Below are 288358 nucleotides of genomic sequence, written 5' to 3'. Positions count from 1 at the left end.
GTAAAAGTTTAGATAACCTTGTGAAATAAAGACAGGCAAGACACAACAATACAGCAGGGTTGAGCATTATTGCAATATATTTTACATATTTACAAATAGTTTTAACAATCAAACTGTAAAATATATTGTTATAATATAGTGATAATGCTCAACCCTGTTGTATTGTTGTGTCTTGCCTGTCTTTGGTAGGCTACAAGAACGCAAACTCTCTCCCGAAACTGTATTGTGCCATAACGTGAACAAAAGACATTCAATTCAGTTGGTTTTGTTATAGAAGCATGGCAGCTAGCATGGTCTTCGGATAGGTTTTCTGTGTCTTAATTTTTTACCTGGAGTAGCCTGGTCAGGCAGTATTTATTGTATAAAGAGTTTCAGTTATTTTTAAGGTTGACTTGTTTCAGGGGGTGCAGCAGGTGCATTCTGGTGAATTTTTTGGCTAATACGATGGTAATGTGATTTGAAGTAGCCCTCCTGTCTACTGAACGGAAAGTTTGACTGTGGGCCTGGCCTATAGCTAGGGTAGGCATGCCCGAGTTATATGCCATGAAAAATGTCACATGTTGAAGTAAAGAATTACTTTGAAACATTTTTTTTAAATATGCAGAGATTCTTATTAACCACTGCGCGTCGGCGTTTTCGCTAACCTACGCAGCGGCGTTTTTTTTGGGGGGAAAATCTTTGCCGGCTTTTGGGCTGTACCAAGGTCTTGTAAACCGATATAAAACTACTTCAAATGGCAGATATTGTTCTTCAAACAGTAAATCAGCCTCTTTTACATAGATTCAACGTATTCAGGCCTTCAATCAACGTAAAATGACTTGTTTAAAACCAGTTGTGAACAAACAAGCTTTCTTCAATTTTGAGACTCCTCAAAAGCATGTGAACTCATGTGAAACGATTTCCGCTGATTAATCTAGCCGTCGTGGAGTAATCAGCATTTTTTACATGGATTCAACGTGTCCAGGCCTTGAATCAATGTGAAAAGGCTCATTGAATGTGAATAGCCAGTTTGAACAGACTTTTCTCGAAACTGCTTGTAAGCAGACCTGCTTTTCGCTGAGAAAACAGAATCATAACGATGATTTATTGAAGCCAAACTATTTCTGATATAGATAACAGAAGCTTCAGGGAATTCACCAAATCATACAAGCTGTATACGACCAATAACGCTGTTCCAACGTTAAGCAACAAAAAGTTGCGTCGTGCTTACCGTACTGAAAACGCGCCTCGTCGATCAGCGCTTGCGGGGGCAAAGTGGTTGATATAAGCATTGAAATGAAAGAGAAATAAATTGCCAGCGATCATGCTACGATACACATAGAAGCATACAAACTGGTATGGTAACCTAGTGGCAAGGGCGGACTGGAACTTCAAATTGGCCCTGCACTAAAAAGAAAAACCGAGTTAAATAATTTTATCGGCCAACATTGCGAAAGCAACTGCCCACAATTGTGATTAAGCGGCACATTTTGGCCAATAAGCACCCATTTCAGCATTTTACTAATTGGATGTCATTTTACTCACTGGTGGCATCCAGTTTAGATTAGGTGCTCCGACACAACTGATAGGATTAAGTTTTTCCATGTGACTTTCAGGGTCTGAAAGACACATATGAACAATTTTACATATAATAATTAGTAGTAGGCCTATGTACATTTTATTTCTTTCAGGCTAATACTTTACTGCAAGTAAAATTTCATATTCTACTTTGAAAACAATACCTTCCTTCTGAGACTATGGGGTTTAAATGTTATGTGCCTGGTTGCAAGGCTGGTTACTTCTCTACTATGAAAGTTGATACCACTAAAACAACATTATTTGGATTTACCAAAGATGCAGCATTACGAGAAAGTTGGGTTAAAGCTATTCCTCGTAAGGATTGGATTGTGTCAGATACACATAAAATGTGTGCAAAACATTTCACGAAGAGGATTTTATACCGGTTTCTTCAGATATTCGCAAGAATAGACGTCTTGCCAGAGACACGCAAGAGTTAAAGCGCTTACGCATAAAGTCCACTGCTGTTTCAAAAGTATTTCCAGAATTGCCAGGATACCTTTCGAAACCATCTTCTTCAGCCCGTGCTACTTTTGTTAGTACTGCGCCAGCAAGGCGATATGTGGAAAATGAAAGAATCCGGCAGCAAAATCAGCGCTTGCTTCAGCAAGACGTTTTTGATAACTTTGCATCACTTACAGCCAAACTGAAAGATGCGCATCTTCATCTACCTTCTGGATTTGTAACTGTTTTTAAAGAAACCACAGTTGTCTTTCATTATGTAAAATATGCTGAGGATTTTGCAAGTGCCCCCAGCTGCTTGGATCTGTTATAGTGACTGAGAGCTTGAAAGTTGCTGCGTTTGTTTCTTTGGCTGTAGTGCCACCACATTTGTATAGGCATTTGCTGCAGTCTCAATCATTGAAAACCACCTCTAAATTGGCGAATATTCTAGCTTTCTGCAAATCTATTATGGATAAACAAGGTTCTAAAAATACCAGCAATCGTATAAATTTTGTCAGCATTGCTGTATCTGCATTACAAAACTATCTATCAGCGGAGACACTGCCTGACTGCGGAGATAATGGCCATTCAGATGCATCACTAATTCTGTTTATATGTGAACAGCTTAACCTGCTTCTAATGGCAAAACAAGGACGCCGTTACTCCAGCAACTTAATAACTGTGTCTTACATGTGGCAGCTGACGAGCACTTCTTTGTACAAGATATTAAAGAATTTTTTTATTTTGCCTTCTATAAGACGACTTCAACAGCTTTCTGTTTCAAACACTGTGAATGGTGGACAAATTGATGTGCAGTACATAAAGCAACGCACTGCTTCCCTACGGAACGAAGAGCGAATTGTCACTTTGATGATAGATGAGGTTTATACAGTGCAAAGAATAGAGTACAGTAATGGAGCCTTTGTTGGACTTACTGAAGATGGGACTTCTGCAAAGACGGTTCTCACATTGATGGTGCAGTCAAAATGTGGAAAATATAAGGATGTCATCTGCTTGATACCTGTCAACAAATTGGACACTAAGTTGCAGCGCTTCTGGTTCAACAAGATAATGGTGGCACTGCATGACATTTTGGTCGTGATAGCTGTATCTGTTGACAATCATGTTTGTAATAGGTATGTAAATTAATTAGGCCTACTGTATATATAATAGTTAATAATATAATAGGTACATTAACTTTGTTGGTTGAACTACAATGCATGTGAATTAAGCAGACTAGACCAGTGGACAACATTAAAATATTATCAAATATCCTCTATGGTATGAACTTTTGAACGGGTAATTCCATCTTTGATTTAGATTTTTTTTTAATTTGACATTAAATATGTGCCATAATTGTTTGATTTTTTGAACAAGGAAAAAAATTAAGATTTCTATTGTATGGTTTTTGCGGATGCTAAATTGTTGCGGCAGTTTTATTTTTTCTACAACTTCCTCAATTGTTATGTACCGTATAGTAGCCTATAGTACCAATATAACCGTAATAGTTGTGCTTTGCTGCTATTTTACAGTATATTATTTGTTTGAACAATCTGTCATGGGTTGTATTAGACTGTCACAATTTACTAGTGCTGTTGATAAAGTACCGTTACTAAATGGAAAATGGTAGGAGGGTGCACATTTTAAAGATACATGTAATGTAACATCTAACCATCAGTGGTTGGATGCATCCGTCGTCGCATGGTGTATACCTTGACTGGTAAGAAACAGTGGTTGTGGAGCACTAATTGCAATTCATTTGTTTTAGGAAGATGTTCATGGACTTGTGTGGAGGCAAACTTTCACACAGTATTGTCCACCCAACAAAGCCGGACGAACGCCTCTTTCTACTTTTTGATTTTACCCACAATTTCAAAAACATATTCAACAATTTTGTCAACAAAAATCGCATGCATATTCCTACTGCTGGTCATGAGAACATTCTTGGAGAAATCTGCACACCACTGTTTGATCACGTGAAAAGATTGTATTCTATAGAAGAGCACAAAACATTAAAGATTGCTCACACACTGAAAAAAGCATCTTTAAATCCAAGCAATCTTGCAAAGATGCGCCTGCCACACTGTCAAGTAACCGTAAAATTCGCAAATTGACAGGAAAAGGTTCTGTTGGAAAAGAATCTTTGTAATGCCTTTTGTTGTTTTCTGTTTTATTTTTGTATGTTGGAAGAATTTTTGGCTGTAGCGCCTGTTTTGAAAGTTATAAGCTTTCGATTTCTTGCAGTAAGTTGTCTACTGCTGGTCTACTTATGCTGTTTATTGACAAGAGGTTCATCCTCTGATGTTTCTACATACTTTACTTTTGTCGCGTCTTACCCCTACCTGGTATTTTTTGAACATTTTTTTGTCTAAATATTCCCCGATAAACTTCAAACAAAGTCAGAAGATATCAGCTTCTTGCATGAACCGTTTTTACGTGGTAAAACATTTATCGCAAAAGGAGGGCCAGTATGCGCGCCGGGTGGGTAGCCTATGTATTAACCTCCGATGAACCTTTTATGTTTTACGAATTTACAACGTCCAGGCTGCTATTATTATGCGTTTAATATACTTTTGTGTTGCTTTGTGAAGCACCATAGAGCTACCATAAATGCTGTGTTTTCCACTGTGTAGATCTGGTTGCAATACTGCATGACATCATTGACTTAGGATCTATGCTGTGATATCCATTTGTTTAGTCACGGTTATTGTCCTACTACTATGCTTAGTACTGGCATGATTTACCTATACCAGTATCAAGTTATTGATGCCTTTTGTTTTTGGTGTATAAAACGTCTTAGTTTTTGTTTACCATACTGTCACTTGTCAGGTTTGGTAGTTTATCAAGCATGAATCTTGCTTTGTTGGGTTTAATGTTGTTAAGAAACTGATCTTTTTAAGATCTTCTTACGTTGATTTAACGTTTAGTGACATTGGATTGATGGGAAATATGACGATTAGCTGTTAGGTTTGTATAGCGTACACTTCTGAAACATAGATCAAGCTTTACTGCAAGCTATACTGTACATGGATTTCATTGTACATATTAAATTTTACGTTGAAATTACGAAAATAAACGTTTAATTAACGTTGATATAAGGCTAATTTGTATTCACCTGGTGACCATTATGCTCAAAACCAGGTGTAGAAGAAAGAATTGTTTTGGTTTTACTCAAATACTATTTTGACTAAGTAGGACTACTAATGACAGGGCAAAGAAAGCTTTCGCGTCCGCATACTCTATTGGTCTGTGGCTCAGCCCTTGTTGTATTGTTGTGTCTTATTCATATTTAACCTGTAAGCAAAAGGTATAACTTATTAAATGGAAAACATACAAAAACTTCATTTTTTGTGGCGGGTTTGGGGGGGGGGCTTGATCCCCCTTAGCCCCATGCTGGGTGCGCTACTGGTGGTACAGAGGAACAGACAGCAGACCACATCCTTTGCCACCGCCCGACGTTTACTCCACCAAGGGCAGTTCGTCTGCCAACGCTGGAGGACTCTACAATCAAGTGGCTGCTCGAAGAATGCCGGAACATTTGACTCCAATGAAACGTAGCCTACCGTAGTACAAAAACCAACCTCTCATACGAAAGAAGAAAAACAATGCAAGAAATGCATAAATTCAATTTGTAGCATTCTACGTAGTGGTAGGCCGAAATATTTCTAACCTGCCAAGTCCAAGTCCCAACCTAGCTTTACTGAGGCATACAAGAAGCAAACAGCCCACAGCGAAAAAAGATGTGTAGGCTAGTGTTGCCAGATCCCAGCAAGTGGATGTCACTTCAAAAAATTCCCTGTCATACACCTACTTCTGCAGCCGTTATCTCAGGAGTGTTTTTGAAAAAAAAAGAAAAAAAAACGGTCTTAATGATTTGGTTTAGTCGAAATGATTTTTTTTTTCTTCAGCTGGTGTTTCCTGCTTTTGTTTACGACCACTGTTGCTGAGCCAGAACTGTCTAATTCTCTCAATCATATTGTTTTCTCCATCGTCTCAAAACTTTTCCCACATTGGAGACAGAATTCTACATCCGTCTGCAACATTGTGCAGGTCAAATCAGTTGCAGAAAGTAGAAGTGGCAGGATAAATTTAAACTAACTATTTTCATCAAAAATATTGTGCTATCGCCTATCAAGGCAGAACAACATTTTCAAAAGAATACTAGAATAGGCTGCTGTAGGCCGACCCAACGAAACTTGGACGACTCAATATGAAGAAATGAATCTGCTGTTCGATAGAATTGGGATAGGCCTAACTGCATTTTTTTCTGCAAAAATTGGTAATATAAAGTCTCTAATTTTATGAACACTTTCTGATATAATTCGTAATATAAATTTAATAACACAGGCTATGTAGTATTTTATAAGTATTATATGGAGTCAGATAGCTAAATTACACAAAACTTCATTAGGCAGTCAGATAAATTAATTTCATCATCATCATCAGCCGGTCATGCCACTGCTGGCAGATGGCCTCCACCAGTGGCATAACCAAGGGGGGGGTTTTGGGGGTTACAACCCCCCCCTTTGGCACGCGTGTGACGTCACGATATTGACAATGATGCTTTCAGTCTAAAACAAATTGCCTAATTTTAAACAAAACTGCATTAAAAGAGCGAGTTTTGCCAATACCAAACATCTCAGCCAGGAATTAGCAACAAGAAAAGACAGAGACTTAGCTTTATTTCCGAAAAATGCCGAAAAAAACATGATCTTATCCTTTTGCTATGCCATCGGACAGCACCATTTTACAGGAATATTCATACCCACATTTTTGTTGAAAACGCTCTCAGAATGCACCAAATTCAAAGTAATTTTTCAAAATTTTCTGGGGGAGGCCCCCCGGACCCCCCGACGCTGGGTTATCAAAACCCCCCTTTTCAAAATTCCTGGCTACGCTACTGGCCTCCACATATGTTTCCACACCATTCTGTCTTTTGCTGTTCTCATCCAGGTGATGCCAATCTTTTCATCTATGTCATCTCGCCATCTTCATTTTGGTCTCCCTCTAGTTCTTCTTGCATAGGCTATCTTGGTGTCCATTTTGTGATGGTTATCTTGGCCCATCTGTTGTCTGTCATTCTTGGTACTTGTCCCACCCATTGCCACTTTAGGTTTGTTGCTGTTTCTATGACATCTTTGATACAGGTTTTGTTTCTGATGACTTCATTTCTAATCTTGTCTTTTCTATTTATGTTTAATGTTATTCTTTCCATGTTCTTTTGCGCTGCTGCCAGTTTTCTTGTTTGTTGTTTTCTGAGTGACCATGTTTCTGCTCCGTATGTTAATGTTGGCAATATTACTGTGTCCATGATTTTTCGTTTTAGGCTATAATTGGAATGTTCTTGCTCTTTAAAAAGTGCTATATTGACCATTTAATTTAATTAATTTACTTTCATTAAAATATAAACCATCATTGATTGATTGATTGATTGAATTTTTATCCTCGGACTGGGAAAGCTTCTTGCAGAGCTTAATCCTGGCAGTTTCGCATACTTGTAGAGGCTTTGAATCACTGACGCAGGCCCGGTCACCGAGATTGACAGAGTGAAGTTTCCGATTGTTGAAGTCTTGTTGCCGGGGAACTATTCCATCCATATCCATTAGATGCCGCTGAATGGAGAGCAGTCCTTAACGTGCGTTGCTCAAGCGCACACCCCGAGAGTCGAACCAGCGCCGCTTGATCTCGAAGCTTCTTCGTTCCAGAAGTGACGCGCTATATCATCATAATGGTTTATATTTTATTGTCGGCAGCAGTGGCAGCATTGTCGGCAGCAGTGTCGGCAGCAGTGGCCGAGTGGTTAGCGCGTTGGGCTCGCAGTCGAGAGCCTGCATGTTCGACTTCAGCCATCAGCACTTGCTGTTGTTTCTCTGGGCAAGAAACTTTACGATAATTGTCTATACCCAGTGATCGATTTCGAGTAATGGGTAGTACCAAATTTAAGTCATAAGTAGAGTAGACAACCGGAAACAGACATTGCCGTCGGCTGCAGCGTGGGTCAGGTGTACGTCGGAAGGCGTACACCGATGCATAGCGCTCAAGTCCGCTTTCCCGCAATGCAGGATAAAAAGATAAACAAACAAACAACAATCATGTCGTACCTGAAATAAATGTTACTATACCTGTACCTCTCTGGCACACAGCATCAGCAGTGGCATAAAAATGAGAAATTCCAAGAGAATAAACTGTCTTCACTCTCGGTGTAATTTATACAAGTACAATATCACTACAAAACTATTTGCATTCTGTCAAAAATTCTCTAGGCGTTCCAACCACTTTGCTCTTAAGTTGATTGTTTTGTCAGTATTGCGGGGAACTTTCAATTTTATGCTTGAGTTGGTACAGATGATGCTCTTTTCCACGTGTGTACTGACGTTGCATTGTTTTATTGGTTAAAGTTGCCGAAGTCACCGATCACCGCCTTCTCTTGTTCATAGTGTTTTTCTGTTGCCCGGCATAAGTACTCACATTCATTGATGGAGAGGATAAGAAAGATTGGTCAGGAGGCCTTTGACTAGTTAGTGTCTTGTCAGACAGAGGTTTAACAACTTGACCAGTTTTGGTGTTTCGACAGGTAACTCCATTCGAAATGCAAAGTGTTTGTTAACTTATCAATTAATCAATAGTTTATTTTTAAGAACAATAGGCCTACAAAAGATGACATAAGGCAAGAATACACACAATGTTTAAGTTTTATTTTTGATAGAAAGGTTCAAATTTATTAACAAAATAAATTATATTATGAGTGAACTACTTCATCCTGCTTTAACAACTTTTAAAAAGCAATCATAATGAAGCTAGATGATACTGCCTTTTTTAAATGTTTGGCCAGAGGGTGATTGCTATGTTGACAATAAATGCTTGACAGCTCCAACACTGGACCAAGAGCATGCTTTTCAATGGGTATTGGTTACTCAGTAGTGATCAGCAATGATGTTGAAAATAAATCAATTTCCCGAAAGTGGACACTGACCATTTAGCATCACAGACCACAGTAAATAAGTTCAGGCTATGGCAGTTTTCAAAGATCATAAAAAACTGGCAGTGGCTATTTGACCGGCTCCGGTCTTTGATTGAATCTGAAACACTATTTGACCGGTCATGACGTCACTATACATGCACTTTTTTCTTTTTCTCTTTCAAACTAAAAGAAGAGAAGAAAAAAGTCCCTACATAAGTTCTAAATTCGACAACCATATTCAACTCTGTTAGTGGCGCGTACGATAGTACTTGGACTAGTGTTCCAGAGGGAATGAGTTTGATACAAAAGGTTTGATGTTCAATGATAAAAAAGTTTTCGATACAAAAGGTTTGATGTTCGATACAAAAGGCGGAAATGCGGAAACACGGAAATAAGCCGGGCGTGAAATGACGTATTGTCCGCAGAAGTAGCGCTTTAACACCGATGTAAAAAACGCGGAAATACGATCTTGGCGTCCATATTGTTTAACATAGCGATAACTCCATCATGAAACAATGAAATGTTGCAACATTTGCATTTTGCTTCTAAAAAATAAGAATGCCGTCCTAAATGACAATTTTGTGAATATACTTTATGACAAAAAGCAAATATAAGAGATTTCGTAATTGTATATCATATATATTTTTATCTGGTTGAGTTTTTTGCTTACTCAAAAGCCAACCTAATGTGACGCATTTGAAAGTGTTGTTTCTCATAATAAATTAAAGTCGTTGTTTAACTTAGTATTTGTACTTTACTATCGTTTCAACTTTACAAAATGTCTTCTCTTGAGCTGTTGGCAGTTTACCGCGTTTCCTCATTTCCGCCTTTTAGTGTTGCCCCGTATAGTGACGTCATGACCGGTCAAATAGTGTTTCAGATTCAAAGACCGGAGCCAGTCAAATAGCCACTGCCTAAAAAACTCAAATTTGTTATAAAAATTTTTGGTGGAGTAAGCATCAGCCTAGGTCAATTATTTTGCATAACAGGTATTCAGTTTGTTTGCATTGAAGCTGTCAAGAAACTTTCAATGCTTGCTAGTAGTTATTGGCTTTCTGTTTACCACAGTCATAAAATTTCAAGACAAAAGTGTATTTTTTGCTATCTGTTGTGTAGTAGGCTATAGTTAGCTCTGAGGCTATCGATTACTTTGAATAGCCTACGATATGCAATGCAAGATAAATATTTTTTGATTGTTTCTAAAGTTGCTGATGTTTTGTAGGAATAAATACTAGGATACCACGGAATGGCCCGTTTCGGTGAGTCCGATTCGTCGAGTCCGATCCCTTAACGGTGGATTTTTTCATTTTTTTTAGTTATTGGGTACCGTAGCCTAATTATCATTGCCGTTTTAGGGTTAGGAGTTAGACGTTAGGAACTCACCGAATAGTAGCAGACCCAGGAATCAGGATACTAATCCTACTATTTTTCTAAGTTTTATAATTTGCAGGAATTGTTAAGGAGTGGTGGGATATTGCAGTAGTGTATAGACTTAGTTTTAATAATTCAACAATGTTAAAAAAATATTTGCATATTTTTTGTTTTCTTTTTTTGTTGGTCAGCATCAGAGCTAATGATGATGTAGAAGGTGAGTCAAAAGCTATTGTTGGCAATGAAAAGATAATTACCATATGATTGGCTAATCCAATTTTGCGTTTGTTTAACATTTAAGCAATCATTGCTTGAGGTAATTTGGTGTGTTTATAGCAGGGGTTCTTAACCTTTTTTGTCTTGTTTACCCCTTGCCGAATGAAAAAAGTAAAATTTACCCCCACCGTTTTGGTGGCCCCTTGTGATGTCCGTGTCCAGATTTCGAGGTCATAAATCTCGTTGCGACTTCTACTGACTTTTCAATCATCAATTGTTGGAAAATTTGTGTAAATTTATTTTTGTACTCTTCTACTCCACAGATCTAATTTTGTCTAAAAGCCTTGAATTTTATCATGTAGGCCTACATCTATAATGGTATCATCACTTTTTCCTTGAGTTTGCATATTGAGCTGGTTCAAACTTGAAAAAATGTCTCAAGTAAACCAATGCACCAATAAATTTGTGGTCGCCAAAGTGCTTATACTGATTGGGGATTTGCGTTCTCGATTTAAATCTCGATTTCACCATATAGTTCGAAAACTCGAGACAAAACAATACCCCTAAAGAGCCACCGAACTTTGGTGTGATAAAGGAGAACAGAGTGTTGTGATCTCATCTGCTCACAAACCACTTTGAAAAGACGATGTTTAAGAGCACGTGCCCTGATAAAATTCACACATTCAACCACATGCTTCAATACTGCTTTCAAATATTCTGGAAAGGCTTTACTTGCCAGTGCATGTTGATGAAGGGCACAGTGAGTAGAAATGATGTTCGGTGCGGGTTTTTTCACCAGAGTTGTAAAGCCAGACTTAGCATTGAGCATAGAAGGGGCACCGTCTGTGCAAAGTGAACCCACATGTTTCCAGGATATATTATTTTGAAAGAAACTATCATTTTTTTCCAGAACATTAACCGCTTTGGTAGTTGTCTCTAAACTTTCGCACATCAAGAATTCCTCTTTCATCTCACCAGCATGCACATATCGACAGTAAACCAACAAATATGCACAGTTCGACACGTCAGTGACTCGTCTAGCTGAAGACTAATTCTTGCCTTACTAGCTCGAATTTCGTCTTTGTGGTCGAAGTTCTAATTAGGTTGTGTACTGTGAAAATGTAGCACACATACCCTGCTGAAATGAAACTGGTAGTCTACTTGCGTGGAGATAAAAGAAAAAGAAGAAAACTTACAGCATAAATTTGAATCAAAATCGAATGCAACACTATCAGTTTTTTAATAACTTAAAAAATGAAGTTTGCTTTAATTTATGATTCAGTAAATTTACCCCTTCGGTAGGTGAAATTTACCCCCAGGGGGTAAATTTACCCCCGGTTAAGAACCCCTGGTTTATAGGTACAACTCACCTTGTTTTTACGTACCGGTAACTGTTCTAATAGAAAGTTATTCCCATTGTTATCGTGCATATTAAAATTTTTATATTGTATAAAATTATTGTAACAAAATAATATTTAATCACATACATTCAGGGCAGTATTTTTATTGACATTAACTTGACTAGGCCTATATATTTCTACATTTCTTAGCTGTGTAGTGTGTAGGCTACTATGCTGCAATAAATTTTGATGTTAGATTTCAATAATCTTGCATTAGGTTACTGTACTAATACTAAAATTAATAATGTCGCCATTTTTTTGTATCTGCTAGCTTCTAATCTTTAATAGCTTTGTAAGTTAAATTTTAATAACTGCTGCATTTCAAAAATTTAATTTCAATCAATAGTTAATTCTTTTCTGCTTTGTTCAATCTATTTTCAATTTTCTGCTGTATTGATTCATTGTTTTTTTTATAGCCAATATGTGATTGTGAATGGACTTAATGATGTAATTATATGTTGACTATTAATAAATCATGGATGTTAACTTAAAAACATAGTGTATTCTACTGACGCCTGTTCAAGTTGATAGTTGTTGACGTTATTTTTAATTTTCAGATTCGGATGAAGAAGCGACAGATGAAACCAGTGATTTAGAACCCACCAAAGAAAATGGGGTTTATATCTTAACAGATGATAACTTTGATGCCTTTGTAGAAGATAAAGAAGTTGTGTTATTAGAATTCTATGCACCATGGTGTGGGCATTGTAAATCATTTGTTCCAACTTATGAAAAAATTGCCCAGGCATGTAAACATTGTTTTTGTTTTTTGTGGATGTTTTATTTTAGATTGTTTTGAGTGTGAGTGAGCAAATAATGCATAACATGTCGATATTGTTGTGTGTATTTTAAGAATTATTCTATCCAAGTCAAAAATATGACAAATCCAGCGGTGGTTAACATTTTTGCTTGTTGGCATCACCTTGAAATAACCAACCAATTCTCACACTCTCTTCCGGAATAGCTGAAAAATGATAAACTAATCATCTATATTCAGAATTTTTGTTAACAGCTTGGTACAAAGCGTAGCTTATGTCATTTTCTAAATAACCCTAGTGATTAAGCATCCACACACTCTATATTGCTGTTTTATTGAAGTGTACACTTTTCTATCAGAAATGTTTCTTGATAAATAAGCTAATAAAAGTTTATATGATTTCAGACACTTGAAGGAAAGGCACCTGTTGCAAAGATTGATGCAACTGCCAACAAGGACCTTGGTTCCCGTTATGAAATTCAAGGATACCCCTCAATCAAAATCTTGAAAGATGGCAATGCAATTACTTATGATGGTTCACGTTCAGAAGATGGTTAGTTGCATGCAGAAATAATTGTTGCAGCAGCAGCAGCATTGCTTTTGTATTGGTAATAGCCTTTGAGTGGTTTCTTAATTTCAATATATATATTAAAATAAATACTTTTACATGTAGTGTAGATGCGAATGTTCAATAAGTCTCAATTCACAATGATCAGGTATTTAATTTTTAAGAACATTGCCTCATGATCTATGAAGCTACCCAGCCAGAGAATATTGCAAAAGGATATTTTGCTTTATAATTTTGATCAATATGCTTTCATCAACTTGGTAAATTATACTTGGTAGTTGCTTACAAACTTAAACAACTGAACGAAATTGATTTACTCTTGCACAGTTTGTATACAATTCCGATTAGTAATTACGTCTTAAATATTTCAAGATTTTGAAATGTTGAACAAATTGATGATATTGCTCACGTGCTACATAAACAAATGGTCAACAATAGTTTGATAGTTATTCATGTGTAATGATTCGAAATTCATATTCGCTTGTATAAAATTTAATTTAATAGCACATTTCAATTTTGGTCTCTGTTGGCAGCTATCGTACAGAAAGTCTTGGAGCTTTCTGACCCAAATTGGAAGCCTCCACCAGAAGCAGTGTTGACTTTGACTGAGGATAACTTTGATGCAACAGTGGACAACGCAGACATCATACTTGTTGAGTTTTATGCTCCTTGGTGTGGCCATTGTAAGAAATTAGCTCCACAATATGAATCTGCTGCACAAGAATTAAAAAAACATGACCCACCAATTCCACTGGCAAAGGTGAGACGACGTTTGATGCTTTTATTTGGCTTGTGTCTTCAGTTTTTGCAAATACAACGATTTCCTTGTCTGTACTTTTCTCACTGGACTCGCTATCAAGCTTGAAAGATAGCAAATATTTTCCATTTACAACATCATGCCTTGACGGAAAATCTTGTTGTTGCAACAATCTCAGGACAAATACAAGACATCCTAGAGTGGTATATTTTTTTTAGATTATATATTTACTTTATTCAACTGTAAACAGACAAAACTTACCAACAACACGGCATTTTAGGGAGCAAGTCTTTCAGGCGCAGACAGTTAGGCGTCGGTCAAATAGGCGCGCACATTGTGGCGTCAGGCTATTTATGTGCGGAGCACTGTGGCTTCCGTTCATTTAGGTGCTATTCCTAGTAAAGTCTGCAGATTGTATCAGCTTGGCGGGTCTGCTACTATTCGGCTAGTCCGATTCGGCTAGTCCGATTCGGCTGGTCCGATCCGGCTAGTCCGATTCGGCTGCAGTCTTTTTCGGCTGGGTTGTTAGATTTACGGAAAGGATTGACAAGGCCTGGATGCATAGCCGAAAACGTTTGCTATTTTGTTTTTATCATAAATGCCGTGTTGTTGAGTTTTGTCTGTATGTTTAAGTATGGCAGCACCAAAACTAATCTAGTTTATCCTCCTGGACAGGTGGATGCAACAGCTGAGACTAATCTTGGAACTAGATTCGATGTATCTGGTTATCCCACATTGAAGCTCTTCAGACGAGGAAAAGCTTACGATTATGATGGAGGACGTGACACAAGTGGTACGCTAAAGAAATGTTCAAGCTGCACTGTTGTATTTTGTTAGATTGAAAAAGCCTCAACAACTGAATTTAGCTTAAAATTTCGCTTAGGTCGTTTTGAAATCGATGTTCACCCATCTGTCAAGTCAGAATACTACGGTAATCTAACTAGTCAAGTGCAGTTCTTCTACTTTTCGACAGGTATCGTCAGCTATATGCTGGAACAAAGCAAACCCCCATCAACGCCTGTCACGACTGTCAAGGCCATGCGTAACCTCTTACATCATGCCTCTGACGTCACTATCATCGGCTGTTTCCCCGAAGGCGAGAGCAATGCTCTGGAAGTCTTTCAAACTACAGGTTTTAAATTGCACGCTATGATTCATTTGTTAATTTACAAGTGTTGCTTAGCTTCATTTTTCTTAGTGAGCCAGAGTGTCGTCTTTTTGCCATACCAGTGCGAAGCTGTGAATCCGGGCACAAGAGGCATGCTCCTTACCATACTCTCTTTAATTTTGCTTAGTTGTAAGTGTGGGTGCCACTTAGTGATGACCCTGGGCCCACGCAGTCAACTGCATGCGTGATAGATGTTAAAGATTGGTAGATTTTTTGTTTTATGAAAAACTGAAATGAGTCCACATCCAGTTTTTGGTTGTTTAAATGCTTCCAGTTGACTGCAAACCGTGGTGTAAACTGAAAGTTGACTTTGCGAGTGACAGCTTAACACATGCGCTTGCTTAAGTTTGATATAGTGTTAAAATAAAAATTATGCAAAAAACTCTCTTCCAGGGAATCGCTTGCGAGCGGATTACAAGTTTCATCACACTTTCCTGGAGGATGTGATGAAGAGCATCGGATGTGCTGTTGATCAAATCATACTTTTCCATCCGGAAAGATTCCATTCAAAGTTCGAAAAGAAAAGCTACTCATTCAAGATTACTGTAAGTAAAGGCTACTTTATTAACTAGATACCCGAATAAGACTGAATGAGTACGTTTGTCGTATCATGGCTTTTGCCCGGGTGGTTGAAAATTTAGATTGTGGACAGGAAAGCAAGGAAGCCAATCTTAATGTCCGCCTTCAGACATCCCATTACGGTCGATTGAGTTGAATTTATTCGATACCTCTAGTCCATGGCGACTATACAAAGGCCATGACCTTGTGCAGCTTAAAATTTGACGGAAGACCGATCTGTTAGTAACCAAAATCGCTAGTATAAGTTGTTAATTTGAGTATTAATTAATAAATTTCCTCTTTACGTATATTTTGTGTGATTTTGAGTTAACTCTGTGCTGTAGTTACTATTCAAATAGCTGGAAATTCAAAAAAGCGCCTAGCAACAATGGCACTTAAGAAAAATTTGTCTTTTTTTAACGTAATAAGATTTTGCAGTGTTTTTGGGATTCAGTACTCACACTTTCGCAATTTGAATTCTCAAAACTATCATTTCAAAGTGACATTAAGCAACTTTAGCTTAGATATCAAAATTACATCGACCTTCAGTCAGGCCTCCAGTACGCACGCTGTCAAGGCCTGTGTATATAGATCGCTATGCTCTACTGTAGTCTAAGACCTCTGCAATTGCTCTTTAATTTCAAAATGGACTTAAACAAGGTTTCTCTAATCTTATGTTTTTTGTGATTTATGCTAAGAATTCCGTCTTTGCCGTTCTCTTTAGCATTCAGATTGATGTTCGTCATTCAATTCTTTGTGCAACCTATGTCTCCTATCCCGTTAATCTTTTTGCAGGAGGAAACGACATCATCCGACTTGGAAAAGTTCTACAATGACCACTCCGTTCCATTGGTCGGCCAACGCACCCGGGATAATATGGAAAAACGTTACTCAAAGCGACCCCTAGTTGTAGTCTATTATGGCGTTGACTTCAGCTTCGATTACAGGTTGGTACCAATTTCATGCTAGGTTTCTGGCGTTTTTTTGGCTCGAATCTATCTTTATCTACTACTCTGTGCGTGAGGGATGTTGAGCAAGCGAATACGCACGAAGTGTATCTAAGAAGTGATATTGACTTTAGTCATATTTTTATGGAATAATATTGTTTCAACATCATTGAGTTTCTCTTCTACGCACAGGAAGGCAACGCAAGTTTGGAGAAGCAAGATTTTAAACGTCGCCAATGAGATGAAAGATGTCACTTTTGCTATTGCCAGTGAAGATGACTTTGGAGGTGAGAGTGTACCACTGTACCTTACCTTCAAAGTAACCGAATCAACTTTTGTACAGCTTTAAATAGCGCACCGTTCAGCTGCTGACCTTGATCTGATTTTCACTCCAAGCTACCAACACTGCTGCTTTTTTATGGGAACAAGTTTAGATATTGAACAAGTCATGCCTTCCAATAAAAACTTTCCAGCTCTAGCCTAAAAGCATTTTTTGGCTTTGGCACTAAGTAGCCTTGTATGTATGCGAACTGAAAATGAGCAAATCACCAATAAAAGACTAGAAAAAGATGAAAAATGTTGTCAAAGGCCAGATCCTTGCGAATATTGCATTAGCGCACTCGTGAGCTAACCTGGATTCAATTGTACAAAGCATTGTTGAACTTTTTACATTTTCTAACTTTTTTTGCAGAGGAATTAAAGAAAGTTGGTTTGGAAGACTCTCCTGAAGAAATCAACGTGATCGGTTACGATGACAAGGAGAGAAAATACCCTATGCCCCCCAATGATGAGTTCGACGAAGAAGTGTTAAGCGAATTTGTTCAAGATTTTCTCTCTGGTAAGTTGGTTAGATTTAAAAGCAATGCTCAATGCTTGCCCACGATATGATTTGCCACTTCCAAAGACACGTATGACTTACGAGTTGTGGAAAGTAGACACTGTCAAATTGCACTAGCGTGTGAGAATGCATCTAAACTAGCAGACAGTTTACCCAGTCAGCAAAAGCTTTGTTACATGGTTTCAACGTCTGCCGACGTTAAAACGTTGTTATAAACGGCGATTTTTGCTGACTGGCCGCATATTCGATCATTTTCCGTCTCAGGCAAAGTGCAGCCCAAGTTTAAATCGGCACCGAAACCGAAGAAGAACAAAGGGCCTGTCAAGGTTGTAGTTGCCGACACCTTCGATGAGATCGTGATGGGTGATGATACCAACGTCCTGGTGGAATTCTACGCTCCCTGGTGCGGCCACTGCAAAAAATTAGAACCGATTTACAAGAAGCTTGGTAAAAAGTACAAGGTATCTATTGTCAGATTGTTTATTTGCCACTGATCTTTGAGCTTGTACAATGTACAGGTTCAAAGAGTTTTTCGTTTTGACTTTTCGATCTCCAGCATTATTTCACACTTTTATTGTATGGAAGATTTATAACAAAGCGAACTGCTGATCGTTAAATACACTTTTAAACGTAAATAGCGAACATTAGTAGGGAAATACGAAGTGTGATAATTTTTTACAAACTTAAAATTAATTATTGTAATCTATGAAAAATGTAATGTTTATCAAACGTTATCAGATTATGCTTTTTTCTAGGTTTTAAGTCGCACAATCTTTTTTTTTCCAGTCATTTCTTTCCTTTGTGTCGAGTTGTGTTAAAAAACTTGCATTGTAATCTTAGGATGACAAGTCGATTGTAATCGCCAAAATGGATGCCACCGCAAACGATATTCCGCACAGCGCCTACAAAGCGGAAGGTTTCCCCACGCTTTATTGGGCAAAAGCGGGCGCTAAAGAGTCACCGGTGATGTACGAGGGCGGGCGTGAGTTGGATGACTTGGTCGAATACATCGAGAAAGAATCGAAATCCAGTGCCGGAAAAGAAGAGCTTTAATGCCGCTTATTTTTTTATTTTTTTTATGCCTTTAATTGCCCGTACCTCCTGGCGATGTTTCAGAATTACCAAAGCTACACAACAAATTCCTCTCATTTCACTTATGTGCGCTTTTTTGTTTATTTTTTAACACAGAACTTCTGCTTTTTTTCAATCACCCGCATTCAAAATTGCCAAGAAAATAGCAAAACATAAATTCAAGGTTGGACTTTGTCTTCGGAACTAACCATGATCACATATCAGCCGTGCAATAATAAAAATATGACTTACGAAATTAATTTTTTGCGTCAAATCGATGTTCAAACACGTCAAATGCTCGCAAAACAGACAAGCAGTCAAGTGAACTTACATTCTTCCTGTTTTATCGTTCACCAGCACTTGCACATGGTTTAAAGTAACTTTACAATGAGGCAATGTGTCCCATTGTCGAACTTTCTAGAATCTCTATCATGAAGCATCTTAACAAATCGTGTTTAATTCCAAATGAAGCAAAAGTTTATTTTAAGATTTTATTTTGTTTGATTTTAAGTTGAAAATAGTCTTGTATCATGATACCAGTACACTCACTGCAAGTGTTAGTTCAATTGTCTTTGTTTCTTCCGATGGAATTGATAGATCTTGAATAAATGTAAGGTTTGTTTTCTCAATGCGGTAAACTAAAAACATTGTTAGATAAAAAAATTCCGTTAATGTGAGTCTTTTGCAATATTTGTACATCAATCCGTGACGTTCGTGAATATATCAACCAGTTTCAATAACTTACTTTTGGTTTGGTTTGTTTTGAATCTTTATCTTCGGACTGACAAAGCCTTGATAGGTTATTCCTGGTAGTTTCGCATACTTGTGGAGGCTTTTGACGCAGGCCCGGTTACCGAGATTGGCAGAGTGAAGTTTTCCGATTGTTGAAGTGTTGTTGCCGAGGAATTATTCCATTCACTAGGTGCCGCTGAATGGAGAGCAGTCCTGAAATGCGTTGCTCAAGCGCACGCCCGGAAAGTCGAACCAGCGCCGCGTGATCTTGAGTCGGACGCGTAAACACTGCGCTAACGGGGCGTAGATTGGTTTGTATTTATGCCCCAACAGTTTCTGGTTGCAGTGCCGGTCTTTGGGGTGTGCAAACCGTGCGATCGCACAGGGCCCGCAATTTACTAAGAAAATTCAGTAATTTTGTCATTTCCGATAGAAAAATGCAACAAGAAAACAGAGACTTGACGGGTGCAACCTATTTCGTCCCCTGAAAAGATCGAGAAAAAACTACAGCCGAAGTTGCTGATCGGAGTTGCCGAAAACATTTCAAATTTCTCTCGATCTTTTCAGGGGACGAAATTTGATTTTGTTACTCCGATTTCGGGGTACGAATTTTTCAGGGGACAAAATAAGTTGCATCCAGACTCAACATAGCTTTATTTCCGAAAAATGCCAAAGAGTGCATGATCTTATCCGTTTGCTATGCCACCGGACAGCACCATTTTACAGTAATATTCATACCCACATTTTGAACATGCTCTCAGAGTGCCCCAAATTCAAAGTAATTTTTCAAAATTTTCTGGGGAGGTCCCCCTGCCGCTGGGTGTCGCCTTCGGCGATCACGCCGACAAGCTTCGTCTGCCGACGGTCACACCACCCCCTCCCATTTCAAAATACCTAGCTATGCTACTGAATTGGATCATTGGGGCCCGCAAAGCATATTCCGCACAGGGCCAGAAATACCCTAAGACCGGCACTGCTGGTTGGATTGGCTTATAAGAGTCATCCAGCAGACCTTGTACAGCCACCGCTTAGTGCTGAAGATTTGGATTATATTGATGTGAAGACGAGGAAATGTTTATATGTCCGCATACGAGGATGTAGAAAATTCGTCGCCTTTCTTATATTCTTTTTATAACAATGAAATGTTGATATGGGGACAATCAATATTGCGAATTTATTTGACTTCGAACAACATCGGTTTAACAGTTGGGTGTATCTTTTTCCACTTGTAACCATGACGCTTTGACAGTAAACGCGAGTTAAGACTGGTTGCTCTCTTGCAGCTTTATGGGTTTAGTCCAGGAGGCATCGCCAAACTGTGGAGTCTACCCCAAAAACTCAAGCAAAGATATTGCGCAAGAGGTCACTTTGGCATTCTGTTTGTAATTCTGTTGGCATTCTGCTTGTAAGTATTACCTATTGGCTTTCATTGCCAGAAATAACTGAATCTAGCTTCTAATGGTCGGTCTACTTCAATTAAAAGCGGAGGAAACTTCACAGCATTTGACACAAACAAACGTGTTCGAAATAAGCGCAATGTCGATGAGGCAGGTTGGGCAAAACAGCGCCGTTACCGTTTCATTTTTTTTTTTACAGTGGATTGCAAATAGTAATAACCTACGCAAATTTGTGTAACATTTTTGAAATTGTACCAGACAGACAAAACAAAGTAACTTTAGCGGGTCTAACATGTTTTATTGCAAAGAGATATAACATAATTAACAATCAACTCAAACGTTTTCGTCACGTACGTGTGTCATTACAAATTACTGAAATCTGCAACGCACATAACATGAAAATTATAAGATAAATCTGACTAACGACACTCTGGACTGAAAAGCACAAACTGAGAAAATAATTGCAAGTAAATTATACGGCGGGAATCAGATCATATGAAGTGTAAAGTACAGGCATGGGACGAACGATTAGAACACACACAAAAGCAACGAATTTATTTTATACTTTTCATTTTATGTAGGCCTACATTGCAGATTTAAGTAATTCCTGGTGAGGGCACACGTACCGTACGTGTCGAGAATGTTTGAGTTGATTTTTTAATTATGTTATATCGCTTTGTAATAAAACATGATTGACCCGCTAAAGTTATTTTGTTTTGTTTGTCTATGGTTCAACAAAGCAAACTCTCTACTAAAGCTTTGTCATTTTTTAAATTGAACAACAGAAGGGAGAAGGACTCATTCTCTAAATCTGTAATGAATGATTCGAAACAAGGTGTTCAATAATAATCGTTTCGCCGTGTGGTTTTGAGCAAAAGAAGTATATGTATTTCAACTCAGCCTGAACCCTCTTTCTACAAACTGTTAATTTTAGAGCGCACATAAAACAGAACTTATGGGTCACTGAAGATTTGTTTCTGTCAACGTCATAAAATAAAACACAAAAATAGCCTTCAGTGTTTCAGTTTCCTTAAATTTAAAGCTTTATTTACATCAGTCATCAAATGGCGTGAGAACAGCTTCTTGTCAGTTTATCAGAAATTTAACCCCGTTGTTGTGCCTGTCGATGGACTATCGGAAAGCAGTGACGTGCGGTGAGGTTCCTAGATGGTGAGGCACTACTTTTTTCAAGTCACTTTTACAATAAAATTTTTTAACAACAAAAACGGTGTCATAACTTACTAATCAAAAAAATTAGCAGCATGCTTTCACATTTAATAAAAATAAAATCCATGCGCCTATCCTTTTGGACTAAAACATCTGTGACTTTGTTGTAGAGACCCTTCTTTACTCCAAACATTATCACTAGATATTGAAAATAAGAGACGGGAAAGCAGAAAAGGCAATTTTTAAAGCATAGCCACACAGCCACTTCTTTTTTGAGTACCAATCTCTTTGAAAGTTGCAAGTTATTTTTTTTTGTTCAGTCGTCTGATGCAAACCTTATAAATTTGGAACAGGTCTTCCTTTATTTATGACTTCAACTTTGAATTGAAAGTTTAGATTTTAAAAATCTCTCAGATTTGATACTAAATCTTCCTCCATTTTATTTACATTTTATAAGAAACAATCCTTTACGCTGCAAGAAGTCACATACCACGTAGGCTCGCGGGCACTCCAGCTTGACGAAAAAGGTTTCATAGCTGTGACGTCACATTTGAGGCGTGCCTCAAATCGTAGCTAAATCGTTCATGATGATTTCTGGCGACTTTGCGAAAGAAAAAGGCACGCATAGTGCAGTGTATGGAAGTTTTCTGATCTGAAGTGAGGCAAAGCTGGCGTTGCCTCTCCTTGCGTATTTCAACGATTTTGACCACATGAACGCTCGATAGGAATATCGCCACAGAAACAAATTAAAGCACAGTTTGGGTGTAGAAACGTAAAATTTGGGGGAAAGGGGGCACATCTACAGCAATTCACACAAACTAAAGCACCTAAAAACGTGCAATATTTACTACTTTTCAACAAAAAATATTTATTCTGTGATAACCATTTCTTTGATATAACTTTTGCTTTGCCAGATGTTGGCAGGTGAGGCACTGCCTCACCTGCCTCCCCTGACTGCACGTCCCTGTCGGAAAGTGTGTGTGGTTATAACCAAATTAGATTAAACGGAAAACAAGCTTGTGTGCGTTCTACTAAGATCATTAATATGATGTGGCTTTCTCTGTGTGACGCTTGGTGCGAAGAAATCACCAATTATCGAAGCCATTCTGTAGTTTCAATTACCGATATTTCAGTAATTCTCAAAACATTTTGTTTACTGGTCCTTTTACCAGCAGTTAGCATTGAAAGTTATTTTGCATCAGGTCTGTTGTTTGTTTTTCTGAATAAAAGAAAATAGGCATATCACAGAGTAGGAAATCGTAAAAAACGAATCTTGAAACTTTTACCAAAGGCATATTGGGCTGTATAAATGTAATATGTTTTGAGTGACTTTTTTAAAGAATTTCGCTTTGAAATTGGTTTTCATTTATCCAGATTAGAATAAAGATTAGCTCAAGTGTTAGCCAATAAATGAAATTTAGGCTAATTCTCTTTTTCATGAACAGTGTTCGAGTTTAAAGATAGACAAATGGATTTTAAAACTCTAGTTTATCTTGTAGGCCTATTGCTCGGCATCGTTTCTTGCTTTACTACCACTCAAGGTGAGTTAAATGCGGAAAGTTTTGTAAAGAATACATTAAAGGCATGTTGAATATCATATGGCCATCTTGCAAGGGGGCTATCTGCACCTTCATATCGTGTCGAAAAATCAACAAAAACATTGCCTAAAAGATTCCAGAGTAGCTGCTATTTGCTCTACTTGAAGGTTTTTGATAAGATAGTAGGCATATTTCGATTTGGTAATGACGTTAAATAAAGTTAAGATATACAATAAAAGTCGCTCAGGCACTCAATCATAAATACATCCATAAATCTAGCACAATGGAACGGATGCTTAACAAATTGGAGGCCTTTTCAAAGTCGTTGCTATTTTGCTTCTTCCACTGAGATGACACCTTGGAATAAAGCCGAAGAAGCTTGCAAAAAGATGGGTGGAAACTTAGCAGAAATACCCTCTAGCCATGTTGAAGGTAAATTAATTGTTGTTTCATGTTGCCACATACGTCAGAACATCAGGTTTGTTTTTCTATAAATCCTTGTTTTTTGACTAATCTTACAGTCAAAGTAATAATGTTATGGTTTTATTTATTGTCGCTCTGCAACAGCTAAGGTCTTTTAGCGAAAGGGCTCATTTTTAATATTATATCAGGTTTACGATGTGATTACATTATCACTGCGTTATGCAAGAAAGAACACAATCGGTACCTTTTTTAAAGTCTTCGGTTTGACCCGACCTGGAATCGATCCACCGCCATCAGAGACGAAGACAAAGCCACTCGACCACTGAGCTGGTTTATTTAGAGTCGAAGTGCTTTGCTTGATATCACTTTTAAGCAGTGGTGTTAACAATTACTCGGGCTAGACAGTGGCGTAGCCAGAAAATTTTTTTGGGGGGGGGCCAAATATTTGATGAATTGAAAAGGACGACAAAGTGTTTGATTTAAGCCATCGCCACCTGATGTGCAGTGACGTATCTCAGAGCGTGTTAAAGACACGCGTATTCTAGGGGGGTCCGGGGCATGGTCCCCCGGAAAATTTTTGCAAAATTACACTCAAATAATGGATTATAGCACTTTCTGGAAACACTTTTAGGGTAATATTTGTATGAAATTTATTTGCAGATAAACAGCTACTAACTTATTAAAGGTAGCTCTTACACACGAATGGGCAAAAACTGCGGCTAAAATTAGAGAACACCAAAACTCAGCTACACAAAAACTCAACAAAGTAAGCCATTCTGAAATTGCTTCCACAAATTAGTTAAAAGAAACGTAAATCGCGTAAATTTTATGCGAATTTTGATATGCAAAATTTATTGGTGTCTTTTTGTGTGTCTAAAACAAGTCCTTGGTGGTGTAAATAGCCAGATGTCTTGGAAAACGTTGTAAATTTCTACAAATTTTATTATATTTTCAACAAAGGTCTCAACTTCGGAATCCAAAGTTTGAAATTTCGAGGGGGGAGGGGGGGGGGGCATGGCCCCTTTCGCCCCCCCCCTGGCTACGCCTATGGGGCTAGATACCAACACAAGTGCTGAACACTGAACAGCCATTTTAAGCAATTTTTGCAAAATACATGCTCAGTTTGAACCCAACAATGAATCTTGACACATCAGCCGCCAAGATAGCTCAATTGGTTCGCGCGTGAATTCTGGAACGAAGAAGCTTAAAGATTAAGCAGCGCTGGTTCGACTCTCGGGGTGTGTGCTTGAGCAAAGCACGTTAAGGGCTGCTCTCCATTCAGCGGCATCTAATGGATGGAATAATTCCTCGGCAGCAAGACTTCAACAATCAGAAACTTCACTCTGTCAATCTCGGTGACCGGGCCTGCGTCAGTGATTCAAAGCCTCTACAAGTATGCGAAACTGCCAGGATTAAGCTCTGCAAGAAGCTTTCCCAGTCCGAGGATAAAGATTCAATCAATCAATCAATTGGAGACCAGAAAGTCTCATTGGTAGCTACCGGCCTAACTTACCCTCTCAACGGTTAAACCGTTTAAAGAAGATACGTTTTTATTGAACTAACAAATTCCTACAGGTGGACTTTTTATTGCTGTCGTTATGCAGTTTTATGTGACTTGTGGAGATTACATTTCAATTTAATTTATTTTCAAGATTTTCTTGCAAGAGAGTTGATCTTCAATGGCTCTTTTTGGATAGGACTAAAAAGCACACAAAAAGGTTTAAATTTCACGTGGCTAAGTGGAAGGAATGTGGCCTACTCAAACTGGGGATCTGGTAAGTTTTTCAGTATAATTAACTTATTGTTGAAGTTAAAAATCTTATTACGGTACTCGGTACTAGACTACTATAAGTTGGTGATTTACTATATTTTGATTCCCAAATCGCTGATGTGTTGTCTGAGAATAATATTTAATTTAGGCTACTCTGCGCGTCGAAGTGTTGCCAGTAACTGCTTTATTTACAATGTTTCGATGATAGACTATACTAAGTATTCCATTTTTGTGCAAAGTTTCAAAAAATATTTTGGTATACACGTATCAAAAGTTGAACAAAAAATAGATGTTTCGACTTCTACATTTTGTCATAAGGCAACGTTATGCTGTAAATCTGGTGCACAAGAAGAGGAATGCATGGTGACATTAACAGTAGCTTAGCATATCATATTTTTTTGAAGGTGAACCTAATGGATATATCAACAAGAGGTGTGCTGGGCTGATTGTATATAAAAACGCCACCAGAGTTGCTTGGAATGACTTGCCATGCAATTCATCTCTTGGATTTATTTGTTCTAAGGCAAAATGTGAGTTGAATGTGATCATTATCTTGTTAGGGCGAATTCATAGCGTTAACAACCAGCAAAAGACGCAATTTTACAACCTTTCGACGTCTATCGATTTTGACACTATAACATAGACTCCTTAAGTAACTTACTCAAGGAGTCTATGCACTCCTTAAGTAACTTACTTAAGGAGTCTATGCACTCCTTAAGTAACTTACTTAAGGAGTCTATGCACTATAATTAGCCTATTTCACTCAACTGGTGTGAAATAAATTATTATCATTATTATAATAGCCTTGGTTTGGCACAGAAGCCAACAAAATACTTTTGATTATGAAAAAGAAGTGATTGTATCGTTTAACAACTAAAACGTTTCAAGGTGATGAATGCATGGTGGCTAAAAAAACAAGACAAGCACTGACGTAATACAAAAGCTGAATTGAAACAAGACCGACTAAAAGTAGATTGTCGATTAGGCTACTAAGCCTATGTGTTTGCGATGAAAGCATAAAAATGACATGTTTCACATTGAGTATTTTGTTAATTTGTTTCCCTTTCTTGTTACTTCTATGGCACAAGTTAGTCTATTCTACGTATTTTTCTACTAATCAAGAGGTATCCTTTTCATTCGCATACATATGTTGCAGTATATACGCAATACGAAGCAACATTCCATGAGAATGTATCCACGTATGCAGAAGCTGTTCAGAAGTGTGCGTCCAAGCAATCAGATCTTTTGGAGATTCAGAGCGAAGCTGGAGCCAACGCTTTGGCTTTGGAGATAGCCATGAAACGTAGGATATCCGGATCTTCTTTGCCTTGGACAGAGAGTATTTGGATTAAAAATGACAATATATCTTGGTCTGAAAACGAAAGTGCTTTGACTTCAGGATCTGATGCTTTTCTGATGGTTGTTGATGGTCTGAACGCAAGCAACTGCTATCAACTGAATTTTAACATAACTCATACTACCCAGTGGATTAAAACAAACAGCAGTGAAAGGCACAATTTTGCTTGTCAAACATGTGAGTACAAATAGCACTGTGCTATCAAATTTACCGAAATAAAAGCACCCAGTTTACGCTTTTTGAAACGACATTTGTTTTACTGAGATTATTACAATATTATAGCAGTTTTCTTGAATATCAAACGCAAAGCGTTGATAGCTAAGCATATAGCTTTTACGGTAGCCTATACATGTTGCCATATTTTTTTAGAAGTGGAAAGATGTATTTCATTTGGACAATACTGTTGATTTGGCTATCACAGGATAGCCTCCCCACAGACAAGTGATTCGTCACTCAGCACTTCCAATAACAATTGGTCACAACTTAAGTTGTAGGCTACTGTTTGTTTTTTCATTATATTTCATACCGAGATTACAGTTTTCCAATTTATTTCTACACCACTTTGCAATTTTACTTTTTGTGCTACCTGCTGATATGACAATGTGTAATGATTAATTTGAACCACTCAGCATAGGCTAGGCTATAGCGGTATAGCCTATATTGCATCTCTAAACCATGGCCACCTAAAGATATGGCCTGATTTGTCACATTTTGCAGAAATTTCCAAGTTTTTCTAACTTTGGGCGAACGTTTAAATAATTTTTTCTAAAAATTAGATTTTTACGCTTTCTTTATTCTTTTCCCCAGATGACACAATTGGCTTTAACATCCTCACATGTTAAAAAACAAAGAAAATTTGATTTTGTAGATTTTAGTCAGACTGTTAATTTTCAATAACAGTCTGATTTTGCGTTTTTCAACTTACTTTTTCTCATTTGCTACTGCTTCCCCAAGGCAACAAAAAAGTTTTTTGTCATTAGGAAACCGCAAAAAGTAAAAACATCTCAAAAATGTCAGTCAAGCACTAGCAGTAGCTGTAATCAAAATCTGCAAAATGTGACAAATCAGGCCACATCTCCAGGTGGCCATGTCTAAACCAATATTTCAAGAGCAACAACAACTTCGATTAAAGAAAATACATTAGCTTACTAATAGTATTTGGCATTGAATAACTCTGGTATCTTGTACAGTGAGCAAGTATACTCCAAATTCGATTTGCAACTCTGAGTCGCTCGCATCAACAGTTTCACCTTCCATTACGACTAGCAATGGTAGGTAATAATATAATCTGTTTTGATATAGGGCTGCATCCATCGCATATATACACTATTATACAGCAGTGTTGACAGGGTGATACTTTTTCACCGGCTCTGGGAAAAATTTAGGGTACCTTAACGTTGACAAAAACCGGGAAAACTGAAAAAAAATATATCACGCATTCTTTGGATATATACTGGTTTTTGTTAGAAGTGTCTTAGTTTGGGGCCAGAAGATCTCATTGGAACCGGGTCCAGCTTATCCTCTCATCGACCCTGCATATATACGTTGATCTCAGCTCTTATAAAAAGTTATAGAAAATCTAGCCTGCTCCTGAAACGATTTGCAAAGCGTAGCCTATAGTTTTATGGTTTGGCTCCAGGAAAGGTTTAACAATATCATGTTACCGCCGACTGTTCAAGAAAAGCGAATAAGCAAAATAACTTTCCTAACTTCAGTTGCAACAGAATAGTTCAGTTGTGCATCAAGACGTAAAGTTTTATATGAATTCATTTATTGTTACACAAACGGTGTAAAATTATCAAACGGTGTTCTTCATGATTTCTTCAATTTACTTGTTGTTTTTGGTTGTCACCTTCATTATAATATATGCAGTGCATACTTTCCTATCAATTAATAGGTGCCATTCGCACACATATGTTCCAGGGTTTCCCGATAGGCAATACGAAGTAACATTTCACGAGATTGTATCCACGTATGCAGAAGCTGTTCGAAAGTGTACTAGCGAACAATCCGATCTTTTGGATATTCAGAACGAAACTGCAGCCAGCACTTTGGCTTTGGAGATAGTTATCAAACACTGGAATTTCCAAACTTCTCTGCCGTGGACAGAGAGTATTTGGGTTAAAAATGACAAGATATTTTGGTCTGAAAACGAAAGTGCTTTGACTCCAGAATCTGATGCTTTTCTGATGATTGTTTCTGCTCGCAACACAAGCGACGAAAATCAAACGAATTTTAACATAACTTATACTACCCAGTGGATTAAAACAAACCGCACTGAAAAGTACAATTTTGCTTGTCAAAAACGTGAGTAGGCTACAAGTATATATATTATAGTAAACTACAACTACAAGTGCAACAGACTAATGTTCTTCCGTTGTTGTAAATTTTCCGGAGGTTATCGAGTCTTTGTTGAAGCTGACTAAAGTTTTCTTCAAGTTTAACACCAAAGCTTTGTAGCTGACCATGTCACCGACGTCCGACGGTATGGGCTACATCTTGTTTTAGAAGTAGATGTGTGTACTTTATTTTTGCAAAATATCTATTTGGTTATCACAGCATAGCCTACTTACATCAGTTACATGCTATTAGACACAAAGCGCACAACTTAAAATTGCAACCCTCCACATTCGCAATATTGCACTATCTTTTTTACATTATTACATTATACCTTGATTACAATGTTTTATTGAATTCGTTGATCACTTTTTCAATTTCAAAATTTGGTGTAGGCTACAAACTCAATCATGCGTGACCTACTGGTGTGTAAATGCTTAATTTCTTCCATACGCTTCTAAATTAAGCCCTAGACTCTTACGACAGGCTAGCTATCAATTTCAATTAAAAAAAACAAAAAAACAGATGGACTTGCGCGTTGAAACATTATTTAACAATCTGAATAACATTGAATTCATTTCGGGCAGTGAGCAACTATTCTGGTAATTCTACCTGCAATTCACACTCGGTCCTTTCAACAGCTTTACCGACCATCGCGTCCAGCAATGGTAAGTAATAAAAATTTGCAAATACTGTAACATAAGTACACCCAATCATCCATTCTATTGCATGCAGGCTACTTAAGTAATAGTTTGTTCATCTTACCATGTGTCTTTCCAAATTGGACTTACAGTCAAGAAACTTAACAATATCACCAGTGCAAAAAATGATGTAGCCTACATTTCCCTCAAGATCATAGGGATGATACAAGTAAACATTGGAATTATTGAGATGTTGATCTATTGAAAAGGTTTTGTGTTGTATAAGTGAAACTGATTTATGTTAATCTTGTAAATTTCTATGTAGGCTGCGTCCAATGACCTTTGCCAAATTGCCATTCACAAACATCGTCTTTCGAGCTTACTGACTGCGGGCTGAAAAATATGCTTGCGGCATGACCATAGGTTTGAGACCAAATTTAACTCTAAACATAAAGTCCTTTAACAACTCCAGAATAGCTCATGAATAAAATTTCCCAGGATGACAATTGGTGCAATACCTTGCGTAATTGTTGTTCGCAATAAGATGCTGATGACATGGTTGCAAACACACCAGAGCATAGCCGACCGTAGCTTTGAAAGCGAAACGAAAAGTTTAGGATCAAAACCGTTTGGAATGTCTAGATCACATTTCGAAACTACAACAGGGAATTTCTCGATATGGAATGTTTGAAACATTGGCTTTCGTTTTCTCACCAGAAGGGATAATTTAATCCTGTTTTGAATGATTGTGGGAATCATTATAATCAAAAAAGCCAGTTGTAAATTTAAACACCAAACCAAAGGTTAATAGTACAGTTGGCTGTACAAGAAGCGTCATACCTTCTATAAAGTGTCCGTAAATTTACGGGAACTTTTTTTTACAAAAGCAACAGCACAAGCCAAGCGATCAGCTGTGACGTAGTTGCGCAATATATGACGAGGATAAAAGTTCAATATCTTGCATGCTTGCAACTAATTTTCTGTGGTGCATGGACGCAGCCACGAGGGGCAACGTCCCCGGAGCAATGCCCCCCCCAAAAAATTTATCTGCCTCCAAAAAATATGTTTTAACACTATTAAAAAGTTTTAATAACATTGTATTACATGTTAAATAACGTTTTAAACAAAATCTTTTGTCTAAATAAAGTTTTTGCCCCTCCAAAAGTTGTTTTTGCCCCCTGAAATTGTCTTTCTATCTGCGTCATTGCTGTAGTGTAAAAGTAAGCCGTTTTCAAGGCAAGGAAGGTTCTGCTGTAAACGTGCAATGAAGGCATTCAATTTGTTACTCGCAGAGAACCTTCAGGGAAAATCACAGGATGTTAGCTGTGTTGAAAACTTGTCTATTATACCAAATATAACATTTTGATATTTTATATGAATTTGCAGATACATGTTCGCAAAACTCATGCCCGCCTAACAAGAAGTGCTTCAGCCATTTGACTGGACACAACTGCGTCGAAGGCAAGAAACATTATTAAGCTTATGCTGCAACTGGAAAAGAAACATTTGTATATTTATTATTTATGTAAATCAGGGGTTCCCAACCTATTTTGCTGTTCGTACCCCTTTGTCAGGTCAGAGCATTCTTCGTACCCCAAAAAAACTCTGATTGAAATTTTCAGGTATATATTGCTAAATTAAATTGCTTTTATAGCCCAATTAAACGTTAAACCGATATTTCACACAAAAATGCACAAATTACCAAACTAAATAAAATGTCCGTTATTTTGTTAGTCACTTCTCAGTGAGATATTTGTTGCTGCTTCATTGATAAAGTTCGTTCAAACGATGATTCGAAATTACTCAAGGCAACATGTAAATCATCTTCCAGTTGCAGACGATTTCTGTGTCACATATTCTTGATATACTTACAGGGGTCACCAACTGGCGGCCCGCGGGCCGCATGCGGCCCACCACGCTGTATCGGTGCGGCCCGCGGAAGATATCAGCGTACAAGTATAACCAAAATACTTTTCTTAAGGAGTTAAAGAGCACGAAGGCAAAAATACTTTCCGGGAAGCATATTTTCGCTTTACATACGATTCCACCGACCGACCAATCAGATTATAGTTCTAGGTGGGGGTTGCTTAAAGCTATTCCAATGCGATGTCCAGCCATACTGTCCCAGTGGTTGATTAAAATGTCTGTTTTTGAATTTCGAAAATGTCTGTGAGCATAGGGTTGCCTATTTTAAGTTTGCAAATGTCATGTAAACATTAGTGTGCGTTTCATCGTTATTGTGTTTCACGAGCAGTGTTCTCTTTATGCAAGTTTTTGTTGGCAAAATAGATCGGTGTGCCAACTCAATTTATAATAAATTGGCAAAATATTATATATAAATTTAAAGACTTTTTCTGATTGTATTATGAAAATATTTAGCTTAGTACTGCAAAATCCTTTTTTTTTTAAGAAATATGAAACGCTTTACGATTTTGCGTGTCATCCTTGCGCAGGGACCATGTTAATCTTCTCTGTATCGTTCCAATTTTAGTATTGCCGAATCATGTACTGCCGAAGCATATACTGCCGAAGCAAGTATTGCAAAATGTTGTTAATCAACAAATTCTTGCCACGCTAATAAGCATCACAAGTGACAGTTGTCTATAATAAAAGAAAGACGGTTTTATAGACTCTCACAAAAAGGATGAAAAACCAACTCATAGCTTTTTTAGAGGGAAGACTGTTCAAGTGTTCATGAATTACGATAGAATTACGATTTTTCGGTGATTTCTACAAGCGTTTGTTTCATGGTGCCTGGTTTCTTTCTCCTTGTTACTGGAGCCTATTTTTCGCTGATATGTTTACAGGTCACTATTGTTGACTGTATTGCGATGTGTCAAACATTTCCTTATTTACTGAAATTGTTAATTGCAAAATATCTTTTGTGAAGCGAAGTGACAACACCACTCTTGCTTGGCGATGAATATTCTGATGAAACCGCTCGCCTCGCTATAAGTGCGCAAAACAAGTGGCCTCGCTTATTAGGCATTGTTAAAAAAGTCAAAAGTGTTGTAAAAGGAGCTTGGCCTGGCAGTAGCGTTGTTCGATTAATTTTGTTGCTGCGGTATTCTAACATAAATATGAACAACATGTAACGCTGGATACTGGGTACGAAATGTGTTCTTTTCTAGCATAAGAATCAACCTACATACAATTTTATTAGTGCAGCCCGCCACAGCTCTCCTTAGTGCCAAAGTGGCCCGCATGCAAAAAAGGTTGGTGACCCCTGAACATCATGGTCGAAAAGCCACTTTCACAGTAATAATAAGTTGTTGGGAAGAGAATTAACACTTTCATGGTTTCCATAGCAAGATTTAGGAAAGCTTCATAGCAACACACCAAAAATCTTCTAACTTTGATTTGTCAAATAGCAATTTCAATTTTTGGCAGCTTTTCATTTCGATGATGTTCTTCTTCAAATTATCACCATCCGACATTTTTGTTAAATCAAAAAGAAAAGGATTTATAATCCAATGCTAGAAATAATTCAATTCACCAGAAAAAAAGTAACCATCGAAAGAATCAACCAGCATCTTTAAATGGGAAATAATTTCATTTTTGACATTTTGCAGCAAAGAGTTATTTGCAATTTGATCAAGACAAGGAAAATCAGCAAAGTTTCCATTTTTATTTTCAGCGGCAACAAGTAAAAAACACATTGTTATGAGACAATGAGGCTTCTTGTAGCCTACTAAATAACAACAATTATTGATAGATATTTGGGTTTTTTTCAAAGCAAAGGCTGTAATGGTATAATGCCATTTACAATTCCACAATAAAACTGTACTGTGAAATGTGTTTGAAAAGCTGCTGTGTGGCCGAATGATCTTCGTACCCCTTGATGTTTAATCTCGTATCCCCGGTTGGGAACCCCTGATGTAAATGGTGTTACAAGCTTACTGTAAACAAACGATAGATTATTATGTAAATAATGCGATCAATGTTCAGGGCTATGGTTAAATCAAAAGTTCATAGATTGCAAAAAGAGTAGGCTCCTATATTTATTACTGCAAATGGTAGGCTAATACTTGATAAAATGCTGTGATAATCTTTTACGACAACGATCATAACGCTGTAAAAATACTACAGTACAGTATAATGTTTTTCGGCAGTAGATTGTAGCAAGAATTGACAGCGATAGACACTGGTCGCGGTACCTATCGCTGTCAATTCTTCCTGCAATAGGCTGCCGAAAAACATTGGAAGTCTTCATGGCTAGCATGGAAGCTACACCGCGATGGTGAGCGAACAGCAAATTGGTCGCTGCTCGAGCGAGTACAGCCTTGTGCTGACTGCCAAGAAAAACACCTCTTTCTACACTGAAAAAATACTGTCACATCCGCCTACCATCTATGTAACTAACTTGAAAAACTTAAAACCATTCATTATTCAAAGTCATGCAATCACGAGGATTAGGATGCATTGGAAGACACAAGCAGACTATATGGATTCTTAGTCTAAGGATGGCTAACGTTCATATCCCTGCGGTACACCTTGGTACCCGATGTGCTTTACTTTCCCAGGCTAATGACGACAAAACCGATCTAGTGTATGTTACTGTTACAGCAACATAGCAGCAGAAAATATAACACATTACTTTTAAGTTATTTTGGCATGAAGAAAGGCAAGTGGCAAGTTTCTTCACAGGCAAGTTTCTTCACATAACCCACCCCAGGCACCTGCTGGTTTTGTTGGCTCTTTCTTTCCACAAAGATAAGAGTTAAACTGACTGGTAAAGCGGCGGTCGATTACTCAAGTGGCAAGAATACGGTGCGATACTGATGAGCCCAGCCTCATGGGCGAAACACGTGTCTATCGCTGTCTATTCGATGCTACAATCGGCTGCCAAAATAACTTAAACGTTTAATTGGAGGTCTTTATGGCTAGCGTGGAAGCTACACCGTTCTGGTTAGCGAAGCGTTACTGCTGCTCGCTGTGCTAGTGAGTAATCAGCCTTGTGCTGATAGCCGGGAAGAACGCCTTTCTTCACATTACTTTTATTTATGTTAAAGCTTCTTGAAAGCACCAAAAAAACATGCGATCATCCAAGTCAAGGTGTCCTAGCAAAATATATTTTATTGTGAAGGCCTCATTTATCAAACAATAAGCATGGAACGACAAAACAAGAAAACAAACTAAAGTATCTATAATAAAAATCATAGCATAGGTATCAAAAAATAAAAATAACTACACATTAATGAATCAATTCGGTATAGGCGCATCATTGCAGGAATTGAACGTTTAGAAAACCCAGCCGGTAATAGTGGCTGGCGGTTACGATTGCTTCGGTGTTTCCATATTTAATTGCAACAACACAACAAATAAAGTATTGAAAAATAACCTTTTATTCAAAACTGTTTAAAATGGACTCTTTGTTTTAGAAATGTGTTCTAATTCCGTTTTTCGCACCCATGAGTTTCCTTCCACTCGAGTCAACACCATTGCTCATTCGCTTGGCAAATGTGACCAAGGTATGGTGCTTTTTACGCAATCATTTTGAAGAGCAAGGTTTTTTTAAAAGACTAGTAAAATCACTATTGTTTAAAGTTTTAATCAGCAGTCGTCTGGCTTGTTTAAAGATTGAGGAAAATCATAGTTACGATAGCCTACAAGCATGCCAACTGAGTTTCTTGAACCCGGAGTCATAGCCTACGTACAAAATGTGATTTTTTACCAAACGTTATAAATTATATAGATTAATTGCTTGCGTTCTTCAGGCGACTGTAAACTAAACTATCACAAGCTGTTGGAAGAACGCAAAAAATTAATCTATAACCGGAGACATGGTGAGCCCACTAAATACCCATCGGAGCCCTTGCTGAAATCCATTTTTTCAACCGCAGCTCAAAATTTTTTTATTTCTCTAGCTGAAGTGAACGGGACTGCCTCAGTGACGTGCACATTTATTCCGCCGCAAGGTGGCGCTGAAGTGAATTCCAGCAATTTTGTGTTCGACAACGGTTCTTTCACAACTGTTCGCTGTGGTACAACTGTCAACGACATACTTGTAAGCTATTTATATGCACGATTTTTAAGTTGTATTTATAACTAATGCTACTGTTCACATTTAGTCATTACAGGTTTAGGCTGTTTATTGTAGCTTTAAATCTAAAGTCAACTTGACGCGAAACCTAAGAAAGACAGGCAAGACACAACAATACCACAGGGTTGAGCATTACAACAGTATATATTTTTTACATATTTACAAAATAGTTTAACATTCAAACGTTTTCGGCTTAACCTAAGCCCTCATTAGGAATCTGAAAATATTGATAAAATGCAATAAATTTCAACTTCTTGAAGGTAACTAGCTAACTAATTGTAAGCATCAAGAAATACGCAGCGGTTAAAAGCAATAGTGTGGAAAACAAACAGACGGAAGGAAAACAAAATTACATTAGAAAAAGGCACACATGACTACAAACGAATTAGCACCACAGGGAACGTGATCCATCTAACTTAAGAAAGTCTCAATAAACCATTTTGGTTTTAATGACCATTTTTAAGAGCTTTCATCTACTTTTATTTTCTGTCACAATATAGTTATAAAAAAAAAACATTTACAAGATATATCAATAAAGCATTCAGTAAAAAAAATCTCTTTACAATTATACAACAGCAAGATCTAAGCAACGAGAATAATGCTGGAGATGCCATCCGAAAAATTCAGGTGATAGTTGCGAGGCGAATGGTTTCGGATTACAACGAAACAACGAAATCATTTGAAGTTCTACAACAAATCAAAAACGCAATTGAAGAAGATGGTAACAAGGTACAACACGTGCTTTTCTAACTTCTTAGCTTACGAAAAATAAAACGATGAAAATGATGTAATTGATTAATCATCACTTAGAGATATTGATCATCACATCTTTAAAAAGTCTTTTAAACTTAATTTAAATGCGCTAAATTTACAGTAAAACATTGTTTTCTTACGTGCAACGTTTTTTATCTAAACGTTTCCTTGATGGTCGTAAATTTTTTTTATTGTAAATGGGCTACAAAAAGCTTCGATTGCAGGTAGACGTATTTCGTTTGTACCCTATGGAAAAAACCGCTTGTAGCCTACGCTTTGCGCCCAAATTATGGAAAATGCAAATGTACTGTAGGCCTAGGCCTACTGTATTTACTCAATTTTTGTGATGTTAAAGTAACATTTTAGAACGTATTGAAAGATATCACCCTTCATCTTCATTATAACCTATCTGTGCAAAAGTGGTGGTATTTTGGACCATTTAGATTGTTTTTCAATGACATTTTTGAAAATCACGCTTTAAGAATAATTCCAATTATGATGATGACTTTTATTAGCTTTACATAAAAACATTCAATAACTGGCGCTCCACAATAACTGGCACTCCACATAAACTGATTATTTTCGCCTTGCTGACTTAGGGATATAAAAGGATATCAAAATTGAAAAGAGGTAGCTACATAGCAACTCAAACATAAACTGAAAACTTCTGACTTGGTTTCAAGATTTCTGGAAAAGTATTTGGAAACGTCGTTGAAGCCATTTCTAATGTAATAACTGCCACTGCCAATTGGCCAAGTACTGAAAGAATTGGTGACAAAGTCCTTGAACTAATGGATGCCTTTGTGGGGCTCTTGAGTAGTGAAAAGGAGCAAGCCGATTTCAACTCAAAAAACATGTTCGTTCAGGTATGACCAATATCAGGATATTTTTTAGTGTCAAACACCTATTTAATTTAATGACGAAAGCTTTTCACATCGCAACATCAAAGGCAAGTGTGTGTCTTAATTTGTTTTTTTGTCTTTGTGTGCACATTTGTATGTTTTTTTTGCGTAGCGGTTAGTTTTGAGATCGGGTTTGGGCTCAATACAGTATAGGTTAAACTGGCTATTGAAACAGATTTGGGCTATATTCGGGCTTAGTGAACACTTTAATTCTCCTCGTTTGTATTAGAACTTTTGTTTCTTTACACCAATGTAGACCTAATTTATTTACAATAACGTGCGAGGTATTAAAATCTTTTCCACCGAGCAAAGCGCTGTTTAGAAAAGTGATTAAAATTGTACTCTCTTTACCAATTTGATGAAATTTTTAGACAATTTAACTTTTAGAATTATATCAGGCTTTAAATAAGCTTCCCAGTAAGTGATTAGGCTTGCCTTCGCGCTCAGACCAAATTTGGAACTAAAAATAGCTGTGCTAGTTGCATTTATGTAATGGACAAGTCAAAAATTGTAGTGTGTAGGATTAAGCTTTTTATCATTGCAACCAACAGTTCACATGATTGATCATGAAATATCATGTGCCGTGATTAAAAATCATTTACAGACTGCGACAATACGCGAAGACCCTTCGTTAGTAAAAACTGGAATGGCGTTCTTCCCTTCAATCCCAACTACAGATGGATTTCTGCAGAAGGTTGTTCATGTTGTTTTTGATGGGAAAGCTATTGAGAAAGCTTTCAACAAAATGAAGACAAATGGACAAAATAACAGTCAGCTCACTATTACATTAATTATCTACAAAAACGACAGCCTGTTTCAGGTGGGTTGCGTAGTACTAGTAGCCTACTACAAAGTGCGTTACCTTAAGTTAGCCTAGCCTACTATTCAAGAGATATTTCTCCTAAATATTCTGCGTAGCTACAGTACTATAACGTTTCATCATCTTGCTGTTGCAGTTTTGCATAAAAAAAGCATTAGTCTACTTCCAGACGTTGTGTTCATGATTTCAGAAAGGTTTATTTACAAAAAGTTGTATAAGTAATTTAAACCAAGAAGTCCTAAATTAAAAAAACACTTAAAACAAGAAATCATGTTTAATATTCACAAACTTCAGCTTCCTTCACCAAACATAAGCAAGCGACGAAAACGAGGAGTTTCTGTTAAGAGTACAACAGAAGCAACTTTTGACAACTTAGAATATCTCATTGATCAAAGAATATATCAGGTAAGAGTAACAGGTTTCAAAATTTTAGTCCTTTTTAAATGAACATACAACCAAAAACTGTTTCATGCCTTAAAATGTTTCTTGTACTACACTGTCCTTGCCAGAACAAACTCGTTTTTGAAGAAAACAGATATTCCATATTCGAGTCTAACTTTTATGAACACAAATTATATTTTTTTGCAAACAACAAACGTTGTGAATTTGTCAGTTCAGAAATGCATAAGAAACTGTTTTAACCAGGGCCGCAGAGAAAATAATTTGGGCTTAGTGGCAATGAAATCCTCGGGCTCGAATTAAAGATAGGGGAGAGTGGGGTTAGTTGAAAAGTTATCATTTTTTTAAATCTCGATGACTTTTTTAAATATTTACTGCCACCATGTGATGTAGTTTATAAAAACACATAACCCATGTTAGTTTCGATTTGTTGAGTCAAGTTATGCCTGTTTGGCTGACAATTTTGTATTTTCTTACTTTCGAAGTAAAATTTTTGGCGTTTTAAGAAACATCTTTTGCGTCGATGTCGTTAAAGATAGACAGAAGTTTTTTGGTGTGTGTCAGCTGTAGGTGTTCTACAACACTAAGAAATAAACAAATTTTAGTCAAATGCACCATGCTTAAATATTTTAGGAAAATAGTTTGTCATATGCTAATGGGGCTAGTTGGAAAATTGTTGGTGGGGATAGTTGGAAAATGTTTTGATAACGGTATGACTATGTAGTATGATACGAGTATATCGTCGTGGTATAATAATAAGTAGTATAAGCTCCAATGTACTTGTTTTAAGCAGACATACATTGTAAAATTTTAATTTGAATAACTTGGAAAGTGCTATATATGTGGCATCACAAGTTTTATCAATGCGTTTATTAAAAAACGTTCTTGCGGTGATTAGGTGTAGAATTCATTGCATTTTGATTTTAAAGCAAGTAAGCATATTTGCTTACAACCCCATGTAAATGTTTGTTAGTTGAAAAAAAGTACCATATTTAGTTAATTAGTATGCAGTAAACTGACGTTTTTCAACTTACCCCAGGCACGAGGTTAGTTGGAAAATCAATTGTATGTTTGTTTATTTTAAATTTGCACTAAAAGTTAAATTGACTGAATACTTATTTTTAGTTGTATGATAGGGGACAACATAGGTGATAATTTAAGCCGCTTCAAGTTGTCAGGTTATGCACCAATTGTTTTAAATTCCACTTTAAAAAAAAAACTTTTCAACTAAACCCCAGTCTCCCCTACTTCTAATAAAACAAACTGTATCCAAAGAATACGAGCTAGTTTCTTCAAGTTTCCAGGCCTCTTAGATAGGCTACGCCCCCTAAAATCATCTCGAGCTCGGGCCCGAAAGTACCCCTAAGGACACCCCTGTCAACGTTACTGGTTTCAACAACCGGTCTGTAGTATCAGATACACTTGTGGTGATTTCAGAGTGTCAATTTATCTTCATTGTCACGAGCAGGCTACAACCAAGTATTTGTCTTTTTGCCGCAGACTACTTTTGTCAAGTTTGGTTCCGAAATCTCTGTTGATGACCAAGAAAAACCTTTCATTGAAATCAATTTTAAGAAAAAGTTGTCATTTGGAAATGAAAAAAGCAACAGTTTGTCGTCTACGGTGAGTTCATTTATTCACTTGCAAACTTTGCGAGTTCAAAAACTAATATAAACTTTGATAAATGACTTTTTCTCTATGGGAAGCATTCATTGTTTGAGAGCGGCTCGATTTCTTAATAGAAAAATTTTCAGCTCTTGTCTGGAAAAAAGCTCTTTTCTGACATAAAGTCTGTTAAAAGTTGTTTTTCAGCAATAACATAAAATAACTTTACTCACTGCAAAGTAAAAATCAGGGTTACACTTCAGATTCAAGTCCAAACAACGAAGTGTGTCCACTTCAACCTGTCTTCCGGAGCTTGGTCCGACGAAGGATGTTGCTTGCATGTCACAGATGATGGAGAACCACTATGCGTATGCAGTGTACAAGGCAACATTGGTCTTTTGGAGGTAGCTATTACTTCAATTGGTAGGCTACTTCAGCTTATTAATTTAAATTTATAACTTAATATTTTATGGTAAATAAATATTTTAAATTAAAGACTTATAACTGAAAATAATCTATTCCCTAGAGCAGTGGTTCCCAACTCATTTTTAAGGCGACCCATTTTAAAAAAAAATTCAGTTTGGTAAAATCTTGCGACCTAAGCAAATTGTTGTAATATTTTAAAAGCCATACAAGATTGTGTTGCAAACAAACAGCACCACAAAAGCAGTAACTCTTTCCGAAAATAATATGTTTATCAAATCACTAATGAGATAGCTGTGCTGGCTTGCTGTCAGTGAGTTTTTGAAATCGAGGCGTTATTTTGCTTAGGCATAGCCGCATGTCGGCTTTAACTTCCAGCCGGTGTCGCTGTTCAGTTTTCAATACACACATGGCGCTAAATCCAATCTTACAAAGCCAAGTTGTTGCAAATGGAATCTGTTTTTGAATCCCTAATTGTGATACTGTGGGATACACTTTGTACATGGAAGCCCAAAAGTGGATGTTTGCAGAATCTTTGTGGTATTTGTCTTTGAAGGACGCAAACGAAATACGGTTTGCTACTTCTGTCGTTATGTCCACAAACTGTTCTGCAACATGGATGGAAAGTTGAGACAGATCTTTTCCAACAAATGGATCAATTATCCAATCATTTTGGTTATTCAGTGTTAGAGATTCTCCATAGTAGTGCACAAACTTTTTGGCAAACTGTTCCAGGTGTCTAATTATCGTTTGCTTAATATCAATTTCATTGCCACAAATATATTGCGTTAGCTGATGAAATATATCGTACTCATCTCTGGTGACATAACTTTTTCAGAATATGAGTTTTTTGTGGTAAGCAGAAAATTTTGCGGCGCGATCAATCACCGTAAACCGTTGCCTTGCATATATAAATTTAGAGAATTCAGAGTCAAATATATCGGCAAGGTAAGCAACTTTTGCCTTGAAATCTTCTTGCAAATTCTCGGCTAATTTCACACAGTTCTGTTGCCTCAGGAAGATAGCAATCTCCTCTCGCAAATTACAAACTCGCTTCAGGACACGACCTCGTGACAACTATTGCACTTCTGTGTGCAACAGCAATGCTTGATAATAATCAGTATCCACAAAGACGAAAACAAATGCCGATTTAGTGGACTTGTTTTGATGAAGTTTACACACTTCACATCATTCAACACTTCGTGCAGCTCTTGAGACAGCTTTTTTGCAGCAAAGGCCTTTCTGTGGAGAAAGCAATAAGTCCATATAGCACTTGGGGCTTTGTCTTTGATGCGTTTTACCACACCAGACTATGCGTGGTCCAACGTGTAGAAAACTTTGTCATAGTTTGTCCGACATAGCGTTCGTGACATATAGTGCACGTTACAATATGTATCCCGTAACTTTGTCAAGTTAATTTATGTTTGAGACTAAAATTTTTGTTGGGTTTAGATTTAATAATAATAATAACAACAATAAAAGCGAAAATTGGTAAAACTTCTTGCACTACGATCATGCTACAAAGCTTTCCGATGTCTCGACATGAAACGCTTCATGACTTGTGTTTATATTTTCCAGTTTTGTGATCGATCTCTTCACGTTTTAAATTTTTTTTTTTGGTATTTTTTTCGCCCAAGATACAATATGCCTAAAAAACAAGCGACCCAAAAAAATTATTGGGCGACCCAACTTTGGGTCGCACCCATGAGTGGGGAACCACTGCCCTAGAGGCAAATGCGTTTTTTGCTCTACAATTGTAGATCGCGTAGACGATTGTATTAATGTTCTAACGAAAACGACATTAGGTAAATCAAACTAAATCCCTGCTGAACTAAACGTAGTCTACTTTTTGAATTTGAGAAGTTACCTTTTTCGCAATATCAGAAAGTAGTCTCAAGTACTCCTTCAAAACTTGATTGTGAGTTTCAAGGTCCTCCAAGCCACAAGGGATGGTACAAGATGTGACAAGATGGAGGTATCCAAACGTTTACACGCCGTTTCAATTTAATCACATTGTTAGAAAATTGTCATTAAAACAAAAACATAAATCAAATTATTGTCTATTTGAATACGATTGCCATCATATTGATTCTGTTTAGGTGAAATACTATAGGCTGGTGTAGAAGTTTTTGATTTGTCATAATTTGTTGCGCTGTATGTTCTGCCGGAAAGATATCGGTTGTGAAAAAGTAAATTTGATAAAGCGAAATCTCTGATGAATTTGTAACTTCAGTTCTAACGTAGGCGAGAGCCTACGTTTAAAGGTACTGTCAAACCGAATGAGGCTTCTATTAAAGCTATATGAGCTACGAAATTGAAGGCTTGTAAACAGAGTTGGGTTCCTGGTCTAAGATTTTGTCGGTTATAGGTAGCCTAGTAGTGAGACCTCTGATACGCACTTTTATATAGCGCTGATTCGACACCGCTCAAGAGCATGTAGTTGTATCTTTGGCAAGACATTTAAAAGGCATGTCGTCGATTAAGGAATGGCGCCTCTTCGACTATAACGCTTGATTTCTCTCATGATGATGAACAGTACGCTGCTCTAGAGAGGAATACTAACAGCTCTTCTTAGAACTATGGCCTGCTGAACTGAACTGGAGTGAGATTTTGTGGGGATCGGAGTAAGATTTTGTGGTTTCTGGAATATAATTTTGCTGTCCCAACTATGGGTAAAATAGACAAAAATGACTTCTCAATAAACGGTCACATTTAACCTGCATTGGGCCAGCAATGAAGTTTATGGCCCAACGCTCCCCAAATGAAATATGTCAATAAACATATTACCAACCGTTCCCGGTGGACCAACGGAAAGAGGTCCATCCTCAGTACCTGCAGTGCACAGGGGTACTGTGTGCAAAGATAGTGCCTGTACATAAACAAAATCTCTTTATTGCAACGTGCAATAGAATGTGAAACAACAAACTGACACAAAAACACACGATCGACTGGATTGGCAAAAAAAGGGGAATGCCTTCGTTCAGCAGTAGGTTACCGCAGGCTGAATATGATGATGATAAAATAAGATTTTGTGGTTCCTGGAGTAAGATTTTGTGGTTTCTGGAGTATTGTTTTGGTCAAACTCTACAGACTGGTTGAGATTATAATTTGTGCTCATGCAAAATGAACAACAGGCTATGAATGACCGATTAAATGTACAAAAATATCAAAATACTTAACTTAATTACAAAATATGCTTAATTATAGCATATCCATGCATTGTTTTATTTTTACAGAGTGATTACGAATTTCCTCTCCACGTTGAACATGAAGAACAAAATTGTTCGTCTTATCACACAATTTACCCAGGTAGCTTGTTTTGCTTATTGTTTTTTAAGAACTGTGCTGCAGTATATTAATTACGCTATCCAAACCAAAAACAAATTAGCTATGCCACCTTCTTGCAAATTGTGTGAATTTGATTATCTTAAAATGCTGATGAAGCCATTGCAAAGAATTTAATTATCGAAATTTCAAAAAGTTGAGTTTAGTAATAGTAGTACTTTTATAACTTTTAAGTAAAGAAAATTTTGTGGTAGTCTACATAATTTAGCGTTTTTGTTGCTGTGTATTTTATAGTGTATAAACTCAGCGTGTGATCTCGAATTATTTCTAACAGAGGCTCTACAGTCTAAAAATATATAAAACCCTACTTCATTTGGACTGCAACAACAACCGGTTATTTAAGATTTTTCACCTTTACTGTAAAATGCAACACCGTTTGTTCACCTTTCTCTGCCCGTTGGTGTACTGATAGCCCATAGTGAGGCATACATCGCGTGTTGTGCCAGAGAACGATGCTTCCGTTTTCTTTCCTGAAATGTCAATGACAATAAAGAAATGTAGCCTGAATACTGGCCAACTTTTAAAATAATGTGTGTTTCATTTTTTCTTGCCTTCAACCGCACTGCAGTACATAACTTCGTAAATTTTATTTTGTATGTTATTTGTTCTAAGGATGCGCATTGTCATGACGCGCAAAACGTCAGTGAAGCAATAAGTCAAGTTGTTTGTCGTTGCTTTTACTTTCACTTTCATCAGATGAACGTTGCAACTGGTGCTAGTAACGAAAAAGTAGCCTATACCACAAAACAGGACTCTTTGAAAAAAACATACACGTTTTCACGCATGTTTCAAATGCGATTTGAGTACATGGTTATATGTTGCATAAAATTTCTAATAGTTTTGCATTGATATTAATATTGAAAGTTTGGTTACAGCTGAAATAAACGAATGTGCTTCGAATCCCTGCATAGAACCTGAGATATGTGTTGATCTTGAAGATGGTTTTGGCTGCGTTGAAGGTATACTGGTCAATAACTTTCAATTAACAAACTTTGCAAAGTTTAAAAAAAATTTAGTGTAGGCTAATTGTTTATTTTGACGAGTGAGGTGTGTGAAAAGTAATAAGTCTAAAAGAAACCATCCGATGTAAACATTCGATTCTTTAAAACATACAAATCATAATATCAAGTGATAGTATGTCTCTACTCATGGGAACCAATGAGCATCGCACCTTTGGCATCCCAAAATACGGATGCTATGACCTTTCCATGCAGTAGATAGGATCGCTTTGGTATTTTTGGGGGGTTAGAATGAGGGGTGTTTCAACTGCTTTCAATGCTCCATGGTTTCTGGCTGGTAATAGTGAACCCAACAATTGCCTGTAGTGATAACTAGTGCCAGAACACTGTCAACATAATTTTTAAGCAATTCCAAGGTTTTCTTTGAGCGGATACACTGAGTTCGAGTAGTGACACCACGATGTTCAGTTTCAATACCAAACGCACCTTGCATTCAACCCTCTGCGAATCCAAAACAAAAAGACATTTTAACTTTAAATAATTTCAATTTATTCATAAGTGTTGAAAAAAACATAATGACAGTTGATAAAACTTTTTGCTGTGGACTTTCTTTGTTAAACTTGCGACATTTTATGCACCCCTGGTATCATATATTAAGTTGGCCTATATCATATTACTGCGCCATTTCACCAGTTAGCTTATTCGGACCCCTGTAAAGTAAGTCGTGTCTTGATGAGACATAACTGTCTAAAAAAAATACCTTCAAAATGCCTTCTTCCAATTTAATCTCATCCGATGATAGAATGGCCTAAAAGTCATGGTCCGGTGGTAGGAGGCCACATATAACTCAATCTGTCTTTAATCGTGATCTTTAAATTATCGTTCTACAACACAAAGATAATATAAGACTAATTGATCAATACAGGAACTTAATCAATGTATCAAATTAATTGATTGATTACCTTCCATAATGTAATCTAAAATTCAACAAAAAGTTGTATGTTATATGGAAACGTAGCCTCTTCTTCTTTTATTGTCGCACTTGATTCCAAGCATTGACTGCCTCGTGTATGAAAAGTTTCCAGGATTCTCTGTTGTTTGCTTTGTGTATTAGGTGTATGTTGGTGTTAGTTTTGTCGGTTTGTTGGTTTAAGTATGTTAATCTTTGTCTGCCTTGGGCACGCTTCCCTTCAATTTTGCCTGTGAGAGAGAGATGTTCTAACTTTCCTTTTCGCAGCACATGTCCTAAAAATTGAAGTTGTTTTTCTTTGATATTTTTTAGAAGATTGTTTGTTTGTTTGACTTGATTTAAAACAGTTTGGTTGCTTTTTCTCTCAGTCCAGGAAATCCTCTGCATTTTTCGGAATGCCCACATTTCAAACCCATTTATTCTTTTATTAATTGATTTGGTAATTGTCCAGGTTTCTGAATTATATTTAAAAATTGGATAAATGTAACACTTCAATACTCTGAATCTGGTTGCGAAAGATATGTTCTTGTTGCATAATATTGTTTTCATTTGCTGGAAAGAGGCTTTTGCTTGAGCAATTCGTATATTGAACTCTTTATCATCTTTGGCGTCCCAGTTTATTGTTGTTCCAAGATATCGAAAGCTTTTTACTTGTTTTATAGTTGTTCCGTTCATTTTAATTTGACAAATTGGAATTTCATTTTCTTTTTTCTTTGTGATTACCATCGTTTCCGTTTTCTTTTCATTCATTTCCATTCCAAATTCTTTACTTCTTTCATTTACTTTGTTCAACAAACTTTGTAGTTTTGCTTCCGAATCAGCCACCAAGACAGTGTCATCAGCATACCTCAGGTTATTAAAGTTACTTCCCCCAACATTTACGCCAGCTTCATCATCAAGACATCGGAGGATGATCTCACTGTATAATAAAAAAAGGCTTGGAGAGAGCACGCATCCCTGTCTGTTATATGGAAACGTAGCCTCTACTGTACAATAACCCTAACCCTAATTGAATAAGGACCTTCTGATGATCCTTCTTTAGGTGAAACAGTCTGTCAAGGCTTTAGATAGTAATAACTATATTTGATTTAATATTTTTTGCAATGCTTGTCAATTGCACATGCGAACATGTTTAACCTATAGTTGACACCGTAGCTATGAGATATATTGGTTTACTAAGCTTGTTAGTCGATTTTACACAGGGTTGGCGTCTCATGTTTTTTTTCTTCGTGATTGTTTTGCTGTTAGAAGCGTTTGATGTCCTCTCATCTCTAACTTTACGATCGAAAACATTTACAAATCTAAAACGTTGCTTTTACTCGTCAATAACTATTGAACATGTACAGAAAAGTGTGATGTATTCGTCAACGGAAGCTTTACTTTTGGCCCATCAAAACTCAATGAAATTGGATTATCTCTGGAAACTTGTGATGAAGGTGTGTATCGTATTATTTTGTGTTTCTATTTGTTATACAGTTTCTTGGTAGATTGTTTCTTCCCTAGTTTTATTCGTAATGGTAGGATATCTTCCAGGTTCATATTTTCCGAGTGAATATTTTCCAGTTAAGATATTTTCCCTATTGGTATTTTTCAGTCGAGAAATTTTCAGTAAGTTTAGTTATTTTCGAAAGGGAGATTTATCTTTATTTGCTTTATTTTGGCTTTAGCCTTATAAAATCGAAAAATTACATATGATTATAATTGTCTTGGCACATTACAATGACTGACGAAGCTCTGCTTTCAGAAAATATTGATTCAACTGCATCAATGCTCTGCATAGAGTCTTCTCCAAGAAGTACACAATCACTTCCTCAATTTATGTTTGATCCCAATAGTTTGATCAGTCTCGGATGCGATACGAGTGTTCAGAATTTGACGGTAAGTTGAATGGTAAAGCTTCAGTGAACTGAGGTAAACCACACTCTTAGAGTGTTATTTTGAAAAATAGAAGGAGAAACCACATATTAATGATAAGCAACACAGAGATGCCTTCAGCCTACCTTAATAGCGTTACCAAAAGTCAATTAATCACTAATGTTAATGTTGAAGAACTAACTTTCATTTCTTTCTCAATGGCTGATTAAAATCCTATGGGTAACCAACTAACCATACGAGTGCAAATTAATGTTTCATTTTTTTGTACTGTATCCAGGAAAGCTTTGAAGCAGGCGATATTGGTGCTGTGGAGGAGCTAGTGAGCCAACTCCAGGTAGCCACATCCAGAAAGTCTCATTTGACTTCATCTGACGAAAGAAGAGTTGTGGACTTCATTTCTAAACTCGGCCAGTTTGCAGACAAAGAAAATGTAGAGGTATTTTAAATTGCAAACCACTATCGTTCCTTGACTTGTGACCAAGTTTGAATTTTGTCAAACTAAACCAAAAATTCGATCGAAAACTTTAAATTTTCTAACCGAAATTTCTGGTAGCCTGTATGTCTGAAAATTTATCTGTGAAATTTAGTAGCTTATAATTGGTACAAGGGTTACTTCGGAGTACTATCCTCATATTCTAGGTATATAGAGATATAAGAATAGTGGTTGACTAAATAACCACTGCTTTTTAATTATTTTGATTACATCCTTGTAACAAAAGTATTATTGAAAAACGTTTGATTTGAAAGTGTTATTTTTTATTGTATACGCACCATATAAATAGAAAGATTGAATTAATTTAACTGGCCGTTAGTTAACATATAGTTTGGAGCAAGGGTGAGTATGGTTCGGCCCGTTTCCAGTTTTTGTGTGGCCTTTTTCTTGTTCCGACTACTTCCTCCAAATAAGGCTATGTGAGTGCTGATCATGTTGCAAATTTTGCTCTGTCAGTTTCCTATTTGAATGCAATCAACCATCTCACTACCTTGTACTTAAACATTCGTGTGAACGTATTTGTAATGATCTTTCTCCGAGTAGCCTACTTGCAATGATTTTCTAGTAAAAGCTGAAAATATAAATCAGTGTTCATTTGCAGTGCATACCCCCCCCCCCCCCCCCAGCAAGTATTACATTTTTCTAGCTGTCCTTTGTGTTAAAACGATTGTCCACCCCGCTGGTTTAGAGTGACATAAATTGCATGATTTAGCTGAAATATAACTGCTGAATTTTACGTTTGTGCAGATTTCCACCAATTTATTTAAAAATGTTGTTCAAGTTGCTTCAACACTTCTGAGTGGACTTAATTCTTTTGGCAACCCCACAACGATTGATAGCAATAATATCCCTCTAGCATTGGAGAAACTTTTAGACAGGCTTGATTCAGGGAATGAAGAAGTGATTTTCCAAACCAAAAATATTTACATGCAGGTAAAAACTTTTTATTTTTCTAGAAAAAATTTGCAAATCGAATGTTTAGCACAGACGTTAGCTGATGTTGCCTATGTTCGTCAATTTTAAAAATCATACGCTCCAACATAATCATTTTTTTTAGATTTCCCCAATCTCAGAAAACGCTACTGCTTCGGAAGACGGCGTTTCATACACTCCAGCTATACATGGCGCAGACAATAACATCTCAAGACCGTTAGAAATTAACTGTCCAATGCAAACAATTCAACAAGCTCAAGAAAAACATACAGAAAGCCAACGTACTCCAACAGCACATAATAAGACAAAAAATGTCTCTACACCGCTAACAATTAGATTCTTGGTGTACAGAAATGACGCCTTCTTTCAGTCTCCTGAAACAGTTTCAAAGGTAGGTACGATACAGTAAACAATGCTCACAGCAGCAACATATATACCATTTTTAAAGTGCTAAGAAGCTTTTTGGGGAACACACTTCCTTTGTTAAAACAAAAACGTAACCAAAAGTTTTAGCATTATAGGTGGATTGGTGTGATAAATGACTAAAGTGATAAATGATAAACGACATTTTACATGACTGAAGTCGGCTGTAGAGTTCAGTTTTTTTTTAGTATCGCCATACTAAACTTTTTAAACATCTAAAATTAGGTCCAAGATAGCAAACATTTTGTTTTGAATTTACAAAACAAAATTGTGATCAAAGCTGTGTCATTTTTATCATACGTCAACATAAAGTATATACTAAAGTTGACTTATTTATTATGACCAACACAGAAAACTTTTTAAATTTTGAAATGGCAACGCTGACCAAGATCGGTTGAAACTTCAAATCGACTTTTCTTGGACACATATCATATTACCAGTGACTTAAATGTTAGTAATTGCCAATAATTACTTTGTACAGTACGTGTTCTAAAGAAAATGTCTCTATCTAGTGAGTAAATTTCAATTTTAAAGTGAAAAAGTGATAAAAAAAAGTGATCTTAGATCAAGATCATGCCCATCTCTAGCTACAGGCCACGTTGAATTAGGTAAGTAATATTAGGGAGGGGGAAGTAATCCACTATATTTTTCAAATTCAACTTTAACCCAACCCTGGTTTGAGGATACAACAGTACATTCCAAGACTTCTGGTGAATTTTTTTGAAAGTTTTGTCCTGAAATTAGGGCTAAAGTTGAAGTTAAAATTAACCCCCTCCCCTACTTATATGGAGTAACAGGCACAGTAAGCTTTCTATGCTGAAAAACGATGCATACAGAAGTTATGCATCAAATATGAAAAAAAGAAAACAATCTGATGCAATGATGTCTCGTGATAGTAAATAAACTTAATTCTTTAAGAAATTTCTTATTTGGTTTCATTTTGTCAGAGAACTTTTGAAGCAGCGGAAAGTTGGAAGCGGGCTTTTGTGGGATAAATACAGAGATAACAAATATACTGTATAATATAGCAACTGCCGCATTTTTATTATAAATTGGTAATAAACAATCATCTGTGTAAACAAGTTTTACACCAGCATGTTTATTAAACCCTTTTTCACAACAACATCATCATCATTATGTTCCTTCCTCGTATTGAGGGTTGGATACAATGCGCCATTGTTCTTGACCAAGAGCTGTTCGTACTGCATTTTCATAACTTAATTTTGTCCATTTAGTGATGTTTGATGTCCAAATCATTTTTGGTCTGCCTTTGTTTCTTTTACCGTTTATATTCCCTTCTATTAGTGATCATTGTAAACGATGTGTCCAAAATACTTTACAAAAAAAATATCTTTTATTGTCTTTTAATAGGTTTTGTCGATCAAGCTTGGCAGAAATGTCAACCTTGCTAATCTCAATCCTCCAATTACGATTAATTACAAAGAACACAGCGTTTTCTACGGAAAAGACCCGTCCACAAGAGAGAGTCAAAACAATGTTATTTCAAAGGTAACACAGCACGTTTAAGTTTCAAATTAATTTTTGACCCAGAAAAGCAATCTTTTTGTATTCCCAATCAAACTTGCCTGAGTTAGTTCATTAGCGGTTAGAAGTCTACTTGGATTGAATTTGCCAAAAAGCCAAACAGCTTAGTTTAACTGCACTACGTAAAAGTTACAATGACGCAGGATAAAAAATCTTCTTTAGGGCATTACGTAGGTTTGCAACAATGAGAGTTTTGACTATTGCAACTGTTCTTTTTCCACAAACTATTTGCACCACAGAATACGTTATGTAAACGCTTTTGCAGGTTATGTTGTATGAAAAGAAATGCGTGTTTTGGAATTATTCTATAAAGAGCTGGTCTTCTGCGGGATGCTGTTTGAACAGAAGCGGAACAGTGCCACAGTGCATGTGTAATCACTTAACCAACTTTGCATTGCTTGTGGTAAGTCGTACAATAATAAACTTGTTTTTATTAACTATGCATTGCGTAAAAATCTTACTGTCAACTAGCTTATTAGTCAACTGATAAAAATGAATTGCCAGTGGCTACAAATCACATTGACGATTGCTTGCGCATCGTAGGTTACCTATTAGTATTTTATTTTAGCATCATGGCTAGCGTGTACGATTAATGACACTCAATACGATTTTAGCAATACATAATGAAAAACTTTGCTTTGTGCATAAAAACGCCACATAGTAGGCTACTTCACTGTTACAGCTTATGAAAAGTTAGCTAATCGTTTTACCGCATATCATGATGCAGCCAAGAACGCTTCTAGCGCAAGCTACTGTTTTATGTATGAAAATTTACGTGGCTAAACTAGGAATGGTATTCTACTGTCCCTAGACTAAACTTCATTTTCTTACTATTTTTAATTTTTAGCTTTGGCTTTTTTTTCGTTGTTTGACAGACTATTCACAGCGTTCCCTCGGATGTGTCTTTAAACCTCTTCAGCGACGTCGGATGCTTTATAACCATCTTTGCTCTTGCGATTGTAATTATTCTTCACTTGCTCCACCCGTAAGTCGTTTCCTACTGCTTAAACTAGTTTCAGATGCACTGGAGTATTTCTTAACCCTGATTCCGCTGAAGGCTTTGAATGAGCCGAACACAGTAACTTTGAAAATTTTTGTTTAATTTTTGTACTGCCGTATGCTGGATGAATTGTCCATGCAAAATGAAACAAATGAAAGGGGAGGGTTACTGATAACCAGGGCCGGATTAGGGGTACTGTAGGCCTAAGGCTATTTACTAGAGAAGGGCCTAATTTTGCAAACCAAGCTACAAAAAGTAATAAAAAACATACATGAAAAATTGAAATTATTTACTGCAAAATAACATAAACATAACAGAAAAATGGCTAATGATGGCGCATAATTGGTTTTGGAATCAAACACAATTCAATCAAGTTTGAAGCAGATGGAAAATATTTTGGAAAAAAAGAAATGGATAGTAGGTACCTATGGTAATACTTTACCTAATGACACTCTAAACCAGGGGTTTTCAACCTTTTTTCCAGCGCGACCCCCTCAGAGCAATCAATGTAGTCTCGCCCCCTCCCCCCCCCCATAAAAGTATTCAACAAAAGCATATTTAATGCAAAATTTAACCAAATTTGATTCATGCCGACATCAAGTTAGGCTATGTTTAGTTTTGCTGTTCCAAGGTAAACTTCTGAAAAGAAACACATTTTTCTGCGGTGTTATCACGGCTTTTATTACATTTCCTCCGATTGTTATTTCCATTTTCTATTAAGCCTAGCTAGATAATTAATGGGAGAAAAAATAATGAGAATAATCTACGTTTTTGCACTTTCATTGGTTGAATTTATTGCAATCTTTTATGGATTTATTTAAATCAATTTTAGTGAGATGGTTGGTGCTGCATATTTTTAACTATTAAGTTTGTCAATGCGTGCTCCTGTTGCTGAAAGAACTTTCAAACAAAATACCCAACACTAATTCTTTTCAATGCCATTGAAAACGATACTGAGAAATCTATATTTTGCATGGGATTCTACATAATTTTGCTTTTTTACCATAGCGTTGTTACTGGTTAACTTTAGTCTGCACAAAACAACGTAGGCTACAAGAAATTGGTGAAAAATATCGAATGCTTTCCCATAGTTAAAGCCTTTGCAAAGTCTGAAAGCTTAAACGATATAATAACCTCAAGTAGAGGAATGGGCGATTGCGGAAAAAACGCGGCTTTTAATCTTTTGTGGCAAAAAACAATTGAAAACAATACACTGGAATTTCCAGGCTTGTCCATGGGACATTTTTTTCTGTCCCATCCCATCCCATAGCAATTCATGCCTGTCCCGTCCCATCCCATCCCATCCCATCCCATGGGATTCCCATCAAAATACAATTCAATAAATGTTATTAAATTTATGGAAATTTAAGTCTAATGTGTACTAGATAGGACTAAATGTACAAAAAGATATACAAAACGACAAAATTTATTGACTTTGTTAACTTTAAAGTTCAGAAAAGTTGTCTATCTATGACAATTCATATCATTTTTTAAATAAAAATGCCTAGCTACTGTCCCATGGGAAATGCAATTCGTGCTGTCCCATCCCATCCCATCCCATGGGATTCCCGTGGGAATCCCATTCCCATGGACAAGCCTGGGAATTTCAAGCGCCTCGCAAACCTCTGAAAAACGGCTCGCGACCACCAGGTTGAAAAGCCTTGCTCTAAACTCTATTTCGATGAAAGTGGCGCCTACGTGGTTTTGAAAATGGGCTCTTCATATGTAGGCTACTGACTCAACTCAGTCATTCGTTTTTTAGCAAAAACTGTACTGTACTGGTACTGGATCTGTATCACTATCAGCCTTACAAAAATTGAGGGCCGAATTTTTCCAGGGCCTAAGGCTATAGACTTATTAGCCTAATGGTTAACCCGGCTCTGGTGATAACATGCTAAGTTTTAGTTACGTTGATGGCACGTTTTTTTACTATGTAATGTAAGTCATGAGGTAGGCCTATGGATAAAGCTGCAGTGGGTCTCACGCTATAAAAATATTAGCAGCTTACTCTATGTGACCACCACATTGTACTTTCAGAACACTCCGAACCAAAACATCAACAAAGATCCAATTGCATATTTACAGCAACGTTCTTATTGCTTACGTCGTATTTGTGGCTGGGATAGAGTACGCGTTGCCAAACAACATGGCGTGCAGCGCAGTTACAATGGCTCTGCATTTCTTCTTTCTTGTTAGTTTCGTTTGGATGGGAGTTTACAGTAATGACATATACCGGTCATTGATAAAGGTTTGTTTTTCACTGATAGACTAATCTAATGGAAACGTTTTGCTCAGACTTGCTAAATTAATGTTGCAGCTGCACATTTACTGTAGAAGGTAACCATTCAGCCATTCGTTTGTACAATGCTTATAATTTCAGTCACAGTTTCCGAAAGCTCTGCCTGAAACTCTTTATCTTAATTTCAAAAGAGCCTGAAGTAAAAAATGATACTGCAAGGCCTGAGCAATTGACAGTACCCTCAAATACCTCCCCTCCACAAAAATCGTAACTACACCGGAGAAATGAGTAACGCTCGGCTCAACTGCCTTTGTATTGGAGTGCTGGGACGTTTTAACAGTAATATGCTTCAATGTGAGCTTGCCAAACCGCCATCTTTTGTATGTGGACCATACTCCCAAACCGCATAACACATCATTCGTCACTGTCTTACCTGCGGGCCTCAAGATAGAATTTTTAACCTCACAGTTCTTGACAGCAACACAGACCAATGGCTGCAGCGTCTATATAAAATAGCGTCACTACTACCACCTCATATAGCGTCACAACTACCACCACCCACTAAAACTAAACTAGTTTAGTTTAGTGCAGAGATATCCACAACTATAGTGTTAGTTATGTTCAGTTTAGCTTCTAAATTTTGGGTTGTTTATTTTTTGTATAGGAAGTACTTTTTTAACAACATAGCTCGTGGCAATCTATACTCTTACTATACTGACACGCCCTAAGTAATTGATCAAGCTATCTTTTGTTTTTCTGATAGGTTTTTACATTTCATTCAGAAGAATACATGAAAAAATGTTGTGCCGTTGCATATGGAATTCCTCTTATAATTGTTGTATTAAACGCTGCAACGACCTTGGGATACTTCGATGACGACTTAAAAACATCACAGTTCTGTTTTCCAGGTAACCTGCTTTTTTCGTGTCAGTTTTTTCAACAAAACGCTTGCAATTCATTGCAAAAAAAAATTCAAGAACTTTTGCTTTCAGTCTTTTACTTTTCTAGTATGTAAATGCTGTGTGAAACATCGAAGTGTAAAGTTTACGAAGTTACCAATTACATTACAGTTGAAAAAAGTCGCATAGGTGTTGTTTTTGATAGGGCTACAGTAGCATTTAGGCATCGTAGATGTACTGTATAAGCAAAGGTAAAAAGATATATGAGCACAATAACCTTTAGTCAGAAGTTCCTTTTACTTTGAAGTAGCTGATTTTGACTTATTGCATGAACTGTTAATAGTATATTTCGTGCTTCACTTGTAGTTAAACTCTGCAATATCTTATAAAATGTATTTCTTAATTTTTATATAAAAATTGTGAGCGGGAATTTATTTTTTACATTTAGAGGATGAGAAAGGCTTGAAACAAAAATCGTATTATATCGACGAAAACATGTGTTGGCTAACTACTCCGTCCATTTACATTTTCCTTGCGATTCTTGCCGTTGTTTTATTAAACAACACCATTGTCCTTGTCCTCATTGGATGTAAAGTCTTGTTCAAGAAGCAAAAGGTGAACAGCATTTTCTTTTTAATGTATTCGTGCTGTACTTTTGTAGGCTACTCAAGTAATGAAAGCTTTCGGAGTGGATTGATTAATTATAAACACTTTTGATCTCGGACTGAGAAAGCTTTTTCGGAAGCTTAACCATCCTAGTTCTGGATAGCTTACTTGAGACGTTTTGAACCACTTCCACACGCCAGATATCGACTGTAGATAGTTTGAAGTCTTGTTCATTAACTTGAAATAATTCAGTAAAAAACACCTGCAATCAAATGATATCAGTACGGTAAATTCTTGTGATAACTGCTTTCAACTGAATAAAATCATACTTTAGTGTTCAGTTGATGCAATAGCATTATTATCTATGCATCCTAAAAATCATTTAAGGATTTTCGCCCGAAAGATCTGTGGACACCACATTGAAAACGATTGGAATAAGTGAATGAGTTGTAAAAAAAAATCCATTACTCGTATGTTAGGCTACCGGTACTGCTAATAACTATGAAAGTTTGACTAATGCTTTTCATCTCAGCTGTTAGATCGTCCAAGAATAGCTTAGTACACTACTTATACCTGCTACCTTTCTTTTGGATAGCTAAAAACAGACCTGTCACAGCTGTGGCATAAACGGTGCTTGTTTTTCTAATGTAAACCAATATATTTTATGCTAATTGGTATTTTTTAATCATGTTTAATTATCCAGATCCGTTCCACAGCCAAACAATCTAAGACGAAAAAAATAAAGATTGCATTTACGATGTCTCTGACACTCGGATTATCATGGACTGTCGGTTATTTCTTGCTCATTACTCCCAACCCCAAGTACCAAACAATTTTGGGATTTGTCTTCTCTTTTATTACCACCGCTCAGGTATAGCAAAATTTTTGTAATTATAGCTTAAAATAAAAAAGTGTTCCACCTAATAATATTTATCATTAAATACTAAACTAGACCAATGCGATTAAAACAAAGAAAATGGGGACATACTTATCAACAAAAAAGAAAGATTTTCTATAGTTGTTTGTTATTGTCGGCTACTCACCAAATATTTACACTTTCAAAAACATCCGACAAAGAAACTTGCAGTGATGTCTCAATCAAGGTTGTGTCAGTGTCACACAGGATGGTAAAGTGGTTGCATGCTATGAAAACTGATGGATCGATTTCTATCTCTTTAATTTTGCTTGAACTGTTGTTCTTCTTCGGTTCAAGGGTCACTGACCTTTAAACTGTTGCTCTTCTTCGGTTCAAGGGTCACTGACCTTTAAACTGTTGCTTTTCTTCGGTTCAAGGGTCACTGACCTTTAAACTGTTGCTCTTCTACGGTTCAAGGGTCACTGCCCTTTGTTACTCTTAGAACTATTGCAATAGCAGTACTGTATACTATATTTTAAGGCAATCAAACAATTCGAACTCAGTGCTTTAAGTGGCTATTGGTTGTTGATTGGCTACAAATAGCTTTTGTTTCTTTTCAGTAATGTTATGTAGGCTATTGGCAAACTTAAGAAACGTTGTTTTGCAGGCAATAGCAATACTTTATATCACTTGCATCAAACGAACAGTCATGTTCCTATTCTGGTATGAACCTCTGCTTGCTAAGTTTATGTCTTCGAAAAAAGTGGAAGAAGCACAAAACGCACCAAGCAGCAGTGAGCGAACTTCTGCAGGACCACCATGCAAAATTATACCTATTCTTAACAAGTGACAATGCCCATGTGCAATTCTTAAACATCCAAAACTGATAGACTTTTGTGTTCGTCATCAAAGCAGTGTAACTGCATACACTAAAGACAAGTTTTACATTGTAAACGATCAACAGTAGTGGAAGAAAAGGTGAAAAGACGTTGTCTTCATCGGAGTATGCTAGGCTTACTAGGCCTTCCAAACTATAGACTACTTGGAAATTAACCTTTTAGTTTAACATAAAGCTTCAAAAATTATATTGTGTTTAATATCAGTGTTAAAACGGAATTTCATAATGCTATGCTCCCCTATCGGTTTAGTTTCTACAATTTGAGCGTTGTCCTTCTTGTGTAGATTGAAAAAGCTTTGGAACTATCTTTTTCTACTATCCCAATCTACTTTTTTGTTACTAGCCTGACGTTTAGTGTTGCTTACAATTGATTTATTATGAATGTATTTTATATCTGAATTACTTTCTGTAGGCCTACTGTATGATACTGTATATATAAAATATTTAAATCATCTTCTTTCTGTGAGCGTGGCGCATACCATATCATCACCGATTTTACGATTCTCCATCCATTAAAGTATTTTTAAAAACAAAGATGTTTATTGCTATGTATTTCAAAGGGCTAACTATGACAATCAAAATGCAACACAATACTGAATACAAGATAACAATGCGCGGTAAACATTCAATGCGAAAGTTGGACCTGGACTTCAGCCGCCAGATTTGTGATCCTGGGCTTTGTGGTAGCCTACTGAGGGCGATTCTTGCGTCGCTTTTGACATCCAGACAATTACGCTTCTTTGTCTTCATTCCCAAGACAGTTGAAAATCCTTGTTTACAGCGATACGTTAATTGTTGAAAAAGATGTCAGGATATTTAATGCTCGTGTCGCTAATGTTGGTGCGTCCTGGAGTCTGCTAAACCAGAAGGTTTCTAAGCCTTTCCCATTGAAATCAAGTTTCAACGCTCGTTCATTCGAAGAGTGATAAATTCTTCTTTGGCCGGAAAGTCGTCATCATCCACCTGGCTGTCATCACATGTGAAGGGCTCAGTGCACCATTGAAGACTAGCCGTGTGCATGTCCAAATTCGGAAAGTATAGTTGTCTATCTTTTTTGGCTAGCTGGCCTAAGTGGTCAGCTATGTCTTCTTTCAACGCCGCTGTCAACTCAAGTCCATTGCCTTCGAGGTACGGTACATGTCGAGCGTCTGATACTGTGCCTCTTCCAACTCGCTTGCAACTTAACCTTTGCGATAAATGCTGTTACGGCTACTTTGGTGTCGATCACAATTACATTCTTGCCTTGAATTAAAAGATTGCCTATTTTCAATTCACCAAAAATATCAGCCAGGTAGCACAAGTAGGAAATCCATTGTTGGTTAGAGAAGTATTTAGCCCAGTCGGACTTTTATCAGAAAAACATGGACAGCCTCACGAAGTTCGACCAGGTGGATTATCACTTTGCCACGAAACAGCCATCGTACTTCTGTGTGGTACAGTAATGCTTCGTATCTTTCATCTCCTTGCACAGTTCTTTGACAAGACGGCTGTTCAATTCTTTCGCTTTTATAAAGTTTACAACCTTCACTTGCTTCACTGTTTCCAAATCAGGTCTCGTTACCCCCCAAAAATAGACAAATTACCCCCCGGGGGTAATTTACTCCCAGGTTGGGAACCACTGCATTAAACGGAGCAGAAGACGGACGTTGTGGCCTGTGGCGTTAATGGATCTACAAACAAATTTGGGGGACACCATAGATTTACAAAGCAATAAGTCTGACAAAGAATGCACACTAATTTGAAGTCGTAAAGAACAAAGTTTTGTAGGGGGTCTGGGGGACTTGACCTCGAGAATATTTTTACTAATTGCACCTTGTTTTAATTACTTTTGCGTATTTTGTGGCCAAATAATGTCTTTTTTATTTTTCAGACCCACAATTTGTATTTGTCCATAACTTAATCAACAAATCAAACCTATATTTTTTGTTGAAGTTGGAGCGAAATTTAGGCTTAAAATGTAAGTTAAGTTCAAAACTGATTTTTTTATGACTCAACAAAATTTTAAGATTTTTTGATCAAGTTTTGAATTGCCTGGATGTTAATCAGAGGCAAATGGGCCCAGTTTAAATGGAAGGAAACTTCGGACGCTTGACATCCCTGTTCATTTGTGCATGTAAAATTTTTGAAAAAACTGAATGTCTCTGTTTGCTATTTTCACAACAATTTCCCAAAAATGAGCATCAGCTTTTGTTTGAGCTTTTCATGACTTTTCACTTTGTAGAGAAATTTCGAGAATTTATCTGAGCTGTCTTCACCTTTCCTGAAGGCGTTCTTCACCTTTGCCTTTATATTGATACTGGAATAGAGTATACTGTAATTGTTAACTGAGTGTAGTTGATTGAGCAATGTTTTACCATCAAATACAGCATTTTTTTTCAGTTTAAGCCACAAAACCAAGTCAGCATTGTAAACTAATGATAAGCTCCACTAGCATTTTTGCTAATTAATATTAAAAGTAGGACATTTACTTCAGGTCCAACCTGAATATTTTTCTTTGCAAAGTGTATAAATTAGCCTACAGGTAGACTTTTGGACTTGTACTGTATTTTATGTAGCCTAGTGTATTATCTACATGCGCGAGGTTTTGTGTTTTTTAAATCGTTTGTGTAATGTTACTGCATATATATCATACAGCTTGTAGCACGACTTGACATGAATGCATGGAATTATTTCTGCTTTAATATGTTTAGGCAGCTTTTCAACAAGAAAATTAGTTCTGTTTCATTAATTTAGTAACCACATAGTTTGCTTGTGTTTTTTTAACCGTTTTGTAGCCTAATAGGCCTCTATTCGTAATGCCTCTCTAATACTCCATTCGTAACTACAGCAGTATTGTCTGCAAACGTTGAATTAATGGAAAAATACCTATTTAGCTAGTTGGGTTTTGAAACACGAAGAACTCATTCAGTAGCCTAACATTTTTAGAATCTTTGTTTCGAATTCATGTGGATTTGAACTAGGACCTTCTAAGAAGTAATAACGAAGACATTAACTATTCTGCCAAAGAGCTGAAAGACAAAAACAACATTCATGACAACGCTTTACAAAGTGTCATGCATCAAACTAAATTGCCTACACTCTACAGGGTGCAGCGGTGCAGCTTTGTAGTGAGGTTGACTTTTTTTTAAACTGGCAGCACTGGGCACTCGTAGAGTCTTATTCAATCCACTTTTTTAATTGTCGTATGCAGGCTTACACTCGGTGGTTGAAGATTTAGATTAAGTGGACGGGAAGGCAAGGAAGCCAATCTTCGTGTCCACTTTCAGGTCCACCACCGTCCACCAACCTTTAAGTGTCCTGCCACAGACACAGCCGCATGCTCTTGAGCGGTGTCGAACCGGCGCCCTTTCGATTGCCGTTCAGGGTTCTCACCACTCGGCTATGCAGCCGACAATTCAATCCACTGATGAACAGTGTTCATAAACATTCTTATACACAACGACGTGAGCCTACTTTTTTTAGTTAACGTGTAATTTCTAAATAGCTTTGATTGATTGTGCTTTCACTTTCCCGGATGTAAACGTCGCAGGCCACCCACGAAATTACTGATATTAATATCACGTTCCCATAGGCTTTGCACAGTTTAAGAGATAGCTGGTCTGACAGGAAGAGCTGGATATAGTTTACTTTTAAGGTTCATGAACACGTTTAAGTATCTCAAAATAAAAAAAGGTTGAGCCTAAATGCAGCGTGGTGCTTATAAGGTCTTGTTGATTTAATAAGTTAGGCTAACAGAAGGATAAATGAAATGCTACAAAGGATAGTGAAATTTCAGAATTTTGTCGATTTAAGATTGTTTTAAACTGTTTTACGGGCAATACAAACATAGACTAAAGGCATAGAAAAAAAAATCATACATTAATCTTTGAACGGTTGAGTTGCTTTTTAAACATAGCCTACTTTTACAACGACTAAGTTTTTTTTATCATCATCTTTAAGTTCTTTTGTCACGACGAGGTTGGTGGCACGGTTCCATTGTTCACGATCATGAGCAATTCTACCAACATTTTATGATTTAATTATTCGTTTCTTAAATCTTTAGTCCTATTTAATTGTTTCTTGTAAATGTAAAGAAAACTTTCAAACATTTAACTCATTATAAGAATCTGAGATTCTTTTAGAAATTTTAGATGCTCTTTAATGCAATATTGCTACGGTAGGCTATGCAAGAATCATGTAGGCTATGCTACATCAGTATGCAAGAAGGCAATATTATGCTATTGAACAGTCAGAACACTATGCGTCATTTAGTTTTTTAATATTTGGTTTTTTCATTCTGACAAAATTACTTTTATACTTATGTAAAGCCTTGCGCATGTAGGGGTTTTGATTTTTTATTTACCAAAAGTGGAAATTTATAAACTAATGAAACCATAGCATCTTTTCACAAATTGGGACTAGGTGGGCAAATTTTCAAAAAAGGGCACTTTTAGCGCAAGAGTTATGTTAAAAAGGGCACTTTTTGCGCGTAAATGATGGGAAAATGGCATTTTTTTCCCGAGCGTAAAACATGTAAGCTTAAAAATGTAGATTTCTCAAGCAAATTGTGGGTAAAAAGGCATATTATACCTAGACTAAACTTTTGAGACCCATAATTGATTCCTATGTTCATCCCCCCACAATATTTTATAAATAATAATGTAATAAAATTTAATCTAGAAACATTTAGTTGCAGAGGTCTCTTGTACTAAAGTAAAAAGAAACAACTACGATAATCTATGAAACACAACTGATAAAATATTATAATGAGTTGAATCTTTGCGAATTAGATCATTCTAAAGAGCTGGTATTTTATTTTGATGAAAATCTGGAAACAAATTTCGGTAAATTTGAGGTAGGCTTACCAGGGGCTCCGAGAGGGGAGGAAGTCGGGCAACTTTCCCCCTAGGATAACGATGTCAAGGAAAAACGAGTAGTTTTTATTTTTTCACTTTTAAGGGGGCCCATTTTTGCTCTTAAAATAAAAATGTATGAACTTAAAAATGAATAAATTTTGAGTGAAATGTTTCAAGTATTTTTCGATCGTTGTAAATGCTACAATCAAGAACAAATCGTTTTCGTGTTGAGGTAGGCTATGTTAAATTGCTTTAAGGCGTAAAATATGCTGCTTTAAACTTATTGATTTCTGTATCACTAAACAGTTTCTGTTTTTTTAACTTAGAAATTGATTTTGTTAAGCGTGTAGCCTATTTTTGCTTGACCAACCGAATCTTGACTCCAAAAGCTGCGTTGGCCAGGCATATTGATCTAACACGTCTGGAAAGGTGAACGATGTTCAAGCAAGATCAAAAGAAGTAAACCTTTCTGCCTATTTTCTGATGGATGGCATTGCTTAAATCTAGCTGGAGTTCATAGTGTACAGTGTTGTCCAGATGTCATATCAATTTAAGAGTAATTGATCGACTGTAAGCTTATGTCATTTTCGATAGTAACTCGGCCAGATAGGAAATTCTAAAGAAAGCTGTCCCATAGTCCAAGTTGACTACTTGAGCTGCTTAAAATCTATGCTTCTTTACACGATGTGGATTGCAGTCCCAAACGAGATTCACACGACTAATCAATTCATATAGCGATAAAGAACTGGCAGAACTGTTTAATGGATAATCAGAAGAATTGAATGAAATTATAGGAAGATATAATCAAAGTTAGAGAAAGCTGGAAAGAGTTGGATACACTTGGCTGCTCGCAAGCTTAAGTTCTTGTAGGAACTATGAAATGAAAAGAATTTTCTTTTATTGGGGACAGAACTATCCAACAACTCCACTTCACCAGCTCAATCATACAAATGATATTTATTCTACTGTGTGCTATATTGCAAAGGATTCGCCAGCTGTTGGCAGTTTATTAACAAATGTATCAACAAACTCAAACATATTTTCGATAAGTTTGAAGTTTTATGGAAATATCATCGTATGTCTGATGTGTAGTTGCGGGCATGTGGAACAAATTTTAAAATGTTATAATATCCCCTACAATAATGAAATTTTGGATAAGTTGGTACTTTTGAAAGAAATCTACACAGTAAATTTAACTGAGCTGTAAACCGGAACGCACCACCTCATCATCTCTACTCAAAGATGCTGTGATCCGTAACGTTGCATTGCAAAAGGTCCGAAACGGATTGAATGATTTGTTGAGCTATTTTCAATGCCTGTATTATGTGTTTACAATTTCTTATACAATTTCTATACTAAAATTACCAGCTAGAACAAATTCGATTCGCATCATGATCGAAACCAATAGCCTAGGCTGCTGGCCTGTCACGTAGATTTGTCAAGGGGAGGAGGCCGTTATCACCGACCCAACAACGGCTCTGTTCCACGCAACAAACAAACAAGAATGTGTCACAACTAACAAGATCATCAACAAACAAGCTCGCACTGCCCAAACATTAGATACTGGTAGGTGGGGTAGACTACTCTCAGCAGCCCTGGATGTTCACACTGCGAATCCAACATTCAGGACATCGATCACTTGGTCAAGAAAGGAGTGCTCAACCACCAAATCAGTGGTGGATATGGAACAGCACATCCGATATTTTTAAACACTGGTTGCAACGCACATGAGATGTGCACACCATACGACCCTTGGCCTATTAGGCTACAAGTTTTTCTAGACAAAATAGTGAGCAACAATAGCAATTTTGCTGCAAGTGTAGTCGAGTGATTTTTGTTGATTTTCACATTGAAAGTTTTTTTTCTTGACGATAGGTAGCCTAGCTAAATTTGAATTTCAGAGGAATTTAATTGTACGCTGAGGAAAGCCAAGTTCAGCTTAAAGCATATGATGCAATGCAACGCATGATATGCTACAATGTGGTTGCTTTTATTTTTGCTGAAATTTTTTTTTTCGAGGCCCATTTTTCGTATTGTTTCCCGACCAGTCCTGATTTCTCTCGGAGGCCCTGAGGCCTACTCACAACACAAATTGCTAATTAATCTGCTTGAATGGAAAATTAGGGATATTATAAGTATAAGGTCAAAGGTAGGCTCATAAGTTCTAAATGTATGCTGAAGCTTTCCATTTAGCTGTTCATTCTTTAACTTGAATAAAATTTGGATCTAACTTAAACAAAAATTAAGTCTTAAAAATTTCCCACCTAGTTTCAAACTAGGTGGGCAAAGAAAGGGCTAGGTGGGCAAGCAAAGGGACGAGGTGGGCAATTGCCCACCTAGTTTATATGTGAAAAGATGCTATGAATGAAACAAAAACACATTTAAATAAAACCTTCAAAAATGAGATTTAGTAATTTCTAAAAACTTGCCAACAAACTCTAAAATAAGTAAAAACACAACTTCAATGCATTTGCAGAATTAAAGCTGCCTGCCTTTATTGTTAGGCAAAATTTTAAAAATTTATTCAAGTAAAAAGGTAAAGAAAAACAGCTTTTTACGAAGTCGTCGTCGTGTGAGCCTCTACGGTCGAGGGTGTAGCCTATTCTTTTACCACCCCAGGTTCACGAGTCCAACCAATCAAGTCAATCAGCGTGTTTGGTGTTCTAGCTCTAGCATAATCACACAGCTCTAGAGTATCATTGAAGATGTTTCAAAAAACAAAGTTTCGTTTACTTTTTGGTCTTGCGGTTTACTACCATTTTTTGCAACTTCTTGGATTTGGAAACCGCCAAGGTATGTTCATGCAATGCTTGCCTGGAGTGACAAGCTCTTGATCGTGCCAATTGTTCCCTGGTAGGCATACGGCACAGTACTCTTGCTTAAAGAATAAAACTCTATTTGAAAACTGTGTGGAAAAAAAACATGATCGGATATCTGATAAAAAAAAAACGACCCAATCGATTAATTTGTAAGCTTGTATTTTTTTTTATAATTTGCCTACAATTAACTATAGGCTACTCTGTGTTAGACTGAAAGCGAATTTTAAGTACTTACCTTCTCCAAATGCCGAACCAAGTTTGCACGATTGAAATTTCTAGCCTGTGCTGTTGCTGTGCCTTTGTCTATATCTGTATGATAACATCAAATAACCGACGAACTTTTCTTGTCAATAATTGAAACAAAATTGTTGAAGAATTCAGACATTTGTCAAATGTTTGAACCTTTAAATACAAGAGAATACCTTCTCTTATTGGAAAATTCAAAGTGTCAAAAGATGATATTGCAACTTGTTTCAGATGAACAGTTGATAAGCACAGACACAATGGAAATGCAAGTACACAATCTGTCTTTTACTTTTCACCAAGCCGTAAAAGCATGCCAGTCCCAAGATGGGGAATTGCTTTCAATTAAGTCGACAGAAATCCACACAGCTTTGTTTTCTCAAATGCTGCTGTCCAGAATAGAACACAAGGGCTTCTCATCGCAAGGTCTTTGGATCAAAAAATCCAACTATTCCACTAAGCTCGTGATTTCTAAACCTCTAAATATCACCAATCCCGAATATCTATTGGTATTGAGCGGTTATTGTTGCACGAGTGGTCTGAACTCAGAAAATGATACCTGCATCAATGACACCAGCACCTTCTCGCTTCAAAATTCAATGCAACCAACTGGATCTGTGTTACAAGCTGATCCTTCAGATCAAAACAGTTTCGTTTGTGAGCGAAGTAAGTTAATGTCTTGCAATTTTTTTTGCACCAAAGAGATAATTATAATTAATTTTAAATCAAATAGATTTATTTGAAGTAAGTTTATCGCTTTGCTTATTTAGTAGTTTTAGTAGAGGTTATAAGGCCTAGTCAGAAAACAAAACAATTTCAAATGTATCATCACATGTGATACCCAAGCCAACGCACTGTTTGTATCTTTACTTTATATTTTTCGCGTGACATTTTGTAACTTTTTATGCTCATTATATGAAACTCCCCAAAAAATTGATATAAAGGTGCCTTCAATACTAAGCAAGATGCGGAATCGAATTCGTAAACAAAGTAATTTGTGTCACTCTGTGAGCAGTTAGGGAAAGTTAATTGGAAAATGACATGAGGGGTCTCACCCCACGAAATGATGAAAACAAATCCATTGGTTTTGGGTAAAACTTTGATGCCAATATCTGACCTATCTCAATTTATAAAATCCTTTTCAATGGCTTGAAACAAAGCTAAAGTTGTTGTAAATACTATAAGTATACTGTATTCTACTGTAGGTGGTAATAGTTAGAATAAGGTCATGAATCTTTCCACTTGGTTATTCAAAATTTTAAACCATATTTGGATTTTGATCTTAACATAACAGAAGAGTTTATTTCACGAATATTTCAGATACTTGGCTCTTTGAGTTCCAACAATTAGGAATTATAAGCTTACCTCAAGTTGACAACAAAAAGATTTTTGAACATGTTGAAAGCGTGTTCAGAGCTTGCCATGGACTTGGGGTAACACGGGTGATACCAATTCAGAACAAAAACGCTACAGAAAGTGCTGTGCGGTATGTAGCCCATCGTAAATTATTGTATACCAGAACTAACAAAACGCTTCCCATGACACGAAAAGTAATGTTATGTGTCCTTTTTATTTAGCTATTACGTGAGGACGGTTAATTCTCAGACGACACCAAAAGAACTTCTGGACTGTTATAATAGGGATTTTTCTATCAATGCTGCCAAGAATTATTTTGGAAGGCCGTTAATTCCAAGTGAGTTGGTTTATGCTCATAGGATACATCAAGATTTTGTCGAGTTCTCCTATGTGCTTAGTACCCATCTAAGTCAGTGGTTCTCAAGGGTTTTGTAATCCCGGACTTTATAATTAATTATAATAAATAATAATGTCAGTTTTTATATAGCGCTGTATCCATCGCAGGATGCGTTGCTCCACAGCGTTTTACAAAGCAGACAGTGTAATATATCTCTAATTGTTTGTTTGTTGGAATCTTTATCCTAGAATGGTCCTTTGAGAAATTAATCCTGTCAGTTTTGCTTGGTAAACTAATGTTAAAAGACAATCTTTTATGGAAAGCACTTTCTTGTACATGTTCATGGTTGCACAGTAGATTAAATTTTAGCATCATGATCAGATTTTACTTCACAAATGTAGTTATCTACGTTTATGGTTGAAGTTTTTTTTTAACCAAACCTAAGACGTAATTTGCTAATTTTAAAGTTAGACTTGTTTGTGAAACCGTTTTGGGCCCAAAAATAACTAACGTTGCACGTTATTTTGTTACACTTGAATGACTTTCTAGCTTTTTGAATACCGGTAGGCCTATGTCATAAAGTGTAAATGTGATATAATTAAAAATTTGTTTTCATTTCCATTGTTTTCATGTCGCCAAGTTATAGCCTATCTATTTTGTGAGTCGTGCAAGCCCTATGGTGCGTTGCGCTTGAAATGGCTTTGGCCGTGGTAGGATTTCTTTGTGGGGTTTTCTTTGCCTGCCTTGCTCTTTTTTGCTATGAGCTAAACGCATCAAGACGTGTTCCCCTTACGACCATCAGCACTCTTGATAACGCACCATGGCCGATCTTCATAGCAACTGTCCATACAAATCTTAAATATATCAGCTAAAGCTATGTGGGCTAATAAAGCTATAGCCTAAATATATGTTGTTTATTTGTTTGTTTTTTTTTGTAACATTTTCTTTTTTTTTATTTTCCCTTTATATCTTAAATTTTTCTGAAGGTGTTGCAACCGTGCCAAATTTCTTTCAACTCAATAACTTACTTCGGTCTCAAGCACGTTTTAACGTTCGCGTTTTTTGTCGCTTCTACCCTTTTCTCGACCTTTGCTATGTTGACGTGTATTGTTTTGATATGATGGTCAGAAATAAAAACAACTGAACTGAACTGAACTGAAATTATAGTTTTGTGATAAATTGCTGTCAATGGAAGAAAAAAAACACCATACACTTTTATTTCCAGCCAAATGTCGCTCAATCACAGTGGACAATTTTACGTTTCCCGAAGTTTTGCTGTGGCAAACAAGTTACTCCCATCAGCACTGTCCTGGCAAGCAAGGAGGTAAGAAAAACGTGGCATCTTGCCTCAACAGAGCGGTTGTGGACCCTTCAGGGACCTTTTTATAATTTAAACGTCATCAATAAAACGAAACAACACGCTATGCAGCAGTGAGTTTAATGGAATGTTTAGTTAGCACGTTTGCAATTAATCATTTATTACTTCGGAAATACAGTATTTACGGTGAGCAGGATACCGTATAAATAGAATGCCATCAATCTAATAAACCATAAAAAGCAATAAATCTCTATTCAGAAGCAAATATTGTGTTTTGTCCTGAAACACTGTTTGGATGGATGAGGGATCGGTAGCTTTAAAATTGAAAAAAAAATTGCTCAACTTTCAATTAGTTTCAAACTTATAGAGAGTCAAAAAGTCTAAATGCGAAACACCATCTACATTGGTACAGCCTGGAGTCTTTGCTCTTCATGGCCTTATATTAAAATGATATATTGCATTTTGTTTTGATTTAAGGTTACTTATGAAAATAATATTTTTTGTGATTTCTAGCACCAATTAATTCAACATTATTTTGACAACACGTATTCAATTTTTAATGATCCTATTGATAATATAAATAATATTATTAATAAGCATACCGGTATATCAACTTTTAATGATCATATTGCCTTATTCTTCCATGAGTTATGACGTCTTAACTCTTTCGCGCCCAGCGATTTTGCGCGGTTTGACCGCAAAACCCAGGCGTTTTTGTTATTTTTTCTCTAACTTTAACGAGCTGACACGCATGACACCGATTGTGTATTTTGACATGGAATATTTCATTGGAAAGATAATTTCATGTTCTAACTATAAATGTTAGGACCTACTTTCCTAATACAACATATTCAAAAATGCAGTATTTTCAAAATGTGTACTTTTTTAACCTTTTTTTTGTTAAAAATTTTGTGAAAATGAAGCATCTTACAAAAAAAAAATTCTCCCACCTTTTCTGTAGAACCTAAAAAGATTTTTTTTCCTCAGTGGACTTCCTAATGATATAAAGTGTCAAGGAAAAATCAAACATGCCTTATTCCTTTAGTACATACTTTTCTTTTAACTGTTGTCTAAAGTAACCACACTTTATCAAATTTGAGCAATTTTTTTTTTTGAAAAACACAAGAATATCAATAAAATAAGCATGTTAAAATGATGCTGGGCGTTTAGCATTAAACCGCAAATCATTTTAAAATGATGCTGGGCGTGAAAGAGTTAAACTTGAACTGAAACTAGATTTTGAAATTGAGAAGTAAATATTTCTGAACTTGAATTCATAGGCTAGCCTACTATAAGTTCGAAAATAGATGAAGTTAGACCGAGTTCGAACTCTGTAATTTCAAAAAAAGAAAATATTTTGGACTCACGTACTACACGAATCGTTTCTAGCACTAGTTGCAAGTTTTATCTGATGAAAGTAAAATTAAAAGCAACAACAAACAGGTTGATTTATTGCTTCATTGATGTTCCGCGCACCATGACAATGCGCATTCTCAGAGCGAATAACATACAAAATAAAATTAACCATACAAAGTTATATAATGCAGTGCGGTTGCAGGCAAGAAAAAATGAAACACACATTATTTTAAAGATTGGCCAAAGATGTGTGAGCGGTTACTTTCCACGTTAAATTACATAAAAACTTCCAACATTACTGTCACAATCAAGGTGCAATGCCTCGCGATGGCTTGCTTTGTATCTTCAACAAGCGTGTTGTTTTCATTATGGAATTCTTGAGCGGTATGTTATTATCGGTCAATGACCAGTAGTAACCTCTAATTGTGAAGTCGTTGTTCTGCAACGTAATTCTAGATTATTCTGTATCTGGAACGTTCTGTTGTTTTCACAATTGCCAATATCGTTTGTCATGATGTCACAAGGTTGTTTACGAATGGACCTCTGATTACGAAATTGTTATTATGTAAGAATCTTCTTGCGAACGTGACATTCTTTAGACTTCTATAAGCTTCTGCTTGTTGACATTTATTGCAACTTGACAGAACAATGTGACGTTACGTAACCTTCTCGATGTTACTGGACTGAACAACCAACTATAAATAGTGGTGTAGTTTGTGTAATGTTTATTCTGAGATTATTATTATGATGATTATTATTGAGTTGGTTATGAGAGTTGTGCTATGAGTTGTGGATTGGTAGTTGATGCAGAAATTAGAGTTATTTGAGAAGCCGTTCGTTAAAGTTCTTCAAGAAGTCAGATTATCATTTCGCTAGTAGAATTATTCGACATTTAATTGACTGCTTTTCGGTTTGACCCATTAAACTACGTCATTGAACCTTTCCAAGTCTTTTTCCTGGTAAGAGATAGAAAGAAATCGTGACAATTACACATAAGTTCGAAGCAGTGGAGACTAACAGTATTCAAAACACGAATAGCGTACATTTTGTAGGCCGTGTCGTGCGTAAAATCACAGATTTAGTAAAAAAAATGTTGAAATTTATAAAGAATTAAAAAATTACAACTTTTAAAAATTATAATTAATCTATTAGGCTATGGTAAGGTATTTATGCTATTAAACAATAAATACTATTATGACATATAGGCTACCTGTATTACAAAAAGTGCTCAATGCCAAAAAAGGGCCAAGCAGAGCGAATTAGATCAAATGCAGTTATTGATCACTAAAAACCTTATACAGGCTGTTTTACCCTTATTGCGATCATCAGAATGTTTTTATTCAAATAGAATATTACGTTGTTCTATTTATATGTGTGTAAGGCGTAAGCCTATCATTAATTATAAAAAATAATATATATTTTATGAAAAGCGGTTCGAGGTACAATAAAACAAATCTCAACTGAGACATTTATTTTAACGCCACCATTTATTTTAAAACAGAAAAATATCGTAACTTGTTTGAAAAATTCTGAATATTTTGTTGAACTTCGTGCAAATTTTTGTGACTTTTATTTCCGATAAAAAGGAATCCACAATCCTTTGCAGTTTCACAAGCTTCCATAAGGTGCATTTTGATAGCCAATCAAACTGCACACGGAACATTAAGAAAACCTCAATTTGACTTGTCAAGCCTCTCCGTACTCAATTGTAGTCAGACTCTGAACGGAGTGTTCGCAAAGGTGAGTTTTAATTAACGTACCTGCATCTGTTTACACTCACTTTGAAATGTTAAACTTAAAATTGCAAGCAAGGTATTCTTGTTAGCATTTTTTTTTTGCAATCGTGTTAGATACAGAGTAATAATAGCCTATATTCTAAAATTTAAAATATATAGAATATGGGCTTACTATTGGTAAGCCTACGCATAAGGATTGCAAGTTAGTCAATGTATCTTTATAGAAGTAAAATAAGACACAAAATAGAAAACTTCTTCGATGTCCTTGCAATTTGATGATAATTTTCTTTTGACTTGTTGTATAGTTTCTTACTATATAGTTTTTCAAATGAACATTATAGGCGATTACGAATGCTCGCTAGTGCTACCTTACCTGAAACATAAACTTGCAAAAATACAAAGAGCACAGGATCTGCTTTACAACTACCTTGGTTTAGGTATCGAACAATAAGTCCGTGGTATTGAAAAAGACATGGCCATTGTACAAGCACTTGGGACTCTAATCCCAAACCTCTTGATTATTATACAGTGACTGCTTTTCTATCTCAAACAGTTATGCATGCATACTATAACAAAGTATCTTGTTGCAGTTGCAAGTCCTTCTTTCCACTGAAACCAAAGTAGATGAGGAAGCTATTGAGGACGTTGTATTAAACTTACAACTTCTGTCACGAAAGGAAAACATTAGCGCCGAAGAAACCGACGCCACTGCTCAGACAATCACAACCGTTACCAACTTAGTGTCAAAAAGTAATCTCAAAGTATCAGAAAATATTTTCGCGAGCTTAGTGGAGTCTTCCTCTAATGTCAACCAAGCTTTTACGAGCAAAGAAAGTGGAACAAGCGTACAAAAGAAGGATATTCGAAGCGGTGTGGTTGAAGGTCTCATTGACGCCTCAAAGAAAGTTGATAGGAACATTTCTTCGGCTACTTTTGCGTCTCCAACCATTCATTTAGAAGTAAGTTTTTTAACCGATAAAATTATAATATTTTTCAATAAAATGGTTAATATGTATTCCACAAAAGTTTTTTCCAAGATGATGACAGAGATTTTCTTTTGCTGTAATACAAACCTTTTCCCACACGCGTTACATTAGCCTACTAAGAAGTGATTTTGTAAATGTCATGATTGTGCCAATTTTGAGAAGATGTTTTTGTTAGGCTACATGTGTTTACTGTTTATGGCCAACCTACACTATGTGTAGGTTATGTGGAATTATTTACGCATTTTGTTTATAATAACATGCGTTTCTCCAACCGTATATGTAGTTCACTTATATAACTTAGGTTAAAAGCTGTTCAAAAGTACGTCATCCATCTATGACTCCGAGAAAACTTTGATTTTTTGTTTGACACATTTGATGCGGTCCGTAAAAAGCAAGAATTGCCTTACACAATCAACTTTATATTTTATTTTGCTCAATAACAGATTCATAAGATCGAATACGATAACGATAAATCGAAAAATTCTTTAACTTTCCAACCGATTCCAAATGAAGCAGCCACGGCATCAAAGCAAGGTTCCATTTTTGTCCATGTGCCAAGAGAAGCAATCGACCAAGCATCCCAAGGAATGCGCAAAGTAAACTCAAGCGATTCTACTCTTCAAATAGTCTTTGCACAAATTGACGGAAATGGGCTTTATCCTACCAATCAAATCGTTGATGAGGTGAGAAAAACTTGCATCTTTTAAATACTCTGAACAATACAGTTATACAGAAAAAAGATTTTTGTGTCTTGGACGACCAAAGACTTGTTATTGTCAACTTTTCTTCATCTACTGTGTAAAAATATAGGGTTGCAAGGTGATAAGATTTAACTAGACTTGAAATTTAACAGTAGTTTCTCATTAACAGCATTCAGTATTGATCGGCATAGCGACACATAGGCTTGTTAACAACTGTTTTGTAGAGGTCATAGAAACTTTCAAAACAAGTTTCTACGAACCGGTACAAACCGGATGAATCCCACCACTGGGCTCTCAGTTTCAAAGGGTAGCATTGACAGTGAAAGCTTCGTTACAGAAGAACAACTCAGACAGCAAATCAGCCGTTTTTACAATCGGTAGTTCAACGTCTGCAGACGTCGAATCACTATAAAAAAAACACTGATTTGCTGTCTTCAAAAAATAAAAAAAAATTGTCTGAAAAATGAAGGGAACGTTTCAGATCATTTCAAAAGTTTCCAAAATCAAAAAATTTTAAAAGTTTTCTGATGACATGATTTACTTCATTCTGAAAACCAGGAACTTCTTGTTGTACCAACAGGCCTTTTTGTTTGTGCAAAATAGCACATGAACTATTAATGTAGGTTCTATCAACTACTATTTTTTAGGTCATCATAGCACAATTTCAAGGAGTAGGTTCTGAAGATGCTTCACAAGTGAGAAACTTAAACAAGCCGGTGATATTACAATATGCTAATCACCAGCTGTCATATGGACAAAATCTCTACAGTCAAGACCAAAGAGATGATCAAAGCGTTCGTGACTCAATATTGTCTAGTTTAACATAAGAGTGATAGAAATATTTCATAGTTCAATTAGTTACTTTTCAAAAAGATACGTCTTTTATAAGTTTCGACAAAAAAAAATGTAGTCTTGTTTTGAGAAATTTTAATTTTTGATCAAGTTGATAAACTTATTATTGTAAGTTTTGTACTGCTATTTTTCATTCATCAAATACTGGCGTTTGCATAACAATCTAACCTCTTAGCGTAGTTTATTTAGAATCGATTTCGCTATAATTATAGCATTTTCAGGTTATTCCAATAGAATCGTAGATGGTATGGTAATGGTATGTTTTGTCTTTCTTACTGCTTATTTTTTAAATGCACTGTGAGGTAAGCTAATGCAATATCTGTATGTTCTTTAGGTTTCAGTGATCAACTATGAATGTGTTTCTTTGAATGATAACAACACTTGGTCAAGTGAAGGATGCTGCTTGGATGTGTCATCTTTAGATCATCCTACCTGTCACTGTTCTCATTTGAGCACTTTTAGCCTGCTTGTTGTAAGTTTTTATGTTCAAGAATAAATGCATGATCTGTCCGGAAACACATTTTCAAACTTAAATAGCATACAAAGCAATTTTTTACTCGAATTGGATTAATCACTAGCTAGAAATCGATTTCGTAAGATCATGTTATGCTTTTTGTTAATAAAGCACTAATATTTTGTAAAGAAGGGACGTTCGGCGGTCGATTACCCAAGTGGCAAGAATACGGTGCGATACTGATGAGCCCAGCCTCATGGGCGAAACACGTGTCTATCGCTGTCTATTCGATGCTACAATCGGCTGCCCAGAAACATAAAGCACTAATATTGTTATTTGCGTCTATTTGCCTTCAACTTGACTAATAAAAATCCCTCAAAATCGTTTTATAGGTAAATTGGGCGATTAAACCGACTCGAGTGAAAATAAAATTGATTTTTGTAACAAGACAAATACCCCGGTGGTTTATATCGAGCGTTGTTGTAGGTTTGACTCCAGTTAAAAAAAATGTTTTGACATTGACAACATGCTGTAGTTTGATCTTATTTTCGAGGCTTTGTTTAGTAATTTGTAATTGATTTGTTAAAACTGTTTTCTTAAATTTTGAATACTAAGTGTAACTTTCACTTTATGTAGAATTCAAAGAAAGTACCAAAAGACCTGGTCTTGGAAGTGTTCAGTTATACTGGTTGCGGTTTGACAATCGGATTTCTGCTGATCACAGTAACTCTGCATCTGTTGAACAAGTACGTTATAGGCTGCTCTCTGGCGGCTTTCAACTTGCTATTTTATCCACCCTTATTTACTCTAACGCTTCTAAAATGTTTATTGAGAGAAGATGGAAAGACTTTCATAGTTTGCTTGTTTAATGAAAGGCAATCTACCGAGATTTTTTTTATGTGTCTGGATTGCTTGAAATGTTAAAACTGCGTTGAAAGTGTGGTGATTACATTATGATCCATCCTGATGCTTCGGAAGTGACGAATTGCATGTTTGAGCAGTGGACAACGTTGCGCCAAAGAAAAAAAAAAGAACACCGTTGTTCAGCTTATATTACGACTTTTGTCAGACTATATGATTGTCTCGAAAATAAAATGTAGTACTGATTACATGTAGGAAAACACATTTTTCCATTTTTTGCAGAAAACTTCGGAAACAGCTGTCCGATCAAATACAAATCAACATGTTTGTTTCATTGCTGGTCGGATATACAACGTTTCTCTTTGGCATCGACAATCTAGAGAACGATAGGACCTGCACCGCCACAGCTTTTGTTTTGCATTTCAGCTTTTTGGCTGCTTTCTTCTGGAGTGCAGTTTATAGCAGAAAACTGTACACACAAATCGCAAACAAGGTAAAGTGATTTACATCAGTTATGAGGGTTGAGAGCTTTTGTCATAACGAGATTTCCAAATGATAGAGATCGTTGTGCTCCGATCTGAATTTGTAGCATCTTAGCCCAGAAAATGATCTGTTGTGTCAAAAACAAATTATTATGGCAATACTTTACCGTCGCTACTTCCCAGTTAACTGTTGAGGTCTACACTTTCACGGTGTTTCTTAAAAGATGAAAGTGTTGATTCTATGTTTTGGTTTAAAATAAATTGTAGCACTTGCTCTCAAAATTATTTTTGGTAACACTGGAATTAAATCAGTCCATGATTAGGTTACGTAACTAAAGAAGTAGACGCTGATGTCCCTTAGTCTGTCAAGTTGTTCGATGTTGAGGAACATTATAAGTTATACAAGTATCCATCAGCTAGGATGCAATTGAACGATTAAACAATACCTGCCAGATTCGGTGAAATTGGCTTCTTCAAAATACTAAAAAAAGCCGCCTTTGCAGTGACGAAAGGTTTATCAATAAACTATACAAGTTACCAAACCATGATGATTTTGTTTGTAAAATACTGTAATTAGGCTGTACTTCTTTACCACAAACTAAATCGTATCTTGCTTAGAACATCTATATTACATCGGAACACCACGTCATAAAAGCTGCCGCATTTGCTTACATCACACCACTTGTGATAATAACAATCACTGCTTTAATTTGCTGGCTTGGTATTGATCCATACAACCAAGATGGGAATTTGTGCCCAGGTAGCTTGAAGTTTAGGCTACATCATTTTTTGCTTTCTTATTTGGTTCTTTATTTCATTTTAAGAGTCGTACAAACTTTAAGCGGTATTTATGCAAATGAAAGGGCAACCACCACCGCACTTTACCATCGCATTGCATTGAAGAAGTAAAACGTGACTTTGTAATTCAAAGGCACGTCGGAGAAATTCAATAGGCTATATGAGCGATATTATTCATATTTAAATGGACTCTCAGTCTCAGCTTTCGTAGCTCTTGGGCCCCGGCACAGTTCACGTGCTATCCTCTCAACCAGTGGCATTATTATCATTAGCTTCAAAGACAGGAACATATACTTGCAAATAGCAGGGATATCTAGAGAAGGGGATATGAAGACTCGCAGCGATTGCCTTATTCTCATGACACCACCAGGGCAGTAGTTTGAAGCGCGTGAAACATAGGGGAAGGTATGGACTGATGAGCCATTTTTTCACATTAAAAGCTATAGTTGGTTAACCAATCATTCTATGATGACGAAACTTCCACACAACATAGTGTGATCACTTCAGTATATTGTGTAAAAAATTCAACCACACATAATTATAGGATCAACAAAAATATTTGACAACATTGACGGTGATCAGAGTGTTTCAAGGGTGCAAACGCGTTTGGACCCTTGAACCACCGGGTATGGACCCTTGAACCACTCTGATAAGTTTGACCTTAAAGATGTTTAGAGCAAACTTTTATGATACAATAAATATACTGTCAAATGCGCACACTGCTAACAGTTTGCAAAAATAGATTAAGCAATATTAAACTGCGAAAAGTCGGTTCAAAACTTTTTAATGTCGACTATTTGTTTTGTCGTTTCTGCAAGTGGCGGGGAGAGGACAAAAACAATTGATAAGGCATCACCAGCTTCGCTAGTCATTTTAAAATACTTTACACTCTACTTACAATACACAATAATTTCTAAAATAAAAAATAAATGAAACATGTTTATTGTCCCTCAATTAGGCATTGTGCTAACCCATGAACTATGTGGTTCAAGGGACAACACTTTTGGTGGATCATCGGTCAGAACTGTTGGTGACAAAGTTCCATCTTAGCTTTACTTAATTAAAATGAAGTAAAGTCTAAATGAACTGTACTAAATTCTGCACTATATAGCCCATTACAATTTCTGAATTTTATATCTCGATGCTAGCTGTATTTAAATTTCTGTAAAGCTCCAAACGCAAACGAGAAATTTTACTGAAACACCTCAAAATCACACCCCACCCTCTAACTTGCAAAATATTAAAAGATTCCATCCAGAACTTTCCAAGAAATACAATTGAACTAAATGCAACTTATTTAGTTGATAAAAAATCTACTATAATGTTTTATTTGAATTTGGAAGGGGGTGGTTCATGGGTCAGGTATGGTCATGGGTCCATACCTTCCCCTAAGGTTCTTTTCAAAATTACAGAAAGTCTTGTAGTGCAGCTGGTACAGTAAGCTACAGAAAACAGTTAGCAAATGTTACGTAGAGCATATTTAAACAATACTTGTATAAAATGACAGTTGAAAAGTTACCACTAAGCTGTTTTTTTTTAACAAAGTTTTTGCAGTAGGCTAGATGTAAAGCAAGTATATGGGTAGTTGAATTAACAAGCAACCATGAGCATGCTGTGAATATCCAGGCCTGATGCTAATAGCGCAATGCAAGTTATCATAACAAGATTTATTAAACAACTATCGTTGCCAATTGTCATTTTACGATAAACACAGATTATTTACGATAAACAAAAGCCCTTCTATTGTCAGACGTAATAAAAGCCTTCGTATCCCCTTGTTTAGATATCCCTGGCAAATAGTTAAAAGTAAACTGTCAATAACACATGCAAACATGCAAAAAAAAAGTAGGCTAGCTTACTTCATACACCACTTATTGTTAACATAAAATCATAAATGTTCAATCAACAGAAAAAACAAAAAAGGAATGAATGCTTGATTGTTTTATGCCATGAAGGCAATGCTTGTTTTGTGTTTTAAGATTAAAAAAAGTAGAATTTACATGTACATGTCAGAATTTTCTTGTAATTCATTTTATAGGCACCATGAAAGAAGACCATACGTACTACCGATGGGCATACAGATCAAGCAAAGCTTGTTGGATCCACAAAAAAGTTTTATACTTCTCTTTCCTCCTTATTATTGCTTTGATTTTACTTTTCAACGTGACCGTGACAGCCGTCGTTTGCAAGAGAGTTCTTTTTAACAAAAATCAGGTAAAATATTTTCGTCACCCTGCTTGTGTCACGTAAGCTATAGAAAGCTGAATGTTCTTTCTGTTCATTATCGTTTCAACATTTGATAGCACTCATCTGGGCAGATTTTAAGCTAATACACGTCACATAGGCTATAGGCCAGTGGTTCCCAACCGGGGTGCCGCGGCACCCTGGGGTGCCAATTGCAACGCTCAAGGGTGCCGCGAGATATTTTAACTTTAACCCGTTAAGTGTGGAATTTATTTATTTATTTTAACTCTAATCCACGGTAGGACTTTGTTTTCTCGCCCAGGAAAAACAGCGTGAAGGAGATTTTGACTCGTTGCTGTTCTTTCCATAAAAACGCTTGAAACGCATCATTATTGCCAGGTTTCCTGATTTTATTTTGCGTTTCACGGCGCACAAAGTCAAATTGCAGTGATGGATTATAGAATTGTGTGACCCAGCACGATTATAAAATTGCACGATTGTTTGCGAACCATTATAAAATAGAAACTTTTGCATGGGGAATACCATACCTGCGCATACAAACACGATAGCCTACATACCTAATCGAGAAAAGGCTAAGTTATACCGTAATTAATTTGTTCTTTATGCTTATGAATATATTTTGTGATTTGCTTTGCGATTACAATTGGGTCTCCAAATTAGTGGATTTTCCGTACAAACGAACATTAAAACTAAAAACGAGAACGACTGCTTAAAGTTGAGGTAGAAATGTGGGTGGCTTTGTCGAATGTGCCTTGAGATATTAAGGGACTTTGTGCAAGAAGTCAAGCCCAAATTTCACACTAACTTTTGAATAAATACATTTATTTACGCGCGCTATACTGTACAACTCATTCTGTGTTATTTCATACAGTTATTTGAAATACTGAAATCTCATAAAATTGACCCAGTTTTGCCAGGGTGCCGCAAACTATTTATTTCTTTGATAGGGTGCCGCAAGGTCAAAAAGGTTGGGAACCACTGCTATAGGCTATAAATTTGTGGATGTTTCCTAAATGTATTCGATAACTAAACCGTAGACAATGTAAAACGTGGAAGAACTACATTGTACAGAAAAACAATACATACATGCGTGTTTACACAGATTGTGGGGGAAATGTTAATAAGACAAAGTATTTTGAAATACCGCATATCAAGAGCTCTTTTTTGATAAAGAAACAACACGAAAATTACGCAATCAAAATAAGCAAAATCAAATTTAGTAAATTGAAGGTTAGGCCTATTATGATATTTCGAAATATGGGAACGACATCATGTATAAACAGGTTCCTATCACATTAAAATAGTCATAATATTTTCTATATGCGTAACACCACTGGTGAGGTGTTCTCAAACCATCAGTCTGTTATTGCAACTACGTAATACTAACCAATATAATTGATTCGTTTTTGTAGCCTCAATCCAACAAACCAAAAATAACCAAAACTCAACAACTTGTCATGATTTGCACTTTATCGGTGGTCCTTGGTTTGACATGGCTGGTCGGGTTCTTGTTTTTATTGAGTGATGATCCAACCTATCTGGAGGCAATCAGTTGGCTTTTTGTATTCCTGAATGCTTTTACGGTTTGTACGCTAGCTAGTATAAACCATAGGCAGGCGCGGATTTATGGGGGGCCCAGGGGGCCCGGGCCTCCCCCGAAATTTTGTGAAAAATTGTATGTTTCCGCATCAAATGGTTTGATATGCTTCTAAACAGCTGATATTAGTCCCTCGGCATCACAATTGATGAAAATGGTTGTTTTAATGTCTATTTTCTAGCATATCGTATATGTCGTAGTATCATTGTTCATATCTGTTTAGCTTTTTCTTTCTTTTTAATTGATTTTCAAATTTTCTGGCCCCCCCCGAAAAAAACTCTTAGATTCGCGCCTGACCATAGGTTTATAATGTTTTTACTTTCATTTACCCTTTGTCGAAGAATCAAAGATATAAGTCTACCCCAGCTATCATTTTTAGGTTTAGAACTTAGATATTTATCATTTAATCTTATCTCCCTTCATCGATTTAGAAGTTTACACAGCTTCGCTAATCGTATATTATTATACTGTAGGGTGAAACAAAGTAGCCAGTGCAACTGCACGATGACTTTGACCTCACTTTATCTGAAAGAGCATGTTTCAATCTATAAATACCAACCTCGCCCTTGCATTTTAAGGTTATATTTATCTCAGTAAAAATTATCAAAACCATGGTTTTCCACGCGCTTGTATTTTGTATTCCCCGCGCAACACGCGGATTATGACGTCACTTGTAGTCAGACCTCGGAGCGACTATCGGTTTTGCAAGTGCTTTGGTTGGCTTAGTCTTAGAGGGAAGAGGTTTTTTTTCGCTGCTTCGATCTCGTGGCACATGCTTTTTATGTGAAAGCAAGTAGTATAGGCTCTTTGCAACCTCTAGTTTGAAAAAATAAGCCAGGTCTGTTGTCTTGTTCATTGAGATTGTTGGTTTAAGAGACTGACCAAAGCTGTCATAGGCCCATAAGGAAAGCATACGTCTTAACCAATGTCATGTAACATTCTTGTAAGTTTCAAGTCTTTCGTTCAAATGTATCTTTTGGAAAAATGAACTTTTAAAAGAAAACATTTTTCTAGCAATTTCGTTTCTTAGATTATTGTAGTTCTGAACTAAATATTTAAAATGGTGAAAATTTTCTCTATCTGTCACACAAAATCTGTTCCTGTTGCAAGGTGACATTTTTTGCCTTCCCGAACGATCAACATTTGCAAATTAAGTGGTGCAGGTTTGCTCATCAAGTCCGTATATGGAATGGACCCTTCCCTAGCAGTGTTATCTGCTCAAATCACTTTCTTGAGCATGATTTTGAATATTGGGAAAAAGATGACAAGCCCAGACTACGCAATGGAAAGTTGTCAAATGAGTGAGTATTGAGTAATGTTGTTTACTGTTCAACAGCCTTTCAAAAGCTAGTTGCGTAATTGTTCCATTCGTACTTAACGAAGCTGTTATGCCTCTCAGGCTGGTCGCTTATAGGCACGTGCCGGAGAGGCTGTTGGATGGAGAAGTTTTGGGCAAGTCGAACAGAGTCGTGCTGCCATCCTGCATTGTCTCTTTTATTCGTAGAAAATACCCTAGCGACGATGGGGATTATGCTGGATTCAGAAAACAGCCACAATGATGTTGCGACCGTGCCATATTTTAAACTGATTGTCCTGCTTTGGTAGGCTATCATGCACGTTATAACGTCCGCGTTTTGTCGCTTCTACCTTTTTCTAGACCTCTGTTATGTTTGCCATATATCGTTTTTTCGTTGTGATGGTCAGAAATAAAAACAAACTGAACTGATTGTTGAGTTTGTACAATTGTTATTGTAACAAACTCAACAATCAGTAACTGAACGTTATTGTACAATAGCCTACAAAATTTTTTCGATATAGGCTACTGTAACCAAGTTTGCCGGTTCAAATCTACGAAACTAGCCTTCGGCGATGGGTATCGCAAACCACTCCTGGCACACAGGCATCAACAACTAAATTTGTATAATATGCTGGCTGAAAGATGCGTCTTCATTATAGATACCTTATAAATTAGCGCATTTACCTATCGCGTCTAGTTTGGTCTCCACAAAGTTCGACTACAAGTGACGTCATATCGCTAGGTGGCGTAGACGAGTTTGCCACTTCCAGGTAGCGTGAGAGAGAAGCGCTAAAGAGCGTGGGAAAAAGGTCGGTTTCTTGGCTGTGGGCCTCAATTGTAAGGAAGTAAGTTTTTCATCCCGTACCAGACGTCTTGGCAATGGATTCTAGCCAATGTTAATTTGATCGTGCAGTTGCACTTTAAATAGGAGCTTAAGATGGACGAGGTCTGATTGTATTGAGTTTGAAGTTGTTATGCACTCTTTGCAAGAGACTCAGGCTTCTGACGTCTATTAATTAAAATCCATCAATGTTATGAGGAACGCTTTCAATCCCCAATTGACTACTATTGGTCTATTTTGTACCTGTTGAAAATTGGTGGACCAGAGTAGGCTACAACATCAAGGGTTGGATGCACCGACGTCGGATCGTTTAAGCGGCCGATCACGTTAAGCGTTTAATTGGATAATCTAGAATTAGTTTGCGCAAAATTGATCGGTGCATCAGTAATCTGCTATTCTAACCAACGGGTTAGGATTGGCGCATAAAGAAAAAAATATTGTGAAATAAGCTGCTTAATCTCCCGATCTGCTAAGTCGTTGAAAGGTCCCCATTAGTGCATCCAACCCTAAATCAATAACAATTGATTTAGCAGTCCCTGCTGTTTTTCAGGGAATCTATCTATTCCTAGTTACATGTGTCAAACGTGAAGAAATGCGAAGGTTTTGGCTGCGTCCTTTCCTACACTGCTTATCTTCCATGCAAAACAGATTAGCAAAAGATACTTCTTCTGAAAAGGGCTTACAGCTTTCTAACGTAAAAAACGCTCGCTCGCAGCCAACCACGTCTCAAACAGAAGACCGAAATCAGACTCTTGCAACACAACTGGACTAAACAAAAACTGCCATGGTTAATACTTTGTAAACAAGAATTGGTATTGGCAGTAGTAGCCTACTGTATGTTGCTGGTGAGATTATGTTTTTTTGACTGCTACTACCAAATACCAGCCAAGTTTATTTGCTTAAAGTTTAACTATTTATGTAATATTTTGTAGGAGAGGCTTGGCTTATTGTCCCTCCTAAGTAGGCTACGCCATATACAGTAGTTTATTTTGACTACTCAACTATACCTATAGCCTACATTCAAAAAGGAAGATATTGTACACCCGATTTTTTTGCAACAAAAGCCCTTTTCTATTTAGAGTTGTTTTTGTTTATGAGTGCATGAATGCAGCCCAGGCTACGATGAATCAACGCTATCTTTATCGTCTCTTCATTTGTCATGAAAAAAAAAGAAGACAGCTCTTCCTCCTACTACACCCAAATACTCTATATCGTTGAGTTTGAGCCTATATCGTTGAGTTTGAGCTAGTCAGAAGTACTGTGCAGTTTTTGTTTTTTCCTGTTTATAGTTATAATAACCATTGTATTTTACTCAGATGTAGTAAAAATTGTATATATGTTATTCCTGAAGAGGACATCGTGTGATGTCGAAAACGTTCGATATTTAATTGTTGCGTAGTTTTGTGTTTTTTGTAAATATCATAATCTTTAATAAGTTAAACTTGATAACGTTGCTCGGCTTCGTATGCCTATAGTTCAATTATTGTATAATATAAACTTATTTAAACTTATTTGCAGTGTAAGGTAGCCTATTATAAAACCTAACTATAATTATTAATAAACCCTTGTATGTGTCCTGAATAAACCTGACCAAAAATGGCATTGTAGTTTTTTTTTTGTGAACAAGAGAAGCGTTGAGCATTACAGAAGCAATAAGTGTTAAGCGTCAAGCGTTAAGCAGTACAGAAGCGGTTACGCTGTTAAATCTGATGAACGTTGCAATGAGAACAAGTAGGCTACATTGCGACAACATACACTGCACCGTAATTAAAGATGCAACACAATATACAATTGATGGAAGCAGAAAACATTGTTCAGTCGTCGAGGTATCTCTTTTTGTCACTATTTGTTTTGCCAAGACACAGTCTTGTGTTTTCGAGCAGTTTCGAACCGACTTCTTTCAAGCGTCGTTGATGAAGTTGTGAGTAGGTGCTTGACATAGCTAGAAAAAAACTTTTAAGGGGGCAAGCAAACATTTTAATTTAGCCCATTTGTGGAGGAGGGCAAGATAGAAATTTGAGGAGGGGCGAATGCTTTCCCATGCCCCCCTTGGCTACTTTCCTAACGCCAACTCGTAAGTCTACCTCACTTTACATCCCAGTAGTTCAACGCGCATCGCAACTCTTCGGCGCCACTTTCGCGGATGAATACGTATATACTGCGCCAAAATACGCGGTTTCAGGGTGCGAGTTGCAGCAGATTTCTTGTTGATAGCTCCTTTTATTTCTGTTGCAGTTCGAGGAAGGGGCTTGATTGGGATATACCAGTTCCATTCTCTGCCGTTGTCGCTGTAGGAAAGCATGAACGAACGAATATAACCTTTTCCGCGGACTCCTTGAATAGATATTCCCGTGATATTGCTCCGACGACCAAGGTTGATCTGAAACCTGAAATCAATTACACGTTATAACTCCTTCAAATGTTTCTAACCGAATGAATAAAACCTATCATCCAAATCTGAAGTACAAAATTTTTAACAAATTAAATACAGCTTACCCCAAGATAAAAAAAAAAACACAAACGTAAGTTTGCATTGTGAAATTGAGTTTATAAAGCGCTTGCTGAACGGCGAACGCATCACATCATTTATACATGAGCCAGTTTCTATTAAATCACTTGCCATGCTGTAAATTAAATTCGTATAACTCACACTTCAGCTAAGGAAAAGGTTGTAGGCCTAGGCTATGAGTGCTATCATATCAACGCTCAAGACATCCAGTGAATTTATGAAGTGTAAGCATATAGGCCTACCATAAGCGTCGATTCTTCTTTTTCTTTCCCCTTTTAGGAATCCATGCAGTTCCACTGTTTAGCAAGCCCCACACGCTTTTGCTAGGCGCATTGCAGAGCTCTAAGCTACTCTCTGAAAATCCACAAGTTGCTGTAATAGAAACCGAGCTGTTCTTTTTTCTTGAAGAAACCTATTAAAAAAAGAATACGACAGACAAATTTACTGCATGTCTACTTGGCCATGGGTGACTACATTTTAACACCGTTGCTACATTGCTTTATCCAACATTTCTCTGTACTTTGCAGCCTCAACAAGCAAATGAAATAATTAAGTGAGAAAAGGAACGGTATTAGCTTGAATATTGACACACAGTAGCCTGAATCAGGGATGTGCAAACCGTGATTCACGGGCCAGACGCGGCCCGTGAGCTTAAACTTTTTGGCCCGCAGAAAGTTCCGGATTTGACATAATGTGTAGCTCACTAGACGATTTTCATTTATGTTTCAAGTTTGCAACTATTGGTAAAACTATTTTTTGTTTGGCAATCCGACAAGTTCAACTGGTGTGAAATTAGGCTAGCTATGCCTAAGGTAGCTGTATAGTCATTTATTGAGAGCATATTCGTCATAACATAGTGGGGGATGACTCCATTCGCGATCTGTGAGTATGGCAAGGAGGAACAAACCGCAGACCACACCATCTGCAACTGCCCCATCTACCATGCACCAAATAGTGTGCGTGGTCCAAGTGAACTGGATGACGAATCAGTTCAGTGGCTGCTCAACATCTAGACCGAGTCGCCGACACTGCTCAAGGGTGGTAAAAGGCAAAGCCTCTCGACCCTTGGAGTGACGAAGAAGATTCATATAAAAAAAAAGAAGATAGCATAATGAAAGATATCTATGGTATGTTACCGCACTTTGCCTACGTTGAGGCTACTTATGTATTCTGCTTTTTTGAAAGCTAAAGATCTTTCATTGCTGTCATTTTTTGGAACATAGTTGTGGCCCGCAGACCAAGCGAGCAGGATATGTGTATTTAGCCTAGCAGTGTTACAAGTTTGCACACCCCTGACCTACACAGTATCGCCGTATGCACCTAGTAAACACACTTGAAAGCAGAGCATGGTAGAGGAAATATGAAATCATATAGTAGGCTTAAACATACGTAAAAATATTTCAACAGCGAGCAAAGAACTTCATATATGCTACTGTTAGCAAAACTGAACACGCGTCAAAATAGTTTAACGTCGTCAAATGATGCAAAAATTAAAATAAAAAGCAATATCAAAATTGATTGTGTTGAAAATCTAATGTTTGAATGAACTGGAATGTTAGTTGAGAGCTTGGTTTTTGGAGTATTAAAAAGTTGTCATCACAGTTTTAACAAACACCATTTTGGTTGCATTTAGAAACTTCAATTTAGTTTTTATTACTTTCATAAGAGGGTTTCTACATCTACTGCGTGGTGCTTCCTCTTCATTCATTTCATCTTGGTTTTCCATAAAACTGGCTGTGGTCATCAAGGAAGTTGTTGGAGCAACTGTTCTTGAAGGCAGACATTCGCTTTCACTCAACTCTTCTATCAATCGCCAGACAGCATCGGTTATCTATTTGTTTGCATTCAAAAATTACCAACAAATCCAAAAGTAGCCTACAGTTACACTCTTATTTTGCACTTAAAAAGTTGCATCCATGTCTTCAACAACACTACAGTACATAGAAAGTCCAATAATAATTTACAACAGTATTAGGAATCACCTTTTACTGGTGAAGGAAAAATTAAATAAAGAGCGTTCTTCTTCTGTTTAACATTACAATTAGTGATTTTTTAAATCATTTCACAATATACAGTATTTACTCTTGATAAAAACTGCAAGTTTTCCTCAGTGACGTGACTGTCGTCATCGCAAGTATGATGATGGCATCCTCTCATATAACCTCGAAGTGTACCTGTCAATCATGCAACGTCACAGTATTGACGTAATTAGGATTTGAACTGTTGCATTATTTTGTGGTGCAAAAATCAACTTTTTAAAAATTGCATCGAAACATCCTTCTGAGCAGAGGTGTAAAACAAAGCCAACTAAAAAAACTGTCATATCAGTATTCAGTGGTTGCATAGCCGAGTGGTGAGAACCCTGGAACGGCAATCGAAAGGGCGCTGGTTCGACACCGCTCAAGAGCATGCGGCTGTGTCTTTGGCAGGACACTTTAAGGCATGCCTGAAGGTGAACACGAAGATTGGCTTCCTTGCCTTCCCGTCCACTTAATCTATATCTTCAACCACCAGGTGTAAGCCTGGATACGACAAACAAAAAAAAAAAGAAAAAAAAGTAGGCTACCTCAGTAGGCTACATGGGTGAACACACTTTCTCGTTACAAAACGAAAATATTTAATCAATATTCAATCAGTTTGCAAAAACTTGGCCAGTGTTTACATCGCCACCATCGTCTGAGCGTCCGGGGTCGAGAGTCGAGAGTCTATTCTTTTATTACTCCAGGCAGGGCCGGATTTAGCTGATGGGGGGCCCGGGGCACTTTTAGATCGGGGAGCCCCCGTGCAAAAAATTTTTTCAAGCCTACGGCGCGAAAAACCATCTCTACGTCTACAGTAGCATCAGTCCAGTACTGCACAGCATTTTGCAGAAACTTTAAAGGCCAAAAGGAAAAAAATAAACACAAAATCACATTTTTTCCACTTAGGGGGGCCCTTCAAAAGTCGGGGGGCCCGGGGCAACTGCCCCCTCTGCTCCCCCTAAATCCGGGCCTGACTCCAGGATGTTGATATTTTTTCCGGAGTACACTGAGAAGTTACCAGAAAGCAGTCAGTTTTTAATGTTCTCATCTAGAGCGAGTAGACCTTCTATTCCATCAGGTGCATAAAGGGGGTGCAATACTTGATGATCTGGTTTGAGGTCTGCTTTTTCAACGCTAACTTTGCAAGAAGAAGAACGTGCCATGTACATCAACTAACTGAGAAAAAGGCGAGACAAAAAAGAGACCAAAGCAGAGAAAAGAACTTTGCATAAAAAATTTGGGTGATTTTGAAGAGAAAAAAGCTGGTACCGACCAAAAAGCACCACTGGAGAAAGGAAACTTGTGCTAGTAAGTGGTAACTCTAACCTTAATTAAAGTGAAAGAGAAGCCATGAGTATGCACAAGTGACATTCTCATCAACTTTAATGAAGTGTTGTAAAACAAACGTAAAACAGGATGAATGATTGCGGTCGTCAATTTATTAATTGCACCAACACTCTAGCGTTTATTATGATTCAATTACATCAATAAAACTTAGTGCGCTGCTGAAGATTCTCGGTTCAGCACTTTCACTTAATTGCAGTTAAGTTTGTGCTCCCCGTTTGAACGATGTTAGGTGGTGCCAAAAGAGCAAACTCTCGGCCCTAAAGGTTCGTATGAAGGCGACAAGTTTGCGGTGACAAAAGTTCAACACCAATCCCAGACAAAAAATCAGTCTTGTCTTACATTGATTCATGTAAAAAACAACTGATTTTCTGTCTGGAAAAACACACTGCTTAAATTGTCTGGCACAGGTGTTAAGGAACATAAGAAAAACTTTGTGTTTTCAATATTTTACTACGTTTTATGCCGTTTTAAGACACGGTTTCAATGTGCTGTTTATCTCACGCTACAAAGCTTTCTGTGACATGTAGGCTACCTGTATCGGTGAGGGAAATGCATGGCAGAGGATGACGTAAGCGGACAAACGGGAAGCAATCATCGACCTGCATGACTTGACGCTCATTCCCTGCAGATAGACAAACTTTTTTAGTCACTGCATTGAAACCGCTATTTTCAGAACAAAATGTGATCGTTGTCGCACTAAGGTGCTTATTTGTTAGCTGAAGCACAGATGCAGCACCTTTGAATTCTTATTATTGTAATTTTTCGGTAAGTTGTTGTTAATTTTGTTCGGTAGTTACAATTTTGATATGTTGTTGTCACTTGTTAAGGTGGACATAATATTTTCTAAGATCTTTATTGAAATGTGTATGTGAATTAACCGCACGATTTTCAATTTCCTTTAATAAAACTACTTTTTTCTTAATTTAAACCATTGATTGAGTGATAGCCACAAGCGATATTCTTTAAAGTTTAAATCATTAAAATTGCACAAAATGTCATTCATTGATTTTGAAGCAAATCATAAGCAGAATAAATTGTGATATGGTTCAAAACATAAGTTATACGAAAGATACCACTTTGATTAGTATGTAACAATATGATTAAATAACTTGAAAACATATATACCGTCCACAGGAATATGTTGCTTTATAAAGCCAATTTGCAGTTGTTCATCGTTGTTCAAGCTGTTCCATGTCTTCTCTAGTTTATCGGCATAGTATTGAGTTGTTTTTGAATTATATTCCACCTGTGCGTAGCTTGCCAGCACCCAGTCACCCACATACCTTCTTCTACTCACCTAGAAAGCGTATGGTAACTATTTAAAAGAACTTTTCGACATCACTGTAAATGTTTGATACAAATGCGCTAATGTATGATGAGAAAAATGTGCTTTTTTACATAATTTATGCAGTATCTGACACACAAACCTCATAGCAAGTTGTGTTTAAACTATGTGGAGTTGCTTATTATTATGTAGGCCAACTACGGATAATCAACACCAGGAGTAGTTGGTAATAAAAGTAATCGTGGGTGACTCGGTGTAGCAAACATGTCTTTCACAATTGACCAGTCGATTGTGTGTGATTTTGTAGCGACTAAATAGAATTTCCATAAGGCAAAACCTTGTCGATTAAACCAAATTTGTTTTAAGATTCCATGCATCAAAGGTAGTCATATACATATAAAATCTATTATGCCCATACAGAAGTATTTGCAGCAGTCAATTTTAGAAAAACGAAAACGTGTCAGTCGGCTACAACTAAAGACAAGTTAAATATGGTTGGACCATGCAAATTACTTATATAAGAAGCCTTGTGCTTAAAAAATATTTGCATTCCAAAAAGCAGGGAATGGGATAGAATGGAATTGAAGGCACGTTTTGGAATGGAAGATGGAAAATGTCAAGGATGCAAAGGAATGGAAGACTTTGGTGATGGGATGGAAAACAATCTTGGTTTGGTTTTGAATCTTTATCCTCGGACTGACAAAGCCTTGATAGGTTATCCTGGTAGTTTCGCATATGTAGAGACTCTAGGCGCAGGGCCGGTTACCGTGATTGACAGAGTGAAGTTTTCGAATTGTTGAAGTGTTGTTGCCAGGGAACTATTCCATTCACTAGGTGCCGCTGATTGGAGAGCAGTCCTGAAATGCGTTGCTCAAGCGCACACCCTGAGAGTCGAACCAGTGCGGTGTGATCTTGAGCTGGACGCGTAACCACTGAGCTATCGGGGCGGACAATCTTCCATCATTCCATCTCTATTCCACCATTAAGTCACCACCATCTCAATTCCACCGCTATGTCAAGACATATAAAAGTTGTAAAATAAATTGACAGAACGTTTTCGTTTGATTACGTTTTTTAAACAGAAATATGTCGATTGTTTATTGTATTGAACCAGCGCAGCTGTTTGCGGACGATTGTTCCAGGAAGGGAAATCGACAATTTTCACACTTTTTGAGTTTGACAACTGACGATGACATACTTTCACTTAAGTTTAGACATTTAAATGTACTACATTGAAGAACATCGCTCTTGAATGATTCTATTTCTGTGAACACTTGAACAATTAATCAAAAAGTGGGAAATAATGACATTTTGTGGCAGCATGCAAAACGCTTTAAAAACTAAAATCCGAAGTGTGAGTGTGATAATAAAAATAAATCAATCAAGTTTATTTCAGTATAGCTTCATACATCGGTGCGGTAAATACATCAAACACATAACACTGCGGAGTCGTCGAAATAAGGCATAAGGTTTTTTAAGTGTTCCCCCAAGTAAAAATAAAACTTAAGCAAGAGAAGAGTGAGTAAGCTAGCATAACCCACACCGGACAGTAATCACCCCGAAAATAACACAATAAAGCAGCCACTCCTATGCTATTTCAACCTGCAAAACTTGTTGACAATACACCTGCAAGCATAAAAAAATCAAACAATTTATTACGTGAAACCTATACCCCTGATGTTTCACATAAATTGACAGAACACGAATACCAGCCACTCCATCGCATTTCACCTAGCTCTGCTTCCTGCACAACAAGTGTTGAAGTTGCGCCTAAACAAGACCACAGCTTCTTTCAGGGCTGTGCAGTCGGAGTCGTGAAGTCGGCGGGATTTTGGCGTGGCCATGAGTCGGAGTTGGCCAGTTATATACCAAGAAGTCGTATAAACCAAGAAGCCGTAGTCTAAACCAAGAAGTCGTACATTTTTGCCCGACTCCACAGTCCTGGACTCGTCTTGTAGTGGTAAGCTAACTCCTAACACCAAACGGTGCATAATCCTCAGAAAAATATTGTTGTAAAATTTTTAGCTGAAATTTAAGCTACACAATTTTCAGATGGAAGATTTCTATGATGGAATGGAGATGGAATGGAAGAAAACATCAGGATTAAAAATAGAAAAAACGTCTTCCATTCCATCCCATACCCTGAACAGTAAGCTCAACCATATTTCTGAACGCGTTAATAGGTTACAACTATACTTTATGATTCCAGTCGGACCTTTTCCACTAGTCCGACCTTAGTTACTTCATTGAGTTTAAAAATAGATTGTTCTTAATAATTTGGTCACCTGATTTTCGAATCTCCGATAGTGGGCATTGGAATACCGAGCTCGTCCAGTAATGAAATCTCTTAAATCAGGTAATGACTGACTAGCAGGGCTAAAAACGAACAACAGTATTTCTTTAAATTAAAACTAACTTGGTATCTTTTATAAAAGCATCTTTATTTATAAAAAGTGTTTTTAACTTTTTATCATAAAAGTAATAATACATAAACATTATAATATCATTGTTTTAGCTTGAGGCTGCCGGCTGTTGAGTTTCTGTGCTGTTAGGCGTTATTGCTGTGAGGTTTTGTTGGATCAGTTGATTAGTAGATTAGGTGACGTAGTTCTTCCCTTTCGGCGCGGTTGTTGATTTTAGGATTTTGTTTGCTAATGAATATGGCCTCTTTGAAACGTAATTGTACCGCGTCATTTTCTCTTCCAATAATTTTAAATTCAAAGTCTGCTTGGTATTGTTGTTGGTGATCAAATACCGAACTTTTATCCGAGCTGAGATGTTCTTTGAGGCGGGAATGGAGTGGGCGAATCGTGCTGCCTATGTAGCTTTCCTTGCATTTTTTACATATAATCTTATAGATACAGTTCTTGGTGTTGCACATGTTGTCGTTCCGTAGTTGGCAGTTTGCATCCGGCAGGGTTCGGGTTTTTGTGGTTTTTTAAGTGCGTTTCGGAGGGTTCGGGAGCGCCGAAAGAGGCGGACTGGTAAGTCCAGGTCTTTGAAGATTTTCTTTATTTTACGGTCCGCGTTGTCGCTCATATAAGGAAATTCGAAATGTATTGGGTTGTATGATGTCTGAGGGGAGGGTTGTTTGCTTTGTCGGTGTCGTCGTCGTCTGGGTGGTTGTTTAAGGAAGTCTTTGGGGTATCCGTTTTCCCTGATTGTCTTTTCAAATTCAGTCAGGTGTGGTGCTGCTTTATTGGGTGAAGAACATCTATCCCTTCTTCTCTGTATTTCGTTTAAGAGTATGGTCTTCTTAGTGCTTGTGGGTAGGGCCGAGTCGAAGTGTGGGAGTAGTTTTGCCTTTGCCACCACACCTGACTGAATTCGAAAAGACAATCAGGGAAAACGGATACCCCAAAGACTTCCTTAAACAACCACCCAGACGACGACGACACCGACAAAGCAAACAACCCTCCCCTCAGACATCATACAACCCAATACATTTCGAATTTCCTTATATGAGCGACAACGCGGACCGTAAAATAAAGAAAATCTTCAAAGACCTGGACTTACCAGTCCGCCTCTTTCGGCGCTCCCGAACCCTCCGAAACGCACTTAAAATCCACAAAAGCCCGAACCCTGCCAGATGCAAAACTGCCAACTACGGAACGACAACATGTGCAACACCAAGGACTGTATCTATAAGATTATATGTAAAAAATGCAAGGAAAGCTACATAGGCAGCACGATTCGCCCACTCCATTCCCGCCTCAAAGAACATCTCAGCTCGGATAAAAGTTCGGTATTTGATCACCAACAACAATACCAAGCAGACTTTGAATTTAAAATTATTGGAAGAGAAAATGACGCGGTACAATTACGTTTCAAAGAGGCCATATTCATTAGCAAACAAAATCCTAAAATCAACAACCGCGCCGAAAGGGAAGAACTACGTCACCTAATCTACTAATCAACTGATCCAACAAAACCTCACAGCAATAACGCCTAACAGCACAGAAACTCAACAGCCGGCAGCCTCAAGCTAAAACAAAGAGCCATTTTAAAAAACCACTCACTGACTTCAACACCATTCGTCATAGCACATGACTAGGGAACTGTGTTCCGAAAGCTAGTGTAATTTGATATTGCCAAAAAGAACCCGCAGCATCAGGCTATAACAGATCGTTTGAATCTACACTGTGAAGTAAGCAACGATCATGCTGCTAAAAGCGAAACTCATTCAACTACATTATAATATCACTTGGCAGCCATAGCTAGACCTGTTTCAGACGTAGGCTACATACCTGGAATCGTAATTTAGTATAGAATTTAAATTCAGAGCAAGGATGACTCTTGATCCGGATAAACGCAAGTGCGGAAGAAGATAGCCACAGAGGAAATGAGAGGAGCCGGTGAGACCAACATACTGGTCTCCCATCACACAGTTGGTATAATCGCTGCCTGCTAAACCATCCCAGTAACTACCTTGCTCGTCAAAGTCAGTAGCTGCCAATATCACGGAATAATGTCTGCAATGAAGAAGAGGAGTACAATGAAATACAATGGCTATCGTTATTCCATTTGTTAGATGTTACTGCGTGAAAAACTATCTGGAGATGCGTTATTTCACTCCACTAATCTAGAACTGAACAAACAATGCTTATTTGACCTCATCATTCTATTATTTACAAAACTAGATGCTGGTATTGATCATTAAGATCTTGTGACAAATCTAAAGTGAATGAATGATAAACCTAAACTGAATGATCAACCAAAAGTTGATAAACACTAGCAGGCTATTAAAAGGTTACACTATAAAAACGGAAGATTTTTCTGTGTTACTTTTTTGATTGGACTCATTTAGCTTGCGCTTCTGAACTCACCTGTCGCACGTCTCATCTCTCATCAGTAACCGAGACACTTCTAGTAGCGCAGCGACACCTGACGCATTATCATCAACTCCAGCTGTTCCGCTAGGGTGAGTGTCATAATGTGCCATTAATACAATGATCTCGTCGTTAATTGTGCCGTAATGTCGTCCCCGAACGGTTGCTACGATATTGTAGCCCTTTATCACTGTTTTGATGTACTAAAATAATGGAAAAATTGAGTTGAATTAAGCGATATCTTGATTTTTCAGTCATACCATGTTTCTAAGCTTCTGATTGTGTAGGCTACTCATGGCCGCATGTAACGCAAACGCAATCAACAAAGAAGAAAGTCATACCGATCTGTAGTTTGAAGGGGATTTGTCTTCCAATACTGTCTGTGCTATTTTAAATTGCTGCATTTCTGGGGGAAGTCCAAAGTGACGCCACAAGTTCACTATTTTTTTGCGAGCAGCAATCTGGAATGCAGAAACAACATGCTTATATAATCATTAGCTTATTATATAATTAGATGTGATAAGTTGGGTTGCTTTGTCAAAATAGGGGTTAAAAAACTTAAAAATTTAATTCTTACTTTGTTTGAAGGATTTACAGAATGATGACGTGGCTTGGCCATCGATCCTTCCATAAAGGTTTGCAGATTCTTTCGGCTTACTTTAGCAACAGTTTCTGGGCCTTTTGGCGTATACGTTGGAAGTATACCATTGCACCTGCAATTAAAACCTAAAATCATCCTTAAAATTCTGAAGTCCAAACATTCACTCACACAACCGTATCATTCCTTGAGACATACAATTTTTTTCAATTTAAATTGATTGATATAATAATTAACTATAAACCGCAGAGTAACAGTTGATGTAGGCTACCGCAAAATGACTTCGGACCTTATTGCGTACAGCAAATTTTATGCCAGGTTTGCAGCTGTACGTTATACATCAGATCATACGACTAACAATAAGCATTATGACTAACAATGCAAAGATTGTGAAAAATGTGAAGAAGATTACCAAAGCAATATCAATGCTGTAAAATCTTGTTTCAGTTTTTTTTTCTAGTCAAAAGTCTTGAAAAAGTGTTTAGAGAAGAAGAGGAGTCCTAAAGGAGTTTATATTTGAGAGAAGAATTTTGCAAGTGTTATTTTTAAAAGTGAATTACTAGCTATGCCTGGAAAGTACACCAGTGATGAGGAAAAAGCTCGTATACTAGCCTGGAGGCAAGAAAAAGTAAAAATAAAGGTAATATGTCAGCGTAGTGGAAGATCAAAGTCCACCATTATGAAGATTTTGGCTGATGCCAAGGAACAAAACCTCCCGTGCAATGCAGTTCCGAAGCATAAGTTTGGTGGTGGTAGAAAAAGAAAAACATCAAGGCGTACAGATTACATAATGAAAAGAGAACTGGAAAAAAGACCTCAACTGACAGCACTAGGCTTAAAAAATATGCACTCAGATCTGCTGGAGACCGTGACAATCCGAACAATCCAGCACCGCCTCCAGAAGAACTTGGGTTTGCCTTGCCGCAAAGCTGCCAAAAAACCTCTTGTAACTGAGCGAATGAAGCAGAAACGTCTTGCGTTTGCGAAGAAATATGCCCACTGGACTACTGAGCAATGGAGGAGTGTAATGTTTTCAGATGAAAGCAACTTTGAGGTTTTTCGGATGGGATCCACCACAGTGAGGCGCCCTAGATCATCCAATCGCTTTGATCCTCGCTATACCATCCCAACCGTCAAACATCCGGACTCGGTCATGGTGTGGGGAAGTTTTTCTGGTGAAAGAGGAAGGGCAGGCCTGTATTTCCTGCCGAAGAACAAAAAAATGAATGCTGATGTTTACCAGAAAGTGTTGGAGGAGCACATGCTGAACTTCTTCCACATTTATGGCTGCGAGGTCTTTATGCATGATGGTGCACCATGCCGCACAGCCAAAAAGATCAAGAAGTTTCTTAAAGAACATTGCATTGATGTGCTTGAATGGCCTGGTAACAGTCCAGATTTGAACCCAATTGAAAATTGCTGGCAAATAATGAAACGGAAAATTGCAGAAAAGAAAACACCAAATCTGGACACACTCAAGATGGAGCTCAAAAAAGTTTGGTGCCAGGAGATGACCCCCGAATATTTTAAAAAATTAAGTGATTCCATGCCAAATCGCCTGCAATTGGTCATTAAAAATAAGGGCAATATGACAAAATATTAAGAAAATTCGATTGTTTTTAATAAAAGGTTTCATTGTATGCAAAAATGTTTGTTTTTCTTGAAAATTTAGAAAGGTCCGAAGTCATTTTGCGGTAGCTGTAATTAACTATAAACCGCAGAGTAACAGTTGATGTAGGCTACTTTTTTATATTCGTTCTCGGAAAGATTTTTTAATGCTTTTTTGTTAAATGAAAAATACAATTCAGAGTCAGTGCAATTGGACTACTAACGTTATCACTTGTGTATTGACAGTGTTGTTTTGAAAAAAAAAAAATCCAGACAGTGCGAATCTTACTTGTCTCCATAGCAGCAGTATTTGCACAAATGTGTGTTTTGATCTGTTCTACTGCATCCTGGTGTGCAGTCTGTTTCACAACGACGTGTATAGTCGATCAGGCCAATGCTTGTGTGGTTTAACACCGTCATCTGAAAATTCACCAATTCATGAAAACATTTCTTCAAGTAATCTAAGCTGTCCGCCAGTGGCGTAGCCAGAAAAAAAAATTGGGGGGGGGGGGGCAAATATTTTATGAATTGAAGAGAACAACAAAGTGTTTGATTTAAGACATCGCCACCTGATGTGCAGTGGCGTATCCTGGTGGGTTGAGCAAGGGAAGCAATAAAGCTGGTGGGGGGTTAGAGCGTGTCGAAGGTATTGTAGGGGGTCCGGGGGCAAGCTCCCCCGGAAAATTTTTGCAAATTTACTCTCAAATAATGGATTATAGCGCTTTCTGGAAACACTTTTAGGGTAATATTTCTATGAAATTTATTAGCAGATAAACAGCTATTAACTTATTAAAGGTAGCTGTTACACACGAACGGGCAAAAATTAGAGAACACAAAAACTCAGCTACACAAAAACCCAACAGAGTAAGCGATTCTGAAATTGCTTCCACAGATTAGTTTAAAAAAGAAACGTAAATCGCGTAAACTTTGCGCGATTTAGGATTTGCAAAATGTATTAGTGTCTTTCTGTGTGTCTAAAACAAGTCCTGGGGGGTGATAATAGCCAGATGTCTTGGAAAACGATGTAAATTTATACAAATTATACTATATTTTCAGCAAAGGGTTCAACTTCAGAATCCAAACTTTGAAAATTTGGGAGGGCCATGGCCCCTTTCGCCCCCCCCCCCCTGGCTACGCCTATGCTGTCCGCAACATCACATTGATCCATTTGTAGGGATATACTGATCAAAGAGCATGTTTTAGATTAATTTAGAAGATTCGGGCTAAATGACCCAATTTCAATAATAACTTAACAATTTTATACTGAAAAGCATTAAGTAGCCTAGCTACTTACTGAACAAGCACCCATACAAGATTTGACTGAAACGAATCGTTTGTGGTCTTCATTTACAGTTTCCCAGCATGAAGATGTCACTGAACTGACAGACGTTCCATGACAGACATAGCAGGAGCGAAATAAAATATTTTCGATATTTGCTCCAGTATTGGGAAGATTCTGTCCGAATTGTCCATTTTCAGAAGCTTCGAGAAGATCATCGAAGAAGAACGCAAACGATTGACCTGACCAAGAAGACACATATTTGTATGACGCAATTTGTGATTTAACTGAAAACAAGTGGTTACAGTAATGCTGCACACTTAGCTTAAGTTTTTTGACTTTATGGATCGCATTTAACTGTTCCACCGGATCACATGCATGCGACCAGCCTCAGTGACCAGCTTAGGCTATTCAAGTTTGATGCAAAAGTGTTCCACAATTGTTTTCCTTTAGTTATTATGTAACCTTTATCTTTTTTTTTGTATAATGGTGAGATGGTGGAGTGTTTATAAGCCACTTGACTTACAAGCCTAATTGCTAACTTAGGTTTTTTGTTGTTGTTAGAAAGTATCCAATAGCGTTAAAAAGGAGTCCAGAGAGTATCTTTGGACTGGGGATGATTATAGTGACAGAAAACTTGAAAAAACCACCTCCGTATTGTTTACATATAATGCGCTTTTCTTAGTGTCTTGATATGGCGACCGACGATCTCATTGGCACAGGGTCATATTATCTTTCCAGCGGCACTGAAAGTACCTCATAGCTTTATTGGTGCACCAGAGCCAAAACAATTCGCGACCTTATACTGTACACCACCTGGAATACTCTTTACAGAACTGAGCCGTCAGCTCATTTCGATCAACTGTAAGCTCAATTGCTGAATGCTTCCACAAACTGCTCCAACTCTACCATGCACAAATGAAGATTGGCACCTTCAAAGGTTTTGCGACTGTGGCAGGAAATTAGATAAAGGTTATTGAGTTGAAAAATCGCTAAATTTTTAAGTCTTTGAAAGACTCTCCTAAACCTACAGTAACGATTATCATGACAAATTATAGTGGTGTTGCAGGTAAAAATATTGTTAGTTCTTTTAACAAAAAGTCAACTACTGCAGGAATCACATTTTCAGCTTACCTGCTGTCCTTAATAGTAAAACCAACAGTAGCCTTGCTTTCATGCCAGTCATAGCACACCTTCTGTTTGCGATTATTGAAACAGTTATAGTAACAGCGAAAGAAACTTGAACATTCAGCTTAAGTTTGGAAACCTTACAACCTTTTTTGCCGTGACATTGTTGGACACAATTTGTCAACAGATCTGTGTCAAATAGCGGTCAAAATATGTCAACATGCTTGGATTGTAAAGAGATTTTAAGGGCCAAGTCTTGCTGCAAAGGAAGTTCGCTTCGAATTGCTGTGCAGTTCACTATGATACTCATTTCCGCCAATCAAATTTCTATAGGTCAATTGGGCAAATTGTTTACTTCTGTAAATGAACTTTCAGTGCATAACTGAGTATTCTTAACGTTTTCATAAAAGCATAGCTTCTAATAATAAATCTTTAGTGATAAACAAAGCTGGGGTATATATTTCTTAAGAGCAACGAAAACGTTGTTTTGTATGATGATCGAGTTAGTTTGAATCTCTGAATTAGTTTAAACTGTCAAATGTGCAATAACGATTGCAACTTTGTTACAGAAGTTTTTCCTACTGCTTCAACTTTTAAATAACTGAAATATCATAATCTGGTTCACTAGAACTTTACGTGAACTTTGTCATCAGATTAAACCTTTTCCTATCGGTCATCTGAACCACAATTCACTATCGTGTAATGAAACATCTGCAAGTGGCCAATGCTAGAAATTGGCACGAGCGCGAGCTCACTGAACTAAAACACAAGACTCACACAATGCACGACAAACTACCCAAAAAAACAAAACCCTATTCCTTGTCCTTCATTATCGCAGTCTTAACAGGAACGTGGCGAGCGGAAGACGGGCGGAACCTACCTACTTAGAAACGATATAAAATCCCAGACCCCTCTTTATACTTTACGTTACAAATATGGCATTTTCAAGACACATGGAGCCAATAGACCCATCACAGTTGTGCTACGCCATCATTTGGCAAATATCAAGCCTTTGTGTTACCTGCTTTAATCATTCCTACCACCTTGTTTTAAAGCAGACCCAGCCATGAATAAGATTCAGTTATTTTACTGTGAACAGGAATGGTTCAAAAAGTGGCGAAAGAAGTAAAATTGCACAAGCAAAAAGAAAACTGAAACGAATAGAAAAGGCGAAATACGAACACAGTGGCAAATTTCAACGTTACCCTGTTAGAAGAGGAACGCACGTGAATGAATAGGACGTAAAACAATATGCTTTGTGTCTACTAAATCAGAAACAGGTGCAGGAACCACGCACATAACGGAAACAACCAAAAGTGAGTGAAAACTGTGACTTTTTATTCATTTTTTATGTTCACATCACAACGTTATACAGGGAGCAGTGAAAACACCAGCATAGAACTTGAAGGGGAAAAAACGCCCCTGCAGGAAGCGGTAATAGTTTTATTAAACTTTTGTCAAAATAAATAGAATCTAGTATTTTATCTAATGTAATTGTCTGCTACGTACACTAATAAAAAGGCTTTAATTGCAGCGTTCTGACTGCCTAATTGGTGTGAATGTAACTCAGCAATCCGTTAGATTTTTTCATCATCTAACATCATAAAACCAGAATTAGAAAGCACGTTTTGCGTCTGGTAACAACAACAAAAATGCCAAAAAGTTTAAGTTTTAATACACGACATTGCCTTCGCGCACGGTGGTACGGCGGAAAGGGACCAGTTTTCCAGCCACGTTGCTGAAAAAACTGGCATTGTTTTTTTCCAAGGGAGAGTGAACTTTATACTTTGTGGAGCTGTGATGTTCTTGTGCCAGCTTGCTTCGAAGCCTATAAGAGGAAGGTGCACGAAAAGATCCAGAGTCTGAAATGGAAATAAAGAATAATCTTATAATTTGGTCTTCAACACAGCATTTTCACAGTTATATCACAGCGAAAACCACACATGCCATTAACAAGGTGGAGATAGCATTAAAAAAAGGTAGAACTGATAAAACGAGAATGTGACACGATAGAATCCACGTAAGATACACTACGCAAAAAAATTTGGCACAACGTGTACCTTTTGGTTTTCTGGGACCGGTTAGTGATGTTTTCAATAAATCTTGAATCAGCTCTTCTTTCATGTCGTCATCACGGTGAGATAAAGCACTGAAATATATCAATTTAAATAATGATGAGTGATAACTTTTCCATTACACCAAGGGCAAAGCAAATTGTTTCAAATGAAATACTTTGGTCAGACTGCACTTTCAAATGCTCGCTCATATAGTAATGCAAAGAAAAACTTTAACAATCAATTAAATTCTAGTTATGTTTCAGTTGTTTTTAAAATGGATTTCCAGAGACCAGTTTGGGAATTTGAACACTTTCTACTTATTAAAATCCTACATAGTGGCCTTGATGAAAAGAAAACTGCACTTTCAATTTTTCATCAAGGCCCCAAATGTTCAAGTCCCGCATGACGAAACTTAAATAAATGGTGAGAAAAGCATTTCAAAAAGGTTGACATGTGAACTTACATTTCTCTCTCCTGGGGAAAAGCCCTCATCCACTTGTCGAAGTCGTCTTCACATTTGCAGATCATCACTGATGCGTCTCCTGATGTCTTGTCCACGATCTTCCATCCGCATTGTGTGCTTCCGCTTCCGGAGGATGACCAGTCGCCAGACAAGTTCATGGAGGAGCGGGGGGAGTAGCCCTCAATCGGGTAGATAACACACCGGTCGAGACTAATCCGACTCTTATAATAGAGTAGATCTTTCCTTAGAACATCCTGTGAGAACAAAAAATGAAGTTCATTATTATATGTTTCTGTTTTCATGCTTTTTGCAAGATGAAAACCAACCCATACAAACAAAAAATGGTAACTAAGGGTGAACATGGGTTGTGGTTTTTATGGGAATAAACCTAAATTGAATTTCAAAAAATGTCATGTCGGTTTTAGACGCTATATCACTGAGTCGTTTTTATCGAAAAGCTGCTGCTGATTGGCCACAAGTTGATTATTATAAGCGACTCTAAAATTGCCTCTTTTTAAAGACGCTCACCTTTTTGCATATGATCATCTGGTGGTCAAAAAGAAACACCATTCTTGGTTTAGGTTTATTTTTGGATTGAGACAGCGCGTACGCCTCTCCCGAGTGTACCAGCTCGTTGCTTTGCACCAAAACGTTTTCACCCTGTAGTGAAAAAATAAAAACTATAAGTTATCAAAAAATTGATTAAAAACAGCTAAAGAAGAGATTACGCTAGATAATGAGTAAGATAAAAAGTTTGAGACGAGATTCGAACCAGGGCACAAAAGAATCTCTAGCAATTACCCACCTGCCAGTTGACAATGGAAGACTGCCACATTGATATTTTCTTTATGTTTTCCATTTTTCTCTTCCGTTCATTAATCATTTTGGCGACCCCTCTCATGGCTTCCAAAGCGGCTTGAACCGGTTTATAGTCTGGATGCTCCGGTGCCGTGTACTTCAACAATTCCGCAAGCTAAAATGGAACAAAATGTTAATATTCTGAAACCACTTTCGGAAAGAGCAAAACTACCTATGATATACCACACGCGCAGCAATCTAAAGTCACTGAAAACAAATCATTTACCAAAACTTGGAGGTAAACACTACCGGGCAAGGTAAAGCTAAAATGAAAAGAAAAGACACAAAACCTTATTTACCTGCAGTGGATATTTACAAATTTTCTGTACTGGAGTGAGTAAAAATCCATCCAAAGGGATGTCAATCATCCTCTGCAGAAGTCGACAAGCCTCAAAGAAGTGAATGTATTTCTTTATCATTAAAAGTTGAGAAAGAAGAGCTAAAGCTTGAGGGTGGTTGTTGCAATAGTCTGAGTATATGGTGAAGCCAAATTTCTGAAAAATTAAAATATATATATGTAAGTTAAAAGCCAAAGTAAGCGCAGAGAAAAAAATGAAACACCTCACTTTAAATCAAAGTTGGTTACATATTTTATACACAAAATGTTAAGCCTACTACTTACGTGGTCTAAAAAGATGTTGCCCAATTCTGTTTCGTGAATTGCGGTTTTGTTTACAGCTGCTTCCAACTCTGCAGCAAATTTCTTTTGAAAGTCGTAAATTTCTTCTATATTTCCAAATAAAGTGGTGATCTGCTCATTTGTAAACCAGTCAGTTCTTTGTCTGGAGCGCGTGAGATAACCCTGCAAAATGCCTTTGTGCTAAAATTTTTGTAGCAGAAAAATAAATTGCTAAAATACATATCGTCTCTTATAGGCAGTCTCGACATACTTCTTATTTCACGTCTTTTTTATTCTTAAATTAAAAGCGCTTGCATAAAGAATATGATTTCACAACGCGTTTTATGCGTCATAAAATGTCTTAAAATGAGGCTCGATTATACTGTATAGGGCAAAGTGACATAGCCGGAAACATACCTCGATGACATCTTTCAAATGCCCAGCAAACACCTTTTCTGAATTCACAATTTCGTTGATGACGTTTTTTCTTATATGGTCACGGTTGATTGCGCTTTTCTTTACGCTTGGCAACGGAGGGCTGATGACAATCTGGGGGTGTTCTTTTGCCGATTCGGTGGCATCATCATGATTTGAAGATGGATCCACTCCTTTCAATGGACGTCCACACTGCGAGCAGTGGACGGACGAAGTCGATAGCTTTTCTGTACATTGGCAAAAGTCTTCTCCGAAGTCAGTCACTCGTGAATATTCGTGTGACGAAATCGAGAGTGTGTCGTCATCATTACGTGCGCTGATTACGTTATTGTTTTCGGAATCTTCTCGATGCTGGTTGACCAGAATCTGTTGCAGAAGAAAGAAAATGACCGATTGTACCTTAAAATATCTCCATTGAATTAGAAAAAAAAAAACTCCACAAACTATTTCATTCAGAGTAGAGGCTCCAAATCTCATTTGGAAATTGAGTTATAGACAAAGCTCCATCTAAATATGTCACCTATCTATAGTGAGCCTTTCATCATCTCTTTTACATGTTAAAATACAAACATATAATTGAAACTATCATATAAGCAAGTCAGTAATACAGCAAGCATGAATATGGAAATCCCAGCTGCTATCTTTATTGAAGAAAAAGTACAAAGGAAACGAAATGCCTCTATTGTAATCCTAAACTATTTTTATCATAAGAAAGTAGTCACTAAAATATTAAAGCATACATAAATAGAAACAATGCGACGATAATTCAAATTTAGTAACTACTGATGCTATGATGTGGTAAGCATTTCAGTAGGTAGCGACTAGACCACCTCTGACCCTGCATTTTGAAAAAACTTCTGCTTGTGCAGCTAACATTTCAGTCGATTTTGTACATTGATTCAACGTTAAGTTAATGTACAACTCGACTGTTTAGCTGGCTACATAGCCTATATTGGATTTATCATGCAAAAGCTTTGAGCTAATTAAATGTTTACCCGAACAAATGTAGCGGGGAACCACCCTTCGTTTGATTCCAACTCTCCCCACCACCAATCAGCGTTCGACATATCAACAACGCGGATGACGTCACCGACTTTGAATCCAAGTTCGTCGTCATCCATGGTCACGTGATCCCACAGTGCCTCCACAAACAAACCATCTTCATTTGGAAAATCTCCATTACTCAACTGCAAAAAAGAGACCGTAGTTAGAAAGCATTCCGTTTCTACAAAAGCCGCCGCAGATGAAATAACAAATATACATCAGATATTTACGAACTGATTTTCGTAGAACTGTGCCAAGAATGGCAAGGACTGACAAAAATGATGGCTGATGATATCACGATTAACAGCTAGATATTATGATAGCGGTGATTTTGATTGACGTATTATAATTAGACATGTAAAGGAGGCCGGTTGATGATAAATATGTTCATTTGTCACTGAAACTCTTGTCGCACTTTTGTTCATTGAAATAACTTGGCTAGACAAATCGAATAAAAAATTTCAAAATAATATAATTAACAAAGTTCTGCTGACAGAAAATTTCTCTGCTTGATCGTATTGGTCAGAACATTATTGCCAATCTAAATAGCTGAAATCGTAATTGCGTTGTAAGATTATCTCTAATAGACTATAGTTTAGCCGAACTGGTTGATCATACGTAATATTTCAAGCCAAATATAGTTTTTATGGCAGACACGGGTCGATGAATATTGCCAGCACAAATAGCTCAATAAACAAACTGTGTACATTGAAAATGAAGAGTTTACCTAAGACTGATGTGAGCCTTATTATCTAATATTACCTATGGAATATTTATTATAACACAGTCTATTTTGCTTCCACACGGAAGGATAAATAAAGATACGTGCTACAATAGTATTTGTATAAATTGGATCTTTGCTGATTCATCGCTAAGTACTAAATCGTATTCTGGTAGGCTACCATATGCTGGCGAGCTTTTAAAATTATCAAGTTAACGTTTTTATATGATCTATGCACGCCCATATGCACAGAGAAATTTTTTTATCAGGTCGAGACACATGAATAATAAGTTTTCTCAAACAGAGTCTTTTGGTAATGTGGCACTTCCAATAATGCGAAAGAATAACCCATACCAACGTGTTTGGCGTGATTATAGTCATTTAGAAAAATGATCACGCTTTAACTGTGTATGTATAAAATCTATCGGTTAATACAAGGCTTTTTTGATTTCGGTTAAACAGCGAGAGCCAGCAGGCACAAGAGAATGACTTGCACATTAAATGCAAACAACTCAGTGCAAAAGATTTTGTTTCTTTTAAGAAATGCTTCTAACAATAGCAAACAATCTAACTTGTTCCCGAAAATCAACTTGATTTGGCAAGTGATGCGATTCACTTAACTTGGGGGTGTTTTTACAATTAATTAAGCAAATTGAATTGGACACCACATGACTAAGTTGCAAACTCAAAGTCCAATTTAGGTCTTCTCAACAACTTTCAAATGGAATAAACAAACATGAAAAAATTAATTAATGTCAGACACATGACCAAATATTTCGTAAAGAAGCGTCATAAGAGACATCAGCACTCTGTAAACTGTGATATCAAAAATGACTAAAAACTATCAAATCATCATCTTTGGCACTTCAAAAAGATGCGTCCGACATCTCTTGTTTGTATGAAAAACAATCAAAGAACAAAGTAATTCGTATGAACACTTACCCTTGAAGAATGGCTGCGCGTAAACACTTCTTCGTCGTCTGTATCGGTTGGCCGCAAATGGGCGTTCTTACGTGTCATTGTGCCGTAACCGCTTTCATTGGATAGACCTGACACAAAAATTACTGATTAAAATTTCGCAAAATATAAAATTCTCGAAACATTCACAGCGTTAAGCTGTCACAAAGGGATAAATAAATTTAAGATTTGCAAAAAGAAAAAATATTTTCTCATTCTTACACCCAGTCGAAGCGCACATTGCTCTTCCTGATACGCAGCGAAACCCAGGCTTGGAAGTCCGAGGTCGCACCCCAGGGCCTGTGGTAACTGCAGTTCCAGCTTCAGCAGTTGGAGGCACTTCCAAACAGCCGTTGCTGGAAACGACACGTTTTTTTCTATTAACTACTGGTTCCCTGAGTTGCACGTTTGCTCTGATACAGTGCGGAGTAAGTCCATTTTCTTCCATGCGTTCTTTCTTAATTTCAAAACTACGTCTCAAACCAAGATCCCTTGAAAAGTTCATGTTGGCTCTTCCCGACCTACTACGCAAAATCACTGAGGTAAGGTTGCGCTTTGAAGCAACAAAACCGTCCATGACTTTACTATAAAAAGCAGAAGATAACTCGGAATTTTTGCTTTTTTTGCTTTTAGGCTTCTTCTGTGATGGACTTGCGATCTTCCGACATGTAGTTGTACCAGAAGTGCCAACTTCTTTCTTTTCGTCTCCGTCACATGTGTCTTCATAGCTTATTGATATTATTGAACTCATCTTTTTATTGCTATAGAAAATAACAAGTAATCTTCTCAGACCCTAAGGCACAAGCCCAAACAATTCCACTTACAAGAAACTTCATTAGCAAATATACTGCACACAATACGCATTTACACAAACACGCTTCATTGCAGATTAAGCTGTGGGCCTAATTGTCACAGCCTTTATTCTACTGTAGGGTCACCACTGATATCACTGAACAATAACATAAAACCTAACTGTGGATGTCCTTAGCTAACTTCTATACGTTCCTGATTTACCAACACCACGCAATCTCTCAGCATAGCAATAGTTCAAATGACGATAAAGCAATATACTGTAATCTAATAATTCTATCAACTTCAATTGGTTAATTTTAAATACTGTGATGCGTATTTTCAGCCACCTACATCTTGCTCAAGCCTTCTCTATTATTAAAACGTACAGCTGTGATCAAATCGGACAGTCCAATAGTTTTCAAATTTCAAAATTTCGGCCCGCAAGCATACTGGGCAGCAGATACCGTTCTAAAAAACGTATCAAATTTGTTTTACCACACTCTGCCGAAATGCAAGATAACCTTTTGAGATGACGCGCAGCAAGACTCACAAATAAAACCGTTTTTTGTGTATTGGTTCAACATCAAGCAATGAAAAATTGATGTAAAAAGCTAAACTGGCTACAGCTGCTGATAACCATTTTGAACAAGCCAGTGCTGCTGGCAATTTGGAAATAATGGCAACTGCTAAGATGCGTGCGGCCAGATAGTAGCAATTTAGTGACCTCCTCTGTTTTACATTAATTTTAGCAACTTGGATGTAAAACTCAAAACCTTCCACGGAATTGCTCCCTTTTAAGACAAACAATGCACAGTGTGACGCCAGTTTGTTTTGAAAAAATTAGAAATAAATAACAGTTTCAGCTTTTTTCCGTCTGTCAGTTCCCATTGTTGTTTCTTTGTAAACACTTTCTGTTTATTCAACTGAAACACCAGTTTCGGGCATTGATTTTCATTTTCATATAGACGCCATATTACTTATTATTTCAATTACGAATAAAACGACATATTTAACATCCTTTAAAATTCCCAATATCTACAGTATTGATCAGTTTCCTGCCATCTATATACACTTAAGTTTTAGTACCCAAAGCTGATTGATACAATGGTTACAGTTGGACCCTTTCAGCCTACAACGCCCAGTAAGCCTCAAGACAGTTTACCGACCACCTCGTAATCTAAATGAAAGCAATCCATAAGTGATAAATCTTTTTCAATTTTTTATTGCTTTGGATTTCAATTACAGCCATAATCTCTGTCCGTCAAGGTTTATAACGCAATTGCATGCACTCTTTTGACACCTTTTGCGCTGATAGATACAATTTCAATGTCCCATAAACACCTCATATCACATTGTCACAAGGGATCTATGTTTTAAACGTAACACTTGGTCAAAATATACTAGTTAAGGTTGACCTCAACATTGCTTCATTGTATGACACAGATGCCGGTTTTATCAGCGCAACTTTCAACCGTGCTTTTGCAAACTTTTGCAGACAATGTGTTGGCACAAGCACACATTAAGGCGGTTGGTCGTTATTAATTTAGAAACTACTTCTAACACACTTCACTGCAAAAACTAGTAGTGTTAATTTGGTCGAGCAAGTTCACCAAACTTTTTTGGACGAAGCAGAATTGTCGTTTTTGTCAAGGAAGGCAATTTAAGTGAGATGTAGACTGCTTTCTCTCAATGTAAACTAGTCAAATAAAGCTGCTCTGTTAATAATTTATTTTTGTCCCATTTTTAAGTGATACTTGGCATTTATCCCCTCTAGAAAAGGGACTTAGATTAAGAACACCTAAACACCTCAAAAGGTACCTTTTGTGCACATTTTTATAAATTTAAAAGATAAAAGATGAATCTTCTCTTATTTAGGTTTTTCGTAGGTTATACTTCAAACAAATAATCTACAAAATTACTTTTTGCAGACTCATCACTGATGGGAGCACCAATCTCTTCCTTTTGTATTCTCTTCTTCGTATCAGTGGCTTTCCGAGCACTTCTTACTCTTCTCAGTCGTTTCATGCTTCTTCTGAAACTTGAGCGAGAGTTGAAACGGTTTGGCTTGTTCTCTATTGCTTCTGCATCCGAATCGGTAGAATCGTCATTTGTCAGAGTAGGCATGCTGGAAGTGTTTTTTCTTGTGGATTGGCTACGCAGCAGCTCCATAGCTTGATTTCGCCCAAGAGGGAACAAAAAACGTCGCATTTTGTGCTTTTATTTTTTCAATATCTGTTAATCTTAGTTTAAGAATTTGTAAAAGTTTTGTTTTTAACAATCTTGTAGATCTGCACAGAAATAATATCAACTGTGAACCTCAATTCTAAAACACGCTGATTAAAATAGCTTGATAGACTTTGCAAAAACAAAGCTGCAGAGATGCTGAGCTATCTGAAAGTTCCTTCCAAAAATAAATAATTTAATCACAGGTTTCATTGTAAAACTAACTTTTTCTTGCAAATCTGACCAGCAGACGAGTCGAGACACCCCTGCCAAGTCTGATGTATCTTAGTAAAAAGTATGAAAATAAACGTGATATTCTAACTAATAGTTTACTCACTAGCGCTTTCAGCGTACTACATCACGTTTGCTGTATTAGGTAAAAGCCTTCATCACGCTTTTCGTATTAACACGAGGTGTGAGCAAAAGTGTTAGTATTAATGGAAATATGTAATTTGACGATTCTTCGTTAAAGCGAAAGTAATTGGAATAGTAGGGCTTAATTTCGTTTATAGAAGCGTGGACGTCACTATAATATGCTGCCGTCCACGCTGGAAGATACACTGCTCAAGTAATGTAATCAGCGTAAACACAAGCTCTCTAACAAATTCATTTTGAAATCATTCAATCTCACTGCTCAAGGTGATGAAGCAGAAGATTCTTAACAGTTTTACGAATCATTCATCAAGGCTCAACACTGGCAAGCATGTTTTAGAGGGGTTGACAGGGGTCCAAGGGGATACTTTTACACAAGTACCCGGGATGATTTTAGGGGTCTGTAATGTTTTCAAGGGGCCTGAAAACTTAAACTAACAACCTTGAGCAACACTACAAGTAACGACTACAAGAAGTAACAACACTACATCCAAGAAATCTTGATTTGAGGCGTGCAAATCTCTTTGGTACCGGACCCAAACTATCCCCTCAATGGCCCTGCATGTTTTGCTTCGACTAAATGACAACTTCCAAAAAATTGATTTTGTGAAACTTAAAACGCAGTAGCTTCCGCCCTCCTTGCTGACACCACGGCATAATTCTCCTTTCTCTGCTATTTTGATTGATTTATTGCGACTGTCATAGAAAACTTCGGTGGGCTGATTCTTGCAAAGCTCCGTCAGGAGATGCAATCCTTCAAATGACAACTTTTCGGCGCCGGCAAATAGTTATCAAGACAACTGTTAATCAGGGAAATTTTTCGAAGACTTTCTGGATTCTTGCCAAACGTGACTGGAGTCTATTTTCCTTACGTCTGAAACATTCGCAGATTTTATCATTTCAAAACAAATTGACGCAAGCTTATTAAAAATAGCGCATTTTTCTAAGCAATCGTGAAGTTACTGATGCGATTGGTCGGCCCAGCCTTCTACCAGTTCCCACTTACGCAATTCGACACCACTATAGCATGTCAATCAAATGGCAAAGTAATTTACATGGTTATGGGCCCTGCATAAAATTTTCATGATTTACGTTAAATAAACATGTTATTGCATTGATTAAAGAAAACGGAAAAACTAGACTCACCAAATATCAACTGCGTCAAAATGAATTGAAATGCGGGAATTATGCTATTGGTTACGCATTGCAGTTAATTCTTCATCAGTACGACTGACACTCATGATCTAAGTCCCATATATATAGCATTGTATTGCTTTTACGTAATGACGTTTTGCATAAGTTTCAATAGAGTGAATTTTGAAGTGCAATGACGAAGCAGAATTGAATCAAATCTATCAGTTGCCATTAACATAAACTTACATACAAACAAACCAAGGAAATTCGAATACGCAGAACAAAGCTTCCAGCACAGATTCAATTTTTAGTAACTGACGCAATTCGTAAAAACTGATTAAAAAGAGAAATATATTTAATGCCGTTTGACGTATATGCGTCTTATGGGGCTATGTAAAACTGTTGCCCAGCTGGATTACACAACGAGAGTAATTTTTGAGAGCTGTTTAAATCAATGAAACAACCATATTCTTGAAACAACCTGTTTCAAAAAGTGCTTCTAACAGTCTTATTTAAAACTCGACAGCATAACCCCACAGGTTTACGTGTTTTTGCCTCTGCAACCCTTTTGAAAGCAATGATGCCAACCAGCAGGAATAGCAGCAAAAGTAAAGCGTGCAAGTCGAGTGGCTTTCGCACTCGCTAGAGCGAAAAATATCCGCAAATAACAACAAACAATTCAAAACATGATGAATCACCGCCACCTGTTTTAACTCTTTCGTGATTAATTGATTTCGAAGAGATGACCTAAATCCTGAGCGTTTGTTCCTTCATGTCACGTAAAAACGTTTGGTCAGGCACATGGCAACACTGCTTAAAACAATAGCGTAAATTCCATTGCAATGAACTGTCTTTCTTCAAAATATGACTTGGACGTCAAACAAGGCAATTAAAGAGAGTCAAACCTGCTTAAAAGTTTTCTGGCATCTAATTTGTTTCTCCGAAATGACAAAGTGGACATTAAATTTTTTTTTCCACGCTCACACCCGGCGGTTAAAGATTTAAATTAAGTGGACGGAAGGCAAAAAAGTTAACCTTCATGTCCACTAAAATACAACCATCATTTCAAGATAAAAGGTTCACATATCGACTTGATTCTTAGGCCAAATTCTTCATTCACTCTCATTACAGAATATAACCGAGCACTCAACAAAACAAGAACACTGCAGAGTGCAGTTTGCAGATACAGTAGCTAAATATAGTGCACCCGAGCACAATCGTGAATGTTTAAAGAAACATGTCTTGTCAGAAACTGGGTCAGTTTTAAGAATCTCTATATGTAGCTGGATAGAACTGTTCACACCATGCTGCCATTGCAATGCAAGTCTAGCTGTCTTTTTTTTGCAAAGATGTCATAACTTTTTACAAGAAATGTATCGTTTAGGGCTCTAGGCTATTCCGATCGTCTTTTGAAAAAGCATTGAAAGACGAATTTTCAAGACATTACCAATATTATTTTACAAAACGAAATTTGATTCCTCAGAAATCGAAATTATTGCTCAGTGCTACATAGACCTAATATAGTTTTTGTACAAACTGTTAATACCTTGCTGAAAAAAATGATTCAATTTTTTTCTCTGAAGCGCAATGCTGGGAGCTGGTGTGTTGAATATTAACATCAGACTCAAGCCATGCGTACGTTCAGGAAGTCTTGGCCTTCCTTTTACTGTATTAACTCATTTTAAGCATGGCATTAATTACTTCCAAAGTATCGAACCATTACATTAAAACCAGTTCTAGCCCAGTCATTTTCGTATCACTCATGTGGCTTTGACAACCACTCACGTGGCTCGTGGTGAGATTTTTTTTTATGAAATCAAGACATCAAATTTTGTGTCAAAACGACAGCTTGCTTTGCTAAACATTTTGCATGGAAGTTTAATGAGCATCACGGCAAACCGGATGTTTCCAACAGATAGCATGAAAGTGGATAAAACTGTAGTGCTGGCATAACTTTATCAGCCTATTTATAAAGACAGTGTTGTGACTAAAATCCCAGATGCGTCATTAGTGTGTAGGGATGAATTGGCATCATCACTCTGCGGATATTCTCTTGCGCACATAAAATCGGAAATTCCTAAAACAAAATTCTGCAAACTTTAGAAAAACTTCATAAAATAGAACTAACCCATTCCTTATAAGTTTTATTTTTCTGTCCGAATAAGATGATCAGGTCATAGCTACTCTTACTATTGTCAGCAGCCCTATTGTACAATGCAGCATATTCACGACTGCACCATGCCTGCTCAGATTACTCGGGTTACCGTATCGACGTCGCTCGGGAACATAATTGAAGTGTAATTGATGTATTTCGTAATTCGATTAACCATCATTTGCTATCACTGCGTTTGCTTTAAAATAAAGTGATCCAGTATTCTACTCTGATGCAAGGGCTATTTGCATACTTCGTAGAGTTGCTTGTTAGTCCGTTGGTTATCACTGAAGACAAATCGTCTATTCACCTATCAGGAATTGCTATAAAATAGTTTTTTAACTGTTTTTATACACTTTTTAGTCTTGCTTTAAGTTTTCTCAATTTACATCTGTCTGGATACGACTGAGTAAGCTTACGCAGATAGTTCTCACTTTCTAATCGAATTCAGGTATTGGGTATTGCATACTTATGGTCAAGTATACTACGGTATTGCTGGATGAATAGCATCATTCATTTTTTAATTTTCATAACACTTGCTCTTATTTTACATTTCAAAGAGAAATTCATTCTTCAAGCTTAACTTAAGTGCGGCTCCACTTTCTAGCAGTTTTTACAAATAATGTGATTCGCTGAGAATCAATACTTTTAAGCGAGTTTATAAAAATAAATTCCACGCCTGCTGTACAACTTTATCAAGCTCGACGCACATTGGACAATTTTAGCTGAAATTCAACAAATAAAAAGTTGTTGTTACTCAAAAGTCACGTGGTATATGATATTTGTTTGTAGAAATCATAAGGACGCAGAAAAATGTAAAATTAATTAGACATTCCCCTAAAAAGCTATTTATACTTGGTACGAAAAAGATTAAAACGTTTAGACCATATATAAATTTCGTAATGAACAGATCGTCACCATCAAATTTCATCCCGATCACGTGAGCAACCACGCAGTCCATTTGTATCTTTTATCATACTTTGACATGTAAGGGTCAAAATTCCGCTGTGATTTTGTGTTGAACAGTGGATATTTTTGAATGTATGACGGTACACAAGTCTACTAACAATATTTTTAAGCACTGAATATCTAAAATTGCTTCGCAACACGTCAAAATAACCACCACGATTAAAAAAGGTTACGTGTTAGCGATTACATCACTATCTTGGCTGATGATGAAATCAAGGCAAAACGTTTGAAAATGACAATTTTTAGATATGACATGAGAGCTACAAAAAATTTGAGAAATGCCATGCTTTCTATGTGCCGGTAATAATAAAGGTGCATCATTGACTTGACGACTGAGATCCAATGACAACCTAAAGCTAAACTATTCTGAGACAATTGCTTCAAAACTACATCTCAAGTTCCCAAAATCGAATAGTGATATTTGTGCAACTTGTATCATTTCAGCAGAAAATTTAAACGAATTTAAAACTTGCTTGAAAACATTATATGTTGATGATTATAACTGAATGTATTATTTTATCACAATCGTCATGTACAGTGCCCAGAAGCATAGTTTGCACTGGGGAGTGTTGATGTGACGTCATACAAATTTTCTTATAATTATCAAGGCATTGGGCCTAGACTTTGTGGGCTGATAACACAAAATCTAGACATACCGTTCACAACTATTAAAAAATAAGAAGTACGCTACATCGTTTTATTTCGTTGTTTGAACTTAGCATAATTTTCATTTGCTCGTGCTTTTGCTCGACACACTCTTTGATAAAAAAGAGACATTGCGAAAACCAACAATCAGAGTTAAATAGAATTCCGACAGTTGGAGGCAGAAAAAAGTAAAGGCATTGAAATGAAGTCATCTAAAAGCGAAAGCAACAACAGTGTCCAGGTTCATACTAAAACAAATCATTTTCCCAATTGACAGTAGGCCTACTGTATCGTTGTTACCTGAAACGGTACTTCCTTCGCCCCGAGATAAGTCTTGAGCGAATGACGACATAGGATAGGTCACGTGACCGGAGGGGGTGGAGAAGAGGCGTATGTGACCATCATGGTACTGAAAACACACATTTCAAGATATCAAATTACGCTGAACTTCCTCAGAAATAGTTAGCTATTCACTATTTATCTTATTTGGCATCAAAATAATGCTTTCCAATGGATTAATTTTAATTCAGTGTTTGATTTTATCTGTTTGGAACGAAGCAATTAAATTGTTTTGCTGGTTGAAATGGTAATGCAATATTTTAGTTTTTCCAAGAAAGCGATGGCGAAATGTGGCTGCGGTAATGTGTTTTATTTAGTTTTACAATTGCCTAGCTTCGTTTCAATTGAAATCAAAATGCGACCGATAGATTGCGAGGAATGTTGCAATTTACTTATTCGACGCAAAGCATTAAATAAGAAAACAACGACACAAATATTCGGTTGCTGCTCAGATCACTTCATGGTTTGAAAACATAAAATTATAGTTTGCTTCAAGTTTTATGATCAACTTTCAAAAACACTTGTTTACTTTTTCATCAATTCCAAAATACAAAAATTGGGTCTTTCAAGCACATGAATTGCACAATACCTCTCCACGCAGGCCGACATTCACAGAGGTAGATTTAGTTATAAATACAACACGGCCTTACACGATTCAACTTAAAAACCTATTATAACTAATTAATCTACAGTCTTACACCTACCATACCTTATTAGGATAAAATCTCAGAACGCTCTCCGGTAATGTGTCAATTCCCCCAATTACTGACAAGGAACGGGGTAAACGCTTGTTGTATGTGAATTCCTGTAACACAACACAATTTCGCATTAGCCGAGGTCTACACATTTTTCCTGCATTCCTGGCTGAAAGTCTTGCAAAACAAAGCCTGTCGTGTTGATAGCCACGCTATATTGTCCCGTCTCCGCAAACTCATTGTAATAATTTTTTTTTGTGTTTTATGTGATTCTTCTTCAATTCACTATTTAGACCAAGGCGACGACCCCAGACACCAAAACCCGTCATTTTTACACTGACATCTGCAGACGTTGAATTAATGTAAAAATCACAGATTTTGGTGTTTGGAGAGAAACATAGCCAAAAATTGACAAGTAGTCAAAAAGGTGGCAAAAACTACATGCAAATTGCAATCGGACTGCATGTTTCATGACTTTACATTGTGTACACATCATCTGACATTGGTTTGTCACAAAAGAAAAAGAAGAGCTCCGACAAATCATGCACTTGCTAATATCAACTCATCGCTCAAGCAACGACTAATTGAAGGTATTTGCTTAACGAGAACCAAAAATACCAACTGGTTCCAAGAACCGGTAAAACGTGTAGTGATAACGCAGTTGTTGATTGTTGCTTTTCAAAAAAACAAGCAATTAATATCACGCTTTAATGATGTTACGTTGCATAAAATTTGTATATTCCATTATTCGAAGTCGACCAATGCCTGTAACGTTGTACCAACGTTCAATTATGCACGAAAAACAAACCTTTTCATGCGCTGTTGAAACATCTTCCTCACTGAAGCAAGTGCCCACAACACCATTTTGTAAAACCTCGCTGACATCGCAGTGCAAAAAACGAGGCGGCGGGTTGCGCTCAAACGCGCCCCTTTGTGTTTGACTATCATCCACATTCAAACCGTTAGGTAACGCGTCTGAGACATCGTTACCAGTGGGCACATTTTCTCCTTCGGGTTCCATGCTGCTTGATACTTCATAGTGTTCGGGGATGGTTTCTGCATCCCGTCTAAAGCAAATAACAATAAAACATATTTTGAAGCGACAATGCTGCATTTTTCGACTGCGTTTGGGCGAAACAAAGAAACCAAAGGCTTGTTACTTTGCTGTAGCCTCTCCTTAAAGTCTAGGGAGAGGTTTTGCTGTCTAGGGCCTAGACAGTAAAACCCGTCATTTTTAGTTTATCCAGTTAATCTGTCTGCAGACGTTGAATCAACGTAAAAATGGCGGATTTTGTTGTCCGGGTCGCTGTGGTCTGGAGAAATATTGTTAACTTGGTATGATAAAAGGATCGACTTTAATGTTCACACAGTGATGATGATCAGCATAAAGAACCGGCAATGGCCTAGTGGTTTGAGTGCTCGCCTCTATGTCGATATATGGGGGTTCGATTCCCCATCAGGTAATACCAAAGATCTTTTAAAAATGGTACTAAACTTTATTCCTGCTTGCCCGTCAGCAGAGGAGTAGCTTTAGGGTGCTAACGTACTTCCCAGATGTCGTTCGCAACCGCTGAGCGCACTCTACTCTCGATGTCGGGGATAAACTCGCTACCCTGGGGGTTAAAAAAATTGCGTTCGGCCAACAAAGTTCAAAAACCCGGCAGTAGATTGCGAACTCAAGATGCTCTCAATGATAGTCCTGGGAATGACCCCAAATTGCTAAACAAGCAGCAAAACAACACCGGTCATCAGTTAAGACAACGAGTACCATGTTCAGTCAAAGGCGGTTTTTCCAGTTAATAAAAGTTGGAAAAATTTGTTTAGTTAACGTACAAAAGCTGCACTCATCGACGCTTTACCAAACTCCTTCAACACCGTTCGCAAGCGTCCTTGTCTGTATTATTCTTAAACCAGATGAAAGTATGTCGGTGATAAAATCACTGTCTGTTTGCATTGCATTTGTACAATGGAGAAGTAACAAGTTCTCTTGCTTTGTCGGTGACGCATGGCAAAAACAGACTTATTTTACGACAACCTTGCAATGTTTGGCCTTCCGTCTTTCAACACTTAGAGTACGTTGGTCTGCAATCGTCAAATACTGTTTGAAGTTGTTTTGGCATGCCATTGCTAAGTAAGGTACACTGTCATAAAAAATATGAACTTTGCCATAAACGAAAGTCAATTTGTTTCTCGACTGTCACTGAAATTAGAGATAAAAAATTACGACCCTATAATTTACAAGAGCCAACAACTTCAAGAACAAAGCAATAAACCTTAAGTTTAGGATTTCCGAACGGGGTCGGATCGTTTTTTTGACTCGTCTTGCGTTGCTCGAAGCACCACTAGATGCGGCTGCACTCCATCGAGCCAAGCTTGTTTGAATATTCTCAGAATCTAACACGCCTATCGAGTGCCTTTTCTGTTCTTCAAATTCCTGAAAGTAAAATCACAAATAAATTTAAAATAATGAAATCGCTCGATTGCATAGTCATGTGACTGTGTTTCACGCTGTGGGTACTTGTGCTTTGAGTTGATTTACCGGAACTTTAAGAACATGAAAGTCCAAAAAAGCTTTTGACATTCCAGCATTTTTGACACGTTTACAAAATAATTCAAGTTTTTAAAAAGTAAAAAAAAACACGTTTGCATGCGGAGATTGCATCCAATTGACAGACTGATATAAGTGGCCGACTTCCCTTTCTAATCATTGTCTATTTTAGTATTTTTGATGCACTTTGATTCGTTTCTGGCTTACCACTAAAGTCTAAAAAAAATCTTTTTTGCGATAAGTAGAAGGTGTGCCTAACTATCCGCACGAAGCTGAGTGCTCACTTCACAGCGAGTAGGCAATTTACAAGCCATCAACCATGCTGGTTTTGCATCCATACTTGTCATGTGACGTTTCCAAATCACACGTATCGTACTTTTATAGGACCTAGGCTCGGTCTACAGCGTTTCTTTGGAATGCATGCAGCATGCGTATTAGCCCGACATTACTGGGTTATTATTTCAATTAATTAGCCTATTCTTTAAGCACCCTGCCTAAAATCGGCTTTAATGCCCACGTGAATGTCACAATAAAACAAATTAGGAAATGCCGTACGATTGTTAATTTTGTTGAAGCGGTTTTGTTTCGACAAACGAAATCGTTGCATAAGCAGCACAACACGATTTGGTCGCAAAAAATTAAAAGAAGTAACGCTTTCAAGCTACTTCCTACAGATTACTTCATGTTCGAACTTAAGTGGTAATAACCTTGGTAAGAAATGTACTTCGCTCGTGATAAGTCGATGTGTACTGTACGTGTTTTTAAATTCGTATTGCATAATGAACAAAATCAATAGTGCGTCAAATAACCTACAATATGTTGCATGCAAAAGTCATTAATTTTGGCGAATGTTTCACTTCTTCGAAATGTTAAGTTAAAGAGAATGCGAAAGCAAAGGAAGGCGTGCCAAAAACACCGACAAGGTGAGCTTTAGTCTGACTTCAACTGTTCTATAATGGAACCATATAATCAGGGCTAAATCTGAGTACATCAGTTATGGGTATCGCACCGTTAACGACAACGCTACCATGCATTGTCGAAGACGACAGTTGAACATAAGTATGATGGTAGTCTACTGTATTGATAGCTACTCCATAAAAATGGTTTCTATTGCTTAAATACGGTGATAAGTATTCACCAATCAATTCAACTACGTTTATTTTCCATGGTATAAACTTGCAGTGAATAGAAGTCCAAAACTCTTGCACGGATAAGGCCAAAAGCAGTTATACATACATTTGTAGGTTATGACCCCGTGCATCTGTCAATTGGAAATGTATTAAAAGGGCTGTGACGAAAGATTGCATTAATTTTTAAGTTTTAATATGGAAGAGGCAAAATATTTAATCAACGCCTTTATATTTGAGGGAGTTTTTCTGAAACCGTTTTCAGGGGGGGTCTTCTCATTCAGCATAAGATTTAAACTGTTTTAACGTCACACAGCAATGTGATGAAGAAAATCGGCAACTTTGCTGACGAGGTCATGGCCACAGTTGAGGCAGTTAAAAATCGCCTCTTGTTAAGTTTGATACGTTTGTAGATGCTTAATCAATGCTAAAAAAATGTGTTTTGTCTTTCATGTTCATGGGTGCAGTTGGCATTAGACACCTATTTAGGTTCTCGGTGCTTGAATTGACAAAAATTGGTAAGTCACTTGAGGCCATACATATCGTAACTTAACATAACCCAGCCAGCAGATCAGTCATTTTTACATTGATTCAACGTCTGCAGACATAAAATGGACTAATTTGTTGCTGGGAAAAGCGTGTGAAGGTCATGTTAGTTCTATTGTTGTAGGTAAATGCATCAAGTTAATTATTCACTGACAAAGAAGCTCGTTCATAAAAGTTTCTTCCCTCAGCAAACAATGATATTCACTTTTCATTGCACGCAATATTTATCTACATTGAACTGGACGGGCAGCTTCTTACTGGAAACAATAGGCCTAATGAAAACACTCAAGTTTCTTCTTTAAAGGTGGACACAAAGTTTGGCTTCCCGTCCACTTAATCTAAATCTTCAACCACCGGGCGTAAGCCTGGAATTCTTAACATGCGATATATCAACACACTAGTGAATGGAAAGAGGTTGGCAGAACTTTTTACGTTGAAAACGTGCATGAACACTTGATTTCGTAGCAAGGGACGTCTAGCTAACAGGACTGCACAACTCAAAAAGTTTCAACAGACCAAACGTTTCAATGAGATCTTTAGTGAGGGGGCGAATTGTTTACATTTGTTTAGTTTTCTCAATTTTCTGATACTCAGCCTATTGCATCGAAAACATGGCCATAAACTCAGATTCCTTACTAACTAGCTTGATAAAACAAATAACATTTTAGTTGTGTACGCACACGTGAAAACGTTTGTCAATCGTATGCAAAGATAACCACATTATTCCACTTTCGATTTATACCTTCATTAATTGGCTGGTTTGTTTCATTGGTTCGCTGGCTAACAAAAGACAAGCTTGAAGCGATAGCCGTCGGCGAATTTGGATATTTTTTGCAGAAGACCGTATTCTAACTTCTCCAGAGTCTGTATCAAGGGTTATGTCTATAAAAGATGGAAAAATGGTTAGGAAAGCAGTGTCAAGTACCAATTTAACTTTTGAAGGAAAACTTTTCAACAATAAACGTCATTCGACAAATGATAAGCTCAGAGAAACAAAATAGTTGTAACTTGTAAGGCAGTCATTTTCTTCATAAAACATCATGCATATTGCAACGAGCCTATGAATGAAACTTCTTCAACAGATTAATCAGGCTTGATCAGCTGTGGCCTCCAATATGAACTCCGTCCATTTTGCTCTTTTTTGTTTTTGGTAGTACTTCTGGCATACTTTTTATTTCCATAATTTGCTTGATATTGTCAAAATATTTCATTTTTTGTCGTCCTGTAGTTCGTTTTGCCTCGCACCAGTCAACATTAAATTTCCAACGAGTTGCTTCATGCTATATATCCGAAATATCTTAATTTTCGAACGAGATTTAAACGAAACTAGCGGTTTAAAAACTAAGCACTGTTGCTGTGACACCGACAATTTCAATCTTTACTTAGTGAACGGACTTTGAAACGCAAACCAATCTTGCAGGGTAAGTGGTCTTGCAATACTCTCAATCACTTAAACTGCTTCATACCATAACGCTGCAAAGAGAAAATATTATTTTGACAATTGTCAATCGGGATCACAGAGCGCCTTCTTTTTTACGGCAAAGGCACGTATCTGAGCGTAAAATTTACGTCTAAAACAACTGCTTTGAATCCCACGAGGGGCAGTGACATTGCTACATGGCAACGACTCTATTGGCTTGAGGTCAATAGAATAGTTTTACCCACTCTGACAAAGCAAACAAATCCTGGGATTAATCGCTTTTCACAAATATTATTATTCATCACCCCTTCTTGTCCAGTGAACAAGTGATGGAGCACTTCACCACTCAAAATGGCAATTTTCCTAGCTTGCAAAGCCTGTTGTTTTTCACACTGTCAAAAGGACGACTTTAGCGAACTGGATTATGGCAAAATCTGTCCTTACTTTCTAGTGAAAAACTTGCCTCTTTCTTTAAAAAACAACAAACGGTCCTAAATCTTTTTGGTGTCGATCGAATGGCTTCATTTTGATGTTAAAGCGTAATGTTTGATGGAACTTGACAGAATAATGCAACATACGACTGATGTTAAAGTTCTAGTGCAAAATTAGATCATGAGAAGGTGGGCATTTTATGCAAAGAATGAATAATTGACTATAGTATAGTCACTAGAGATAATAAAACAAAAATACAGAGAAAAACGACGAAATCAATTGGCCTACAATAATACCAACCTTGATTTGAGTTTTGTCTGCTGGAAGTTTGTAATTTTGCAGCCACATTTTGGGATGATAACTGTAGATTGGCTTTTATTAGCGAAGATGCACTGATGGATGTTGTTAGCTTCCTTGGTTTAGGGGTAGTTGGTTTACTTGGCCTTCTAAAAGACGGAATATCCTTCAGCGACAGATTTCTTTGACTTACGTGCGGCGGTTTTTGAGACAAATTACCTTGATCCATAAAAGGAGTCTTACTCAGGCTAAGACCAAGAACGGTTTTGTCTCTGTTTAACGACTTTGACCTACGGACGACTGCACTGTCGATTCTTTTATTCAAAGGTTTGGTTCCAGTTTTGTCCGTTTCTTTGGTTTCTGATGACCACTGTACTCTATTTTTTGCTTTCTCTCTGGAGACTTTCTCTTCAAAAACCGAGTTATAACTGGATGCTAGCCTTGATTTGGCTACGGAAGAGGAATCGATTGACGGGGAAGAGGAACAAGGAGGACACGGATCGTCGAGGTTAGATCCACTTTTGCTTCGATTCAAAGCGTTTTGTGCATCCGGTGTTGAGTTGGACCTATGAGTTGAGTGGAAGTTTTCTTCTAAGTTCAATGAGGTTCTAAAACAAACACATAGAAATCTTTTAAGTTAGTTCTAATCCAAAAGATATTATTAGGTAATAAATTGTCTGCACAAAACGAAACACAGATAAGAGGGCCAACCAGGGTTGCTAGTTTCACGGTTTTTCCGCAAAATAGTTAGTCTTGTTTTCGAGTCGCAGGAATATTTTAGCTTGCGGGTTCTGAGCTGGTTAATTTGTTTAGTTTTGTTTTATTTCGAACAGATTTTCATGCAATGCATACCATTTCTACTTAAAACTTTCGTTTTTGCTTAGGCCTACTTAGCCTTCATTACTTTTCGCAAATTTTTGGATTGATTTCAACTGGTGAACGATTGAACTATCTTTTTACATTGATACATCGTCTGTGGACCTTTACATTGGATCAATGTAAAAATGAGTGGACGAACCATATGTGGAACACGGAGTGGCAAAATCACACCTCCACGCTCCGTGACTTCATACCCGAAGTCGATCCCCGTCCACCAGGGATGTCCCTCGCAAGGCTTGCGTGGGTCAGGCTTAACCGCCTGTGAACTGGCGTCGGCCGTTTTCGTTCGGACATGCACAAATGGGGCCTGGCTCCTTCATCAGAATGCGAGTGTGGTGCCACGGAACAGACCGCAGACCTTGTCATCCACCACTGCCTAACCCACCGGCCTCCACACGGTGCGCATGGTCTGAGGGTCCTGGACGACGAGACTGCTGAGTGGCTGAAGATTTCCTGCCCTCCAATCTAGCCTGGAAAGATCGCTCATACGCCATCATCATCATCAATGTACAAATGAGTGATTTGCTTGCGATGAGACAAGAAAAAGGAAAGACATTCGTCCAAACTACAAAGAACACCCTGAAGCAATTTGAAAGGTTGCCATGATCTTACAAATCTTGCAATCAATCGCACACTTATTTTTTAATGAAACCATCCAAGTATGACGTTCTCACGATCATGGCACGTGATGTACAAAAGAAAAGAGAACAACTTTGCGATCGTATTTCCAGCCGTGTGCGATCTGTGTTTCCGCTTCAATTCTTTTGATTTGATTAGTGATAATTAAAAAGGGCAAAGTTATGATCTACAAGAAAAGACATGAAGTATTCCCATGTGAATCAGTAAGTCCACAATGAAGACGTGATACAAATTGGCCTACCATGAACAATGCGAGCGACAACAAACTCAATGCTCTTGAACGTTCATTTCAGCCAGGTGAGGGCTGGCTATTTCAAACTTAGCCAATAAAATCGGTCCTTTCGCATTGTTTCAAAGTCTGCTATTGAAATAATGCAATAAAATGCTTATTTGGACGCGAGGATAGCTTATTCTTTATTTTCTTAAAAGGCATTAGTTGGAGTTCATTCCGATATCCCGAATAACCGCTTTGTGCGCACACAGAAAACTGTAGACTACTTGGCAACACAGCAATACACAAAGTGAAATTTATTCCATTGAAAATCTCAATCTCGCACAAGTTTAACAGTAGATACCATTGGTAACACATTGTATTTTTAAATGAGGTAAACTTCAAGAAACGCGGACAACTTCAGTGCCGTCTTAATCTAAACAAAACAGCCAAGATTAAAACTTATAGGATCTTATTCGCAACCGATAACATTTAACATATTTAAATCCACTATAAAGAGGAAAACATCAACTTCAGAAAGCTACCTTTAATCCCGAGCCTATTACGGTGCTTACAGTAAGAGAATTGATAATTAGGTTTATTGGGTTGCTTATTATTGTTTGTTCTACATACACCATACCTGTTTCGCACGTGGAGTAGTTGATCATTGAACAAGGATTCGTTATTTTGAAAAGCAAAAGCATTTTCGTTTTTTGAAGTGTTAGTCTTTGGATTTGTAGTTTGCGTTGCAGCTTTTTCTAACTTTGCATTGTTTGCTGAAGCATCAGTTGCTTTTGTCGGTTCAATAAACATGCTGTTTTCATCGTCAGCAGGGTCAAAGTACTTGCTATATCGCCATGTTGGATCTACAGCGGGCACCGCTAATGACAAAGGCCGACGTCGTGGTCGGAGGGTCACGTGCTCCGAGACTGAAGTCAGATCAGCGCTGTATCTCGACCCGTTGCGCCTGGCTCCAGATTTGTTGCGAAGTTTGGTTACGACTTCAATTTTATCCGTGTTGCTCTTTTCTTCATGAAGAGGTTTGTGAGACCAAGGTAAAGACGATGATGACATTGCTGCAATACAAAAACCTCAGACAATGCTTAACATTTTACACTACTGTTTCAAACTAAAGCTAAAATACCAGGTTCATATTTGGTAAAACCACGGATTCTAAAACAACTCTATAAATCTCTGGGTAAAACCCATCTCCAACATAGAGACTTTTGAAATAATAATTCCGTAGTTGTTGTACAGTTTTTAATAAAAGCAAATACTCTATACTCGGGTGAGTAGGAAACTCAATTTAATGCTTTTTGTGACTCAGGTCCCAGTCGCAAACTTGGGATTTCCAGCCACTGTTTCACACACTTTATCCCTAAGGTACTTTTTGAACTTTCCCACCCAGAAAACTCTATATATCAAACCAATTAGTTTCGTGATACTTTTAGCCAGTGCTTTCTGCCATTTTTTTCTCACCTTTTTGCTCTTTGTTGGAATTACGCGCTTTGACGACACGGGCGGCATAATCATCATGTACATTTCTCTGCGTCTTTTTGGAAGGAACCTGAGTGTAAAAAAAGATTTTCTAAAAAATTAAGAAAGCGATCAGTTTTATTACTTGCAAACAAAATCTTTATCACCCATAGAAATCAACTTAAAAATATATTTACAATTATAATAACGTTTAACCCGAATAAACTAACGATATCCCTTGTCCTAATTCAATTCAACCATAAACAAATTTGGAGAAAGTTTCTTTCAAAGAAATATCTATTTCACAGTTCAGAAGGTTAAGTTTGGTTACAAAATATTGAGAGAGTACCTGATTGTGTATCAAAAGAAGAATGTTCATATTAGTTTGACTTATTACACGTTATATTGACGATAAAATTAACTGTTTCAAAGCATATCTTCAACCACACGTGCGAGACGATACAAAACTAGACTCACTTGGATACTCTATACCTGAAATGTGACACTGATACTTGATGGTACAAACAACTGTTACAAAAAAGCCAGATGTCAAAACATTTTGGAAACAGAAGTTTATATGCCACAAAGGATCACCAGAGAAACCTTATCAGCGAGACATCATCTGTCTCAGATCATTAAAATTTTAAAAGTGACGACTCCACCTAATCCAGTAAGTTACCGGAATACAAATTTAAGTATACTGCAATGCAAAATCTTGCAATTTTATTGAAAATAAACTCAGTGATCCTTTCAATCGCCCCCTCCCCCTGCCTAGATCCACCACTGCGGCGGCTTGTCAAGCTTATATCTTTATCAAGTCCACACAATCGACTTACTCGTACAGGTGTCCTTACAAACATAAAAGTCAACAAGATGGCCATTATCCTTTAAATATGAAGTCTCATGTTTTGAGAATTTTATGCCGACATAGGGAGAAAGTAAGGGAAATAAGCAATTTAGGAAAATTTCTTGCCTTGGTTCACTTGTTGCAGTGATTGCATATACTATAGTGTAGTTTGTGCTGAAATCCGTCAAAATATATCATACTTGCTTTTGTTCATCTTTTTTAACTGATTCATTCCCTCAAATTGTTACCCAACAGTTGGGACTGTTATTCAGTGAACTACAGTGGAATAACAGTTGAGACTAGAACTGGAGCATTCCTAGTTGTGCTTGACAATAGCAAGTTTTGTGTGTGATGTGGTTAAACATTTCTGAAGTTTAAATCGATATTGCTGCAACACTACACCAAGTTCTTTTTACAGATTTAGGAAATTTTGATGCAATTTAGGAAATTTTGAACATGGAGTTTGGAAATTTTACGTTTGCATTTGTGAGAACACTGCACGCCACAGTCTTTGTGTATGTCGGATGCCATCATTCTCGAGTGGAAAACAACGAAAACACATCGTGGAACTATTCGGAACAAAAACGTTATGATATGAACAATACGAGTTGACTTAAAAATTTCGTTTTATCTCGTTCCCAATTAGAAACATCTTACGTAAACTAAACAAGCCGCATTAGAACCTGAAAATGACGAAAGTTTCATAAAATTCAAAACGCGTGGCTTGGTATCTAAAATCTAAATAGTGTTATTTTGAAACATAAAGTTTGGTAGAGTAACACTTTTAAAATGAAACACTATGGGACTGTTAACGTTTGCTATGCCTTCAACTACCAAATTAAACTTTATCTGCACTTCTCTTCCGGGTTAATATTTTACCAAAACATTTCAGTACCGTACTGATAGACTACAATCGGTCCAACTTCACTTGATGCAAAGAATAGGCTGGCCAAAGCATCAAAACCACATCGCTTTGCAAACACGATCCAATAAATCCTACATGGAAACACTATAAACTTGTACAATGTAGTCACAAGGCGATAAGGGGATTCAGTATAATTTTATGACAATTAGAGCTACTGTAATTCTAGTAAAAATCGGCAGCAATGCTGGCCCAATGGAAGCGGGTTGAGGTCACTATCATGTTAGTCTTGAGTCTAATTCCAACCCCGACAGCAAAATCCTTCATTGTTACGTTGATTCAACGTCTGCAGATGTTAAATCAGCGTAAAAATGAAGGATTTTGCTGTATGGAAAGTTTTCTCCTTGTATCCACGAGAAAGAAATACCTGCTGACTGCTGAGTGTTGAAAACGGGCCGACGCTTTGATGACTGTATCCGTCTACAACCCTTTATGGAAAAAGTAGTTCTATGACGCGGGAAAGGATGATAAAACTGACTTGAATTTCTATTTGAAGAGATTACATCGGTCTCCATAAACAATTTATAACAATACGTCAGAAGTATTAAGCTTACCTACTAGTTCGACATACCTTCAACTTTTGGAATCCTAAAGCTTTCATTACAGGTGAAGATTTTTTATCGTCCTTGGCAATAAGCATCTGATCCACGACTCTGCTCTTTGTTTCTATCTGACAACAATCCACTTCCTTCTTAAAACTTATAACGTTTTTCAAGGACTTTTCGCTTTCATTACTTTGAGTTTTCAGTGGAAGTCCCTTGTTGGCCGAAACAATCTGTCTCTTTCCATTTTTCCGCATGAAAGGAAATAAGCTCTTGGGTAGCTTTGGCACTTTACGAGTCGACTTGCTATCAATCACCTCTTGATTGCCACTTGATGTAGCTTGCGTTCTGTCATTGCCCTTTCCATTTTTTCTTTCGTTCTCTTCGCCATTTAACTCAGTTAATCCAAGTTCGCCTTGTCGAACAAAGCTGGTGTTCATAATATCTGTGTTTTTATTGTCTCTTGATTGTTTCGTCTGTTTCGGCATGGCGTTACTATGCTCCACCTGCAAAAGTAAATTAGAATGAAACAGAAATCAAACAAGAGACAGAGAATTTACTCACCTGCAAAACCGCTGGCTCGCCTCGCAAAGTAATCATTTATTCATTCATAGCCTTGTCTTTGAAACAGAGCAATCAATACACGAATGATGGGAATTTGAACAAATGAAACTTTTACAGCTTAACAGAAGCAAAAAATTATGTCGTCAATAATAAAAAGGATTTTCGAACTTTCCCTTGATTTTGTTTTGTGACCAATTCATAATTTTCATGTAAGAAAATTTCGCTTAGTTTCATGTCGAAGCGCCTTTCTTGGAAATAAATTTCGTTTCCTTCTGTTTGGATAAAAGAAAATTCGCTTGGACTAGTTCTGGTGGCCCTTTCGGTGTTCATCGATTGTTTGCCTGATTATATTGGCCCCTTGATAGTCGGTATTGATTCTTTTGCGAGTCTCAGCTTAAACTAAGCCTGGGTTCACCAAACCACGGGATTCTCTTCCATTCTCGACCAACCTCGTTATGAAACCAATGAAAAAATGATATGAACATTTAGTGGCTGTTACGTAAACAAAAATATACAAGTACATACTGTACATCAAACGTCCACGATTAAAATGATTATAACGATTAAACTTGCTGTGTCGCATTAACTGGTTAATTTAGGTTTAGGGTAGCCTACATTATTGTAAGCTTTTCCAAGCAGATTTTAATTAGGGCAGAAGTCCTTTGTCTTGGCTAAGTTTCAAAAGAAGCCTCTCAAGATGAATTTTCATTCTAAATCGCTTTCAAATTCAATTGAGAAAATTTCCGTTTTGTTTTGATAAATGGCGTAGCATTAAATAACATTTCGAACACCTTCAATTTAGGTATAACAACTTCAAGCCTCCTGGCAAAATGTTAGTTCAATAAGCAACACGTTATATGCTTACCAATGAGCTTTTGGCTGAAGAAATCAATGTTGAAATTCTGGACTTTTTGGTGAAAAATTTCGAATTTGAGATCTTTGCAGAATAATTAAGTTTTTCTTTTCTGTCATGTATTGAACTGCAAGGAACACTGAGCAAATCGTCTGCTGTGATATTTGAAAGAGACTTACACAAGCGATTTCTGTCTGCAGTTATTGGCGCCCTTTTAATGGTTTTTCCTGCTTCAGTTGATGCACTGTTTTCTGTATGTTTTTTAACTTTAGACCTTGCAAGTACATTCTGATCAATTCTTGAATCAGTTCTTTGATGTTCTACGTTCTGATTTTCGAACAACTCAATGGCAGACTTATCACACAGTTTATCTCTTCTATGCCTACTATTGTTACGAAGAATAACCGGCTTCCGGTAGTTAGAATTAAATAAGGATTGAGATACGTTTGATTGACAGTACATGTAATTTTCTGTTGACAATTTGCAATTGTTCAACTGATGGTCATGTTGGCAAGTACAGCACTGTTTATGGCAGTGGACCAGGCTAGTCAAAGAACGTCCTTGGGCAAATCGCTTTTCAGACAGTTTTTTGGTCTTCAGTGAAATACAATTGGCGGAAGGGAATTTTTCCTCCGAGAAATTTTGCAAATGTGATGAAATGCTTTCTTTGCTAAAGTTTGGTGCTTGTTCTGAATCCACCGAGGTAAGGCTACAATTTAAAGAAACCGTTGACTCAGTCACAGCATTTGACAATTTATCTTCCGGTAAAGAACAAGGATTGTATTCTTTTTCTTCACTTTCTGTCTGATTTAAGGTTCTATCTGTTTCTGTGTATTGAAGCTTACTTGCAGCACGAGATCGATGTTCTACTGTGTCTTCGGGAGATGACAGTCTACCTTTTTCACTGAGTTGTAAAAATGCAGTGGACTGATATACGTGATTCGTTGGTGTATTTTCTTGAAGAAATTTGCGCTTTATACCACTGTCATTGCCTGCAGTCACCAAATTTTTATCGGATGCTTTACTGTCAACAGTTGAAGTTTTATGAGAAATGCCATTCAGTCTCAATTCGCTGCCAACGTTGTTCTGTGGTATCACGGCTTGCGTTATCAGACATTCAAACTCAGCTCTACTTCTTGTGGGTTGAGGCACAGAAATTGTAACTTCATTAGACCTTTTCTCAGCGTTCTTGCACACAATAGCTTTGTCACGTGACCACATATCAACTGACACGGAATTGTGTTTACGGTCATTTTGTTTGCTGCTTTCCGTAACAATCAATCCGCTGTCTCTTACAATAGTTGGTCTAGTTGATTTCGTGCCAAATTCTAAGCCACAGTGGGTTTGACTATTTAGCATGATTCTGGAGACATTTGGTATGTTGGTGCTTCTGTTTGCATCAGCACCGACATTGTACTGTTGACTTCCTTCGGTTGAGTCCATTGCATAATCATTATACTTCTCCATTTTTTCACAGAAAAGCAGCATTTGACCACGACAAAATGAAACGTCTTCTTTTCACAACATAAATTTATTCAAAACATTAATACTGATTCAAAAGCTGATTTCTTTAATTACAATACCAAAAGAAAGTAATCCCTGAAGAGCGAAATTCACTTGTAAGATTTTTATGACGCATCAACATCCAACAAACTCATATTGATAGGTAGTAGTGCCCAGGCCCAGATTTAGAGGGGAAATTTTTTTGCACGGGGGCTCCCCGATCTAAAAGTGCACGGGCCCCCATCAGCTAAATCCGACCCTGGTAGTGCTTATGACATAAGAAGTCAGATTACAGCCGCCACATCAACTGTCAATTGCAGGCTATTTCTGACCCAATTTAGCGCTGTATTGCCTGGTAGATCGAACTTTTCGCGTCAGAAATGCCCTTGCCAAAGATTTAGTAAAAAGGACATAAAAACTCTCCAGAACAATTTATTCCATTATTGTTAGTTGGACAAACATTGTTTCAAATCGTGATTGAAAATATAAGGCTTGAAAAGCGCTTTTTTATTTAGATGAAAGCTCACAAGCATATTTTGTAGTCCTGGTTTTTGATTTTTTTAAAAATTTAAGGTTTCATTTTTTTATTTTTAGCAAGTTTAAGTTCAATCACTTTCATCGATTTCAACTTCGTGCTGAGCAAAATACAAAGTTTTTGAAACAGCTTTGGAAATTAGTTGACTACTGTAGACAGCACAAATTTAAAGCTTATTTCTAGCAAAATTGTTTTTGAGTTAGTGTTCAAAATCACAGATTCTTTTTTCTTTCGAGTTAGGTAAAACGATCGAGTTCTTCGAGCTGCACTCGCAACCCTGCTTTTAACAAAGGATTATCATATTTATGCATATATTAGTCTAATATAGCATATTATTATGTGATAAACCGTGCGCTGAAATCGGCTACACACTATATAAACAGCTATATTAACCTTCTTAGTAAAAAATTGATGCCTTTCATAAGTCGATTTAGCTTCCGCTGAAATATCAATGACTTTTTCCAAAGTAAGCTGCTTTTGATATGTTCATTGCCACGACATATGAAACTAATCTTGCGACTGCATTGTAATACGGAAATGAAGATGGATTATCCTTATTTTAAGACGTACTTGCGCAGTGCGCACGCATGGAAATAAAAATAACATAAAGTAGATAACTTAGACTTGCAGGCTTTTGAAACAAAACGAGATAACTACATCTACTGTACACTACAAAACCGTTGAAATGTTAACAAGTGTTCTTGTGAAAACGCTCCTTTGCAAAAAGTACTCGTTGCTTATGTGGCAGATGTGGAACTGCAACTGGTTTATTTCTATTTCAGCTGTAATCCTTCACACCCTATGCAATATAAACTAGATTTGTGATTGACATATCCACTGGAGTAAACGTCCATGCAAGAAAGTCTAGTCTAGGCTTACTTGTGATGCAACATTCTACGCTTGCACTTAGATGATTAAGTTATCAAAATAGACGAAACCGAGTAAGCACTCAGTCAATTGGTCAGGGTTTTTTATGGGTATAATCGATAGCTTATATGCAATAATCCAAATTAGTTCATGTTGTGATTTAACGTATTATAGAAATCTTATGATGTAAAACAGTTTATGGGTTTTTTCAGTATGCCAGTAACCGATTTCGTCTGTATTTCATTTTGTACCAACGGAAGCCATGATTTTTTAATGTTACTGACAAAGATTCGACTTCTTTTTTAATATTCAAACTCAATACATCTCTTTGGATAAGCAGCATACATTATTTAGTTGGTTATCGTTGCCTGCAATTGGTAAATTGTTGCTGTTTGGAAGTAATAGACTTAGAACTACATTAAATTTTAACTTGCAAAATAAAATGATCGACTTTCCATGAGCAGAAAACCAATCATACGAGTAGCCTACTTACAACGTTCATTTTAAGTAAATTACTTTCAGTGTGTACCAAGGTTGGGAGACCGAACCCCAATGTTAAACGCACAGGAAAAATAATTCTTAAACTCGAAAGAAATTGGTTGAGTACGAATTTAGTAATTTTGGAAAAGACCGAAAGTTCTGGATCCACTGCCGCAATTACAGTACTGTGAACCGGAAAACTTTACGTTTTGCTGAAAATGAAGTTGAAATTGACAAAAAGTCATATCATCTAACCAACAAAAATGAGACAAATTTGTTGCCTGGAATAGCACTTGAAGTAAAACGAACTGCTCAAACCTGAACTCAGACCTGAAAATACTTTGCAAACTTATCGAATAAATATATCGATTTATCTGGCAACTCTAGTGTCTGCAACCTGCCAAACAATAATATGCAGAAATGACTGTCTTCGAAGCGTTACAAAACAGACAAAATCAAAACCTTGCGTTAGGAAGCTTCAATATTTTCAACGTCGTCTCAAAAGTTTACTCCGTCACCTCTGTAAGGTGCAAACACGACGTTGGTTTACTGTCCCATGCTTGTTATAACGATCATTTATATACCGTGTTCCAACGTACTTCTATTATCACTTTCGGTTTTGTTTTGCACTCAACATATGCTCTGTGTTGCTCAAACCAAGATTAATTGATGTAAAATCAACACCTCACATACCTGATCGTTTTCATGCCCGCGAAACTCCTTTGGTATTTTAAAGGAAAACTAAAAACCCAATCAATAAATCAGTCATATTTTTACATTGATTGAACGTCTGTGGGATTAATTTGTTGGCTAGAGTAGCGCAATGAAAACAAAATAACCTGTTTCTGAAGGTTGACAATGAAAGTATGTCACCGATCAAAGCGCTGAGTGAAATATATGATGATTTTGAGCGTTGGTTATATATTCACAGCTGTCTTCTTTGTTAGATATTGCAATTTTCGCGGCCGAAATGCTCAATTTCATTCACAAAACCACGCTGTGACAAACAATGGATGGAGACTATACTATAATAAGCTTTGTCATGTCACTCATGTTTTGTACATGCTTGCGTGGCGACCTCGGTAAAAGGTGTGGTCACATATTTTTGAAATAACTGTTATTAGTACGCTTGCCAAACCGCGTCCGTTAAACATGAAGATTGACAACTTGTATTCTTTACACTTAAAATTCTGATATTTTTTCTTGACTTTCTACCTTGATATCACGACTGGATGTCAGTTCAATAAAAAGCAACCTAAAAATTGGACAAAGTGCTGTTTTCATCTCTCCAAAACCTTGAGTAAAGTTGTTTTAAAACGTCACGCTAAATAGGCTATAGTCCAGGACGAATGCAACGACGACTGTTCATTTTTGGCTACTTCTCTTTGCAACTTTGCTGAGCTGTGTCAAAACAAACCAAAATTTGTTCAAAGTTTTATCACTGTTATGAGATAAATTTCATTAAAAAATTTCAAGCACAGCAACAAAACAAAACATAGATAGCCCGAAATAATCTTCTATCTCATCTACAAAATACTATCCAGGTAATAAATCTAAAATAGCCAGTCTTATGACGTATTAGCGAAAATTTTGTCTATCTTTGACATATATTCAATGTTGAAATGCTCATACACAAGGTAACAAAAAAGGCTCACCGATTACAATTGCCTGGCAACTTTAGACCTCGACCTTTACTTGACTTTAAATTTTGAACAAGTGGCCATATGCACTTAAGTACATCGATCGCGAATCGATAGAATGGCTAGAAAAGCGTTGAAATCTCTAGCCTTAAATCCGGTTTTCCTCACAATTATTCTCAGCTGTCTACATTACTATGTTGCAGGCGCGAATCTAAGAGTTTTTTTCGGGGGGGGCCAGAAAATTTGAAAATCAATTAAAAAGAAAGAAAAAGCTAAACAGATATGAACAATGATACTACGACATATACGATATGCTAGAAAATAGACATTAAAACAACCATTTTCATCAATTGTGATGCCGAGGGACTAATATCAGCTGTTTAGAAGCATATCAAACCATTTGATGCGGAAACATACAATTTCTACAATTTTTCACAAAATTTCGGGGGGGGCCCGGGCCCCCTGGGCCCCCCCCATAAATCCGCGCCTGCTATGTTGGGTAAAACTACATAACTGTGCATCTCTGCAATAGAGCAGGTCAGCCATGGGCAGGCGGTACTTAATAAGTGCACAAAATGTTGTTTGACTTCACAAAACTGGAACAGAGTTTCATGCAGACTTTCAGAATCCGACCAGTTTTTAAACTTTTCTCTGCATCTGAATTCACGAAGTTGTATTGTGCAATGTTTCGTAGCCTACCTATCAAAAAATTATAAATATGCACCTCTTTTCTGCTACAAACCATTTAAGGCAGGCTATTGTGTGCTGCTTAATCTGTTCAATCAATCTCATTATTTAAAAACAGTAAATTGCTGTAAGCAAAAATAGCGCCGTATTGTGTAAAGATGCAGCATTTTAAAAATTAGGTTGTTGTTTCACAAAAAAATGCGTAGCAAAATGCTTTCAAACTAAATAATTGACATAGCCGCAACCTTGTAAAGATCAAACAACTTGCACAAGTACACACAGATTTCATCATTGCGTGACAAACAGGCTTACCCATCATTACTGCGAACTGGTAAACAATTTAGTGCATAAAAGAATAACCTACTTCTGTTGGTTCAGTGTAGTGAGATGAACACAATGTCGCACAACTATGTTATTTTTCAATGTTAAACTCGTTTAGAATATAAAGAGATTTTGACAATGCTCTACAACAGTTTGTTTTATGCCATGTTTTCTTTTTGGGCGTAAGTCGGAAAAACAATCTCAGAATAATTTCCAAGCGCTGGTTTCAAGTGGCGAATGTCATAGTTTTTAAAGCAAAGTCAACTTTGAAATATATTTTCTTAAGAACAATGAAAATACTTGCGAAAATATTTCACGACTTCAAAGGATAAAAACGTGGGTGTTTCACCATTGATACATCACAAAGGCAAGTGTCTCTCATAACACTTCGGGCACTGCCACTAACCTTTCAATTCAAATTAAAATAATTACCTTACTTTTTTCGCTTGCACACAGGCGGTTTGCCAACTTTGCTTCTTTTGTGTATAGTAAGGACTAAGGCTGCTCTAGCAAACATATTTCGTTTCGAACAACCCTGATGTTCAATCTGCCAACACTCAACAGACAGAATTGAAAACTGCTCTACGGGTGCATTAGGTAAAATACTGAATTCGCACAATTTCAAAGCTGGCAATCAAATGTCTATTTCGCTAAACAGAATGTAGGCGCATGTCTTCCCAGAATAAACCAACACTAGTAATCCCGGGAAAAAATCTACCCTGATAAATATAGCCTACCTCTTCTGTAAAAAAATTCGGTTGGACATTGTCACTGCAGGGCTGTGGAGTCGGCCTGCAGTACTGACAATGGGTATTTAGAGGTACCTGCTCGATATGTAACTGTCGCATTCTAAGGCTTAGAAACAATTTTCAACATATACTTGAAACATAAAGCCTTAGGTTAAAAAAGCTGTGTTTCTAAAACATCGATTGGTCTTCGCCATCTTTAAAAGCAGCTCACTTTGTTGGGGTTTTCACATTTGTTGCCGCTATTTCCTAAAAAAAACCTGATTCCAGAAACTGCAGTCCAAGATCGCCATGCTACAGCCAAACCTCCGAGAAAGCAGCCCAACAGCTTTTTAAAACTGAAACAATGCTGATTGTTGTGCGAATTATTTGTGTTTATTGTGTTTTTGCTTTTTGTGTCTTTCTTTTTCGCCAACAAAACAAAAAATAAACTGAACTGAATGCCAAACGATTTGTTACGGTACCTGCCAAACGAGCAGAAAAAACTGCTAGATTTCTCCAAATTAACAGAAAACCGCCAAACTGGCAATCCTGCTCAATTTCAATTCTATCACGTGCAACGTGCAAGATCTCCACTAAGTTAATTTCGCCGAGCAGTAGATAAAAATTAAAATTGGCGAAGTTCCGTGCGGAGGAAATAGCTAAAAAGGATATCCAAATCACCATACCGGGTTAACATAGTTTGACCTCAGTGTAATAAATTAGAGACTAGCAACCAGCAAAAATTTTTGATCAGCCCTTGTTTTCTAACTCGTTAATCTGACTATCTGTTCTAAACTTATCTATGAAAAAAGATCCTGAAAAGTACACACCTAACGTTGTATATATGTGAGTTTGGTACAGCATTCCTGACAAAGTAAGTCTCTTCTTCACAACGAAAGCAAATACTGCCGCTCGTTCATTAACAAGCGATGCCAAAAAATGCCGTATTTCTGTTTTCTGTTTGCATTGCCAGTCAAAAGTCAAGAATAGTAAACAGGCTGTTTCACCTGACGCTTGAGCTAAAATACGATAACTGTGATTCAATCTGACCTTCTCGCGGTCTGAACCTGAACCAACTATCCAAAAAAAGCTAAAAGCACTTTCGGATCCAGAAAATAGCTTATGCTGTGAATTTGCGACCTGTATCAAGGATTTTCACATAAATTAACTAAATCGTGTATGTTCTCATCTTTCGTCCGTATGAATTTCTGCTTCCTTCTACCTTTTTATTGTCTACTTCAAAAGTGCTAACTATTCAATGAGTCGGCACTTCAGTAAGCATCCCTGAAAAATCTTTCATTTTAGTTTCCTGTAAAACTCTGCCTGTCTTCTGTAATAAGTTTTTTAAAATCCTACCAGAAATAATTGATACAATCCTAAAAGTAAGCTTTAGACTTAAAGTAAATTTCCTCTTGACAAAAAGTACTGCTTTGCACTACAATCTGATTGAGTGTGTTTATTTACATTAAAAATTTATCACCACATGATTGGTCGTTTTCTTTATTACGTAATGGAGTGCAACAATCCAAATAGGAAGTGGCTGTCACAATGATGAAAATTTACATTCTAATCTTCTTTGGACGTAAGTAGTAAGGGTTTATCTACGTTATCATACAAATGAAAACATACAACTAAACTTGAGGTCTCATTACATTGCACAATGTTTACACAAAACCACGTAACTCCAACGCTGTATGTAAGCTTGGGCCTATCTTTGATATCATTCTGCAAACAAACGTGCAACAAACTAAACAAGAAAAAATGAAGGACTTCACCCAAACGAAATGATGTCATAATCAAATAACTTTCTTATAATCTTCTAATTCAACGTCACTGATAGTTGGACAAATGTAAAAAATAATTAGTGTGTTCGGTTTTCAAGTAGCCTTCAAGCAACAGTCCCTTTGTCGCCACAAAGTCGTTTACAAACGCACGTCGCACCTTGTAGTCCAGTAGTCCACTTGTTGAAGGATAGTTAAACGTTGTTTCACCGTTAACAAAGGTTACAAACAACGTAAAGCAAACGAAAAAAAGTAAACGATCCAATTGCTAAAAACTTTTACTGTCGGCTTGTCGCTAATGCGTTCGTTTTTTGTTTATCAAAGTAAAGAGAAGACCACCAAATACTCTGCAGTGAAGAGCAAACCATCAAAGTATCTTTCAGAAGAACAATTGCCAGCCACGACCTGCCAGCTCAAACCAAATTTACCAAAAGCACCATTGCACAATCGACAAAGCTGTCAAGCTAGCAAAAGACTCTTCAAAACAGGGGCGTCTAACTCGCGCGCCACGTATGGCAAGTTGAACCTTCTGTATTGGTTAGTTAGTTCATACTGGTTAGGACAGCAGCAACCATTTTTTTGCGATGATATATCACTTTGACTATTGCTTTATGTAAAAGTAGTAGCAGGTGGTAGAGAAAATTGGTTCCGGTTTCGACATTGTATTGATTTAACATATAACATCCCACTTAATTGAAGTTAGTTCACATCTTCAAAGGAAGGGGACATTTCATTGATTGCATGTTCGACCATGTCAAAACTTTTCTAGTGAAACTATCTTTCTGGGAAAGACAAATAAAAAACAAAAACCTTCCCCATTTTATTACTTTGTACTCGAAACGATACGAATGGAGTTGGTTGACTTTTTCAGTGCGAATCCAGATTTAAAGGATAAATTCAATAACAGTTCACTAATGGATTTTAACCCCCCTTTCTTCCGGCGCCCCATTTCCCCCCCCCCTGCTTCCGGCGCCCCTGGTTAGTTTAGGTTATGTAACTTAAAAAAACTTTTATCCTCTGTTGCAGCATCATTTGACAAAATTTTACTATTGATTTGGGCTGAAAATGCTTTCAGAATTCGCAATTTTAAGACATTTTTTTTCAGAATTTTCTAGGGGAGGTTCTACACACCCCCCACACTGCCGGGCTCACCTACATGTCCAATAATACTCATTTGCTTTCTCCACCCGAAATTGTGTGCTGGCGACGTTTTTGCATATTTCTCCATCACTAATAATTAATTCACTATGGTATCGATCAGTAGTTGTTTGAAAGACTTGTTTCTATGGCTGTTAGGGCGGAGGTTAAAGGCCTCAAATGGACAACACCATAGGGACTTTCTTTCTCTAAATACAGCCTGTTGAGACTAGAAACTGCGAGAAATATAGACCCGGCGTGAAATCTGCCATGCGTGTACTGTAGCTGGACAGTGATCTGGAGTTGGGCCTACGATTGTACCAATGGCACGTAAAACCATGAGGATAAAAACAAAAAGTGATAAACAAAATTAATATTTTTCTTTTTTTACTTTGATAGGCCTAACATTTCTGCATTGTCTGCAGGCGTTGAATCAATGTAAAAAGAACGAGTTTTACCAAATAAGATGTTGTCACAGTTAGCAAGCATGCCAGGTTTGGCAGTTTTCAGCTCAGTTTTGCCGATTCAGCTTTTGATTTATCGCTAGTTTCTTTATCTATCATCGATCTTGAAAATCGAAAAGTTCCTGAGAAGATGCGTGTCGCAGCCTCACTGGTTGAATGTATACAGTGCAACGCTTTCGATTCATGGTTAAAACAACAATTTCTTAAAAACTCAAGCATTCTAGTCAACAAGCTGACTTTATTTGCCTAAGCAAAATAAATCAAATACTTATAAGAAATATTGGAACAGATTAAAATGACATAAAGTTACAAAATTAGACTGCTACTTTTCGGACTTCCTCAGGTGTAACCTGTTCCTTGGCACCAGAGGAGTTTTGGATGACAACCAGTAAACTCTACCAAGGAGCTGCAGTAAACGTCAGCCAGCAGTAAGCCACCTATATTTACACTGCTTGGCAGTTCTATTCTTGCATTTTTTTTCTACTTAGATTGAAAATAGCTACGAAAGAAAACTTTCATCAAATTAACTGAAACGAGAAAAATGCTCAACTAATGATGAATTACACTGGTCTACAAAAACAGATTTTTTTTTTGCTTTATGAACTTTGAAAACTGATTTAGAGTATTTTTGGGATGCTAAATCCGACCTCAGATTTATCCTATCACGTCAGGTTTGTGAGATATGATAACAACAAATTGTTACTTTTGTCAAACGTAGAAGATTTGGCGTTCCGTTTATCACCAGCATACACAGTGCTATAACGAAAGGTTAGTATTAGACAGGCCAAAACAGCCTAAATATTGTTACTGGACAAGCATTGTCATAGGCCTGCTTAAATCTTTGTGGTTTCATGCAAAACATTGACGGGGGAGGGGTCAGTTATACTTTTAGCCTCCCTTATAGCTTGTTATTACTGCCTTGTTAATAATGTTGCATAGAAAACAAATTGGTATCAAAATTATAGTTGGTGAGTGCATTTCAGCTACTTATGCACCACATAGCCTGGATTTTTGGATATAGCACAATCAGGCGCGAATCTAAAAGTTTTTTTCGGGGGGGGGGCCAGAAAATTTGAAAATCAATTAAAAAGAAAGAAAAAGCTAAACAGATATGAACAATGATACTACGACATATACGATATGCTAGAAAATAGACATTAAAACAACCATTTTCATCAATTGTGATGCCGAGGGACTAATATCAGCTGTTTAGAAGCATATCAAACCATTTGATGCGGAAACATACAATTTTTCACAAAATTTTGGGGGGGCCCGGGCCCCCCCATAAATCCGCGCCTGAGCACAATGTGTATGTGCAATAAACGCAACGTCAAATCTTCCACTATTGACAAAAGTAACAATTTGCTGTTATATCTGACGTGATAGAATAAATCTGAGGTCAGATTCGGATTCAGCATCCCAAAAATACTCTAAATCAGTTTTCAAAGTTCATGAAGCAAAAATCGTGTAAACCAGTGTTATTATTGATGATTGTGTGCAAGGCAAATTTTATAATAATCGTCTGAAATTTTGAACAAATGCATTTAGATCAGAAAAAACACTAGTTTTTCTATACTAAATGCGTTTGCTCTACATCAGGGTTGTCCAAACTTTTCTCAAGAGGGCCAGGTTGGATAATGCAGAAGTGCCCGAGCAGTGGTGGATCTGGGGGTACGACCGCCCCTTCTAAAACACAAAAAAGTTTGTTTTTATTCATGGTGTTTTTTTTATTTGTTAGTCAAGGTCCGATTAATGTAGACCTATGCATCATTGTGTTTTATGAAATCGCCTCCCCCCCCCAAGGTTACTTGGGAGATCAGGCCCTGTGCCCACGAGAGCCAACAATCCCTGATTTTACGCAAAAGATGTGGGCTATATTATTGTTAGGCCTAAAGATTGTCAATTTTTTACAAAACAATATGCAAGTTTGAGCATTTTGTAACAAACTTGCCTCTGTGATAGCCAACCTGTACTGATCTTCTTGTGACACTACGTGGACATTATTTTGATTGCAGCCGAAACTTCTGATTAAACATATTCAAAAAATTTCGCTGATTTTCTGTTGGTGTTTACCATCATTCTGCTTCCAACATTGTTAGTCACGTCTAAACAGCTGGGCCTGCGTCAGCGCTTTTTTCTTCTTTTACTAGCGTGAAACTTACTTTTGAACTTCATCAACCAGCTATCTAATAAGTAATAACTTTGACACCAACTTGTCGCTTTGAAACAAACATGGCGAAGTACCTTGCAGATCGTATGATGAATTGATGATCTAAGGAGGGCCGTAGGCGACTAACTTTTTTTCAAATTTTATATTTGCAAATGCATTTACAGTACTTATTAAGACGTTTGCGACAAAAATGCGCATTATTGGATGGTGCTTGCAGGGATAGCCTCAGATCGTTTGAATACGGTATCCCTGGATTCTTCTTACCTCTTTCGCATCTGCAAGATGCTGGGGAGTGGGGACTAGACCGTTTTTTGCTGCATCATTAAAAAAATTACATTAAAGTTTTCCAGCCGACACTAGACGGCCTATTCCTAAAAGGTATTTCCTGCGAAGCAGCAGGATGTCTAACAAGTTTTAGATCAAGATCAGAGTTCCTCGAGACCCATGGTTTAAAAATCCATGACGATTGACTACAGTAGAAAGGTTAGAAGTTGTAGCATACCACTTAACCTAGTACTTCTATAGTCTCCAACGAGCTGCAACTAACCCGCTCCCAACACACATCAGGTGCAAGAAAAGACTATTTACTTGTAGGCTACGTAGTTTAAATGCGCTATTTCTCTTGATGACTGGTGACAGTATTGCTACGGGTAACATTACTTGAGTGCTTGACGAGCACTGAACTTTTCTATTTAGTCGGTTAAACGCGACCAACGAATCAAAATGGGTTGATCAGTTGTCAAAGCATACCAAGAAAATTGCTACCGTAAAATCAAAAGAATCAACTTTCAAGAAATGCATCGAAACTGACGAAAAACTAGAACAGCGGCAAAAGAAATGTTGACACAAAAAGCCGTACAAGTCAAACGCGCACTCGCACCAAATTGTGCAGTGCTAATGGTATAACACGACAAGGCACTGTCACCCAATGAAGGTGGCTCACAGTCTTTCAGTAGCGGATATACCTTAGACATAGCCCACTTTTTTACTACAACTTGATTTTCAAATAATTACAAGGTACATAGTGAACAAAGAGGCTAAGCTTTAGAAACTTACTAGGCTAAGCTAAAATTTTTCCATATTTTTCGAGGGACACGTGGAAGTTCTACTGCCACTAGACTGGCTACTGTAGACTTAACACAGACAATTTTCGTTGAAATAAGATTTTTTATACAGGTCATTACGTTTTTTCCATGAGCTAATTTAAAAACGCAATATCATATTTTTCTTCAGCAAAAAACATTTTAGTTACTCCAGTCAGAAAGCTACTCTGCAAAAACTAAGAAGAATACAAGCGGCAATTCAGGCAGACAGAGCGAGGCAAGTTAATCTGATAACCAGATTTTGAAATATTGTCTAGAAAAGATGGGGCCGGCAGATTGATGTGAAAAAGCAGTGAAGACAATCGCTAAAAATAATAATCAGCCATCTCCATTTTTTGCAAGACGAAATTGGATGATGATGTAAGAACGATGAAAAAAACACATTTTGTAAGGTTTACTAATAACTAAATTCTACTGCAGGACCTTTTTCACACGCGTTACCAGCGTCAGAAGACATTACTGAACAACACTGGTTTGAAAAACAAACGTTTACTAAGCGGAACAATGTTACGGAAACGTGTTACGTCGCATTCTCATGGCTAAAGCGACAATTTGCCAGCAACAATTTATCATTTTCTTCGAAGAAACAAAGCTTTTTAATTTGGATAGTGCAACGACTATGCAAGTGTGACTTCTCATAACTGGAGATGTTTATTGAGTGGGCTTGCCGCTTTGAATCGACGTCGTATCCATCTCTTCTTGAAGATCAGGGTTCTCCTCAACATCCATCTGCTCCTCATCGTCTGCTTCCTTGAACTGTTTATTACAATCTTCTTCGTCATTGGACTTCTTAATGTTTTTGGTCGTAGTTTGGTTTTCATGCGAAGAATCCACCAACGGTTGTGGTTGAGAGGCAGGCTTGTCTGTTGCTGGCGAAATCTGAAAAATTTAAAATACATGACACGTTCCAATAATCCCACGGCAACCATTTCTACAGTGTTATTGTCATTTAAAAATAAATAAACCATTAGCAATTAAAACAGTAACAAACCAATCCAAACGAGTATTTCCGATAGCCTACCATGAAAATCAGAACAGATGCTTTGCAGATGAACTATATAAGGAATGAATTGCATGTTGTTGGTAATAAAGAACTTGCCGAGGGTCATCAGAGCCAGTTGGCAAGCGCCAACAAAGCTAAAGCAAAACGAAGATGCAATAATTGAAAGCGAGATATTTTTGCTTGAAAAAAAAAAACAGCTTGGTGAGCGTAGAAGACCTAACTAGCTGCACTGTTTCGACTTCAGTAAACGGTCGCTTGTCATTTACACTTGACACAAAACAGAAGTGGACATGCAGAATAGGAGTTTTCAAAGCGATGTGCTGATAAGACCGAATCAGCCAAAACGTTGTCAGCCGTTCATCATAGTCAACCGTTGATGTAAAAAAAATCTGATGGTAAAATAAAAGAATAAACCTTCACGTCAAAAGTATTTGCACACAGTGGCAGTCCTCGAAATTAGCGGCGGCACACGGCAATTGCCGTGGTAAATGCCGCCGCAAACGTCATAATGGCCATTCTGCTACGGCAATAAAAATGCCGTCGCAAAATAAGCATTTAATTCGGACAAAAATTGTTCAAAATTTCTTCCTGTTTGATTTACTCGCAGCGTGAGTTTAATCAGCAGAAACATCGCACCAAGACCTCACCTCGGACTATTTTACTTGCTGTGAGCACTCACGCAGTCTTCGAAATTAGGATATTTTTACTTCGCAAAAACGTTGACGAGGCCAAACGGCAAAAGTTGAAATTGCCTCGGCAATTGCTGTGAACATTTATTTGTACCAAAACAATTTATTTGTACCGAAAAAATTGTACCAAAACATGTAAAATGAGAAGAGAAAGAAATATTCGAATAGTCTATCACGACCGTACTGTTTGATTTGTTGTGATTTTACCAAAAGTAGCGATAAAGCGAACAACGCGATACGCACGCTGTTACGGTGATTCACGTTCACGGGGGGAGGAAGTAAGTTAATTTTGGGTTGGTTCAACGTTCGAGTCGGCACAAATCGATTTAATTTTGCCGGTGGGTTATAATGCGTAACAACAATGCCCAATAAGAAATTTACGTTTGTTTTACATTAATTCGACATCTAGCGACGTTGAATTATCATGAAATAACGTTAATTGCTCAATCAGGTACCGGTAACAAATCAATAGCTCCCTGCGAGAAGATTGCCTCGATTTACGTATAGGCTACACTCACATATTTTCGGCACAATTAGGATACTGCGAGCAACACAAAGTCTGTTGGATAAAGAACTAGTCAGAGTCGGAATCATCGGAGGATGAGGTTGTCGCGTCGTCACTGAAATACTTGAAGACGCAAAACTGCCCTTTCATGAACGCGATGCCATATCATCGGAAGCATTACTTTTCTTTACTGCCAAAGAACCATTATTCGATGAAAGAGTAACTTTTGCGTAACAATTAAGCCAGTATTTGTAAGGTTGCAAACTTTTTACGGTTTACAAGAGCATTGTCAGCGCATAAAATACAGTAGCTTGCGTAATACTCTGGGCTACCGCCGTGTGACACGATGAAGTGCATGAAATTTCGTTTGATTAAAGCATACGGCAATTGCCGCCGCAATTCAAGGTTTGCTGATTTGGCGACGGCAATGTTTTTGCCGTCGTAGATGGAAGCTAATTTCGAGGGCTGCAGTGGTAAGTCTACTTTCAAATGCTAAAAGCCTAAAAATTATCAAAGTAGTGGAAGTTACACCGTTGTGGTTGGCGAATCGCAATTTTTCGCTGTTCTTACGAGTACACACTACTCAGCCTTGTGCTAACTGCCAGAAAGAACGCTCCTTTTTAGATAGCTATCGGTTAGTTGTTGCTTTTTTAGATTAGCCGTTTTCCTGGCAGCTTCAACCATGCAACAGTGTTCTAACAACAAAGTATACTTACCTTGAAGAAGGTTTTAAAAGCTGCGTGCGTTGGAACCCCGAACGCAGCGCACTCGCTCGCTTCAACCTCGTTAGCAGAAGGCTCTCCATCGCCAGCCAGCGATATAGTCGTCAGGCTGATGCGTCGTTTCGTCTTCTCCACTTGCTCGAGTTTTTGACGAGAATTCTCAATGAGTTGCTCGGGGGTTATCTGGAAATCATATTTTCCGATCGATCCAATCCGTCGTACCAAGTAGTATAGAACGGTTATTATCGTTTTTAAACGTTTATAGAAACATCGTCAGCAGACTAATGCAGAAAAATTGATTACTCAAATACTCAGTTTACCACTCAACCTAACTCATTTATATGATCAATTGATCATCCATTGCATACCTTGGAAGTTGTGAATTTTTCCACAGTTTGGACAGCTTGGGTTTGAAGCGCTTGTTTTTCTTTTTCCAACTTGATTCTGTGCAAAACAAGGAAAAGTTGAAGCGGGTTGAGTTAATTTCACAAACAAACACTTCGCGGTACGACTAATTAAAATTAGAAAAGCTTTTATCACAAGTTGCAGTGCAAGGACGCTTTGGCAAACCTAACCAAACTGGACGGTGCAAATGGTACAATGAAATCTCAATTGCTCCTCTGGGCTAGTGGACAAAATGGCCACCTAAAATTCGGTAGATGCGGATTCAAAATCTTATATAAGAATAAGATCATTTAGCAAAGACCTTGTAATAAGGATACGAAGTGTACTTCGAATTTATCATTGAAAAAACAAACAAAAAAACTTAAGGTAATATTGCAATCGACTGTGGTGAGACTGTCTGTAAGCGTTGAGAGAAGTGGATGCAGCATTAACGTCACAAAAAACAATTTCAAAAATAAACCGGAAACCTGTTGCTGCTTTTCTCCAGCAAATCTTCTGCTGAAACTTTGGTAGCAAATTTATCAATGCTGCACTTTACTGGGGTTTCGGTTTGGGACGGTGGGGGTACGTTCGTGGGGGGTTGTATGATCTCGGATGGGTATAACTTCATATCAGGTTCAAAGGTCAAATGTTCCCACTGGCATGGTAATGGGTAGTCGCTTTCTTTCAAAGAATACTTCTCAAACACTTGGTCAAAAACATACCTAAAAGACATATGGTGCTTGCATGATATGACAGTGCAATAGGTTACATTATCTAAACAAAGGCTACAATATAGACATAAGACTGGCGTACTTTTGACATGTCAGCTAAAATAACACGCATTCCAAAATTTATTTTTACTAGGGAAATTTTTGCTAGAGAAGATTCTTTAAAGTTAGTCATTGTTTTTTTTAAACAATCTATCATTTAAAAAATGCAGAATACTGTTAACAAACTATACAATAAAACATCCATACAATGTCGACATACACAGGCCATGACAAAGTACAGCTTAAAATTTGACAGAAGGCCGATTAGTTAGTAGCTAAAATCGCTAGTATAAGTTGATAATTTGGGTATTAATTAATAGATATAGTCTTTGTGTATATTTTGAGTTGCTTCTGTGTTATTGTTGTCATTCACATTACGAGTAGATTTTGCTACTTGTGCTGAAAATCCAAAAAGTGTCCGGCAACACTGCTCAATGGGAAAAAATTGTCATTTTTTAACGTAATATTAAGAGTTTTGCAGTGTTTTGAGATTCAGTGATCACACTTTGGCAATTTGGATTCTCAAAACTATCACTTCAAAGAGACATAACGTAAATTTAGCTTAGGTTTCAAAATGGAAACTACATCAGCCTTCAGTTTGCACGCTGTCAAGGCCTATGTGTATATCGATCGCTATGATCCATACCAACAAGCTCTAGTGAGTTTTTCTTTTCTTCCATAAACACCGATTTCTCTAATTTTTTCACGGATTTGAGTTTTTGAAATCCAAAATGGTCCTTTTTCTTGCAGTAGGACCATAGACAGTCCAACGACCCCATAAGGACTTTTGGACTGCGGGCTTTGATTGAGAACAGACCCATGGGGCCTAATCGGTGATTTACCGCATTGATTTTCGACCTGTAAGTTATCGGTGGATGTTTTCTCCCCAATCATATCTGTTGGAAAAAAGATTATTGGCAGTTTTTCAAAATCAACATTGCGGGAAGTGGAGAGATCCAAGCCTGCAAAATTAGTGCGTTTTACATTGAATCAACATAACATTGACTTCGCATTCTCAACTTATGAACTTGCTTGGGTTGAATGAGAATGTTAAGTTGGAGAAGACGAATGGAGTGGGATGGTATGGGCATGTTTTGAGAAGGGATGAAGATGATGTTTTGAGAAGAGCGCAGGAGTTGCGAGTGAAGGATCGTAGAAAACAAGAGACCAAAGAAAACGTGGAAAAAGCAAGTTGAGGAAGAAAGCAGCAAGGTGGGCTTGACAAGAGAGAACGCGTTAGACACATCGATGTGAAGGCAGGGTGTGAAAGCGGCACTTGGAGGTGAATCCGGCCACCCTTGGTAACGGGGACATCATCGGATTAAAACTGGACTACTACTACTACAACGTCAGCAGATGTCGAATCGTTGTATAAACAACTGCTTTTATCGGCCAGGCAGTCAGGCACACACCACTCTAAGCTTATGTATGATTGTATCCTAAGAAAAGAAACTTGTAAAGTCTAAAAAACTAGTCCACTCCAACAGCGACTTATCGATGCTAGCACTATAAAAACAAAGTTGGACTAACACGTTTGATTTTGGCTCACAGACTAAACGAGAATAATCGAGCAACTCTTTGGTAGGTTATCAAAACTTACAAACTTTCACAACAAAATAATCGTCTTTGTATGAATGATGCGTACCGGTATTGCTTGAATTGGCGATGGCTTTCACAGCAGAAGAGTTTTTACGCTGCCAGTAATATTGGAATTCAGGAACAAGCTTTCCCAGGCTGTGTGGGTTTCCATGGAGCATTCTCACCAAATCAGGAATAGCTGGAAATGAATGCATCAATAAGATCAGGGTATTGCTAGACAACCAAGTCCAATTTATCCTCAACACTTGACGGGACCAAAACTGAAACAAATGCCGTGTTCTGTTATCGCAAGTTGCGATAAAAGTTATATTTGCAAAAAGAAAAAAAAAAAAATTTTTCCCAATGTGGTGCCAGTAAGTTGGTTCTAAGAAATATTGGCAACGCTTCGATTGAAAACATTAAAACATCAACAGAGGAACTGTAGGCTACCTTCTTCTGGGACGGATTTCTTTGCAGAAACGTTTGACTTGTCACTTTTTGTCTTGCTGTTCTCATCTGATGACTTCACAATTTTTTTCACTTCCAAATCAATTGGTGCAGGAATGAAAAATTGAATCTGTAAAAACATGAAAACAAATTTGAGCCAACACATTTAATGGTCTATTAAAGGTTGTGAGTTTCAACAAAACAATTTCAATCACAGGCTGTAGAAGAGACCAACTGCCAAGAACAAATGGAGTAAGATGATATGGACATGCGCTAAAGAGGAAGGAAGACTTTTTCAAAAGGTATTGGCTTTGAAGCAGGATGAAGACGTTTAAAAAGGACATAAAAACCAGAAGAACAAGGTAGACAAGGTTGGACTGAAAGAGGAAGATGCGGTGGAAAAAAGCGATGAAGATCATCGCTGTCAGGGAGGAATTGGTCACCTCAACCGAATTTGAATAATGAAGATAAAGCAGAGCTGTCGTGTACCACGTGCTGCCTACCTCATACTTTTGTAGCATATTTGAGTGTTCAGTTGAGGACTGATGTCCACTATCCGCCCATATACAGCCGATGGTGATGGGAGTCATAACTTTCACTTTCTGCTTGAAGGAATTTTCAAATTCTTGTTGCTTCATCTTCAACTTCTGGTCAGAGAGTTCTTCTGTCACGTCGTCCTGACGAAGATAGAAAAAAGTTAATAGCATCAAACATATTAACATAAAAAAATCAGAACCACAAGGTGCTGGCATCACTTCAAGGTAATCACTGTCCGGAGCACAACATGCCTCTCCTCGTTCATAAAGATGAAGGAATAATGAAGTGGCACAAGCTGCCTTTTCACATTATTACTAACTTGACCAGCATCTTGGTTCGTAACTTAATGTTAGTTGGAAAAACCATGTTACTCTAGTTGAAATCCAAGCTGAAAAAAACCCCAAGTTCACACCTCTCCCTCGTTGATTCCTTCATCATCGGAAAGATATCCATGAGGAACAAAGAATCCGTCTCCCTCCTCATCTTCGTCATCCTTTTCTCCTTCTTCCTCCTGAGACAATTTCGGAGTTAATTTTGAAAATGTTTGAAGCTAAATTAGATTGTTCTCACTGGGATGTTTAGAATAAAAATGAATGAAGCGGAGAAATTAGTGAAACACGTTTTTAATCAGGTGGGTCAAACTTTGTTTAATTCAAGCACTATGTTGAAAGTTACTCCAGGCCAAGTACACTTACAGTAGGCCCGTAGTATGTTTCGCATGGCTCGTAACTAAAATGACACGCAAACAATCATCATCATCAACCAATTTTGATCATAGAGGCCATGAATTAATCCTTTTGTTGAGGGTGTGGCCTGTCTGTCGAGAGTGAAGCTTTTCCCTCCACATTTAACAGCTTATCGAGTTGACAGAGTCCATGTTGTTCAGGGCTAAAAGATCATACGCAACAATGAAGAGTTCAAAACAAAATCCCACCCCATCACTGTTCGCAATGTCTTCTCCCTCTCCGGGATCTTCCCACTCGTCATCTGAGTCCACATCGTAATCGAATAAACTCTGAAAGAAAAACAAGACACTCCGAAAAAAATTCATGCATTTTTATCTAAATGAAGAAGTATGAAGGGACTACTGTACCATTTAAAACAAAGAATGATTATCAACTATATTCGCACTTATAAACATGCGTTCAAAAGAGACATCAAAATTCGAAAACTTCTTACCTTGTCTTGTTTACGTGGATTCCTAGCACTGAGTAGTTTGCTTTTCTTCCTCCAAGTTCCGTAATAAGGAGGACGGTTGTTCTCTGAAAACTGAAGCAACTTAGCCCGGATGTTTGCAGAGCGAGCCTCACCGTTTGACGCGATCACTTCCAGCCCATCCTCTGACAAACTGTAAGTTGATGAACGCATATAAGGTAATGCCAAGTTTTTAACTGCAGAAGCTTCATAGCTTTTTTAAATCATAGGTTTTAGAATTGACTCGATGTATTGTATTGGAAGAAGCAAAAATCGTGTAAATGAAAACGTCATTGCAGAATAAGAGCTAGACAAAACTGACAATGTGAGATGATGTCCAGGCCCAAAGGTAAAATAGAATGAATGGCAGTAACATGAATGAGTTTTTTTAAATGAAATCCTGAAACGACACGTTTCATTGTTTTATATTAAATGTACTTTTGAAAACGAAAAATTTTAGGCTGTTACAGTGAAAAATTTCACAATAATGTAGCAAGAAAAATTACATCATATGCGCAGTAAACCAATTCCCAAGCAAAGTTGGCCAAACTTCTAAGAAAAATCGAAATCTTGAGCGAGCAAAGATTTAAAAATAAGAAAAAGTTTAAACCAAGGTAAGTTAACTTCCTCGGTAAAGACGCTTTGTGAAGTTCTAGTCTGATGTTTCCGCTGCGATTCGCCATGTGGAAGTCGGAAAAGCTAAAAATTAACTAAGAAGTGGGTTGTGTTGTAATTATTGTGAAAGTAGGAGAAGACACGATCTAATTCGAGATATGGCTTGGAGAAAGTATGTTAAAAGGTTAGGATCCACTGCACTGGAGCTTTCAGTACCTGAGGATTTTCTTGTTGCGACTTGGCAGTGTTCTCGACCGGTAGCGTTTGGCACCAGACTTCTTCACCTCAGAAAGGTATGAATGAGCATGTGCCTTGCAAAAAAAAGGATTAATGTTTTGCGTTTATAGCGATGAAGATGAAGACAGTATAGTTTTCGAAACATTTCTTTGCGGAACATGAGTTTAGTATCTACATTTTGGGCTCTTTATTTTTTGATTAAACAACAAAACCCTTACGAAAAAGCAATATTAACCAATGGAAGAAACTGCAATCTTTCTACTCGACATTTTTAACATTTTGGTTTTAAAATCAAGAAAGATTGAAGCAGACTGGAAGACACAAAAGAGCACCTGATCTTGTATGTGGCAATCAAGAGCAGATGTCCTTGACGAATTGAGCTGTTTGTGCTTTGGGGAAAGATACATATCTTCTTTTAGTTGAAATGGTATGAAAGAACCAACGACCTTCTCTGTCGACTGAAATAGTAAACACGCAAGTCAAAAAGCAAGCGTAATTGTAACGCAAATTACATATAGTTTCATAGGCTCTTTAAACAACGTTCAAATGTGTTTCGTGGCAGATTGACCGAATAACATCCTATATGAACAAGGGAAGTGTGAAGTATGTTAGATTTGGCTCCACAAAGCAGTTGTTCCTTTTCCGTAGCAAAAACCCCGTGCGTTAAAAATACAAACAGTAGGTGTCTCAATTGTTTGTCGTAAAATTTACGTCAAATCCTTTTGTGCAGTAATTACAACCCTCTGAGAAGACTTTGTTGTCTTACCACCCGCGAGCAAAGACGTGAATTGGTCTACACAAAGAACCTGATAAGAGAGCAACTGAGCGTTCAGAACTCGCAGACTCTTTTTTCATTTGGGTTGTGTCAACACTGAGCTAGGGGTTAAAGGGACATTTGTGTATTTGAGACCTGCGGTACCGCTTTGGGGGCCCTAACATTAACAACAGTCAACCTGGCGAAACGTGTACCGAAACAAGTTTTCATCTTGCAAGATAATACAAGAAAGAACAAAAGGAAGTCACAAAAACCAGACAGAAATGAAAGAGAGTAATTAAAATTTTTTATAAATGTAAGTTTAGCATCATCATCATAGAGTATTTTGGCAAAAGTTCTGGGGTAGGTTGCCAGGTCTTTCCCCAGGCCAGAGCCGTTTAGCCAACGTATATAACATACGTTGTTGCCACCTCTCCACCACGTTGAGGAGAACGGTTGGACTTAGTAAGTTTAGCAAATACTTTTAAATACACAATATAGATTTAATACTATTATTGTACACTGTAAGTTATTTTTTGCAACCACCATACACATGTTAAATACGCAAACGTCTTGAATAGGCTAATAGTAAATACCTTCCGAAGAGCAGGACTTCGTGCTGATGGTGTAAAAAATCTCTTAAAGGAAGAAGCTTGTTTTTCACTGATGCGCTTCTGCAAAGAGTTCGAGTCTATGAGTGGCTGGACAGTAGTCGCTGCGATTTAATAACAATCGCAGCAAAGAATGAGCTTCACTCTGCATCGCAGGGAGCTAAATTAGAAGGCATATTCATGTAATTACCTTTTCTTCTTCCAATTTTTCTTTTTCTTGCTGGATTTTTTGTCTTTCCAGCTCTTTTGCTCGCTTTTCGTCCTCTCGTTTCTCCCTCTCTTTTTCTTTTCGCTCTTTATCCAACCTCTTAGCTCTGTAACAAGATTGGAATCTTAATCAAATTAGTGATTCTAAATAAAATAATAAGTAACGGCTAAGTTCCCACTAAAATGCACTAATTCAGAATAGCGCCTAAATCGCCTGACGTCACAGGATAGGCGTCCAACTGATATGTGCCATTGCGCCTACTAGTCATGCTACATTGATGAAATAGATGCTGCGCTCGTGGCTTCTGCCAGCTTTCATGGTGTCATGCAGTGTCCTCACACAGATTGAGTAGTCACTTACAACGCAATTTTTGCTCTTCACCCCAAAAGGAGCTTGAAGAACTCACATAATTCTCCAACTGTGCATGAAATATGATGCAGGACTGATTTATCATACCCCTTTATACGGATGCATCAATTGCATCATGCATTAGAATAGTTATAAAATCAAACATTTTTACTCTAAATCTAATCTTCTTTTCTCTTGCTCCTCTTGTTTCTTTCTATTTTTTTCGTCTCGCATCTTCTCCATTTCAACACGTTTCTTCTTTTTCTCCTCTTCGCGCAATTCCTAAAATTATACAAAAACACGGTTACTTTACCATCCACACTTTTAGTTAACCTATATTTAATATATTTACACAACTTATAGAAAAAAACTACGTTCTGATGTTGGTGTATTTTACTTTATAAGTATGAGCACTGTTGAGTTAATTATCGAACGACTAAACTTTAGATGCATGAGTGGGGTGTACTTCCCTTGAACCATCAGCTTAACCGCTGCAAGGTTATTCGTTTCCACGGTATTCCCATTGAAAAGATACTTAACTTCGAATCTGTTTGTGTGATATCTTTGTACGGTAGGAACTGCTCAAATATTATATGAAATCCTTAGGAGGCAGGGGTTGTTCGATTGCACATTTTGCGATATTTGCAGTAGCGCAATTTGGAGGGTGAAAGATCAAGAAAGTTGTGTCATATGAACCTTAAACTGTTCTCTTAATTTATCAGTCATTGCAAAAAGAAGCAAGTACGTCAAACATGAAATGTAGGTCAAGCTGAACCTGCATGGAAAAAGTTTGGACCAGAATTCTATAGGGCATCATAGGCCTATAACAGTAGGTCATTTTATACCGAATCATCGCGTCTAGAAAGTGTAGTTTGGGCATCTTTTGTGGTTAAAATATAATGTCGTTTTGTGTCCAACGTAACAGGCTCGTTTACAGTCACTGTACGAAACACAATTTGATGTAAAAAGAATTCTGATTTCGACCAAACCTTCTTTCGTTTATTTTCAAGTCTTTCCAACTCTCGCGCTAACTTCTCTTCTTCTTTTAATCGTTTCCTTTCCTCTCTCAATTTCTCCTGAAAAACGAAATTGTTCATGAGTGGTTAACGATTCTTTAATACTTTATATCAGTTACCTGTCGGCTGCATAACAGAGCGGTAAGAGCCCTAGTACGACACTCGAAAGGGATCCGGTTCGACACCGCTCACGAGCAGGCGGCTGTGTCTTTGACAAAACACTTAAATGCAGCATGCTTAAAGGTAAACACGAAAATTGGCTTCCTTGCCTTCTTGTCCACTTAATCCAAATCTTCAACGACCCGGCGTAAACCTAGATGCGACAAAGAGTTGGCTTCTTGTTGGAAAAATTAAGCAAGATAAAAGTTTTTTTTTAATTTTTTAATTACAAAGACTGACTCTCAGATGCTTGTCAAGCGTGGAGAGCACAAAACCGATGCTTGAAAGGCTGTCGGTTCGCCATCCCAAGAGAGCACATAGCTAACAAGACCTTTACTGACATGCTCAAACGAGGACACACGAAAACCAACTTTTTGCTTTTCCACCCACTTAATCGATACCTTCAACTTCCTTGCATGAGCTTACAAATAATAAAAATAACATTCTCAACAATATGTTGAAGCTTGAGACGTAAACCTCATGTACATCCGGGTACAATCAACTTATTTCCTCACCTTTTCTTCTTTCGCCTGTTGAGCTTCGGCACTGAGTTTGCCAGATTTTTGTGATTTCTAAACATATCAGTAAAGCTTTTCTTTAACGTTTTCGTATAAAAATTAAAAAGTTGTGATTTACGATGCACAGCTAATCGTTATTACTTCAATCAATTAATCCTCGGACGTCGCCTGCAACTTTTAAACATTGAGAATGTATCAGGAGTAGTTGGACCACACAAGCTGGAACAAGGAGCTCACTGCCACAATAAACAAGGTTCGATTTCTTTAAACTTGATTTGAATGGTAGCAGTGGGTCAATGATGAGCAGAAAGAGGATTAAATTTATTTTTCGATATCTAAAAACAAAACTTAAACCAAGAAAACTAGTAAAATAAAAATGTCGAACGTGTTTATAAAATTAGTGTCACTATTGTGTAAAAAAATTTCCGAAATACCAGTCGCTCATACAAAACAGTCCATGAACAAAAGCAGAGCAGAGGCAATACTGAAAAACAACTGCAAACATAGCCTACTTTAACTGAAGGCGGTGTTGTCGAACTTGAATTTGGAGAAGCCTTGCTGATGTCATTGTTGCCTTCTGTATTACTGGGCGACTTTGTGCACGATAAGGAAGGCTCGGAGGTAGACTGGAGTGTTGTTTCTGCAGCGCTAGCGCTGGGTGAGCCGGGAATTTGCGCCTCAGCAACTGCCGTAGATATTCTCGGCTTTTTAACATTGTTGTCTTCAACGATTTCTACCAGTGGTTTTTCGTCATCAGAGAAATCATTGCTTTTGGTCTGATCCTGAATATGCGAAGCTATTTAGAGGCGTTTGAATTAAAAAAATAAGATTTTGATAGGGTTGCAAGCGTGGCACACATTGAACGGTGATGGTTATTAAAACATCTTAAATATATATTTACCTTTTCAAATTGGGAAAATGGAATTGGAGACTCAGAGCGAGGTCTCTTTTTTGCTGAATCAGTAATCAGCGGGAGCTTTGTAACATCAGCTTCTACTTGTATAGAGTCATCATGTATTTCAATTACATCTTGTTGCTGCCTGGTAGATGTTAACGGCTTCAGTTCAGTTGGAGCCTCATCTGTTACTGACTTCCTCGGACCTGACCACATGTCTAAGATGGAGCGGCGTGGTTTTTTAGGCTTTTGTTCACCAGAAGGAGGTGTCACTGTAATTGCGTCACTAGGGTTCGAACCAGTCGTTTCAATGGGACTTTTAGATGTTTTGTTGCTTGCATGAGACGTTGCTCGGTTGCTTGGAGAAGGAGTTCGGTTCCTCTTTTTCCTATCTCTCGCCATATCTCGATTCAAAACCATGTTATCTCCGTCGAGCAAACCTCTCTGTATAACCGACTCTATAGCATCCTCTATATTCTTTTCAACTTCTTCAGACAGCTTCCGATTCTCAGGGGAAATCTAACAAATGAGATATATATTTATATCAAGATGTGTCAGCAAGTGCGTGTAGAACAGGGTGTTGCCACATGTCAGATACAAAAAGTGGCTATATTTCTTACTTTATGATCATATGCTACTACTACTACTACAGTACTAAGAAACGTGAGATATGCGAAAAATAAGTTTTTCCAATTGTATGCACACAAGTTTGAGCGGTGGGAATCAATTCTTGACTTTACTTTGAATTCTAATATTTGAAACATATGATGAATTATTTTTAATAAGTAAATTAAAAAAGGTGCAAAATGAACGCTGTAGTTACTATCCTTGTTGGTACTATCGTTCAAATAGATTTTGCTGCCAACTAGTTTATAAAGTGTACAAAACGTTTTCAAAAAAACCTCAACCACAATGCGCAATTTGTGCACACAAAAATGTTCATACAACTCAAAACAGACTCTTTCTGTTGATTGCACCTCAGTGACAAAAATGTATTCATCTGTCTTTATATAAAAATTACCTCTAAATTGTCTTTTTCTTGTTCAGATTCTGATGAAAGAACTATCGCGTCGGTTGCATCAGTTTTCTGAAAGTTAACCATTAACCAATGATACAAACAATTAGCAGTACCGCTGAGACATGTGTGTGACGATGTCATAATTGTATGAATGTATGTATTGTGACACTGTGGCATCATTTAGCTCTTCGGAGTTGAGTGTATTATGTTCTTGTGATTTAGGTCGGATACAGGGTACAAATAAAATAACTGTGATGTCACAGACGTCTCCAAACAGTGTTTGGGAGTTTAGAAACAGGGCACACTGCTTCAAGCAAAACGCACTAACCATATTTTTCTAGCATGTTGAAATGGATTTTGAATGTAAATTAATGGATATATACATTGTATTTTGGCAATGTAATTTCTTAATACAACTCGTATAATTGTGTTAATATTTTTTAACAGACGTTCTTCGACAAAGAAGAACAGACGTAATATTTTTTTCTGTTTGTTGCTACCCTTTGAAAGATTGCTTCGGCAAATTTCAATTACCAGTACGTCTCTACTGCTAAGTGATCTTTTAAAATAGGATATGTAAATTAGATTTGAATTGTTCTAAAAACTTGCACAATATTTTTCTCGCCTGTTTGATTAAGCTACTACATGTCACATTTTTTGACATATATCAATAAATCAATAATCAATATAATCAACAAACTATTCATATCTATTTGCACTAAAATGTATAAAAAGTACATTAAGTTATTACATTTAATTCGCTTTCGATGCTTGAAGTTGATATCTCAGGGCATTGAATAGTTTGATGGACATCAGCTTTGACTTCAATCAAATTTGAACTGCAAAAAGAGCAAGCTTTAAATAAACAAGCTTTAAATAAACAGAAAACACAATTAAACTAACTTATAAAAAACAATTTAGTTCAATTTCTGATTTACTAACATATTATACAAGTTTAAATAAAAAGGTAAGTAACTAAGTATACTAAAAGATTACTAAGTATTTTGAAAACAAAACAATTTTGATTAAAAAAAAAACACTCTATAATTTCAAGAAGATTGTATTAAAATAAGTAGCACTTTTGTGTCACATTTCAACTCTTCTTGTGAAGGTGGTGAGACCGTGAGACTGGGAAAAACATTAGGTTAGTTGTGACCTTCAGGATGGCAGATGTACAATTGGAACAAATAATTGGTTTACATATGCTACTTCTATCACTAGCAACAGTTTACGCAATACCTAATCCATTACCGAAAGTACTAAAGCAACATTGCTTTCATTTTGGAAGATATACAATCAAGACTGCAACGATTCAAAACAATATCTTATCCACATATACCAATCAAAGGTAGTGCGCTAAACTCTAAGCTAACGTATTGGTTTTAAACAAAATATTTCTAGTACTGAAGTTTTTCTTAAAAAGACAATGCCATGCATTGCCATGGTATTTAAAGAGAAAAAAATAATGACATAGGAATTGATTTTTATACCTTTGGATAAGTTTCTTCCGCTTTCGAGGCATAGATTTAAATGTGACATCGTTAATCTTGGTTGAATCTTCATCACTATCACCATCAACTGAAAAAATTTTCACGGGAATGTTTTCCTTGTCTCCGCTATCAATTTTTGTAGTTGCAAGTTTTCCAAATGACAATCGTACTACGTAAAATCAAAAATGTTTAGTTGGAATAGTCACCACGACCCTGTTTATTAAAAGGTTAAGCATAAAAAATAAAGATTTCACAAGTTATGTAGCATTCATACATGGACAAATTAGATGGGATAATCACTAGATCGTTCAATATGCTGTTCAATTAAAGATGTTTTAAAGCTGTTCAATATGAGGCCACTGGTCGCGGGTGACATAAGCTTAGGACATGATCATTTATAAACAAATGTGTTATTTTCTATCTGAAAGGTACCAGTTACAAAAAAGGTATTATTACACTTTCTTTTCCAAGAGAAGAATCATAGATAACATTAAATCGAGACACTGTGTTTTAACAGTTAAAGTAAGGATCTTGCATTGTACAAACCTAATTTTATGTCCTTCAGACATAAACTCACCAATACATAAAGACATAAGCAATATATAAGACAATAAACAAGATATAACGACTCCTGGACCAAATTGTATAAAGTTTGAACAAACAGTAGAGTGGCATTGAGTAGACATACGGTAGTATCGCTTGGTGTGTGAGAAGTCTTTATTGACTTTAAGTTTAACACCTAACTGAATTACCAGTACTTCTTTACTGAGAAATGAGAATATTGACAAATACAAATAACTAGCCTATACAAGAAAAACGTTATAAATCCTTGATTTATAGACTAATTGTTTATCACATACACAATTGTGTAACTAAGCTATGTATTGTAATTGATGTCAAAACTCTTGCATTACTGACATGGCGAAGATTGTAAGTAGTCAAGGTATTAACTATTATATGAATAAAAACATAAAGGTAACATGAGATCTTAAGTTTGCTTAAAACTACTAACCTTGTTTAAGCTTTTTTGCTGGAATGACAGAATCGCTCATAATTATTTGACAGAGAACTGCAATGTGCAGACACTTGGACAGAGAAAAGTGTTGAATGTCAGCAATAAAAAATACAACAGTTGATTGAATCACACACAATAGGATGTCACAAGTTTGCCTAACATGAACCAAATAACTGTTCAGTGGAAGACAGAAAAGAATGATTTGTTTGTATGTGGTTCAACAGTATTGCCTGTGACTAATCAATAATGTGACGGCTTACGCCAATTGAGCACTTTACTGGGGGTACCTTGCTATGCATTGCGCAAAGCTCACTGCTTGCAGTTTGAGCACTTTGGCAAGGTTGGCAGTAGTACTATTTTTGGTGCTTACGTACCACAAATAGGAAAGTGTCACATGGAGGTATATACCTTCATGACCATTCCAGTGTAATACAATTTGGGTAGAGAGGTAACTCTTTTAAACCATAAACAGACATAACTAAGCAACAACACTACATTTAACATTATAAAAACAAAAAAACAACAAGCGAACGTTTTCGGCTAGTCATATAGCCCTTTTCAAGCCTATAAGAAAAATACATTATTGAAAGAAATGCTAAAGAAATGACTAGCCGAAAACGTTCGCTTGTTGTTTTTTTGTTTTTATAATGTTAAATGTAGTGTTGTTGCTTAGTTATGTCTGTTTATGATTCCAGGGTAAACACTGCACTGACGAGACTGGAAGGTCGAAACGGTGTGCACTGTCTGCAGTTATTTAGGCACATCTGTAACTGTGAAATTAAAGGAGTGGTTTTTAACCTTGTTTTCATCCTACTTTCCAATTTTGCACAAGTTTAACACCAAACACTACCTTGTTCATGTGGATTTAATAAACACAGTGCATACTGCATATATCAGTGAAATACTTGACACTGTTTCTCAGCAAATACATTTTTAAAACAAGGTTTAATTCTAGAAATTGGGCAAAAAGACAAAGACTAAACTTATCTCTAAACAGGCAAATATTTGCCTGTAGTCTGTCTTTTCTTTTATGTATGTTCTAATTTGTATTACATGCTTGTATGCTTGTCCGCCCCGTTAGCTCAGTGGTTATGCACCAGGCTCAAGACCACGCGGCGCTGGTTCGACTCTCGGGGTGTGCGCTTGAGCAACGCATTTCAGGACTGCTCTCCATTCAGCAGCACCTAATGAATGGAATAATTCTCCGGCAACAACAATTCACCAATCGAAAACTTCACTCTGCCAATCTCGGTAACCAGATCTCTGTCAAGAGCCTGTACACGTATGTGAAACTACCAGGAATAACCTATCAAGGCTTTGTCAGTCCGAGGATAAAGATTCAAAAACCAATCAACCAACCATTTTACACCTCATGCGATCTGTTTCCCACTGAGTTATTCACTTGTAATCATTCTTGTACCACTTGTTGAATTTGTGCTGCTCAGTCTGGAGTATCATTTACAGTTATAGTGCACAGTCAAATTTATTTTTTTAATTATCACTGTTTTGCAGATGTAAAATAATTCCTGTTGAGAACACAAGTACATGTCGAAAACACTTGAAAGTTTATTTTAATTATTTCGTATCTTTTTATGTAATAAAAATAGAATATGCTAAACCCATTGAAGTTGCTTTGTTTTGTATGTCTGTGGTACAACAAAGTGAATTCTGCCAAAGCTTTAAAAAACAAATAAACTGAACTTACAAAACAACGTTGTCCTTGTTCCTTTATGCCTAGCAATTATATATCTTTATGCCTTATATATCACACCAATTAAAAAAAACAAAATGTAAAATACAATCACATAAATAACCACTGCACCTCAGCAAATCATGTGTGTGTTGCAATGTTTCTGTAGCCAACTAACACTTTCACTTTGGTGTTTTCATTGGTGTTTTCGTGTTTAAATTTCACAACAATTTACTACCAGATTGCTTCACCAACCTTTTTAAATATGTCAAAGAGGTTCACAGCCTGTCTACAAGAAACCTTGATAATGATTCTCTAAACATTCCATACTTCTCAAAAACACTTACTCAACATTCAATAGAATTCACAGGTGCAAAAACATGGAACGAATTTCCTTCTTCAATTAGAAAGACTGATACAAAGTCACTTTTTATTCACAAACTAAAACAACATTTAAGCAAAACGGACACGCAATAGAAAGACAACGTAGAAAGGCTTTCTTGCATTCTTGTGAAGATTTTAGTAGAAATCCGAAATTATTTACAAAAGATTAGGCTTACCTAACAATAATATCGATTGCTTGTGCTGTACTTTTATGTTTGTAAATATTAACAGCAAACGCAATACTCCATAATCAACACGACACGTCACAAAAGGGGATGAGAGCTTCATCAACACCATCAGGACATCATCATCTACCAGCTCATCCATTCCATCACCCACCAGGACAAGAAACAATAACTTAAACTGGATATCAAACTTCAATCGTCTTAGGCTACTGTGTGATGTGCAGTCTAACCATAGAAAGAGCTCAACACCTGCTCTCCTGGGCCACATTGAAACGGGCTTTTGCCTGAGGATGGGTTTCTTTTATGTCCGGTTTTCTTTCTCCATCCTATTATTATTATTATGACTGCTCATCCACATCAATATTGGAACTGGCAAATTCAATCCACAACACTTTTCCTTAGGCTGTCATTCATTACTACATGTGTGCTTCTCTCTGTTCTTGTTTTATTTTTTGCTATTTGTTTTTTTTTTGGGTTTTGTGGCCATGCTAACTACTGATATATAGCCTACTACATAATTTTTCATTCAGGCACGTTTTAAACCTTTCAAGGTTTTGCCACCTTTTCCCGTTCGTTAACGTGCTGGTAGGTTTATATCGATTTTTGTAGTTAGTATCTTTTTCGTCCCGGACGCGTTAATGACGAAAAATAAAATGATTGATTGAACTTCCCATATCGCTCCCACCCAGTGCTTCCACTTTTGACAATTGATAAATCCTCTTCAGTTTCCTTTTTTATTCTGAAAAATCCCTTTTTTCTCAGTCGGAAATCCTTCAAAATTTCCTTCATAGGCAAGGTTATTTTTGACGTTATTTAAGTTAAAAAAAAGTGCCAATACAACTTCAAAGTTATTTTAATCTTACCCAAGTTACGTTTTAACCTGAAAGAACAGAAAATCAGTGAATTGAAGAAGTGGTACAGTATTCAAATCGCTACAAAAAACAAAACCTTGCGGGCAGTAGCATGGCTGATTTAGTTGACAAACCCAATCTGATACCATAAAGTGCTGAATAAATTACAAAGGTTAGCTTGATTTTTTTTCAGTAGCAATGGTATGTCGAAGCAACACTGCTTTATTAGAACAGTAGGCTACACAAAAGCAGCACATATTTTACAATAACATGGTTTACTTCCTTTGTTCACTGTCCAGCCAAAAAACCGCTTGTCAATTAGTCGGTTTTGGGATATTTACCACCTGGAGTCCTGGACATCATTTACCAATTACCACTCTCATCTTTCCCACACGAACTCTTTAACCTATCCCTAACACTGAAAATATACAGGTGGTAAATGTCCAAGCGCAAGCCAGTTAAAAAGCGCAAGCCCGGTCGTCAGCGTATGCTCAAATTCTATGAATGGAGACAAAGGACCAGATGAACTTCAATTCGCTTTTAATTCCAATTCATACACAGCATGAATTTGTTGTATATCCGGATTTCGAGCATTTAGCTCTCTTCAGTACAACTTTTGAATTGCGAATGAACAACACTACAAATGAACTGGTATTTATAGCGAAAAAGGTTCCACGTTGACGGCGATGGCATTGCAAAACAACGTCAATCACTGCCAACGTGGAGCAAACAATTTGGACAGTGGCGAAACGGTTGAACGAACAATGGATAAAGGCCTACGAATAAAATTAACACGTGGAGAAACTTGCGTTAACAATATGAAACAACTCAAGAAATAGCCGTCCGCATACGCCAAGCAGCGGCCACCTGTGACTTCTCGTCCATTTCAAATCCATTGGACGAAGCTTTACGTAGCCTACTCGTTTTATTTGTTCAATAGGTAACGAGGCGGTACTGCTAATACAACTTTAAAGTTATTGTAATCTCAATTAAAGCTATTTTAATCTCGATTTTTTTCAATAGCACCGGTATGCTATGTCGAAGCAACAATGTTTTATTAGAACAGTAGGCGGAAGCAGCACATATTTTGCAATAACGTGGTTTAGGCTACTTTCTTCGTTCATGGTCCAGCTAAAAAACTGCCTGTCAGTTAGTCGGTTCTGGGACATTTACCACCTGGAGTCCTGGACATCAATTACCACTTTCATCTTTCCCACCCGGACTCTTAACCTATCTCTAACACCGAAAATGTGCAGGTGGTAAATGTGCAGTAACGAATTATCCATCGATTAACAAATTTATTTTTGTGTTTAGTTCGGTTTTCCTTGATGCGCTAACTTGTTTAACTCTTCAATGCGAGGCTATCTCTTTTTTCTCCTTGTCAGTAACGTCTTCACAATCATCTGAGACTGATGAAAAACTTTAGGATACTAGGCCTATTCATGATACTGACTCAGTCTGACTGTGTACACCATACAGTACAATTATACATGTCGTATACACAGCCTAGCTAGCTCTATTATGGGTGCAACCTAATTCGTACCCTGAACAGTTGGTACCCTCATTTCGTACCCTGAAAACTAACTCACTCACTGCACTCGCGTCCAATTCCCAAAATGGCAAGAATAGAAATCAAGTGACGGAAAGGCGAGAATGGGAAAGAGAGTGAGTGAGAGGGGGTTTCGGATGGCGACGGAAACCAGCTGATCATCGTTATTGCAGTCGTTTTTAGAACTTTTGAATGGAAATATTAATAAAATTTTGTTTAATATTGCTAAAAACAACAATTCCCTTTTAAGACAAAATTTCCATGTAAAATTGTTAAAAATCCCTAAAAAATCCTTCCTATCTTCATTTCCCTTTTTTATCCTTCGAAGCGTTGAAAAATCCCTTTTTCGGGATAAAATCCTTCAAAGTGGAAGCACTGCTCCCACCAAGCTTGTTGAAAACTGGCGCGAAATAAAATCACCCCCGCAATCGCACAAATTACATGCTTCGATGCGCAGAGCAAGTTGACTTGACAAAGTTTGCGAAATTCTAAAGGAAGAAGCTCATCGGTTTTTACATTATTCAATTTTAATTTATGAAATATTATTTCTAATAAAAATCTTCCTCTTTTATTTATCATCAATTTATATTTATTGTGAAAAGAAAAACAACTGACTAAAAAATACAAAAACATTGTTTATGATTTTTTTAAGCTGTTTGTTTCCGTTAAGGAAAAAGCACTTGTAACGTTTAGTGATGTAAAAGACCTTGGCTTTAAAGCAATTGTTTTTAACTTAGGGGACGCCCCCCTGGGGAGCGTCACCCATTCTCATGGGGGAGGCGAGTTTTCTAACCATATTTAATCTTTAGCTGTAATTTTAATGTCCTGAAATATTTTTTTGTCATTTAGCCTACATTTTTTAAGAGGTGCAAATAACATTTAGGGCTTGTCAAGTCAATTTATTTTGTTTCAACTAAACCATATATTAACAAACAAGCAGAGTAAATGTTGGCATAATTGTCGAAACAATGCATTGTACAGCAGTTGGTTAGAATATGGCGCAATCAGGATGGTAGCGAAAGACCATAAACAGTCATCTAGTCAGCCACCACCCTATAACAGTAAATCTAACTACCATAACAGTCAATTTCACAGTTAGCCTATATGCAGACGGAACATTTGTTGCCCTTATTCATTAATCTGGTTTCATTATACGTGAATAAAAAAGGAAAATCTTGCATTAACACGTCAGTGACATCCCCGACATCAAATCTTTAAACTTTGGTTATGCAGATGACTGGGCTCTCACCTTCCAATCTAACTGCATCAACATCATTCAGAAACAACTTACTACTGATCTCAATACCATCAACAATTATTTCTCGATCTGGTTCTTCAAGATGAACACCACAAAAACTATAACATCTCTCTTTTATTCGGACAACAAACAAGCTAAAACTCAATTAAAGATCACAATCAACAACAAACTTTTATCCATGGACCCGTTTCTAAACATCTGGGAATTACATTGAATAGAACAATTTCCTATCGTCAACACCTTCAAAAAACAGAAAACAAAATCAAATCAAGAAACTCAATAATCAGAAAACTTGCAGCAACACATTCAGGGACGTGCAGTCAGGGGAGGCAGGTGAGGCAGTGCCTCACCTGCCAACATCTGGCAAAGCAAAAGTTATAAGCTTATCAAAGAAATGGTTATCACAGAATAAATATTTTTTGTTAAAAAGTAGTAAAAATTGCACGTTTTTAGGTGCTTTAGTTTGTGTGAATTGCTGTAGTCGTGCCCCCTTTCCCCCAAATTTTACGTTTCTACACCCAAACTGTGCTTTAATTTGTTTCTGTTTCTGTGGCGATATTCCTATCGAGCGTTCATGTGGTCAAAATCGTTGAAATACGCAAGGAGAGGCAACGCCAGCTTTGCCTCACTTCAGATCAGAAAACTTCCATACACTGCACTATGCGTGCCTTTTTCTTTCGCAAAGTCGCCAGAAATCATCATGAACGATTTAGCTACGATTTGAGGCACGCCTCAAATGTGACGTCACAGCTATGAAACCTTTTTCGTCAAGCTGGAGTGCCTGCGAGCCTACGTGGTATGTGACTTCTTGCAGCGTAAAGAATTGTTTCTTATAAAATGTAAATAAAATGGAGGAAGATTTAGTATCAAATCTGCGAGATTTTAAAAAACTAAACTTTCAATCCAAAGTTGAAGTCATAAATAAAGAAAGACCTGTTCCAAATTTATAAGGTTTGCATCAGACGACTGAACAAAAAAAAAATAACTTGCAACTTTCAAAGAGATTGGTAGGCCTACTCAAAGAAGAAGTGGCTGTGTGGCTATGCTTTAAAAATTGCCTTTTCTGCTTTCCCGTCTCTTATTTTCAATATCTAGTGATAAGGTTTGGAGTAAAGAAGGGTCTCTACAACAAAGTCACAGATGTTTTAGTCCAAAAGGATAGGCGCATGGATTTTATTTTTAATAAATGTGAAAGCATGCTGCTAATTTTTTTGATTAGTAAGTTATGACACCGTTTTTGTTGTTAAAAAATTTTATTGTAAAAGTGACTTGAAAAAAGTAGTGCCTCACCATCTAGGAACCTCACCGCACGTCACTGAACACATTGAGGTGCAAACCAGACCGTAGCCTAGTGAGGACATCTTCCCTGGATTTGTGTTATAGCACTGTTGAATATTGTTTGTTTGTTTGTTTATCTTTATCCTGCATTGCGGGAAAGCGGACTTGAGCGCTATGCATCAGTGTACGCCTTCCGACATACACCTGACCCACGCTGCAGCCGACGGCAATGTCTGTTTCCGGTTGTCTACTCTACTTATGACGTGAATTTGGTACTACCCATTACTCGAAATCGATCACTAGGTAGAGGCAATTATCGTAAAGTTTATTGCCCAGAGAAACAACAGCAAGTGCGGGTGGCTGGAGTCGAACATGCAGGCTCTCGACTGCGAGCCCAACGCGCTAACCACTCGGCCACGGCTGCCGCTTGCACATCATCATAAAAACGGAGCACACACACTTTAAAAATAGATAGGCTACTCAGCTCAATATCACAATGCGGATCATATCTGGAACACTTAAATCGACACCAATACGATGGCTTTCCACCATGAGTAACATAATCCCACCTCATATCAGAAGAAAAGAAGCAACAGCAAAGACAATCAAAAAAGTTTATTTTCTGACAAAAACGCACTCAACCGAAAAAAAATTAAACAAGCTCCAAAAAGCAATCGACTGAAGTCACGAATCCCTATTTACACTAAAATTACCAACTACAACAATTTCGATCCGCACCATGAATGGAACCAATGCTGGCACGTATAGACTTGCCAAAAAGACGAGACGTCATCACCGACCCAACAACGGCTCTTCCAGGTTTCACACAACCAACAGTATGGATAAATATCGTTTGTAATAAAAGAAGCGACAAAGAACTTCATAAACACTATAGGTTTAGAATAGGCTACTGTATGATAACAAACTAAGGTCAAAAATGACCTCTTTTAGTTCATACGGTATAAGCAGGGTATGGGATAAAATGGAAGAAGTTATTTCCATCTTCCACCTTGAGATTTTCTTCCATCCCATTTCCATTCAATAATGAAAATCTATCATTTCATCACAAAAATGTCTTCCATCTTCAAATTTTGTGACTAAATTTAAGCTAAATATTTAACAGTAGTATTTTTCTAAGGATTACGTAGCCTACCGTTTAGTGTTAGAAGTTAGAATCAGAAGAAGTCCGATATGTGGTCTTGATTTGGTATAGGCTAATAACTTGTAAACTTGGTGTACAGAGACTAAGGAGAGCAGCAAAGTGGAGTGGCTATTTTCCGCGTTCTGTCAATTTTTGTGAAACATCATGAGTATCTCACTTGGATAAATAATTTTTTTTATGCCTTCAGTCGTATCGTAAACAAGTTTTGTGGGTTGGTGGAGTGGTGGAGCGGCTGCTTTTTGTTAGTTTTTATTTCGGTGTGTATTGTGGTGTGTGTTTTCGATGTTCGGTGTCCGGTGTGCAGTGATGTACGCGCATACAAAAAATATTGACGCCGTCAGCGCAAACGCAAACGTTCGAAAAACCATACGCCGTATGCGTCAACGTAACTTGTAAAAAAGTTGGCGGCGTCAGCGTCAGCGCATACACTAGCGTAAACTCATTTTGTTTGCTAGGTGCCAAACATTCACACGGTATAAACCACTCGAAACAAACAAGTTTTATTTTGAATTTCCACGAAGAAACACAAGCATCTGAAAGTGTTCATCTGACATTTTGCTGTGTTTTGGTTCCAATATGTCTTTGCCCATTGCAAACATTCTTTCAACTGCAGCGCTGGAAGGTATTGACGTGTTGTAGCGAAAAAAATGCATTAAAAAGTATGCGTTGACGCTATGCGCTAAAAAACCGCGAAAACTTTACGGCGTAGCCTCAAGCGCAAACTATCCAAAAAAATGTGGCCGTAAGCGTTAGCGTAAACAAAAAGTCTACGCCGCAAGTCTGCGGCGTAGAATTTGCGGCGTATACGTACATCTCTGCCGGTGTGTAACTGTGTAATTGAAGTTTGTAGCGGAGAAAGCGCTCTCTCTTCTATTGCTTAGCCTAAGTGTTAGTCAAAGTTGTGAGGGCAACTTGACTTGGAAAATCGCATGTGTTTTTTGGGGTGTTTCCCAAGTGTAGCTTCCATATCGATAAAATTTATGCTTTTGATATAGCCTAAGCCTAATAATGTCCGCCTCGATAGGCCACTTGGTTAGCGCATGACTTCGTGCTTGCTTCGACTCTCGGGGTGTGCGCTTGAGTAACACATTCTAACAACTGCTCTCCATTCAGAGGCACTTAATGGATGGAATAATTCCCCGATAACAACACTTCAACAATCGAAACTTCATTCAGACAATTTCGATGCCGGGCCGCGAATTTTTTTTCCCTCGAACTTTTTGTCTCATTTGCATATTTCTGTAAGTGTAGCCATTACTGGTTACCGCGCGTAGGGTAACTGTTTTCACCGATTTTCGCCCTCCAGGCCCAAATCTAAACATTGAACTTGAAAAAAAAGCGTAGCCTGGAGAAATACCTAGTCTAGTCAAGTTTAAAAAAGTTGAGAAAAGAAATTGAATCTGGTCACTAGTCTAAAAGTAATCTTTTCTGAATTGATTAAGAATTAACCCTAACCTCACTTTTTTTGAAAAGCTTTTGTGCACCGCAAAAATTAATGTAAAGAAAAAAAAATTGACTTCGATGGGCGTCGAATCGATGTCCTCACGAACATAAGGCAAAAGACGAAACTACTGAACTAAACGAGCCAACGAAAAATGTTTGCATTCACACGGTGAGGCGGTATAAATACGAACTCAATGCAAAGTAACAAAAAGTTTGTGAGAAAAAATTCGCGGCCGGGCCTGCGCCTATCCGCCCCGTTAGCTCAGTGGTTACGCGCCGGGCTTAAAATCATGCGGCGCTGGTTCGATTCTCGGGGTGTGCGCTTGAGCAACGCATTTCAGGACTGCTCTCCATTCAGCGGCACCTAATGAATGGAATAATTCCACGGCAACAACACTTCAACAATCGGAAAACTTTACTATGCAAATCTCGGTAACCGGCCTCTGCGTCAAGAGCCTCTAAACCAGGGGTGGGGAGCCTTTTTAGTATTGCGGGCTACATAAAATGAGAAATAACACAAGCGGGCCAGTAAAAATTTCGAAATTTTATTTACAGATAAAAAATGCAGCGAAGTAGATAATGATTTATTTCACTTTCACAGCTAGTGGGATGGCTGAAAGTATTTATTTTTGGTGAGTCGTGTGATGTCTGTTGACACGGAAGATGTTGCAACTCTTAACTGCATCTTCACGCTTTAATCAGTCAGTATGGAGCGAAGCCGACTTTTTGTTAGATTCAGTTTGGAGAAAAAAACTGTTCGCAATGGTAGGTGCTTCCAAACAGAGACACATATTTTAAAGCATGTTTACGCATGACTGGAAAATCATCAGCATTTATGTAGCGTTGATAAAAGTTGAGCAGTGGGATGTTTTGGTACATCGCTTTCAACGTACCGTCATTCTGGAGATCTACTATTTCATGTTGGAAGTTATTAGGAACATCTTATTGTTTTCAAGTTGTACTTTCCACAGATGTAGTTTAGCTTCAAATGATTTCACTTTTGCAAACAAGGAGTTCAAAAGCTGATTCGGTCCCTGCAACTTGACGTTGAGCTCGGAGAGGTGCTTGCTAATGTCAACCATAAACGCTAGGTCACACAACCATTAGCTATCAGTGAGTTCAACGACATGGTTTCCCTGATTATTCATGAACTGATCGACTTCGTTTCGTTTCGTTTCATTTCTTCATCGACGGCCATTCGCAATATACCGAGAAGCGAGAATGCAGAGCCTACTCTTTTTTGAGCTGTTTTTTCAATATATTTTGGGTAAAGAAATTTTGACGCGGGCCACATGGAACAGTCACGCGGGCCACATTCGGCCCGCGGGCCGCAGGTTCCCCACCCCTGCTCTAAACCAACCAACCGATTCAAAGCTTCTACAAGTATGCGAAACTGCCAGGATAAAGCTCTCAAAGAAGCTTTCCCAGTCCGAGGATAAGGTAATCAACCAATGATAAAGCTTTGTATGTCTGCGACATATTAACTTTGTAAAATGTGCTGCACCGGTATACCTGTCTGCCTTCCATTCCATGCATATAGGTAGTAGCCAAAGCCATTTCGGTTAAACGTAGAACAGTAAACCACGTGTATCCAGCTGTTTCTTTTGCTGATTGGGAACTTTGAAATTGAAAAGTTTATTTACATCTTCAGTTCAGACTCCAGTCTTGCCAAATCCCCTTACTGTCAATTAGCAAGTCGTGATTTTGTGAAATGCCGCTGATCTCTTGGACAAACGTTTGCCATGTGTTCAGGTCAATCGCTATAATCCGGGACGCACGCGAGCCAAGCAGAGCAAACAGCAGTAGATAGAATTTATCGAGGTTCTCTTTTTTTTAAATCTTATCATTCTTGGGAAAGATTCATTCCATCATTTAAATCTTGTGAGATGCATATTGACCCCACTAACTATACGAGTAGATAAGCAATACATTTTTGCTGTAAAGTTGCAGTGAATTAGTCAGTGTAGGCCATTTGCATTTTAAAATTTCTTGTAAGTATATTTTATATGGTTTGGAACTATTGCACGCGTGACCTAACTGGTAGAATGATAGGCCTGTGCACAATGGAACCGTCAGTTTCAGCCAAGTCAGAGTTTAGTTACTATCCGGTAAGTTATGGTGTCCTTCGTCATATTCTTTGTCATGGCTGTTCTTAGTTATTTAATACATGCAATTTAGGTATTGGTTCAAATAAACTTTTTACAAGTCTCTGTTGGTATCGTTTTCAAGTCAAAAGAGTGTAAGATGAACAATGAAAAAGACAAATAAGGGGAACGGTTTCTTCCATTTATGATCACTGGGACTATTTAAAACAAAAGATTGTTTCATTTTGGCGTAAATTCTTTTATCATGATTTCAATTTTTTTTCTGAAACACTTTGTGTCAAACAGTGTTCATAATTATTGACTGCTGTATTTTTGAACTGTTCTTTCTGCATGTTTATAATGCACTAGTTGGAAGTGTCTTGCAACATATAGACTTCTTCATCGCTGTTTATTGAACCAGTTTGTTTTTGCGTCATTCAATTAGCACCTTCGACAAAACAACAAAAATAAACACTTGCCTGGCAGGGATGCTGAAGAACTTGGTAGCCATTGCGCAAACTAAAATAAAAACACTTTACATTTTGATTTGCAAAATAAGCAATCTAGTGTAGCTAAGTTGTGATTTGAAACCATTAGCCAATGGTTCAGGCTTTCGGGTGTTCAGCAAAAAAATATTTCAATGATGTTTTCAAAATTTCGAAAGATGTTGCTTCGGTACAAAATCTGTTGTTTTTATTTCATGTCAAAACAAATTTTTGTGAAGAATTCGTTTTGTGTTGAACAGCGTTCAATTGCCCATTAGAAGCACATCAGATCATAAACGTCATCCCAGTCAGCAAATCAATCCATTTTTGCATTGCTCCAACGTCTACCGACGCTGAAGCAATGTAAAAAAGCTGATTTGCTCATTTAGATAAATTTTGTCCCAGTTTTTAACCATTTGCTGCAGCGAATATTGAACGCTTTTGTTTTATGCCTTTTTCCTCTGCTTTGCAGTTTCATTCTTGTGCATTTCGTTTTTCAATTCATTGTGTAATTCAGTTATTTTCAATGTAGATGTTATTGCAAAATCAGTTATTTTCGTTACTTGAGAAAGGCTAACTTGAGTATGGCCGAAAACGTTCGTAGCTTATAGTTTTACGTTCACTCTAATTGTATGATGTTAAATGATGTGTGGTTGCTTTGGTTTTATCTGTCTATGGTTAAAGAAAGTCACCTCTCTACCAAAATATTTTGTTTTATGAATCACTAAAATAGCTTTTGTGCAGGCAATGCCACCACGCAGACGTCGGATTAACAAAATCGAAAAAAGTTTCCCGATTCATGATCTGATTGCTCGCACCTCCAGCAGAACAACGGAAGCAACACAAAAGGGCGAAGTGTCAGTTGTTCAATTGAAACAACTGGCAAGACAGGATAGACACTTCAAAACAAACAACTGCACTTTTTCTCGACGGGATGCTTTAAGAAGAAGGACAGCATCAACGTATGTAGAAACAGCGTCAATTTAGAATAATTAACTAAATAAACCACAACACAGCACAACTGTTAAGTAAAAGCCGAGTTATATATTTTTAAAGTAAATTTCAGCTGACGTAATTGCGGTCAGTGGCGTACGCAGGGGGCAGGGATTTAGTATTTGCTTAGTGCTTAGTCTATGCTATACTAGTGACAGTGCTATCCAAAACATTTCAAGTGCCTTACTCTACTTCGTTAAATTACTGAAACATTTTTTTTAAAACGGAGGGCAAACCCCAATGCCCCCCCTCGCGAGCGCCAGTGATTGTATTTGATAAGGACGAGTAGACCTCTGACAAACCGTCATAGCGATAAGTACCCACTAATTAATGCTTCCACTGTTTAAAAATAGTTCTACATCAACAGCAGTCCATGGTCAACCGCAAACAAGCAACTGGCCCGAGTTCTTCAACACAAACGTGAGTGGTGCCAAACATAATTATTTATATTGAATTATAATAACGTATGTAGGCTATAAAGTAGACCACAAAAGTATTATTTTCCTGTATAAATTCAAGTGAATTTTTTTCCAAACAAAAACCATTTTTGAATATGTTTTTGTGGAGCAAAATAAACGAGTGTTGCTGGAAAAAGTGAAAAAATGTTTGTCCTGGAAATACCTGCACGAGGTTTTATGAGTTGCCGTATTGCAGCTTGCTCAGTGAACTTCACTGATGAAAGCTTTCAGAAGACATTGCATTTTTAAAATGTGTTGCAGATGCTTTGTTGGTATTTCTACATTTCTTGAAAGTGGAATACAGTGACAATGACTTATTATTCTGGTTGGAATGCGAAGAGTACAAGAAATGTGAGGATATACAATTACTAGAGCGAGCTGAAGAAATTGTAGAAAAGTACATGTTGCCTGGCTCCATCCAACAGGTTGGTGTTGCTGATGTTGTCCCAGCTAGTAGATCTATTATTTTTACATTGATTTAACTATTGCAGACGTTTAGTCAATGTAACAGTGAAAGATTTCGTGATAGGTCGATTTGGTTGAATGTAGTTGTAAATGTTGCCAGATATTTTTCAATTTTCAGACAATTGCCATTATAGCCCAATCCTTGTATATAAAACTAAGGCTAAAATTTGCAAAACTGATGCAAAGAAACTGCTTATTGTCTCATTTAGGTAATAACACTTGAAAATTTACACTAATTTTAAATCGTATAACATCGTTAGTTCGTAACCAACGTTAAAACCCACCACCGCTTAACATTCTTCACAAATCATAAAAAAATTCTGCTCAAAATTTGTGAAGCTGGCAACATTGCTTCGCAGAGATGTTGCATCCATAAGCAACTAAGTGGGTCACTGTAAACTCGCTTTTGCGACTGTTGTTGATTTAGTGTAAATAAACAACTCATTTGAGTCTGCTTTTTTATTGCAACCAATCAACGTGAATCCATGACTCAATTTAATCCTTTTAAAGTTAAGATCATCTTAAAACCTGTTGAATGCTTTTAGGTCAACCTGTCATACGCCACATGCAAATTTGCCAGAGCAAAAGCTTGTGACGGTCGAAGAGACGCTTTTGAGAAAGTTCAACAAAGAATTTTCAAATCAATAATGGACGGCGCCTTCAAGAGATTTGCCACACAATATCCCTGTTTGGTTAGATTTGTAGATTCGCTAGACCAGTTGACGACATCAGAGCAACGGTAATCGGCAAAAATCCACCAGGAAAATATCCCCTCTCTCGAAAAGTAAAGATATTTCTTATGGATACTTTTCAAATGGATATTTTCCGTACGGTATGGATTTTCACCTACATTCGAGATAAAAATATAGTAGGCTATTGACTTCGTGAAGTAAATACTTATTGTCTTGGTAAAAGTCCATGTTGCTATTGAAAAGAAGATGACTTTCAAATGATGCTTACACCTGACAAATGATATAATTTGAACAGTTTTTTTTATTGCCAATTCTGATGCGAAATTATTGCTACTAATTATTGTTTAAACTGTCTATTGCTTTTTTGTTCCTCATGCTGTTCGATATTCCCTAAGTAAGTGCAAGAGCAAAGCTTTTAGCTGAAGCCAAAATCGATAAATAATTTTACTTTGCAGTTGCTACAACTTTGTTAATAAACGAAACGGCGATTTAAAAAACATTGCTTCTGAAATTTCCAGGTTTAGTTTGTGCATGAGCAATAAAGTGTTTCTGGTGTCTCTTAATCTCCGTCCTGGCTTCTCGCTGTTAGGAGAATTGCAGATTTAAATTTTATTAGGATCCATGTTGGATGCAGCCAAACGAATAAAATCGGTAAATAAAACAAGCAGGTTTAGCAACTAAATAAAATTTATTAGTAGAGCTTTCGTCGCCGTAAAGACGGCTTCATCAGTACTCTTATTCAAATAGAATCAATTTTCTATTTGAATAAGAGTAGCCTACTGGTGAAGCCGTCTTTACAGCGGCGAAAGCTTTACTAAAAAAATTTATTACTTCGCTAAACCTGCTTATTTTATTTACCGATTTAATTTGTGTGGTCAGGAATTAGTGAAGTAATGTAGCCTATAGCCCTGTACGATATAAGAAACTGCTGCATCAAAGAAACAACAACAAGAATATAACAGTCACGTTTTTGTTGACTGGGCTTCTGTTAGAAACGATGATCTATCAAAGTACAACTTTCTACAACAAACATGTATATTGTATATTCTTATTTTAAAAATTTAAATCTCTAAGCTTAAATCAGAGACATAGCAACGGGGGGCTTATGAGAGCAATCGCCCCCCCAAAATTTAATTTAACCCATCAAAAAGTGTTTTTAATACCATTACAACGTTTTAAATGACATTGTGTTACATGTTGGATGACGTTTCATAAATGCTTGGCTGCATTCAGGAGCTTTATTTTTAAACAAACTCTTCATTTGAAACATTAAAATAAAGCCTCCCAACAGTTGTTGCTGCTCCCGTGAAGTGTTCTTTCTGGCTACGTCACTGGCTTAGACATATTTTGCAATACGTTGAAAAAGAAACTCGTAAAACCATTTCCCAAACACGATAACATTGTCACGTAATAAACAGTATTAACGAACGTTCAACCACGAAATATATGACCAGCTAATAGAATCCTTGATTTTTTATTTCATTCTTAGACGTTGAATCAATGTAAAAATGCAAATTTTGCTAGCTGGAAAGTTACCAAAACGTGGTACACCGTTCACAGAGTTAATAATTTCATGCAAAAGCGGCATTGCGACTGAATAATGACAAGATAACCCAGGATCGGGACATTCAGAAGATTGTCCATTTCAACCTCTCCAAGAGCCATTGGCTGCGCTTAGCAACACAATACGGATTTGATTTGGTTTTGGATTTGATTTGGGTAAAATTATTTTACCCCAGACAACAAAATCCGTCATTTTTACATTCATTTAACGACTGTAGACATTGAATCAATGTCAAAATGACAGATGTTGTTGTCTGGGACGGTACGACTTGAACGTACATCGACTTGTACGGACTTGAACATCAATTTGAGCTGATTGGCTTCACTATCGCGTCTTCTTATCGTCCAACGGAGCCCTGGCACCAGCAATGGCCTGTGCTAATCAAATCATGGCTCAACATACCTCATGAACATTACAAAAAGAAACAATCATCCATGCAACATATAATAGGAATATTTCAACTAATTATGAGGCCGTCGATGTCTGGTTCAGGCAAGGCAATTGAAGAAGATGAAGCAATTAAAGGTCAAAGTGATGAAATGCGATAACAGTTGCAACAACTCTAAAAGAATTGTCACTCAGAAATATAACCTATACTTTCTTTCAATTGGAAAAATTGCTGTTTAACATCTCAGGGACGTAAAAACAAGCTTGGTAAAATATTCGGTGTGGTTATTGAAAAGGATTAGAACCAGATAGTCAGTGCTGTGTTAAGGGGAGGGCCAAGGGGGGCCCGGCCCCCGGGCCCACCATCTCAGGGGGCCCACAAATAACAGACATTTGCGTTTCAGTGAAGTTTTTTTTGATTTTCTAAAGTTTACTGCGTGTACTTGTCCATTATAAAGATGATTTAGGTCTTATTATACTAAAACATCTCAAATTTGGGCCCTTACTACACTGAAACATCTCTAAAAACACCATTACTATCTTAACAGAAAGTTAAAATACGATAACGTTAGTTCCGGTAACATGATCTGCAGAAATATATTTAACATATATATAACAGGTGGGATGCAATTGAATATTGAATTCAAGAAGGGCCCAATTGCCACAAAGTGTTTTTGCACAACCGTTTTAATTACGATATTTTGGTCATTTACTTTTGTGGTGAAACTTCGATAATGATTTTATGCTTACTGGTAAGAAGCATCATACCTAATAAGTTCAGTCGGTGAAGATTCTGTGGAGAAACTATTTAGACGTTGAAGTGTAATTGATGTAGTTGGGCCCATCTTAAAATCAATCGAAATATTGATAGGGTATTTTTTATGTGTTTGCCGATATGTTTGAAAAATTTGGCTGTTTTTTTAGTATAATATAATTTACAAGACATTGAAAGAAATTGGAAAGCACAATTAGTGAAATGAAAAAAATACTAGAGGGCTCTTTTTGAATTCATATACCGGTATTCAATTTCTTTTGATTGAAAGAAATCGGAAAGCACAAAAAGTGAAATGAAAAAAAATGGAGTTGGGCTTTTTGTGAATTCACATACTCATATATTCAATTTATTTTATGATTTATCATATCATTTTTATTAACATTTACAATACCGTAATTATAAATATCCTTAACTAGTGATGTCACGAGCAGAAAAAACTTGTCCGCTGCCGCACTGCACATGTCTTCCTGTACACTACAACGCAAAACATCTCGAAATGTCATACTGCCTCTGCAGTCTGCACCGTGAAGAATAAGAGTGTACTTGTGCAAGTGCACATCAAATGCAAGGGAATCTATTAAAAAAAGCAAATTTTGGAAAAAATTTAGGGACTATTTAGGCAATTGAGGAACTTGCGCCACTTGTTATCCACCTTTATAGCTCATCTGAGTTGCTTTTTATTGAATGCTGGATACTTTTAGCAGAAACATTCTTCTGTATTTACTTTTTTCTGATTATATGCACATGAAATTTCTCTTATCTTCAAATACCTTATAGGCCTGGCATATCACATGTTGTATGGTAGCCCACTGAAATTGCTGTGATCCAAAATAAAAATCATTCTTTCACAAGTGACCTGTTTAAGTGTTTATGCTTGACACTAACCAAGGTTACCATACCCTAAAAACTTTAATTAACTTGAATGCCTGCATAAAATAATGAAAGCTTTGCCTTGGAATGAAATAATGTTAAAAAAAAATAATTAAACACCTGATTCTCAAAACTCTTGACACTGCTTTTGTTTACAAATTAAAATTTACAATCACAATGTTTATGTTTTTACCTTGGTTGACTGAACAAGTAGTGTTGCCAAATAAACCATAAAAATGGTGAAAAACAATAATGTTGCCAGACCAGATGACCAAATCTGAATGAAAATTAATAATTTCTTCAGTTTTGGTTTTATCCTCAGATTTTATCGCGGTACCGCGACGAAAAGTTCAAACAGTGAAAATTTTGCGCGGTACGGTGGTATTACCGCGTCGTGACTATACTCCATTGCCAGTATTTTTTTATTAGAAATTGTTAACACTTTAGGCTTCATTCCGAGCAAAGGTGTTGCTAAGAAATGATAGACCTGTGTTTGCGGTTTACTTACACTTGTGTTGTTTTCTAAACTAGTGAGAAAGTCTATTGAAGTGAACCACATTTCCATATTAGTGCACTGAAAGTATACACAATACTATAGGTCTGCTTGACGATAGAGGGCCCAAAATTATTCTGGCCCCGGGGCCCACAAAGAGTTTAACACAGCACTGCAGATAGTGGTTCTTTTTGCTCTTCTATGATGTCGTTTCGTGAAGTGACCACGTTACCAGGCAGCTTGCTCGTGTTTTCAAAAGGTTGCCTTGGATTGAACGAACAAGCAGACTTTGATCGCACCTCTGAAGTTGTAGCGACAGTGACCCGGCGATTTCTTTCTCCTGCATGCACACAGTAAATTAGCATGCTCATGAGCATTGAGCAGGCTAAAACTTTAATAAGCAAGGAAACAAAGTAGTGTGGTCAACAGCAAAACAGAACACGCGTCTACTTAGCCTATACTATGGTTGAGCAGAAACTATAGGCTACACTTTCTGATACTGGCACAGACAATCATTTTGACTTTTTTAACTATCATGATGGTGAACTAGTGTAGTAAGCTTGAATAAGCGGGTACTTTTTAACCAGGGCCCCACATGATTTTAGGGGAGCGGAATCTTCTTGGATGGACCAGTATCTGGAAAAAGCACCGAGAATTCTTTGGAAGTCCTATTGCCATATAAAGCGTTTACATCCGTCCGGATTCTTTGTTTTGAAACAAATGTGTAATCGTGGTCTGTTCTGTAGTACTAGTATTTTCATATGCCACGGTGTAACTCACAAAAAAATTACTGAGAGTCATGATTAGATCACTGCGGAACAGGTCGGAAACTTTACTGTCGACTATTCAGACGGCAATTGCCTTACCGGCTTCTTTGGTAGGAGAAAGTCTCTGCACATGAAATGAGCTTGCACTTCGAGGACTGCCGTCATTTCCAAACCGCTGTGATCTTGGGCTTAAAATAAGAAATCAAAAAGGAATGATACTGCTGTAGGCTATTTTAAAACTTGAAAGCTCATGGTTTATCATAATAATTTATCAAACTATATCGAGGTTTACAGCCATTGCAGAAATGCGTAATCCACTTATACAGTCAGCCTAAACAATTTTTGTAGGCTACTGTTTAGCGAGTAACTCATCTAAGTGACTTCTGGATCAAAGAAGCTTCAAGATCAAGCGGCGCTGGTTCGACTCTCGGGGTGTGCGCTTAAGCAACGCACGTTAAGGACTGCTCCCCATTCAGCGGAATCTAATGGATGGAATAATTCCCCGGCAACAAGACTTCAACAATCGGAAACTTCACTCTGTCAATCTCGGTGACCGGGCCTGCGTCAGTGATTCAAAGCCTCTACGAGTATGCGAAACTGCCAGGATTAAGCTCTTCAAGAAGCTTTCCCAGTCCGAGGATAAAGATTCAATCAATCAAGTATTTTCCCAAAGCGTAAAATTTAGCTCTGCAATGTAAACACGAAATTAACTCAGCGCAATCATACTTTCTTCTTACCAAAAAAAAGAGCAGGGCAATCGTCTGCTTGTTGCAGCTATGGATTCAAAAAAAGCCAACAAGCGTAGGTTACTTACTTAGCAGGAGATAACTTTGGAGAGTCACATCCATCGACGGTGATGTCCGGTATGATTGAAATTGACGGAGGAGGTGAGCTGGGACCTCGCCACAATCCAACCGAGAACGTTCGACTGTTTCTAAAATTTGATATGACAAAAAAAAATGGTTAAAATAGTTACTCTTAAAAAAAATTCTACGTGATAATGAAAATCTCATTTCTTTATAAAGTTATAATCTATATATACCTCAATACTCCAGTGCCGATGTTTGCAGATTGCTGAACAATTTCTTTTGATGTGGTGTTCGCAATGTTGCGGAGATTCTGTCGACAAAATAAAACTCACTTAAGATCAAGATACATTTGGTTTACTGAGGTTGTACGATTTTGCGCTGCAGAAACGATAACTGGCCTATAAAACATATGACAAAAAAATTGGTCGTCAAGTGTTTCATAAGGAAAGACTGCACCCTTTGTGTACAATCCAGAGTGCAGTCGTACTGAAGATTATGGTTTTCTTACACGGAAGTCTAACATAGAAAAACTAAGGCCATATCTACGACTGTTGCTTTGCAACCACATATTGTTTGATGGGCTGGAATGTTGTATGTTAGATAATAGCCTGGTTAAAAGATATGATGTGGTGGAAGGGTAAAACCTTGCTCCGAAAAGCTCATACGACGAAGCCTTAGTGCGGCATAGCGAAAAAGACGCTCGAAAAAGTGGTAACCACAATACTTATTGTTTTAATTACTGGCCGCCGACTCAATTAAGTCCGAATCACGTTGTCGCAAATAAAAATATGAATACGTCTTTAGTCATGACAAAATGCACCAAATACTTACTTTACGGGGACGAATTCTGGAGCCTGGTGCTGAAGGTCTTGGACCACTGCAAAAGAAATGTGCATTGAAACAATATCTGCAGGTATACGTGCGTTGTCTGGCCAACTGAATGAAATGATTTGCTCAACAACAAAGCGCACGAGACCGATTAAACAAAATACAATCCACACAAATTGATGTCCTACGAACGATGAACGGCCGCGTACATTTGATTTTTCCCATCTTCTTCAACGAACTTGATGACTACTTCAGGAGAGTCCGTGGGGGTCACAGCTTTTCGAAAGGAGTTTTGACGAGATCTCTCGTTGTCGAAGAATCCAGAGCTGATGTTAGGAGATTTTGGAAGTGAAAAGGATACTTTGGATGTTGATGAAGCTCGCCTCCCTATAATAAAAAACGTTGACATAGCCATGGCCACCTGGAGATGCGGCCTGATTTGTCACATTTCGCAGATTTTGATTACAGCTACTGCTGGTGCTTGACTGACATTTTTTAAGATGTTCTTACGTTTTGCGGTTTCCTAATGACATAAAACTTTTTTGTTGCCTTGGGAAAGCAGTAGCAAATGAGAAAAACTAAGTTGAAAAACGCAAAATCAGACTGTTATTGAAAAGTAACAGTCTGACTAAAATCTTCAAAATCAAATTTTCTTAGTTTTTCAACATGTGAAGATGTTAAAATCTATTGTATCATCTGGGGAAAAAAATAATAAAAGCGTAAAAATCTAATTTTTAGAAAAATTTATTTAAATGTTCGCCCAAAGTTAGAAAAACCTGAAAATTTATGCAAAATGTGACAAATCAGGCCGTATCTTTAGGTGGCCATGACATAGCCTACATGAGAGTTGGAGCGAAGCATTTTGTTACCAAGATTTCTATTCCACAAATGGCCGATGTTACTGTTAGCTTACAGCACAACAAAGCACGTACAATGCCATTTAAAATATAAATTGCCATAAGATGTGAATTCGCAAGTATTCTCGCCGACACAAATTTCCGCTTTTACATCGCTTCACGTCTCTTTTGTTGATCTTTGAAATGCTTATTTCAATCTCAACAGTGTTTTTCTTTTAAAATTATTTTTCTAGATCCGACACTGCACACATACAACTAAAAATACATATTATTCTGTACATCGTGTGCATAGCGTCAAGGCAGCCTATCATAACGTTTTGGACACAAAGACACACAGCCCAAATCTAAAGCTGTTTAGAAATTATCAGCAAAGCTGGAAATGAAGGAAAAAAACGGCACCTCCTTTGTTGGCGAGTTGTCTTCGTAACTCCCTGGCATCTTGAACAAGCTCATTGATCATAACAGAGAGTCTAATCGATTGGTGTTTTTTCGTCTTGAGAAGATCTTCGAGAATTTGCCTCTGTTCCATTCCCTCTATACAGCGTATTTCCCTTTGCAGAAACTGTTAATGGTAGTTATAATTTACACTTTACAGTACAGCGCTCGATTCAAGTTCTTGCCTAAAAGCGTTCCGCATGGTAAAAAGCAGAGCTGAAACCGACAGGAGTTTAACAATACAACCTTTGGCATGGACAAATCTTACTTTTTATCTGCTAGGTTTCACAGATTTGTAAGTTGCGATTATATTCTTATGCACGGAACGCACGCACTTTAATCACATGCACGCATTAATTCATGAGCCAAGCGTTGCTTTATCCGGTCAGTTCTTCATTCGGTGAGTTGAATAATTACTATCATGGTCATGTGAACGTTATCCTTCAACTGAAGTTACAACAGGTGATATGGCATAACAGTGAGGCAAACGCACACAAACTAATGAACAAAGTAGATATATTAGAGGTTTGCTTACAACAATTTTTGTTAATAATGGCCTTGCAGAGATGAGTTGATTCTGCACAATTTAAAAACAGTAACAACGAAGAAAACACGTCTTCAGGAAATGCTATTGGCTGACCTGTCTTTCAACGTACGGTCTTAAATAAACCAACAGTGGAGTTTTGTATCGCATCAAAAATGTAATGAATTTCCACACTGCTGTTCCACCTAGAACGGAAAGTAGTTGGTTTGGAGCAGTTAATTTTTTGCAGCACCAATTGTATCTATGACATATTTTACATTGCACAAATGTAGAAAAGTGCGTGATTGGGTTCTCGCACGTAAGCAAGCATAAGATGCGTCTAAACTCTGGAGAGTGCTTTTGGAAGCATTTGTAACAAAATTGTTTTATAAACCTCAAATGATGCTAGTACAAGCTGCAAAAGTACGTGCAAAAAATGTGGTAGCGTCGCTACAATTTCTTACGAAAAAGCAGAACACCAAAATTCTTACTTATGTGCTGAAGGATAATATCTCTTAACGTATAGGAGAGTTCGTACCAGCCATGTTGAAGCTGCTTATGGAAACATACAATAATGACCCTCAAAGCCAGATAGGTCACATTGTATGTAAATTCGCAGAGTCGTTTTGTCACTGTTTAAAAAACAAAAGTATGAAAAATTTGCAAGTTTTAATCATCTTAATTTTCAACAAGAAAACATTTTAAAGGGCTGATGCAGGAAGCAATCAAATTCACAAAGTATTGAGAAGCAAAGATAGTTTTTGTGTTAACAAAAAGTTGCGTGATAATAATGCATTGGTCTGTACTGTAAATTTTTGGATTTCAAAATAAATTGATTCTTACCAGGAAAACTGAAGCTTCTTAAAACTAGACCATGTCATAGCGTAACACGTTATGCGAAGTGTGCTCTTACAAGAAAATAGTTTTCTCGCTCTATCTAGTAGGCTAGCAGAGTAAGAATAGGGTTTAATGATTGTATTTGGGCTGCTGGAAGAGAGCCAAACCATCTGACGGGCTTAGTGTAACAACTGGCCCATAATTACTGTATGCTTGTATTTCTCATGGAAAATAGCCGACTACGTCCACACCACAGTTCTTGCTAGTAGGTCGATTATTTTTCTATTTTTGAATACGCTTTCCCCGTATGTAGAATAGGTTATTTTAGTTTGGGGTCATTTTTCCCAAACTTGGCCAATTCAAGTATCGCTAACCAACTATTATTAAAGTTAAACCCATCTTATATTAGTTCCAAAACCTTACTCTATCAACTGTTAAGTCATTAACAGAAACATACTTGGAGACGAGGTAGCAATGTGAGCGCAAATGTTCTCTACTTTTGGAAGCTTCTTTCCCGTCAGAACATTCGTGCAAAAGTCCAGCAAACATTTCACGTCATGGTAAGACAAAGTCATTGATATTTTGTCTGAAATCAAACTCAATACGCACCCTTTGATTCTTTGGTCTTGTAGCTCAGTAGGCTACATTTATTATTCTATTGCCTGAAAGTAGGCCTACTGCATTTGAAGCAGCCTATAAGGCATGTTGCAGTCAATGGTTTAATTTTTAACAGTTTCATCAAACATGTAAGGTTCATGAAACTAATTGAAATGAAAAAAATTGTAATGTTTTAGTGAAATAGCCACAAATCGGAAGAAGAACAAAAGCTAGGTTAAGTATTTTATACTGCATCAAGTCTGTATACGTACATCCCATCAAACTAGTAAATGATTACATACGTTTTTGTTATGAATCATTCAAACAAACAAAATATTAGATGATAAAATAAAAAATGTCAAACGCATTAAAATAAAGCAAAACCTACATTCTTGTCTTTCCTTTTCGTTTAAGTTTTCTAACGGCATTTCCGCGGCAGTGCACAAGCAAAGTGGAATGATGAGATTCAAGAGCACATACTCTGGCTTATCGTTCCAAGTATGGAGGGACAATAACTCTTGCAACTTTGACCCTTCGCCGCCCCCTTGTATTTGCAACACTTCAAAATTAAAATAATGTTAGTTATTTAATTTTGAAACTATATATTGCTGGATTGCCAACGACTAAACTACTGCAGAACTTATTTTATTAAATTACTGCATATTCTTATCAGGTCTGCAGAGTAAATGATAGATCCGGAAGGATTTGGAGTCGGTTCTTGTAAAATTGCAGTCGGATGTGTTCTTCATTTTTTTGATGCTCATAAATTTTCATTTTCTTAATTTTCACTCAGATTAACTTTAAATGCATACTACCGTATTGCTATTGCAGCTTCTCAATTGTGTTGAAATATGATCAATGCAGTAATGTACAGTAGTTGCTCAGACTAACATTTTGCAAGGACAAGTGAAAGAAATAAAATTTCAGATTGAGTAACACCTTTGTGCAAATCGTTCAAGCTTTCAAACACGATAAAAACCCAATTCCATGTTCCCAGCCAGAAAAACTGTTCGTGTTTTCATTGACTCAACAATTGTAGACGTTGAAGGAATGTAAAAAAAGAATAATTTGCTAGTGGGTTTTAGCATACAAATTATAACATTGTGTTACCAATGAGTTTCATAAGATTGGGGGTGAGAATGGTTGAGATGTTGGTCCTGGCATTACACTGGCACTGCGAAGACTCATTCGATGAAGGCAAGTCGGCCGTGCCTACTTGCATTGTAATGCCAGCCTGCAATAAACGTTGCGTGAATTTCGATCAAAGATTTTTAATGAAATACTATCTTGTTTAATAGGCATACAGGTCATGTGCTCTGAAGTAAAATGGTGTTCTAAAATAAATGGTGCTCTGAAATTAAATGGTGCTCTGAAATAAAAAGTTCGAAAACAAGCGGCGGTTTATACCTTACAAAGAGGCTAAATACTAAAGTTACTTTGGTAAACGGATTGGCCTACATAGCCTATTTTTAACAAAGATAAACTGTGTATGCATCAAATGAAATAAATAACATCATGTCTTCTCTTCACCCAGACATACACAAGTACTTACAGAAACAAAGGTTTTGAGGTGAGGAATATGAGCCACGACCGGTTGTCTTGCTAAGAGAGTGCATAGCCCGCTCACCATCATCGATATAGTTCGCAAATCCGACCCTTTTCTAGAAAAAAAAATATTGTTAAGAAAACTACGAAACAATTTATTCTGCACTAATCTGCGTTTACTCTCAGTTTGTGTTGATGTTGAATTATTTTTCCATTCCAAAGGTATTTTTAATTGCAATGAAAGATTTATGTCATACAAAGCTTATGTGACTTGGCTTCCGCGTTAGCAAATACGAAAATTTAGTAAAATTGAACATGAGTGAGATAATGTCTATCTCTTAAAGCACTAGTTTTGAGATTAGATTCCATTTTTTGGTTGATTCATTGCCAGTCGCTGACTATCGCTTTGCAGTCTAACAATCCACAAGAAGCAAAAAACATGAAATTTTTTTTTACCAAGACCTGGCTACTTGCGTTGAACAACAGTTGCGCCTAAACAAAACAACCTTACCTGAAAGAATAACCTTTGCTGATTTTTCCGAAAAAGCGATCCAACCTCTTCAGTACGATGAAAAGGGCGGGACGGGCGTCTTCAACCGACCAATCAACGATAGGGAGAACGTGCTTCACATAGAATGCCAAGCCAATGCTCACTGATGGCACAGATTCGTCTGTTAAAAGCTAAAACATTTCTCGTTTTAGATTCGCATCACATGGGTTCATATTTACAGTCGAGTTATCACTTTAAAGTTAAATTTTTAAAATATGAGCTAAAGTCAATAATTAGAAGGAAATCGTTTAACCTTCCACGCAAAAGCTGTCGAACCACTTCCTATAAATTGTCCGCCCCATAGCTCAGTTGGTTAGCGCGTGACTTCTTCAACGAAAAAGCTTCAAGATCAAGCGGCGCTGGTTCGACTCTCGGGGTGTGCGCTTGAGCAACGTATTCTAAGGACCGATCTCCATTCAGCGGCACCTAATGGATGAAATAATTCTCCGGCAACAACACTTCAACAATCGGAAAACTTCACTCTGTCAATCTCGGTAACCGGCCCTGCGCCAAGAACCTCTACAAGTAGGCCTATGCGAAACTACCAGGAATAACCTATCAAGGCTTTGTTTGTCCGAGGATAAAGATTTAAAACCAACTAACCAAATCGTAGCCTACCACATAAACGACTGCCAGTCACTGATTCAATGTACATGAGCGATCCGTACATCAAGCTGCACCAAGTTGAATTCATTGGGGTAATATAAAGATTTTTACTCCCTACTGCACCCACACATGAGAAGAATTGTTTTCTAGATTGCCCTATGGAAGGGAATGCCGCCATTTCGAAAATGCAGTCATCTATTATAATAGAACTGCCCAATAGAACTGCCCAAATGACTGCCCAATCCATCAACCACCACATGGAACGCTTGGACTGAAGGCCTTGGACGACGAGACTGTCGAGTGGCTGATGACATCATGCCCAAACATATAGTCCGGAAGAACAGCTCATACGACGAAGAAGTGTGGTTTATCACCACAAAAGTGTGATTTGATTTAAAGCAATGGTTAGTTGAATACATTGAAATAGTTTCTTGGTTATAGCTTACCCTCAGTAAGGAGTTTGCAATCTCAGCCAGACGGACGTGAGACTTGGTCTTGAGAATATCTTCAGTTTGACTTCCTTTCAAAGTGTTTATTCTACAAAGAAAGAAACCATCGGTAAATCTAAATCAAAATGAGGACATGACCAGGGCCATTGAAAGGATAATTTGGGCCTAGTACCATGAGATTCTCGGGCCCAAATCGAGACATTTCTAAGAAAACACATTGTATTAAAAAAATGAGCAGTGATTTATTCAAGTTCCGGGGCCTGTTTGAAAAGTTTCAGGCTCTTAAAATCATCTTGAGCCCGAGAACAGAAACCTAAATCTCCTATCAATATCACTGGACGTGACAATATAGTACAGTAAACGTTATTATTACGTCTAAAAACATGCTTTACCTGGAGGTTGCAGAGGTGTAAAACACTGAGCAAAGTTGCAGAGTAGCATCCCGAGGAGCAACGAACTCTTCCGTGGGTTGTCTCTTCTCTCCTGTATCATCTTTATCTCTACCAGTCTCCACAGTGCTGTGCAATGCATGATGCGGACTGATGCAGTATTGTTAAATTTAATGACGAATCCCTCGTCAGTACACATGCATAAAAAGCGTTTTCGTAAGATGGATGAAAGTACCGGACACTGGTTACGAAAACAAAAAACATCACATCTGACCATTTTACAAAATAGAACAAACAGTATTCTTGGTTGCATTTTTATTCAAAGCTTACAAACTTTTTAAAATAACTAACCATTCGTTTGCGTGAGCGTTTCCATCTCTTAAACTGCTGAACTTTCTTCCAAGCTTGGAGTGAAGAGGAGCTTGCGACTGCTGTTGCTGCTGGGAGGAGGAAGATGCATTTATTGTTTTGGTCAAGGGTTCCACACTCACAAGAAGAAAACGGATGTTGACTCCCAATTCCGATATTAGCGACACCTCTGCAACAAAATATGAATTACAATCCTAGTCCAAACGAACAAAAATGAAGGTCCAAACGTCCTATTGTACTGTTCAGGCCTTTTAACGCCATTTTAAGCCCTTTTAGTAACAAAATATCATTTTTTTTCTACCTAAACAGACTCTGAAGCATGATCTACAAACTACAATTAATTTACGTTTTGAAAACAAATCATAAAATTTTAGCTTAAGGATGTCATAAGGAGTCAAAGTTGATCGATTCAGATACTTCTGAAGCTGACTTGAATGATTCCGATTTCAATCAAATTAGAGCAGACCTTGGCTACATAGCAAATAATGAAAGACTCACCATCAGATGGTTTTCTGGTCTTCTTTATGTGTTGCAAGTAACAAGGCAAGATGCTGTTTAAAATGATCAACATTTCCAGTGTCCGACTGCTTTCCGGTTGGTAGGCTATCACGGTGATGCAAAGTCTGAGAAAGAACTTGCGTTTAGTCGTAATAGCTTTACATTTTTCAGGCAAATCAAACTAACATGATATAATCCATATATTGTGTATTCCAGCACCAGTGACGCAGCTAGAAAGAAAACTTAATGTGGGTAAAAGTAACTATTGGGGAGGCAAACGTCATTAAGCATGAATTACAATGGTACTAAAACATTTTTATTTCGGGAGGAGGGCAAACGAAATTTTTGGGGGGCAGTTCTTCCTCAAACCCCCTCCCCCTTAGCTACGTCCCTGCCCAGAATTTTTGTCAAGATTTGAGTTTGAAGACTTGTCAAGAGTTTGTTTGAGTTTGTCGAGAGTTTGAGTTTGTCAAGAGTTGAGTTTGAGGACTTATAATCAAACATAATAGAGAAATAGACGATATCTAAAAACATAGTCTTTTTTCTTCCACTTCTACCTGAAATAGTCGTTGAAAGAAACAGAAGGCGGGTCGGTTTCCAAACAAGTATCTGCTGGCTTCAAAGGCTTCTCGCTGTAAACGCCACTCAACACCTGCGTAGATATAAATACTATTTTCAATGAACGTCGAATAATAAGCCTACTATTTGGGTTACATCATAAACGTAACGGGTTTCTGTTACAAGATGAGCTAGAAACACTCAAGTTACACGACGAATACCGGTGCAAATAGTGTGATGTTTGAGTTAATGTGCACACATTATTGATCGTCTCGAGTACCAGCGAAAATATGGTTGGTTGGTTTTGAATCTTTATCCTCGGACTGACAAAGCCTTGATAGGTTATTCCTGGTAGTTTCGCATACTTGTAGAGGCTCTTGACACAGGGCCAGTTACCGAGATTGACAGAGTGAAGTTTTCCGATTGTTGAAGTGTTGTTGCCGGCGAATTATTTCATCCATCAGGTGCCGCGGAATGGAAAGCAGTCCTTAGAATGCGTTGCTCAAGCGCACACCCCGAGAGTCGAACCAGCCTCGCGTGATTTTGAGCCATGCGCGTAACCACTGAGCTATCGGGGCTGACGGGGTGTCTGACAACAGTTGAACCACACCTTGAAACTTCACTGAAAATCAAAAAAAAAAGAAGATTAAAACCGCACGATTGCTGCGTTCATTAAGTATAATGTTAAAAACTGGGATTACGTGAAGTTCATCGAAAGTCTCGGACTTAGTCAGAGATAATAATAAACGGAAAAAGCTTTCCGGAGAAATTTGATCTTCTTCTTCCGTTCGTTCGAACACAGCGTTGATATTGTATTCCTGTAAAAACAAACCCACGTGAGGTATAGCTAAAAAAAAATTCAAAAACGCACTAAAAAATAAATTCTTATGGAGAAGATATTTGTTAACGGCAATGATTCCAACTAATATTCCTCATAAATATTAAGGTAACATACGGTAAAGTTTATTATGATTCTTCCATAATAATTAGATTTTTTATAGATTACGAGCCAAAACAGAAGTAACAATCAAGAAGTTGTAACCTGGCAAATACACTTTCACAAAGCCTACTGGTGTGTTGATGCATAACAAAAAGGTGTCAACGTAGAAAAAAGAAAAAAAAAGTTTATTTAATTAAACTACGCATCACTTCCGATTTCGCAAAGATTTACAAAGCTAAATGTTGGTTTAAATTTTTCAAAAATCATATTTAACAAAAAAGAAAACAACTTCTTACCGACAAGAGAGGCGCTGCACTAGCAAACAACTGCAAGAGGAAGGGTTGTCTGTGAACGGTGAACATTTGTGCTAACACCATGTCGAGACAAGCCGTGATGGTGTTGTTGTTGTTGTGCTTGCTGTACACCTAAACGTGATTTCGTGTAGGCACATGAAATTGAGTTTCAAAAAACACTTAGAAGAATGATTTTGAGCAGAGAAGAACTCGCTAATCCCATTTCTTACAAGACTGACACCTCTTACACTTATCACAATTCACATTCACGTATACTTATCTCTTACACCAAATTAAATCATTGCTTTAGACGTTGACACGCTATCGCATGCACTTTCACAAGGTCTATACCTTGAGCATTGAAGGCAAAACTAAACTGTATCCGTGCAATGTGAACGTGTGGCTGAAGTGTACAAGGAAGTTGATAATGGCAGCAGAGAGAACTCTTAGAATTGGAGCCTGTTCGCAATGGATCACCAAGGCAGCGCTCCACGCGTGCATGAAAAAGCTTAAGTTGTTTTCCCACGAGGATTCACCTGTTTAATAAAGAAAGTATTGATTGATTGTGAAAGTCTTTATCCTCAGACTAAGAAAGCTTCTTTTATAGCTTAATCCTGGCAGTTTTCCATACTTGTAGAAGCTTTGAATCATTGACAGAGTTTTAACCACTAAGATTGACAGAGCAAGGTTTCCAACTGTTGAAGTGTCGTTGTCTGTGAATTATTATTCCATTAATTAGGTGCCACTAATTGGAAAGCAGTCTTTGAAATGCGTTGCTTTAGAACTAATCCCAACCGTTTCGTTTATTGTTTTTTTTTAGTTTATTGAATATTAGGCCAATGCAGTAGCCTATATCGGAATAAAATAGCCTACAAGGCTTTGAAAAGACTACCTTGCTTGCAAAAATGTAGCTTTATTTTAAAGGAGAGTATGAACATACTTTACGTCTTTAAAAGGTAACAAACTTTAATGTAATTTTTGAGAATCATTGGACCAGCTGTTGAAAAATCAACGTTTAGAAAGATTTGGTCCCATTCTCAGTTATCGGTTGAGCTTCGTGGAATGAGAAGATAAGTTTCTCATCGCACTGGGTCTTTGGCATTAACGAGATTAGGGTTGCCAGTTCCTTTCTCTCGACCGCCTTTCCTTATGGCAACTATGCCCACCCAATTTATTACACCTTGGGTTAAGGTGCTCATCAACGAGGTTTGCATTATTGCAAAGTCAACGTCTTATCTGCTGCGTCATCCCGCCGCTACTTTTTGTTTAATAATATTAACAAAAAAAATGTTGAAATCCTACTTGATAAAGACAACAAAATTTCTGAAATCAATTCAATCCAATAATATTTTTGGATGGCGTCCAGGTTCCGAATTTCATTTCCATATTTGGAGTCAAACAAGTAAAATTCCGCATCCATCGCCTAAAACACCATAGTGACAATAATTTAACAATTTATAACGTTGCAAACTCTTCTAATTCTGACACTAGCATGACTGCCAAAGGGTCTTTCGATCTGAGAAGCAATCTCGTCGAAGAAAACATATCCGAAATCATAAAATGGTGAAAACTATAAACACCAAAGTTTTTATGTGTAAACAATAAAAATGAATCTGTCAGTATCCACCGATAGGTCTGTGAAGAATGATCGTTCTCAGTTAGATAAGAGGTAAGCTAAGTACACAAAAACGCACATTCATGATTTCTTACATCATGTTTTCTTATGTTAGGCTAACTTTTCTGTTTATATCTTAGCATGAGAAGCAAGTAACCATAACATAGAAAAAAGTTTTGACCTTTCTTGGAAAGGACCACAACTTGTTGAATTCCGCTTCTATAAAAGTTGCGTTTAATTCTTTATCCGTGTCATTCTGATGACTTCGAAGACCTTCTAGAGTCAAGCGCAGTCTTCCTATTTCAGCTTGCTTCATCTGAGCCACCCTTCGTGACAACCTGCAGATTGCTTCTTCATGGTCAAGCCTTACGAAGGATATCTGGAGAGAAAATAGTATTTTTAAAAGTAACAATAATGTGCAATGATGGTGTTTTAAATATGCAGGTTGAAATTGATCAATAAATTAAAGCAATTGTCTTTGATGAACTTTGTTAAGTAAGGCTTTCATTCATGTCATAAACCTTATTTTAAACAAGGATAGTGGAAAAAGAAAACTTTAAAATTGGTTTTCATAGTCTAAAGTAGGCTAATTCATTATGCAATTATGAATAGAAATGTAGCTGAAGTTTAAACTAAATAGACGAAGTCGACCGTGTCACATGTTTGCATTGAAATGTTTGACTTTGAAGAGATTGAAATGTACTGGAGGAGCAAAATGGTTGGAGCGTCTAGTCAATCTAATGAAAAAATAAAGCGCCCAACCTGTAGATTATGAACATGAGTTTTGTATCTACAGTTTAGGCTCTTTATTTTTTGATTAGGATTAAAACACTTTTCCACTTTTTTCCCGTACTTGAGGTGTGGCGTTTTTGCGACATGTGTAGAAATCTCTGACGTAACAGTGATGACACAATATGAGTTTTGTGTTCGGGTCTTCCATTTGCTGCAGTGGACGTTCCGATTCAGGGATATCCAGAGATTTAGCACCTTCCGTGAGAACATGTTCAAAAGTACTGTAGTCAGTAACTTGGATCTATAACATAACTTTTTTATAAATAAATGACAAGGTTTGTTGGGCTGTGGACCAGAAAGCCTATTTACTGAAGAGAAAATGCATAAATGAACATTAATACGTTTTTATATAAAAATGAGGAAAAAACATTTAAAAATCGTTCGCTTCCAATGTAGAGCTGTTATTATTCGGACACACGTAGCATATTGCTAAACTTTTCTTCATTCTGGATACACAAGAAAGGACAAAATATATTCGAAGTCGGCCGAGACAACTTATAGCTATACTCACTCACCTTCAGTCAATGCAACAAAAACACTGAAGAAAAGATGACATTTACTGCATATGAATAGCTCTGAAAAAATTCAGCCCGAAAATTGGGTAGCCGATAATTCTTTATTTAGATTCTTATAAATAAAACAGTTCGTTTTAGGCAACTATTTGGCAATTCATACCGGGTATGCAAAGTTACATGGGTGCTCTTCACTCCATACGGACAACTGTTTGGTTCCTTGCATTCCAGCGGTAACTAGTAGCTAAAATAGAAACAAGTATATAGCATAAAGTATTTTGAAAAAGCACAATTGATATTCCAATACATCAGCTGTTAAACGCATGCTTTAAGCGTAATGCACAGCCTCTAAAGTTGCAAAGATAGTAAGGTTTAGACACCCCAGACAACAACAAAATTGCAATGGCTTCAAAGTCTAAAACGACGCAAATACGGCGACTTTTTTCCGGCTGTTACGAGCTCAGCTAGGCTGTCATCCAAAGTTCTAATTATTGTACTTACCTGCATTTCTATTTGTTGTTTTCTGAGAACTTGCTTAATGATTTTAAAATCAAACGCCTTTGAAAGGGGCAAAACCGAACAAAAAGCAAATGTGCTTGGAATGACGACAGGTTCGCTGATCTTTGACGTGCGGTTGTACTGGATCACACTTTCTATCTAAGACAAAATTTGAAATGACAGAGTTCAGAAAAACGTTTAGTGTTATGTATATTTTTTTAAGTTAGTCAAGCTTGATTGACAGAACGTCAATTTTTTTAAAAAATATTTTTGCTTTTGCAATCTTATGATTTTTCTATCAAATCATGTTGCCTCGTTATTCTTTTCAATACTGACCTCTCTTAAAAGTTAATTGTGACATTATTTAAACTAAAAATAGAAAAAAAAATTTTTTTACCGGTTTCTGTCATTTGCATCTTTCAAACTTTAAAAATATCGGTAATTCAGCTGCCCATACGTTGATGGACAAATACACATTTCACAATCAATAAACTTTGCATTACAAACATACAGTATTGTTGCTCCCTCTTAGCAATATTTAAATAACATGACCATTGACCTGCTGTGAGCAGCTGACAAGCTTACCGAATGGCCTTTTGCTACTGTGGCTAATCTGATGAAATTATTTAACACCAAGCGCACTAATTAAGCGTTTCTCTATGTTGGTGAATTGTGTGTTATTGTGGTATAGGCTTATTGTGTACCACTGTTTCACAGAATCTGATTAGCAAATAAAGTGATTTCTCTTTGAACTTACAATTTTTGAACCATAGACAAGCAAAACAAAGTAACCTTTGCGGGTTTAACATAATGTACTATCACATACAAAACATGTTAGATATTTTGTTTTATATGTAAACTATGTGAACTATTGCATGTTCAAAAATGCAAACTCTCTACCAAAGCTTTAACTTACAATTTGTACAAAAAGTAAATGTGCAACATTTGGACTCAGATCTGGGAGGAAGGTTGGGAGGTTGCGGATAATCCAGAGAGCTTTGAATCTTTCATCTTCCTTTTCTTCTTGACAGAACAACTTCTCGGCCAAGCTTCGAACAAACAGATTGGAATCTTCGTTTAGACAACTGGTGGTCACCGACTTCGCAACGCTGCTCACTGAAACCAAGTTAACATGATCAAATTTTCGGAGAATAGTTAGTGTTTGATTCACACAAACAATAATAATAATAATGTTACGGTTTTATTTATTGTCGCTTTACAACTGCTAAGAATTTTTAGCGACAAGGCTCAGTTTTAATTTTGTATCAGATTTAAGATGCCACCAGATTACTGTCCGACTTATCATGCAAGTAAAAACATAATCTGCAACGCTTTTGAAGTCTTTGGTATGAGCGGACCTGGAATCGATCTCAGATCTACTGAGCTGAGTTGCAGAAGGCCACTGAACTGTTTTCACACAAACGAAAAAAAAGTCATCCACATTCAAATCAAACGTAAGCTACACTTGCCAGATTGTCCATCCTTAGTCGTGGCCACATCTAATATTAATTGAATGACTGTTGGAACGCAATCACCAATAGCCGGGGGGAAAACACAAGAATTGGGGCGAGAAACGTTATCTGCAAAGCCTGGAAGCAATCACAAATAAATAATAATGTTTCATCCACAATGTTAATGTTTGAGAAATAATAATGTTTCATGCATTCACAAACGCGCGATAGCTACTGGAACAGCATTTGTTTATTTTTTTGTTAACTGAGGGATTTATAAAACGATAACAGCACAAATCTAAACCAGAAAATCGCAAGAAGTTATTATGTTAATATTATTCAGTGAAAAGTCTCTAAAACGGTATAATCAAAAAAGGAAATGCTGTGCCTTTTCAATCAATCTTATAAATCGATTGCTTTCTCTAAACAAAAGCTTTGTGGAAGTCCGAACATTCTAGTTTTTTCTCAAGTAACAAAACTTCTTCTTTTTTTACATTATTTCAACGTCACCAGACTTTTTTTTGGCAGGGAACAGGGATGTAGACGTACAAATGCGTAATCCTTACTTTATTCCTTAACAAATGTAGATTCAAACGACCTGTTTTAGTCTGATGCTGCGGCCTGCGGGTTCGCTGTGGTAGTAGCGGTTTGCATTTGCTTTCGGAACACAGTTCCCTAGTCATGTGCGAGTTTAGTCCTTGACATCGACATGACAAACAACTTACTGGAGTCAGGGTGAATAGATCGAACTCCATGAATAAGGCTTGATCGGTTCGAGCGAGTGTCCTCTTTGCGGGAATCTCCGATGACCAAGGTTGAACCGGTTTGTACCGGTCGAGACGAGTAACGACGAATTTCACATGGATTGTCTGCGCAGCAAAGTCGCCTTTAGTATTAGAACATAATGTAGCTGATGCTTTGTTTGTAGAACTGGTAGAACTACTGACAGTACATGCTATTGTTGTAATTTCAAATGACAGAGAGGCTAGGAAAAATGATCTGCATCTGATGAGAAACATACTCATCATCGATAATGGATGTTTTTACCGCCACGTCGGCTGCATTGGCAAGTGGTGAGAGACTTGTTACGACAATCAAAAGGGCGCCAATTTGACTCTATTGAAGAATATATGCGGATGCGTCTTTGGCAAGAGATTTAATGGCATGCCTGAAGATGAACACAAAGATCGGCTTCCTTTCTTTCCCGTGCACTAAATATACTGCACATCTTCCATCAGTGGATGTATGTCTGATACGTCATACGGCAAAACACGCACTCACCGCAATCTGGCACGTACTCACCGCAATCTGGTTCAGCTTCATTTCTCTTTTTTGCTTCAGTAACAATATGTTGGATGACCGGGATGTTGGTAAAATGGAAGTTTTTTCTCGCTTCTGCTCTTTCTTCTTCTTCTTGCCGAATCAACTGCTTTAGCTCCTCTTCTCGATGGTAAGATCTGAAACCACACCAAGCTATTTTACGAAAGCGACCATCAGTTAGTAAATTTTTTTGTGGTTGTGCGACAACAAAATTACCAGCAGCAAATAGCACGCTATGAAATGTCCACAATCCTCTGTACAAGTTACGTCCGGGTACTGGAAATGAAACATCAAAAAGGTGCAAAAATAAACACTTAGTTTGAGGAAATACTAGAATTTAGAAAGAAAAAAGAGTTTGTTTTATTATTTATGCTTTTTTTCATATAAACATTTTTTCTACATGAACATTCCTCTTACTTCGTGTTTTTTTTTCAAATATACAAACGTCCACAACGTTTTGATGCGTACGAAAATTTGCAAGAGTGGAGTTTCTTTTAAATCTCATTTTTGACTTCAAAAACAAAGGTTCTACCAGGGATTCTACACGGTTTTGAATAAGGTTGTGTAAGCAAGTGAACAACTGGACATATGACGTCGTATGGTTATGCCAGAGGAACAAATTTTCAAAGCGTTTTGTAGCTTTTACCCTTTTCTATATCTTTGCTATGCCATGGGAAATATTCGTTTTGTTCTGATAATAATAATCAAAAAAACAAATGAAACAAACTCAAAGAATTGAGACTTAAAATATTTCAGTAAGAAAAAAAAAATAAGTTGGACAATTACAGTTTATCTGATGATAAGATTGCTGCACTTTGCACGGTAGTTCCTCTTTGTGCAACAATTTGATCAACATCAAGAATGTGCGGAATCCATGGTGGATCGGGAAGAGGAGTTGACTCTAAACCCAAGGATGATGGAGATAGAGCAAAGGAGGTATTTGCAACAGGAAACTATCAAGAAACGACATATTCTTTATTCAATCTTAGCAGAAAGAAATATTTCAAAAGTTGGTTTTGGCCTGCTAAGATCAGAATACCCTAATTAACAAAGTAACTTGTTTCTTAAAATTTTTTTAATTCAACCTAATGTAGATAATTTTGGAAGTCGTGGCTAGTTACCCACACGTTTAATCTTATGCCGCCAAAAAGAATTCGTTCATGCCTTAAAACATCTTCGTTAATTTTGAATTATTTTGATTAACCAAATTTACATTTTTTTTTTCTACTATAAATAGGCTACTTCACCACTTTTAGGTTTATTTTATTTTGACGATAGCTCCTGAAGAGAGTCAGTCGAAAACCTGAAGCTTCGAGCTACCATGAGCAACATTCTACTCGCAATTTTCAAGTTTTGTAACCAACCAACCAACTCTTCATCAGGTTTCACAACAAGCAATTCGAAAAGAACGTTACCGAACAACGAGATCATGGAGTTACTTGGTAGCAGTTGTATCACCGAAGAAATAAGCATTGATACTGCTAACCGGTCGCCATTGTCCAATTTACATCTTTCAATCAAATGCTTTGTAGTCTAAGTATCTATTCACCACAGCAGTTTTTAGTTGTTTTAATATGCTTTTACCGGTACTTTGAAAGCAAAATTTGTTTGCGACTACAAGCTTGCTTCAAGGACTATTTACCGTGAATCCAGCATCTTTATTGTCCCTTGCGTGCGTCTCTGTATTCTTCCACACTGAGCTTCTATTCTCCCAAAGCACTCGAATTTTTTTTAATGCGCTGATCCGGTGGCCCGGATCAGGGTGCTTCAATTCACTGATAAAGCTCTTGCAGACATCCCGTTTGATTTTAATAGCACAAAGCAAAAACAGAGAAGCTGAAAGATAACAACTGGTATTTGAGCAAGCACTTGAATTATGATTTGTCAAATTATTAACTATTAGGCTATTATAATTTCAGTGTAAAAGAGAGCCGTTGAACAATAACGTGCGTAGTCAAGAGGTGAAAGCGTCCGACCAACATTCCAAGAAACGTTGGGTAAAAGTTCAGAGTTCCAAGTCGGCTACAAAATATTAGTTTAACTTATAGGTAGGGTTTGCTGGGTATGGATGTTCAGACTGGTGGTTGAGCTCAAACCTAAAATATAGGGTTAGGGTCCCCTTGCAACTCCACGTTGTCCATCAAGAGCAGCAGAGATAACAATACTGGTAAAAGACTTAACGACATGTTTAAACGTGAAAACAAAAAATTGAGTTCCTGTCTATTAAATGCAAATCGTAACCGGAAGATAAAACTTATACACATGACAAAGAAAATTACTGAGCAATGAGTAAAACTCTCAAGTTAATCTCAAGACGATTGACACCTTTTCAAATTGCAGACTCAGGCTGTCGATCGACTTAACCTTGCAACGAATTTCAAAACGTTTTTCGCGTTTTCAACATACCTGCTGACTCTACCAATAGCTTGTTGCTATCAAGCAGTAGTTCCCAGCACAAAGCATAAAGATCAATCAGCATCTCACACGAGAGGGAAGATATTGATTTCAATAACACCAACAATGGGCTTCTTGATAAGCAATTCGCTTTAGTTTTGAGATATCTGAAAAACAAGGTATTTTTCCATAAATAAAGAGGTTTTTGCATTCTCACCAGCAAGCATGGTTCCTATTGTATTAATAAGCTACGTTAAATTAGGTGACTGATAGGATAAAGTCTATGCAACATTTGATGTTATCATGTAGGCTACAATGTTATTCAAACCATGTTATATGTTTTAATACGAGCCTTTTTTAAACAAATGATACGTTCATAATTTAAACAAATGTTTTATTGCCAAGCCACAACAACAAATGCCTAAACTTGTCACACACGCATGCTATATCACATACATGCCACAGCGCATGCATGCCATATCACATGCATGTCATATCACATACATGTCATATCACATGCATGTCATATCGTATGTATGTCATACCACATGCATGTCATATCAGATGTATAACATAGGACATGCATGTCATATCACATGCATGCCATACCACATATATGTCATACCTCATGCATGTTATATGACATGTATGTCATATCCCATGTATAACATAGCACTTGCATGTCATATCCCATACATGTCATATCACATGCATGCCACATCACATGCATGTCATATTGTAATAACTAGCTATGAATTGATCGTCCGGTTGCAGTAGGAATTTAAATTTATAAACACATAGATGTTTATTTCCTTTCGTCATACTGACAAGATCGGATTTTAATAGGAAAATCTGAAGCGCTTACATGTACAATGGAAAAGGTGTCGTTTTCTCTTCCACTATTTCTGAATTCATTGTGTCTACCTGCAATGTACGCTAAATTAATGTGGGACGTTATTTTTAAATATGTAACTTCCTGAAAGACGTGTAATAAACGTTTCAATAAAAATGTTTCTGAGACAAATTTCCGGACAAAAATTTCCCATTGAGAAGATAAGCAGTTGCAGATTGAATTTCACGTCGGAAAAGCTTACTTGTAGCATTGATTGTAAGAATTATGAAAATAATAGGATGCGGTTCAAACTAACTATTTATAATTCGAAATAAAACAAAATTAATCGCTAAAATTTAATTCGATGCGAAATGAATAGGCTAGTGAAGCGGTGTGTCAATACAAAATATTTCAAAATGCTTTTCTGTGACAAGTCTGAATGATTGGAATATGCTTCGTTTCGTTTTGAATTTGCAAAAAATAAACAAAATTGCTCTTCTTTTGAAACAAAATAAAAATAAAAAGTTTTGCGTGAAAACGAAGTGAGCAAAAGACTCGTTTTTGGATAGGCTTACGTTTGTTTCGACCACCCCTTAAAAAGTAATCGAGAAAGAAAACAACTGAAAATCCAGAAAACCATGAAAATTATCATCGAACGTAGAGTAGAATACATTGCTTTAGTGTGCAGAAAACCGTGAGTGTTCATCGCTACTCGTTTGCTTTGGGCAGATTCAAAAATCATCAGCCAAATTTCTCAAAACTTACCCTTTCATGTTTCGACAATAGGTTGCTCACTGTCGCCACTATGCGGTCACATGATCTGAGGATGCGTTTGTGACAAAATGGATGACAAAAGTTGACATGATCGCATAAAAAGTTTTGCTGATTGGCCAGTTGCATAATGGTCTGAAAGTATTCATCAGTTAGAAATCAGTAAATACAGATCAAAGAAAAATAGCAATAAGCAAAACACTACAACCACGCCAAACAAACATTTAGGGCTGAAGTTGACATTTTCAAAGGAAATATAAATTGCATAAGTTCATGCTTCTTTCAGACTTGAAAGTGAACAAATAGCAATTTCGCAAATAGTCAAACCTCATAAAAAAAAACGATTAGTATTTATATTTTATAAACGTATCAGGTCAAACTTTTATATGAACAGCACTAATAAGCTTGTAACCTTCTGTAACATACCACAACAAGGAATATAGTATAGCCATGATTTTAGAAACTCACTTTAATCCATGGGAGGTCTCTTCCTCTCGGAAGACAATCTATCATTAGTGAAGACCCATACAGAGACGGTGCCTCATTAGAATCTTTATGTCCAGGCATGTACTCTGACGTGGCAGATGCAGCACTCAGTGACATGGTGCTTCCGTATGACATTTCTCCGAATGGAATGTAGAGTGAAGTTTCCGCGGCACAGCAAACGCTGCCAGGGACAGTGAGCATGTTCCCGGATGTATTCATGCTTGGTTTGCAACCGCTCTTTTGATTGCTTATCTTGGTGAAAGGTCTTTCATCTGATGCGCTGTTGGGCCCACTGTTCCGCCGGATACAGGTCTTGTCATGATCATATGGCCGCTTTTCTAAAAAAATGTGTTTTTTTCGTTCGCCGAGCCTTTCGATGATGACATGTTGTGACACACTGCCATCGACACGCACAACTTGAGACAGTAGCTTATATATGAACGACAATAGGAAAAACTGTCTTTTGCGAGAAAAATCATAATTGTGACTTTTCGATAATTTCGGTTGCTTTTTCCTAATTAACACCGACTGATGACACACGGCTGTGTTTACCACGCTTAAGCTTAACACAATAAAGTTATCAGTGATCTAAGCCGTGACATAACGACTCAGAAAAGTCACACTGTCAAGGTATGAGTGAGCAATACGTGTGTACACACACGTGTAAGCTGAAAAATATCCAATTATTGTAAAACCAAATCTTTGCTCTTTGTTGTGCCATAAACATCTTATGCAATGCACTTTTATGCAAAAGCAGCATTTAAATACAAAGCATGTAGGATCAGATTTTCGGAATGCGTTTAGTTCAAACAGGATTCGTGATTCATCATCATCATCATATGCCATCTTCGAGTTCGAGTTGAAGGTTGGCTGTCACTTGTTTCCATATGTCGCGATCTCCCGCTCTTCTCTTTGTTTCTCCAATACTTGGCGAGCCAGACCACTGATGTAGCCTACATAAACTCCCCATTTTTTTCTCTCGCATATATTTCCTTTTACCATGCCTTCAACGACCAAGTGATGTATAGCTGGCCCGCGGTTTTCTCAAAATATGTTCATCGAATTAAATCTTCTGCTGAATCATTTGTCCATCTGTTTTACGTAATTGTTTTTACGTAGCATGATGATAGTCTCAGCTTCGATGGCATGCGTAGATCTCTTCTTCAAAATTTTTTACAGTTCTAAAATGCAGCTTTTTTTTGAGTGATTTTTCTCTTTCTTTTGCTAATGCATCTTCCATGTTGTGCGATGAAAGACCCGAGGTACCTTCCAATAAGAATTTCATTTTGGTCTTTCCGTTGCTTTTTTCTGTCACTATCACACTCGTGATTACATTCAAAACATAAGAGCAAGATTTCGCCGAAATTCACATGTAAGGTCTTCCAAACTTGCGACATAAGGAGTTCTTTTACAAAGTTTACACAAGTCCTACATACCCTGGCCGCGAGAGATCAAACAAAGATGAAAACCAACAGTTTTTCTTACATTGTTTTGACAATCGGAGACGTTGGTGGATGCGATATCAATAACAAATAACATTTGTTGATTTAAGGAATCTGGTGTCTTTTCACATCTAGCTAAACAAAATCTGTTTATTATCAGCAAAAAATCCCTTGCCTGATGACTCACCGTCCACTAAAGACGTAGTTCTGATCAATGTTGGAATATTCGCACATGACACATTGAGGGCGCCTGACGGCTCAAAGAACTTTATAGTTTTCTTGTTCGGAGATTCATCGAGTTTTACTGGAGTTGTGGCAGCAGTTCCAACTTCGCTTTTCGAACCTGCGTATTTTCAGCAGTGTAATTTAAAAAAGCTTTTTTAGTGATCAGGAACTTCCGATCTTTGACAGTTAAAGGATATTATGATATCTCTTTGGTCATTGAAGAACAAAATCTACTGCACTATAAGCCTACATTGTCTACCGAAATAAAATAACAGCAAATTTTGTGGTATATCTTGGTTATTTGCTTGTGGTAGCCATGTGGCCTGATTTGTCACATTTTGCAGATTTTGATTACAGCTACTGCTAGTGCTTGACTGACATTTTTTAAGATGTTTTTACTTTTTGCGGTTTCCTAATGACATAAAACTTTCTTGTTGCCTTGGGGAAGCAGTAGCAAATGAGAAAAAGTAAGTTGAAAAACGCAAAATCAGACTGTTATTGAAAATTAACAGTCTGACTAAAATCTTCGAAATCAAATTTTCTTTGTTTTTCAACATCTGAGGATGTTAAAACCTATTGTGTCATCTGGGGAAAAGAATAAAGAAAGCGTAAAAATCTAATTTTTAGAAAAATTTATTTAAACGTTTGCCCAAAGTTAGAAAAACCTGGAAATTTCTGCAAAATGTGACAAATCAGGCCATATCTTTAGGTGGCCATGTGGTAGCCTATAACAGAATAAACTCTTTCCTAAAGCTCTATTGGTTTTTCTATCTTCAAAAGGTGCGTGTTCGATTTTGCTGATAAAATTGGTTGTTTTTACATCAATTGAACATCTTTTGAAATTGAATCAACGTAAAAACGACGTATTGTTTAAGCTGAGATCTAATGGCATTACCATGATCACAATGTAACCCACCGTGTTGGGTGAAAGATGCGGTTTATTAAAAGTCATTGCTTGTGCCGTGCACTGCTATGCTGCAGCTTATGAAATGCTTACCGATGTCAGTACTGGTGACAAACGACTCCTTTCTGTACATGGCGTCCATGTTTGTTTCTCTGAGGAAGGCAGTAATTTGGTGGAGAAGGTTTGCAGCTGCCATTTGAAGGACAATCGGACAGGCTTTTCCAGACTGGTTAACACGAACTGAAACACATGACGGCTAATGAACTGGACAAACCGTTTCGACAACTCGCTTACAAAAAAGCGTATTTTGGCTCAAGAAAATTGCTTGAATCAGTGTGCTGTTGCCAAATTTTTTGTTAGAGATGGGCGTACAACATTGTAGCCAATGGTTTCTTTGCATTGGAAAAGTTACCGATGCCAATTACGTCATCCCAACCAGCAAAAGCTTTTTAACGATGCAAAAAGGGCGACGTTTGCTCGTTTTGGATCAGGCCCGTAGCCAGCCGGGGGCCAGGGGGGGCCTCGCCCCCCCTGGCAAAATCCCAACATTCTTGAGCAACAGCTGCAATTATAATGATTTTGCCCATTTTCCCGTTGCACAGCTCCAACTGGCCCAATTAACTACAATTGTTTTGTTTAGTTAACAGCTATGATGATTAAACAATTTTGCCCCCCCCCCCCTAACTCCTCCTTTGGCAACCTCAACAGGTTCAATTCAACCAAGGCCAACACGTGTTATAGGTTGGTAAAAAAATTGTCAGAAACTGTGTAAAATAAAAATGTTTTGGGAAAGAATGATAACCTAACAAAGAGGGAATGGATTTCCAGCAGGCCTACAAACCGGTACAAATTAGGCTATACTTAATTCTTACCATTCTTAAATACTTACCATACTTAATTCATACTTAATTCATACCCATTACTTACCATACTTAATTCTAAGGGTCAGTGATAACCAATCTGTGCAGTGATAAACCAAATTTGTGCAGTTAAGCAGTGTTTATTTTTTTTCTTCAATCCAATCAGTGTAAATAAATTTTGTTTCTAGTTTTCTGATCTGTGAAGTGTTCAACCTTGCAGCAGATATTGCTACATTTGAATCTAGCACTGCCGTTTGTGAGTGTGGATTCTCAGTGTTAACAAGGGCTGACGCTCCCACTAGACGGAGCATGTTACAACCAAGACAGGCAAACTTAGTGCTTATGGCCTTTGAACATTCTGTATCGAAATCTATCGATTTAGACTTGTTTGTGAGACGGCTTGCATCCAAACATCCGCGACTGCAATTGCAATAGACTAGCTCACGGTTGTATAGGCGGAATGTAATCATATATATCAAAATCCTAGGCACTAGCTTCTTCGAGCCAGTTAAAGTTTTTGCTCGTAACAAGTACCGCTATTTATACAACAAGTCAACAATTGCTTTGTTATGTTGGTCATTGTAATATGGTTGCCGTGATAAGAGACCAGTGTTGGTCTTAACCAGTGGCGTAGCCAAGGGGGGGGGGGGGGTTTACAACCCCCCCCTTTGGCACGCGTGTGACGTCACGATATTGAGAATGATGCTTTCAGTCTCTTTATGCTTGAGCATGATGCTTTCAGTCTAAAAAAATTTGCCTAATTTTAAACAAAACTGCATTAAAAGAGCGAGTTGTGCCAATACCTAACATTCAAACATCTCAGCCAGGAATTAGCAACAAGAAAACATAGAGACTTAGCTTTATTTCCGAAAAATGCTGAAGAAAACATGATCTTATCCTTTTGCTATGCCACCTGACAGCACCATTTTACAGGAATACTCATACCCACATTTTTGTTGAAAATGCTCTCAGAATGCACCAAATTCAAAGTAATTTTTCAAAATTTTCAGGGGGAGGCCCTCCAGACCCCCCCGTCGCTGGGTGTCGTCTTAGGCGAACACGTCGTCGGGCTTCGCCCGCCGGTCGTCAAAACCTCTCCTTTCAAAATTCCTGGCTACGCTACTGGTCTTAACACTAAACTGACATATTGCAATTTTTGTGGATACCGGTGTTTAAGAGGTTAAAATGCCAAAATCATTCAAATTTTTTCGGCCCCCCCTTGCTCTGCGGTCTGGCTACGGCCCTGTTTTGGATACTCACTGTCTTTTAAAAAGTCTTCATTTAAATCTTCATTCCTGTGCCTGGCTTTCTCTTCTTGGGTTATGACGTCACCAAGTACCGTGTTGGGATGGTTGTTTATGGACATCACTTTTTCCAAGAATTTGTTCAATTCCTGTACACGTTTGCTTGGATTACAACAAGTGTTAAATGATTGGTTGATTAACTGCGGAAATGTCTATCCTTATCCTTGGAATGAGAAAGCCTCTTTGAAGCTTCTTGCAGTTTCGCATACCTGTAGAGACTTTGAACTGATGACCACCTGACCACCCAGATTGATAGAATGAAGTTTCTGCTTGTTGTTGCCTGTGGATTATTCTTAGGAGCTTTCTTGAGGTTACGATAGTTGTTCGGCTTTGTTGTTTCTTCATTCGCAGGACTGGGTGTTTATCCACTGCTAGGTTTGAAAGGACAAGTAATGTAGGCTATTGCATGATTCTATACACCAGTTAGCATGCCTTGCCTCAATTGCACAACGGCGGCCAAATACGAATAACATGTTAAAAAAATCCGTCAGAACAGTCTTCTACTTCGTCGTCACACTACATTCTACTATTACATTCTACATAACTACATTCGTTCAGTCTACTACATCGTCAGAACAGTCTTCTAAACCCGTCAGAACAGTCTTCTACTTTGAGGTGTTAGCTAATTATCCGTTTAGTCTTTCGCCTGTTCCGGAAAAGTGAAGCATGCCAAGCAATAGTCAGCGAGCAGTTGTAACACCTACCGTTCCCCAACGCATAAACTGCAACCGCGCAGTCACGTAATACACTTCCATGGCAGCTTTAACATTTCTGTGAGGTTGGGAGAATCTTCTGCAAGTCCAATTGGGCCATTTGTTGCTCACACAGCGATCTACAAACTGTGCGCACTGTAGCAGCACGACAAAGCGCGAAGTGATAGGAGCAGTCTATGGAAATGAAAGACGAGCACAATATTAATGGTTAAGGACATCATCAGTCGACAATGGAAGGCCTAATCATGACCTAATACTGAAGTGTTCGGCAGTTGCTTCGATGTAACGCAGACTGCTTATACAAGATTGATTACAAAATGTTATCCTCGAACTTAGAAAGTCTCTGCAAAAGCTAAAATGTGCTAGATTAGCATACTTAATACGTATACAAGCTTCAGGCATTGACCCAGCAGTCACCAAAATCGACAAATGAAGTTTGCGCTTCTTGAAGTTTTGTTGTATGTAGATTATCCCAACCTCTAGGTATCGCGTAATGAAGAACTGTCTTTGAAATACGTTGCTGAAGCACACACCCCGAGTGCTGAACTGGCGTTGGCGTTACTTGATTTGGACTAAATTCTTTGCTTTCAAAATCATGTGCTTATCCAACTGACCTCAGGGGCGGATCCAGGAAGTAGCCTTAAGGGGGGGGGGGGCAATTTATACAAAACGCAATGATGTGTATGTGTCTACATTAATCCGACCTTTCAAATACATCGTGAATAAATTTACTTTTCTGTGTTTTAAAGGGACGATTGCCTCAATCTCCCCCTCTGGATCCGCTACTGACAACGATATAATATATCATTATACCATACCAATCCCATAACAGATCCAAGAACATTTGCATCAGGTACTGTTCCCGGAGGGCAACATTCCATTAGAAATTGGAGGATTCTTATTCCGTTACAAATATCCTTTTGATCCACTTCAAACTCTCCGTTCTTCTTCTTCGTTGGATCTTTCAAAGGATCGGCCAATTCCATCAATGGCATCACAAAGGGAAATTCTGGACAAAACAAAATTTTCCTAAATTCAAATCTGCCTGCAAAATTAACGAAATTAAAAAAATTGATTGGTGGTCTTGACCTCTGAATCGGTACGCGTAGGTTCGATACCCTGTCGAGTCATACCAAAGACGTTTTGAAATTGGTCCTCAATCTTATCCCTGCTTGGCACTCAGCATAGAAATGGACTCAGGGCGATAATATAGCCTACTCGACTGTGTCTCAATACAACCGCACTGATGGACACTTTCTGGTTTATACCACGCTCAGAAAGCAACGCATATCTGCGACGGATATATAAAAACACATGCATTATAAATTATAATGTCATTTTTACTCAGACCACTTAATCTGAAGACGTCCGATGCTTTCTGTCACTTTAGAATAAGCTCCCATAAATATGAATTGTGCTTGGTGATACAAGAGCGGTCGTTTACAAAGCATTTAATCTCTACTTCGTAATTCTGTTGACAAACAAAATCCCAGAACAAGTAAAAGCCACACTTTCTTGAAAAATCCTTGATAAATCTTTTCTTGAAAAATCCTACACACGTTTTATACATGTGGTGCTTTTCTAAGTGTAGGCTAATATTCAATCTTTCTGATTATATTTTGCATAATCCAACTTTTTGCATAATCCAACTATTCTTAAACCATTCCAAAAACAACACCAACTCACGAAATGCGGAGACAAGTCCTGCACCACCCTTGTCTTGCTTTTTGGTGTTTTTTCTTTTCATCATTTTACTGATGAACCCTGGATGTCCGCTGTCGTACTCATCAGAATCATTACCGTCCGTGTTGTCGTCCGTTTTGTTAAAATTGGGTATCACCTTTGGGTCAAATTGGGTCATCAATTATGCCATCAAGTACCAGCATGATGTTTATGTTTGTAAAGTACATCAATTCATTATGATATAACTTAAAGATGAAGCATGCAGGATTATCAGTTTTATCGCTAAATTGCAAATTACTATTTAATGACGCCATTGCTGACGTCATCGTTTTTCGGAGTCAGTACACATTGAATTGGATTCTCCTAATTATATTGAATCTGTTGACGCATAAATCATCTTTTTACAATAAGAATTAAGTAAGTTATGACATTTTCAAATCTCGTGAAAACAACTCCCTATTAAAAATAATGCATTTTCAAACCTTGAAAAAAATCGCTTCAGGTACCTTTATAAACCGCGATTTTTGGAAATGAAGACGATGTCCGATCAAGCTCAAACTTTACGAATGTCGTTTTATGACTATTCGCAAGAAAGAAAGTTTGCAGCTTTGAAATCAGATAAAATTAGGCTTAGTAATTAAGGGTAATTAAACTAACAATTTTTGCTTGTTGTAGGATGGCAGCAATCAAAATATATCCTAAATCTCCCAAAAAAATGGAATTAGAAAAAAAACGATTTTTTTCGGATAATCTTTTAAAAATAGACAAATTTTTGTTGTTTTCTAAACTTAAAGCATCAATTTTACTGACCTGGACAGGCCTGATGCATTTAACACTCAACAGCTACCGCACGCTTGCAGTAGCCCATATAGCCTACCGGCCTATCAGTTACAGGAACAATGAAAAAAAATGTTTACTCACACTTGCTCTTTTTAGAAGGTTTCCCATTTTTCCAAACGGAGTTGCTGCGCGATCTCTATGCCCACGACTCCCGTCCACTTCTTCGTCATCGGAATAGTCTTGTTCAAATCTAAAGTTTGATCTTTCAGATAGTAAATCCCAAGCAAAATAAAACAGTAGCCTATACTACAACCTATATTTTCCTATAACTACAAAAATAATCTTTAAAGTGTGTTATTATGGCATAAAAACATATATATATAACTGATCATATAAAATCAAAATCATCATCATAATTTTCAGCCTGTGGTAGCCAGCTACTGAGCGAAGGCCTTCTCCTTTTTTGCCAATCCAGTCGATCGTGTGTTTTTGTCAAAATAAGATTACCTAAATGCAAAAATCTATCTTTGTTGTAAACTGTAGGTGTGGGCAGGCCCGGATTAAGGTCAAATGGGGCCCCTGTGCTAATGCATTTTATGGGGGCCCTTACTAGCTTACGTGGAGCGTAATGGAAGTAGCCTAAGCTGGTTTCGCTTTCAGAGGAAACCGAGCCTTGCTTAGGTACAAGTTAGATAACTTTGAAATAGCACGTGATCGATGATTAAATAAGCATATGTGCAAATTAAGTCAACAATGTTTACGGTATAATGGATGCAAAATCACACACATTAAATCAACGAAACCGTGCAAGGGACCACTGTTAGTACTGCACACTACACTGCAAATTGCAATGAAAGGTTATTCTGAATTTTTATTCTAAACTGCTCTTTCATTCACTACTAACTACCAATAGGATTTAAAAAACTAACATGAAATTCAGCCGAATGACTTTTTCTGGCTTTCTTTGCTGCAAAGTCTGTAAGGATAGCATCAAAATTGAGAAGTCGCAGTTTATCACACTCTATGCTGAGAAGGCTCAGATTAGCCAACCGCTCTTGTGTCATTGTAGACCGATGTACGTTTTTGATTCTTTTCAGCTTAGAGAATGATCTTTCTCCAGAACAGTTAGTGACCATCATACAAAGAAACAATCTAAGAATTGTTTCTACATTAGGGAAAGCAGCTTCAACTTTATTATTCTCTATTATCTGGTACATGGTTTCATGACTAAAATTTGCTTCATTTCCATAAGCCTTTTTGAGATAATATTTTAAGTATAATATTTTTAGATTAATATTTTATTTTATTTATTTCATTTTTAGGAAAAGTGGGGCCCTCTGTCTGCGGGGCCCCTGTGCTTTAGCACACCCTAGCACAATGGTTAATCCAGGCCTGGGTGTGGGCCTAACTTTTATGCTATATTATTACATTCACTTTAACCAACTGTAGTATTGAACAATGAACATACAAAAAATGCCTTTTCTCAGAAAGTCCAGAATATCCAAATTCTTCAAACTTCTTCATAGTCGGCTTGCCAGTCTTCTCCCCAACCTTTGGTGACAACAATGGAGTCGAAGCGAGATGGACAGCACCACGTCTAAACATAGCGAAATGATTCAACTTTGGTAAGCATGTTCTGAATGATTTGTTTCAAAAGTAAACAAATTAATGGCTCTGTGGATCAGAGGTGCTACAACGAAAAACTCTGTAGTGGATCTTTTGTCGCTCGCAGGCCGCTAATGACCCACCTCTGGTTCAGATTATGCTTGGCCCGGTACATATTGATACTTTTTTCTTGTGTGCTTTTTGATCACATCATATCATTTATTTCTTCATCGAGTAGTGTGGCAACTCTCACTTACCTGATGTAGAGAACTCCTTTTCAGTTTTCAAAAGTATTGTTCCTTTTTAGCATTGGGTGCTAATGCAAATAAGTTGCAAAGAAAAGAAGTTGCCTTATTAAATTTTCCTCTCAGTTGTCTACCTGTATTTGTTGAAGTTTTGTGGAAGCTTATCTTTCTTTTTAGTAGATTCACCACGCTTTTTTCTCTGCAAATAAAAATAAAAAATACTTTCAAACGTTAAATGCTTTTTCAGGAATATGATTTTGACTTTTAACCCCCCTCAAATGAAGAACAAATGTTACAAGACAATATTGAGGCTTTTTCTCTGAGCATGCAAAATTAGGGTAAAATTCGAATTAAATTTTCCGAAAGCTTTCTACCTTTTTAATATAACATTTTTGCGAGGTAGCCCATTCAAGTTTTAGTTTAAAATTAACATAAAATTCATTGCTATTTGTATGAATTCAAAACTACAATTGCCGCAATTGACCGAGTCAGATCTAACAAGATATAGACAAGAGCTATGCCTTGTAGCTTAATAAATACGTGCATGATTGAGCAACCTGTTTTTTTAGAACACCGTATAAACCGTGTATTCTTAAACCTGGGTCCGGGGTGCACGAACCTTTCGGGAGCTTGTGAACGAATTGGGTCATGTACTCTACTCTATCAATTTTTTTTTATTTTAATTTAAGATCATAAGGAAAACAATTACGAAGAACCTGACATCCGTTCACCTTTTCTGCTTCCCAATTTTCACGCTTTTTCTGTGGAATAAGCATCACAGACAACAAAACCCAATTAAAGGTGGAGACGTGGTTCAGCCTCACAAACTGAACAAAATTGCGCACCTCTTTGTAAAGTTCCTAAAACACAAGCACACTCTTATGTTAGTGAAAAGACTCTTTTGCTATGTTTTAGAGTTGAGCAATAACAATTAAATTTTAACAGTGAAGACTCATTAACAGGGGCATAGTCAACACAAAATTGTGAACGAGCCCGGCAACAGGTCACCAAAGGCGAAGCATCCAGAGAGGGTGTGGGGGCCTTCATCAGAAAGGTTTGAAAAAAAACCCTTAAAATTGCCCACTCCGAGAGCATTTTCAACCTAAATCAATAGTAAAAACTTTGTCAAATGATGCTGTAACAGAAAGTAAAAATATATTCTAAAATTTAGGAGGAGGGCAATTGCACCCTTTGTCCTTCTCTGACTACGCTCCTGCTCATTATATCTAAAGATATGAACAAAAAGTCTGTACCAGAAAACAACTGCGAAGTTACTTGGTCTTATAATGGCTACTTGTTTGTTACTGACAGAAACAACGAGAAATACCGTTTTGAGTAGGCTACCATTGGCTACAATATAAATCGAAATCAAAACAATAAAAGAGATAAACCTCGTGATCTGGTTCAAGCAGACTTTCGTGTATTTGGATGCATTTTTCAATCAATGGGCGAAATACGGTCTTGACAACAATATCTTCAAGAGCTGTGTCTGTGTCGTGATCAGCACACAAAGTTTCATCGTTGATTTCTGAAAAAAAAGAACAACAAAGTATGCAGACAATGAATAAACGTAAAAAAATGGACTAGCATAATACGTTTCATTTGAAGGGAACAAAAAACCCGAGTCTGAAGATCAACTTTTAAATCGTTTTTTTTTAGCTTGTAATCCCGAAATTAATTGATACATCCGAAAAATGTTACACATTTAGAAATAAATCATTGGAAATACAGTTATGTCTCGAATAAAATTTGATTTAAGGCTGAAAGACTGTTTAAAGAATTCAACGAAACGGGTTACTCTAGAACCCAGACAACAAATCAACCGCTTTTTACATTGCTTTAACGTTTACAGACGTTGAATCAATGTTAAAAGCGGTTTGTTTGCTGTCTGGGAAATCACCCCGAACTGCAACCGAGTTTGTTTCCACCACACAATATGACAACAGGGAATGAAGAACGTCCATGATGTCTTTGAGCGGGTGAACTTTCAAGACGTTCTTCAGGTGCTTTATGAAGAGGGCACGATGTGAAGTGAAGATTGATGTTGTGAGACGATGGATCTGAAACATCATCACGGTGTATGCTCATAATTAATAATTAAAAATATTTTTATTTTTTCAGTGGCAAGAGTTTCTTAACGACATTGAAAAGATAAAAAAAAACATTACGGTATATTGTTTTCCATTGACCAATAGCATTACAAAAACTTTAAATTTATGAAAAAAAAAACATTAAAGTAAGTTTCCATTAACGTATTGATTGACTGATAAAAAAGATAAATCAAAAATACTTGAAATGCTACCACGAGTTAATAAAACCTGCTTTGTTGTGCCATAAACAAAAACCGAGCAACATTACAGGATTAACATAATTAAAAAAATTAAAAAAAAAAAAAAAAATTCCTTATTTGCAGTACATTTACCTCAAATAATATTAAATTTGTGTTGCAGCTTAGCTTTTTATGTTTGCAGCATAGTATATGATAACATAAACAAATGTAATAGCAATACCATTTCTCTCATTTTGTTTGCATTGTTGGTCCGGTGACCGGATTTAGAGCAAGCATTGGAGCAGCCCAATTGTTGGCTTAGTTTATCCAGGATCTGTAGGAACATCTCAGTATTCCTAACCTATGCAAAATGTTCATCAAAAACTAAATATCTAAGCTTGGATTTAAATAATAATTTAATAAGTGCAGTCTATTAACAAAAGTAGTGTGAGAAGTACAGCAGACTACAGGACAATAACGATAAATATTCACACCATACCACCTGTACAGGGATTTTATGACGATATAAAATACAATAAAACAGTTGTAACTATAAGTAGGACTTACTCAATTAAAGCAGAAGTTGCCTTTTCACATGGCTTCAACGCCAAGCTACGTTGAAGTGATGTAAAAAAGGTGTAAAAAACTTTTGCTGCTCTAGTGTTAAATCAAAGTGAAACTTACTTCTCCAGAGTCATCTATTTCCGATTTTGACGTCATAGGCTTTTTCTGACAAAAAAAAAATATTGATTCAAACATGAGTTACCGTACCGCATTTCCGACGATGAGCAGTGGTTTCATTTCTCGGGTTCACGCACGGTCAGCAAACCAATTAAGCGTATAATTATACCAATATTCTATGTAGCTCAAGTTAAGGCCACTTCCGCCATTACATGTGCCTTTGGTGTCCGTGCAACCAAATTTGTCCTTGATTTTCTCTACAGAAACATTATATACGTCATCTTAAATGAGCTGTGAATCTGAGGTGGCAAAAGGATAGACACTCGGCCCAAAGGCGACAACAACGAGTTGATCAAACTGTTCAAAGTTCTTAATTATAAAAGTTGCAGATTATGAAATAAGAAATCAGTTACATGCTTGCAGCTATCTAGTGCAGGTTGGCGATGACAGCTTTAAGAAATAAGTTTAATAATTCAGAATGGTTGGCTGACACTCAACAGAGAAACTCCATTAGTTTTACACAGCTTCAAAATTGACACTGATTTATACTAATAAACGGGACATAATCTCTCTTCAGAACATATGCAAGCTGTCAAGCAAAATGGCAGTGAAAAAAATGCATGATTTATCACCTGTTCTGTCGACGCTTCGTGTCTTTCGTGCAAACACACAAGCACTTGAATACAAATGTCCAATATTTTCAAGCCAGGGCTTTTCTGCACTATGACTTCAATTACGGAAAGAATTGCGTCCAACTTCAGGCAGCCCTGGGCATCAATGTAATCACAGGACAACACCGCGGTTATTTCTTGCTCGGACGGCTTGTAAGTTAAGCACGTGTCAGAAGTCCACCGCCGATTTGCCGACATCTGAAATCAAGATAAAGCGATCGATACTTCATCAGTTCGGTGATTGAAAAATCTTTGAATGGCTGCAAAGCGCTGAAGTAACATGTCCCGTAGCTTACAGTTGTAAGGAAACTTCATTTTTACACTTTTTCAATTGGTAAGAACTTTTGTTGATGGTAACAATACCGACGACTAACTATTGAAAAAATAGTGATGATAATCAGGGGCGCCGGAACGATTTGTGACTGGAGGGGGGGCAAGATTACAAAAAAAGGGCACTTTTGTTTACTAAAAGGCCAATTTCTTTTCAATTTTTAAGATAAAATATAGCGATAATGATAATCCGGTATACAAAGAAGGGCACCATGCTATGTTATAATGATGTAACCTACTGTCAAGCCTTAAAACAACCTGCGGCCATGGCCGCTAAGTAATGCTTGGATGACCGCTGGTGCTACCTCCTCAATCGGGCAAGTTTGGCCGCCGGTCTCTTCTAGCCAATTATGTAATTTCGCAATAGAATGATCGTGGATTAACGGTCGAAAACATGTAGTAGGCTATCAAAGAGTGACGCAAAATTAGGTCAGCGCCTCATAGCCTAATCGCCACTGTTGCATTGTGCGGGAATATTTGTTATTGATGGAATATATCCATCTGCGATCGCCAGCGCTGTAAGTCTTGTTTGTAATTCCTGACGTTTATTTTAACAAAGTCTTAATCCGAAGTGCTAATTTACATCGGCTGGCAATATTGTCGTTTTTATGTCGATTCGATGTTGTCGGACATTGAACCGTTGTTAAAAAGGAGAACTAAGTTAGTTGACATCCGAGGGGAAAACATTTTTTGATCATATTTTGCAAAAATTATGCTTCTTTTAGTAATGTCCTTCACATCATTGAAATACCTATTTTATTACCTTGCCGTCATCATCAACACAGTCATGTCGAACGTTGTTTTTCATTGCTAAAAAGAATTTTAGGGGAGTGGCAAACTTCTTTAAAATCAGCCACATTAGAGACGCTCGTGCGAGTGTCGTTTGAATAGTACTGGATTACAATCCCGATAAAGCAGTTATTGCGTGGTGCAACGATTCTATTGTAGGACGTTGCCCAGACTTCAACAACGCTAAGTGATCATTTTAGCACTGTTGCAAGTTTAATTCTATTTACTTGTGCTATCGTTATTTTTATTTTGTATTTTGGCCTCAAAGCACGCAGATTTGGCCCCCGAGAAGGAGCTCCCGGTAGGCCACGATGGCTGCCGAAAAAAAAACGAGTTTGACGGCCTGTACTGTGTAGAAAAATTTTGTGCCGTAAATATTATTTTGAAGCAAAAATGAAAAATTATAATTAGGCTAAAAGCGAATAGCAGAAATTGTTATATTGCAAAATGTGCAGTAGCTTACATGACTTTAAAAGGGCACCATTGCCCCCCCTGCCCCTCCATCTGCAGAAAAATTGAGGGCAGGGGGGGCTTTCGCCCCCCCTGCCCCCCGCTTCCGGCGCCCCTGATGATAATGTGACGTAGACGTCGTCACGTCACTCAGAGATAGGCACAACGCGTTACTTCAATCACAACAGACAGGGTGAGCTGGGAAATTGGTTCCTTGGAACAACTTTGTAAGTTTTCAATTGATTAACTCCAACAAAAAATCTTATTAAATTTGCTTGTATGCTCAAATAAATTTAACAAACAACCGGAATTAAAGCTCTTTTCCGATTCCTCTTTGCCATACCTGCTGCAGACATTAGCAAGCAATAGAAATTTATTAAAAGCTTTCTCGGCTGTACATGTACATTGTACAGTAAGTCATTTGTGTCAATCTAATGCTAATTAAATGTATTATCGGTCTCGCATAGCATCGATTTTGAGGAAAACTCACTGTCGCTGAATCGAAGTCGTCTATTTCGCTGTCTTGAAGCAAGGAATCCATCGCGGATGACTTGTCCACTGCAATGATTACGCTCGGTAAAGATTATTTTGTAAAACAGTCAAATTGACAAGAAAAACAACGAAATTAAGATATGATCGGTAGTCGACGACAGTGATATAACTTACTAAAAAGACCAAAACACACCATATTTAACCTTTCGGAGGCCTTATCAATATCTCGCCGCATCTGCTACAAAAATTGTACTCAACAAAGTAAGTATTTACTTATGGTTCACCCTAGGGAAGTTAGATCATGGGGATACAAAGCTACATCCGCTTTTGGCTTATTCGTCACACTGGAAGGGTTTACTGATTTACAAAATATGTTTAATTTTTAAGGGTAATATAAATTAGTGAAATTGTTTTTTAAGTAATTGAGGTTTTTTTGTTGAAAACAAGCTTATAGCTTGTCATAAAAATTGTCAAATTGACCCTTCTAATGTTACCGGAAAAGCGGAGCTGAGCGTCCCATGACGTAATGCCCGGAGGTACACTCACGCGAGTATGTAACTTCTGTCTCTGCCTCACAACCTGAGACGGAGGCATGGTAGATGGGAGGTGGAACAGAGAGCGATTCATCCTGCGGGGTTGCAGAAGAGGAGAGTTTTGTCTTATGGTAGATGCCGAACCACTTCTTACGCAAAGTGGACTTTGAATCAAAATGCAATTCTCCTGAAGTGACTGCGGTGTAAGATGGCGGATCATCCTCTTCTGGTGCCTAGGTGACGTTTGTTTTTGTGATAAATGTGTTTAACTTAGTTTTAAAGTTATTAGCAATTAGCATCAAACAAGTATTTAACTGAAACGCTGAAAATAACCTAACTAGCAATGGACTTCAAACCTATTATAGTTTGATCACAATGAGATATAAAAACTTTTTTATTTTTTGTCTTGTTTTCAGATTGATATTTAGTTTGTTGTCTTCAACTAATTTGTAAAACCATAGAGAAATAAAACAAAGTAACTTCAGCGGGTTTAACATGATGTATTACATACACAAATATAACATAAGAAACTCTAACGTTTTCGAAACGTACGTGTGTCGTCATCAGGAATTACATACCTGCAATATACATAAAATGAAAATTGCAAGGTAAATTTGACTTTGCACTATAACTGTAACTGTATACTAACGACACTCCAGACTGAAAAGCACAAACTGAACGAGTGATACAGAAATGATTACAAGTAAATTATACGGTGGAAAACAGATCAGGTGAGGTGCCTGTACAGTAGTTTACACCTCATGTGATCTGTTTTCCACCGTATAATTTACTTGTAATCATTTCTGTATCACTCGTTCAGTTTGTGCTTTTCAGTCTGGAGTTTCGTTAGTATACAGTTACAGTTATAGGGCAAAGTCAAATTTACCTTGCAATTTTCATTTTATGTATATTGCAGATATGTAATTCCTGATGACGACACACGTACGTGTCGAAAACGTTTGAGTTTATTTTAATTATGTTATATTTGTGTATGTAATACATCATGTCAAACCCGCTGAAGTTACTTTGTTTTATTTTTCTGTGGTTCAACAAAGCAAACTCTCTACCAAAGTTCAAAGAAAATGAAGGGGTGTACCAGCAAACATCTCTACCAAAGCTTTATAATTTGTAAAAACCTATTCATATTTTTAAACGAAGGTTTAAAATCTCACTTTTAAGCAATGCTCATATTGAGTGCAATGTAAGATTTCAAATAGTCATTATGTTAAAATAATAATGTTGTGGTTTATTTATTGTTGCTCTACAACTGCTAAGATCTATTACAGTCCACTTAATCTAAATCTTCCATCACCAGGCGTATAAGGCAAAAACGTTGCTGCGACAATTGCAGCGTTTGCTTATATACCCGGGTCGTTCGGCAAGATGAGCGCTTTGGCGCCACCACGCTAGTCATTGGCGACTTGAACTTGTGGAAGGAGAGAGATGCGAATGTTCTTTTGCGACTTTTTCGTTTCGGAAGTGGTGATTTTCGTACCGACCTCTTCATATCTTTTGAAATTCTGTTTTGCTAAAAAAAAGTGCATTGTACTACTGTATGGCAACACCAACACGTAACCTACGTCACCAGTTTGTAAAGAATTTTTGAATCCTACTTAACTGCTGAAGCACCGAAAAACCCAAATAGATATGATGTAATTCTACGTCAAATAAGTTTTTATTGGATTATTTTTATTAAGAAGCTCGTTGTGATAGAAAGAACAACGAAAGACACTGCAATGGATTAAAAAGCGAACTTACACGAAACCGAGTAAACGGAGACAATTTTCTTTGAACTTTCGGGTGTGCGATAATTTCCGTCAATTTTGTGTCATCCATGAAACCCTCTGAAATAAATTTCATTAAAAATGTCAAAATCAAACTGGTAAAGTCTTTCTACGACTCAGCACCATGAAGAACCCAGCTTTAAAAAGCTTTTTTACCAAAATCTAAACAAAAAATTTAACCTTCTTCCTTAGGTTCCTTGATTGACTCTTTCTGCACTGGCAAAACGTGAATTGATTTTAAATTCAGTCCAGTCTTTCTTCTGGTCATGAGAGAACGGCAGCGCCGAATTGATGCCCTGCAAATTCCCCATACAAACATGAAGGTAGCCTGCGTAGGTTCAGTGATATACTTTATACTTTGATATAGGCTACATTGTGACATGAAGTTTCTTCGCTGTGTTATTTTACTTAATTTCTTTACTCAACAAGCTCCACAAAAAAGAGCTAATTTTCAAATTATTACCGTTTTTGACCACATGCGGAAACTTCAACAGGTAGGCTATCACTTTCTTTTGATGTTTCTTAGTAATTAGTTTGTTGATTGCGACAAACAAAATATTTGTTTTTTTGACTGATCCTTTGATTTTGAGGTGAGAGACAAGTTTTTCGTATAAAAAACACGGTCTTTCTTTATCAGGTATTCTTACTTTGCCGTGTCATCATCTTCTTGATCTTGTTTTTTGCAAGCCTTCAGCTTTTTCAGAATATACGTGATGCCCCAAAGAACGCCTTCTTCCGACCAGCGTTGATACAGCAAGCAGCTTATGACTGCAACGTCACAGACAGTCACTTGAATTGACTTTACATCCGGGTCTTTCAAGCTGCTGCAATATTAAAAGAAAACTTTATTGTCTGATCAGTCGATCTACTTTGACAACTAGCCTACTGCGGCATCCATGCTTTTTTAGTGTCAGTCAAGTTAAAAAAATTGTTTGGGTACGCTTACTATAGGTTAAAGACAATTGGAAAGTCCAAGTTTTCTAGATTGTTTTAAAATTTACTGTCAAGAAGTAGGATACAACTTGTACATTACCGTAATGTACAAGTTGCACAATCTTCCAATTGTCAATCTATTTCGCAATTTCATGTTCTTGTTTTTGATGAAAAGACGAAAGATAAACTCTTGATTCATAAATGAAAATTTAAGTTCAGTATTCTTTCTTTAAAGTTTGGTTTGCAGTTTTGTGTAAAATATAAGCTGTGCACTGCAATCTACTTACTCAAAATATCTGGAACAGTTTGGAGCAACTTCAGAAGTTGTTTGTCTTGATGGAGTTATCGTTGCAATGAATGGTTCAATTGAAGGCTGCTCGTTGTTTCGCATAGGATTCCATATCTGCTGACCACTACAGCACATATACGTACATCAATTAACCAGGTTATGTTTTGTTATACCCAGGGGTATGCTTGGTAATTGCACGTTTGGATTGTAAAAGGGACGTCAAAGAATAAACCTAATCTTCACTTTCACCCTCAAGTATGTTTTAAGTGTCTTCCAAAACACAGGTGTTGCTCTTAAAAGGTGTCAAACTACCCGTTTAGTGGCCGAGTATAGTTATCGCCTTCGGGTCTGGTGGTGGTAGGCTAGATCTGAGATCAATTCCAGGTCAGGTTAAACCGAAGATTTTAAAAACGATACTGATTGTGTTCTTTCTTACATAACGCAGTAAGAATAAGTCGCGTAATAATGTGATGACATTTTAAATCTGATACAAAATTAAACATGAGCCTTGTCACTAAAATACCTTGAGATGTAGGGTGACAATAAATAGAATCATAACATTATTATTAGGTGTCAAACCTGCTTTCTACAAGTGCTCTCACCACTCGACTATACGCATTACGCAGGCGACAATTAGACTATGAATGGATACTTATTCGAATACTTTCATTTGAATAGCGTGTGTCGTGTGAATGTGTAACGTGTGTTTGAATAAAATTTTGATTCACAAAGCTTAGCCTACTAATACTATCAAAGCAAGATCGCCTCAAAACTGTCAGTGAATATATCACATGGTCAGACAGATGAAGTAAACGATTCCTAATGAGTTAATGGTTGGGCATTAGCCAGATCAATCGAACGAAAAATCGATCTCAAGAACAGAGCCTTTCAATAATCCATTTGTTGGTGCAACAGAGAGAAATTAACAACATTAAAGCAATAAAAGTTTTCTTGAAATATATAGACCGTGTTAAACAAGCATTTGCACCAATACTAAAAATAACAAGGTCATAAATTTTATTCGGATTTAGTCGTTAAGGTTTTCTTGACAGCTAAAACCATTTTTGTTGGTAGAAATCTCACCCTTCAAGACTGAATGTCAGGTCTGATTCTTTGATATTATTGACGATAGGAGCAAAGAGAAAAACAAAAAGTCGAATATTTTCCATTGAAATGGTGTAGTTGTTGTTTCTGTTCTCCATGCTGCAGACTTGCGAAGCTTTGAGAAATATCCAATGGAGAGTTTTCAGTAGTTTGATAGGGGCAGCACCAAACTTATCTCCATGTCCTGTCAAGTTTAATTAAATAAACGTAGAATTTTAAAAAATAGCTCGAAAATAGTACGCTGCGGCAACGTTACTAAGCTTTGCTGTGACGCAAATCACAATGCGGAGATACTTGACATAAAAGATTGTTTTTTACTTTCATTACCTAAAGCAAGACTAAAATTCAATACTTTTTTATAACTGAAAAGAAACCTTATTAATTTGAAATTTAAGCTTAAGGTTTGTCAATATAAAAGCGAAAAAGTAGATCTACGACAAATGTGAAGTATTCGGTTGAAAGTCCATGCATTTTTTATGATAATCTAGGGCAGTTTCATGTTGTTACGTGATTCAGCCCATTAATCGTATCCCGAGATCAAGATGACTATATCAATGAAAAGACAAAAAAGATGCTCGTTAAGCATCCGCATTCAGCATCCATTTGGTGCCACAACGCATGATCAGAGCGTAACTGACAAGTTCAAGGGAGGAATCATCCTCTTGGCAAGCTGAATGCAAAAACCTGGCTCATATTTCAGAATGTATTACTTTGAAAATAGGCATCGCTGCATACAGCAAAAAATTGACCAGTGGATGCATTATTATGTTTGCTTACTGGTAGACTATAAGTTTTTGGACACATTGGTGCATTGGCCTGCAAGTGAAAGATAATACAAAAAGTATATGATCTTGACTGTTTCATACTCTTAAATCTATCGAGAAATATAACACAGCAAGTCATGTAACCTTGAACAAAACAGAAACGTTACAACTTTACAAGCTTTTTCTGAAATAGCTTGAAGACAAACCTAGTCCGTTTCTGTTGGCCAATAGCAAGGCAGAACAATGCATGACGTAAGGCAGGCAGGCGTTTATGAACTGCCAACGTGTGATGCTTCCCACCGCGCATGAAAGAGAAGGAGGAAGATGTTGCAGTTTATTGTCAACTAAAACGTGTTCCAAAGTCTAAAAAATATGATTTGTACGTAGTGGCAATTAGCTATGAATACCATAATACCATTACAAACTTCTGATACCAGTACCACAATAGACCTAATAGATAACACGGTAGACTATACCAATATTACTAATACAACTATCAATGTTAAACCATAGCCAACTAACGTTACCAGTGAAGAATTGCAAATGGGCTTTATATTTTAGCTCTCCACCTGAAACATTAGCGGTACCGGTACTACAAATCTCAAAATACGTTAGAATGCCAAACTATCCAAATCTAAATTAACTAAATTGATAAAGCCAAACAAGCGTCACTTCATGGCAAATTAATTGCATTTTTATTCAAGTAGGCTACAGCTTTTTGCTATGTAGACTACGGGCGATTATCCCAACTTGCTCACAACCATATGTATGCAAATCAAAAAATATGTTGGAATTGTCATGTGGAATGGATGTTTGATGACAAAGCTCTAGCAAAGCAAAAACAAGATTTCTGTTCAGAAGAAGAAGAAAATTGGGAGAATGAAGAAGTGACTAAAGTTGGTGAGAGAAGACAGCAGTGCAACGAAACTGAGTAGAATCAACCCCAACAACCAAGAAACATGATAAAGTGGCTGTAAATACTGGCAGAACTTTGTTACGCCAGGTTTCACCTAATAAAAATTGGTCAAGCGAATGATAATGATGCAAAATAACAATATTACGGCAAAGTAAGGCGAAATCACCGCGTAATTTCAAACCCACATCAGGTCCAAATTCTTTAAAAACTTATTAAGCTACACATTGCTCTTGTACATAGCAATATTAAACTCACAATGCAAGAAGCTGGTAGAAGTTTGCTGTTCAGTCGGACAAACGGGCTGAAAAACAACTCTAAAATTTAGTTAGATGTTACAATGAATTTGTACATAAATATACGACTACTATATGAAAGCCTACGATAGCCTTCGTTTTAAGTACACAACTGTGAGCCAATATGTTATACTGTACATATACAAAAGATAATATGTAGTCCATTATACAAAGTTTGTTTTTTTATCTGAAGTTTAATGTAATCTAATTTATAATGTAAAATAAAGCAAATGATAAAGGTTTGCTTATTGCGTCCCAATGGTCATGCAAAAAATATGTTCAACCACGTTCAACTTCTTAGCAATTAAACTTATGTCTGCATGTTGATTACCTACAAAAACATGCGTGAGCACTGATCAATACAAATTTATGTAAAGCAACAGGCATTATTGATTCAGGGTTTGATTACGGAAAATCGATGAATCAATTGTAGATTTTCTTGATTGCTTTCAAATTTTAATCCACCCTGCAATTCTGTGGCTTTTACAAACACGTTGTTTCGATTGGAGGTGGTGGTGATTACGAAAGCCTTTATATTGATCTTACTCAGTCTGACGCCAGAGGAAGGACTGTATTGGGAGCGGAATTTCATTCTTGCGCTTTTCCGAGTTTTTTGCTTCCTTCATTTCGTTGTATCGTTTTCACTGAACAACAAATGACTTTTTAAATTCGTGATAATGTATTCGATAATTTTTAATGTATTCCCTGATTAACAATTATTAGCTGCATTTTTACAGGGAGGCGATTGCCCCCCTTGCTTATACCACTAAGTAGAAGAATCTTGAAAGTTCTACTTAGTGGTATAAGCATCTCAAAAGTTTAAAAAATCAGTTACAACTCATGCAGTCAGTTTTTTAACGCAAAAATGTTTCAGTGGAAAAAAGATTGAAATATGCAGCTGAGGTGAATTGCAAAGAAGTTCCTCGCATGACATGAATTAAGTCACCGACATATGCTATCTTGCAAAATATAAAAACGCCTTCAATAACAACTCCTTATAACAAAACAAACTATAGTCTACACGTAAACCTACCCTATTATCTTTTTGAAAACTGTCTTGACTCTTTGAAAATACGTTGTGTCCTTCAAATACTCACTTAAAAACTCTTCATAGAATCCCAGTGGAATGTCTGTGCGTTTTTGCTGCAAGCTACTAGCCTATTATTTTGAGCTTTCCAATAAAAATTGAACTTGTAACCTACAGAGTTTCTTCGAGAGCTTTTTGAAAGTTAAACTCTGTTTACTTCTTTGAACAAAAAATATTCATAAAAAGTTACCATCTAACTTGCAAATCCCATAGCAGCTTCCAATACAAAATTTCTTTACAAGAAGCATGACTTTCACAACCACAGCAAAAGCGTCAAATTATAATCAATTCGCAAACTGTTCCTTTTCCGCATGAGGCGAAACAAAATTGAAAAAAATGAGCCATGGTTACAAGCCTAATGAGCTAAAAAATTATCCTTGCGCAAGAAAAAGCAATGAAACCGCAACGTCATGTTCTAACACCTGTCGTGTCCCAACAACACGTCTGCAGACGCTACATCAATGTAAAAATCGACTAATTTGCCACTTGTTTTTTTTAACATTGTGCTTGCTGAGCCGACAAACTTATGAAACTTTTATTGAATCAACGTCGCATGTTGCTAAAAAAATGAACCATGTTCACCACAGCTAATGTTGTCATTGAAGATGGAACACAACATGGACGCAAATCACTCAAGAGGCTGAGAGATGTGCAGTTGTGCACTCGCTTGGTGTGTGTTTCACATTATTTATGCTTTTCAATTTTACAGCACTTGCTTGAGTACTCGCAGTGAAAAGCTAATGAAACACACAAAGCAGCGTCACCAACACGAGATAAGATAACCTGCTGTTATCTTAAAATAAAATAAAATATTATAAATAGGAAGATTTGGTTGAACATTCAATGTCAGACTGTGTTTGGTTTGTATTTAGTAGCCGAATGTAATCTACGGTAGTTCAAATAAAATTGTTTTATAAATTTTTCGAAACAAAATTTTGTTTAGCAGCACAAAATTCGAAATCCATTTACTTTCGTCTTGTTTTAGCCTTGGAATGGAAACAAAACAAATAATAATTTCAGAATGCAAAATGCGCTGTACAATTTAAAATAACTTACGTTTTCTTACGCAATGTCTGAAGATATAAGCAACTAACTTTTAAGATGCAACCAACAGATGTTCGAACCAAAAACAGATACTGGGCAACAAAACTTAATTTTAAAATAGTTTTGTGCTTTGGTTTCCTTTCGACCGTATAAACTTCGTCTCAAACACCAACATCAGGAACAAAATCTGGTTCTTGCCGGAGACCGTATGCAGCTGATCATAACACAAGTATTCCTTTCTCTAGCAAGTTTTATACAATCTTTTCCTAATTTCGTTCCCAACCTCTGGAAAATTGCACAAGAAATCAATAGATAAATTTTTGTCGCGTTGATTCTAAATTAAATTCACTTAGATTTGGTTGAATGACGTCTTTTGAGAATTCAATACTAATTGAATCAATTGAGCGCATTCAGCGCAAGGTCCGTAGCATGCTGTAGATTTAAAATTTTGTCTGCGACTGCTGATGTCGATTCGACGTAGTTTCAATTTTATATTTATCAAAAAAACATTTTATCTACCTTGCTGGAAAGATTGACTGACCCAGCTGTGTAAGGAGTAGGCTACAGCTCACTATGGCTGCTGCCTATATAGTCGACATATTGCAGCTAACAACAATATATGGACTATACAAGTCAGTAGTCGGCAAACTTTTCCTTCCTTTACCCATCGCCATCACGTACATTGTTAGGGATGCCGTTACCCTGAAGTTGTACTAAAGTTTACAAGTGCTTACATCAGTAAGGCTCTAAAACCTGGGCCCATGAACCATGAGGAGGCGTGGGCGATTGGGAGGATCGCCCCATTTAAAGCACAGAAAAGACGGTGCTTTTGCAAGGTCAAATTTATTTGGATCTACATATCATTGTAAATAACCCTCCTCCTCCCTAAAACTACTTGCTGGATTCGCTCTAGCCATGAGCCACTAGAAGGTCAACAGCATGATTCTTTGAGGGTCACAGAAAGTATGTTACAAACGCAAAAAATTAACTATTACAGCGAACTGCGCTTAATCGGCCCAAGTTTATTTGGACCACTCGCTTATATTTGAACTACCGTTTCTTGCTGGACCCGAATCTAATTCGATTTTCTGCACAATTTTTCCCGTTTAAACGGACCACCCTCCCATCAAAAGTATTGATTGTTTGCAGCATGTGGCCTATATAAACACCTCATAGAGCACCAACGCAGCCTAGAATGTACAAAAAACAATAGAGGGTGTTGGACTGTTGGTAGAATGCACAAATAATGATAGAGGTGTATTAAACAGCCAGTCTATGTTAGGATTTAAAACTTGTATCGAAATTTTCACACATTGATTCAGCATTTAACGTCGTCGAATCTCGAAATGTTGTATTGAAAAGGTATTTGAGCCTTTTCTCTTGTAATCTAGATGCATTACACCTTTGCTGGATGAAAATCGATTGACTGCTTTCACCGCATTGTAATATACAAAAGGTTATATTCAACTGTTTCCAGCGAACCGTAAAAACGTTTCAAAAATTAAATCCCAAATTCGATCCAATACATCAGCAAATACTTTTGCTCATAGGGCGAAATGATATCTATGGAAAAAACGACTTTACCCAGCAAACCTGGCGCCTTTCGAAGATAATCGCTGTTATCTAAGTTAGCCTGAAAAGGTTTTGGAAACATGTAGACCTACCGGCAATATCGACCAAACGTTAATGGGAATTACTATACTCTGACTCTGACCTCCAACAAAATCTACAAAACAAATCAAACAACCACCACTAACGAATACGACATTAACCAAATCCTGGCCGCCTTTCTAAAGCCAAACTGACTGTAGAGCAGTCAGGTAGCGCAGCCTATGATAGGCAGTCGTTAAACCACTCGGCGTGCGGCACTCAGCAAGTAGACTACATTTCAGCAATTGTCCAAGTCAGTACATAAGATTTTCACCTAGCATCTGGCTTGATAAACTGAATTTACTGACTTGTGACATGCCAAGTTTCGGCTTGCTCAGTTGTTAGCCTACTAGTTTAGTTTCATCCTTTGCCAACTTCAGCCACTTGCTGAAATGTTGCTAGCTCAGTTGTCACTTGCACAATTCCCAACTGCTGACTTGTAGGCAGGGCCGGATTAAGGGTACTGTCGGTCTAAGGCTGTTTACTGGAGAAGGGCCTATTTTTTCAATCCAAGCTACAAAAAGTAATAAAAATACATAGGCCTACATGAAAAATTGAAATTATTTACTGCAAAATAACATAAACATAACAGAAAAATGGCTAATGATGGCCCTTAATTGGTTTTGGAAACAAACACAATTTTATTCTCAAATTTGAAGCAGATGGAAAAGATTTTGGAAAGAAATAGATAGTAGGTACCTATGGTAATACTTTACCTGACACTCTAAACCAGGAAGTTTTTCCACTGCGACCCCCTCAGAGCAATCAATGTAGTCTCGCGCCTCTCTATAAAATATTCTTCTTCTTCACCCATTCAGTCGTTTACGACTCTCGGTCACTCTATATGTCATCTTTCTCCACATCTCTCGATCCCACGCAGCCTCCTTCAATTCATGCACTCCCATACCACTGTCATTTACGATTGTATCAAGCCATCTTGTTTTCGGGCGCCCCCTTCCTCTTCCTCCGCTGACCAAACCAAGCAAGCATGATGTCTTTTTCCGTTGATTTGCTTCTCATTATGTGGCCAAAATATGAAAGTTAATATAAAAATATTCAACAATAGTATATTTAATTCAAAATTTAACCAAATTTGATTCATGGCTAGATCCAGTTATTTTTAGTTTTGTTGTTGCAACGTAAACTTCCGAAAGGAAAAACGTTTTTTTGCGATGTTATCACGGCGTGTAGCCTATTACATTTCCTGCGATTGTTGTTTCCATTTTCTCTCAAGCTAAGCTAGGATAGGCTAATTGGAGAAAAAATAATGAGAATAATCTACGTTTTCGCACTTTCACCGGTTGAATTTATTGCAATCTTTTATGGATTTATTTACAGTAAATCAATTTTGGTGAGATGGTTGGTGCTGCATATTTTTAACTACCGTATTAAGTTTGTCAATGCGTGCACCTGTTGCTCAAAGAACTTTCAAACAAAATAGCCAACACTAATTTTTTTCAATGCCTTTGAAAACGATACGGCGAGAAATCTATATTTTGCATAGGATTCTACATAATTTCGCTTTTTTACCATGACGTTGTTACTGTTTAGCTAACTTCAGTCTGCACAAAACAACGTACGAGAACTTGGTGAAAAATATCGAATGCTTTCCAATAGTTGAAGCCTCTGCAACGTCTGAAAGCTTAAACGATATAACAATCTCAAGTAGAGAAATGAGCGATTGCGAAAAAAAACACAGTTTTTAATTTTTTATGGCAAAAAAGAATTGAAAACAATTAATACACTGGAATTTCAAGCGCTTCGCGAACCTCCGAAAAACGGCTCGCGACACCCAGGTTGAAAAGCCCTGCTCTAAACTTAATTTCGGTAAAAGTGGCTCCTACGTGGTTTTGGAAATGGGCTCTTCATGTGTATTGACTCAACTCAGTCATTCGTTTTTAAGCAAAAACTGTACTGTACTGGATCTGTATCACTATCAGTCTTACAAAAATTGAGGGCCGAATTTTTCCAGGGCCTAAGGCTATAGCCTTATTAACCTAATAGTTAATCCGGCCCTGCTTGTAGGAGTTTTTAACACTAAGGCTTTCTGTAAAGTTGATAGCAGACTGCCTGTATCACCTTGCTGAAGGTCTGATAGGCTTAATGGTAGGCTAATAACGTCATAGAAAAGCAAAATGTGCCTTACGCTAATAGGTCATTTCCTAAACTTTAAAAATTTATGGGCGTAGCAAACAACATGGTGAATTTTGCTAAACACAGCCTACCTGAGTTTAAACTTGCTATAAATGCAATGACACTTGGCACTTGGCCTACTCAACGATTTGTAGCGATTATTATCATTCAATACGGGAGCGCGTAATCAGCTTGCACCATTTTGACAGCTTTTCGGCGAGACGAAGATAGTAGAAACTGTTTCCATCAATATTAGGTCAAGCCAGATCCAGGAGGGACGCGAAGTAAGCTAATACCTGAGGAGAGATAATTCCCCACTAGCCTAATTCTGAAAGCTATTTTTAAAGTTGTCGATATTTAACCTAAGTGTTCATATTGTAGACACATATGTTGTAATTGTCGTGCAACATTTTTCTTCTTATGCACCACTGCGTAACGTTGACCGAACGCTTTGGAAGACACATAGCAAAAGCCCTCGCATGTTTATGTTGGCCTTAGTGAAATAGTCTACAACGCAATGAATCTCCTTCGCTCATAATTAATTTCGTCGGTCAATCAAGCAAAGAAACAGTATCAATACAAAACAAAAACATAAAGTGAATGAAAAATGTTGCTTTTTCTGGACCTCTGCTCTATTTGGCATTAACAAGCTGAACTGAAATAGCTGTTCTTACTTTATCTACTAGGCCTACTCCGTAGGCTATCTTCCCCGCATGTGTAGGCCTAAGCCGTTCTCTTCGGCAGACCCAAGCCTGGCGGTAGACGAACCCCCATTGCAAAAGGGCGGTTCGTACCCGTCTCTCTGTGGTCCGTCCCAATTTTTCAAGTTTTCGGGACGCGGCCTCATCAATCGGAATTTTGGCCACCGCAATTCTGTCCTCACAAGCACCACATCTCCCCAGCCCTGGCCCCGCGTCCTTGGCTGGTGGGCCAAACGCTTTCGGGCGCAAAGTTGCCTGTCCCCTCACGCCACCGCTACGCCTCGCATATGCGGGCGTAGCAGTCCGGTTATTGAAGGTCTTCACGATCGGGCTCATTTTATTTTATTTCGTCGGTGGTTATTCACGCTTTATCGCTACTGATGCAAATAAAAGTTCAAACGAGTGGTGCGATACTAATGAGCCCAGCCTCATGGGCGAAACACGTGTCTATCGCTGAATTCATGCTACACTCGACTACCAAGAAACACGAGACAAAATAATTTCCAGTGGGAAAATTTTAAGGTTCCGTTTTCTTTTGCATTTTCGTTGCTTTAGAGATCTCTTAGATTAGTGTGCAACTTGCTTTGCATTTTGCTGTCTCAATTAGTAACATAATTCACAGTACGAGGAGAAGCTTCCCACAATCAATGTAATGATCTCAAGAAAAAGAGCTCTACATCTATAGCCTACTATAGCGACGTTTGTACAAGCTATGCTAACATGCAGGAATGCAGCTTCAATTTTGACTAGAGTTAGTGGAAGAAATTGCTAGTATAAATTGATAGTTTGATTAAGAGTTAATAAATATATTTTTTGTGGATATTTAACGTGATTTTGAGCTACTTTTGTGTTATTGCGGCAATACAATAATAATGGATTAGATTTTGGCATTATTTTGTTCTTGAAATCCGCAAAGCGTCTGGCAATACTGGTAACAGTAAAAGATTTGTCGATTTTTTTATGTAAAAAATACTAAAATTAGAGGGAGAACTCTTAATAAAGTAGCACCATAACAATCTAGAATCTAGATTCCACAACAGGCAGTTAGCAGCGACTAGGTTATTAAGAGAAATAAAGGAGTTTTGCAGTATGTAATTTGAGATTCAGTGATCACACTTTGACAATTTATATTCTCAAAATTATCATTTCAAAGAAATAAGTAAATTTAGCTCAAAGTTCAAAATTACATCCGAATCCAGTTTGCATGCTGGCAAGGTCTATGTATAATATAGATCTCTCTGGTTGGTGAGCTTGGTTTTGAATCTTCATCCTCGGACTGAAAAAGCCTCTGATAGGTTATTTATGGTAGTTTTGCATACTTGTAAAGAGTGTTGACTCAGGGCCGGTTACTGAGATTGGCAGAGGAAAGTTTTCGATTGTTGAAATGCTGTTGTAGGGGAATTATTCCATCCACTGGGTGCCGCTGAATGGAGAGCAGTCCTAAAATGGGTTGCTGAAGCGAACACCCCAAGATTCAAACCAGCACCGCATAATTTTCAGTCCGGCAATTAACCACTGAGTTAACAGGGCAGACAACATTTACTTTTGAATGGAGAATGTTAACCAAAAAAGATGAGTTTAAATTTTGAAAGTGTTAGTTACGGTAAGTACAGTCAGAAGTGTCTATGAAATGGAGTTGTGGGTTTGGGCTAGGTTACAAGAACTTTAAACTTTGTAAAAATAATATATCCTACAGCTAAAACTATTTACTATTCATCTAACACATGTAGCCTTCAACCAAGTTATTACTGTGATAAATTATAATTAAATTTAATTTTCAGGATGTTTTAATATGTGGAATACTGCAATAGGCTTACAACAATATGAGTGGTGGACTTGCTCCCAGTAAGAGTACAGTTTATGTTTCAAATCTTCCTTATAACTTGACAAATAATGATTTGCATAAAATCTTTGAGAAGATGGGAAGAGTCATCAAAGTAACAATTGTTCGAGATAAGGAAACCAGAGAGAGCAAAGGTTTAGCCTTTGTATTATTCCTGAAGAAAGAAGATGCTTTTAAAGCTGTCCAAATAATTGATGGAAAAAACATTCTTGGTCGCAAGTTAAAATGTAGCATTGCAAAAGACAATGGTCGTGCAAAAGATTTCATAAAACGAAAGGAATACAAAGATAAATCACGGTGTTTTGAATGCGGCGAGTTTGGTCATTTAAGTTATATATGTCCTAAAAATGAATTAGGAAATCGTGAACCACCTAAAAAAAAGTCAAAAAAACTTAAAAATAAAGTAAATTCTAAAAAAACATTTTTACCTAAGAAAAATCAACGTGTTGAATCGGATTATGAAGAGGATGCAGGTGACGATACCTACATGGAGAGTCTCAGTGCTGTGATAGCTGAAGAGGCTAAAACTTCAAAACCCTTATCAGAATGTTCAAAGAAAAGACAATACAAACAAGATAGTTATTTCAGTGATGAAGAAGATTTAGTAGACTAGATCTCTGAAACTCAGAATCAACATTGCTGATTTTATCATCTCTTTTTTATTAATTTGAGATTTCAAAATTGTATTATTGCTGTTAGTTTTTTGTCGCTTTATCTCGCCAACATATCATAAATAAAGAACATTTAAATTATGGAAAATAAGTCAATTAGAATAATTTACTTTTTGACGGTTGGCAACTTTACAAAACTGTTACATCTTCAGCTAGTGACAAAGGAGTGGATAAACTTTTTTCACACTTTAGCAGCATGTTATAAATCTCAAATTATGAACTGCTGAAATTCAAAGTGAGTCTGATAACTGTTTATTAGTATCTTGATGTCTACCAGAATAAAAGTAATGTTGCAGTTTCAGTGGCATACGGTGACCATTTTTTTGGGTGTTCACTGTTCACATTTTTCAAAAAATTTCATGCTTGATTTACACAGTGACTGTTTGTAGGCTATAATATCACATCTGTTTATTTAACACCCAAAAAAGGTCACCGTGCAGTTTAGACTAAAAAGCGTATTCAAGAATGTGTGGGGATATATAAAGAGGACCCGATGTTTCTTTATAAAAGCGTCTGGAGAAGCTAGTTATTTTGTAATTTGATTTGCTTTTTAATTTTGTCTCTGAATAATGTTTTTTGTTATGAAATGTCTGCAAATGCAACTGACAATTAGTCTTAAATTTTTGGGAATATACTTCACATTCTGCATTGTTTTTGTTTTTTTGTCACATGCAAGCACTTTTAGTCAATAGATAGCACCGTCAAGCGCCTACAACGTAATGACAGAGCGATGGTAAGATGGACCTGCCTAGTCAAGCCTGAAGACAACATCCAGTTTGACACTCTTCTATCAAAGCTCAAATTAAAAGACATCAGTGAAGTCCTCCAATTAGGCAGACTGAGATGGCTTGGTCACGTTGAACGCAGCTCAAGCTGGATCTCACAGGTCAAATGTGTCAACATCGCAGCACAGCAGGGTCAAGGTAGACCAAAACTTTCTTGGGAAGAACTTGTAAAACGTGACCTTGTAGCCCTGAACATGGACTCTGCCAACCCAATAAATCACGAGGTGTGGAGGGGAAGACTTCGTTCTCGACAGACAGACAGGCCACACCCTCGACATTAATTCATGGCCTGTATAATCAAAATTGGTTGATGGTGAAATAACACATACTGGACAAATATTGATGATAGCAAGAATAGATGAGAATAATTTGACAAAGCAGTTTGGAAGAAGGTAGTGACAAGAAAAAATGAAAAAAGGAAGGCTAAAAAAACGTGGGATGACACCATGAAAGATGACATGAACAAAAGAAACCTGAAAATTGAAGATGCCAAGTTGCCAACAATAGAGATGGAGGAGTTCCTGCAGACAACTGGTTGACCCTAATGTTTCGGAATAAGGACCAGACTTCTTTGAAGCAAAATGGAGAATGACGATAGAAAAATACGCCTATCCACAAGATGAATTGTTGGTCAGTATATTTCCTGATTTTGTAATTACTCTGTTTAAACATCCTTGAGCCTGAAATTGATATACATCACTTCAGGTTGTGTACTGTAGTTCATACAGACACTTGCAGTTGTGACGTATGAACTGCCATTCCTGGGTTTTTCCTAAAATTTCAGTGCCATAGTTATTCAAATGCAGGCCGGATGGAAAGCAGATTTGGGCATGGTATAAAAAGTTTGAACAAGAAGGTTACTTGTGCAGAGTAAAAGGATCTGGCCCTTTTCTTCCAAATCATTGCGCAAATGCACGCTGCACAATGCACAGTCTTATTTGACTGTATTCTAGCACAGGGCTTCTCAAACTATGGGTCGCGACCCCAAATGGGGTCGCGTAATGAAATTTTGGGGTCGTAATGAAATTCTAGTGCCGGTGGGTTGTAGTCTTGCCATGATGTCAATTGACCGCAACCGTCGGTGCGAACTGTCGAACGATAAAATATAATCAATCGCAACAATTGATGCATTGTTACGCTATCATTGCTGTAATGTGCGGACCAAAAGTAACCTTACCGCTCGCATTATGATTTCAGAGTAGCTTATCAACTAGTTTCTGAAGGAATGTAGACTAAAGTTTAAAGCAGTTACAAGATTAATTGACTATGGATCAGTAGTTAGGTTCCGTAGATTCATGCGGTAACAATTGCAAGCACAAAGAAAACAATTGATAAGTCAGAAAGAAAAAGAAAATATAATGATCAAAATGATCCGTTTTAATGTCATTAACGTGGATGTCCCCATAATGCAACAAAACTTTAATTGCAACAAAACTGTTGGTGTTTTATTTAAATCCAAGATGTTGAAACTTGACTTTAATCCGATCATATATTTAAATGAAAAACGTATCTGCTTTGAGACCTAGTGAAATATTTAGGAGTAATAATTAACGACTTGCTATCCGATGATGAAGACACGAAACGGCAATTACGGTCGTTGTATTGTGCTGGAAACATGTTAAAAGCAAGGTTTTCCAAATGTTCGATTGCTGTTAAAAATGTGTTGTTTCGTTCCTATTGTATGCCTTTTTATGCCTGTCAACTATGGTGCAACTATCTTTCATCCAGTAATAATCGCTTACGTGTTGGATACAATAATTGTTGCAGAATGTTGTTTAATCTGCAGAGACGACGCAGCATCACCTCTGCATTCGTTGATAACAATACCACAACTTTTCAAGCTCTCATTCGTAAAAAATTATACCAGTTTGTAACACGATGTAACTTGTTTTCCAATCAATAAATTTATGAAATAATGCCAACAGACTGTTACTATCAATCTTTGTATGTGGTACAATGCAACTCAGCTCTTCGGAGTTGAGTATCTGCTTTGTTTCTACATTTTATGTTTGAATGTAAAATGGACCATGTTGAGTCTGATGTAAATAAATAAATACATAAATGGGGTCGCATAGAAATATATTTTTCAAAATGGGGTCGCAGAACAAAAAAGTTTGAGAAGCCCTGTTCTAGCATACTCCAGTACACAAAATGCTTTTTCTACGCAATTGTATGGCATTTCTACATCTAAAAAGAAAAATGCCTGAAAAATAAAAGATAAAATTTTATGTTGTATCTGTACAGTGTACACACTGTTAAAATTTGAGATCGTATAAACGATAATTGGCAAAGTTACTTACAAGACTGTACAGTGTACAATGATCAAACGTCAAATTTTTTGAAACACCCTGTATAGTATGACAAGACCAACCTTATTCAACCTGAAGGTCTATTAATCAATTTATTTTCAAGTATATTATATCTCAAACAGGCAAAAACAGCTTTTCTTTAATATAAATATCTTAAGATTGTGTTCTCTTCACAAGACCTTTATTTGCTTTGTATTTTTTTCACTCTTCTCTTATATTGGTTGGTGATACAATCTTCTTTTGAAGGTTTCTTTGTGCTTTTTGTAACTTACAGATGTGATGCAAAACGGCTGCACACCACGCTTTCAGGCCTAAACTTGATGTTTTATTACAATTATGAGTAGGCTATACACAGAGTGCATCATAAACATATTAAATTTTGCATAAATGTAACTGGTTTATAATGTTATGTAACGTCAATATAGTTATGACATTGTTACTATTTGGTCTGAACCACCACATGTTATAATCAGAACCAATTCATTGTTTTCTCATATCTTTTAGCAATATTCTATACACTGTATTTTTTTCAAAATGTTTTATTTTTGTTTCTTTTCATTAGATGTTTACAAACAACGAAACCCTGAGAACATAGAAGATGCCTACACTATTTGTCACTTTTGCATTATGTCTAACAGTCACTAGGATGTGATCACACATTAAAGTTTTCTACCATAAAATAATAGTTGTGCGGTATTAATTCACCATCATGGCTGATACAAAATTTGCTTGTGATTATGGAAAAAGAAAGTCAAACTGCAAAAGATGCAAAAAGCCTTTAGAAAAAGGAGACCCGAGAATTGCTAAAATTGTACCAAATTTTTTTGATGATGGTCAGGGTGTCATGAAGCAATATCATCACATCAGCTGCATATTTGAGATGTTTTCTCGAGCACGAGCCAGCACCAAAAAAATTGAGGATGTCAGCGATCTTGAAGGTTTTCGTGACATGAATGATGAAGATAAACAAGAAATTAAAAATCAAATCGCGAGTCTGAACAAAACTCAAGACACTAAAAAAAGTGTCAAGAACACGACTCCGAAGAAAAAGCTTCCAGATAAACCTGTGAAAGCAACCATTGAAGTTAAAAAATCTCCTTCAAAAGTATGTGAGCCTTCTACATCTAAGAATACTGCAACCACAAGTATGCCTATCACTAACCCAACAAGCAAGGACAATCTTTTTCGTGAGTTTCGTCGTTTGTGTGGTAAAATTGCTGAAGAAGCAAGTTATAACGAAAAGACAAATATTCTCAAACAGTTTCTCAAATATGGTTCTTCAGGAAATGGGTTTACCGGTGACATCTACGTTTTACTGAAATTGCTTCTACCTGGTTCTATCAAGAGAACATACAATCTTCAAAGCAAACAGCTGGTCAAGTTATTTAGTCAGATTTTTGGTCAGGATGTGGATGACATGGTCGAAGATCTTGAACAAGGTGATGTCTCTGAGACTGTGTATAAATTTTTTGAGTCCAGTGATGATTGCCCACCTCTGAAAAAAAGTAGTCTCACCATTCAACAAGTAGATGCTTTTCTTGAAAACCTTTCCACTTTAACAAAAGAAGATGACCAGATGAACTTACTGGAGAAAATTGCAAAAAAGTGTACTGGCAATGATTTGAAAACGATAATTCGCCTCATAAAATCTGATTTAAAAATAGTAGCCGGTGCCAAGCATATACTAGATGCACTGGATCCAAATGCACATGAAGCATTTAAGGCTTCTCGAGATCTTCAAGACGTGATTAATCGGGTGCAAGAAAACCAAAAAAGTGGTACATCTAAAAGCTTAGAAATCCGTGCAACATTAATGACACCAGTTGCCCCAATGTTGGCAGAAGCATGCAAGTCAGTTGAGCAGGCAATGAAAAAATGCCCCAACGGAATGTATTCTGAAATAAAGTATGATGGTGAAAGAGTGCAGCTGCACATGAAAGATGGACAGTTCTTTTTTTACAGTAGAAGTCTTAAACCAGTTCAATCACATAAAATTGCTCACTTTGAAAAGTTTATTCCACAAGCTTTTCCCAAAGGAGACAGCATGATATTGGACAGCGAGGTGCTTCTCATTGATACTAATACAGGAAACCCACTTCCATTCGGCACACTTGGGGTTCACAAGAAATCGAAATTTGAAGACGCTAATGTATGCTTATTTATCTTCGATATTCTTCATTTTAACGGTAAAAACTTGATGAAAGTGCCAATCAATAAACGAAGAAAAATTTTGGAAGAAAACATCGAAGAAATTCCGAATCGTGTGTTGCTGTCCGAATTGCAATTTGTTAATGAGCCCAACGACCTCAAGCAAATGATTGTCAAGGTGATAAAAGAAGGTTTGGAAGGATTAGTATTGAAGGACATTGGTGGCGTCTATGAACCAGGCAAACGGCATTGGTTGAAAGTGAAGAAAGATTATTTGCTTCAAGGCCAAATGGCAGACACAGCTGATCTTGTTGTCCTTGGAGCTTATTATGGCACGGGCAATAAAGGCGGATTGATGTCAGTGTTTCTAATGGGCGTTTATGATGAGAAATCGAAAAAATGGTGCACTGTTACAAAAGTCGGAAATGGCCACGATGACAAAACCCTGGACCGGATCAACAAAGACTTGAAAACGGTCAAAATAAGCAAAGATTGGAAGAAAGTTCCGCAATGGCTGAATGTAAACCGAAATTATGTTCCTGATCTTGTTGTAGAAGATCCAAAAGCGGCACCTGTATGGGAAATAACTGGAACTGAGTTTTCGAAATCAGAATCTCATACAGCTAATGGCATCTCCATCAGGTTTCCAAGAGTAACAAAGATCAGGGATGACAAGACTTGGAAAACAGCAACATCGCTCACCAGACTCGGGTTTCTTTTTGAAAAATCGAAGGAAGAGTCTGATGTTTCGTTGTTATTGGGAGTCAAGCCTGATCAAACTTCTGCTTCCAGTTCACCAAAGAAGAGACCTTCGCCACTCAAAGGATCAGGTGATTCTACTCCTTCAAAAGTGCAGAAAGGAGGTAATTTTTCCGAATCTTCAGCAGACTTCTTGCATGATGTATTTGCTGGCGTTAAAATACATGTGCCTGCCGATGCAAAGAACAGCAAGCTGCTGAAACGTTACATTGTTTCTTATAACGGTGACATTGTTGAGGATTATGAGCTGGATAATGCCACACATTTGGTTAAAACTGATAGTTTGGTAAGGGATGATGTCCCTAGCACTGTCCGATTGGTTTCTGCAGATCATGTATGGGATTGCATTAAAAAGAAAAAAATGTTGTGATTTGCAAAATTATGTTTTACCTCATTTTTGTTCAAGCATTGGTGACGGCTTCCATTTTATAAAAAAAATTGGACTATAAAGCTCCTAAAGTCTCGTTGAATTTTGTATGGATAGTCAAGTAGTGGGTATAGTTGAATATTTTTTTAAGCATTTGTTTAAACAATTTGTGTTTGTATTACTTGAATTATCACATTCTAAGTTATAATTTTGTTTCTTGTCATTATTAGTTTATGCAGAATTTTCACTGCGCCATGTGTCCAATTTTTTGTACTCCGAAGAAAAGCAAGTCATAATAAGGCTAATAACGAACTTGTATGTGTAGTTGTGTACCGTATTTATTAGAAAGTTACTGTCTTAGCATTTATATCAGTTGAAAATCAGGAACTTGCATCGTTGGTGTCTCCTTTTTTGTGTCTATGATCACTAATCACGCTCTCTTTTGCTTTTTAGCATTAGTTCTTCAAAATTGATTGTTCAAATACCGTATGAGTTGTTTGGTAGGGGAGGCAGAACCGTCATACGTGGGCTGAATGGCGTCGTTACTTCATACTTAACATCCCTAATTGTGAGCAGAGGCAGCAGGAACTACCTGGCTGTAACAGCGGCTTAGAACAATTAACAATGAAATTGTATGTTCATTGCTCAACTAAAAGAGTTATATATCCGTGTTCAAGGTTCAACTCCGTCGTTGATTGCGTTCTGTAATTATTTTTAAACTGTGATTATGAATTTAGTATTGCGGTTGCTCAATGTGAGGTATAATGTTTAACAAATCGTCGATTCGAGTGGTTTACAATGTATTTAGTAAAAGAATTGGTTTCCCCACCAACATTTTTAGTTAGGCCTGGTTAGTTTTATGAAAGTGACGTTTTGTTTACGATGCTATCTGTGGGATCGCCACAATTGCATGAAACCATGCCTACTTTCATGAGGTTATTTTCAGCTCAAACCTAACTACCTTTCTTATTATCCATCTATGTTTTACGCATTTTTTCTGATGTGAGCATACATACGTTTGTTGTGAAAGCATGTTAAGGCTTCAATCGGCAACGGTGGTATCTTGATGTGCAAGTTAGTATTTCCGATTGAATTTACGCGTAGAAACGTTGGATTTGCATTAAAAAAACTAATTTCCCTCGCGCTGTTGCATCCTTTGTGTAGTTAAAAAGCAATGGTGTTCGTAATGGAAAACGTTAAGTGGCAGTTGTCACCCAGTTGCTTTCGTATGAGACAGATTGTTTAAATTTCAAGCCTGCTCAGTGTGGCTTTGTCCCACATATGCACTTTATGCAGCACTGGACTTTCAACAGTGACATGACCACCATTTGTTCCCCCGCGCCGCATTCAAACTATTGTGCGTTTACATAAACGCGCAAAGCCGAATCAACCGAACTAGAAGTCAAGAGGCTGTTTGTTGTGAAACACGCCAAATGTAAATAAAGGGACTACCACAATGAAAACGTTCTTTCCATTGTCGCTTCTGAGGATAGGATTTCCTTTCACCATAAACTGCAATGTCTTTTGACAATGTTACAACAACATCAACTTTTCTAACAAAAGCTGGAGCTTCGCAAACTTTCATTCACGTGTCACCCAACTGCTTTCAAGTCACGACATGTATTTTTTTGTCAATACCATTGCGCAACAGACATTCAACTTGGTTTTATTCAACCTATGCTAAAATAGTAGTACCATACATATCGACATTTCATTGAACAACAGCGAAAGGAAAAAGATTGTTATTATAGACACATTTTTGTTCACTAAGAACTTGTTGCAGTGCAAGCTGCAAATCTATTTCACGTATTGGAACTGTGAAAATACGTGAACAAGGTTGTGGAAATCACAGGGGGTTCCTTGTCGAAAACCTCATCAAAACAGGGTTAAATCAGCCCAAAAGGCATTGAAGGTAAAAAGCGTTTTAGTTGTCATTCGAGGGATTCTTCCTTGCACCTAAACAATGTACATAGGATGGCGAAGGAAAGTCAGTTTTGGAAATGTGAATATGTATTCATAGCTCGCCAGTATATACAACCACGGCAGTGACAGGCTGTTCAAAAATAATATGACACTATTATCTTAATATACTTCAACCCCTAGTGACCCCATACATATTACATCCTATTTACCTTACGCAACTTGACAATTATGAAAACCTCCACCCCCGAAAGTATCATAAATATTAAACAGCCAGGGCACGGTCGTTTTGGAGAATCATCGCGTTTTTGAGAACACATGTATGTAAACAAATGGGTACAAAAATACACGATTGTATTATGTTGCAAAATATGAAACAAATGCATTGCTTAAAGTTAACTTTCCAATATCATAAAAAGCATTCAGTACCACACTTAAGTGAAGCAATCAGATATGTGATACTGTGCAGCAAACGCAATGCTGTACCAACATTATACAAAAACAAACAGATTTTCCGGTCACAGTGTAAAGCAGCGTGTTAGGCGATCATCTAAAATACCGCATTTGTTGTTAGGTATCATTTTCTGCCAACTCTACGGCTAATTTGCTGATAAAAAAAAAGGAACAAGACAAAGAACGATATACGAATCAGTAACCTCGAGGAGCGCAGCGTTTTAGTGGTTTATTGAAAGAATTTAGCTTCACATAAAAATAGATACTTTGGAATGAAAAAGCAGTATGGTTCATGTGCAATAAAATAAATACGGTTTTTAAGGAACGCTGCAGTTTGTTTCAATGCCACGATTAAAACAATATTACGTTACGGAAAGCGACGGTAAAACAATGATGTTCAGAACAGTTGTGCAGCATGGAGTTGCACTAAAAAAACAACAGCTCAGAGGAAACCTGAACATGGGAGGCATTCAGGCTGCATGCTGAAACGGCAGTTAGTTCGCTTATCTCAGTCCATATTATTCGCTATGCTGAGAATCTGCGCTTAATTAAAATCAAGGGATTGGGATGTTTTCAAAGGAGCAACTGATTGAGAACACAATACTGGCTTGGTACGTTTTGCAAATCCCTCTCGGCGCTACTACACCCAAGACAAAGCAGTCGAAGTTTGAGACATGGATGTAACGGGACCGTGTCTGGCAGGCATGTTGATAAAAGGTTCGCTATGAGTGGCGTTTGATGGAGCACTGCGTCTCTGTATGTAAGGTTGGTGATTGTCATAGGTAAAGTTGGTATACGCGTTTCCAGTAACATTGTTTTGGGTCATTCCCTCTGCGTAAGATGCCCTGGGATTTGCTGGATATTTCGGCCAATCGTCTTGCTGTTGGTGCCGAGTGACGTGGCTATGACTTTCATATTGCTCAAAGCTTTGTTGGTGGTAATAAGGTTGAATCGACGGCTCTCTGCTGTATTGGCGGTATGCGTTCGTAGCATTAGCGTTATATTGGAATGTATCGGAACCACTTCGCCATTTCTCGTAAGTACGGTTTTCATATGCAATGCCCGTTCTGCTGCCACTACCTCCAGTGCTGTGCCGCATCGGTTTCAGATAACGCGGCATTGGCTGAGGCGGAATGGAACCACTGGGAGCCACCTTATGGTGTCTCGGAGGAGCTATATCATCACATGATGGGTCCAGATCATCTCCAACGGAGTAAGACCGAATGTGTTTTCTAGAAGCAGGAAAGGGATGATTCACAGACGATTGGGGGCTTTCTGTGTAGTCTGGCCTTTTCTTGGACGCATTTTTGACGTGGTGGTGACGGCCAGACACCTGAGAGCTTTGGAAATGATCCGAATGCGCGCTACCCTGCGGCCTTTCCCCATACAACTGCACGTCATCACTTTGTGATCGGTTATGCGTGACGGAGGTCGGTGATGATTGATCGGGGTGGAATCCATGAGGATGGCTTTGCTCATACCTTGGTGAAACGTAAGTCCCGTGGTAGTCATCTCTCTGTTTTCCTTCGGGGTTGAACGTGTCTAACCGTGACTGACCAGCTGAACGCTTTACAAGGCCAACTTGGCTATCGTGTCTAGGATTATCTTGATCGGGAGTAAAAAACTTCGCACGAGAGCGGTACAAGTCATTTTGCGTTGTTTTTCGCTCCTCGTAATGACTGAATTGGCCAGAATTGGTTCCGACTTGTGTAGGTGAGTAGGGAGGGGGTTGGACTTGCACGTTTGGGGAGAGGTCTCGTTCACGAGAACCACTGCGGGGCTTGTAAGCCTGGCTGTTGTGGTAAGTAGAGGCAGTGACTGGTTCTATATTCGACATAACCTGTCCTTGGGCTGCTACACTTTCGTTGTCTACGTTACTGCCTACCAGGGCTATAAAAGATCCGTAGTGATGAGATTCCTTTGTCAACGTTGGTTGGTCTGTGTTGTTGAAGACTTGCACACTGATTTGTCGACTTGATTCGGTAGGTGTAGTTTTCCTGGTGGAACCAGAACTTTCTGGAATTGCATTATCAAGTTTTCTATTATCACTTGAGATGCAGTTTTCACTCATTGCAAGACTAGTGCTTTGACTACCACCGGGAGAGTTTCTTTTCGTACCTAAAGGATTTTGTTTTACAGAACGCTGTTTGTCGACGTCACATGGCTCGTTACGGGTTGGCTTATTAGGCGGCTTGGACTTTTTTCCGATCAAGCCCAACTTTTCCGCAGCTGAAATGCGCCTTGATTTGGTGGCATCATGTGAAGTGGCGTTTTCCGATAGGCAATCGGCTGTGAGCATGTCCAAGCTGCTGATGAAAGTGTCGCCTCGTTTACCTGTGGCAATCTTATTGTTATTGAAACTTTTATTGACGATGCATTCGCTGGTTGTGAAAGTGTTGCCATGGTCTTTTCTCAACATGGACGAACCAGACGCAATTCCTTGAGACGTGTAAGATGGAAACACACTTTCTGCTGCTGTGTCCTCAAACGGTTTCGGCGGGTGAATCGACAACGAGTTTGCGAAATGTGTTTTGGAACCGAAATCTTGTTCCTTGTCACCGATCGGGAAAGATCGAGGCGTCAAAGTCGAAACCGCGGCAAACATCGATTCGCCGTGCAGGGATTGTACTGACGCCACTCGTCTAACAGCCACCGTGACGTTCGAGAATGACGTTGGGGAACTACCGGATGTTGGAGGTTGGTCGTTATTGACAACGTTAGGTAGGTCGTTAGGATCATCTTCTTCGGGATTAGTTTCCTCCTCAAAAACTCCTCCAGGAGGAAACTTAGGGGCTAAAAACAAGAAAACGTTAAGAAAAAACAATTACACAAACGTTGTGTTAAGACGACAGAACGACAAAGTGGGTTAGGGTTAGTAACATGTGACCATGGTTCCACACCTCGTACAGTTACATTTAAAGAACATTTTCTCTAGAGTTTAAGAAGTTGTCTGTGAGATGTGAGGGCGTGTCTGTAGAAATGCAGATTTGGTTGATAAAAACTGACCAAAATAAACAAAGGACTGGCACTCAATGTGCAGTTAAAGTATGAGGAACACAACTCGTGCTCGAAACCAAGCGTCAGCTGAAGAATATTGTATGAAAACTTTTTCTCTCGCACCCTACAATGCACACATAATTTCGTTAGCAATGATTTTAGCAGCGAAGCCTTCAGCTGCAGTGACGTCGAGATTAAATCGAGTTTGATCTACTACACAACTTCCTATCAAACTTTAGTTCAGGGACGTACTAACTCAAATATTTTTTGTGACAGCACGCGAAAGTCAACTCATGTTTTATACTGCAAAAAGAGGTGTTGTAGGTAGTGAGGAACTATATCCTAAAATAAAGTTGAAAGCAACCGCTTGAAAAAATTTGTATATGTTGGAAACTTCGGTTTCTTGAATTCGAATGCTGTGGAATTCGCGTAAATTGCATCTTCAATGCACATTTTTCTGAATCCAAACAATGTTTAATCGTAAGCAGAGCTGTTAGATTTTTTTTGATGAAAAGAAAAAAATTCTCTTCTAAAAATTTAATTTGGCAGAAAATAAAACAAAATGCAGACGGAGAAATTTAGTAACAAAACGAAATCGCGAACAGTTCCAAGCCTTAGTGGTCGGTAAAACATTGAACTGGATACAAATTTACAGACCTTGCTTTACTGGAGAGTATAGATGAGCTGGCCGGTAACTTAGAGGATCGAAATCCAATCCATTCTCTCCCATGACTCCTGGGAAGTTAGAATCCAAACCAGAAAATGGGTTAGGACTGCTGCTCCGAGCCACCGACTCAACAGGAAGAGATAATGTCGCTGGAGGATCTTTCGTAGATTTCCTACAAAATCGATAAACTTAGGTCAATGCCGTATCGCCATCCTTATGCTCGAGCTTATCTCGTTAATGACAAAATTGCGTCGAAATTCTCACACAGTATCTAAGAGTCTGGAGGCCGCATCACTGTGCAACTGCCCGAGCTGAAGCATTGATCAAGAATCGTCTTGCGTTTACAATAGGATTTGCTGTCGCCCACGCGTCTACTGTCCACCACCCCGGACAGCAAATCATCCATTTTTTTAACATAATGACTGATTTGCTGTCTGGGATATTAGAAGTTTCAAGAGTAATAACATTGTTAAAAAGGTTATTTCAAGCCTTAGATTGATTTACAAGTGCAAGAGCTAAGTCATTTGCAAACGATAATTCTGCAAATACAATTGGATTCGAGTCTCCTACAAGTTAACAGTCGTGAACTGCGCAAATGGCAATTGAGCAAGCGACAACAGAGATAGCAACATTTCAGCAAGTGGTTCAAGTCGGCAAATGATGAAACTGAGCAAGTAACAACTGAGCAAGCCAAAACTTAAAATGTCACAAGTCAACAAATTCAGTTTAGCAAGCGATAACCAAGCAAGTCTGATGCTAGCTGAAAATCTCATTTGCTATCTTGGACAGTAGTTGAAATGCACTTGCTGCTCAAGTTGTCGCATGCCGAGTAGTCTGACGACCATTGCATTCACTGTATCTTAGGCATTAGAAGCCTCGAAAGTAAACAATTTTTTGCAAAACGTTTCAAAAGATTTTTTGTTTCATTTCTAACCTTGGGTTGACTTTTCGAAAAGTTATATGGAAAGAATAATCGTCTGGAGTCTTGACGTCGAATTCACTATAAACCCCGCCAGCGGGCCTCGACTGCCTCGTGTTGCTGGCTTTGTGATGAGGAGAGTTGGTTTTGTCTCGGAGTCGGACTGGTGAGTTCGTAGAGGAATTACTTGGATGGGGCGTCTGGGGCTCAGGGTGGTTCCTATCTGATGGGATATTTTCCTGAAATGCAAACCTTGATTAAAAAAACTGATCATAAAAATTATTGAAGACTTACCTCAAAGAGACGTGTCAAAGGTTCAAGAACAGCTCAGCCCCAAAAATGTGCAATCGCAAAGCACGTCAACAGAGTGTTAGTGATTTTACAGCTGTTTAGTTATCAAGAATAGAAAGCTTTCATTCTTATATCTTCTCTCGTGAAGAGCTTTTTTCAGCAATTGAAGCAACGAAAATTAACAACCTGTACCTCATAAGACACGGCATGGTTCAAGGTTGGTCTAGCAAATTCTAAATCTCCTTCGGTGTTGGATCGCTTTCGTTGGGCGCTGTGAGATGAGACCAGCGAGTCGTCGCTCTGGGTTCGGCGCAGTGAAGCTGTGCGCAAACAGTACAACATTATAGAGTTGATTCGATTGTTAAGGATATCATATACCGCGTCAGGCGCACTTGCGACAAGATAAACTGCAAATGCAGGGTGTGGCTTTTGAAAGTGCCTGGAGTAAGCATTGGAAAAAGTGCTTTTGACAGTCACCTAAACGTTATTGTAACTTTGGAATGTCAGATATCAGTTTCACGACATGCAAAACTTTTCAATTTAAAAGTAACTAAGTCCTGTCTCCAATTTGAGAACTTGGCACTTTTAAAATTACACTCTTCAATTGTGCTTTTATTTTACATTTGACACCACAACACATACAATGCCAACGATAGTACTACTGTTTGGTGCGGCTATTCAAATGTAGCGTTAAGGAGTAACCTAAAACAGTTGCCCAACAAACGAAGTATAACTGCTAGCCTAGCCAGCATAGTTTAAAATACAAATAGTACCAAAGAAAAAATAATTGTTTCTTGAAGACTAAAACGCTCACGCTTACCCAGCTAGCAGGTTGCGTTTTCTTGTTCAACGTCTGACAAGGTGGCAATAATGTAAGGACGGCAACCTTTTTAATTGGGTGTGATTCTCATAGCGCTTCAATATCATTGTAACAACATACCCTGTCTGGAAACGGCTTGATTCTGTTGGGCTGGCTTCTTCAGCAGACTACCAAGCTTAACTTTCCATCCTGAGCCTTGTGACGTGGCGGTGGATGTATTCAACTTCGTGACGATTGACTCTTCGGGCCAAGCTTCGTGAGGTTTCGGAATAGTTCGGCTCGGCTCGGAATAGCTGGCTGCGTGACGGTGTCCTGCAAGGAGTAAAATGTCGACATTCTCCTTAAGTACGGGACCATTCATCAAATGAAGTTTAGTCAATTGAAAACAACTCTTAAACCTTACGGGTCATATTTGCACTTGAAATACACGCTGTAACGTTAATTTTGCATCAAATGCATTTAAAATTGTTTGCCAATCACTAATTTCCAATCGAAATTCGAGACCAAAACTCACGAGACATTGCATTAATAATACACAACTTTAGTCCAATACGTAGCAACCATAACGGTTAAACTTGTAACGTTTTTGTTGCAGTCTGAGTTTGAATAATGTTATTCCATCTAATTACTTTGTTTTCGACATCTGTTTATACAATAACTACAAGATTCCTTCTCCCAAAGTTGTACGATTATTGAAAACATGTTGGAACGTGTGATTAGGATTACGCTAAGCCCAGATTTTACGTCGTTGATCTGCTGCAGAATTGTTAAAAGTTAAGACAGTATTTCGTCAAGAAACACAATGCCTTATTTATTTTTAGTACATTACGAGACAATAAAGCTTAAGCAGTAAGCAAGTCAGACTTCTTCGATGTGGTCTGTACAGGGATTTAGCGAAATTCAATCTCAGGCTTCACCTTGCTTTTTGGCAGATCGCAACGCCGGATGAGGGGAATTCGATCCATAAGCGTTGGGTGTGGACGCCCCTTTTTTGTGGTGACGTTTCCTTCAAGAAAAACAAGCAAATGAGTGAATTATCAGAAACAAATTTTTCAAAAGCCACTTAACATAAACTTTTGGAATGCAAGCATAGCCATCTTCAGTTAGAACACAAAGAAGGTCATGAATGTACACGATAAAAAATCGTCAGGTTTCACAAATTTTTACTTCATATTTTCAAATCATAGAAATACTGTTTCCACTTACTAGCACCGAAGAGAAGTGTGTGGACGATATACCGATCTCGCAGATATATCAAGCAAAGGCATGCAAATTAATTTCAAAAATAGTGTAGCGGAGACAAAAGAAGGATACAACACACAGCACAGCAAACCAACCGTTTTTTTTTTACATTGATTCAACGTCTGCAGACGTTGAATCAATGTAAAAAATAGTTGGTTTTCTGTCTGGGAGAGCACAGCCTTTGTCTTTGTTGGCAACACCATGCAAAGCAACAACCATAGGTTTGAAGACTTCAAGCCGACATAACTAATAGCAACCGGGGCACCATCACAGTAAGCAAAAGTAGTCATTTTTACATTGATTCAACGTCTGCAGAATGAATGTAAAAATGGCCAACTTTTCTAATTGGGATCCCGCAGGTCAGCCAGGACATTAATCAATTGCTTGTCCACGAAAATCACAAAATCTTCGTCCATTTGGCGACGAGTGGCCTTTGATTAGGATACCATAACGAAACTTATTACCCAGAGCAGAAACGTTGCCGTTTTTACGTCGTTTCAACGTTTGGTGACGTTGCAAAAACTACAACGTTTGCTGATTATCTGTTTTTATTAGCAAGCTCATTCAGAAAAGTTGCTACTGAGGAAGAAAATAGAAGAAAAAATTGATTACAATTTGCAAAAAGCACCGGAGTCAGTACCCTCTGTTAATATACTACCAGTAGTAACTTGTTCAAACACACACCGATGGGAATGAAGTGGCATTAAATGCCAGAAAAGTTCAAATAAAAAACAACATTAAAAGTAAGTTAGGTTCTACGTTGAAAGCTTTTCTAAAATTAGTATTCAACCGAAAATAGAACAGAAATGCACATTGGAGAGTGTGGTTGAGAATCCAAGAATTTGAAATCAGATTTTTAGCTTTTAATTAAGTTAGTGCCCGTACTAAACCAAAAATCATACCATGATTAAAGTTTAGCCACATTGGTCAGTTTTTTTTCCGATCCTGACTGGATTTTACTGACTTATAGCAGTTTTGGTGAATAGGAAAGTTGCTTGTGGTGTCAAAAGTTAGCGAAAATTACAGATTTTTCTTCTTTAAGTCTTCTTATTTCATACAAATTGAAAGGTTTGATATTTGCAGAAACCTATTGATGATGGCTTGTCCAACGTGCATTTCTCTAACCCAGTCGGTAAACCAGTTCTTTTCTACATTGGTTTAACGCCTTGACCAATGTACAAAAGAGCTCGATTTTCTGACAAGGACGAATTTTCAAACCATTCGAGACACACCAAGGCCTAATACAGTGATCAAAAATTAGTCAATTACAAGATTTGATTGCAAAATTTCAACTACAAAAGGGTAAAAAAAAGATAAGAAAAAGAAAAGAAAATGATTAAAGTTGCGAAGATTTTCTGCGAGATTCTTTGTCAAGATCTTCAGCGGTTCCACCGTTTTCATTAGGGTCGGTAATAAGTCGACTTATTGTAATTTGTCGATTCCGACGCTTTTGCGAGTCCCCATATGATCGTCGCCTGCATTGTACAAGCACATTGGGAATTCTGTGATTATCGCATCGATTTAACGTCGTTAGACGATGAATCGATGAAAAGAGCAACACAAGGAAGTTAGTTTGGTCTTGGTGAGAAAGATAGCTTATGAGCCATGTATAAAATAAGATGTTTCTATGCGAAGTATTAAAGACATTCATTTCTACGAGTAGACACAGTGACATTCTTATGGATGCGTTGCAATCGTGTTAAAAATGTTTCTCAAATGTCTGCCTGCCAGACGTGCCAACACAGTCAAAAAACTCCGTCCTTATATGGTAAAACAACGTCAATCCATGTTGAACGAATGAAAAATGCTGAAACTGAAAAAAACGATGAATCTAAAAGAATTTACATAATTTAATAACAGTGTTATGAAAACTGGCCCACAAAACTGGATGTTGCTGATTGAACAAACAGAAAATTAAAATTCATGTCATTCAACTTTCTGTAGTCCTCATACGAACTGTTATCCACAAATGCACAGTAAAGTTTCTATACCATCAATCCCAGACAGCAAAATCCGTCATTTTTACATTGATTCAATGTCTGCAGATGTTGAATCAATGTAAACATGACATATTTTGCTGGCTGGAAACGGGCATATCATGTCGCTAATGAACATTTGTGGCAAAAAGTTAGTTTAAAGAAGTGAAGCAGGTTCAGAACCATCTAACTAACGCTGTTAGTGACCACCCAGTTAGCAAAATTGGTCATTTTTACATTGATTAGACGTTGAATCAATGTAAAAATGACCAATTTTGCTAACTGGGAAGGACATGTTCCGTGAAAGGGCATTATAGCAATGTTAAATGTTAACTCAAACCTAGTGCTAATTAGGCATGGTAGGTTAACAGCAAGTCAATAACGACACACTGAGAAGTTCCCAGCAAGCAAATCAGTTCTTTTTTGACATGGATTCAACGTCTACAGACGTTAAATCAATGGAAAGATAGACTGATTTACAGGCTGGATTCATATGCATCTGAAATCTTTCCAAAAAATAACGACTTACAATGCTATCTTCACGAAGCAAAAACCAGTTGTAATTTTTGAATAAACAAAATTTGCATTTTTTCATAATTTGAAAAACTGTTGATATAGATTTTCTAACAAGTGGAGATTTGTACAGACTTTAGATCATGATTTCTTTTCATTTTCTATGCCTCGGAGGAGAGCGAATTGAATGCCTGTCTACATGGCGGTAGACAAGGATTCGAAGCAAACACTGAATTGTACAACCAATGTAGCAAAGGCTAGTTTTTCTCACTAATAAAGTTATTTCCACTAAGAACAATAATAATGAATACAACCTCCTGATTTGTCAATGTCCCTGTTGCAGGCCAAATTACCGATGTATTACATGCTACAGCCATTCAAGAAAGCACTGAGAAAGCTATTCAAGTAAGTAACTTTACTACAGCGAGAATCAAATTTGATTTTTGCAGAAAATGAACGTCGCAAAAAGTCAAAGCCAGAACACCACTGTTTTTGTTGCTGTGCATTTCGGCAGGGCTTCCATTGACGGTAGACCGAAATTAGAAACCTTTTTTTTTGTATGAACCAAAGCAAAACGTATCAAAACAAGTTTTTAACTATTGCATTAACTTGTTAATTTATACCTTTCCAAAACAATATTATTGTCACATTGACTTGATATTGTTTGCCGCCAGTCGGTGTGAAACAACTTGAAATAATACAACTTATCTTTGGTAGCAATAATCCATTATTTATGAGATTATTGCATTATTTTTTTCGTGGCCACTTTTCTTTAAAAATCAATGAAAGTCCCAAGAGCCCGAAGCTACTTGTCTATCACTACAACACACAATTCCAAGCCATCGACCATCAAAAATGTTTTTGAAACATGTTTTCATATTTACAAGCCATGACCGAATGCGACGCTTCACAACATGACATGCCGCTTTGCAAATTAGCCGTTACAAAATTACATTCACAAATGGTTACGATTTTGACTTGCTTTTTCTTGGAAAAAGAAACACTGGCAAGTTTACAGTTTAGTCTCAACTAAAATATGCATGCAAAAACAAAAAGTTATGTTGTGACAAACAGGTAAAACCAGCTTGCTACAACTGTCAATCCTTCTGGGTTTCATTTTTCTCGGAACAAAGAGGACGGATTGAGCTTCAAGACAATTGCGTAAAACAATGTTCCGGATATAATAACGGAAAAATGATCAACAACCCAGACAGCAAATCAATCGTTTTTTTACATCGATTCAACGTCTGCAGAAGTTGAATCGATGTAAAAGAACGACTGATTTGCTGTCTGGGAAGAACCATCTTTTGTGGTGGGTGACTGCACAATGCACATTCCTAATTCACTGTTTACATACATTAAATCAACATAAAATAACAACAAAATCGGGTTATTGAAACGGTTACTAGTTGAAGAAGACTTGAAAAAAAAACGAAACGGAGATTAAACACACTTTGGGCAAGTTTAACAATTACCTTCTTTCATTTGACGACGACTTTCCGCTTTCTGAAGACTGCCGCATCCGCACTCCGGATACGGATGTTTCCGACGCAAACGACGTTCCTTCTGATGACACAGGGGTCACAATCCCGGATTTTGACCGGGCCTGTGCTTCTTCTAAACTAATCAACTTGGGAGTGGGAAGGACCATCAAGGAACGAGGCCGTGGTGGTTTATGATCTGGAATCGATAAACAAAAAATAGCTATCTTGTTTGTGACCTCTGAAGGCAATTGAGCAGGCTACCCCAGACAGCAAAACCCGTCATTTTTACATTGAATCAACGTCTGCTTTTCGTTGACAGGCCGATGAATACGAATACACAATAACCTCCGAGTACCGTTTCGCGACATTATTTTCGCATAACAATGACACGCATTTCCACATACAGTTTCGAGTATGTATGACAATTTGCAGAGCGATTGTTGAAAAAATGTCCAAAGTTGGCTTGATGTTGTTGCTCACGATATTGCAACTGTCATTTGCAATTTTTGAATCACGTGCCTTCAATTAGTCTCATTAGTTCCATACAGCTTTAGCTTGGATGCCATACGCCTGTCCTGCTTTGTGCATTCCTGTCTAGCAAAATTTTGGTCATTTTTGCGTTGATTTAACGTTTGATCAACGTAAGAAATAACAATTTTGTTAACTGGTTTTGTCATTCCAGCGCAGCTGAAGAGAGGCTCACGAAAATAAGTCTTTATGTATGCCACCAGTTAGCGAAAGACGTCTTTTTACATTAATTCAACGTCTGTCGCCGAAACATGCAAAAATAACGGATTTCACTGTCTGATTCATCATCATCATCACCTGCATCGTATTGCATCGTTTGCAACTTTTCGCTGAAAAGCAAATCGCCGTTGACTAAAAGAAATTCAGTGACAACGGATTGGACCCGCGCCTCCGTGAAAGCAGCGAGTCCGGCTTCAATTTCTCTTGAACGAAGAAGGTTTGGTGCCCAGACGATGGCGAGATTCCTGAAGTGCATTGAGGTGTGCTGGTCGTGGTTGGCCATGAACCTCAAGTGGTTGATCAAGTGTCGTAACGTTCTGGAATAAGACGTCACAATGTTGGCAGGAAAACCATTCACCTTGACAAATGAGAGTATGAACTCGCCTATTAGAACTTTATACAATTTATCACAAGACCAAGACGATAGATAGCAGTAACAGCTAAACGTTACTTCCACACTTATAAATGAACGCTTTCATGGAATTAAACTTTACATTTCAAAAAGAAATATTCGCTGAATGGTCAAATATCAAGGACAGGCCGTTGTACATATCACCTCATGGTGTGGACAGCCTGGTTTCCATTGATGATGACACCAGGCAGTGGTTAACCGACAGGTGCCCTAATATTTAGCGACAATACAAGAGAAGAAGAGTTGTAACGTACCGGTAGTGCGGAGGGGGAAGCTGCTGTATGGCGTCGTGAACTTTTAGCAATCTCTCTTCCGCTTCGTAATCGGAAACAGCGCTTGCAAACCGATTGTAGAGTTGATACGTCAGAAGTGGGTTTGGTAATTCTCTGGGCAGAAAATGTGCTTTTTATTGCGGGGTTTTTGTGGCGATTTGAATGTTTGGAAATTGATGTTTAATAAAGAAGGTACTGGTCAGAAGCACTTTACATGCCAAAGTATGCTTGCTTGAGTAAAAACAGTAAAGCGTAACACCTCATATAAGTTAAAAACATTTGTCAATTCAGAAAAATCACCAGATATCTGACACTGTAACTGATGAAAGTGCTTTTTTTGCCAATTATGGACTTGGCCTTTTCAACAGAGCATGCACCAATTAACTGAAATATGGAAGGCAAATGCCGGATGCAAAAATCTGTTTTTAAACATTATTTCTTTATTTAAACATCGAATTTGGGGGTCTGCTACTATTCGGTGAGTCCGATTCGGTGAGTCTGATTCGGTGAGTTCCTAACCTCTAACCCTAAAACGGCAATGATAATTAGGCTACGGTACCAGATAATTTAAAAAAAAAAATTGAAAAAATCACCGAATAGAGATCGGACTCACCGAAACGGGCCATTCTGGAATTTGGGACGCAAAAGGATAAATTCTCGGTCCTAGACGCTCAAAAAAAGAAGATCCTTTATATACGAAATCATTTCGAATTGATACGACATCATTTTGGGTAGCATTAAACTTACCTAAAGTATAACTTGCAGAGACCAGCCACGCTATGTGGGTCACAGGTCAGATTTCCCTCACGGGCCATGCCTGGTACATGGCTGAGCTTTGGCAGGCCAATAATATCCTTTTCCAAGTCGGGCCGCCGATCTGAGTCAAACTCGTATCTTAGGTGCCTGATGTGGGAGGCGACACCGGAGATGCGATACACGCCATCAACCACGCCGTGTCTCTCCACAAAGCGAGTGCAATCGGAAACAACGGCAGGTACTGCAACAAGTGTCGGACGTTAATACGATTAGACAGATGCACGTGATTCAGTTAGAGATAAATGCCTGGGCAGCAAAATCCGCCATTTTTACATCGATTCAAGGTCTGCAGACGTTGAATCAACGTAAAAATGAAGGATTTTGCTGTTTGTGTAAGTAGGCGGCGTAGTGTGGAGGTCGAATATTATTTGTTGAAATTTGAGCAATGGGGAATGGGAATTTGATGAAGTCAGTATCTTGAAGTACCAACAGTAGGCTACTTTGGTTGCTGGTAGTTGCCGAAGCCAACAGCAAGCTATCTACTGTATGTTTTCAGGCTGTGTAGTCGTTTAATCACCGATTTAGGCTGCTTTACAAGCATTAGGATTCTAAGCAAAACCTGAAGAAAATTGTTTTGATGATATGCCATTGCAACGCACTATTCACGTGATGCTAATGTCAATGATTCTGTGATTATGTTTTCTAAGCACGTGGAATTCCATATATGACTTCGGTTAGTCAATTTAGTACGACTGTGAGGTCTTACATGCTGATATCCACAACCATATCCCTCAGTATTTTATGGAAGTTTGCGAAAACATATCACGATCCGTAATGCATTTTTTGAGTTGATATTATGTATTTCTTCAAAGCTGTATTAGCAATTAGCATGGGTTGTAATTTTATCAATCAATTAACACGTGACAACACAGAACTTGCCATCTTCGTCCGTTCTGTGCAGCAGTTCACCGAGGTCACAGCCGAACACACGCTCACGCAGGATCCCTTTCTTTTTCAAGTGTGACTTGCTCGGCCTCGTGTCCAAGAAAGATCGAAGAAAGTCCATGAATTTGCCGTGTTTTTTCGCAACTGTGAGGTCAAAAAAGTCAAAATTATTCACTCGGGGCAATTGACAAGATGATGATGTTGTTTCGCCGGTTAATGATGCAGCCGCCCGGCCATGTTCTCGGTTTTGAAAAATTGACACACGACCTTGATAAAAACAGCTGGATTTAGGAAACATCGAAAAAAAAGTGACAAGGTTCTTTTCTCGGAGCATTGGTAAAACACAAACAATGCTTTCTTATTGCAAAAACCAAATGCTGGCAATAACCGTAGCGACGCCAGCACTGTTTCAGCTAAAAGCGCACTGCCCAGTCTACGGGCGTTGCATCAACGTAAAAAGATGACTGATTTGTTGCTTATGTGGAAATCTCCACAAAAGCAGCTATCATTGCGGCAACAAGAAAGAAAATTATCGATCGCCAGAATAAAATACCAGAGCAAAGGGGAGGGTTTAATCATGGCGACGCAGTTAATTAAACAAAGCACGCAGGCGAATGTGTGTTTTACATTAAATTGCATTCCAACAAATCAGCAGCGGCTTGCCATCTAAACAGCGGCGCATATCAAGGTCAGTGTGCATTTGTGGTAAAAACCCTTTCGAACCAATGGTGGAACTGACAGAAAAGAACAACAAATTCCAAAACTAACTGTTAAATTGACTTTTTTTTACAACCAGTCGAACAACTGACACGGTGACAAAACTTACTAGTTATCCAAATATGCAGTAAGACATTGAGAGAAACGATGTGACACCGTTCTTAATCACCTTACATCAAGCACCAGTATTAAAGAAATAAATATTTATGCGATCGCGGTTGTTTGGGCTGATGCAATTGACGGTCTGAATTTGTGGAATGCCAAGGACTGGTGTTTTAATTCAATAATGCGTCGAAAAGGAAAGGCTAGAGAGCAGACCAAACTCGAGTGAGAACCATACACAATACAAAACAACGAGTGATAAATGCATTACTGGAAGCGACGCACGATCTACAGATGAAGAATATCTTAAAATAGGAACACACAAAACGTATTCCTTAGGTCAAAACAATACTCTTCACAAAGAATTAAGACAAAAAATGTTTTCGTTGAAGAGAAATGTTTGCATTGACTTTTAGTGAGACTGGATTACTCCAACGTGTGTTTTGTTTGGAGTTCACAAAAAAAAAAAATCGCCTGTTTTTGAAAGAAAACTTTTGTTTCGAACAGTTCTTTTGGAATTTCCATTTAAAATAGGTACCGGTAGTGTTATTATCACACAGCATGCAAACAGCCTGTTTGAGGATCAACAAAATAATAACAAGTAATTTTAAAAGTAGAAACGCCTATCACAACCACGAGAAATCGAGTACAATTGTCACAATCTTGAGCAGTTTCAAGAAACGCGATGATATTTCAAATGCTGCTGATTTTACTCCTTTCGCCGGCCCGGTCTTGATTGAGCAGACCACACATAGATGGCATGCTTGCCAGAAGGCAAGAATGCCAAGAAAATAGAACTGAGTGACTCTTGCTGAGTGCTGATTGATTTATTGCTGGTTGCTGAATTTTCATTCCAAGTTAAATGAAACATGCTGAAGAATCTTAACAGTTTACAAGATATCATTTTGTACTAAATTTTGCACTTAATTCTGCCTCCTTTCTTTTCATCCACTTAATCAATTCCTTTTCAATCTGTTGTTTTGTTTAGATGAATTAAGTTATTTTCCTGACGAGGACAAAAAATTTTGCCGAGAACGTTCGAATTTATGTAGTTATCTTTTTATTTTATGAATTGTTTTTGAATTATGCAATTCAATCCTATCAAGTTGCTACCAATATTATCTGTCTGTGGCAATCAATTCCTACTCTTTAATCTAGATATCTTGGGAAAAAATAGATTTAAGAAAAAAACTGAACTCACTAAAGTATGCCGAGTGAAATCCGCTACAAATTGACCGCAATGACTTACAAAAAAATCATCAATTTCAATTTTACAGAAAGCTGCTTGAAAATACAGCGAATCTTGACCTTGCTTAATGCCGATGATAAGGATTTACTCGTTTAGTGGCAACATTCTTGAATAACAAAGAAAGACAAGCAAATCTCCAACCGACATACTTGGCTTAAGCTGAGATTGAGCTCCATAGAGTGGAGGCGAGAATGGGCGTTCGTGAGTCCCCACGACATCGGTGGCACTTTTAATGCGACGCACGCACTGGGCAGGGAAGGAACCCACTTTTAACCCCTGTTTACCCCTCCACCAACCCGTCGCTCCCATTTCAATGATTGAGACCATATCTCCAACCTGGCATAAAAAATATGTTAAACTGATGCAATGTGATGCGAAAAACAGGCACTATTAATAGGCTTTTGATTTAAGCGTAAGTTTGTGTGGTTATTGTTGAAAGTATAAGTCAAGCGCATGTTAAAATCAACCACTGTAAAATAACTTCTTGCATTCTTCTGGTAAAAGGGTCTAATTTTTTTATTTCAGCCTGTTTTTTAGACGAATTCAAATCCTTATTCAAGGAATACCAAGTGGAATACCAATTACTGCTAAAGGATGTACTCTGTCTTGCTGTGTTCAATTTAGAGATATAAATCAGTAACCAAATTTTATGCAGTACAAAAACACAGGTTTCAATGAATTTCCTTTTTGGTCATTACAGAAAGCAAATCACAAATTCGCTCTTGTGAAGTACAGTAACTCTAATAGGAATTATGAGAATGCCATTTAAATATTACTTTTAGACTTCGGAATTAAATATAACTTGCACACGATAATCTTAAAAGCTTCTTTGTTACGCCTTAATTGAACGATAAAACAGCCAAGAATGACTGTGCAGCATGACATATTCCACGCGTAAAATAAATTCTAATAGATCATGATTCGGAAAACTCATTTGCAATTTTAAGCACTAAAAATACCATTGAAGACAACACCAAAAACAGCAAGGCTAAATCAATGCTGGATGCTAATTTCAATTCAAGCAGACGACCGTATCCTTGTGATTACCACATTGCTAATATTAGTGATTTCAATGTCGTGTGGTTTTTCCATGTTGGAAGTGAAATATCACCTCCAGTCAAAGAGGGATGCAGAGTAGTTAGGTTAAGCTTATCTTTTCAAAAAGTGCGACATTTTAGCATCAATGTAATGTTAATAAGCTCCGTAAGCTCATATTTCAAGTACGAAAAAACGCATTCTAACAGAACTTGTCCGTAAAAACACACTTTTTGCATTCATTCCTAGAAGTTGTGTTTGATGGATCACGAAAAGAAAACAACTGCAAAGGATCGTGTGTTGCTCTTAATCTACGAAAGTTATTCAAGTGAAAGCTAGTCTCTCAACTATCTGAAGACTGTGAGCTTGCATCGGTTGCAATAAAAAGTACTGTGCACGGAATTTCCCACTGCACTGACATCGTGCTTGTTTGGATGTATCTAGTCACGTCGCAACGTCAAAGGATTTTTGCACTTGAGTGAACTAAAAAACACGAATAAACAATGCTTTGCATCCGGCTGGCAAAGTCTGCCCTTTTAAGATTGATTCAACGTCTGCAAACGTTGAATCAATGTCAAAAGGACGGATTTTACTAACAGGGCCATTACCAATGCAACAGGAAAACACGGCTAACGTGTTGCAACAAAGCCAGCAAAAACTTTTTTACATCGTTTCAACGACGTAAGAAACGTTGAAACTAACGTCGCTAGACGTTGAAACGATCTAAAAACGCCATTTTTTGCCGACCGAAAGTGACTTCATCTTGACTCACGTTCAAAGTTAACTCGTCATCATCACTAGCTTGATATCTTCTTACAACGCGAGCTGCTGCAACCGCAGGGATGTTGATGTCCGCAACATCCCCAAGAGCATGAGGAGCTAAGTTGTGTCCATGATTGTCGATTTCAAGCCAATGAAGAACAGGAGCGCAAAAGATTTGGCCACCACCCACGTCAATATCAATGAGATTTGATAGACAGCCGAGATAGCTTTGAAGAGCGGCTTGTATTTCCTGAACGCAACAACGGTATCTTAATCGTACAGTTGACGTCAGAATTAGATATCAGAATACGTTTTCACGTCAGAAGTCACGAAAACTGTTGTCGTCTGCAACATATAGCTTGAAATTGCTGCTAGATTTTAAAACGCATATTCCGAAGGCGGTACAGTGTAAAACTTTCATAGTTGTTTAGCATGTTATCATTAGCAGATTGGTTCTTGATTAAATTGTCAAAAAATATCACGAGTTATATAATAATGTAAGATCACGAGAACACACATGAAGAGTGCTTGTCTTCAATTCGTTTTCTTTGAGATACGGAAGGTGGGAAAACCTTCTGTCAAATACACACTCGTGAAGCCAAACATCCAAAGTTTCAAAATGGGACAAGCTTCTTCGCACAACCCAAGCATTGTCCTGTAACACAGCAAAACGCTGACATGTGCAATCATTTTCATTTCCATCGGCTATCAACCACAATTATCTCACATTTTCGAAAAGGAAATCCTGTTCATGAAAAAATTGTAGCATTCCAACAAGCGCAGTAATAATGTGCTCAGAAATGCCTTGAATGTATTTTATCTGCTTTACTGGTATGTCAAAATTTATCAGCTTGATCTGAAAACATGGATGATTTTTTTTCACATAAACCTTACCTTGCAAGTGATCCGAACACAAAAGGTTGGGTTGAACCCTTCGAGACTCAATGATCCATTTATCTTCAACCCATCCGGGGAATCTTCCAGAAACGAAACCTGGTAAAGATATTTTTACTTTCACACGCTTTGGTGAATAAAAAAACAATTCAATTGTACTACAACAACTTTTTTTTTGTAATCGCTAATCACATATTCCCCAATCAAAGACATTTCTAAATGGCTGTTTGGTTAGGAAACAAGTGCATAAGGAGTTCAAAGAACATGCATGTTAAACACTAAGATAATGAATCTTAAACTATTTTAACTGGTGAACTCCATTAGCTTCCATAAAATAAGAACGGACTTCATAATTTTCATCATTAGCAGTCATATTAGAAGGGCAGTTTCAGTCTCTTTAACAAATTTCACTAAAAATCTAACATAAAGTATGATAAAAATTTATCTCATCTCAAAAAACAAGCTTTGCTTAACAATATTAGAATTTGCACTAGGCTGTAATATACAGATTTCATTCTCATTTAGATTGCAATTTTCTCTGGAAATTTCTAGAAACTTGCATTCCCTTAAGGAAAAGCATTGTTTACAGGGTTTCGCAGCTAAAGTGGGACTTTTTCATTTTTCGATTTTCGCATATATATATGATTTTCTTTTTTATTTCTCTAATCAAGATAAAACTTTCTGCAGACAATCTTATAAAGGTACCGTATACACCGACCTCGTGCATAGGTCGACCCTTATTTTTATTTTTTGCTGAAAATCGGTGAAATGTTTATTCTCTCCTGTAAAAGTCGACTAGCTTATTCCTGGCACTGCCATTCCGTGATTCATTTCAGTATTAGCATTGACATACATACAGTGAGGAAATTTCAAAGTAAAGCAACTTAAGCTGCCCCAACCAACACGGTGTTAATAACAGCCGATAAACCACAAAACAGAAACATCACAAGTTGACTACCGGTAAATACTCGCAAACTATTAATTATATCGTAATATAAAGTAAGCCAGATATATATATAATACGCGCAATCCCCGAATGAAGTCTTCCGCTGTGAGTAGGGTTGATCGGTTTAAACCGGGACGGTTTAAACCGCCCGGTAAAAACCGGTTAAAACCTGGTTTAAACCGGGCAGTTTTGACCACCTATTGCTGGTCAAAACTGGTCAAAACCCCTTTAGTGTATGAATCAAGTTGCTTTTCAATTGAATTAAAAGTATTACCCTCCATGTTTAGTAATGATGTTCAACTATATTTTGTTTTGATCAACAATAACCTAAATGCTGGATTTGGAACAAAAAATATTCAATTTCTCTGTTTGTTTTTGATATTTCAATCAGTTGGTTATTTCATTTACTGAGAAAACTCAAATTCTAAAAATAAGTTTCTGATGAACCAAAAAATGCTTGGTAGAACGATGAACAATTTGCACAGCCAACTGAAGTACAAGAATTTATTCCAACAATTTTTTTTTATGAAAAACATCTGCCATCAAATTTTATCCAGTTAAAATAAAACAATGCGAATGCATATTCTAAGATGCTTTAAAAATTAAAGACAGGATAGTTTATGATTTGTTCTTTGAAGCAAAGTACACGTCAAGCCAAGAAAGGATTATCGGAAAAGGAACAAGTTGTGATGCCTTATGCCTATCTACTTTATGTAGAACACCTCAATTGAACAATTGGAATTAACAAGTCTCTCCAGTATATTCAAATGCTTCATTCACCAGTAAATTTCATCTTTTCTTTCTCCCTCACCTTCTCCCTCCCCTTCTACCATCTCCCTCACATTTTCAGTGATTTTCTGGCGAACATGATCAAGCAACTCATTACAGGGTTTTGACCAGTCAGGTCAGGGTTTTGACCAGTTTTGACCGGTTTAAACCTAGTTTTGACCGGTTAAAACCGCTTAGAGATCAACCCTGGCTGTGAGATCAATTATGATACAACAGTACAGATTGTTTTGTTGTCCGATGCACAAGTAACTTGTAAACAGCACCGTTTAACAGTAACCTGCTTAACCATTGTTGAATTGTGTGAAGTTGTGGGCACAAAAATCGAATAGCCCACTGTAAATAAACGCTGAGAACGGCAATGCGGTAATATAGGCAAAGCAACCAAGACTACTGTATTTAAACATCTTTTCTTTTACAACTTTTTGATTTAGTTCTCACATATTACTAGTAACTTCACCTGTCATGTTGCCATGACATGACAGTCTTTATGTTTTTGATCTTTTTTTAGAGGCAGCACTTTTCCAGCTCACTTTTAGCTCGGTTACTGGACACACATTTTTTAACGTCTTCAAGCGTTGATTTAACAAAAAAGATGATTGCTTTGCTGACTGATTTCTGTAATCAACATAGATCTGAAGGCCACTTTTTTGCTCACCTAATTCATTATTTTGTTTAATCATTTCCGCAATTGCTAAGCCAACGAAAAGCCAGTGATAAGAATTAAGAAGTCATAGGTAGGAACCGCAGTGGAGACAAAATCTTGTCATGTGTATACGTCGACCCCTGCTTTTTGAGGTGAAAATCACTTGCGAAAATCTTGACCTATACTCGAGTATTGTATAGTAATATTAAGACAAACTTCTTTAAACATGGCAGAATTAATGAAACTGACAACCATATGCGAATTGAGATGTACTGGGAACACTTCTTAGGATATTATTAAGAGCACTGGCTACTCAAAGATGACAGTTTATCGAGTTGTGACCAAGTTTGATGCCGAGGTAAGTTAAAAGAAACCTCCACAGTCTTCGAAAGCAAACAAAAACTTTTCTAGCGGGGCTGAATAGGTTGATAAAGGCAGACCCAACACAGTCGATGACAAAACTGACCAATGCCATGTCCGTCACAAAACCATCAGTAGAGTAGCCAATGAAGACTTTAGGACGAAGTCATTTGAAAAACGTCGCAGCCATCTCACTGCTCCGCTCAAGATCAATCGTCTCAAGAACAAAGGAGGCATGTTCGCACTTTTGTTGATGAGAAAAAGTTCATTGTGGACAAGGTTGCAAAACGTCAGAACACATGAGTTATTGCCCGTGACCCTTCAAAAGTTCCTTATCTGACGCAAAGCAAAAATCCTGCTTTTGTGATGGTTTTTGCAGGTGTGGCAAATGATGGCAAGAAGGTGCTTCTTTATTTCATCAAAGCTGGACTTAGAATCAACAAAATGGAGTATCTGAAAATTCTAAATGATATTTTACTGCCCTGGATTCGTAGAAACTACAATACTACCAAAGTCGTGCTTGGTCAAGACTCTGCGCAAGCGCATGCAGCAAAAACAAAGTCCACACCTATGTGAAGGAGAATCTTCCCATGTTTGGCCTAGTAGCTCTCCAGATCTGAACGTTTGTGACGATAGGCTATTCAGCACAATCTAACCTCAACTCTCTCAAAGCAGGCATTTGAAGACCGATGAAGTGAAGAGAAGTTGTTCATGGTTTCACCAAAGAACATTCAACATTATCGAAGCAAAGGGCCATCATATTTAAGAAAGTTCAAATAATAATTTTACCTAATAATAATTTTACCTTTTTCATCCTTAACATCGAGAAATTATAAAAAAAATGTAAAAGTCCCAATTTAGCTGCTGGACCCTGTATAAGTGTATAAAGATGTTCTATCACATGAAAATCATCCATAAAGTTTCAGTATCATGAATTGCATCCTTCATAAATTCATCGAACCATTCAACTTGCTGCAAATGCACACACCTACCTTAATACGACCAAAATCAATACTTTCATAATGAAAGTGGACACAATCTTCAATACGTGGAAACTTTGGTAAGGTGGAATCTTTTTCAGAATATGATTGTCTGAAAATAATTATGAAATAATGAAGTGCATACGGTAATTTTAATTTTGCCACATTTCAGTATTTTTTATATGGTTGCATTGTGCTCAGAATTAAAAAAAAATACTGAAAAAATTCAAAGCTTACATAATTCCATCGTCCAAAAAATATTTACAATGTTTTTGAAACCACTTCATTTGTAATTATTTTTCTCGTTTTGAAAGCTGCAAAATCATAAATGACTGAACCAATGTGTGCATTAATCACATACCACACAAAAGTTACAAATTTATTATAACCAAATCAATAAACAAAAAGTCTTGTTATTTTCAACATCTAATATTACATGTTCCCCTAAATAACACAGCTCAACAAAAAAAGAAAAAATTTCTGTTGCCGGGAAATGTTTCCATGGTTTTGGGTTGTTTTTGGGGAGCTGAATCCAAATATGGCATCAATTGTTTCGATTACATGTTCCCGTAAATAACACAGCTCAACAAAAAAAGAAAAAATTTGGGGAGTTTTTGGGGAGTTTTTGGGGTGTTTTTAGGTTGTTTTTGGGAAGCTGAATCCAAATATGGCATTAGTTGTTTCGATTTTCCAAATACCGAGTAGCCACAAAGATATAGGTGTCTCAACGAGTATGGTGAACTCATAATGTTATGATAAGAGCAGGTACAAACTATTCCTGAACAACAAACCCTATTATGATCAGAAAACTATAAATTGTGTTTTCACTCACCCACTAGCTGCCCAAAGGTTGTTGGGAGTAAAGAAGCTATGATAACAACAACACACTTTTATGACTGATGGATCATGCACCATGATTTACCCACTCAATGATTTACCCAAACAAGGGTTGATGAACTTTTAATTTAAAAATGCTGACCACAGAAAAATGTGACATGCCGTTTACTGCTCAGGAGAAATGTGTTTTGTGTTTCTTTCATGCTTATATCTACTACAGTACTACTATTATGTCACTTGATTTCAATTTTGACATTTTAGCACTTTTGAACCTGAAATTTGGAAATATCTAAAAAACCAGAGAGAATTCAATAAAAAACTCCATTTTCAGATTTAGCACCCCAAAATCGATGAAACATCTTTGGCATAGAAAATTGTATTGACCAGTGCATTCAATGGTGCCCGAAAATTCAAAAAACATATGAAAAGCAAAAAAATGCAAACAAAATTAACAAAGTGATTTTGAAACAATATCTATGTAGACCTAATCTTCACAATGAGCAAAAAGAGAATTTGCAAAGAAGCGATGACAATTAATGAACAATCTAAATAACATGATTATATTAACCTTCCTGTTGCTTGCGAAGAAGATAACAATCTGGAGCTTCTGCCTTTAGAAGCTGAGGCCTGGTCATTTACAAAGGGCATGATACCAATATTCACATATATGCATTCTAAATCAAATATCAAAGAGCTGCAACCTTATTTCCAACATAAAATGCTCACCCTTGACTACATTATCTTTGTCAGTAACTTTGGCATATTCTACGAAAACACAAGTAAAATTATCTTAAATGCATTAATATTTCTTTGTTTTTTATGATAAGGGTAAAGCTTACTCTATTGGCATATGTTTAAGAAATGGAGTTAAAGATATTATTAAAGGTAGACTACATGACATTCTAGCGTGGCCGACCTAACGCAAGACAATTACAAAAAGAACATTAAAACGATTATATATAGTAGAGTTTGCTTATAATGGTTTCAATTCTACATATGAATTGACTTATAAAAAAGTGTAAATGTCACTATAGTATAAGCAACATCAAAGTAAAATAGCCACTGATGAATAATGTCGATCATTGACATGGCTACTACAGTTCAATGAGAAAACTGTGCAAATAGGCCACTGTCGGAATGTAAACCATTGCACATGATTTGTGCACCAAATCAAACTAAAAATAATATATTAAACTTAACAATCTGTTTATTCAAAACAATAGGCCTGCATGAAATAATATTATTTTTACAATAATCTCAAAAGTGCACGGAACTACCGTAATCCCAAAAGTAGTATGAAACTATCGTAATCCCAAAAGTAGCATGGAACTATCGTAATCCCAAAAGTAGCATGGAACTATCGTAATCCCAAAAGTAGCATGAAACTAGCTCAATAGCTGCAGTACACTTTTACTACTTGACAAACATGATATCAGCTATTTGCCTTTTCTGTTATATTAAGTGCAAATACATAAAATAGTATGTTGTTACATTATGAACTTACAAATATCATTAGGATATAGTTATAATGGTAATAGCAGGCTTATTGTGCGAATGAAGTAATGAACCATAGGCCTAGCCTCTGATACTGTGGTTCCAAAATTATAAACTTTAATCTAAATATATATGGCTAATCAGACAATTTTGCCATCTGTTCAGTTATCGTCTGAGGGCACTCACTGGTCAGGTGATACTTTATGCAAAAATATTTGGTAGGGACACTGAATTTAATTTATACTGTAGTCACTTTTCAATTTTTGACATGAAACTCAGAGTTACGTGCAATAATTTTAAACTTTTCAATGTTGGGTTAAAAGTCAAATCTTTCACTCTTATACTCCAACGTGTTTATGACTATTATCTTCGAATACCATGTTGATTAGCTTTAATTTCGTTGCCTGTAAGAGAAACAAGGTTTTGTCAGTGTCACTCAAGATTTATTTGAGAGCTGAAATGAGCTATGAATAGTTTTCTAGAGTTTCCAATAATAAAACCCACAAACCTTTTGTTATGTGTCGTGTGAGTGTTGTTCCCATTGCGTAAAGAAAAAAGATTTCATTATTTTGTTTACTCACCGGCTGCTTTGATTAGCCAAAATATGAATGTAATGAGCTGAAAAGTACCGTAACTAACTAACTACAAGCTTCAGGTAGAGTAGAAAACACCTCACTGAAGCTAATCTCTGCTATGTTTGACATGTATTGTTTTCGTTATGACAGTCAAAAATAAAAACAAATTGAACTGAAACTTCTGGCCACGTTTATGGCCTAAGATAAAACCCATTTTGAAATTATTCATTTGCATCATTATTTAATGTGTGAAAGTTTAGCTTGAAAAATAAATTCTGCAACGTATTGCATTATGAAAACGCTTTTGGTTTCTGTTTCACGTTTCCCTGATATTTTTAGTCGTTGTGAAATTCGGTGCAACCTCAATTGAAAACACCAAGTTGTGTCTTCGTATTCTTTTCCAAAGGATAAAACTGGTTATCAGCCTTGGTCTACACTCTACAGTGTCAGACTGTCAGTAGCCAAGTTTCACTTGAACCTTCCTGCCTCGATTCGATATCTCAGTTGGATAAGTGTATGACTTTGGAGGAAATGATTCACAGGCATCAACATTTCAACGACAATAGGAAGCTTTACTCTGTCAATCGAGGTGAGCGAGTCTGCGTCAGTTTGTCAAAGCTTCTTTAAACTTGCCAAACACTGATTCAGATGCAGAACTGCCAGGATTAAGTTATCAGAGAAGTTTTTTTGGTTCGAGGATAAAGATTGTTTCAACCAAATAGCCTAGGCTACCAGGGCTAGTTTGCGATAAGTTAAAAATAGCATCAAATGTGTAGGCAGTCCGCCTACCGTAGCAGAAAACATCCGGAAGATAAAAATTTACAAATTTCTGTATTTGTCAAGCTAAGTCTCAATAGACCTTTTGCACATTCAAAATCACCAGAGCGTGACGTTTGAGTTACGCGGAGTCCGAGAGTTAAGAATCGCTTGTTTTCTACGGTTTATGAAGGCGTTTCTTGTTATTGCAAGCAAGCGTGAGGTCGCTGGAAGGTGAAAGCAATTTTTTTGTGTTTATGAATTGTTGTAGGTTATCGGTACTCTTCAGTTCTTGTTCGTTTTAATCATAGTGTTGGCTAACAGACTAGGAAAGGCAATTTAGGACGGCCATTGTGGAGTGTGTGCATTTTGACGAGGAATTATGGATCACGTTAGTGGTAGCTTGTCTTGCAACATTTTATTTTCATTCTGCATAACATATGCAACAAACCAACCACACTTTATTGGTGATGCCAAGCATAGTCACTGGTATTTTCCTGTTGAAGATGTGAAATTGACGAATTTTTTATGGCCACTCTCTACATGAATGCGATGGCTTGCAATACTTCGTGTATTCAACACTTCATCTTCACTCATTTGAGGCCTACCTAGGAATGGTGAGATATTCAAATGTAGACCAATACCATGTAGGCTAAATCTTTTTCTTTAAGAAACTCTTTTTCGGCCATAACAGCATCATTGAAGTGCACTTCATTAGCAGCTATTTTCTGCTTCAAAAAGTGAAAAATCCACTCCTCTGACATATTTCTTTGTCACTCACATTACAAGTGTACAACTGAGATCAGTGCCGGTCTTTGGGGTGTGCAAACCGTGCGATCGCACAGGGCCCGCAAATTAGGGGGCCCGCAATTTACTCAGAAAATGCAGTAATTTTGTCATTTCCAATGGAAAAATTCAACAAGTGAATTCAACAAAGGAATTAGCAACAAGAAAGACTCAATGGGTGCAACCTATTTCGTCCCCTGAAAAGATCGAGAAAAAAAACAACATGGCCGAAGTTGCTGATCGGAGTTGCCGCAAACATTTCAAATTTCTCTCGATCTTTTCAGGGGACGAAATTTGATTTTGTTAACTCCGATTTCAGGGTACGAAATCGGGGTACGAATTTTTCAGGGGACGAAATAGGTTGCATCTAGACTCAACATAGCTTTATTTCCAAAAAACGCCCAAGAATGCATGATCTTATTCTTTTGCTATGCCACCGGACAGCACCATTTTACAGTAGGATAATATTCATACCCAAATTTTGAACATGCTCTAAGAATGCCCAAATTCAAAGTAATATTTCAAAATTTTCTGGGGGAGGCCCCCCAGACCCCCCGCCGCTGGGTGTCAAGCTTCGTCGCCGACCGTCAAACCACCCCCTCCCCTTTCAAAATAGGCCTCCCCAGCTACGCTACTGAGTTTGATCATTGTCATTGGGGCCCTCAAATCATATTCCGCACAGGGCCCGAAATACCCTAAGACCGGCACTGCTGAGATACAAACATAATACCCCCATTTCTTGGATCAACTCCCACTAATCTAATGCCTTTGCATTGTTCGTACTTTTATAGTTCGTACGTTTGCGACTGACGGTGAAGTGAGGATGGTGTTTCGAGACGTAGTTCAGTCAGAGGTTAAACAATTTGTTCGCCTGCAAACTACGCCACTAACCCTATCGCACAACATTGCAAACAGCGACTAGTCGTTCACGACTCCAACGTCACGCTCTGTTGGTTTGTTATGCAAAAGGTCTATTCATTGCTTTTTATTTAGTCTGTCAGGGACAATTTATCTTTTTAGATCATCACCAGAAAAGTATAGACCTACAAGGCTATGCTCATTCTCTGACGTCAATGCAAAAATAAAACAAAAGTAGCCTAACTTTTGGTGAGAAAAAATATCCTCAGTAAAAAAATCCATGATAAACTGAAGCCTAAACATTTTTTTCATACCATTCTTAGTGGGAGAAGATTTTACCCTTTTTTACTTAACTTATAGGCAGGGGCGCCGGAAGCGGGGGGCAAGGGGCGGATGCCGCCCCTGCCCTCAATTTTTATGCAGATGGAGGGGCAGGGGGGGGCATGGTGCCCTTTTAATGTCACGTAAGCTACTGCACATTTTACAATATAACAATTTCTGCTATTCGCTTTTAGCCTAATTATAATCTTTCATTTTTGCCTCAAAATAATATTTACGGCACAAAATTTTGCAACACAGTAGGCCTACAGGCCTTAAAACTTGTTTTTTTTTCAGCAGCCATCTCGGCGGCCAAATCTGCGTGCTTGGAGGCCAAAATACAAAATAAAAACAACGATAGCACAAGTAAATAGAATTAAACTTGCAACAATGCTAAAATGATCACTTAGCGTTGTTGAAGTCTGGACCTGGGCGACGTCCTACAATAGAATCGTTGCACCACGCAATAACTGCTTTATCGGGATTGTAATCCAGTAGGCCTACTGCGGGACCATCTAACGACACTCGCACGAGTGTCTCCAATGTGGCTGATTTTAAAGAAGTTCGCCACTCCCCCTAGAATTCTTTTTAGCAACGAAAACAACGTTCGACATGTGTTGATGATGACGGCAAGGTAATAAAATAAGTATTTCAATGATGTGAAGGACATTACTAAAAGAAGCATGATTTTTGCAAAATTTGATAAAAAATGTTTTCCCCTCGGATGTCAACTAACCTAGTCCTCATTTTCAACAACGACTCAATGTCCGACAACATCGACTCGACATAAAAACGACAATAGTGCCAGCCTATGTAAATTAACACTTCGGATTAAGACTTTGTTAAAATAAACGTCGGGAACTACAAACAAGACTTACAGCGCTGGTGATCGCAGATGGATATATTCCATCAATAACAAATATTCCCGCACAATGCAACAGTGACGATTATGACGCGCTGACCTAATTCTGCGTCACTCTTTGATACTACATATTTTCGACAGTTAATCCACGATCATTCTATTGCGAAATTAAATAATTGGCTAGAAGAGACCGGCGGGCGGCGGCCAAACTTGGCCGATTGAGGAGGTAGCACCGGCGGTCATTCAAGCACTACTTAGCGGACATGGCCGCAGGCTGCTTTAAGGCTGCTTTAAGGCCGTAGGCTGCTTTAGGCTAAGGCTTTAAGACAGTAGATTACAAGTTACATCATTATAACATAGCATGATGCCCTTCTTTGTATACCGGACATTTGTAGGCTATCATTACTCAATACATAGTGAGCTGATAGATTAGCATTATCGCTATATCTTACCTTAAAACTTGAAAAAAATTGGCCTTTTAGTAAACAAAAGTGCCCTTTCTTCGTAATCTTGCCCCCCCCCCCCCCAGTCAAAAATCGTTCCGCGCCCCTGCTTATAGGCTAGGTAGGCTACCGCAACTGTGTTTACAGCAGCCTACAGGCATGGAAGAACCACGTGGGCCTGAGCCCACCTACTATATTTTCTGGGTGGGCCTGGCCCACCCACTTTTGAAAGCCAAACTTCTTTGAAAAGGTAGCGAAAATAGCAATTCAGAAAGGGGAGTTCCAAAAAAAGATCTTCACTCATTTAATGGCCTACACACTAGTTTGATTATGTTTTGATAGCTCAATGATGAATTCCAATCTTTAAACTTTTCTGTTGAGCTCACTATTGATGGGCAGCACGTGTGGGCAGGGATGGAGGAACCATTTTAAAAGTAGGTGGGCCCAGAGGCGCAGCAGTCAAAGTCAATCCAACTACTGGGGGGCAAAGCCCCCAGACCCCCCTTAGCATTGCTGCATTCCAAATACTTTGTATCATTTATACATTGAGTTTTCATGATTGCCTTTCGTACCAACAAGCGAAAAGTTTCCATTTTTGGGTCCAATTTGGCCAAAACATTTACAAAATTGTTAAATTACTTTATAGTGATAAAGCTTTGGTAGAGAGTTTGCTTTGTTGAACCATAGAGAAATAAAACATAGTAACCCTAGCGGGTTTAGCATACTTTATTACACACAAAAAATATAACATAATTAAAATAAACTCAAACGTTTTCGACAAGTGCGTGTGTTTTCATGCGCATATGTAACAGCCGCAGCACCAATATGCAAATACAGTATAATACTGGCATCAACAGTGCACAGCTAATTACGACAAAGTTTCAATACCAGGAATACCGGTACTGGTATATACACATATTCAACCCTTAGAAAAGTGTATAGTCTTTAAATGAACACGTTACGCCATACTTCAAGCAGGTAAAAGTTCTAAAAACAAAAGACATTTAAAAACTAGAAATTGCTAAATTAATGTTTAAATATAACCATAATTCTTTACCCTGTACTTTTTCGAATTACTTCAAAAAAACATCAAACGTTCATAATCGCTCAACTAGATGTTCAATCAAAAATGATAACTACTTTGTTCCTCTGTACGCTACTACAAAACTTCAACGAAGCATCAAGTATAGTGGAGTAAAAATGTGGAACTCAATCCCACTAGGCATTAAAAAAAATCTTTTGACTCATTTAAAAAACTTTACAAAAACTATCTAATTGCAGAATATTAAAGTTGAATGCAGTGTAATTTACTAATGTGGACCGATACTCTTTTAAGCTTTTAATCGTTGACTATCAACACCTAATATTGGAACTTGAAATTTTGACATATTATGGATGCAAGTTTGTTTCTGTCTTGACTCTTTGTTGTAAGTGTCGATATTTTAGTGTAATGTTTATTAAATGTTTATCATCGACTTGGCTGAGGGTGACTGCTTGACTCGAAGACCGTTATGGTCACTTCTCAGCTTCCCGTTGTGATTTACTTACTTCAAAGATGCAGTGTACATTTGTTATTTTTCTTTGTTCCAATTGTGTTCGTTAAGCGTGCTGCATCATTTAATGATTTTGCTGTTTTAATATTGCACAACAAAAATAAACCAATCAATCAAATGTGTGATGCAAATAAATAAATGAAATAAAGCAAATCTGTTGTTGAATACGAAGTTTGCAAGAAGAAAATTTCATAGAAAACAGCAATAACTCGACAACGTTTTCTAAACTATATTTCTTTGGAATTGCTAGAGTTCATGGTGCGCTTTGAAGATCTTTCAGATTCAAGCTCTGGTCGTTCCGATGAAATCTGCAAAATTTAAAAAAACTTAGAATCCAGTTTTTGAGCAGGTCAAAAAATATTAGGTCAGTTGGTTAGCGCTTGACTTCATGAATGATGAAGTTATAAGAGCAAGCGGCGCTGGTTCGACTCTCGGAGTGTACGCTTAATAGCAACGCATTTTCAGAACTGCTCTCGATTCAGTATAGGACCTAATGGATGCAATAATTTCCAGCCAATTAACTACACTTCAACAATCGGCATACTTTCATGCTGTCAATCTCGGTAACCGGCCTTGCGTTAATAGCCTCCACAAGTGAGCTTATACAAAATTAACAGGTTTTAGACTGCCAATCAAGACTTTGTCCGTCCAAGAATAAACATTCAAAACCAAACTAAGTTTTTCCAAAACGATTATAAATGCATATATAGGGAGAATGAGTGGGGTAAGTTGGAAGGCGGGGCTGGTTGAAAAATTATCATTTTTCTAACTCTTGATGACTTTTAAAAATATTTACTGCCATCATATGATGTAGGTAGTTTATAAAAACACATAATCCGTGTTAATTTCGATTTGTTGAGTCAAGTTATGCTTGTTTGGCTGACAATTTTGTATTTTCTTACTTTCGAAGTAAAATTTTTTGGCGTTTTAAGAAACATATTTTGCGTCGATGTCGTTAAAGATAGGCGGAAGTTTTTTGGTGTGTGTCAGCTGTAGGTGTTCTACAACACTAAGAAATAAACAAATTTTAGTCAAATGCACCATGCTTGAATATTTTAGGAAAAGAGTTTGTCATATGCCAATGGGGCTAGTTGGAAAATAGTGTGTGGGGTTAGTTGGAAAATGTTTTGATAACAGTATGACAATGTATAGTATATGACACAAGTATATCGTCGTGGTATGATAGTAAGTAGTATAAGCTCCAATGTACTTGTTTTAAGCAGACATAGCCTACTGGTAAAATTTTAATTTGAATCACTTGGAAAGTCTTATATATACGGTATCATAAGTTTTAACAACGAGTTTATTAAAAAACGTTTTTACGGTGATTAGGTGTAGAATTCATTGCATTTTGATTTCAAAGCAAGTAAACATATATGCTTACAACCCATGTAAATGTTTGTTGGTTGAAAAAAGTACCATATTTAGTTAATTAGCGTGCAGTAAACTGACGTTTTTCAACTAACCCCAGGCATGAGGTTAGTTGGAAAATCAATTGTAGACTATGTTTGTTTATTTTAAATTTGCATTAAAAGTTAAATTGACTGAATACTTATTTTTAGTTGTATGATAGAGGACGCCATAGATGATAATTTAAGCCGCTTCAAGTTGTCAGGTTACGCACCGATTGTTTTAAATAAGTTTCAAGTAAAAAAATTCCACTTAAAAAAAAAACTTTCCGACTAACCCCAGTCTCCAACCTATGAATACTTTAGCAGCCATTAGCTCTTATCGAACAATCTTACTGTAACTACAAAACATATCTTCTTGACATAAACAAAGGATATCATGACAAGTAGCTTGTTAAAACCTAGAATCAAATGCCATATTAATTTAATTTTATGAGTCTATTTTGTTTTTGTCTGCGTAACCTATTTAAGTGAAGCTTCTACCAAAACAAGACCACATAAAATTTACTTTTGATAAAGCAGTAGATGTCCGAGCTAGAACTTCTTGCACTGGAGAAACGCTTTTGCTTGGCAGCAACGGTGGCTTGGATTCTTCTTGATTACGCAATATCTTTCTAAATCGTTGAGCTGGGGCAAATATTTTCTTTACAAATGATTGAAATATGCTCTTTGTGGGGGGGTTGGACGACAAGTCTGATAGAGATGTGTGGCTTTCTTCAGCTCCAATGTGAAATCCTGTTGTACTTGTTGCTGGAGTCGGCTTGGAAGCAACATTGTCTTCAATGTCGGCGTCATTTGTGTCATCCATGTCGACGTAATTTCCAAACGACCGCTTTCGAACTATACCAGGTCTAAAGATGAAATTTTGATGTAGTTTTAAAATTTCAGTACAAAAAAGTGCTTTTTTTTAAAATTATCCACCATATTGCAGGTAGGCCTATTGAAGGAGCAAAACTGTTGCATGTAGGCTACAATAGAGATGGAAAGAGATTGTTTCTTTGTCTAAGTTCAAGATTCTTGAATACTGCGCCACTATATATGCATCAATCCTCCTGCGTTTAGCCGCCATTATTCAGTCTACAATTAATAAAAGAAATTTACTTTTTCAAACTTTAACCTTAGGAAGGTTTTCTTAGGGCAGGCGACCAACAATCAGACCCAATCATACGGCAGGGATATCAAACACAAGTAGTTTAGGTATCCCTGTCATACGGCCATACCAAAAACAAATATAATCTTTCATGATTTGCTTTGTTACTCTCCAGTTATTTTTTTTGACAGTTGGAAAATATGGCTATAAAGACTAAAAGACAAAATGGCCTAAGTCCAAGTTTGCTCAATATTGTTCACTATTCTACCATGATTCATACATTTCTGCTAGACTTTATCTAAAGTTTATAATATTTCAGGCAGTGGGTTTTTTCTTGAAGTGTAACAGCTCTGACATATTGCCATGACAATTGTTTTTTGGTCGGAAGGTTTGATGCACCCCAACGCACAGCGTAGGCTACGTTACGTATTCGTAAGCGTGTCTCATTCGACTAGTAGACCTACTGTAGTTCAGGTATGCTCGAAAAATATTGAACATATAGAAGTAACAATATAGTAATTAAGTACTACTAAGTCTTGGTTAATTAAGTATACTAAGTCTTAGTTACTCATACTAAGATTTGTAATTGTGCTGAAGTTGAGTTTGCGTTGTTTCTTCTTTGTTCTTCGTGACGTGGCCTCCCTGCAAATCAGGCGTTTCACTCTTTATTGTCGCTTCTGCCAAGTGGCGGGAGCTGTTGTGTGTGGAGAAACCACTTACCTTTTTGTGTTCAATTCAGTAGTTTTATTGGCAAGACAAGCGAGAGAGGATGCCAGGACGTCTTTACGATATGTGTGTAGCCTACTTTGGATTTGAGTTTAACCGTTGTGAATTTCGTAAGTGTATAGTAGTATACAATCATATAGGCTAGTAAGGCTACTTGTGGCTCTACCTTAACCCTCTTTTTCTTAGTCCTGTTGCCATCAAGAGTAAGGGAGACAAGTTATCGACCATCGCCTTTAGTGGATCAGTTTCTGCTTCTCTCTGTCGTACAATGTGAGGAGAATGATCATCAACTTCATCATCACCATCTTCTTCATCATCGCTGTAAAGTCCTCCTTTTGCTTTTGTCACTCCTACGACGTCATTTTATAGGCTAAATTAAGATTGATTTCGCTCCGTGGCACACAAAAGGATCACATTCTCAAATTCAGCGTGAAAAAGTAAGCCTACATTAAGAACCATAGTTTGTTTAGCAATCTTAAAATATACGCATCACACTATTGTTTAAAGACTCTAAGTCAAAAATCAAAACCTGTTTTCAATAGTGCAAACTAGCCTCTCCGGCCTCCAGTGTGACAGCCTTATAAAACTGACCTAATTTTGCCACAAGGGATTGCAAATATTCTGTCCGGTCGTGACGAGTGGTTAAATCTAAAAATTCTCTTCGCATGCGTCCAAGTCTCTTTCGATTTTGAATCAATTGAATAACATTAGACGTATGCTCCTAAGAAAATAAAAGTGATAAGAATTTTCAAATTATTTACCTACAGCAGGCTTATATTTTCCATATGTTTTTATCCGAAAAGTCTATCATCATCTTCTTATGGCATTATTCCCACTTCAAGTGAGGTCGCCGGTGCAGATTGCAGTCCTTCACAGCTCTCTGTCAGCAGCATCTTCCTCCTCCTCCTCCACTCTCACTATTTCCATTTTTTCTGTCACGCAATCTCTCCGCCGTTCTCGCTTTTTTTACCAACTTTCAATTCTTTTATTTTTCTTTCGACATAATCTTCGTCTCTCCTTCTAACGTGACCCAACCATTTACGGCGTGTCTTTTTCAGCTTGTCTTTCAGCTCTCCGACTTGCATTCGTTCTCTAATGATTTCATTTCTTACTCTGTCATGTTTTGTCAACCCCAGATACCATTGCAACATTTTCATTTCTGCCATTTGCATTTTCCCTCTCTGTGTTTTTGTCAGGGCTACCGCCTACATCCCATAGCCTACATTGCTGGTCTTACAATTGTTTTGTAAAGTTTCCGCTTCAGCTTTTCTGGCACCTTTCTTTCACACATGACTCCTTCTATATTTTTCCACGCTCCCCATCCTGCCTGGCATCTTTTTATCACCTCTCTGTTGCTTGTTCCGTCCTCATGAACTGTCGAACCAAGATATTTATATTCTGAAACTTGTTTCACCGTTTCTCCTTACAGTTGTATTTCTGTCTCATTTTCCTCGTCATTGGCTTCTGTTGACCTCTGGAGTTTGAGACATGCTGCCTTTTGCCTGCTTATTGCATGCTTCTATCTTTCGTCGCTGCTCTCCCAGTATTCAGCCTCTGTTCCGCTTCCTCTGTTCCGCAAACAGCATATCCCACGGTGCTTCTCTGGATGTTTCCTGTTAGGCAATCCATAATGTCAGAAAAGGGGAACGGGTTATGTGCATATCTTATATGCCACCCGACCGTTATTTCAAATTTCTGCGTGATTCCTTCACACTTCACTCGCGTCCTATTTTCTTCGTAGGCCTACGTGTCTTAGATCAGACAGACCTACTTCTTCTCCACATCTTTCATTCGAAGACAGTTCCAAATTTCCTGTCTTGGCACCCAATCAAATGCCTTTTCTAGATCGATAAACACGGAATGCAAACCTTTTTGTTCTTTTCTGTATTTCTCCATCAGCTCACGCAACGCAAATATTGCATATGATGTGCTCCTTCCTAGCATGAAACCAAACTGCTGTCGTGAAATGAAAACTTTTTCTCTGTGTATTCTCTCCCACAACTTCAGGGTATGCGAGGTGAGTTTGATGCATGGGCTCCGTTAGAGGGGGGGCAGTGGGGGTGATTACCCCCCACCAATTGGAGTGGGGGGGTAACTCATGCAAAATTACCCCCCCCACTAATGTACAGATAAAAATTCTATTTTTAATATTATTTTTAATTTTGTGTTTTATTTTCATGTTTTTATTTTGTTGCACAACTTTTGAGGTTTTTGCTTGGAAAGTTCGACTGGCAAGACAACGCCAAACTACGTATCCTGTCAAAACTATACGCATCACAATGCGCTATGTGTGACGTCATAGTTTTTCACTGCTACAAACTGTTTAATTTCGCTTTTACCACTCACGAACGAAACCCACTACAGTTGCGCTGTTTCAATGTTTTTCTATTTTCAGTTGTTCTAAAAGTTAATGCATTTTAGCTTTTATTTTATTCTTTTCAGCGGTGAGATGGCGCAACGAATAAGGCGTTGGCTTTCCAATTATGCAAACCTGGTTCGACTCCCGGCTTCAGCTAGTTGTTGAAAACACCGCTCACCTCTACCCAGGGTGTAATAAATTGGGTGGGCGTAGTTGCTGAAGTAAAGGCGGCCGAGAGAAAGGAACTGGCCACCCTGCTCTCCTTAGTGCCGAAGGCTTAGTACAATGAGAACCTTATCTTCTCATACCCGACACTTGAATCAAGTATGGGACCCCCCTTTACTTTTTTTATTCTTTTCAGGCTTGAATGTAGGCCTATAGATTCCAGATGCTGAAACTTTTCCTTTCACTGTGGATGTTATAGCACAGGTTATCGTGTTGTATTCATGTAATTGTAAATTCAGTTGTAGAAAGCATTGACCTTGACGCTTTTGACCCTTTAAATCTAACCTTTTAACGTCTGAAGTGCAAAATTTGGAGGACTTGACTTTTTGCGTACGTCCCCTCTTCCAGTCAAAATTGTCTCAAAACCTCAAAAATGTGGCAAATATTAAAGCGCTTTTGCTCGCGATTTTAGATTCGTTGAATTAATTTTTGATTTTAAATTGTGTTCAAAGCCAAAAATTTTGCGCCTTTGGCGCAAAACATGCCGCCTAAGACGCTGTATAAGAAATCGAAGCTTTCAGTATTGCGAAAGGGGGTCTGGGGGGAGACCTCCCAGAAGTATATGTGATGCGATAATCCAATAAGCCCCCTGTCGATGTCAAAACATCGTTCCCACCCCTGCTTAAATTACCCCCCCACTCTTAGGAAATGTCCGGAGCCCCTGGTTTGATGCCACGATAATTGCCACACTCTTGTATGTCTCCCTTTATTTTAAAAATTGGAACCAAAGTGCTAGTTCTCCACTCATCATTTGGCATGTTCTCTGTGTTCATTATCGTCTGGAAAATAGCGGTTAGCCATTTCGTTCCAGTTGCTCCCAGCACTTTCCAAACTTCTATTAGGATATCATCTGGTCCAACTGTTTTTCTTCGTTTCATTTTCCACAGAACATTTGTTTTTTCCTCTTCCTTTTCAGTAACACTTTCATCCGTTGTTGGGTATACAGTAGGCTATTAATAATAATAACCGTGTTTTTATTTGCGCCCATTGCGATAACATACAGTACACTGCGATCACATATGCGATACAACAGACGACAGGAAACAGCGAAGTGACATATAGTCTTCGAGTCAACTGCTCCCCTTATTTTGGCTTGCCATTAAGTGTCTTTGCGGAGACACAGCCGCGTGCTCTTGAGCGGAGTCGAACCCACGTCCTTTCGAACGTCGCGCAGACGTTCTCACCACTCGGCTACGCAGCCGAGTGGTGAGAACGTGTCACATGTCACCCGAAAATTCTATCATATGAAAGTAAATTATATCAACAGATGGATCGGCCTCTGTCGTCCCGGGCCTGGGATGATTTTAAAGCCCAGGAACTTGCAAAACCATCTCATATTCTTTGAATACGATACGTTTTTATGAGAAGTGTCTTAATTTGGGGCCCTATAGGTTCTAATTGACACCGGGCTCAAATTTTCGTTTGAACAGTCCTGTGTATGGTTATAGTTGTACCCCCCTTCCAAGCACGAGTATGATAACGACGAGGACATTATTCAACAAAGCTTAGATGGCTTACAGCTTGAAATTGTAATTTCATGTTGCCGCTTTCATGGGGAGTGGCTGTGCGTTCCCCATCAATTTTAACAAAGGGAATAAACTTGGGCTTTGGGTGATTGATAGACGTTAAAAAGCCGTCGGGGTCCCGCCTTCCTGCAAGCGCTGGTACTGAAACAAATATAAAAACAAAGATTAAATGATTGTTTAAAAATACATATAGCCTACAACTACATGACTTGTCTTTGGTTTAACCGTTTAGAAATAGGCCTAAGATGGTGGGATTGGGAATATACAAAAAATCTACAAGTTACTGGGCATAGAGTAGCCTACACTAAGCTTACAATAATAATTTACTGTTGTTTATTAAATTTGAAGTTTTTCAGCCATGCTTAACTAAGTTCTACCTGCTAGACAGCTAAAGAATCTTTTCTTTGACCAGCTCCAGTCAGCAAAAGTAGTCATTTTTACATTGATTCAACGTCTGCAGACGTTGAATGAATGTAAAAATGACCAATTTTGGTAATTGGGGCGCTGTAAATAAATGTCTGTTAATGATCGTTCGATGTTGTAGCCTACTTACGTCTAAAAAACATAGATTCGCTTAAAATATGAGAAATAGAATGTTCTCTTTGCTTCAGTTGGTGTGAATATCCATATCCAAGAGCACCATACCGAAGAACATATTCAAAATCCAAGTAAGCCAAATTCTTTTCTTTTATCATGATTGATATCAGTTTGTTTCCATACATTTCCTTGATCAAGTCGTATATATGCAACGCAGCGTATCTAAAACCGAAACAGGTTACCGAAGTTTGAGGTCACAAAAGGCATGATAAAAATCCAGATTCAAATTTGTTCAAAATTGTATGGATCAATCTTGTGATTTTAAGTACATTTCAATTCAACCTCCATCGATTTTTCCTAGTTCAAGATCGGATTTGTTTAAGTAAGCTTAATAACTCAAGAAAATAAAGTCAAGTTTTTTTATTAACTTTTTAAGGTGTGGTTTTAAATAAGAGTTTTGGACACAAGGAGTCAATTTCAAAATCTTAACTTGATAGGTCAATAAAAAGTCCATTTTTTAATCGTTTGCTTAATTTTTCAATTTTATGTTAATAAAGTTAATTTTATGTAATTGACATGTCCAGTACAAATGCTTTCTTTCAAATGCTGAGAAAAACTGATGCTAACAACGTTTTGTTCATCAGTCTCAACCTGTAGGCTACTTCATTTAGCTTCTTAACATTAAAAACACTGCAAAACAATGAGGATATTTCCGAAATAATGAACATCGAAAGACCAGAAAGTTGATTGACCGCCGGTTCGACACCGCTCAAGAGCATGTGGCTGTGTCTTTGACAAGACACCGAAAGGAGTGCCGTCGACTGAGAAGTGGCTCCCCTTCGACGATAGCTCTTGGTTTCTTTCATGTTTATGAACAATACACTGCTCTAGGGAGAAATTATTACAGCCCTTCTTTGAGCTATGACCTACTAAACTGAACATTACGTCACATTTAACTCTTGTTCTTAGTGAACGTGATGTTCATTGTGAAGTTTATTGCCTGCTTATATAGCCTTCAGTCGTGCCTAATATATTCTGTTGAGGATTTCAATGGTTTTGATTGAGTTACATTTTTTTCTCGTTCAAGCAGCCATACTTTAAATATAAAATGCAAGAAACAGTGATTCATTTAATTCAATTTTCGTTAGGTCAATAAAGTCAATTTTATTGAATTTTAAAGTCAATTTTTTTTTGGATTTTTAGGACAATAAAATATTGCTCTAGTAATAACCCTGAAGTCAACAGATCGTTACCTTACCCCACTTTGGAGCCATTCCGAACGGCATCTTTGTCATTATCTGCAGCAATTAATTCAAATATGATGTAGTTTTTTGGATTGTCTCGTTTTGGGCTTATTTCCACAGAAAAAGTCTGAAAAAACAATGTCGTATGTGAGTTTGAGAAACTAAGTAAAACGTTTTAACAGAAATAAAACAAACAGGAAATTATAACATTTTTGTAATTTTGTAATGTGTTTTTTTGTGAAAATGAGATTATTTTAGCCTGAGATTATTTTAAAGGCCCAGAATCTTTCCAAAGAATCCAAAACTGGAAGAATTCATCACATAATCCCTGAATTCGTATTGTGAATGTGATGCAATGCCTTCGCATCCATTCCAGATTTTATTTTGGAGAGAACTATTTGTTATTGGTGAAAATTCTTTTCCAGAAATGTCGCATATAAGGGGCCCGGGTCACATATTAATATCGGATCCAAGTTTTTCTCCCAATTATTTTCACTGTATCTATCACAGATTTGTGCGTTGCTTTTAGAGGCGAGGGCTTTACACATCAGTGTCGGGGCAGTTGTGTCAAAATGCAATAGAATGTATCAAAAACTTTTGCAAACAAACCCAGCTTCAGCACAAAAGCATGCTTTTCTTAATGTTTAATAAAACATGCGCCTTGATAACATTTATGAAGTTTCTTAGAACTATCAATGCTATACGATCAATGAAGGCTACCATTTCACTAAAGTAGGTTTCTCCTTTTTTGAAATAGTCTTCTTTTAGATTATACTCAATAATAAACTTTTTTTTATTTTTTTTGTTATAATGTAAACTTGCATAAACATAATGCCTTTACTTCACAAAGTAGATACTAACGACTTGTTTCAGCATGTCTACACAGGAAGTACCGGCAAGCAACAATCATGATGCTATAAGCGAAACTCAATCTATTGCATAATGTTTTTACATTGACATAGTTTAACTGACTAGATGACTTTATTCTATTGTCTTTTGCTGCATGCAGCTGTCAGTTGTGTTGAAATCTATTTTGATTGTAGGCTATTGTGTAGTAGCCTACACTATGGGCTATATTGCATGACATATAATACTGACCACTGGGTTTATTGTACAGTGTATAGTAGGTTACCTATATACTGTGTATTACAAATTTTCGTAATCGATGCGAAATATAATGTTAGTTATTATTGTTTAATAATCACCTTTAACTCGTCAACAATGATTTCGTTTGTGGCTGTTGCATTTTCCCGATAACCGCTTACACTAGTGTACGACACGCCTGAGCTGTGTTCGCTCTGGGCTAATGAACTGAAATCAAGAAAAAAAATGCAATAGTATGGGATTAAGTAGGGTACCTGAACCACAAAAGATGATACGTAATTCATCTTCTACATCAATTTCATCAAATATAGTTATTACTCTCTAAAACCTCTACAGCCTGTTTTACCCTAAAAGGGGGTCATCAGAAGGATCTTATTCAAATAGAAATCAGAGTATTTTTCAAAATATTCTGATTGATTGATCAAAGCTTATGGGAACAGAAGTTGTATGTCTGTATGTATGTAGTAAGTTAGTATGTTAGTAGTATGTCTGTATTTTATTATATTTAATTATATATCTCCGTTTTTATTTGCTTTTTTTCTGAATCCGCACCGTCACACTGCTGAGCCGGTTTCCTATAATTTTTTTACCTTGCTGAGTCTTTTATGACATCACAACTAAGTTTTGGAATGCGAGACTCTCGAAGTAAAAAATTCCGAAAACTTGTCACTTTTTGAATTGCTTTTTTGTGTTGTGAAATTTAAAATCGCCCTTGTTGCATTTGCAAGTGTTGATTGTAGGCCTATTTTTACAACCAACGAAATAAAAGCTTTCCTTTTTCTCTTTCTTTTCTAGGTTTGGAGCACGGCCTACTAAAACACGGCCAAATATGTTGCTATTTGAGAAAATTTCTAAGAGTCTGAATTGTTACAGTCATAGCCATGATAAACCTGTCATTTTTCCACTTACAAAAGTATGTAAAACAAGCAACATTTGCATCTAGACATCTTTTTGGCTTGTTTTACCAGAGATTAGATATGTATGTTAAGCACAATTTATGGAATAATAATGTAAAATATGTAAGACTTTCCAACTGCATCCTGGAGGTAGTCTCATCATACAGTCGTTAGGTTTTTTGTAAAGCAGGATGTTTCGCCAATAACCATATTTTACTTGCAAAACTAAACTTGGCGAAAAACAAACGAATTAAAATTTAAATTGACACATCAAATGAACAGCTTACAACATTGAATCCACAAAAAATCTTTGATATTTTAAATGGAACATGCAATTGCACCAAAGGATACTACCTCCAGGCTGCAGTTGGAAAGTCTTTCATATTACATTATTATTGTGTAAACTTTGCTCAACGTACAACCTAATCTCCGATTAAACAAGCCAAACATATGTCTAGGTGCAAATATTACTTATTTTACTTACTTTTGGTAATGGCAAGGATGACAGGTTTATCATAGCTATGATTGTAACAATTCAGACTCTTAGAAATTTCCACAAATAGCAACATATTTGGTCGTGTTCTAGTAGGTCGTGTTTGGAGGCTGTACATTTTTAAGATGGTGTTTTCCAAACGCTGTTTTATCCATTCATATTTTAAACCAAAATCTTTTCGATTACTTTATCGTTTTCTGTAATTATGTTCGCGCCAGCAATAAAAAATAAAATTGAAATGAATATCGATGCTAAATTGATTTTTGTTTCAAACAACTCTAAGCCGGAATAACTCTTATTTTAGATTTATTACAAAATAAAGTATAATTTGCTAAATACTGTATATGCTTGTCAACAAAAACTGAACCGATAAGTTGCATTTATAAGAGTTGCAACAATGTAATTCGATGCAGAAGCAACGTAAGCCCACTAACTTATGCATGCCTTATTTTTTTCACTGAAAAGCGAAGGAAACAAAAGTTTACGGCAATGGAAAATTTCGTGATACGTTACTTGTTAATAATTGTTATGATATCACATCACATAAAGAACGTCTACGGAATCCTATCCCGAATACAAGAAATTTTTTAGATATAAGCTCGAATCCGAAAATGCTTAAAACTCGGGTTTGACCATTGACCCGGGCTTGACCCTTCTCGATCATTTAGACCAGACACACATGATGGAAAATTTGAGAGGTAGCCTAGTCCCTATAGTCTACGGCACAAGAGAAAGGATAGAAAATCCTCAGGATAAACAATCCAGATTGAAGAATCTTACAATCAATCAAACAATATGGAAAAAGTATTTGTAAACAATTAAAGGCGCCTAATTTTTTGCAACTAATTGAAGGTCATATGCTTCCTTACCTTCTTTGCTTCCACTTGGACATCACCGGTTTGCCTCTGGACCCCGTATAATCCCGATGCAAATGAACTATTTTAGAGCACTTTGACGTATCCTTGGAACAGATCAGCAGGTGTTTTTGTGACATATTCAAAAAAAAAATTGTACGTCAACCCGCTAGCTAATCTACATAAGAAACTGAGAGGCACATGAGTTTCAAAAATAGAAAAAGGCTAAGAGAAATAGCCAACAATAAGCAATCTAAAATTTGAAGTCTGAAAAAGCAAACAGTTTGTATGAGAAACAAAGTAGACAGTATCACACTAAATCAGAAAAATGAGTTAATAATAATATTTATTTGCATCAGACAAAGCTGTCCATATCCAAAGGTTAATAACTGGTTGGTTTGAATCTTTATTCTCGGACTGACAAAGCCTTGATTGGTTATTCCTGGTAGTTTCGCATACTCTGGTAGTTTCGCAGGTAGTTTCCCTGGTAGTTTCGCAGAGGCTCTTGACGCAGAACTATTTATAAAGTTTGTATGAGGTCTGGGAGTTTATCTTTTATTTGAGACACACACTTTGCATTTGACCAAATACGGTATCAAAAGCGAGATTACTATAGAAGATGAAGTTGCGAGGTATGCTTTGAAATTATAGGTAGGCTTATGTTTCAAGGAATTTTTCTATGATTGCAGAGGGATTGCAATAGCTTAACTATAATAAAAAACAATTAAAACTGGTCAGAATTGTCTCCATCTCTCTTTAAAGTAAATCGTACAGTAGGCTATGTTTTATTTAATTTTTAAGTAGTTCAGTGACCAACGTCATCACTTTGTAATATTTCATTATTTCTTGTTTTTGAAGGACATATATTTTTTTACCCTTATTATCTTTAAAAAACCACGCATCGTTCTGTACCGCGTAGCCTATGTGTTTGAGCTAACAAAGCAAGCTAGAAATTCTTGCAAAACGAAGTAAAATTGCATGTGCTTTTCTTTTTTCTTTATTAGTGAGGGGGAGGACATGTGAACAAATGCCTTCCCTTGCATACAGTAGGCTACTGCGGTCTGTGTTTGTTTATGATTCATAGTCGAAAAATTTCATTGAAATAATTTTTACCTGTATTGATATTTGCAGAAACAGAGATACTTCACTGCAATGGGAAAAAGTGGAAGCAAAAAATGTGGTTTTATTGATACTTCTGAGGCTTTTAGCGTGAATACACAGCATGCCTGCAAAATAGTTTTTAAATTTTAAAATAGGCCAGGCCTATAGGCAGTAAAAATATAGCCTATGGTATACTATCCTACCACATATATAGCCTACCTTCAGACTTCAGTCACATCAAAGTTTGTATTAGACGCTGTTCAGGCTAAAGTTCTTAGGAGAAGAAAAGATTGTCAGAAGTTTAGCAATTCAAAAACCATGTTACCGTACCATTGACATTGATGACAAATAAGCTTAAACAAAACGATAAGAAACAAAGTTATTTTGTCAAAATAAAACACAGTTTTAAACAACTCCGTGCAATATGCTTAAGCCTTCTACGTTTAGTTAAATCATTATTAACTAAACACTGATAGGAGAGTAACGATGCTTCTGGGTTAATATAGGTTCTAACCAGGGGCTCTATCCACTTTTAAAATTCGGGAAGGGGGGGTGATTTTTGGACAGTGGGATAAAATCGTCTTAGTCATTCCAACCACTCCAGTGAGTCCAATTATCACCCCCTCACCCCCTTGGATAGAACCCATGGTTCTAACAAAAAGACCCAAAAAGACAGCGCTCGCCCATGACCTCGAGAGCAGACGCATTCTCTTCGAAATCAAATACATTTTCAATCGGCTAGCCTATAGGCCTACGCCCTAGCCTACTTGCTACAAGCTAGGAAAAACAATCAGTCCGCCCAGATAGCGCAATCGGTTAAAAGGCACAACTTTATGGACAGAGAAGCCGCGCTGGTTTTGCTCTCGGGTGTGCGCTTTAGCAACGCAATTTGGACAGTTCTCCATTTAGCGCCACTGAATGGATGGAATAAATCTGACAACAACACTTCAACATGCAGAAATTTTACTCTACCAGTCTTTTAACAGGACCTGCGTCAGCGGTCTAAAGGTTCTTCAAATAGGGCTATGCGAAAGTTCCAGCATGAAGCTTTCTTAATTCTAAGATAAAGATCCTTACAATCAGTTTAAATTACGAGAGTCATCATCAAGAGCGATAGAGGGAAACCAGAAGCGAACAAAGATTCATCAAGTCACCCAGAGTCGGCCTGCTCTTGACTAAACGGGATTAAATGGATTGAATCATGAAATGAATTTTTGTGAACGTGTTGGACAAGTAACTCTCAATATGTCTTTAAACGCAAACAGACATAATTCCTGATTCCTTTCACGTTAATAAACATAAAATAATTTACCTTGCGAGAGGCCAATGTTGAATTCTTGACGTTTTTTTCTTGCAGTCGGATCTAATTCTTGCAAAACTAATTTAGCTGCTGCAGCTGCGATAAGATCAAGATCTTCTTTTTGTTTCATCGTGAAGGATATAGGGCCTAATAATTGATGAAAAATTGTGATGGAAATGAAATGCTAGAAAGTGTATAACCATCAGATTTTATGGGTATTATTGCTTCACAAATATGTATGACGTCATCAAAGTGACTCTTGTATTCATCTGCAAACGAATTTGAATATCACTCGTCATATTTTCTTTCCGGCATAAAATCTTTCCACTGAATTCGAAGTTGAAGATGCTGGACGCTTGCGCTGATATGGAATAATAGCCTACCATGTAGCCAAATGGAAGATTTTTTCAAGTTATGGAAGGGCTTATTGGTTGAAATATGTGCTGTTATATGGGCTGTAAGAAAGGTTAGAAAATAGAAAGGCTGTTATATGTGAACGATTTACCTACTGCGTCCTCTTTCAAGACTACTGTTATTGCCGATGACACAAGTCTAAACATGACCCAAGACAATCTGACTTTCCAGGAACAAAAAGTAGACTAAATGAAGAAATAAAAAAGGTTGATGTAGGCTATAGCTGAGAACGAATAAACCAGGGCTACTCAACTGGCGGACCGCGGTCCGAATCCGGACTTTCTGGGTGTTGAAGGCGGACCTCGGGCTTCTGGAAGAATAACCTCATTGCCACATTTTAAGGCTTCTTTAAACAGATTTCCATTAGGGAACAGTTATTTTTTCTGATTATCCAAGGAGCTGGGGGCTTCGCCCCCAGACCCCCCAACGCTTTGCCGTCTTCTCTGATGTGCGATCCACACAGCTACACTACAAAGAAACACAATACATTTTTTCCTTTTTTATTTCTTTGTTTGTGTCAGACAAAAATCCAAGTCGTGTTTCATACTAGCTGAAAAGTGTTTCGGTGCTCGTAGGCTACTGGTTGTTTAATTTTCGTGGTTGCATATGAAATATTCACCGGACCGCAAAAGTATTCAACTTGTCAAAATGGACCTTTGCTAACATTAGTTGAGTAGCCCTGCAATAAACTATCGATCAATTACAATAGAACTAATTTTATGATCATTTGCAGAAATCCTTCTGTTGCAAAATCTTTCTCAAAACGATAAAACCATTGACAATTACTTACTGATTAAGCAAAATATCTGGGAGTAACAATGGACCACACGCTGAACTGGAACGTCCATATCTTTGGCCTTTGCACAAAATTGAGTAAGGTATGTGGCATTGCTTGTAAAATAAGATACTATGTCCCACTATTCTCAACGTTGCGATTCATATACTTTTCATTATTACAATCACATCTTCAATGTTCTTCAATTAATTGGAGTAGCCTAGAACCAACAAAACGTT

At 37.4% G+C, this 288358-nt stretch overlaps 11 protein-coding genes and 1 non-coding gene across 13 annotated transcripts; 5 read left to right on the top strand and 7 right to left on the bottom strand.

The window, feature by feature from the left end:
• The first annotated feature begins 2835 nt into the window (after nt 1-2835).
• Nucleotides 2836-5083, top strand: LOC145781394 (uncharacterized). Its single transcript, XM_082593187.1, has 2 exons — nt 2836-3137; nt 3770-5083. The coding sequence occupies exons 1-2, from the start codon at nt 2872-2874 to the stop codon at nt 4113-4115; spliced, it is 612 nt and encodes a 203-aa protein (XP_082449313.1). The 5' UTR covers nt 2836-2871; the 3' UTR covers nt 4116-5083.
• A 5331-nt stretch (nt 5084-10414) lies between these two features.
• LOC145780742 (protein disulfide-isomerase A4-like) lies at nt 10415-19353 on the top strand. Its single transcript, XM_082592370.1, has 12 exons — nt 10415-10550; nt 12507-12694; nt 13112-13259; nt 13808-14034; nt 14707-14824; nt 15005-15163; nt 15593-15744; nt 16553-16704; nt 16897-16991; nt 17396-17542; nt 17807-18003; nt 18383-19353. The coding sequence occupies exons 1-12, from the start codon at nt 10475-10477 to the stop codon at nt 18593-18595; spliced, it is 1872 nt and encodes a 623-aa protein (XP_082448496.1). The 5' UTR covers nt 10415-10474; the 3' UTR covers nt 18596-19353.
• A 13031-nt stretch (nt 19354-32384) lies between these two features.
• LOC145781475 (U6 spliceosomal RNA) lies at nt 32385-32487 on the bottom strand. The gene has a single exon (XR_014290765.1). It is a non-coding gene; the product is annotated as a U6 spliceosomal RNA (small nuclear RNA).
• Nucleotides 32488-84640: 52153 nt separating this feature from the next.
• On the bottom strand, nt 84641-97547 carry LOC145780957 (uncharacterized). Of its 2 annotated transcripts, XM_082592639.1 has the most exons (12): nt 97523-97547; nt 95605-95740; nt 95369-95488; nt 95025-95230; nt 94446-94670; nt 92484-92574; nt 90039-90210; nt 89446-89535; nt 87628-87719; nt 87203-87376; nt 85788-85957; nt 84641-85423 (listed from the first exon to the last, which is right to left on the bottom strand). In XM_082592639.1, exons 2-12 carry the CDS (start codon nt 95656-95658, stop codon nt 85117-85119), a joined length of 1701 nt encoding a protein of 566 aa, XP_082448765.1. In that variant the 5' UTR covers nt 95659-95740; nt 97523-97547; the 3' UTR covers nt 84641-85116. The 2 variants fall into 2 exon arrangements, with proteins under 2 accessions (XP_082448765.1, XP_082448764.1); XM_082592638.1 differs by lacking the exon at nt 97523-97547 and having other exon boundaries at nt 95605-95914.
• Nucleotides 97548-100712: 3165 nt separating this feature from the next.
• Nucleotides 100713-125165, bottom strand: LOC145780494 (uncharacterized). Its single transcript, XM_082592109.1, has 17 exons — nt 124855-125165; nt 122489-123093; nt 121079-121218; nt 118389-118549; nt 116924-117182; nt 116130-116225; nt 115382-115490; nt 106780-106886; nt 105068-105259; nt 104055-104438; nt 103641-103820; nt 103318-103512; nt 102966-103133; nt 102689-102820; nt 102161-102414; nt 101701-101789; nt 100713-101502 (listed from the first exon to the last, which is right to left on the bottom strand). The coding sequence occupies exons 1-17, from the start codon at nt 125025-125027 to the stop codon at nt 101312-101314; spliced, it is 3435 nt and encodes a 1144-aa protein (XP_082448235.1). The 5' UTR covers nt 125028-125165; the 3' UTR covers nt 100713-101311.
• A 17151-nt stretch (nt 125166-142316) lies between these two features.
• LOC145781211 (uncharacterized) lies at nt 142317-159719 on the bottom strand. Its single transcript, XM_082592991.1, has 24 exons — nt 159548-159719; nt 158536-158704; nt 157797-157884; nt 157049-157114; nt 156034-156546; nt 155645-155914; nt 155130-155186; nt 154429-154515; nt 153612-153721; nt 153074-153197; nt 152869-152946; nt 151851-151976; nt 151498-151592; nt 150652-150820; nt 150407-150487; nt 149885-149983; nt 149439-149612; nt 148939-149065; nt 148556-148687; nt 147557-147806; nt 146626-146862; nt 146122-146197; nt 145748-145936; nt 142317-143713 (listed from the first exon to the last, which is right to left on the bottom strand). The coding sequence occupies exons 1-24, from the start codon at nt 159585-159587 to the stop codon at nt 143486-143488; spliced, it is 3585 nt and encodes a 1194-aa protein (XP_082449117.1). The 5' UTR covers nt 159588-159719; the 3' UTR covers nt 142317-143485.
• An 11694-nt stretch (nt 159720-171413) lies between these two features.
• LOC145780581 (regulator of G-protein signaling 18-like) lies at nt 171414-174578 on the top strand. The gene is made up of 4 exons (XM_082592207.1): nt 171414-171458; nt 173266-173332; nt 173632-173795; nt 174381-174578. The coding sequence occupies exons 1-4, from the start codon at nt 171414-171416 to the stop codon at nt 174576-174578; spliced, it is 474 nt and encodes a 157-aa protein (XP_082448333.1).
• Nucleotides 174579-178815: 4237 nt separating this feature from the next.
• Nucleotides 178816-223822, bottom strand: LOC145780580 (protein unc-80 homolog). The gene is made up of 60 exons (XM_082592206.1): nt 223743-223822; nt 223159-223204; nt 222194-222350; nt 221203-221407; nt 220118-220243; nt 219545-219721; nt 219078-219193; nt 218872-218957; nt 217127-217346; nt 216579-216646; nt 214481-214717; nt 213852-213896; nt 213409-213528; nt 212799-212958; nt 212290-212426; nt 211615-211758; nt 211033-211097; nt 210517-210645; nt 209190-209298; nt 208272-208425; nt 207404-207594; nt 206577-206759; nt 205829-205961; nt 203802-203948; nt 202767-202922; nt 201120-201553; nt 200646-200786; nt 199914-199972; nt 199061-199215; nt 198297-198490; nt 197441-197607; nt 196637-196791; nt 196060-196203; nt 195353-195472; nt 194800-194999; nt 193887-194042; nt 193549-193629; nt 192935-193114; nt 192263-192460; nt 191769-191889; nt 190818-191002; nt 190470-190598; nt 189935-190051; nt 189233-189327; nt 188676-188800; nt 188160-188346; nt 187812-187937; nt 187417-187507; nt 186326-186495; nt 185822-185930; nt 185380-185503; nt 184658-184828; nt 184130-184258; nt 183327-183467; nt 182953-183041; nt 182277-182439; nt 181213-181407; nt 180198-180317; nt 179483-179571; nt 178816-178956 (listed from the first exon to the last, which is right to left on the bottom strand). Exons 1-60 carry the CDS (start codon nt 223820-223822, stop codon nt 178816-178818), a joined length of 8592 nt encoding a protein of 2863 aa, XP_082448332.1.
• Nucleotides 223823-231611: 7789 nt separating this feature from the next.
• On the top strand, nt 231612-233173 carry LOC145781250 (zinc finger CCHC-type and RNA-binding motif-containing protein 1-like). Its single transcript, XM_082593027.1, has one exon. The coding sequence runs from the start codon at nt 231635-231637 to the stop codon at nt 232265-232267; it is 633 nt and encodes a 210-aa protein (XP_082449153.1). The 5' UTR covers nt 231612-231634; the 3' UTR covers nt 232268-233173.
• A 2926-nt stretch (nt 233174-236099) lies between these two features.
• Nucleotides 236100-239834, top strand: LOC145781049 (DNA ligase 3-like). The gene has a single exon (XM_082592771.1). The coding sequence runs from the start codon at nt 236129-236131 to the stop codon at nt 238694-238696; it is 2568 nt and encodes an 855-aa protein (XP_082448897.1). The 5' UTR covers nt 236100-236128; the 3' UTR covers nt 238697-239834.
• Nucleotides 239835-240303: 469 nt separating this feature from the next.
• LOC145781127 (uncharacterized) lies at nt 240304-265113 on the bottom strand. The gene is made up of 17 exons (XM_082592886.1): nt 264990-265113; nt 263597-263696; nt 259867-259965; nt 259490-259627; nt 258983-259222; nt 257325-257511; nt 255102-255251; nt 254154-254403; nt 253389-253520; nt 252801-253039; nt 251967-252171; nt 247678-247766; nt 246881-247072; nt 246133-246260; nt 245665-245888; nt 244721-244902; nt 240304-243859 (listed from the first exon to the last, which is right to left on the bottom strand). Exons 1-17 carry the CDS (start codon nt 265067-265069, stop codon nt 241707-241709), a joined length of 4788 nt encoding a protein of 1595 aa, XP_082449012.1. The 5' UTR covers nt 265070-265113; the 3' UTR covers nt 240304-241706.
• A 7054-nt stretch (nt 265114-272167) lies between these two features.
• LOC145781170 (uncharacterized) lies at nt 272168-287088 on the bottom strand. Its single transcript, XM_082592945.1, has 11 exons — nt 286943-287088; nt 285643-285755; nt 284545-284636; nt 282388-282493; nt 281197-281309; nt 279955-280160; nt 279394-279542; nt 275883-276012; nt 275458-275641; nt 273984-274326; nt 272168-272374 (listed from the first exon to the last, which is right to left on the bottom strand). The coding sequence occupies exons 1-11, from the start codon at nt 287058-287060 to the stop codon at nt 272294-272296; spliced, it is 1635 nt and encodes a 544-aa protein (XP_082449071.1). The 5' UTR covers nt 287061-287088; the 3' UTR covers nt 272168-272293.
• Between the last annotated feature and the right edge of the window lie 1270 nt (nt 287089-288358).

Source organism: Aplidium turbinatum, chromosome 12, assembly GCF_918807975.1.
Source record: "Aplidium turbinatum chromosome 12, kaAplTurb1.1, whole genome shotgun sequence".
In the NCBI taxonomy this organism is placed as follows: domain Eukaryota; kingdom Metazoa; phylum Chordata; class Ascidiacea; order Aplousobranchia; family Polyclinidae; genus Aplidium; species Aplidium turbinatum.
This window is presented reverse-complemented; position numbering and strand designations above follow the sequence as displayed.

Excerpts from the sequence above, each read along its gene's own strand:
- LOC145781127 (XM_082592886.1), bottom strand. The coding sequence starts at position 265,069 with ATGCCCTTTGTAAATGACCAGGCCTCAGCTTCTAAAGGCAGAAGCTCC. Across the intron at positions 247,767-251,966 it reads TCGTCGTCAAATGAAAGAAG|GAAACGTCACCACAAAAAAG; the intron begins GTAATTGTTAAA and ends TTTTTCTTGAAG. Across the intron at positions 245,889-246,132 it reads ACCATGCCGTGTCTTATGAG|GAAAATATCCCATCAGATAG; the intron begins GTACAGGTTGTT and ends TTTGCATTTCAG.
- LOC145780957 (XM_082592638.1), bottom strand. The coding sequence starts at position 95,763 with ATGATTTTAGGTTTTAATTGCAGGTGCAATGGTATACTTCCAACGTAT. Across the intron at positions 85,958-87,202 it reads GTAGAAACCCTCTTATGAAA|GTTTCTTCAAGAAAAAAGAA; the intron begins GTAATAAAAACT and ends TTTTTTTAATAG. Across the intron at positions 85,424-85,787 it reads AAGAAGAATCGACGCTTATG|GTTTCAGATCAACCTTGGTC; the intron begins GTAGGCCTATAT and ends AATTGATTTCAG.
- LOC145781170 (XM_082592945.1), bottom strand. The coding sequence starts at position 287,060 with ATGAAACAAAAAGAAGATCTTGATCTTATCGCAGCTGCAGCAGCTAAA. Across the intron at positions 280,161-281,196 it reads CGGAATGGCTCCAAAGTGGG|ATACGCTGCGTTGCATATAT; the intron begins GTAAGGTAACGA and ends TTTCGGTTTTAG. Across the intron at positions 272,375-273,983 it reads CATCTACTGCTTTATCAAAA|ATTTCATCGGAACGACCAGA; the intron begins GTAAATTTTATG and ends TAAATTTTGCAG.
- LOC145781394 (XM_082593187.1), top strand. The coding sequence starts at position 2,872 with ATGATAGATGAGGTTTATACAGTGCAAAGAATAGAGTACAGTAATGGA. Across the intron at positions 3,138-3,769 it reads GACAATCATGTTTGTAATAG|GAAGATGTTCATGGACTTGT; the intron begins GTATGTAAATTA and ends CATTTGTTTTAG.
- LOC145780581 (XM_082592207.1), top strand. The coding sequence starts at position 171,414 with ATGGAACCGTCAGTTTCAGCCAAGTCAGAGTTTAGTTACTATCCG. Across the intron at positions 171,459-173,265 it reads CAGAGTTTAGTTACTATCCG|TTCTACATCAACAGCAGTCC; the intron begins GTAAGTTATGGT and ends GTTTAAAAATAG. Across the intron at positions 173,333-173,631 it reads CCGAGTTCTTCAACACAAAC|ATGCTTTGTTGGTATTTCTA; the intron begins GTGAGTGGTGCC and ends AATGTGTTGCAG.
- LOC145780580 (XM_082592206.1), bottom strand. The coding sequence starts at position 223,822 with ATGAAGGAAGCAAAAAACTCGGAAAAGCGCAAGAATGAAATTCCGCTC. Across the intron at positions 211,759-212,289 it reads TGCTTGAACCAGATCACGAG|GAACTTTACAAAGAGGTGCG; the intron begins GTTTATCTCTTT and ends CTTGTGTTTTAG. Across the intron at positions 179,572-180,197 it reads CCAAAGTTATCTCCTGCTAA|CCCAAGATCACAGCGGTTTG; the intron begins GTAAGTAACCTA and ends TCTTATTTTAAG.
- LOC145780742 (XM_082592370.1), top strand. The coding sequence starts at position 10,475 with ATGTTAAAAAAATATTTGCATATTTTTTGTTTTCTTTTTTTGTTGGTC. Across the intron at positions 12,695-13,111 it reads CTTATGAAAAAATTGCCCAG|ACACTTGAAGGAAAGGCACC; the intron begins GCATGTAAACAT and ends ATATGATTTCAG. Across the intron at positions 14,035-14,706 it reads CACCAATTCCACTGGCAAAG|GTGGATGCAACAGCTGAGAC; the intron begins GTGAGACGACGT and ends CCTCCTGGACAG.
- LOC145781250 (XM_082593027.1), top strand. The coding sequence starts at position 231,635 with ATGAGTGGTGGACTTGCTCCCAGTAAGAGTACAGTTTATGTTTCAAAT.
- LOC145781049 (XM_082592771.1), top strand. The coding sequence starts at position 236,129 with ATGGCTGATACAAAATTTGCTTGTGATTATGGAAAAAGAAAGTCAAAC.
- LOC145780494 (XM_082592109.1), bottom strand. The coding sequence starts at position 125,027 with ATGTTTATTGAACCGACAAAAGCAACTGATGCTTCAGCAAACAATGCA. Across the intron at positions 105,260-106,779 it reads CGCGCAGCCATTCTTCAAGG|TTGAGTAATGGAGATTTTCC; the intron begins GTAAGTGTTCAT and ends TCTTTTTTGCAG. Across the intron at positions 101,503-101,700 it reads CGGTCCCAGAAAACCAAAAG|ACTCTGGATCTTTTCGTGCA; the intron begins GTACACGTTGTG and ends TTTCCATTTCAG.
- LOC145781211 (XM_082592991.1), bottom strand. The coding sequence starts at position 159,587 with ATGAGCGATTCTGTCATTCCAGCAAAAAAGCTTAAACAAG. Across the intron at positions 158,705-159,547 it reads AGCAAAAAAGCTTAAACAAG|TACGATTGTCATTTGGAAAA; the intron begins GTTAGTAGTTTT and ends GATTTTACGTAG. Across the intron at positions 149,066-149,438 it reads ATATGCTACAAAAGTATGAG|ATTCAATTTTTCATTCCTGC; the intron begins GTAGGCAGCACG and ends ATGTTTTTACAG.